At 38.8% G+C, this 288358-nt stretch overlaps 11 protein-coding genes across 18 annotated transcripts in view; 5 read left to right on the top strand and 6 right to left on the bottom strand.

Moving 5' to 3' along the window:
• Positions 1-118729: 118729 nt before the first annotated feature.
• On the bottom strand, positions 118730-154633 carry sdc2 (syndecan 2). Its single transcript, XM_060896790.1, has 5 exons — positions 154444-154633; positions 124014-124128; positions 123701-123870; positions 122178-122307; positions 118730-120919 (listed from the first exon to the last, which is right to left on the bottom strand). Exons 1-5 carry the CDS (start codon positions 154501-154503, stop codon positions 120756-120758), a joined length of 639 nt encoding a protein of 212 aa, XP_060752773.1. The 5' UTR covers positions 154504-154633; the 3' UTR covers positions 118730-120755.
• A 2952-nt stretch (positions 154634-157585) lies between these two features.
• Positions 157586-163814, bottom strand: LOC132864240 (protein phosphatase 1 regulatory subunit 36). Its single transcript, XM_060897570.1, has 11 exons — positions 163751-163814; positions 163490-163554; positions 163306-163392; positions 162510-162649; positions 162234-162303; positions 162034-162132; positions 160857-160997; positions 160422-160464; positions 159700-159905; positions 159405-159599; positions 157586-159313 (listed from the first exon to the last, which is right to left on the bottom strand). Exons 1-11 carry the CDS (start codon positions 163772-163774, stop codon positions 159025-159027), a joined length of 1359 nt encoding a protein of 452 aa, XP_060753553.1. The 5' UTR covers positions 163775-163814; the 3' UTR covers positions 157586-159024.
• Positions 163815-164034: 220 nt separating this feature from the next.
• tpmt.1 (thiopurine S-methyltransferase, tandem duplicate 1) lies at positions 164035-171857 on the top strand. Its single transcript, XM_060896789.1, has 9 exons — positions 164035-164068; positions 165115-165240; positions 166154-166246; positions 166361-166493; positions 167591-167643; positions 168424-168498; positions 169383-169468; positions 169571-169615; positions 170066-171857. Exons 2-9 carry the CDS (start codon positions 165146-165148, stop codon positions 170188-170190), a joined length of 705 nt encoding a protein of 234 aa, XP_060752772.1. The 5' UTR covers positions 164035-164068; positions 165115-165145; the 3' UTR covers positions 170191-171857.
• Positions 171858-173835: 1978 nt separating this feature from the next.
• LOC132837615 (exostosin-1c) lies at positions 173836-222056 on the top strand. Of its 3 annotated transcripts, none has more exons than XM_060857378.1 (12): positions 173836-174003; positions 182048-183300; positions 217054-217147; positions 218380-218487; positions 218657-218776; positions 219097-219229; positions 219446-219564; positions 219659-219754; positions 219852-219938; positions 220858-221018; positions 221141-221312; positions 221461-222056. In XM_060857378.1, the coding sequence occupies exons 2-12, from the start codon at positions 182363-182365 to the stop codon at positions 221644-221646; spliced, it is 2214 nt and encodes a 737-aa protein (XP_060713361.1). In that variant the 5' UTR covers positions 173836-174003; positions 182048-182362; the 3' UTR covers positions 221647-222056. The 3 variants fall into 3 exon arrangements, with proteins under 3 accessions (XP_060713361.1, XP_060713359.1, XP_060713360.1); XM_060857376.1 differs by having other exon boundaries at positions 173836-174706; XM_060857377.1 differs by lacking the exon at positions 173836-174003 and adding an exon at positions 176875-177592.
• Positions 222057-225852, bottom strand: zgc:114119 (Mediator of RNA polymerase II transcription subunit 30-like). Its single transcript, XM_060857379.1, has 5 exons — positions 225676-225852; positions 225260-225517; positions 224243-224401; positions 224026-224115; positions 222057-222707 (listed from the first exon to the last, which is right to left on the bottom strand). Exons 2-5 carry the CDS (start codon positions 225515-225517, stop codon positions 222612-222614), a joined length of 603 nt encoding a protein of 200 aa, XP_060713362.1. The 5' UTR covers positions 225676-225852; the 3' UTR covers positions 222057-222611.
• Positions 225853-226159: 307 nt separating this feature from the next.
• ncdn (neurochondrin) lies at positions 226160-233070 on the top strand. Its single transcript, XM_060857375.1, has 7 exons — positions 226160-226312; positions 226859-227088; positions 227770-228963; positions 230215-230456; positions 230946-231161; positions 231318-231460; positions 232512-233070. Exons 1-7 carry the CDS (start codon positions 226294-226296, stop codon positions 232919-232921), a joined length of 2454 nt encoding a protein of 817 aa, XP_060713358.1. The 5' UTR covers positions 226160-226293; the 3' UTR covers positions 232922-233070.
• Positions 233071-234784: 1714 nt separating this feature from the next.
• On the top strand, positions 234785-243432 carry tfap2e (transcription factor AP-2 epsilon). Of its 3 annotated transcripts, none has more exons than XM_060897470.1 (7): positions 234785-234869; positions 236469-236915; positions 238537-238591; positions 240872-241103; positions 241615-241733; positions 241930-242068; positions 243140-243432. In XM_060897470.1, the coding sequence occupies exons 1-7, from the start codon at positions 234825-234827 to the stop codon at positions 243399-243401; spliced, it is 1299 nt and encodes a 432-aa protein (XP_060753453.1). In that variant the 5' UTR covers positions 234785-234824; the 3' UTR covers positions 243402-243432. The 3 variants fall into 3 exon arrangements, with proteins under 3 accessions (XP_060753453.1, XP_060753454.1, XP_060753455.1); XM_060897471.1 differs by having other exon boundaries at positions 234825-234863; XM_060897472.1 differs by lacking the exon at positions 234785-234869 and adding an exon at positions 235435-235461.
• A 1954-nt stretch (positions 243433-245386) lies between these two features.
• Positions 245387-253882, bottom strand: psmb2 (proteasome 20S subunit beta 2). The gene is made up of 6 exons (XM_060897586.1): positions 253659-253882; positions 252890-253012; positions 251011-251081; positions 246752-246914; positions 245836-245885; positions 245387-245575 (listed from the first exon to the last, which is right to left on the bottom strand). Exons 1-6 carry the CDS (start codon positions 253747-253749, stop codon positions 245474-245476), a joined length of 600 nt encoding a protein of 199 aa, XP_060753569.1. The 5' UTR covers positions 253750-253882; the 3' UTR covers positions 245387-245473.
• A 10422-nt stretch (positions 253883-264304) lies between these two features.
• On the bottom strand, positions 264305-266761 carry LOC132864013 (UPF0500 protein C1orf216 homolog). 2 transcript variants are annotated; one of them, XM_060897199.1, is made up of 2 exons: positions 266663-266761; positions 264305-265894 (listed from the first exon to the last, which is right to left on the bottom strand). In XM_060897199.1, exon 2 carries the CDS (start codon positions 265870-265872, stop codon positions 264868-264870), a length of 1005 nt encoding a protein of 334 aa, XP_060753182.1. In that variant the 5' UTR covers positions 265873-265894; positions 266663-266761; the 3' UTR covers positions 264305-264867. The 2 variants fall into 2 exon arrangements, with proteins under 2 accessions (XP_060753182.1, XP_060753181.1); XM_060897198.1 differs by lacking the exon at positions 266663-266761 and adding an exon at positions 266526-266661.
• A 4277-nt stretch (positions 266762-271038) lies between these two features.
• On the bottom strand, positions 271039-281776 carry LOC132837516 (claspin). Of its 2 annotated transcripts, none has more exons than XM_060857224.1 (24): positions 281716-281776; positions 280414-280519; positions 279761-280119; positions 279468-279623; positions 278990-279046; positions 278835-278907; positions 278639-278741; positions 277928-278439; positions 277613-277801; positions 276981-277135; positions 276523-276713; positions 276385-276437; positions 276077-276261; positions 275013-275511; positions 274846-274900; positions 274648-274723; positions 274386-274474; positions 274086-274247; positions 273712-273833; positions 272554-272672; positions 272270-272387; positions 272113-272186; positions 271649-271810; positions 271039-271241 (listed from the first exon to the last, which is right to left on the bottom strand). In XM_060857224.1, the coding sequence occupies exons 2-24, from the start codon at positions 280463-280465 to the stop codon at positions 271125-271127; spliced, it is 3678 nt and encodes a 1225-aa protein (XP_060713207.1). In that variant the 5' UTR covers positions 280466-280519; positions 281716-281776; the 3' UTR covers positions 271039-271124. The 2 variants fall into 2 exon arrangements, with proteins under 2 accessions (XP_060713207.1, XP_060713206.1); XM_060857223.1 differs by lacking the exon at positions 281716-281776 and adding an exon at positions 281169-281369.
• A 133-nt stretch (positions 281777-281909) lies between these two features.
• ago4 (argonaute RISC component 4) overlaps positions 281910-288358 on the top strand; it is a 16407-nt gene continuing 9958 nt past the window's right edge. For both annotated transcript variants that reach the window (XM_060857226.1, XM_060857225.1), the window contains exons 1-9: positions 281910-282119; positions 285364-285535; positions 285643-285763; positions 286181-286362; positions 286660-286796; positions 286931-287065; positions 287188-287275; positions 287513-287660; positions 287912-288031. In XM_060857226.1, coding sequence (XP_060713209.1) covers positions 282101-282119; positions 285364-285535; positions 285643-285763; positions 286181-286362; positions 286660-286796; positions 286931-287065; positions 287188-287275; positions 287513-287660; positions 287912-288031 — 1122 coding nt within the window. In that variant the 5' untranslated portion in view covers positions 281910-282100. The remainder of the gene's footprint in view (positions 282120-285363; positions 285536-285642; positions 285764-286180; positions 286363-286659; positions 286797-286930; positions 287066-287187; positions 287276-287512; positions 287661-287911; positions 288032-288358) is intronic.

Below are 288358 nucleotides of genomic sequence, written 5' to 3'. Positions count from 1 at the left end.
AGAGTGAGAGAGAGAGAGAGAGAGAGAGAGTGCACGAGGCAGAGAAGGACCCCAGCACAGAGGATGTTCTCAAAGTATAAGGATCATTTTACAAGCTCTCTGACCCTGGGCTTTTGTGGTAGCCCTGCCTCCAGTTCATGGCCTGCTGTGGCTTCCCGTGCACTCCACCACACACACACCCACACACCCACACACCCACGCGGCATGTTTATGTTTACAAGCTAATTTGTCAGGTTCGCATGCATGTTTCTAATTTCCTTCTTACTTTATATATGCAAAGCCACTTCAAGTCATACAATTATTTAACTTGATTTTTAGCTTAAAAAATTTCGAAGACAAAAAGCCAAAACACTGCATGAAATATAACATTTGTGATTTTTTTTTCCCTTTATCAAGAACTCTGAATAGAAAAACTGCATTTTTGCATTTTTTTTTTTTCTTGCTCTGTCTCCAATAGTGAAATACAGCACTGAGCTGATGGAGAGTCTGTGTTGTTAGATAAGACAGACAAAACCTGGCTTCTTCTGAACTTCATACTGTTGTTTCTTCTGGAAAAGGTATGGTCAGGAATTACTTGGGGAATTATTTTGACAGTAGATCAGCACTATGACTTGAAAACAGTAACGGTCAGGATACTTTGCTGAAAGATGAGAGGTCACAAGTCAAGATTCAATTAAGGCTTGTGAAGGTCTCCTTCCACAAGCCTCCTCCCCCTCTTTAAAAATAAAATCCATTCTACAAATAAAAGATAAATGCTTCTCGGTGATATGGCACTTTTAAAGAAAGACTGTGCATTAATACACACCGCCTCTTCACACTTTCCGACTCATGTAGAGGCAGCCCAAGATAACAGGCCCAGAATATCCCTGGACCAGCCTTGGCTAAAAGCATGTGTAAACATTGCCCTGAAATCTTGGATCTAAGGCCTTGTCCTGCTGCAGTAATAAATTACAAATTTGTGATCCAATTTGTGAACCCATTAAACTGAGCAAATCCCATGTAATATGACAACACGAATGGTGTTTAGTCTACGAGGATATCAAGATTACTATAACTTACTATCTACTATAACACGCTTTTTAATCACATCTCATATATCAGTTTTAAATTAAGACTTATTTTCAAATGATGTTGTTTTGGCTACTTCACTTAGACGTCAGCGTCTAAGTGGTAAGGAAAATGTCTAAGCTTCCATATTTACATCGATTGAGTTAAATCATGCAAGACCCAAATTCCTCACAAGAATGTAAACACAAGAGGAAAAATCTTTAGCTTGTAAAATTAAATGCTGGGGTGTCCAGAAGGTGTTGAATGACAAGATGTTAAGATGATAGATATTCTAAACAAATTACACATTAATTACAATCTGCAGATTTTATTTTATTTTAAGATACGCAATTTAAATGAACAAGACAGTTTCGTGCAAACATCTACTCTTAGAGCTTTTTTTAATCAATTGCAGGACCCAGCCAATTCCTGTTCATCAAAGAAGCATTTATGGGGTTAATTAGCAGGCAATAATATCTTAGTCCTCCAAATTCAAAAGGCTAGTTCATCAATGTCATAGCCAAGCCTCTGTCCTGCATGTCCATGAGTTCACTTCATCAAGCCCCAAAAGCACTCTACAAATAGAATCATTCAAACGTGTTATTCTTAAAGCACTTAACATCTCATTTGATATGCTCCCAAGCCTGGAGAAACAATGACTCAATTCAATCGCTGGTGGTATATAAAGCATGGTAACAAATGATGAATGTTCAGTAGGAAGGATTATCAACAGGTTTGGCACAACATTATTCAACAAAGATTTGCACACAAGATACAAAGAGGCTTTGTTTGATTTCTTAGCTAGTTAGGCTACCAAGCATGAACCGGTGAAATAAAACCTTCATTCTTGTCTTTTCCCTGATAATTTATGACTCTGGGTGTGACAAGGAGAAGTTCTACTCTCCTAAATACTGACTTTGTTGGCTATAGTTTGTTATTCTAGTGCCTATTCATACTCAGGAACTGATAAGGAAATGACCATACAACTAAAAAAAAACGTCCTCTGTTACCCTCCTAACTACCATGTAATATTTACATATTGGGTGAATGTACCCCTATGCACTAGCAAGACGCAAGAAAAGCCCATCTGCACACGCGTCAGTCTTCTTCTACGGTATCGTTAAGCTAGGATTCACATGTCTACTATGATACAACACCACAATTTCAAGACAAAGGAGGTTAATAGCCTACTAGCAAAATGTTCATGTAGACTGAAAGCCTGGACATAGTGAAGGAATTCTAAAGAACTAAGTCCTAGGAACCATACTATCCTTGGAATCTGCTACCAGGGGCAGTTTCTTCTCCAGCAGTCAGGCTCAAAGACTTTCAATCCACAAAACTGTTACTCTACAACGCAATATGTGAAAGAAAAGTTCAAGTAAAGATTCAAGAGCTTACGAGTTAGAGGTCAAACACTTTCTCTGCCATTGGATCTCCACATGTCCTGAAGAAAGATGTTGGCCTCTGTATATCATTAGAATATTCACACAGCTAGATCTGTGCAATGGTATTAATGTGATATGCTTTAGAGAATCTTCCAAGCAGGAAACGTGTTTTCATCACGCCGTCAGGTCACTGAATTAAATCTCATGTAAGTTTCTGTGGGCTTAATTTTTTTTATTTTCCAATTCATTATAAATGAGGTGCTTAAAGAAATGGCAGACTGATAAATAACTGTCTTGGTCACACTTTACAGTTCAGCTCCATAATAGGTAAATATCTAAGGAATAAAATGGAGCGAATGAGTAGTTGTTCATAAAAAATAAAGGGAAACAGATTATTAATGACCAAAGCGTTACTGTGTCGTCCTTTAGGAGCTAGAAAATTATTTTAAAATGAAACATATGGGAACCTTTTATTAATGACCAAAGTGTTTCTTGCGGTTATTAACACATTCGACAGCACATTAATAGGGAATACTGCACCAGGTTTGAAGAACTATAAGATGATACTTTATCATGTCAATCTGATGTTTCTAGGGAGAATAATAATACTGTAAAATCTGTTCTGTCTGGAACATTTATCACAACCCCTGTGAGATCCAGAGAGCACATTCAGCACAATGACGCAACTTCTCCCAGAGTACCCCAACCCAAAATTATCCAGTGGGTGAACATCTCATTTAGTTCAGGAATCTGAACAACCACAGATCCTAAGGAATTCCCAACCGCTCTAACTAAACATCAGTAAAATGCTGACTACAGACCACTTCCTCTACAAACCTTCCATATGATCAACTCAAATATAAACTAGTTGCTGCTTCCAGGTTGCCAAGATGGTGCCACTTATGAAAATTCTTCACCTAAGGAGAAACTAAAGGCCCCCTTTAAATCAATAATGGTGACAGACCTGTATAAATTTCTCCAACTGATACCTGCAGAGTTCCCTTCACATTTAAAGACCCAAGGGTTTGCTGGACATCACTAAGGAGCCTGGGAACAGCAGTCATTCCCATGTTTGGTTCTAATTATACAGTTTAAGCAGATTTAATATCACAGAAGTGAGCTTGCAACTGAATAGCACAATACAGTGAATGTCAGCTAAGTGAACGAATTATGATATTGACCCCTGAACTGTATTGAACTGTATGTTTCTGGTGACCTCTACCTCTGGTGACATCAACCTCCGAACATCTACATCATCTTTGAGAAACAGGGGAGCATGAGCTGTGGAAAGAAGAAGTGATCATATGAACTTGCGCAAACATTGGATCAAACTTTTTCCTACTCTTTCAGCTATGGATGTTACAAAACCCAAAAATTGACAACTTAGCCTGAAGCTAACAGTAAATAAATTCCAGGCACTATAAGAAACCAACATGTTTTCAACTACAGTCCCCAGCCAAACCATTGCCAAGCCAAGAGAAAGAGCTACAGAAGATGCTAGTTTAAAGCACATGGTTGCAAGTATGATTCAGCTTCAATGGTACAGTAATTGTGCAGGACCAAATGGGTTTCTACAGTTCTGAAATGATTATCAGAGGCACATTTAATAATCATACTGTTTTCAAGTTAGTGGGCAAGCTCATGGTATGCTTGAGGAAGTCATATTATACATTAGATAATATTAAGTTAGCTGGATATTGCTAATACCTTTGGCTGAAATGCTTAACCTGAGCAAATTTATAAAAGTGCACTTGAACCTGAATCTAGCAAATAGACCACAGTCCAGAAGTTAGACCTAAAATGGCAAATTCAGAAAAGTGAAACTGAGCTCTGCAGCAGCGTATGCCTTCTGGATGCTTTCTGATGGAAATGGTACAAATGAATCCAGACCTCAGCCTGCTGTTTAACCCCCTCCTGCCTTGCTATCTCAGGGTTTCTGCAGGGTTTAATCAGTCAAATTTAAGACTTTTTAAGACCTTTTTATGACCATTATGATTTGAATTTATGACCTACACGAATTACGACAGAAACGGAATCCCGCGCTATACTTGGACCGGGTAACGTTAGTGACGGAGCCGGACAAAACTGACGGATCGCCTGCACCCGCTGCAGGCCTTTTACAGCAACGATATGCTTTTCCGTCTTTGCATGCGACTTCAAGGCTTTTATGCCTAAACTAGACAGCTCCAACGTCTTCTTACACAGAGTGCAATAGGCTTGATACCGATTGTTAGCGACGGGCTTGAGCCAGCTACTAAACGCACTGTCTTCGAGCCACAGATCATTAAAGGTACATTTTCCCATTGTGATAGCCAGGATGATTTCAATTAAACTAAGCAGTGACTCAGTATGATACAGTATGTTCGGAGTTCGCGTGGGTTTCTGTGAAAGTCCTTCCGACAAGTCTGTATGCTGCCGCATGGACCTTGTAGTTCTGGAACGCTGTGATACCAGTGTGATACCACCAAGATTCCTCATACAGAACTACAACAGGCGAAACAAATGAATGCTATTGCCGCCGCGAGCGCATTTTGATTGAAGAACAAATTAATGGATGAGCATATCAATTTAAGACGTGGCTAAATGTTTTTTATGACCTTGTATGGAAAATCCGGACATTTTTATGTCTTTTTATGGCCTTAAATTCTTACTGTTAAATTTATGACTTTTTATGACCCCGCGGAAACCCTGCTATCTTAAGGTGCAGCTAGCACCTACTGTAGGTTTCCTAGCACAGGTACAGCCAACATTACAAACATACATATCACATGATACAGAGTATAGGGGCACGATATGAAATCTTTTCTTGTCTAAATACCACAAGTCTTTTGCCCCATGACATCACAGTAATAGTTCAATTCAATTCAATTGAAATGTATTTCTCTAGCGCTTTTAACAATGGACATTGTCTCAAAGCAGCTTTACAGAACATAAGAAACACGACACAAACATTTTAATATTATACAAAGATTAATATAAAACAAAAATTCAAGATTAATATTAGACTTATATTTAAATGTTTGTATTTATCTCTAATGAACGAGCCTGAGGTGACTGAGGCGACTGTTTCAAGGACAAAGTCCCTAAGATGGAAAAGGAGGAAACCTTGAGAGGAACCAGACTCAGAAGGGAACCTCATCCTCATTTGGGTGACACTGGAGGGTGTGATTATAAATACTTACCCAGTCTGATATAGTCAAATATAAGGTCTTACAATGGATGAGGAGGTTGTTGTAATCAAAAAGCACACGTAGTTCTCATCTCCTCTTACAACGTCCGAATACTTCATGACGCAGTATCCAACTGGAGCTGATACATCTCGATGCCTCAGGATCCTCACAGGGTTTTTCTCATTTCAATGAAGGTCCAAAATCTTCATGACACTGAACACAGAGAATAATTCTCAATTCAAATTCATCTGTCTAATGCCTTCTAGTTGAATGTCCCTGCTGCACAGTCATGAATATATGTAGAAAATAACTGTTAAATAGTTAGATGGAAGATTAAATAGAAATAGAAATAGAAATTGTACGTTTAAGGATAAATTGTTTTTTAATAAACCAATTTTTAACCTACTTACCAACCCGATCTTCAAACTTGCATTTAAACAGATGTCTAGTTAAGAACAGATTATTTAGCTGATTTTATTACCTAAAGTGTTAGCTAGCTGACAAACCAAGCAAAATAAATAAATAAATAAATAACATACAATAGTGACAAAAATAGCATTAACATACAGAAGCAGAACTTTGTGTTTGTGTTACAGTTGTCTTATTAGTGACTATAAATGCAAAATGGGAAATTAACATGCTTCAGAGATTCAACAAGGTCTGAGTCTGGATTGCAGTGAATCTGAAGATGGCTAAATGGAGGCAGGAAACACTGATAACGCATCCCTAGCAGAGCAGGAAATCAAAACTGAGAACAAAAATGAAATGTTTAGTCTGCCCACTAGCACCATGCACTAATTCCTTGCGACACAGGACATGATTAATTCTTTCAACCAGCCTAGCATGCCACATGCTTCGACGGGTGATGTCATGAAGCAACAGCAAGCTGAGAGAGTGACACAAGCCAAAACCACACAAAACTTTGCCCCAGGGCTGCCTCCTCAGGCAAAACTAACACAGCGATGTCTGGCCTCTGTCAAAGCAAACTACTCTCTGTTTTAGTGATGGCAAAGTTCAGGTCAAGTTTACAAAAAAAAAAAAAAACCTACCTGTTAGATGTTTGGTCTTGTATTTATGCTCGAGACTTAATTAGTTAATTAGCATCTTGCTCCACTGGAAATATGTCAAAACAAGAGACATACAGAAGTCTATTTATTTTCTAATTTTTAACCTAAAAAGCATATATTACTCATTTATTTCACACAAAATGTTTTTTTTTTTTAACGTAGTTACATTATTTTACACCAAAATTGTGCACTGTTTTTTTTTTCTTTCTTTTTTTCTTGTTTGTATGTGTTTGTCTTTCTTTTTACACATTGCGTATCTGGCACATTCAAAGCAAACCCTGTCAAAGCAAAATATCATAAGTTTGAAAACAGATGGTGTGGGTGTGATTATATGCTGATTATTGTACCCTAGAGACTTTCAGAAGATGCTCTGCTACAACATTTAAAAGAGACACGTAATCTAATATAGATGCCCATGTCTTAGAAAACGCCATGTTTACAACGTTTTCTTTTAGAACGTAGCTTTTTGGTTATGGAAGGTTCCAATGTGTCAAGATATATATACACAAGTCAATTTTGAGAGCTTTTCCAGTATCTCAAGCACATTCCAGGATCTGAAACTGTGTGGTCTGATATGTATCTTGGTCTTTACTGCCATAATAGCCTTTTTCTGTGCAGGTCTGTATTTCTGAGTTGATTCCCTGCATCATGTTTATCATGTCTCAACTTTCTTAGCATTTGTAATCAGTCAGATCATGACTGTTATTGTTGCTATTACACAATGTTTATATCACCAGGCTGTTGGAGAAGCTTCCTGTCAGAAAAGTGTTTACAGAGGATCTGGCAACACAGTTTATCTGACCCCCCTACCATACTGTAGCTTATCTTTTCCTCACCAGTATAAGCCACAAACCGACATGGGCATTTTCACGATTAATATTTACGTGTCGGATTTTAACATAATTGATTAAAAAATAAACTTAATCTCCTTCTTTTATCCTGTTCGCATGGATATTGTTTGTGATTTGAGTTGTTCCAAGGCGGGTTATGTATGTTCATCAAATATGCAGGAAAATGAAAATGAAATTCCATCAAATTTTGCACTCTGCACATGGGAGAGAAGACAAACTGAATTCTGAACCAAGCCCAGAAGGACTGGTCCTATTTAGACACACAAACTCCGTGGCATTTTAATAGCATCGTAAAGCCAGCTTTCCTTCAATCTGTTTGTGGCTAAAGAGCATTCTGCCGCTCCCTGATTACAACCATAATCCTGTCTAAGCGCTCAGATCCTGTATTATGATACGCAACCACAAACTGCCTGAGACAGAAATGGATCAACCAGCCAAATCATTACAAAATGCTGCAATTTAATATTCGCCATTTGACACAATTCTGTATGAAATACTGTTTGACGCGAGTTATATAAAAATAACTGACAGTCTTTTTGTGTCATGGTTATTCTAGCAGGAATCAGTTTATGTCATGGATTAGATGATGTGCTTAGAATTTCCAGCTATTTTTTTTTTTTGACTTGAAGTCATTTCCCCTTGGCTGTCTTGTTTGTATACTAGCTCGTAAAGGCTTCAAATACAGTACGCTTCCATTTGTCAAGAGGGATTTGTCGTGTCTATAATACTCCTTGTCATCTTACATAAGAGAACATCCCTCATAATATCATGCTGAAGCTATCAAAATGATTATGCTTAGAAATATAGCAAAACCGAGTACAGAATATTGTCCATTGAGACAAAGGTTAGTGAGCATGGTCAAATGTTAGATCGCTTACATGCTTCCAGACAACAGATAATACTCCTGCAATTGAAAATCCTCCTGACTGATGCACTCTTCCTGAACTTAGAGTAGATTGAAGCTGGAAAAGGAAAATCATTTGGCTTGTTGCCCAGAAAACTAGATAGTTGTAAATACTATGAGTATCTACTTGGCTTCATCTCTTTATATTCATCTCCTTTTCATATTGCAGGGCCGGATATTGTACTTTATGGATTTATTCATCCATCCATCCATCCATCCATTTGCTTTCAGCAGCTGCTTCATCCTGATCAAGGAGCCATAGACACTGAGGATGAGGATGGAATATATTTTGTATATGATGCCAAACAATCCTAAGGATAATATAAAGTAATATAAAGAAGATCATTAATAAAATTCACACACAATGTGTAAAACATGGAAGTAGATCAGGATACCAGGAGCTGTGAGACAAAAACACTCCTCACTACACCATGGTGCTGTCCAGTTCTGCTAGAAAATAAAGTTTGGCATTAGACCTAAATAAAGTTATATAAAGTCATTCAAGTCATGGAACGGTCACTTAACTCAGAAAACTGGAAGCATTATATCAGTGATCAGTTTTTAAATGATTATCACCACCTCAAAGAATATTTAGAGAGAATAAGCGTGGAGTTGCACAGTGGATGATGCATTTTTGGAGCCTATGTTTATTTACTTTCCAGTGTCACCCAAATGAGGATGTGGTTCACTTCTGAGTCTGGTTCCTCTCGAAGTTTATTAATCATATCATCTCAGGGAGTTTTTCATTGACGCCGTCGCCTCTGGCTTGTTCACCAGGGATAAATGTTAGAGATGTATAGTCACTTAATTGTCCATTATTAAAAGCACTTTACAAATAAAACTCTCTCTCACTCTCTCACTCATTTTCTACCGCTTATCCGAACTACCTCGGGTCACGGGGAGCCTGTGCCTATCTCAGGCGTCATCGGGCATCAAGGCAGGATACACCCTGGATGGAGTGCCAACCCATCGCAGGGCACACACACTCTCATTCACTCATGCAATCACACACTACGGACAATTTTCCAGAGATGCCAATCAACCTACCATGCATGCAAACGTGCTAACCACTTATGCCCCCCATAAATAAAACTGAATGGAAAAAAAAATTGAATGTTCTGGGGCTTGAAAGGCTGTGATAGGGATTGTAGAATGTAGAGATTCAGCAATTTCTTTTTTTTCTGTGATGATTTGGATGCATGTTTGTAGAAGTCACAACTATGACCAAGTCTTGACTTCCTGACCAGTCTAAATGCTTATCTAAAGTCATGAACCAATTCACGAACCAGAAAAAACATGCTCATACAATTCCTGACAAATTTCAACAAATAAACCTTTTTTAAAATTATTTGTTATTATTTTAAATATTCATTAGGGCTTCAAATAATATTGCCACATGTGGTTTTGAGAGTAAATGTTATTAGGAGAGCAAGAATCATTCATGAGAGTGATTTTTGTTTAAAGGAAGGTAATTGGATTCGACAAGTGCCTGAGTAAAAAGTTTCCATTGTTGAAGTTGAATCAGTTCCATATTTTTGCAGTGTGTCTTGAAAGGTGTCAATAAATCTGAAGTTTGCTCTTTAGCTTGTATTTATAAACAACTAAAAGTCTCAATGAAGGACCTTACAATGTCACATAACTGGAATAGATCTGAAGGTTGTGTTTTTAAGTCTGTTGTGTATAGCTGCGGCACGATGGCTTAGTGGTTAGCACGTTCGCCTCACACCTCCATGGTTGTGGGTTCGATTCCCGCCTTGTGTGTGTGGAGTTTGCAGGTTCTCCCCGTGCCTCGGGGGTTTCCTCCGGGTACTCTGGTTTCCTCCCCCGGTCCAAAGACATGCATGGTAGGTTGATTGGCATCTCTGGAAAATGTGTGCCCTGCGATGGGTTGGCACTCCGTCCAGGGTGTATCCTGCCTTGATGTCCGGTGACGCCTGAGATAGGCACAGGCTCCCCATGACCCGAGGTAGTTCGGATAAGAGGTAGAAAATGAGTGGGTGAGTGAGTGTATAGCTGCTTGTTTTTAGTTCTGATACTCGTGTTTGTCTCTGGCTTAAGCAGGATATGTCAATTAAATGCCATTTAAGTGGAAGACTGTGTGTCGTGACGATACACAGGGCACCTACTCAGTATTTTACAGCCAGGTGATAAGTTGGCACGGCTAATACTCACTCACTAATGACTCTCTCTACTTTTGACTCCTGATATGAGAGCTGCAAATGGAGAATCTGATAAGGCATTAAGCAAGGCACTGTCTGTCTCTCCTCTCGGATTGATGAGATGTCCTCGTAGACATTGTGTACATGTCAAATAGTATAAGCTAATGATATAGATCTGTGGAAGTTCAGATAAACCAAATCTTTCCCTGGTAGCTTTCTCTCTGTACTAACATCAAAGCAGAATTTCTGCACTGAAATAAATACATGTAAAATATGTAAAATAATTATAACAAACCAAACCATTGACCTGAAGTCATTGAGCTTCTCTAGTATTTAAAACATTGCTTCTAACGCATGCTGTATAAAGAACCCAAATACGCCTCTAGCCATTGTAATGTTTGAGCAATCACCTAAATTAGATGCAATGTATATTTATAGAAGTCATTGACCTATAATAGATGTAAATTCCAGTGTTAGATACTTACATCACAAGGACTCCAAACCGTGCACATAAGCACTAATGTCACCCATCATGGCTGCTTTGGCAGTAACCGATTTTTTTTAAGGCCCCGACAAAACTAATTACAGCAAAACAAATAATCGTTATCATCAAGAAAGAGTAACATGAACCATGAGCACCTGTGTGAAAAGAAAAACAACAAAAAAAAAACAAACACAGAAATGATAAATGCATACTTAAAGCTCTCAACATGTGTTATGTCATCACAAGCACCAAAGGTAAATATGAAAAAAAAAAAAAGAAAAAAAAAATATATATATATATGCCCATGTATATATATATATATATATATATATATATATATATAATTTATATAGAATTTATTTATTTTACTTTTTATTTACAGATTTGTTTTATTTAATTAAGTTTTTTTTAAGTTGCACTACAGTGAATTAATTGTTTTTTTTTCTCTCTAATTTTTTTACCCACGTTTTTCAGATACCTTATTAAAAAAAACGAAGGGGTGTATTTGTATTTCTGTATGATGTATAAAATCAGATCCAGAGTGCCTGAATTTATGACGGTCCAGGCACCCTGACGTCAACCATCAAGTCACTAAATAAATACAGTGTTGCTATGAGATAGTAGATATTGTTTCCACAATATAACAAACTTCACAAAAACACAAAGCGGTTTAATATAACAGAACATAAAGAAGTCCATAGCAGGGGCTAGCTGAAGTCATCTGTTGGAGTCATACAGAGAAGTTAAATGCAATTAAAGCCAGAGTCTAATAAATATTGATAGGTCATGTGTTTAAATGTATTCCTATTGGGTTTATTTTAAATTCTTGTTTTTACAGCATTCTTTATACGGTGTATCCTAAAAACCATTTGTTTTCTCTATAGCCATATCAGTGGTCTGGAACAAAGTGTACCTGTAACACTGAATTCAGACTTGTTGATTTTATCCTTTAATGTGAAAGGAATTCATCAGACCAATTCAGGGTGAAAAGTCGCGGTCAGTCTGCGAGTGTTTTCAGTAATCATTGTCACCCATTTGCTGTATTTTGACATGTCATCAACATAGCAATTTCCATTGCACATTCTTCTGATACTTTTCATTGATTTGATTGGTTTGCTTTTGTTTTGGTTCATTTTCCAGCAACGTATCGAGCCACAAGCTACACAAGCCAAGATTTTCATGTAGCCATGTCAGCTGCGTAATGTTTTTGACAAGGAATATCTGATTTGTCTGTTTTCTCTGGCGGTTAGAAGCAAGACAAGAAGGCAACAAAAGAAGCCAGTAGCTCTATCTCTGACCTTTCAATTAATTACAAAAAAAATCCAGGAAGAAAGGACATTTTACGCAGAAAAAAAATATTCTATAACGGACGTTTGTGTATACAGTAAAATCACCAGGGTTTAATTGTTTGCTTAACCTCTGCTAAGCTCATAGCCCGCAGCTCATGTGAACTGTCTAGGCGCTCCTTTAACATGAGGGGAATTTTCTCTTTAGAAGCATTTCTGACTTACTTTCTTTACCGCTGTAACATGTTATCGTCATAAGAAACTAATGACACTTGGACTCAGCCTAAGTCAGAAAATCTTTCTTGAAGGCTTCTTGATGGGGCTGTTATGTTCAGGACCAGTTAAAGAAACACTTTTGCCTTTTGGATGGCCTCTCGTGAACTTTGGAGCTCATAGTGTTAGCTGTGGCAGTGGTACAAGGTCTCCTTAAAGGACCAAGCTGAAACATTTCAAAATGCATCTCTAATTTGTTTAAGGGCTCTGGAGCATCGCAAAGGACCTCAAATCTCTGACAGGCACATATGTATTGAGAGTGAAAAGCAAACGTTCCCATATGCATTCTTCTAAAGCTTGTGTATACAAGTACTGCATGGTGCAAACGAGCACTAAATCAATCTGTATCTGTTACTGTTCTAGTTTATAGCTGAGCTTTTCAAACTCTACGGTTGTCTAAAAAAGAGACCACGCATCATCTGAGCTGTGCTTCTGCTCGTGGTCTCTAACAATGGTAATCCTGGGACAAATAGAGTGTTCGAATATGCTTAGTCGTTTATCAACCCATAAATATTTCTGTGAAAATCTCAATGTCCGGCCCAAAGAATCCCCTCTGTTTCAGGTCAAAGGGCAAACTTCACACTTCTGAATGCAATGTAAAACACCGACATGAAAGTAAGTAAATAAATCACACGTGCCCTGTAGTGAAAGCGGCTCCATCTCTTGGGCTGACAAGAACGTCTTATTCCTGCAAACACATTTATGGCCACTTAAAACAAAACAGAGATGAGGGAAAAACTGAGCGCCAGTGTAGTGTTTGAGCACTAAAACACAGCATGTCTTAGTTTGCGTCAGCGTTGGAAACGTGTCTTTTATTGCTCAAGCACATTAAGGTCAGATGAGCGTGACACTTTTCTGTGAGGCCGTTTAAACACTTAAGAAATTAGAACCATTAGCTTTACAGCAGGATATACAACACACGACAGATCAACACCTCGTAGCCCTAAAGGTTGGGAATTCACTTTATGATTTTTAAAGGCTGTAAAGCGGCCGTCATCTGTCTTTAGTGTAAACCAGAACCTGTCATCATCTGGGTTAGGCAGACTGGGAAGAGCTGTAGGAGCTGACAACTGACAAAGCCTCACATGGTTTTTTCATTAAGGTGTGCAGCATAGAAGAAAAAATAATGATACGGTGTTGATCCGTGTGGTGACAGAGTCAATCATTCATCCATTTGTCTTCAGCGAGCAATTTTTCCTGATCGGACAGGATCCGGAACCTGCCTCTGGAATACTGGGAGCAGGACGTGACCCAGTCATTAAGTGAAAAATAAATGAAAAAGGATTTGTTTACCTTCTTAACACATGGTGCACGAACCAGTTACTGAGTTTAATGTTTTGTATTTGTAGATTTTAGCTGTTCAATTTCACAGAACTGCTGGCTGGTTAAAGTGAGTATACTAGTTAGCACAGAAGGGAAAGGACATGAATGTTAAATTTGTTTAGTGCAGTGTAGAAGCTCAGAGAACCGAATTCTTAGTATATCATTACTGATCCTATTTATTCAACACTGTTCAATAACCCATAACTATGTAAGTATGCAGGGACTAATTAAGATCTTGAGTAATACTATACTAACACCTATTGGCTACTACTGAATACTGGGGAATTAACCAGTTACTACTGTAGATAATAAATAAATATAAAAAGAAAAATACTATCAAGTAACGTAACGGATTGGTTGAATAAGTAGCTCCTTTATGAGTAGTCGTTCACACACTCACACACACACACACTCACACACACACACACACACTACTGATTAATTACATATTAATGACATCAACATTTCATATATTCACCTATCTTTAATCACAGACCTACGTATCTTATTATGCTTCAAAAAACATGTATAAACATATTGTTTTGATTTAAAATCACCAAAACAAACACGCCCCTAACCCAAATAGGTCCCACCCCTGTACTGATAGCTCCGCCCTCACATACATACGTAACCCAGGCAAATAATGGAAACAAATGTCTTTATCATAGCTGAAGGGAAGAACAATACGATTGCAGATAAACAAACAAGCAAAAATAACACACAAGCATAATCATGCAAAGGACGTCATATATTAGTTCTGTGTAACAAAGCAAGACCAACGTTACTCACCTATCGAGAAGGAAAAAAGCACCTCGGTGTCTTAAGTAAAGTTGGTCACATATTCACAGATTGGAGTTTCCCGAGTCAATAACTCCTGAGCTAAACGCTGTTACTACACAAAACGCGGTTGTAGCTGCGTCTCTACATTACTACGATAGAAAAGAGGTGTTATTTGTGTAGTAACAGTGTTTAGCTCAGGAGTTATTGACTCGGGAAACTCCAATCTGTGAATATGTGACCAACTTCCTGCTCCTTCAGTTCTCTCCAGCGCTGGAAAGCTGATCCTATATTAACACGGTCCTACTTCTTGCCTTATCGTAAGCCTTTCTTATCTTTCTTTCTTTGTTTTTATCCTCCTTGTCAATGTTAAAACCGCTTTCTGCTAATGTCACACATGCGCACTGAACACTCTCTCTGCCGCATATTGACAAGACACGCCCCTTTCTGCTCATTGGCTACACGTTTGTTTTGTTTTTGTTTTGATTTTTTTTATTCGGCCCGACTCAGTTTTCGGAAGCATTTCTCAAAAATCGGAGACCCCGCCTTTAATCTACTATTTTATGCTTGTGCTTCATTGCATCATTATTTTCTTTATCTCCTTATACTTATGTTTGTATTTATATTTTATATCTTATCTATATAATAATCTACATTTAATTGTACTCAGTAGCATGATCTAATTTGCACACTGTCCCTCTAATAGGATTTGTTCAAACATGAGTGTCCTGAGGGTCTAATAAAGCAAATTTCTTACTTCCTGTCTATTTTCCTGAAGCAGAACGTGTGTCATATTTCCTCCTGAGTAATCACCAGTCTCATACATACAAGGCTTTGTGGTCTTTCCATAACTATTGACACCTCATGATGTACTGCAGAATAAATTTTACCTAGTAGATAATGGCTGATGTGTCACTGTGTCTTTCTCTGCATGTTAATTATAATTAACTCTATCAAAATATAAGTTTTAACTAGTTATTATTCTCATTTTAATTGGATGTAGCTCAAATACCAAACATTTGAATTTATTATTCTTCTAATAAGACGTCTTTGACTTGTGTTCTGTGTAAAAGCCAGTCGTACCTATTGTGTATATCCTGAATCCCCCAGAGCATGAAGAGAATATATTTTATTGAATACGTTAGAGGTGAGACGTTGAAGTCGAAAGTCATAAAGGAAAAAAACGACAGAGGACCATGAAACCACATAGGAGTAATTCTGAAGCTGAAGGTGTTTGTCTTTTGCAAAGTAGCGCACAGGCCAAGAAATTAAAAGCTGACAAAAAGCAGCATTAGTAGAATTACAATAAAATAAACAGCAGAGTGAGATTTTTGTAAAAACAGCCAAAAGTGAGAGTATAAGGTTGAATTTGTTACTATGACAAACGTATGGGTCTATGCCAGCACTCCCCATGGGCTGAAAAACACATCATTGTGGTTTTAGAGGTTATTTATACAGTACAACCTTTCATACCAATATTCCTATATGCATTACAAAACAGGTCTCTGAGCTAATGGTGCATGTGGATCGATTTTCAGTATAACACTTTTCATCAAAACACAATGCAGTTCCATTTAACACCGTCATTTTTCAGTGAGACACCCAATACTCTAAAATAAGTTGCATTAAACCGTGTTCGTAGAAGAGCCAAGTTAAGATTGATAATGAAACTTAGCATCTGTAGAGAGAGCAGTTAGAGAAAATGCTGGGTTAGGTCGTTCTCTAAATAGAGTACTAATATAAGGGTGAAAGGCCATGAGGACTGCACATCTCTGTTTATCACTTCCAGGCCATCATCAGGTTTAAATACACAAGCTTGACTTTGAAGAATGCGAAACACACATTTTGTTCTGGAATCTGAAAAATGTCAGGAAGCCATTTCCCCTTCTTTGTTACCTTTATTCTCTAACGCTCAACCAGTGTCTACATTCAAAGGGGCAAGTTTGTTGCTGATTCACGGCTTGAAGGTGACGTTAATGCACATTTTGGAGCACGCTGAATAAATACTCACTCCGTTTGTCCTGGTCTGTTTGAAAAGATTTGGTCATATTGTCACTGACTGGAGAAGCAGTACTGACCTTATGGCTTCAGAAAATGCATGTGAAACCACACTACACAGAAAGTAAGAAAAAACCTAACCACCTGGGTCAACGTGTGTGAACTTCTAAGTTCGTAACTCTCACTAATGAGACAGTTATGCCAAGGACTAAGTGGTTTCTGCAAGAACTCAATACATTTGCATGCAGATTGAGTCATTCAATAACTTAAATAACACCCTTAACTATGGCTTTCAGGTTTTTCTTTCATTGCTGGAGAGAACTTAACCTAATGTCCACCTCCTGCTGATCTCAAAGAAAATTATTGTGTTTCCATCTCTCGCTCGTCCTCCGAGTTGCCATGTAAATGCCGGGGGTTTTGCTTTAAGCACCTTCATATGTTCTGCTGTGCCACTGCCAAAAAGGTTCTCAGCAGATGGACGACGGCCTGATGAGCTTCTCTGAAGCAAGGCAGTCACTGCCATTTCGGTTAGAGCTCCTCAGCTACGCCACCCATTAGCACTGACTGGCAGCTAAGGGTCATGAACACCAACTGACTAACTCATATATCCAGTGTACTCTCCATTAAACTCACACGAGAAACCAAATGGCTGGAAGTGCTTCAGCACGAGCTGGTCGTCCACTGCCACAGGGAGGCATAGCATCATCGGGAGTCAAGATAAATCACTGACCCTTTGTCAAGTCCAGAGACATTACAATAATGAAATACCCTTCTGGGGTTTGTGCCATCAAAGAGCTATAAATCCTGAGCAGAACACTCTGTTAGCAGTGGCTAAAATGGGCCATAATGACTTGCTCGCTGGTCGTTATACCTTCAGAGGAATTCTAGTTTGAGGCCAGCAGCTTTGGGAAAGATCTGGAAGGACCATAATGTACGAAGTGTTAGTGGAAAAGTGGTTTAAAAGTTGCGCTGTAAGCATTGTGTATTCATATCTGTTACAGACATACTGGTCAAGTCTCATTTGCCTTTTTAGAGCTACATAAAGAGATATGTTTATTACCCTCTAGTGAAATCCACATCTGTAATGTTAAACACAATAATGACGTTAAAAGAAATCTGACATTCGTAATGAACGACGAGCCAAAATCACCTGTCTGCATGAAGAAATAGGAAAAGGAAGTGGCACAATGAATCATTTCTGGTAGCTTCTATATACTGTAGCTAAACTAAGAAAAAAAAATAAACTAACTAATAAATAAAATACTACAATAAACCGACATTCTTTTGCTAGGACAAAAATAATGTAGACATCTATAAATAGTCCTAGAAAATCTATTACAGTTCACTATTTTCATTATAGTGTATTTACTTAACATTTTTAATTCATATATAAAAATCATTTTGCTACTTTTATTTAAAACTACAATATAAAACTAGAGCAATTTTATAATTTAGTGTATGAGTGTGACGGAGATTTATTAAAACTAGCTGCAGAAAAATACAAAGCAAGTAATGTCAACGTTTACTCACAAATCTGTCAAAGTTATATATTATAATAATTATAACACATGAAATGAAAAAATATATTTGAACTCATTGTCATTTTAGATCCATCATTTTGCTTTTTACGATATACTATAAGCAAAAATATTAAGTTCAAGTCGTTTTTAATTTGGTGGAGGTTTTTTGTCTAAGCGTATAAGCCACCTTTGGTGTTGTGACTGGGTTTATAGAATGGAGTGGTGCTGTGTTCTGAATACTAGTGCAGGTCTTAAAGGAATTGTGTAAAGAGAGAGAGAGCTGTGGGGCATGGGAGACACGTAGCTGTTGCTTTGTGCTGGGGTCACGAGGCCTGACACGCTCTCACCCAGTTGGCAGCGGATCACGACCATTTCTTCTCAGCCTCAACTCTGTAAAGCCAAGAGGTTTGATTGGCAGCTCATTGAATAGCTATTTGTAATTGACTTCTGTTTATTTCTTATTCGGATTTCAGCTCAATCTAAAAGAGACGTGGGTCCAAAAAGCCACATTCCATTTCTTAGAGCTGATTTAATTCTTTATCATTATAATGAGCAAATACCACACTAACAAGTCGCTCAAATATTACTGAGCAAATTTTTAGTTTCAAACTCTGTAGATATTTATTTTATAAGACAACCTGAATTCAAAGCTGGGACATTTAGTTTTGACCTTAATAGATCAATTTTTAATAATTACATGAAAAGACAATATAATTATTTGTCCATTATCTTCCATTAAAAAAAGTTATCATATTCTAAAAAAGCTGCTAATATATGGATTTATCACAGTACACTTATCACAAGTGGTACATAAAAACAAACATAATAGGAAAATAACCAGTGTAGCTTCTAGATAAGACTATAAGACTGGAAAGTTATTCTTGTGTATTGTGTAAATAACCCCTGATGTACACTGTACAGCTCTAACAAAGATGGCCAGCAGCTGATCAGTGTGTGTGTGGTGGCTTTTGAAAACCCATCAGATGTCTCTGCAGCTGAATTCAGCAAGAAATGACAAATAATCTGATTTTTAATTTATGTCTTTGTCTATCAATAATATCAAATAACCAGTTGGTTGATATTGGGAAAGAAAATAAGAAGGGAGAACCAACAACCAAACCATAAAGAAATAAACTCATTTCCAAAGCATTTTAATAGACTGTTGGTTTTTTTTTGTTTATTTTATTATTGTGTTCTGATTTTGCCTTCGCTGTCTGCCTGAAAAGCTGAACGTCACCAGTCTGACTAAAGATTTCTAAAAGATAGATTTCTAAAAGATTTTGTGCAATTTCCTCAAACAAAGAACGCCATTCTTTATTCAAATGGTTGAATAATTATGTGCAAAATCAGTTCAGCTTGCAGTCAGCTTGCAATCTTGGTATCGTCTTGAAAACAGGAAAAAGAAAACGCTTATATACTCACTCAGAACAGGTAGAAGCGGATAAAAGCTTAAAACGTTCAAATGACCTGAATTAAAAAAGAGTTAAGAAAATGACTAAGAACACAGAACAGATTAAAACCTTTTATGTAGGTGGGTTTTTAAGCAGTCTAACAGTCAGCATTTTAATAATAAATAAATATTGTCCTTCATAGATCTACATAGATCTACATGGTGTTCAGTGTCTTATTTCTAATTTGTTTATCGAGTTAAATCAGTAAATACTGGTTCCAAACTTTAAAGCACTATATCTTTATTTGTGATGGACATACATGAGAAGATGCATATAAGACACCAATTTTGGTTCATGGCAGTGAGGAATTTTTTATATATTATGTGTAAAAGTGAAATTATACACATGTATCAAACGTATAGGAAGAATATTCACCAGAAGAATAGACCGAGTTAAAAAAGAAAAAATTCGAACATTCGCTCGTTAACCTGAAGTCTCTGGTTTCACAGGAAGCACATCTTTCTCACTCAAAAAACAGAGAAGCTGTGATGCTGTAAAGATAAGCTGTAGAAAGAGGAGAGCGTCTAGCTCGGACTCCATGTTTGTTTTGAGACGTACACTTTTCACAAGCCGATCAATCTCTCATGGATTTAACTGAAGTCCTGCCCACCCAAAATAATAAAATATACAGTATGTCATGTTGTGAAAGAAGTGTGTTTGAATTTCTGCATCAAATTGTTTTTAAACCAAAAAAAAGTAGCAGAAATATAGCAGAATCTATATTAATTTTCGTAATAATGTCTAGCACCCATCTTTAGAATATTAATTACAAATTAATAAAAAAATAACTGTAGCAAGACTTCCTGAGAAAAATCTCAGTAAAAAAACTCCAATGATATTCATTCATTCATTTTCTACTGCTTATCTAAACTACTCTCGGGTCACGGGGAGCCTGTGCCTATCTCAGGCATCAAGGCAGGATATACCCTGGATGGAGTGCCAACCCAACGCAGGGCACACACACACTCTCATTCACTCATGCAATCACACACTACGGACAATTTTCCAGAGATGCCAATCAACCTACCATGCATGTCTTTGGACCGGGGGAGGAAACCGGAGTACCCAGAGGAAACCCCCGAGGCACGGGGAGAACATGCAAACTCCACACACACAAGGCGGAGGCGGGAATTGAACCCCCATCCCTGGAGGTGTGAGGCGAACGTGCTAACCACTAAGCCACCGTGCCCCAGGTCCAGGGATATGATAAACTAAACAAAAAGCCCTTTAAATGCAATTACAGGTCAGTTTACATTTAGCACTGACTGTCTGTCACTGCTTACTTTTTCTGGAGCCTTTGATGAAGTCATACCCAAGTTATATATGTTATACAGAGAAAAGGCTAATATGATGCTAGCAATAGGGTGTTTAAATCCAGAACTCTGTAAGAATAGCATGAACCTGTTGCGATGTACCAGTGTTTGCTGAATGATAAGATAAATCAAAAATAGATATACTGTATATAGATAGAGCTGTGGATTTGCTTTTGAGACGTACACTTTTCACAAGCCGATCAATCTCTCATGGATTTAACTGAAGTCCTGCCCACCCAAAATAATAAAATATACAGTATGTCATGTTGTGAAAGAAGTGTGTTTGAATTTCTGCATCAAATTGTTTTTAAACCAAAAAAAAGTAGCAGAAATATAGCAGAATCTATATTAATTTTCGTAATAATGTCTAGCACCCATATTTAGAATATTAATTACAAATTAATAAAAAAATAACTGTAGCAAGACTTCCTGAGAAAAATCTCAGTAAAAAAACTCCAATGATATTCATTCATTCATTTTCTACTGCTTATCTAAACTACTCTCGGGTCACGGGGAGCCTGTGCCTATCTCAGGCATCAAGGCAGGATACACCCTGGATGGAGTGCCAACCCAACGCAGGGCACACACACACTCTCATTCACTCATGCAATCACACACTACGGACAATTTTCCAGAGATGCCAATCAACCTACCATGCATGTCTTTGGACCGGGGGAGGAAACCGGAGTACCCAGAGGAAACCCCCGAGGCACGGGGAGAACATGCAAACTCCACACACACAAGGCGGAGGCGGGAATCGAACCCCCATCCCTGGAGGTGTGAGGCGAACGTGCTAACCACTAAGCCACCGTGCCCCAGGTCCAGGGATATGATAAACTAAACAAAAAGCCCTTTAAATGCAATTACAGGTCAGTTTACATTTAGCACTGACTGTCTGTCACTGCTTACTTTTTCTGGAGCCTTTGATGAAGTCATACCCAAGTTATATATGTTATACAGAGAAAAGGCTAATATGATGCTAGCAATAGGGTGTTTAAATCCAGAACTCTGTAAGAATAGCATGAACCTGTTGCGATGTACCAGTGTTTGCTGAATGATAAGATAAATCAAAAATAGATATACTGTATATAGATAGAGCTGTGGATTTGCTTTTGAGACGTACACTTTTCACAAGCCGATCAATCTCTCATGGATTTAACTGAAGTCCTGCCCACCCAAAATAATAAAATATACAGTATGTCATGTTGTGAAAGAAGTGTGTTTGAATTTCTGCATCAAATTGTTTTTAAACCAAAAAAAGTAGCAGAAATATAGCAGAATCTATATTAATTTTCGTAATAATGTCTAGCACCCATATTTAGAATATTAATTACAAATTAATAAAAAAATAACTGTAGCAAGACTTCCTGAGAAAAATCTCAGGAAAAAACTCCAATGATATTCATTCATTCATTTTCTACTGCTTATCTAAACTACTCTCGGGTCACAGGGAGCCTGTGCCTATCTCAGGCATCAAGGCAGGATACACCCTGGATGGAGTGCCAACCCAACGCAGGGCACACACACACTCTCATTCACTCATGCAATCACACACTACGGACAATTTTCCAGAGATGCCAATCAACCTACCATGCATGTCTTTGGACCGGGGGAGGAAACCGGCGAGGCATGGGGAGAACATGCAAACTCCACACACACAAGGCAGAGGCGGGAATCGAACCCCCAACCCTGGAGGTGTGAGGCGAACGTGCTAACCACTAAGCCACCGTGCCCCAGGTCCAGGGATATGATAAACTAAACAAAAAGCCCTTTAAATGCAATTACAGGTCAGTTTACATTTAGCACTGACTGTCTGTCACTGCTTACTTTTCCTGGAGCCTTTGATGAAGTCATACCCAAGTTATATATGTTACACAGAGAAAAGGCTAATATGATGCTAGCAATAGGGTGTTTAAATCCAGAACTCTGTAAGAATAGCATGAACCTGTTGCGATGTACCAGTGTTTGCTGAATGATAAGATAAATCAAAAATAGATATACTGTATATAGATAGAGCTGTGGATTTGCTTTGTCAACAAGATGCCTCTTTAGCCACTGTGTGTAGATAAACACAGAAGCTAACTGCCTTGAAAAGGTTAAATCTGTTGTGGAATAAACACTTGATTGACTACCAAGTCTGACAGGAATCAAAATGTTTGATTTATCATGAAACATTTTATTATTAAGGGTTTAGTTACCTGTAGCACCTTGTATTTTAGGCTTGTAATACTCGGATTTCTCTTTCTAAGGCTAGATTACAGAACATCGGAAGCACATGGACAGGACTTGAGGCCTGTGAGAATAATGTGTTTAAGCAGGTAACCGTATGTATTATACACCTACAGTATATGTATTGATCCTGATCGTTGGTTGTTGCTTGTTTTCCTCAGGTCAGTTTGCATTTCTTCCTTTCTCTATTCTCCTACCACATCCTACCAAAAACATGCCAGTAAGTGAACTGGTGATTTGCTCCGAAGTGCGAATGAGAGGGCACATGTGTGTGCTTGCACTTCTGAGAGGGCACCCTTCATCTTATCATGAACCCAATTGACCCAGAACAGGGCGTGATCAAATCACATCCTCTCCTTAAGAAATGAATATAAAATAATGTTACTATACTCTGGTTAAGTGAATTTGTAGAACTAATACTAAACAAATGCAGGAAATGACACATCTTAATTTATCTGCAATTATATCCAGCTGGTGTGCATTAAAGGCAATTCATGCAGGGGTCTTCCAAAAGAACGGGGGTCTCCTGCTCACCATTGGCACCGTCACCCTCCAGTTCCAAACTGTTTGCCTTGGCCTCACTCAACACACAAATGCCTACATGACATCCTTAATGGGAGGGAGGGTAAGTAAAAAGCACAGCCATTAATGGGCGAGGGTGTGTACGTGTGCATGATCGATGGCTGGGCGCCTAACCCAGACACTCTCTGTCCAGTCGGAAATCCAAACTTAACGATGTTAAAAGTGGACCGGCGTGTATGTAAAACCTATCCTGTCTCTTTCATTAATCTGCGTTAAAGCCCAATCAAACTGCCTGAGGCAATTTTGACAAACGTGAGTGCAAAAGCGCTCTCAAGTGATCTCGCAGTGATCCGTTCCACCCACCCACACATGCGTGGTCTATTCCTACAGGGACCTCCATTGGGCTCGTACGTCATTCACGTCTCCACTGCCTTCCAGCGCACACATAGAGCCATGGCATTTGCCTTAGAGTGGTATTTTCAGCTTGACTCTGAATGAAGCTATTGTGCGGCGCAAAGCAACCTGGTCTCTGTGAAGTGTCACAGGAGCAGGACCTGCGTTGTTATCTGAAGCATAAATGGTTTCCAGATTCCTACTGGTTTCTTAGTAGAGAGGCAAACTTTGTGAACACATGCTTTACTTAAGAGGTTTAAATATTAATAGAGATTCTCCAGTCAGGCAATTTGTCACTAATGACAGCATGCAGTTCCTTTCACTTATCTGCCTGAATGGTTCTGACTTTGGTTCTGCCATTGAACTGGATCATCATTATAAAATTCACTTCCAGTTGTGGGGCAAATTGTTTGCCCTGTCTAAGATGACTGATTGGACTATCAACATTGCACTTAGGAGAGTTCAAATTGATTATTATAATTTGATACATCCAGCCATTGACGAAGAAAAGCCACCACAGTTTTGAAACTGTGCCTTAACAAAGAGAAAATGCAATGCATTTGAAAAGCCAAATCAGTAGCAGATGGGCAGGTTTCAACCAAATTTAAGGAGAAAAAGGAATAGTCCTTATTATGGCTATTCAAATTGCTTCTTCCCAGATAAAGAATATGATAGAGAGAGTCTGTTTTGTTTACTTTAATTGTAGATTGTTATCCTTGCCTGAAACATTTGAGACTCTTGCAAAAAATTACCATTAAAATAAAGGGTTTCCAGCCTTAATAATGCAAGCTATTGCTTTCTTTCAAAAAAGAAAAATAATTTGGCTCTTAGCGAAGGTGTTTATTAGTATAAACCGCACAGGAAACACTGCTCACACTATCTGTTTTTGACTGCGTATGGCCATGGTGAGTGTAATTCTCTCCCTCTTAGCCTATTGGCAGGAATGTGGTGACTGATAACAGGTTCATGGGATCGCTGCGTCTCGGCTTGTATATGTGGCAACTGATGTACAGAAAGATGTCTAGCAGGGTCATCTTTCTGTTTGATCCTGCATTAACCTCCACATAATGACACACCTTCCTAATGGACAGCTCTGAATGAAGATAGTGGATGTTATCAAGAGTATAGAGATCTTATGCTAATGCCTTTTTTCAGATGATTAGCTTTTACTGAGTCGTTGAATGTGAGTCTGAATAATCCAGACAGTACACTTGTGTGTACACTAATACAGCCTGCAATGACGCACCCACGTATCTCTTTCTCTACCAGTTACCATGCATGTGGTCACAATCCCACAGCAGGGTGATGAATCCCAGCATTTCATTCTCATTTGGTCACATCAGATGTAACCCGTTTCCATTAGACTGATCCAGCCAAATTTAGTGTCGGCAAAAATCCCCTAAGAAACAAAGTGAGTCAAAACACAAAAGAATAACAACACAAATACAGTTTTTTTTAGCATATTTGCTAAACTGCAACTTAGAAACCGATCCCCTTGGTGACTATATCTGGAGGAACATAAAGAAAACATGATTCACTCGAAAAGAAAATCAAGGTTGACATTAGCTAGGAGATAACAAGAAAACTGTTCCTTCACTATCTCAGTGTTGGATGAGCATTTTATTATCATAATATTTTTTTTTTTACCTACAGATGAGGTCAAATATTGATATGCATTGGGAATTTAAGGGCTAGAGCTGACTCTTATTAAGGCCCTGGAGGTTAAGGATTAAGAGTTGCAGGGCTGGACCTGATGTTTTTGTCCAGACTATGTGTGTTTTATCAGTGCTGCAGTGTCCTTCACACAAACACAACTCATCTCCAGCCTTAATTTAAACCTGAAGCTTTGAATGCCAATGCATCAGGAAGAATGTGTGAGGTCTGATAGACCCGAGGACATTAAAGGCACTTTACGAGTCTGGTATGAACCACTAAAGTGTTCACAAATAGTTTTATTATGCAAATGTAGCTGGTATCTAATCTGGCTGTAATGTCTTATGAAGGCTGTTTTGGGATCAAAGCAGGCACTGTGGGTCATCTGTGACCTCAGTGTGGACCCTGTGACAAGAAGTTGGTTGGCCACAGCTAACCCTTGGATGGTCATCCATCATCTCTGTGCTTTATCTAGATAATAGGTGACAGTGAAATTAAACAGAGAAGACAACTAGTAAGTGAAGCAGGAGATCAAATGCAGACAATTGCAGCAAAACAGCTCAGCGTTTATCACTCTAGCAGTGAATCATGTTAAATATGTAGCTGAGCTGAGTAATAAGAATAACAGTGACAGAATCTGGAACAAACTGTTTTGCTGCCTGAATAATTTCAGCCTAAACCTACAAACATCCCACATCTAACAGATTTTCTCAGCGATAGACTCACCTGCTGTTGTCTGCACGGAAAGCGGAAGAGGAGTAATTCAAACTCACTCAAGCACGCCATCTCCAGCATCTGTCTATAGCTCACGATTCATAAACCGAGTTCATAGCAAAGGAAGCGCAAAACCCAGATGGCAGATAAATCGTTTGAGTGCCATTCTTTCTGTCATCGTTCCTCACCTCTGTAGGAATGGGACCATTATAGACACAGGGAATTCTATGGATTAGAGATGGAAAGATGGGAGAGTTGGAAATAGTGGTGGGATAAACTTTAATGAAGGAAGATAAGGCTGTGATATATTGATTTATCACTGTTGTGGAATGGATTCCAAGAGCCTGGGCCTCAGCTCTGGAGGACAATTAATATAAGTCAACCCAAGAGATAGTGCTTGATAGATTTAGAGGATAAATGAGACAGAACTGAGATTTGAACCTCTCCAATAGGTCTTTAGGCACACCTGAGACTAATGTAGCTGTAATGTTTTGTGGTGCATTAAATAAGATTTATATTCATTTGATGGAGAATTGTGAGTTGTGAGCTGTCGGCTACAAGGTGGAAGCTTAATACATTGTGCATTTTTTTTGCCTAATAAACCACAAGGAGCCAAGTGTAAATCAATAAGTTTGGGGGGGGGAGGTGTGAGCATAGTCTACACTCTACAGTCTCAAAAGTCCTCTGGTGCTTTGTCTAGGCATGTGCTTTAACATATACTATACGCTGGCAGAGTCACATTAATATGCTTAGGTATTACATTGCCTTCTTCTGGCCAGGACAGGAAACTACACCATCTAAGGATTTCTCAGGGCCTTTTTTAATTTTTTCAGTGATGTATAGTGGTGACTGTATTTGGCACTAAATTTAGTGTAATTGTTATATATGATGCTGTTAAGCTAAAGGGATATGCTGCTTTAGATAAGATGTTAAGTGCAGCTGATTGACATGTTTGTGTGGGAAAGATGCCTCGTTTACGGCTCTACAGTGCTATAACATGGCTGAGGGAGTGAGGATGCAGACGTCTTGTCTGCTGGAAGAAGCTCTCATCACTCAGCACCAAGGCTACAGTACACATGGGAGTCTGGGAAAAAGAGTTGCGCCAGTGCTAGTGCAATGGGGGATGAATCACAGCCTTTACGTTGTGAACCGAAAGATTTTAGAGTTCAAGCACAGACCTGTACTGTACCATCCACGAAACATAAAGAGAGGGGAGATCCTGTACTCACACCACAGACAGCAGTCAAAAGAACTTTTTTCAAGTGTCCAGAGAGAGAGAGAGAGAGAGAGAGAGAGAGAGAGAGAGAGAGAGAGAGAGAGAGAGAGAGAGAGAGAGAGAGCCTCTGCAATAATAGCTCCAGAAATAGCAGAGATTTCCAGACACCTCACAGTACACTACCCACACACATATTCAGAATATTCTGCCTTCGTTCTTTTCCTCACAAATAGTCTTTGAGGCATTTTTGTAACTATAAAGTAATTTTTAATATACATTTTGGGAATTTCATATAATAATAATAATAATAATAATAATAATAATAATAATAATAATAATAATAATATTTTGTTCACATCTTCGCAATTCAGAAAAACTAATGATGAACTGAGTTGTGGAAATTTTTCTAATAATTTGGCTGTATAAAGCTTTAAAAGTTAAAGGCTAAAATAAATAAATCCTCTTGATACTTTCTGGTCTCAACCACTAGATGTCCTCATCATGAAAGACATTTACTAACCAATTTAGCCTGCTGTGTCAAAACTCTTAAAAACCAGCTCCAGTGTTTTACCAATTCAAGCAAATGTCCTTTTAGATATAAGACATAAATATAAAATAAAAATATATAAAATACACAAGGCAGCTTTGTCACACAAACACGTCAATCAGCTACACTTAACATATTATCTAAAGCTTATCTAAAATATAAATCCCTGCACATTCTTACGCCTTAAACATGATTAGTGAGGGTGAAGGTATATCTGGATAGTTTTCGCAGTATGGCCAAGTGCACTGTTTCGTGTACCCTTATATCAACAATGTACAATCCTGCCTACACACTCGGGTCAATTTTCAACACAACATAGCATAAGCTTGAACTGCTGTTCTATAAATATACTCTCATCCAGTCAGAAATCCATTAAAGAAGATACATATGAATGTTGGCCTCAATCTCCCATGCACAATTTGGCAAGATTAATTGAATCCTCCTGTGGGATTTGATCGGTTTAACAGAAAGCAATAATTCATAACGTGTGTGCTTTCTTACCTTGAGGGACATCTGATGTAAGCAGCAACAGAGAAGCATTGCATTCTAATAAGCTTGTGCCTACATATGCCTGTACACGTGTCAAATATAACCATTATATTCTGACATGGGTAATTATTATTAATAGAAGTAACAACAGCAAAAGTAGTAGTCATGGTAATAATAGTAGTAGTAGGAGGAGAAGTAACAGCAGTATTAGTAATAGTAATAACAGGGTTATTCAAATTTTGAAGACAGGCAAGAGTGACATCTCCAACCCTCCCTCAAACACCAAAAACAAACAAACAAACAAACAAAAAACTTGGGGTGTTGTGCTTGGTATAAGGATCACTGAGCACAATTTAACCAAATACAAAGTATTTATTCAATTTCCATTTATTAATTTGTGTGTGTGTGTGTGTGTGTGTGAGAGAGAGAGAGAGAGAGAGAGAGAGAGAGAGATTATGACTGGTGTTGTTTATTGTAAGTGTTTGTTGTCTTTTTGGACTCTATTATCTGTAATGTTGCTCCCATTTAAAACAGTTCGGCTCAAGCCCAGCCATATTTAGGGTCATGATTGAGGACAATGTCCCGTCCAGAGACAAGCTGTTTCAAGGTTTAGGTTGTTGAGGTTTTGTTCAAACCGACCATCGAAAATACCCTCTGGGCATCAGCATTAGAATGGGGAAGCACTAGAACCAAGGCTGCGATCTTTGATAGCCTCCCAAATTGGTTCAATCCAGTCACCTTTGAAAAAAGGAATCAGGGGCCTCTATTACTCAGATGTTTTCTGGCACAATCTCAGGGCCCCCAGTTTGAGAACCACTGGCACTAGACTGCTTGTTCTGAGCAGGTATTGTCAGTGAACATTCTATAAAACTGTTGGCTAAGTTACAGACACTCATGAAAAACCCGTGTTGATTATCTGGGAAACGTCTCTAACAGCAGTCAAAATGTCATTGTTTGTGTCAAACAAGTTGTGAATTTTAACATTTTGTGAACATTAAAACAGGAGATCATGACTTACTCTGTTTTCAAAGAGATGCTCGCAGCTCCAGTGGTTTTCTCTGTGGGTGAACGAGGATGATGGTGAACAATTCCAGGATTTGCTATTTTTTCATTGGTTGTTGCGTTAAATCTTATCCATATACAATAGTGCTATTTTCTGATTGGCTATTGTGTTTTTTGTTTGGCTGATAAGTGTCAGGCTCGACTAAGAACTCCACGAGAGACGCGCTTGATTCCTGCCCGGTTCCATAGAGACAGCGGTGCGGACTGATACATTTTGGGTGCTGCAGCATATTAAATATATGATAAATAGTCAAAAAAAAATTCTGCGTGAGAAATACAATGTGTGGCGGGAGAGCGGGACAAAAGACCCAAATGCGTGACTGTCACTCTCAATGTAGTAGTAACAGTACTAGCAGCAGCAGTTATAGCAATAGTTGTAGCAGTAGTAACAATAGTAGTAGTAAAAGCAGTATTTGTAGTAGCAGTAGCAGTAGCAGTAGTAACGAAGCACTATTTGTAGTAACGAAAGTAGTAGCAGAAGTAGTAGTAGTAACAGTAATAATAGTAGTAAGTATTTGTAGTAGTAATAGTGGTACAAGTAGTAGTAGTAACAGAAATAGTAGTAGTAATAGCAGTAGAGTATTAGTTGTAACAGTAGTAGTAGTAGTAGTAATAGCAACAGTAGTAATTGTAGTAGTAATAAAGTAGTACCAATAGTAGTAGCAGTAGCAGTAGTAATAGTATTAATAATAGTAATAGCAGTACTAATACAAGGAGTAACAGTAGTAGCATTAGCAGTACTAGCAACAGTAGTAATAGCAGTAGTATTAGCAGTAATAGCAGTAGCAGCAGTAGTAGATGTAACAGTAATAGTAGTAGTAATAAAGGTAGTACCAGCAGCAGTAGTAGTAGTAGTAGCAGTAGTTATAGTAGTAGTAAAAGCAGTATTTGTAGTAGCAGTAGTAGTAGTAGTATTAACAGTAATAGTACTGTAGCAGTAGAAGTAGTAGCAATAGCAGTAGTAGTAAAAGTAACAGTAATAGTAGTAAAAATAAAGGTAGTACCAATAGTAGTAGTAGTAGCACTAGAAGCAGTAATAGCAATAGTAGAAGCAGTAGCAGTAGTACTGATAGTAGTAATAGCTGTATTAGTAGTAGTACTACTAAGTGTAACAGTAGTAGCAGTAGTAGTAATAGCAGTAATAGTAGTAGCAGCAGTAATAGAATTTACTCTAGTAAGCGTAGTAGTAATAAAGGTAGTAGTAATAGTAGGAATAGTAACAGTAGTAGCAGTAATAATAGTAGTAATAAAGGTAGTAGTAATAGTAGGAGTAGTAACAGTAGTAGCAGTAGCAGTACTAGTAATAGTAGTAGCAACAGTAATAGTAGTAATGTATGATTATTGCTCTGTTCCTAAGACTTTTATGTATTTGTGAATATCACGACAGAAATCTTTAATCCTATTCTATTCCATGTTCCCTGTGATACTACAATATAATACATATGCAGCTTTGCTGTTAGTTCCAATGCACTGAGAATTCACTGAGTCTCCTTATCATCAGATTGCAGAGTTTTCTGTTCTTTACTAATCGTACTGAAAAATAAAGTGTAAAACATAGAGACACCTGGCATGAACAGGAAACCGACACTCACAACCTCTCTTGTTTCCAGGTGTGTTAACAACCCAAAATTTACTCTGAAACATGCAGCAAAGTATCCCATTTTTCTCACAGAGCCATATCATAAAAAAGCATATCATACCACACAACCCTTTGATCTGATCAGGATTAGATGCAGGGACACAGCCTTTAATAATGGACATCTCACAAATTTATCATTCAGTGTAGGTGCGTGAGCATGTCTGACTTGTGCCTGAGCCAGGGGCCATGTCAAAAGCATGCTGGGAAAATATTTGTGCTTGTTTATTGCATTGCAGGCAAGAGCCTGAATAATATTCCCAGAGTTACAGTGGAGCCGTTTGGCCTTAAAGCTGTTTGTCTGGTAACACTATGTGCATCAGTATAGAAACATTAGGACTATAAAATATTTAAAGATGCATACAGCATGATTTCACAGGACATTAAACCAATGATTAAATGAGGCATGGCTAATGCAAGACAAAAAGAATCAGATGGCTTGAACAATAAGCTCATGACAGGCTCATTAAGACTGCACAAACCTGAATGTCTTCAGTATTTATGTTCTGTATTTACGGACCACACTAATCCCAAATCACACCCCGTATCTGAGTCTATTTTCCTGTTCACCATAGAGTGAGTTATTAGGACTGCAGACATCACCAGAATTCTCAGTGGACAAATGTATGTAGTTTGGAGCAGCTATAAACTGCCATCCTTCACCAGGTTCTTCTTTCTCCTTTGAATCAGACACATGTTACTTGTTGAATCACTTGCCAATATTAAGAAATATCCAATTTTCTTTATTACAAATGTTGAGATTTTAATTTATTATTAGACAAACATGGTTTGTGCTTCCTATAAATTAGTTGTTACTATAGAAACAATAATGTATAATGTCTCATTATGTTTAATCATGTTTAATTACACTCCTCTTTAAGTCTCAGTCATTGTTTTACAACCAGAATTACTGTCAGATCCTTCTGACCAATCAGAATCACTCAAACCTCCTGATTTTTATTTTTTAGGTATTTTATTTGAGTATTTTTCACATACCAGATACTAGCAAATAGAGTACACACACTATTTACATTTACATTTACAGCATTTAGCAGACGCCCTCATTCAGAGCGACGTACATAAGTGCTTAAATCTCTAAACATTGGATACATTAATGCTGGCTCACTAGGTTACATACTTAAGATACCATGAGTTAAAACATTGTTCAAAGTTACAATGAAAAAGTTTTTTTTTTTGTTTTTTTTTTTAAATGCAAAAGATAGGGAAAGAAGTGCTAGTTGAAGTGTTTCCTGAATAAGTAGCCAGTGACTCAGCTGTCCGGACCTCTAGGGGAAGTTCGTTCCACCACCTTGGTGTCAGAACAGAGAAGAGTCTTGTAGTATACTTGCCTCTTACCCTGAGAGGTGGTGGAACCAGTCGAGCAGTGCTGGTAGATCGGAGGGTGCAGGTTGCAGGTTGAAAACAAGCCGTGCAGCTGCATTTTGGATCATTTGCAGAGGACGGTTTGCGTTCATAGGTAGACCTGTCCAGCAGTGCGTTGCAGTAATCCAGTCTTGAAATGACAAGAGACTGAACAAATACTTGAGCAGCCTGGGTGGACAAAAATAGCCAAATCCTTCTAATGTTATAGAGAAGAAACCGACATGAGTGAGTCACATTAACAACATGAGAGGAAAAGAACTATTTCTGCTTTAAGTCAAGTAACCTTGCAGTTATGCACTAGCTTAATGAATATTAGTGGCTTTATAGAAATAAACATTCTGCAAGGTTTCATTTATAAAGAAGTGACCATTTTGAGAGACCATTTTTGCACAAGATGGCGCCCTCTTACTTCTGGGGCACGAGTGTGTGCATTACTACCTTTGGTTCTGTGTTGCTTTTTGACAAGAGGTTTATTATTACGCCACTTGTCACTGACAGGATCGGTTTAACCAAGTTGCAATGTTGTGCAACTGCTGTGTACATAATAATATGTCATGAGCCCTTGATAGCATCTAGTGCACACACAATAGTATCTGGTGTGCGTATGATAATATCTAGTGAGTATACGATGATATCTGTTGAGAATGCAAGAACATCTCATGAGCAACAAGATAATTACCTAAACAAATATTACAATGGGTCCTTTCAGGGAAGGGACGCTGTAAGAACCGAGAATGTAACCGTGTTACAAAATATTTCGATCCACAATGTCCAGTAAATCCACCATAAATCCAAACTCCAAAAAAAACCTAGCAATTCCTTTCATCTTGGTTTTTAACTGATCAGATTAATTAATAACATGTATAGATAAGATAAAAAATAAGTTGTTTGACTAGTATCAAAGCCAACAGATACTTGTGGTTGTTATTGATGCTTTAGTACAGAAAATAGTTTTTAATATTTGTAGTAAGTAGAGTTGTTAAAATGAACTCTGTTGTCTCCCTTTGAGATATCCTCTATGTTGTACGCTATATACAGCAGTCTGTATAGAAAATACTAAACAAGTGAGAGAGAAACCAGTTTCAGTCACTGCAATAGATGACATCTGGGCTTATGTTTGAATGAACACCAACAAAAGCAAGAATGCAAGTGACTGTTATCGAAAATGAGGGGTTTGATATGACTCAAGTATATGAGCAGGTGCAAGTTAACGATGTTATGAAGAACGGGAAGAAACAACGATGAGATGTTTTTGGCATGGCGTGCATAAACTGAGGAATTCATAACACACGTTCCATTCAGTAGAGCTTTATGTTTACCTATAAAAGCCTGCTGAAATGATTGGGGAGGAGCTGAAGTGTGAGATGCAGAGATCAGGGGAAATTCCCACAGGGGGATTCCTGTGGTTTAAGAAGAAATAGGATCTACTGACAGACACTACCTATAGACAGAAAAAAAAAGAGGCTGGGGGGTTGGAGGGCAGACATTTGTCAGTCTGCCTTGTATCCTCTTTCTGTAATTTATCACAGTAAAGTAACTGTGACCCAAAGCAGTGGTCTGTGGGCTTTTTCTACACTCACGTCCTTTCTCCATAGACTGCAATACTTTCCTATGCCCAAGACCTCAGATTACAGTGGGATTAAGAAGAATGTACCAGTGGCGCTCACCTCCAAATGATCTCTCCTAGCTAACGGCAGTGTAAATCATCTCTCCAAACAAATGATCGTGAGAAACTTTTTGCAAGAAATGTGACCAGATTGCTAAGCACCTAAACCGAAACAGTTGGTTAACATGCCCCTGAAGAAAACTCTGAACCATCACATTGAGGAATTTTATGACCCAGAACAAACAACCTTGCCAAAAATACAGAATATTTTTCTGAATGTTCTTCAGTTGGATCCTGAGGCCTAGTTTCTTTGCCAGCTCTATCCCATTTCCACTCTTCTGTGCAAGAAGAGTGATATGAGCCAATAACCTTGCTTCTTCAGATGAAATTCTGCAGCCAGGTTAAGCAGTCTTGATACTTTTATTCAAGTCTCATTATATTGTCCATTTAGCCTTAGTGTGAAATTAGTAGACGAAAGCAAACGCGTTTCATGGTAACGCGTTTCATGTTCACAAAACCAAAGTTGTGTTGAAATATCAAATTTGATAAGATGAACTGAAAAAAAATATGGCTTTTATGTCATACTGTTAGTGTTCCATGGTTGGAGCTTTGAATCCTACTTCTGCCCTGAGTTAGCATGTTCTTCAAGGGCTTTAGGGGTTTTCTCTGGGTACTCCGGTTTCCTCCCCAGTCCAAAGTCATTCATTGTAGGAATCTGATTGGCATCTGTGAACTGTCTGTAGTTTCTGAATGGGTGTAATTGTGCCCTTTAATAAGCTGGAACCATGTCAAGGGTGTCCATTACGTTGTGCCCCAAGTCCACCATGACAGGTTTCAGTAATAGGTTTCTCAACTCTGTGTAAGAGACCTTGTGTGAGCCTTGCGATAGAAGCCCTAAAGAACTTGCTTGTTATGTCCTTTGCTAAACAGTATTAATGTGGGCAGTATTAACGTGTGTTTTTGCTTATTTGCACTAGTTGTTGTTTCTATTACTGTACTTCATGTGCACGGACTATAGTCTATCACCACTGTTCACTTTGGTACCAGTGATCAACTAGCATTACAACTAAAATATTTTCTTAGTTAGAATTAGACTGATGAAAAAAGCTCTATAATCACTGTTGTTGCCAACTTTACAGTTTGAGCTTGGAAACCTATAGTCTTTTGTTACAGCTCCAGCCTTTCCTGGCAATAGTTATCTGTAATCAAAACTAACCACAAATGTTTTCTCCACGTCCCTTGTCGGAAATGATGCAATTAGCATAGCACACATTAGCATATTTGAATGTAGGAACGTTTTCACGTGGCTCAAAGTGCTCTTATGGCTTTTAGATTCTAGTGAAAAGCCTATATAAATACGAATGAGCATTCATACAGATACTGAATTAGAAATAAATCTAGCTTTTATGGTGCATTGAGACTACAGCTATAAAGGTTCATTTGATATGTGTTTTGTTTTTCATCATGTTAAGTCATTTATAAAAGAAGGCATGTTTGGACTGATGGAAGCTGATATAAATGTGAGAAATGAGAAATACTCTGTCTTTCATTTGAAGTGGGGGAAATTCCCTAAGCATTTACAAAAAAAAATAAAAAAATCACAGGTTTGATCTTGGCTTGTATAGATTGCAAAGGAAATTACCATACTTTATAGACGGTGTGAATCTCAACCCCTTTCTGTCTGCAGTTTGGCTTTCTGTTTGATGTCTTAAAGAGGTTTAAAGTTCGATCATAAAAAGAGCATGCAAATACATGTTAGCTGTTGGGTGTGGGAAAGATTAATGCACTATAGATACAAGAAAGATTTACGTTTAATCGTAGGTGTTGACATTTAAGATATAACAAAGCAGTGCTGTCGCTGTGAGAGATTAAAATGAAAATGAAAATGTTAAAGGCAGAACTGGTCTGCTATGATCCTGAGATTGGATTATCATCTGTTTGGTTTCACATGTTCTTCCCGTGTCTGTGTAGGTTTCCTCCCTGGTTCATGGTTTTCCTTCCACCTTCCAATAACATAATAGTCAATTCAGGGTAAGGACATTAGTAGCTCACTGGTTAAGATACTGCTGATGTGAAGTATGTGAGTTCATGTTCATATGATGTTCGGTTGATGTTTACATTGGTTTGTCTTCTTTTACATGAGTTTACACACTCATGAGCATGAGTAGGATACGATTCTCATGAATCCTAATTTGCTTTTATAAATGCTTCTGTGAATGTTTTTTGAATAAATCTGTTCATAATCAGCTTGATCAATGAGGCACAGTGGATTGGCTACACTAAAGTATTTACCCCAAAGTGTGAATGAGCATGTGACAGCATGCATGCATGACACCCTGTGAGGAACTGGCATCCCATCTAGGTTGTATTCACACTTCACACACACTGTTTTCAAGGTACATACACAGCCCACAAAGACAACATTGTGAACATTGAGTAAACATTAGATAAACAACTAAAAATAAACATTATTTAACAGTATTGTATAAATAATATCTTTTCCAATACGGCATGTTGGGTAACAGCTAATGTCTGTTCCTATGGCTTTAAGCATATTCATTACCATTCTCACACACACACACACAAGCCCACACCTCCAAACTAATAACACATAGCTTATATCAATAAACACCAATCTCACAAAAGAAATTCATCAACAGACTGGAAAACCATTTCAAATTAATTTAATTGCCCTTCAAAATAGAACACTGAGCCAAGCACCGCTGCAATCATCAGCATTCACGTGTCAGTTGGACCGCGCCTCATCAGGCGATTACAGCATACATGATTGGAGCACTAGCAACTCAGCCAACCAATCAGAGCACAACGCTGATTACTGGGTGATTGAAGAGGCTCACGGCCTGCGGATAGTGAAACATGTTCTGTTTTGGCAACGAAAAAGAAAAAGGAAGCAAACCAAAGAAAAACTGTACTGAGTACTTAAAGCCTCGTCTGCAGTTACACTCAGCCATTGAAAAAGCAATAGATATGCTCATTAAAAGTGAAAAGTGAGCCAGTATCGTTAGTCTGGCCTGACAGGCAGAAATTAGCTGCCACATGCCCACCCACAAATGTGGAAAGAAAGTGCATGACATGGAAAAAAAAAACTTACCTGCCATCACACTCCCGAGGTTCCCCAGCAACAGAAGGAAAAACACCACACACACACACACACCATTTAGTACAAGACTGCTGATTAATTTTCAAACCAGCTGCCAGCTGAGTTGTTGTAGTCTAGAAATATTAGACGTTTTCATTCACCGTCACAGTTCACAGAAGCTTTCAGCTACACCTGGAGGGAAGGTTTTGTTCAGAAGTAGGTCAGCAACATTTTCTTAACTTATGACAAATACAGCGGTTTGGGGATAAAGTACTTGCTCTGAAGGCAAACTTTTGAAGCATTTGGCCTTGCTTAAACATACACAGACACACACACACACACACACACACACACACACACACACACACAAACAACCAAACCATACACACATCACCAGCTTTGAAGTTCTTTCATGAATTTTAAATCAGTTAGTCTTGGGATCCTGACCTATTTATTTCTGCATTGATTTCATGACATCCCTGTTATAGGCAGCTTTGATGTCAATGAAACCCTTGATAGGTTATAGAAAAAAAAAATTAAAACAATTTGGAATTTTTCTTGAACAGAACATTAACTAAAGATCATTGATCGCTAAGGAAGTTTGATAGTATCACTGAACTTTCCATATAACCAAAAAAGGCACCAAATATACAATAGTAACATAGTAAAAAGTTATGAAAAATAAAGCAGCATACATTGTAAAACGCGCCTATAGATGATTTACGAATAAATCCGTTCATATCCATGCAAACACCACACAAGGTAGAGGCTGAAATCCAACCACCAACCCTGGAGATACTGTAAAACATGCTAACCATTAAGCCACTGTGCCTCATTCATTGTTTAGAATTGTTTAAATGCAAATAGTATTTTTAGCCTGCAAAATGCAGTCTTAAGTCTTAAACTCATTCCTCCTCAAAAAAAGAATAGTTTAATAAGACAATGAAATATGAGTTGGAGCTTATAATAAGGCTAATAATAGTAGCTCTATGAAATATCTAATGTAGTACGTGACTACAGACAATTAGGCCCAGTTACTGGAATAATACACTGCTCTTTCTGGAGGATTCCATTTATTTCTTTTATACACCCTTAGTTTTTTCTCAACAAGAGTATAATTAAGCAACAGATCTGCAGATACTTCCTATAGAAGTAACAGATTGTATACACAGATTTATCGAGTGTCAAATGAAAAGTTTCCTGGGAGTTCAGTGTATGCAGCCTGGCATTAGTCTTCCCTGGAATTATGCAAATCCTCTTTTATCAAAACTGAAGACTCCTATAACTTATTCAAATGGTTCCATTTGACAACAAAGGTCATTAATCTTATCCAGACAATTATTCATTGCTGACAATTATTCATTCAATGATTCATTCACTTGTGAGGTTAATCAGATTATGTGGTTTTTTTCAACCTCCAAAAGTAAAATCTCATGGTCTATGTGGACATGAACATGGCCTTATGAAAAATACAAACATAAGTCATTCATTCATTCAGTCATCTTTAATAACAGGTTCATCCTTATCAAGGTCACTCATTTGAGGACTGTCCCACGAATAATGAGTGTAGGGAAAGGATACAACCTGGACATCCTGGTTGGGATACAGGGCAAACAAACACTAGCAAACACGACTGATACAACTATTTACTTTGCCAACCTACCATTCAATTACATTTGCCTATACACCCATAACATTGAAACCACCTACAGTACTAATATCATGTAGGTCCCACCTGAGCCACCGAAACAGCTCTGACCCTTCAAGGCATGAACTCCAAATGACCTGTGCTATGATATCTGACCTAGACTGATCTGACCTAGCGGATCCTTTAAATCTTGTAAGTTGTGATGTGGGCCTTCATGGATCAGACTTGTTTGTCCAGCACATCAAACAGATGCTTGATCACACTGAGATCTGGGGAATACGGAGGCCAAATCAACACATTGAACTCTTTGTCATGTTCATCAAACAATTCCTGGACCATTAGTGCAGTTTGGCAGGACACATAATCCTGTTTGAAGAACACTGGGGAATTTGTACACGGTCAGCAACAATGTTTAGGTAGGTGTGATGTGTCACAATATCATCCATGTGAATACCAGGACCCAAGGTTTCCCAGTAGAACATTTCCCAGAGCATCACACAGCCTCCACCGGATTGCCTTCTTCCCATCCATGTGCCATTCAGTGTTAAGCCTGATGGGTGTATCGTGTACAGACAAATAACAAAATGATCTGCTTTGTTCTTAGAGCCTGGAGCACAAGAACGTGAAATGCTTGAACAAATATTTTGTTAAAATTGCATTTTTAAGCCTTGCTTCTGATTAATGACGCCAATAACATTCCTTCGCAGCATACTTCCTAGCAACATCATCAGTTCTAGTGCATTAGCAGAAGATAATTCTGTGGAACTTTATACAATTTGGTCAAGTTGTAACTGCTTACATTGCATGAACTAGGTCAACTTCATTCATATTCACAGACAGCAAGGACAACTCTAATACCTTTATGTTCCAGAGAGCTTCTTAATGTGACGTTGAAGAACACAGTTAATAAATGCATCATAACCAGACTGAGCATCTCGCAGCACAGAACTGTGTTCAATTTGCCAAAACATATTTTGTTCACTTTGTCTTGATTTAATTTTTCACCTATCAACCTAGCCTCTTATATTATACAACAAAGCAAACAGATGATAACTGATAAAGGGGTAAAATGTAATAATGCCATTTACAGTATACAGTGATACACATACAGCCAAATATTTGAACATTGTAAAATATTATAACTGTGCTGACTCTATCTGCATGCACTGCTATTTTTTCAGAATTTGGAGTAGCATAGAATAGAAGCCTTTATTTTATCACATATTCATTACAGCACAGGGAAATACATTCTTTACATATCCCAACATTGGAGGTTGGGGTCAGAGAGCAGGGTCGTCCATGATACAGGTGCAGTGAGGGTTAAGGGCCTTGCTCAAGGTGACAAAAGTGGCAGCATGGCAGTGCTGGGGCTTGAACCTCAATATTCCAATCAACAACCCAGACCATTAACCACTTAAGTAACCACTGCTCTGTGTTTTTTCCACATATCCCAGCTTATTAGGAAGCTGGGCTCAGAACGCAGGGTCAGCCACTGGGCAGCACCCCTGGAGCAGTTAGAGTTAGGGGCCTTGATCAAGGGCCCAGCAAAGGCAGCTTGGCAGTTCAGAGGCTTGAACCCCGAAATTCTGATTTCCCCCGAGCAAACCGCCGAGCGAACCACCGAGCCTCCACTTCCCCACAGTTAACATACTGTATATGCATTTCAAGTTGCATGCAAAGTGATAAAACATAGCTACTTGACTTGTCATGTAAATATTTACCTACCTGTCCATTATTACTGTGGCTTCCACCTTGAAAAATAACTACCAGTATTTATTCTGTTTTTTCTGCCCTTATTCCTTTACAGCATGTTTACAGCAAATACAGCATGTTTTTCTGATCCAAAGAGACTGATATGTTAGAAGAGTAAAGGGGCATTGCGGGTTTATAAAAAATGACTGACAGAAGGTCCATGTAAACACAAACAAGCTAACATCTCTGGTTAAACATCTTATTCCAGATTTATTATTGTTAATGTGCTCCTTCTGTTTTGTGTTTCCACTAGATGTTGGAGTGTCTATGTGGATTTGTGTTCATTCAGCTACAAGAGCATTAGTGAGATCAGACACTGATGATGTAAGAGGGAGGAGGTCTGGGGTTCAGTCTGTGTTCCAGTTCATCACAAAGGTGTTCAGTGGGGTTGAGTCACAGTGAGAGTGAGGAGGTCTGGGGTTCAGTCTGTGTTCAGTGGGGTTGAGTCAGAGTCAGGGCTCAGTGCAGGACACTCGAGTTCTTCCACTCCAACCTTCTCACACCATGTCTTCATGGAGCGCTGTGCTTTGTGTACACGGACAGTGACAGGAAATAAATGCATCAGCATACAGAGACTTTCTAGAAAATTGCTGTTCTAACCTTGTGGCAATAATTTGGTAAAGGTCCACATATAGGTGTGTTGGTTATTTGTCCACATACTTTTGGTCATGTCCTGTATACAATATTATATTTCAAAATCATGTGACTTAATGTCTGGATAAAGCACAAGCCTTAATAACAAAATATTTCCCTTTATTTGCCTTTCCTTAATATCTATATTTCTCTGAAAGCTCGACATTTTAATGCCTCTAGTTTCATAACTGATACTTCTTTTATTATTTAACATTCACAAAAATGTTTGACTTCCTTGACTGCAGAATGATAGTTTTATGACTTTATTTTATGACCTGTAAAACCAGACTGTAATACTGCCATTGTTCATTAGTGGAAAAACTTGTGCTATTTACCACAACACTATTTTATTTTTTATTTTATTTTTTGTGGATTTTGTGGCGTTTGTGGATTTAAACCACTATTATTATTTTTTAAACTGCGGAATACCAAACTGCTTTGCACTCATCTGTGGACTGTTAACAATCTGTCAAGTGACTCACATCCATCAGCCTATCAAGTATTAAATAAAAGTATGTTTATTACATATTCTATACACCACATGTATAGATCATATAGTCTCTTTTCTCACATTAATTTTAAGTTATGATTATTACAGTGTAGTAGATTATACCACATATATGTTTGTCCCTTTTCCTTTTATACTTTATTTGGATAGTCTAAATTCTAGCTGTTAGGTGTTAGATGTTAGGTCACCTTTGGGCTATGAACTTGTCCCTGGTCCAGTCAAGTTCAGTTTATTTGAACTATATTGACACATGTTCATGATATGTTGTAGATTGGAAGGCAATTAATCATCCTAAATTCTGTTAAATCTGCTGTTGACTGGATGCAGGTTATCCACCCTGATGCAATTCATATAAAAAAATTTATTAGAATATGAGAAAGCTGTGCAAACTAAAGTATGTGTTACTGTAAAGGGTGGAAATACAGCAATCTTTTTGCTTTTTTGCTAATTTCAGAACCAGCCTTTTGCAGAATATTTGTAAATGCAGACCTCAGCGACTGGTGCCTCACCAAAAGCCACAGCCAGTGTTCCTATCCTTAAGTCATACTTTTTTCCATGTGGAAAATAAAATACCATCTAATACTATAACACCTTCAGTTATATGAAAAATATGATGTGATGTTTTGGATCAATGGTCCAACGTTTCTGTGAATACTCGCTTGAGATCCAGACTTCCTCCAGTCTAACTCTGATTCTCACAGTCTGTTCTTACAGCTGGCTCAGGTCAAGTGGCTAAACTTTATTCTTCTGTGTATCACTGGTTCACATCCTTCAAGAGCTCTGTGCTGGAATTCTATTCTGTCTCACTTGTAGGTCATTAAGGACAAACGTGTCTGCCAACTTCATTTTTTACTGATGGAAAAAAGCCTAAGTGTAAAATAGTGGTGGCTTTAGTCATCTGCCAGATACTACACAGACTGTGTGGACAGTTTTCAGCCCAGACAGGAAACAACAGTCAGCATACCGCAGAACACCTGCCATAATAACTCTTTACTTATAACACACAACTTTCACTTGCAGGTTTCTAATAAAGAAGCATGGCACACATATAATTAGCATATAATTCTTCAAAAAAAAAGACATTTAATAGAAAACACCAGATGGTCAAAAGTTACAACAGGCTTTACTTTCTTTGTAAAATCTTATGCTAAATGTGTCAAGTTGCTGTGCACAGAATCTCTGATACAGCCCCTGACACTATCATAAAGCTCTCCAGGTTCACCCTGATATGCCTCATTACCTCAACATGAGGGTTTACCACCTGGATTTTAGTGGTATAACGAGGTACAAAAAAAAAATCCAAAGGCAGCAAGGGCAATAAAAGAACTTCATAGTGATTTAGTCTGGTTTATATCCAGACTTAAACAGACAACCTGAATTTAATCCTGCCACACCCAAAATGTGCTAATCTTATGACTGACCTTTCTTATAATCGTAATGAAATGAAGGATGCATGCCTGCTTCTCTTGGCAAACCTTCTGAAGGAGAATGAATATTTCAGAGACACATAAAACAGTGCTGACAGACTTTCCTTATAAACCGTATGCTTCGATGTTTCCACCACACCACACCCACATTCTGGTATTGTGGAGTATTGTGAAGTGTAGTATTCAAATGTGCATCAGATAAAAAGAGTTCCTATGGTACAAGGGTATGGAGACATTCTTTGGTGTGATGAACCAGTGGCAAATCACATGTCATATATATAGTCAAGTCAAGAAGCTTTTTATTGTCATTTTAACCATATATAGCTGACGCAATACATAGTGAAATGAGACAACATTTCTCCAGGACTATGGTGCTACATAGAACAAAGACAGAGCTAAGGACAGCACCATATTGGACCTCTGAGTGGCCAATGCATGCTACTGCCGTGCCGCCATCTTGGATCTATCAATACACTACAGTGTCCCAAAAGTCTGTATGTGAAGTGTATATGAAATGACTACTTTCTAGCAAAATGTTCACATTTTGTTTCTATTTTTGTTTCTCTTTGCGTTTGACAAATGATGAAGGTACTAAATCCATGAGAATGAGTCTTACCTCATGCCCACTTTTCCCTGGATAGGCTTCAGTTAGAATAGTTTTACTTTACTCCTAATCTTATGATCTAATGATCTTATAATAATACTCGCTATGAGTCTTATAAGAGCATTAACAGGTTTAGCTCCTGCCCTTAATAAAATGCTCATTTAGAATCTGGTTAGGACCCAAGATCAGCCAATTAGTAAGTAGGTTAACTTATTTTACTGTTATTCCGTAGTAATAATTAAACTCAAATGAATCCCCAGAAATTTCATTTAATAATTAGTCCATTAGAAATCAGCCAATCATGTGACAGCAACAGAGTAAAGTCATGCAGATAAACATCACAAGCTTCAGTTCATATCAAATATCAGAATATGGAAAAATTGACTGATTGTTGAAGCTATAGTACAGTAGATGAGCAGGTTTGAGTATTTCTGTGGTGCAAATACCCCAGAGAGCACTATTCTGTGGGCTGAAATGTCTCGCTGTTAAGAAAGAGATTAGAAATGAATGGCCACAGGTCGGAGCTGACAGGAAAGCCCTGGTAACGTAAATAATCAGTCTTTACACTCATTCTGATCATCTACAACACAATGGACTACAGCAGCAAAAAAACAACACATCAGATTCCACTCCTGTCAGCCAAAAACAGTAATCTGAAGCTCACCAAAACTGCAGATTTGAAAAAGACCATGAAATATATTACTGCAGTATCGATTAATGTAGGTTTGATGTTCTGCAGAGGATTGTGAAAGAGTGGGTGTTTAGGAGTAGCGTAATTGCACATCTACGAAGTGTGTTTTGTAGTCTCATAGAAGGTGAGTTCACAGCAGGAAAACACACAGCTCTCTCTAACAGAGGTTTAACACAGTGGCCTCAATATTCTGTAGTGATTTGATGCTGCCTGCTTTCAGATTATTGAGAATCATGCAGTGAGGGGAAGAGAGGAGAGACTGTGTGGTTGAGACAGAGCGAGAGAGAGAGAGAGAGAGAGAGAGAGAGAGAGAGAGAGAGAGAGAGAGATGAGAAAGTGTAAAAGAGAAGAAAAAGAGACCATTTTGAAAATTGAAACTCAATCACAAAGGAATTCCCACGATGTAAACAGCTGTCAGAGTTTTCCGGTCCTAATGTTTATTTGTAGATTAACTTTAGTGAGTTTTCTGTCTGCAGAGTTTCTTCAATTCAGCTGAACCAACTGTAATGACACAGGATCACAAGAATCTCAGTCTCCATAGAATAAGGTGAAATAACAGCGGTTCGTGCCTTCTCGTGGTGTCTGCTCTGAAAACAGGGAGTAATGAGAGCTGTTTGAACAGCTGTGTCTCTTCTTTTGCTTTTAATGCACTCTGGCTTCTTCATCCTCAAACGTTCTTAACACCTTTCCTGTTTTTCCTTTACTCTGTGGATTTTGACACATTCAAGAAGTCATCCTATTTTAACCCAGGGCTATATTCACACAAAATTGCACTCTGGAGATGACTCACAGGCAGCTAAAGAAATTACTACTGAAAGCCATTATATCAGAACTTTTCACACTTCTTTCAGAGTTTCCTTTTGTAAACATTTACTTCTGTTGTATTTTATGTGAATAGTGCTTTTAACAATAGATACTGTCACAGAGAAACTTTCCAGACATCTTAGGGGTAGATTTAGCTCCTTAATGAGCAACCAGGGATGACAGTGGCAAGAAAAAAAACCCTGTGAGAAGACATCAGGAAGAAACCTAAAGATGAACCAGACTCAAAATGACACACAGGAGCCTCTGGGTGGCGCCATATTGTGAAATTATAAACCATTACAGTGCCATGCTGTACAAGTGTAAAGGCAGACTGTACTAGATTCGTGTTCCTTCCCGTAGATCCTTCCCGTAAAGGATTAACGGGAAGATTTTAATGTGAATAAAAGTCCTGTTTTGAGCACATGTCAGGTTTCTTCCTGATGTCTTCTCACAGGGTTTTTTTCTTGCCACTGTAATCCCTGGCTTTGCTCATTAAGAAGACTTTCTGATTACAGCAGTAGTTCTTAGAAGGTAAAAATCTACAATATACAGCTCAGATTATTCTTTTTTTTAAAAAAAGAATACAGATATGATACAAATATGAATCTGTTCAAGGTTTTTTGTTTTGTTCTTTTCAAAAGGTTTAGTTTAGACCAAACCCACTAAACCAGTTTAAATCTAAGTACATACTGTACATGGATACTGGGATACAGATACTAGGATTGTATTACACCCCTAGAGTGAGTCTATGTGAAACCATCCACAGCTGCAGTAGCATCAGTTTCCCAAGAACACAATTAAACAAAGTGTTTAAGATCCAAAGATACAATATCTTCAAAGCTGTTCAGTTGATACACCTACAAAACCAACCAAATACCACATACCTAATTACCATAGTATGTTAATTACTTAATTATCACAGTATCGTTGCAGGAGGACACGGCAGCCAGTTAATGCTTTATGTCATGTTTTAAGGACAAATGTAACAAGTGATAAAACTGAGAGCAAAGGAATCGTGCGTTCATAATGACAGCAGACATGCTACAACCAAGGATTAATATATTAAGCTTGAGTTATATTTCCAAACAAGTATACAGTCGATACAGCAGTTCCCTGCACACAGGCCTGAGGGAGTGTTAGCCAAGCTGTAAACGGGTGCATATGCATACAACGACTCTATGCTTCTTTTTTAAAACCTGCCAAGAGAGATGACAGCAAAGTATAGTGACAACAGTGAAAGTTTTAGTCACAATAACACAGTGTCTACAGAAATACAAACATTAAGTAAACAGTAAGCAAAAAATTAAAGCACAATTAAATACAAATACACTATTCACACATTCAGCGTTCAGTCTCTCACTCACTCACACACCGCTGCAAGCTTCCTTGTTCTTCAAAACACCTACTCACATTTATTCCCATTTCCATTTCCCCCCAAACAATTTAACCAAGCATTTCACCCACAGTTTTGTCCCTGAGGATCTCATTTGAACTCACTTCATATCTAGATTCAGATTTCAAACTCCAGCACTACAGCACCACACTCTTAAAGCTTCCAACAAGTGTCTAGTGTTTGTAGCTGCAATCAGCATCAGCGCAGTCTAAGAGATTCTGTAAAGATTCTGTAACAATAACGTCACTGATCCTCACACTGCAATCAGCTTAGTATTCATCTCAACTCCAAAATAAGTGCTTGTTTAGGTTTGTTTAACATTTATCTTTTAATATTTTTTTAAAACAGTTATGTATGGAGTTTTGGATATGCAATCATGATTTGAATTCATGTTTGCAGTGAGTTTAAAAAAAAAAAGGTTAGAACCGTTACAAAACTCTGGTCACGCATGCTTTGTTTGTTTATCTTGCCCTGAAATGCTCAAGTAATTAACAGGTCCACCCTGAGCCAACATCGGGGTGTTTGAGCGAGGAAAATGCTAAAATATGCACGGCAAGAGATGGCTCGTGTGTCAGTCAGAGTATGAGTCAGGTATTATTTAAAATGTGCTGTTTCTAAAATAATGTTCAACATGGCTAAAAGAGTCTGTAGGATAGAACTAGATTTCTACAGAAGTATAAGCTTTATAGCATTGTCTTAAAAGTACTGATGTTCTTCTATGTGCATTAACCATTTGTTATTAAGCTGTAAATCTTCAAATCCATCAAATGATTAATTATGTGCATTAATACGGTCATACCGAAAGTTGACACGCTACAGCTGGGGATTATTAGAATAAGCATGATGTGTTGTGAGGCAAGTATTCAGCTAGGTTTAGGGTTAAAATTTCCTTGAAACAGAAGTGTGAGCGATAGCGAAGCTGCAAAATTGTGCATATGTATAAAATGACAGTATAAGTCTCTTTTATTTTTTTATGTGAGACAACGGTATTAAACGTAACAAAAAAACAGTCAAAAACATAGTATTTAGAGATAACAACAGAAAAGCCAAAAAACTCACTTACAAATGATAAACTATATATACTTTCACTCAAATATATTGTGGATATAGAAACCAAGGCTGTAAAGGAATACAGGCAAAAGAGAGACTCGTTCATGATAAATCAACTCGAACTGCTAAAATTCTGCTGTATAGCAACGCTAGTTCACGGTTATATAAGTAGTAGTCTGTTAAGCTTGGGGTCAATGAGAGATCAATGTGAGCCACAGAACACACAACAGTTTTCTGTAGAAGGATACTGAACAGCATTCAGCAGCATATAGTACACTATAGTTGCTGATCGATGTCATTCAGAACACTACACACTGTACTAACATTATCTTTGTGGTACAACATACAGTTTAAATCACATTTCTCTAATGCATTTGATACTTTACCTTTTACATATGTTACAATACATTTATCTCTATAAGCACTATTAGAATAATTTTACCATAATGCACATTTCAGTATAGTACAGTTCTTCTGGGGTTTATTTTTCTTTGCCCTCACCTCTACTTTATTCCTGTAAAACGCATTGTTTTATTGGTGCAACTCTGCAACTATCCTCACATTTTCTATATTTTTGATTCTGTGTAAATGAGTTTTGCAAATGCAAATATCATCTACAAAAACAGCAATATTTAAAGGTTCAGTTTTTCTCATATGCTTCAGTTTCCTCTCAGCCAACTAATGAAAGAGCTAATAAATGATAATCTGCTATTTTTACCCGAAAAGTAAATGGCAGTCGAGTAACTGCCCTCTAACTGTTGACTTTTGTCACCATTACTTTTAATGCATTGATAAAATGGCAGCAGGTTGAACTGGAAATAACTCGGTCAGATTTATAGACTGATGCGGCACGTTTACGGCTTTCTGCAATGTCTTTTAACTCGCCATACCCTTGGAGGTCTTAGGCTGTTTCTATTATCCTTAATAAGAGCAGTATTTACGACCCGAAATGTCTCCATCAGGAGCTATAAGCAACACAGAGCCAAATCCACCTCAGGAATGCAGCACTCTGGAGCTCAGGAGAGAAAGTTTGTGTGTGTGTGTGTGTGTGGGTGTGTGTGTGTGTGTGTGTGTGTGTGGTCAATGGCCACATCATAAACCTTCCTGGTGGTGTTGCTGAAGCTCTAACAATCCCTGGCTTATTCAGAAGAGATGTTTTTTTAAATCACACTTAATGCACCAGGCCTGTGTTTCCCCTGCGATTGTTTCCTCACACTTCATGCTGGAAAGCCAGAAACCAGAAACCATCTCATATCATTACCAAATCATTTAATGATCACTATCAAACCACATTAACCACCATGATCCAACTCCTGTCTCTACACCCATTCGACCCGCCAAATAATAGCACTTAACCCTGTTTTTATGTGTCCTTAGTGCAGGGATGACTGCACAAGGCTCAAATGATTGCACGTGCCTCGCCATAAATAGTGCAGAGAACACGTAAAGTCATCAACCTCACTGCCTGCGGCCATGCGATCACGGCGTTTATGCACTGCAGTAATGACTAAAGAGAGAAATAATAGTGATTAGCCTGGGCTAGGCTGAGTTGTTGGCCCACCACAGTATAATTAGAGCCTTTATGGGCTTGGTTTTGGACTTTTTAACTGAATCTCGTCAGTAGACTGGCCAGTTTAAGCCAAAGAAAATACTCCTCATTTAATTCCAGGGCAATGTGAGACACTAAGGATCAGCCACTACTGTATGTTAGGACTTTTAGAAAAAGGGTATGTGTGTTACTTTTAAAAACACAAGTGCTACCCAGCATGGGGAGTCTGGTTTCCAACAAACCTAGTAGAGAAACTACAGTGACACCACTGGCTGGGAAGAAGCTGAGGTCACTGCATTGTTCTGGTACTGGTAAAGAACTGGACATCTGCTTGCAGTTTTCACCCAAATTAGTAAAACGATACCATACAAGAAACAAAAAGATATATGGAAGGACGTAATAAGGAAGGAGTAATGCACCTCAGTGCACCTTACACACTTTTTGTTCAGCCATTCCTGAAACTTCACCACTGCAACTCTCTTTGTGGATTTTAACTAATGCTGAATCTGAAACCTTTGAACTAATGTTCTTTTAACGTAATTCATTATAATCCAGCTTGAACTGTCTTTCAGCATTTCTGATATTACACGTAACTTTGATGTTGCCTCTTTGTGAGAATATCAAAGAACGGTTTGGATATAAATCAGAACTAACAACAGCTTAAAACAGAACTCCAGCACAACTCAGTTAAATACGATGCATTATACCTTAAGTCTATTTCAGAAGCTGTTGTTTTACAGAATTCCCAAAATTATCCCTTTAAAACATGACGTTTCAGAAAGTAAATAAAAAATGGGGGTTTCCAGCAATAAAACACCTTGAAACTTTCTGTCAGTTAAACCAGGAATAATCTGTTTTCTTTAGATATGGATTCCCTCTAAATTCCCAGAGAAACTATATACTGTACTAGCTACAGTATTTAAGGGCATACATAAGAGCAGCATGTGTGGATCTAACTTCAAGCTTTACATCTTTCAGATTTTGTCCCCCAAAACATCTTGTGGTAGTTGGTGAAATTCTTCATCACATCTGTTTTTGCTCTCGTGATCAAAACCTGTTAAGTGAACTGATCCATTTAAACCACTTCCAATTGGCAGAAAAGTTGGGAAAGTATTCACCCAATTTATTTTTTCATTCCAATTTGCTTTATTTTCTCTAATTACCAATGTACAAAGGTGAACTATTTGTTCTTTATTCATGTTTCCATGTTGAAAAACGGGTACGAACAGATACCACTATGAATATATATTATCTCTGTAATTACTATTTTAATAACAATGACTTATTGAGATCCATTGGCTGTTGATGGCTCTGTGGTTCTTGTACATTACGTTCCTCTTCACTGGGAGTTTCAATTAGATTTTAAGTGGTATTTTGAGAAATTAAACAGATCAGTTCTGACATATTGCCTCTTAATTGTTTAAATGATCATTAACAGACCACAAGCAGTACACTAATGAGACTGCCACTGCCGTACCTTTCTACTCATGTAGCGGCCTCTGGTAGTCATAAAGGGCTGCATGGCACTAACACTGGTGGAAAAAAGACCAAGCATTTAATTTAGAAATTTTTAAAACCAAAAAGTAGCACGTTTGCCTCACACCTCCAGGGTTGGGGGTTCGATTCCCACCTCCGCCTTGTGTGTGTGGAGTTTGTATGTTCTCCCCGTGGCTCGGGGGTTTCCTCCGGGTACTCCAGTTTTCTCCCCCGGTCCAAAGACATGCATGGTAGGTTGATTGGCATCTATGGAAAATTGTCCGTAGTGTGTGAGTGCGTGAGTGAATGAAAGTGTGTGTGCCCTGTGATGGGTTGGCACTCCGTCCAGGGTGTATCCTGCCTTGATGCCCGATGACGCCTGAGATAGGCACAGGCTCCCCGTGACCCGAGGTAGTTCGGATAAGCGGTAGAAAATGAATGAATGAATGAAAACCAAAAAGTAAACATTCTGCACCTTTTCTAGTTCCCTGTTTAAATGTAAGTAATGTGTGATACTGAGCTTGTTTACTGTTTTGTACAAGAGATCATGTTTTTTCTCATGTCTAATCTCTTTTAATAAAGCATGTGTTCAGACGTGACTGATGGATTTGATATGAAATGGATAATGAGGTTTTACCCAAACTGGTGGAGTTCATGAGAGCTTGAGTCACATTGTCAATAAAGCAGAAAAGGGATGAACCAATGACTAAAAAACTCATATGTGTAAATATTTATACGGTTCTAGTTTTCACTCAAGTTCATGTCAGTAATGTAATTGAATGAAGCATTTTCAGTAGCACTGGATCCCACTATACAGTATATACATTCAACAATGCTCAAATTATACCTTAAAACATCGATGTCCAATCTTATCCGCAAAGAGTCGCTTGGGTTCAGCATTTCATATCAGTCAAGCAGGAGAAACATCTGATTCCAACAGGCCACACACAGACGATGCAGTTTTCTTCTTTTCTCACCTCTGTTTCTCAGCAGAACTAAAAGCAGCACAAAGAACTATCAATAGCTATGTAAATGTTTTATGTCAGATACCACAGTTTGTGTCAGCCAGACAAAAGAGACATGGGATTGTCTAGGTTAGTAAAACCAGTGTTAAAACTAACTGCCCAAGACCAACATCCTGATAGAATGGATCTACTGAGGAGACATCAGGGTCATAAATCTCTAGAAATATTATTTAAAGCAATTTTACTGTATTTTGAACTAGAGATGTGGTAGAGAGGCTTTCAAATATGTACCTCATGTTTACTCAGGCAGTAAACAGACCACCATGATTTCTCTTGGATGCAGACCAACAAAGTGTTGTTGGCTTTTTTTAATTTTGTACATATATTGCTTTCTCAGGAAACATGAATAAATCTCTCAGGAATCTGCTTATTGAGTGAAACCACGCACCATTAAATACAGAGGAATTCTCTGAAGCAAGCCCAACTTTGGTGATAAACTCACGATTGTTCCACAGACTGTAAAAGAAGAGAAAAACAACACTAATTTAATATTAAGCCGGAATGAACAATATTCAAAGGCTCGGGAGCATACAAGCACATTTCAAACAGTTGCTGCGAAAAAAAAGAAAACCTTAAGAAAACCAAGTTCTGTCAAATTGATCCAATACGGAATATGTTTTTTTTTATTATTATAAATACACCATTTCTTTTAAATTCTTTATGAAAATGTCATAATTACACTGACGATTTCTAAAATATCGTGTTAAACATTTAAAAGCATTTAAATGTTTGCCATCTGCCAAGGTAGAAATGTTCACATGCTAGTGACTGCTTTTAGCGGACATGATCACCAACAACAGATCCTTCAACGTGCTTACATGCACCTAATTAATTCTTACCGAATAGGGGACTGTCATGATGAAGAATTAGTACTTGTAGATAATTACTGCCACTTTTAGGAGACTCGAGAATGGACAGGCCAGATGGCCAAACCTTATTAATGAGGATCCTCTGTGGCATTGCTGATTTGTGGTGCGTTTGCTGTGTGCAAAAAAAAATAACATACTATAATGTTCATTCAGCGTAAGTCAGTTAGAATTAAGAATGCAGACATGTGGGTCATTATACTGTCAATACCCAAGTGCTTTAGTATTTAAAAGACAAGTTTAAACCAGTAATCAGAAAGTCAATAAAAGATTAAATATTCATTCATTCATTCATTTTCTACCGCTTATCCAAACTAAATCTCAGGCGTCATTGGGCATCAAGGCAGGATACACCCTGGACGGAGTGTCAACCCATCGCAGGGCACACACACACACTCTCATTCACTCACGCAATCACACACTACGGACAATTTTCCAGAGATGCCAATCAACCTACCATGCATGTCTTTGGACCGGGGGAGGAAACCGGAGTACCCGGAGGAAACCCCCGAGGCACGGGGAGAACATGCAAACTCCACACACACAAGGCGGAGGCGGGAATTGAACCCCAACCCTGGAGGTGTGAGGCAAACGTGCTAACCACTCAGCCACCGTGCCCCCGATTAAATATTGAAGCTGGTAAAAAAATGCAATTACATTTCCAAGTATATAGAAAGAGTTTTAAAGGTTACATGCTGTGGGGCTTTTTTTCCCTCACAGGTTTTCAGTTAAGCCTTGAAAAGTGAAATGGAAACAGTTGATTAAGGAGGATATTTTTGTCTTCTGAATAAGTTTGGCTGTGTGGAATCTTTGTGCATTCATACTGGTCACTACATCAGTAAACAGACATACAAATTCAAAACTACTGTCATTGTAACATACTGGTTACATTTCAGAGATTATATTGTCTTACCGTCGTACGCAAAAGTTTAGGAACCACTGACAATTTCCATGATTTTCATTTATAAATATTTGGGTGTTTGGATCAGCAATTTCATTTTGATCTATCAAATAACTGAAGGACACAGTAATATTTCAGTATTGAAATGAGGTTTATTGGATTAACAGAAAATGGTCAATATGCATCGAAACAAAATTAGAAAGGTGCATAAATTTGGGCACCCCAACAGCAAAATCACATCAATATTTAGTAGAGCCTCCTTTAGCAGAAATAACAGCCTCTAGATGCTTCCTATAGCCTGTAATGACTGTCTGGATTCTGGATGAATGTATTTTAGCCCATTCCTCCTTACAAAACATCTCCAGTTCAGTTAGGTTTGATGGTGGCCGAGCATGGACAGCCCGCTTCAAATCACCCCACAGATGTTCAATGATATTCAGGTCTGGGGACTGGGATGGCCATTCCAGAACATTGTATTTGTTCCTCTGCATAAATGCCTGAGTAGATTTTGAGCAGTGTTTTGGGTCGTTGTCTTGTTGAAATATCAAGCCCCGGCGTACTGTAACTTCAACTTTGTGACTGATTCCTCAACATTATTCTCAAGAATCTGCTGATATTGAGTGGAATCCATGCAACCCTCAACTTTAACCAGATTCCCAGTGCTGGCACTGGCCACACAGCCCCACAGCATGATGGAACCTCCACCAAATGTTATTCAAATCAACAAAATGGCAAGGGTGCCCACATTTATGCACCTGTCTAGTTTTGTTTTGATGCATATTGCACATTTTCTGTTAATCCAATAAACCTCATTTCACTTCTGAAATATTACTGTGTCCTTCAGTTATTTGATAGATCAAAATGAAATTGCTGATCCAAACACCCAAATATTGTCAGGGGTTCCTAAACTTTTGCATACGACTGTATATCTGTCAGGACTCAGCCCGGACTTTTTGGCCATGTGCATTTGTTGTCGTTCCTCACACCTGCTCCTCATTGTGTCTTTATTGTCCTTTGTATAAATGTGAGCCGCGTCGCCGATGGCAGCGCGGATTCATTAGTTACGTTTACCCCTTCGTCATGTCTAGTCAATGTTAAGTGTCATCATTTGTATTGTTTCATTTATCGTCTTTTCTGTCTTTGTCTTCCTCATTTATTAAACCCCTTTCATTTGAAGCTATCCTGCATACGGGTCTGTCTCCTTCCTTCCCTGGTTGTGACAATATCTGACATGTTTCTAGATGAGTTTCACAGCAAAATTAACAAAATGAAATGAATCTTTTAAAATACACCCAAAATAGATGCTAAAAGCTAAAAGCACTGGTACAAATAAACACTGCTGCTTATTATGTATTAGCTAACTGTAGAACAGTAATATATACTTTTAATTAGCTTTCAAGTGAATTTAGTTAATAAAAGTTTAGTTAATTTAGTTTTTCAGCTTTTTCTGCATGAAAGTACATGAAAAACTACACAGTACAGAGAAACATGTGTGAATGAGAACAGGCTCCATGATAAGATACTGTAGCTAATCTTTGCTGTGTACATTTAAGGCTCCAATAGTGTTAATAGTCGACAAAATAAATTAGTGTAAAATGAAGACGCAATCAAACACAAGTGAGGTTTCAGGTGTCTTACACAACTAGACATTTTGCTAAACAACTTAGTCAACAACTTAATGTGAGTTATTGATAACAGTTAGCTAGCTACAGTAGCAATTGATGCTTTTATTATGCTTACAACAAACTGTTGAGCAACAGATCAGAGATATGAATGAAAATATAAAAACCAACCTGCTTTTCCATCAATCACCAACATTCATTTCTTATTGATTGTAGGGTCCATTTGTTTCTTTCCCGTTTCTGCTTTTTTCTTTTTTTTATTTCTCAGCTCAGCTTATGAAAGGTTGTTCACATCCATGAATTTATTCCATTTATTTATTTTGCATGTTTTTAAAATGTCAGTTGACGTCAACTTGTGCATAAATTACACAAAGTGCACAAAGTAGGAAGTGATTTTGTCAGGTCAAATCTCACTTCTACAGAGAGATCTGTATCTCAGAGCACAATGTGGGCTACTAATGCTGGCTGCCACGGACTACACATTCCAGGACCCTCAGGCTTGGTGACTTCTGTTCCCACTCACCTGACTCCTAAAACACCTGAACACAGTCACCTCACACGGTATTTAAGCACAGTTCCACACTCACATTGTGAAGTAATCACTCATTGTTTTTTGTGTATTTCGTATCTAGTTTATCCTCCTGACTATTGGCCTGTTGTAGTGGTTTGAGGGTTTTTGCCTATTTGTGGATTCCGACCTTGCATCACAGATTGAATTTGTTTCCTTGTGCATGTTTGAAAATAATCTCTCGCACTCGTGCATTTGCATCTGCTTCTACCTATTTTCTGGTAATTAGTCTTGAATTTTGTAACTTCGCTCTTGTAACACCCTGCTGACGCTTTTTTTTTTTGCTAGCTCAAAAATCCCAGAACAAATACAGTATAAACAACAAAATTAAAGCATTAAACCTAAAAATAAAAGTGTTTGGGGTGGAGCAGGAACACACTGATTACTCTAAATCAGGTCTGTAAACACACTGATGAATGATGCCATAAGATCGCACACCCCGTGATTACTTTGTGAAAATTTTTATTATTGAATGCAGACATTATGTGAAATAGATGATATAATATATGTTTGGTTTTGTTTTGGTTTATTATTATTTGGTATTATGTTGGATTTTTATGTTTATTTACTGCTTTCTTGTTTTTTGAGGCAACCTTCCTTAGATGAAGAATAAAGAAAATTAATGAAAAAAACAGTTGTTTAAGTAATAGATTAGATGAATACACATGAAATCGAGCATGAGGAATGTAAAGCTATGTCTCTCTGTGCTCATATGGAAACAGACACACATAAGCTAAGGAGTGATTGCCTCTGGGTCATCCAATAATCTAGGCCTACATTACACTGAGTTCCTGTGTGTGTTTGTGTGTGTTTGTGTGTGTGTGTGTGTGTGTGTGTGTGGTTACATAATAGTGTGAGTGCCAGGAAGAAGTAACAGAACTGATAAAGAGTGAGTTAAAGAAGACGATGAAGACGAGTGTTCCCATATGTTCATTAGAGAGAGGAACATCGCACGCATTGTCTTTATTTCATTTGCATACATCAATGATTCTGTAATAACTTCCATTATTTCCAGTTCTGTTATAATGGCTCCACATAAATTACCTCTAGACTCTAAGCCCTTATACAGGAGAGCCTGCAGTGGATGATGATTATGGAGAGGCTCTGCTGTATAAAACTCACTGTATAATCAGCAGGTAATTAACAACAAAGGCGCTCTGCACTATCGCAGATAACTATGCAAACATTCTTGTCATCAGCCTGATTAAAGATAAATAAAGAAAGAACGAAATAAGCAGCTTTGTGGTGGGTGGTTTTTAATCTCTTCTCTTCCAAATAAAGCTTGTACTGGAGAGTTGTTTGGTTCTGAATTAAGGTAGATGAACTTAAGGTTGATTGAATGAACTCGATTTTTCAAAGCTACTTACCATTAGCTATAACCTTTCTGGTCAAATGGCCACCAAAAGTGTTGCGTTAAGTTGTTGCTGCAGTTGATTTCATTGTTTGTTTGCTATTCTTGTTTCCCATTGTTGCCGTTTGCTCTTGTTGTTGTTGTTGTTGTTGTTGCTTGTTTGCTGTTGTTGCATTAAGTTGTTGCTGTTGTTTTTGTTGTTTATTTGCTTTTGTTTCTTTGCTTTTGTTGCTGTCTGTTTTTTCTTGATGGCTAGTTTTCTGTTACTGTTGCTGTTTTCATTTGCTGTTAGTTTGTTTGTTGTTCCTGCTTGTTTGCTGTTATTTGTTGTTGTTTCATTGTTTTTGCTGTTGTTATTGTTTTTGCTGTTGTTGTTTGCTGTTGTTATTGTTTTTGTTGTTGTTTGCTCGCTGTTTTTGTCGAGTAGTTTACTGTAAAGTTTAGGTATTAATGGTGAGTAGTGCTACATCATCATAATTTTTTGTTTGCTCTAGGTTGCACATGATGCACTTTATTTAGCTAGGACAACTTACTTTAGTCCTTAGCTTTGTGTTGTTTTATGTAGCTTTATGTTATTTTATATAGCACCATGGGCCTGTAGAAACGTTGCTTCATTTTACTATGTACTGCATCAGCTATATGTGGTTAAAATGACAATAAAAATGCTTAAGAGACGCTTAAGGGACTTCAAACTACCCTCTTAGGTGATAAAGACTTTCTACACCTGCACCATTGAGAGCGTCCTGACAGGTAGCATCACTTCCTGGTTCTGGAACAGCACCATGCAGGACAGGCGAGCCCTCCAGAGGGTGGTGTGGTCAGCTGAACGTACCATCCACACCGAGCTCCCTGACCTGCAGGACATCTACAGCACGCCGTGCCGGACCAGGACCAGGAAGATTGTAAAGGATCTCAGCCATCCCAACAATGGACTCTTTTCTTTGTAGCGTTCAGGGAAACGCTTTCGCTCCTTGAAAGCAAACACAGAGAGAATGAGGAGAAGCTTCTTCCCGCAGGCCATTCGGAGTTTAAACCAGGAACTACAAAGGATCTGCATCTAGAGCTGGATATAGTACTGGACCTCTCCCCTTTACTGTTTTTTTGCACATCTTTTTGCACTGACACTTTAACTCTGGACTGTCACTTTAACTCTGGACTTGCACACCACAGTCCCACTTTATACACCTTATACACACCATACTGCGCATGGACACTTTAAGGACAATAATTAAAACCATATGCATTTATGTATATGTATACATTATTTTTCACTATTTTTCATATTTTATATAGTTTTTTATATATATAGTTTATACTTTTTTTATTTATCTATCTCCTTTTGGTTATATTTTTTTATCCCTAATTGCATTCCTTATGTTTGAATACCGGACAGATACAAAAAGCATTTCACTGCATGTCGTAATCTGTATGTACTGTATGTGTAAATAAAACAATATAACAAATAAAATTTGATTTGATTTGAAAACCTTCTTGACTTGACTTAACCTGTAAAAAAAAAAAAAATGAGAATGTGCAGACTTGCAATTGGAATAATCATGAACTACACCTAACACTATAAAATGGCAGAAACTGAACTCATTTTAAATGGACACACATTTCACTATATGATAAAAAACAAAGTTAATTGTATCTTACTCGGCTTCATTGGAAGAGTCCATAAGCTGCTTGCCACTGGGCTGTTAAATTAGAAAAAGGTAAAAACTAATTGGAATCCATTTTAATAAATAAATCAATAAATAAAAAGTGTCATGCTCCGCTGCTCAGTTACAACAGTCATTACTCACATATAAACAAAAGCTCTAGTACTGTTCAACTTAATGCATGCATACACACTTTTATCAGACAGAACAGTTTCTATTTTATTGTTGCAGTTATTATAATTTTTTTGTTGCCAGGGGCTTTAAAACACATGCTTTAAAAAAAAAGCTGGGACTGTCATTAGCTGTGTAAGAATAAAGTATAAAAAGATGAAAAGTTCTGGGGAGACTGGAGGGATTTGAAATTTACTTGAAAAATGATGCCAGCTTGTTTTTCCCCTGCATGACAGCTAAGTATTTTGTTGAAGGAACATTTGCTCATACATTCTTTGCTTTGTTTTGTTCTTTAAGTCTCCTAAAGCATCCTCTCCTTGCAAACTTGAGCAATATCAAGTACACAACAGACTTATCCAGACAAAAACATGTCACTTTGATGACTGCGGGTGTTTAGCTGTGGATGTGGATATGGATTGGTGTGAGGGCTTTGATTCCATCTGTGCACGTCTATAGATTGAATAAAAGGAGGTCTTATAACGTTTCTTCTAAAATTAGACTTGTACATTAAGATTGAGATGATTTAAATGACATGTTTAAGAATGACATATTTTTTTTAGAAATGATCAAATAGTTTATTAAATTTGTATTTTTTTTTAGAAATGATCAAATAGTTTATTCAATAAAAAGTTTGTAAAATAATTGAATCTTGTTTTTCATAACAATCTTGTTTTTGTTTAAATAAATGTGTATGAGTAAATGTGTTTTCGGCTCTAAATCTGTATCTACTACTACTACTACTACTACTAATAATAATAATAATAATAATAATAATAATAATAATAATAACAAACCACTAATGATTATAAAACAACTAAATTCACAACTCTTTTAAAAATAATTTAGAATTTCTTTATTATTATTATTATTATTATTATTATTATTATGATTATTATTATTATTATTAATTTCTACATTATGTGCTTAACAAACATTTTAGCAAGTAGCTCTTACACAAAAATAAGGTTTCCAGGAAGAAATTAAAAGGGAGTTTCATAGTGATGCCAGTGAAGAATTGTTTTTAGTTCCCCAAAGAACCTTTCAGTAAATGGTTCTTAAAAGAACCCCTTTATTCTTAGTGCCATAAAGAACATTTTTATAGAACCTTTTCTGCAATGGAAACATCGCAAGTTCTTAATAGAACAATACACCCTGACAAATAACCATTTAAGAACCTTTATTTTTAAGATTGTAGGAGAGTCCCTGTTAAAAAAAAAACCTCAAGGAGGTGTTCAAATCCCAGGCCTGGTGGGTTCTAACATTTCTCATACTTAAAAGTGACTTAGAATTGATTAAGTAGTAAGATGGCTAATGGCCTTATTAAAACCCTAACAGCGGCAGCTTGCCTATGCCAGAATTCGAACTCAGAAACTTCCTCTCATTACTCCACAGCATTATTTGTTGCTGTACTACATCTGTTCAGACTTTCATTACTGGACCCTTGAGCTGGGCTTCAGCTGTTCACTTTGATTCTCAGATTATATTGTGCCTCAAGATGCTTTGGATAAAATAAACTACCTATGATCGCAATTCTGAGAAAAGGAGAATAGGAGATTTGGAGTCATATGTTGGTTTCTGGGAGGAAACCAGAGAATCCTGGTGAAACCCAACACATGGAGAGCATGTGATACTCCACAATGCAAAAATCTGAGCTACATTTCCAGCCCTTATCCAGAGCGACTTACATTTTTATCTCATTTAATACAACTAAGCAATTGAGTGTTAAGGGCGTTGCTCAGGGGCCCAGCAGTGGGAGCTTGGTGGTCCTGGGATCGAACTCACAACCTTCCAATTGGTAGCCCAATACCTTAATTACAAGGTCCACATCCCCTACACTAAGCTAAGCTACAACTAGTGCAGCTGCAGGGTTTCAAGAAAGTGTAAGCACAAGCGTCTGTTATGTGAAGCCTGTGTGTGTTCGATTTTATCAGATTCATCTGGTCTCATTCTGTTTCTTAGTCTGTTTCTCAGTCTCACTTTGTGAAGTCATTCCTGTTCCATTATAAAAGTTTAACTTGTCTTTGTATCCACATTACCATCTTCTCCCATTCCCTCCCCCAACACCTAGAAAGAGTAACCAGCCAAAATAGCTCAATTTATTATTTGGATTTTCCTGAGAAGATGAATATTGATGATGATTTGACATTTAAATCAAGGACAGGGAAAAACTACTATGTGAAACAGTATAAAACCAATTTAAATGGGTTTTATTTAAATCTCTTTGCAGCTTCAGCTACATTCAGTTTATCCAGCTTAAAAACGGAATTAGTATGAGTCTAATTTTACATGACATCAGACTCTTGTGTTGTTCTCTATGTGCTGTGAGAAACAGCCACAGAAATCAGTAGATATACATTAGCAGAGTGACTCCTGACCCCAAATTAGAAATGTAATCTTTTTACCCCATGACGTATGACGTAGCACTGAGATAAAATACAGGGTGTGACGAGACTAAACTTTATTTAGTTACAGTTTTATATAAATTGCACCAGAACATTTGAACTCTGCATCAAAAGTCATTTCAACACCAGTTAATGCTTTCCATAAAGAACAATAATGAATAGTCTGTTTTCAAATGATTGCTTTGTGTAGCCTTTGGGATTATATCTATATTACTGTGGCATTGTTTCAACCTCTAAGACCATATCCAGATATCTTAGCTTGGGCCAGTAAAAACAGCCAAGTCCCAGGGACTGTAAGAACAGCATACACTCCTCATGACCTGCCACAAGGCTCATACACCAAAACGTTTCTCCACACCCATCTCTCAAAAACCAGACGAAAACATACTTAGCATACCAAAGGTAGGCACTGGTGCAGAGGAACTAAAAAAAGGACAAAACAACAGGCAAAAGGGAAAGACAGGAGAAAATATAAAAAGATTTGTTACATGGTATTTTATACCACCAGAAATGAAATAAACAATTGGATTTCATCAGCAAGCAGGCACCAAAAGAGGTCATAAAACACTGACGCTAGCTGAGCATGTAGTCAAATTTTACAGGGTTTCTGTTGTATAAAAGTGGAATAACAGCTGGGTGTGGTCAGCACAGAGGAAAAGGCGAGCAAATGCAGGAATATATGCAGAAACACGTCTGCCTCCTCAGCAAACATGACACTGAGGCTCCACATCATGTGTATATACATACAGTACCATCATTCAATCATTCATCCTAGTCAGGGTTGTGGTGGATCCAGAGCATATCCTGGAGCTCTGGAAGACGGGCCATAAGGCAGGAATACAATCTGGACGGTGCACCAGTCCATCCCAGGGCACCACCTGCATACACACACATAGCTGTACACTCATTCACTTCCAGTGTACCGCTCTTGCTCCTATTTAGCATAGCCCATCCATGTGTACATTTCTTGGGAGGTTAGAGAACCCATGAAGACACAAAGAGAAGATAATACAATTGATATTTAGCTGTAAATTGTGCTTTTTTTAGACAGCTTTAATAGTCTTTGGTCTGTTTGTGTTTTGTATCTACATACAGCTGACAATAAATTCTAGCTTTAACTAGCACTAATCAATATACTACAAAGAAGGATGACTAAGCAATGAGACAAACACAATGAACAACAAAGCCAGGCTGGAAAAAAAAAAGTTCTTTTACTTTTTTCGTTCTTTTACGTGATACAACCTCAGAAAAACACATGCAAGAAACTATGTAAAGTTGATGTGTATCAGTGGAAGCTCAAGTGATTAAGATTGTGGGCTGTTGATCAGAAAATCAGAGTTGAAGCCCCAGCACTGCCAAGCTGGCACTGTTTGGCCTCTGTGCAAGGCCCTTAACCCTCACTGCTCCAGGGGTCTGTATCATGGGTGACCCTGAACTCTGACCCCAACCTTCAAAGTTGGGCTATATGAAGAAAGAATTTCACTGTGCTGTAATGTATATATGACAAAATAAAATATTTATTGCAAAGTGGCTTACAATTAAGACAGGATTCAATTGAGCATTAGAGGGTTTGAATGCAAAGCTGTTCATGGTAATTGCAGTCCTAAATCTATCATAGTCATTGGAGTCCTAAGGCGTTTGTAGCAAAACTGTTTGTATCAAATGCAGTCAAAAGTCATCGTCATGGTTTCTAAGTGCTATAATCCACAATAACACTGTCCTCTGTGGCACAGCACAACAGAATTATAGCAAATATATCAAACTGATACACTTGAAGATTGATGTCCAATGTGAGTAAAGTGTTTCAGTGAGGTTCTGTTTCAGTATCAAAACAAAAACAACCACTTTTTGTGGTCATGTTGCCTCTGCTTGTTGACACTGTACTGGTACGTTTGTGTAATCTCATGCACTTCCAAAGAAAGCAGGGTTCAATAGATCCATCAGTTTTTAGTGACCTCTGGAAACACTGTTTTCAGAATGTGAACTATGTTAAAAATAACTCTTGTTGCATGTAGAAAGCAAGGTCAGCCAAGTTGATAAAAATCAGTGTGGAATTAATGATTCTTCAGCATAATTGGTATCTATTAAGATGAATCATTCATTCATTCATTCATTCATCTTCTACCGCTTATCTGAACTACCTCGGGTCACGGGGAGCCTGTGCCTATCTCAGGCGTCATCGGGCATCAAGGCAGAATACACCCTGGACAGAGTGCCAACCCATCGCAGGGCACACACACACTCTCATTCACTCACACACTACGGACAATTTTCCAGAGAAGCCAATCAACCTACCATGCATGTCTTTGGACCAGGGGAGGAAACCGGAGTACCCGGAGGAAACCCCCGAGGCACAGGGAGAACATGCAAACTCCACACACACAAGGTGGAGGCGGGAATCGAACCCCGACCCTGGAGGTGTGAGGCGAACGTGCTAACCACTAAGCCACCGTGCCCCCCTAAGAGGAATCAAACCTACAGAAAAAACGGTGTGGTTTAACAGACTGAGGATTCAGAGTTTCTATTATAACTACAATTTTAATAATAAGGATGGACGTAAAATATCAAGGGCATTTAACTGTTTTTTTTGGGTTCCGAGCAAAAACCAGGGAGAGCAGCAACGTCCCTCCATCCTCATACAAACTGTACATCGCTGAACAGCATTGATCATAGTCAAATTTTTCCTCTTATGTTTCTGAACCCTGAATCTAAATCTGAATTTTAATATACAGGATTACACTTCGGTAAAAGTTGTGTGGCTAGGGACTTATTCTCAAGCGTTTTTGATGTTCATGGCAGCAATACTAGACCATTTGGAAGGCAGGGTGACACACCAGCCAGACATGATTTCCTGACTGCAGCAATTACTCACACAAATGACTGTAAATACTTTGCACAGTGTGGGTACAGAGCTGGAGAATTATCAGCCTACACAGACCAAGGGCTTTGTTCTTGCCAGGTTTTAGATCTAAGCAATCAATGGCAGCATATGTGCATTTTTTTTCTTGATACAAAGGCTTTTAAGACCACCATCTTCGTGCTTATTTTCCTCTCATAGGAGTGTGAGGAAAGCAGGCCTCTCCTCTGGCCTAAGAACAACTGCTCGCCTTGTGAGTCTCACTGTTTGCTTGAAGAGGTGTTTTCTCACATAGCTGCATTTCACTGGCTGTTCAAGCAAATCACACCTCCCTCACTGTGTGCGTGTGCGTGTGCGTGTGTGTGTGTGTGTGTGTGTGTGTGTGTGTGTGTGTAGGGGCAGCCTAAATACCCAGGCACACAAAGATTTCCTGTTTTCTATATGAGCCTATACACAGGAAATGTTTGGAGTCTGCCAGCTTTATTAAAACAACAACAACTAATAGTTCAGGCTTTTTTCAAATGCACTTAGAACATTAAAAAATTTGGACTAAATGTTAGAAAGCTGAAACAAATATTTGAATTCGTGGTGCATGCTGAGCAGAGAAATTGTGAATAAATGACTCCAAGTGCTATTCTATGTGTTTATGGACTGTATTTTTTAAGTTTTTGAGCGAACAGGTCAAATAAATAGGAAGTGTCAATTTTTATATCTTAAATATATAAAGTTAAAAATTCAGAACACCTTAATTAGGTTTCTTTTTTTCTCCAAAGACCAGTAAAGTTTCTCTGTTATATTCTGTAAGTGACTTTTTCCCACCCTGGGTTTCTAAACAGAACTTTTTTTTAGGAATCAAAGGAGAGCTAACTATAAAAAGACCCCTTGATGATCCTTTAAATTGTTTTCTGGAATTTTAATCCATATCTTGAATCCTTCACTTCAGTCAGTTTTACAGGCTATGAGTTTCCACATCTGGAAAGATTATGCCGTGTTTGTAGAAACAATCTCAGATAAAATAAGACTGCCTTATAGCCTGTGTGATAATGTTTCTGTTTTTTCTTCAGTGTAAGCAGTCTTTACTTGAGGAAGTTCTATTTCCTACCAAAATCCAAAAATGTAACAATGTCCTGGCTGAGTTTAAAACAAAGAGTAATAAAACAGGGATCACATTTAAAAAAAAGGACAGAAAAGTGGAGCTTTGTGCATTTTTCCCAGCACAGGTATAGCCTACATACAGTACTCCAGGAAAACAACTGTGGTAGAAGACAGAAGAATACTTTCCCAGCTGAAGACAAACCTGTTCACAACAAATCAAGAGCATTTCTGTGTCAAAGTCAACAGTCAAGACTTCACTAGAATAAATACAGTGTTTACGCTGAAATTGGACATTTATCTGAAGCATAATTCAACAGCAACCCAAGTCACGTAAGTATAAATATCGAAGGTTTTTTTTATTTCTCTCATATTCTTAGTAACATTGGTTTCATAAACAGTTATATAATGTTGTGCTGAATGATTCTTTTCCCATATGAGGCCCATGAATTCTTGTATGGTATTTAGGGACTGCAATAAAACCTTATTTAAAGTACACGCCTTACATTAAGTGTTTGTTCTTCTTCCACTTGCTGGTGTCCCGGTGTCTACTGGGTCTGTTCAACTGTTTAAATGTGGAACACAATAGGAATTACAGATCTGTCTGGGCTAGATATTTATTGGCCTATAGAGCACATTTTTCCACAATTCACTCACGTTCTGGCAGACTATTTTTAAAATCACCTCTACGTAAAGTCACAGCATAATTGCAAAGTTTAATTTGCAGATATTGCTGATAGTTTCACCTTTGTGTGGCTAGACTTCAGGAAAAGTCATGTCTAGGTTTAAAGTCGTAGTTACAGTAACTGTTAGTGTAATATTTTTAGCAGCTGTTGTTAATGCCTCAAAAATAGTCATTGGGTTTTGGAGTACAATATGCAGGAGTAGCTACATATTCATTATGAAACAACTTCATTCATTCATTTTCTACTGCTTATCCGAACTACCTCGGGTCATGGGGAGCCTGTGCCTATCTCAGGCGTCATTGGGCATCAAGGCACGGGGAGAACATGCAAACTCCACACACACAAGGCGGGAGGTGGGAATCGAACCCCCAACCCTGGAGGTGCGAGGCGAATGTGCTAACCACTAAGCCACCGTGCCCCCATGAAACAACTTGAAAAAAAAATGATTTAGGGGAAAACAAGAATATTGTTTCAGCCATATATATATGGCTAGCATTTGATGGATATGAGCCAAGTGCATTGCATATTTCACCACCACCAAAGGTTTCAGTCAGAGAAAAACAAAACCGCAGCATAACATGCTGATTTGAGTTGCCATATCATATTATTGTGAAACTTCTTGGATTGGATTAGCTGATACTCAACACTCTTGTCTACCATACAGGTGATGGTAAAAAAAAAAAAAAAAAGATTTATTGCATCATGTGTGAAGCACAGATATGTAAATTATGCTTGGCCATGATGCTGGGAAGATAACAAGGTTCCAGAATGTACATACCCCTCCTGAGCTACTAGAAAGCACACACCCATAGCCACTAAAAGAAATTAGGTCCACTTTGAAGTTGTTGGTGGCTCGTGTGGCTTTATTAAACTGACAGATCAAAGTGTTGTCCATAGAGGATCCAGAGCATGAACCTAATGCAATCTCAATTCCTGCACAGCTTGGCTGTCAGATTTAGATGGTTCAGATAGTTGTGAGCCTACTGGGAGAACGATGCCACTACAACATCGGATATGCACGAGCTATTCAGTGGAGAACTCCAGACTCCTGGCATTGACACTGTCACCAGTGATTCCTGGTAGAATCCGTATACCTCACAGGGGTTCATTTTCTCAGGCTCTGACACAGATTTGGATGAGGGTCAATACAAAGTTTCATGTGTCCAGTAAATATATACTCTGGACTTGGTCCTCCCCCAAGAGTTTGGGAAAGGACCAATTGCATCTGATGGATGTGATTGTAGTACTCTCCCAGTAAAAGGGTTCTAATTTATACCTTCCTTGTCATTGGGGTGGTACTCTAAGGTACTTTTGTACTTTTAATGTGTATTCACAACATGGATGTAGCATACCTTTGTAAATGATTGAAAATATATAAACGGACCTTAAAGAACACTTGGTTTGCATTTAATTAGCTTTTAGAGTAACATTTCCAAGATACACTGCATGCACAGTGAAAGTACAAATGATGTACCCTACAAGAGTATCACACAAGTGACAAACAAAGATATAGTTTAGTGCTTTTTTACAGTCGCTGTCTATGATCCTAACAGACAAAGATTAATTAGGAAATTCCCTTTCTGTCAATCTGGTTCCTACCAGGTGGTGACTAATCCGTGGTTGTTCAGAGTGCCAGATTTGGTCTCATTAGTTAAAATGAAATATGCTGGGTGAAGACATAACAAACAGCAAGAGCCAATAGTGTACCTAACATATTTTTTTCCAGAAGTGATTAATCTTGGCATAGTTCCTAGGGCATGTTATCAAGGACAGGTTTTCAAGGATGTGTTTAAGAATTCTGTGCAATCTTCATGAATATTATCTCAGCAAGCCAATGTGCCTGAACATTTGGAGGAAAAGCCTTGTGTTAGCTGTCATGATCGTTCTTAGAGCTATCGGAATAGACATCTTGCATCATTTAAGCCATCCCAGCTGAGAGAAAAAAACATTACGCATTAACCTGCAGATTGTCAAAGCAGTAGACTGATTTGTCAGTGATGTCATATCTTGTTCTAAGTATTAAATAATACACCAGATTTTACAGATGTTTAAAACTTACTCTTAATCTTTACAACTGTTCAGTGTTGTTATTCACACAGTGACAGTTGGTGTTCAGAAGGTCCCTCAGCAGCCATCCACTTCTGGCTATGTTTCTCAAACCTACTTGTAGATTGCATCGCCCAAATTAACTTTGCTCCCTCATTGGGAATTTGTGGTGCTTACTGAGCTGTCAAGTCCTCTTTTTAAACCTTTGCACTCAGTAAAGAGCACATTGCAACTAGCAATCATGTCTGGAAGTAATTTCATTGAAGAAATGTGTTGAATATTCTCAGATAAGGAGTGTCCAAGCTGCTTAAAGTCTATCTTCTGCTTTTTGTCAACTAGGATATTGTTAATTCTCCTTTCCATTAATCTTCAGCGGTAGATGATTGTCGCTTCACTGCTCTATTTGGTCAGAGCCTTTATAATGCAAGTCAAGATGTCTCTGATGAGCTTTGTTTGTGCAGATCTTTCTCCAAATAAAGTGATTGTAAACAGAATTGCAATGGTTTATGGGCATTTCCCATGGGTGTTCCATTGTTTGCTACCTCTAAAGCCAATAGGTAGCTGTCCATGGACACTTTTACAAGGTATTAGCATGTGAATGTAGCTCATAAACAAGAGGTAGTTTCAGTAGTAATTAAACAGTCTCAGTCTGCTTTGTTGGTCTTGCCCAGTTCTTTGGTATCAATGTACTTTTAATTACGATTAGAGTTATTCCTATTAGGAACAGTGCCATTTTTTTAAAATTCACATTTATTTTGAAAGAAGGAAAAATTATGTTAAATATCTAAATTACTTGTATAAGCAAATATTATACAATGAATGTCCACTGTTAAGAACTTACCAGAAATCTTAGATAATTTTATGTAAATAACAGGACTGTTTGTAATGCACAATCCAATGTAGAGTTTGTACAGTTTTGATGAAATTAAATGAATAAGAAAGAAAAGGATTGAGTTACAGGGAGACAAAAAAAAAGATAAATGTCCAGTCATGAGCAATCCCTCAAGGTCTGTCTTGGTATCAAACTACAGCATTTGAAATGAATTACTTTGCTCATATATGTGGACAGAAATTTTAGCCAGTAATTTCTTTCTTTGCCTGAATTGCCGGCGTTGGAATAATTATAGCAATTTACATTCTCATAGTTCAATAAATGGGAAAGCCAATTTGGAGAAAATTACCTGAGAGAACAATGAGCAGTGTTGCAGGTATATTCATAGATGGAAATTCTAAAGTAAGTAAATTGTGGCTTTAATGGAAACTATTAAATTAGGTTTTGTATGGCGTGTCCTTTATGTCGATTTCTTCACTGCGAAGAACAGGTCAGATGGTGCACATTGATTTTGTATGATAATGAATACTGCTGTCATTGGCTGCCTAAATAGTGGGCAAGGTAGACATTGTGCAGTGGAAGAAGGTTCATCAATATTTGCAGAACTGGATTTAATGAATGACCACAGCTCAAGACAGCACATGCAGCTCTTGCTTGCTATTGGACAAATATAAGAAATCGGTCTGGCGTAAAATGTGAGCATACCAAGAAATCTGAGTTTACACTGTTAGATTGAGTTTTTGTGTTATCTTAAGAGAGAATACGTACGTGGTCCAGGGTCATTAATACAGCCAACAAAGTAAAATGATGACAGTGAAAGTATTCAGGTTGTGTGAGTGAGAATGGTAATTTCGGGGTTTTGGTGATTTCCCAGCACAACGAGCAGCAAACAAAACAGTAATGTAAAAGAATTGCACAAAGTGTGGGACTTCACAGTTTACGTTTTTTTAAAGAGTATATGTTATGACAAGGGGTAAAATATCATGGGGTAAAAATGAATGACAAATGGCATGTTGCATTGTTACCAGTATTATGAGATAGAACGTTTTGAATGGAGCTTCTCCCAAGAACAGATGATTTGGGATTTAAAAGTAATAAAGTGCCACTGCTTTTTCCCTGTTCTTTAATATCACTGTCTCCTTTCCTACTATTCTATATAAGGCAAAGGATAAATATTGGTTTTTAAAGGCTTCTCGCATCTCAGTTTATAAAAAAGGAGCAAAATACAACATCAAGCTGAAAAAGAACCGAAATTTTGAAGGAAGTGTTTGGATGTTTATGTCGAATATAATGTCTGCATAATTGTTAGCTTATAGATCTGTAGCATGAAATGATTCTCAAAGAAGAAAAAGAAGACTTCTTTTAAGTTAGGGTTCCATGTATTACAAACCTGCTCCCGATTCAGTGTATTAACACACATGCATGCACAAGTGCTGCTTAAAAAGATCTTTCAAGACTGACCTTGTGTTCTATAAGTTCTATGACGCAAGATATTTTTGGCCCTGCAAATACCTGGCACATTCGGTACCTGAGCATCAAGCTCCAAACATTTACAGCCATTAAGCTCCTGAAAAAGCTTGCATACCACTTCAGCTGAACTTTTTGCCCACAATTTTACTTTAAAAGGGGAATTCAAACAGCAGTCCATTTTACCCTTTCTTAGATAAAATGGAGGTTTATGGTAATATGACTGACTAACTGTAGGGGACACAGAAGAGACATTTTGTAGCTCCTTCAGCAGGGAAGCTTAAATATTAGTTCATGAACCTCTGAAACCATCTTTCCACATCAAATAGTAGACTCACAGGAAAAGCTCTGAACCACCATTTAAAAAAAAAAAAAAAAAGCAGAAAAAGAAAAACAAGAGTAGAAGCATTACTAAAATAAATAAATCTATATTACATAATATTATATAATATTGAATATTTATGATGCACTAAATCTACAAAATATTTTACTGCATTATATTATATATGCAGTTATATATAAAATCAAAAATAAAATTGATTTTTGCTTTAAGTCTCCTTCTGTATCTGCCATTTTGTTTATACTTTAGAGATGGAAATAATTTGTACTCTGAGCTGAAACCTGAACCAGGTTCCAGTACATTATAAGCCACAATGCAGAGAATTTTTCACAGATATTCATCTTGTGCTTTGACAATGCTGCAGTATGCACAGTGGCTCCTCTTGGCTTCATCAGCTAAGATTGAATTACTAGTGAACAGTCTGAGAAGAATTCTGCCATGCCCGTACTTTAAAGCTCTCGTTGTAACTGTTGAGCGCTACTTGAGCTGGACGAGGAAACGAGCCAAAGACGCTCAGGTATTTGCAGCTCACGCCTGGATGCCTTAGGTGGCAGTGAGGAAGGGAGCAAATAAGGTCTGATAGGTTGGAGACAGGGTGTCATTTTCATTTTAAGAGCCAACGATGTGGACGAGCCTGGCAAATCAACAGACCACAGGCGCAAGCAGACATAACATAAACAAAGCAGCAAACATCTGATGCACTCTCTTGCTCTCAAATCATTTCATCTCCTTTCTCTCTTGTTTTCGATGGAATTTCCCAGCTCTGACTGTGACAAGACTAAATTATGTTTTTAGTCAGCCAGTCATTACAGTATCAGTGTTAGGCAGGAGAAGAACGACTGAAATGAACAGCAGCATGGATGTAATTAAAATGAGGCCCGAGACATCGAGGAGGAAAAATAAGAAAGGTCTATTTGTGAGCAGGAATGCATCTCTAAATCTTACTTCTCTATAGTTTCAGAAAACATGCCATGGTACAAAGACTCAAAAGGTCTTTTGAGCGCACCACTTTGCCTTGCCCTTCTTGTTTTAGGATTGTGTTTGGACAGAAGGTTGCTGTACTTTGTTTTTGTTCCTCTGCTGAAAGGCCAGATGGAGGTTAGAGTACATGTCTCAGGGCCACTGGAAGTTTGTTTCTACTAATCCATGGTGTAGACAGTGAAAATGCTCTCCAGAAGTCCACGCACAGCAGGGCCACAAAACACACTGACTATTAGGATCTCTTTCTTTCTTTCTTTCTTTCTTTCTTTCTTTCTTTCTTTCTTTCTTTCTTTCTTTCTTTTTCCCTCCCTGCCTCCCAACCCTCCCTCCCTCCCTCCCTCCTTCCTTCCTTCCTTCCTTCCTTCCTTCCTTTCTTTATGGTTATGGATAAAGGATCTCCTTTCTTTCTTTCTTTCTTTCTTTCTTTCTTTCTTTTTCCCTCCCTGCCTCCCAACCCTCCCTCCCTCCCTCCTTCCTTCCTTCCTTCCTTCCTTCCTTTCTTTATGGTTATGGATAAAGGATCTTCTTTCTTTCTTTCTTTCTTTCTTTCTTTCTTTCTTTCTTTCTTTCTTTCTTTCTTTCTTTTTCCCTCCCTGCCTCCCAACCCTCCCTCCCTCCTTCCTTCCTTCCTTCCTTCCTTCCTTCCTTTCTTTATGGTTATGGATAAAGGATCTTCTTTCTTTCTTTCTTTCTTTCTTTCTTTCTTTCTGTCTGTCTGTCTGTCTGTCTGTCTGTACAGTATGTCTGTCTGTCTCCATCCAAAGAGCCAAATAAGTCTACCTTTAAAGAACAGGTGGCCAGAAACATCCTTGGGGAGTTTGAATAGTCTGCCATCTTAAAACTAATGTTGTCTCCTGTAAATGTTAGAGGCATGAAGACTGTATGCAATTAAATAGAAACATAAATCATTGTAATGAAAGACTCAGGGTACAGGGTCATAGATCATAGATAGACATTATTAAGCTAAACTACTAAACAGTGTAATATTTTCATTACAGAGGTGCTGGTACAGTACAATGCCATCAAATGGGCACCAGTTCATTGTTTTCCTTGGACAAGTCACTATTTTATTTAACTGCCACTGATTATCAGTGTCACCTTTTGCCCCATGTTTTCTGTAGAACACTGACAAATAGACTAGAATGCACTTTATTGTATAACAGTAGATCTTTGTCATGCAGTGCAAACAATATGGCTTTCAGGTTGTCAGTATGTTGACATTCCACCGTAAGTGAACGAGAGCAGAGCAAGAAAGGGAAGCTGATTAAAAAAGCAGGCACTGTAGTCAAAAGCAAAGGAAATAAACACACTGTTTTTGTCTGCTGATGAGAGAGAGAGAGAGAGAGAGAGAGAGAGAGAGAGAGAGAGAGAGAGAGAGAATGACTGTAACAGCTGTGATCTCAGTTCCCATGCCACTTCTGCTCACAGATCGAGGCTGAGGGAGAGAGGCTTGTCATCTGCTTGAAAGCAGCTTGCTGAAATGAAAAATGTCACTCACATTGAACTAAGGCAAGCAAAAAGCCAGAGAGGACCATAAAACCACAAACCAATTAGACAGGGTTGCATATTACATATTTCATCACAATAAATCCAGGACTATAAGTGAACATGAATCAAGAAAGTAAAAAAAAAAATTAATAAAAGAAATTTGAATGTTGAAACTGCATTTGCAGCAGGAATGTTGGCTCTGCAGGTTCTTGCCTGATTCATGAAATTAATGAATCATTAATTTTCTTTTGATTCCTTACAATTGGTGCTCTAATAAACTATTCCAAGCTTCATGAAACACTTGGCTTCTCCTCACACAACCCTATAATATAGGATTGTTTCATGCCATCAGACTCACCACCATAAAAAGGTCCTGAATGTGTTCGCAGGGTGTTTGAATGGTCAAGATTTATGACTGAAACAAGATTTACGACTCAGCCATTTTTCCTAAAGATGCAAAATAATGACAAGAAATGTCTTTCTATTACTTAGCATTCATCATTCCAGTGATTCATTCCACCAGGCTGAAATGCAGACACAGCCCCTCACAGTGCCACCACCGTATATCACAGGAACATGGAGATTACAGTAGCATCTGTGTACTTTTGACTGCTTATGAAATACTGGTCTCTATTTGAATGAACAAATCTCATATTTGTGTCATTCTTCCTTTTTGTTTAGTTTAGTTTTTTGCAACAGGCTTTATAGTCTTTAGTGCACTGATATCTCTGCTGCTTGGGATTTCTTAATAAACATCTTCTTCGATGAAACACACAGCAACACACAAAGCAGTCGATCAAATCAGTAAACGGTCGTGTCAGACAGCTTCTCTGGGTGCTTAACAAATATTTAAATTTCTTCCTTTTCCTAAAGAAAATTAGGTTTCATGTATAGCCTGCTACTCCGTCCAGGGTGTATCCTGCCTTGATGCCCGATGACGCCTGAGATGCCTGCACAAGCCCCCCCGTGACCCGAGGTAGTTTCGGATAAGTGGTAGAAAATGAGCGAGTGAGTGAGAGTATAGCCTGCTAGTTTGCAGAACCAGCAGTCGATACGCCCTTATATTTTCTAAATAATTTTTAAAAATATTTTGGTAAATCTTTGCCACTCTGATCTTTTATGTTAAGTTGTATTTATTTAATGTTACATTGTGTTTTGCAAATTATAATAATAAATAATGACAATGATAAAATAATAAAACACACAATAACTACACAAATTCCTTGTTTTAAACATTTGCTTCTAAAGATTTTTTGTTAGCATTGTGTCTAAAAAAAAAAAAAAAAAACAGTGGTGGAAATAAACAGTAGAAGCACAGAATCTTTCCAAAATAATTATTGTTAATACTTATATTGTAAGTAATAACAATTAATAAATACTTCAAAAATAAATTAAATTGATACATTTATTAACATGTTTTTAAATGAAACTTAAATTAAAATTAAAATTTAATTTAGAATTCAAATTAAATTGTGGCTCAATGCCTTAAGATTTACAGAAGTTTTTACATTAATACACTGAATATTGCAAGTTAATATTTTTTCAGAATATCAGAATATTTTTCCCAATAATTGGTGAAAATGGTGAAACAGAATGCCTACCAGTTCTGATCAGCTACAGTTTATCATCAGCTACCGCTAATAATCTTTTTCCACAGATTATCAACTAAGCAAGGAAATGTTGATATCTCTCCATGATAACACTCCAAAATGGCCATGCAATAAAATTGAGGTGAGAATGTTGCACTTTTGTCAGTGGATCACATGGATGATAAAACAATATGTGACTGTTGACATTAATTAACACCAGCCAGACCACCCATTTAAGTATTCAATATTATTAATAATTAATAAAACTACACTGTATAAGAAAAAAGACAGTGTAACTACAATGTCAGCCATTTCCGTTGTTTTTCTCTTGTGTAAATTAAATCTATAAAGGTTATCTTATGTACGCCTATAAATGTACTCCTTCATCCTGTCAGCTTTCAGTAGCTCCTGATTTGTGATTTGTGGGGTAGAGTTGAGCTGTTTAACACATTTAGCTAACACTTTATGTGAAAGGAAGCTGCAGTTGAATTACAGAAGCAGCACATAAATCTAATGCTCAAGGATTCATGTCAAACTTGTTAGGTGCCATTAAATCGTTTACATGCTGTCATCACATGGAGGAGAGAAAACTTGTCATGAAAAGAGAGCATGTTCATGAAGCTCTGAGACACCTTTAACAAAGTATTTGCCCCATAATCCGACTGCATCTACTTCGTATAAGAGAGTGAATCTGGATACTGGCTCATTTGCATTCAAAACTATCATGAAGCAATGTTCCAGTACAACTTGTATTATTTAAGATGCCCATGATAAATCATTTTCATGTTCTCAATTGAAAGTTTTTTGCACACTTGAAAGCACTGTGTATACCTCGTACAGCTTCGCTCATTATTAAAGCTTGTATATTAGCGACATGAACAGAGGTGGAATGAACACAGACACAGAACACACCCGAATGACATGCGAGATAAGGATCAAAATACCAGTCTATCCCACCAGGTTCTTCTCTCATTCATGGAAAGACAAAGGCATTACAGCTTAACACCTCTAATCTCTTCACACACAAGTTGTGACATAAGCCTCTCATAAATCATCCCATATAGCTAAATATTAATGCAGTGCTTTTGAAAGTGGTATGAAGGCCTAGTGTGGATACGCATCAAATACATTTTTGTTGTTTTTTTTTTAAGTTGAAAAGAAAGCAGCTATTGTACACATGGGAAACATAGACATAACGTGTAAGAAAGTATTTAATATGTGCTCAAGTGAAAGTTGTTACTTTTAAATTAAATTAAGTATTAAAAAACAAAAGGTGAAAGTTTCAAGTTATCGGTATGTTTTGATGTGAAAAGTCTTTTTTAATTATTTGTCAAAAACTACACTATATTACCTGAAAATATCAAAGTGTGATGCACATATGCTCACAAATACTACATAGCTTGATATATTATTAATCAGAAATAAAACATGTAAATAACCAATATTTACCATTTAATAGGAATTGACTTGCTGCTTAGCAAAGTTATGCTAACTATTGAATTTAAAGCTAATCCCAAATGGCATTAGCAAAGATTTCAGTCAAACTACAGTATATGCAGTTTATATTATGTTATCAAATTAGAGAAGATTGTTTTTCTTTTCATACCTTCTAACAAAAGAGCCTCTTTATTTAAACAGGTATGCTAAGTGCAGTACATTGAAAGATTTCACAGAGAGCCTGACTCTTTTCCTCAGGTCAGGATAACAGTTTATTTGGCTTCCAACACACAGGAATAGCTACATTTTAAATTATATGACAGGATGCTTAAACTGCATGACAAGGTCACATCAGATGGTGAACGGACATAATTCTTGATTTATTCTTCTGCACAGATGAACTCGATTGAATGCTAAACTGAAGCATGTGGATAACAAACTAAACCCATTATACACTAACGCAGAGTGTAATGTGCGAGTCCACAGAGATTTGTAACAAATACAAAAAATATTGAATGCACTGCTTAAGTCGAGTAGCAACTCTAATATTTTCACCGCCGTGTGAAGGACTGATCAAGTGACATGTTGGTCGAGAGATTGAGACACTCAGTGACATTTCAGTGAGTCGGATAAAGATGGATTTGCAAGTTGCAAGATTTTCATTCTAAAGTGCTGTGTACAGTTGAGGCCAAAATTATTAGCCCCCCAGGAATTTTGGAACATTTTCCTAAAGATCTTTCCAATGTTTGCAGCATTGATAAAACTTGATATAATCAAACATTCGCCAGTGCTATTTAGTAGCTTTTGGTACATTTTGGAATATAAAATACATTTTTAGGCTTGCTTTATAATCAAATATAGTGAAAATGGGGTGGTCAAAAATATTAGCCCCTTGTGAATATTTGCTTTCAAAACACACCCAATTAATCAATCAGCTTTCAAAACACACCTAATTAATCAATCAGCTTTCAAACCACACCTGTGCAGTCAATAGGCTTCCTAACAACACCTGGGCATTCAATCAGCATTAAAGGACTCCAAGGAACAGGGCACTTGAACACATTATTGGGAGAGACTACTTTTACTCACCATGCCAAAGACAAAGGAAATCAGTCTTGAGCTCAGAAAGAAGATAGTGGAAGCTCATGATAAGGGGGAAGGCTATACTGCCATTTCCAAGCTTTTCACAGTGTCTAGAACCGCCGTACGTTGCATCATTGCCAAGTACAAGGAGACAAATTCTGTAAGAAACAAACCTGGGCGTGGTCGTAAGCGCAAGATTTCAAGAACCCTGGAGAGGAAAATAGTCAGAGATATCAGCAAGATGCCCCAGACATCTGCCAAGATGATTGTTGCTGACCTGGCCTCTTCTGGAGTTGATGTTTCAAGGAACACAGTTGTGAGGGCTCTTCATCGTGGTGGGCTTCAGGGCCATCGTCCCAGAAGAACCCCTTTACTCAAACAGCGGCACATCACAGCTAGACTGAGGTTTGCCCGTGAACATTTGAAAGGTAAAGATGAGTTTTGGGAGTCTGTGCTTTGGTCTGATGAGACTAAACTGGAACTGTTTGGGCACATGGATGTTGCTTATGTTTGGCGAAGAAAGGGTGAGGCCTTCAACCCTAAGAACACAGTTCCCACAGTTAAACATGGTGGTGGGAGCATCATGCTGTGGGGCTGTTTTGCAGCTTCAGGCACAGGGAGCCTTGTTCGGGTGCATGGCATCATGAAAAAAGAAAATTATGTTGACATTTTGAGGGATAATATGCAGAAATCTGCTCGTAGTCTAGCCTTAGGTCGTCGCTGGGTCTTCCAACAAGACAATGACCCAAAGCATACATCGAAATTGGTCCAACAGTTCCTGAAGGATACCAAAACAAAGGTCCTGGAGTGGCCCGCACAGAGCCCAGACCTCAATCCTATTGAGAATCTGTGGCGAGTGCGCAAAGTGAATGTCCATGCTCGGAAACCACGTAATTTGGACCAGCTGGAGCAATTTGCAATGGAAGAATGGGCTAAAATCCCTCAGGAAACCTGTGCCAACCTAGTAAAGAACTACTCTAAGAGGTTGTTGTCAGTTGTGGCTCAGAAAGGGTTCACTATTGACTATTAATGACCGGGGGCTAATAATTTTGGACGTTTCATTTTTGCCCTTTCTTGTTTCAACTCACTATTTCAATTAAATATCCTAATCAAACTTAGTGGAGATTTTGTCTTTGTTATTTTGGAAACAAACACACTATAAAACACTTGTTGTTAATGGTCATGCTTCTTGACACAAATCATGTAGGCAACAGCTCAATGGCACTGTTTTGCTCAGCAAAAACTCTAAGCTGTTAATTTGATGGTGAAGGAAAGAAGTTATGTTGTACTGTCCTTGGCTCTGGCATGCCACTGTTTTATATGCTGTCCATCCAGTGCTCAATAAAACAAGAGAAGCCCTATAGATTACAGACACATTTTTCAAGGTCTGGAAAAAAAGATAAAGAAAAATTCCAAAAGTGTATATGTGTGTTTTGTTTTATTTTTGTTTGTGTGTCTGTAGTTTACAGCACAATGTTCTCTACAAATTTTTATCTTCTTATCTTGCATTCGTTAAAAGGGGCCTCACAAAACCTGCAGCATTAGACCACAGAAAGTTGGGTTTTTTTGTAGAGATATAACAAGACTGAGCAGATCCCTACCTTTTAGGCCAGTGATGCTGAAAGTAATTAAATGTGAAAGAAGCACTGAGGTAGAAAAATAAAAAAAATGAAATAAATCTGATTGTATTAAACATTATTTTCTATCATACATGAGACCAATCTTGGAGATGCATCTATTCATATCTTTTTTTTACAATTTGGGTAAACAAAACTATAAAAGCATCTGTCTCTTGGACTCTTGGATTAAGAATATTAATAATGCTTGAACACACACACACACACACACACACACACACACACACAAATAAATAAATAGATCTCTTTATGTGTCATCGTCATCAAAAAGAGGTTCATGGATGATTTTCTGTAAAAAAATCTAAAACTGCACATCGTATAACGGCTCTTTGGTCCTGAGCTGAAAACATCATGTGACATCATGCTCCCCAGCAGCTGACTTTGTTGTGGTAATGTCAGATATTTCTGATTAATATCTCAGATTGTGACCGCTGCATCTCTCAGAGTGTGAGCATGTTCATCCAGGAGGAGGCCGCAGCATTACAGGAAACTCACGGGACAGCCACAGAACCAGATATATTGTCCATTTGTACTCAGCTCATGTGCTCATGAACAGTTCCAAACTCATCTTCTTCACCTTTTAAAATATGCCATAACATTGCTGAAGGCTTGTTTCTGTTTACACAAACCTAAAATTTTTGCCCAGAGCCCAGATCCTGCTGATCAGATAACCTAAACAGAAGCCATCTTTTATCATAGATAGGTTTGTGAGCTCATGTGCAATATGCCAATACTCCATCATGCCCTGTAAGTATCTCAAAGCAGTCAGAAGTCTAATGTGACTTTGGCAGCCAATTATCACCAATTCTAAGATTTTAACACAGAGAATTTTTCTCCGTGAGTATTGGAATCTGACATAGTGTGACAAATCTTAAAGTCCTTGGATACCAGGTCTATAACCACCATATTGATTATGCAGTGTCTTATGAAACGTGAACTTCTACTAAAATTCTATTCCACCTTCAACATCTGACTGACACACACTCACACAGCTCCCTGAGCATAATATAGATTGCTTTATATACATAATAAAAGGTGTGAGCCCTTTTCTTAGCTATACTATACATGAAGTGCACCATTTATTTCATTAAAAGCATGAGCAGCTTTGCGTGGACAGTGTACATCACATTCAAAACCAGATTATTCTTATTTGCGTCACACCATTTCATGCCTTAGAAAGAGCTCATTATATACAAGAAGAGATGAATAGAAATGGAGTATGTTCTTATTTTCACCTTTTTTACCCTAAATCACACTCAGAAAGAGTCAGAGGTAGAAAGATGCATTGTAATAGAAATTGCAATGTATTCAGATGCATGAATTAGGATGTACTAAAAACTATCCCTTATCCAGAGAAGCTTCCATTTTATCTCATTTTTGTATTCAACTGAGGGTTATGGGCCTTGCGCAGTGGCCCAGAAATAGCAGCTTGGTGGTCCTGGGATGCAAACTCACAACCTTCCATTTGGCAGTCTAACACAGCCACTAGGCTATCATATCCCCATTGAAGTAATGGTTGTGTTCATTACAGTTAAATGCACATCTTTCCTCTGTTTCCATTGCGTTTGTAATACTGGGTTGTTTCTGAAACGTCAATACAATGGCATATTCTATTGAACTGATGTATAAAATCTGTTTTTTTTGTGTGTGTGTTATTGGAACTTTATCTTGCTTAGTGATCTGTACAAATAGCCTTTGTAAGTTGAGGGGTACAGAAGGACTTCACTGAGGGAAACCAAAAATAAAGAAGAAAGAGTGAACGCAGAAGTCACGATACATTATTTTAACAGAATCCAGTGTTCCAGCAACCACAGAGCGAACATGATCTAAATACAATTCCTAGTGATACAAATCATAACCATAAACTGTTGCCTTTATGCATGAAAAAACACAGTATAGTAAGCAACATTGTATTGCCAAAAAAATATGAAGTGGGATTAGTGTTGGCCAGAGATGACTTACATGGTATCCTGCCAGTGTTTTGACATTTCATTAAATTGCCCATATTCTAAAGTAGAAAGAATGTAAGGCATTCAAAAAGAGAAAGTCAAACCGCAAAACGAGATTTGGACCTTTCCCTCTCACAAGCCGTTCTCCCCTGCCAAAAGCTCTGAACCAGATGCTCTCAAAACCAGCTCTAAGCCCTGAACAGGAAACCATACGTAACTATCACTAAGTGTGGAAACAATAATCAAAAGCGATTGTTTGTTTAAAGGATGTGTGTGGAGGATGTGGTTGTACGAGCGGCTGAGTGATTATAGCACCCAGGCCACTCAGAGGATGATGGAGATGGAGAGAGATTAGAAGATTGGCTTTGATTACCTGTGTGGAAAGGTAATGGAATAAGATGCCTTGGCCTAGTGGAGCCGTCATTGGGGCACCTCATAATACTTTAATGAAATGTGGCAGGGACAAGGTGTGTGTGGGGTGGAAAGTATTATCACCACGCAGGGGGAAATGAAAGTCCACTGAAAGACCTCTAATCTCAGTATAGAAGAAGGAAAAGCCAATAAGAATTTGGTAATAAAGGCCAAGGCAAGGATGAATGGAAGAAGGCATTGGCGAGCATGCTGCAATCATGCCCCTGACCAGCTCAGTGTGGAAAGAGACAGGAACCAGTTACAACAATGGCACACACATACGAACAATAACATACAAACACATATTGCCTGTGTGGAAGAGAGGAAAGCTGATGGAAGGTCAATTCCTGATAAGATATATGAAGTTACAGAAAAGCTATTGTACAAGTTGATGATACAGAGCAATTCATTCAGCCTTAAAACAACCTTAATTACTACTAATAAAGCAACTACAGTGTGGTGACATGGTTATCAACATACTGTTAATCATTTTCTAAACGCTTGTCCTACAGTATAGTATAATATTCTTCTGACACCACAACATAGTCTTTATCTGACTGTTTCAAAGCTCTTGACACCTTCTAGAAAGGCTAAATAAAGCAAGCAAACTTCAAAAATGACACATATGGATATGGAGCTTCAACCTAATGTATGTTGCTATAGAAATAACAACATATTACAGTAAACTAATTAATATGAACCTTACAGTATATTAGCCCAAATTATTATCAGTGCCATGCTGTTGTAGAAAATAAGTCCAAACCCTTTGACAATCAGAAGTGAGGCAATTCAACTCAACAGCCTTGTAGTAAAAGTCATTAATGATATTTTTTTGTGTGTTTTCCAGGCATCCTGGACAAGCTAGCATTAAATTGAGTTTTTGAGAATAATTTACCGAGCTGAAATTATAGTTTTTACTAACGTTTTAAGAAAATGAACAAGGAAGTAACATGTACACATTTAAGGACATAATGATGGATGGCTCTGTCTCCAAGGCTCTGCTCAGTAATCTATGTTTAGAAGTTAAGTGAGGGTCACGCCAGGGTCATGCCCTCGGTGCAGCCGGAAGATGTCTGAGTGTGCCCATATGCTGATTATTATACTGGTATGCAGGGTTAGATCAGGTTACTGGCAAAACCCTCATTTATCACAGAGCCATGATAAACAGCACATCGTGTCAGAACTATTCCGCAGGTTCAAAGTAGCAATTATACAAGTTATAGCACGTTCAGAAAGGAAATGAACAAGCATTTTTTTCATCAATCATATAAATTTTCATCCTTCACTACTGTTATCTTTATAACCTCTAATTGACTCTTTCTGCTATTTATAATGAGAAATCATGTGCAAAATAATAAATATCCTGTTGGCATAAATGGCATTTTTACATTTTTTCCTTAAGGCAAGTAAAGTCATTATTGTGTGTAATAAGGCAATCATAAAACTTAAAGAGATGAAGTGATGAAAGTTTACTTAGAATCCATTCGCTAGTCACATTTACTGTTTCATCTGTGAGTAAATTTTGTGCTAGTCCGGAAAAACCCTTCACATGTAACGTCAAATGTTGATATTATCTACTATATATTTTGTTCTGAAAATGAAGGACTCTCTTAAACTGAAATATGTAAAAGTTCGAGCAAAGGTTCTAGCGTTTAGCATATAAAAATCGTAAAAAAAATATATATATATATATATCAAAAATTGTATTTAAAGGTTCTGACTGAGCATCACAGACAATTTAACAGTCAGTAAATAATGACAAACTGAATTCGATTCGAAATAAGTGATTCGACTTATGTAAATTTTGCTACAGCACACAACCATAGAACAACTTCTGACATTCAAAGTCTGACATTCACTGTGTAAGGAAATCATACTCAGTCTATCAGCCAGGCTTGTTTCACGGTAACACTTTACACAAATAAATCAATGATCATCATCATCATCATCATGCTCTTATATACCTGAATTTATACTGACTTAAATATTTGACAAAATACTGACTAATTACAAACAATGTGAGTCTTATGAATCCACGCATAAATAACGTCCACCTTAACCACATGTTTGTCTTTGTACATGTTGGAGCTCCTAAGTGGTGCAACAGAAAACTTTCTTCTCACAGCCTTACAGAGCAACATGTATGTATTAGATAGTAGTTAGCTATACATTCAATATTTGGTGACTTCCTACTAGCCCTAGTAGATGAGAATAGTGCCATAGTACAGAGATATATAGGTGTCAAAATTTTGACAACTCATGACCCTACTGACAGCAGCCTGAAGCTGTTCTGAAGAACTGACGAATAATAGTTCACAATATCACTGTAAATTAATGAGTTAACGTTCTTTTTTCCTCAAACGCACACAAACTCACAGGTGCTGCGTTCATTTAGTAGTCGTCTTTTTTTTGTGTTAAGGAAATGCTGGCAGCCTTGCCGTTTTGCTCTGCATGATTTCTCGCCTGTACGACTTACAGATGTGTAACACAAAGCCGGTTCAGACAGTGAGGTGTTAACAGCTGGTGGGAGCACCGTAAACATAGTCGGCATTCAGTTAACACCTTATTTAGTAACCTGATTTAATACTGGCTATTTCCCTATGAATCTGTTTCAAGTATCTTACTCTCTACATCCTTTACTCTCACTGTTGTGTAGCTACGGCAATGGTTTGTAGCATTAGTAAATGTAATAGTGCATGCAATCTGCCTGAAAAGGCATTGTTATAAAACTACTCAAGTGGCTTTACAAATAATGCTTATGACACAGATGTATACCAGTTGGTCCTGGTCTTTTATTAAAAAAAATACTTTCTAAATATTTTTCTTGTTTTCATAGAGCTTGTTCTAACCTGTGGCTGTAATACTATTTTTAATATTCATTTATAAAGTTATGATGTACTGGTTCTTGGCTTCTGTACTGTTTAAATGGTTCTCAAGCATGGCCAGACTGTTTTGACTTTAATGAGAGTAAGATGAATGAATCGAGTTTTTGAACCCTTTACAGGGACTTCCCAAAGTGCCTGCCAAGATAATTAGGTCCACATGAGGTGAAAAAGGGACCTTGAATTAGTGCACGTCACATGCAACATTTAGATATTACAGATTTGTGGCTTATGGAATGAACACATGGAATGAATAAAAGGTTTTAGAGTTGTTAAACAAACCTACATACATCTTACACAGAGAGAGAGAGAGAGAGAGAGAGAGAGAGAGAGGTAGCTAAGAGCCAATCGTATATCAGGAAAAGAGTGTGACTCTGAGAAAGGTGTACTCAAGGTGCATGCCTTCAATCCTAAATTTGTGTGTACATTATGTATATTCATCTATGGTCATAGACGAGGACTCAATTCAATTAAATCAATTAAGATTGACTCGTTCATCTGTTAGCGACTAAAGCTAAGAGTTGGTTATTCAATTGTCTGCTCTCCATTTTGAGATTTACTTTGATTTTATTTTGTTGGTTTTTTTGTTTTTTTATATTTATATTTCTGGCATTTAGCAGACGCCCTTATCCAGAGTGACTTACATTTTTTATTTCAATTTATACAACTGAGCAATTAAGGGTTAAGGGCCTTGCCCAGGGGCCCAGCAGTGGCAGCTTGGTCGACCTAGGATTCAAACTCATGACCTTTCAAACATCCCCTAATATCTATGTAACTACAGCACATTGCTATCCAAAAACCCTGATGAAAGTGTGACCTTCACTTGGCTCAAGTGTAACTTATGTACTTGGCTAGCAAAATGTTAGACATCAGTAAGCAGAATGATATTTGTAGGAAACATGTTCAAGTAATTGAAATACATTTAGCTTTTCAATGTATAACCATAAAAACTTCATTTTGGCTGAAATCATTTTTGTTATTGTGTCATTTTTTTAAATTGAAATTATTTAAATGTAGCCAAAATCCAGCCTTAGCCACATCTAACTGGTTTTTACGCAATATCGTACAAGCAAGAGTGCAGTTATAATGAATACAGACTGTGGCTCCTGGGTGGAATAGCTGTGGCTCCTGGGTGGAATGAAAACCTGCACTGGTCCTTTGTGGATAGGATTGAACAACCCCGTGTAACTACACAACACAGTAATTAATATCAATTACTATTACTGCATGTGATAAGGTCAAATGTTCTGTTTTTGCTTTGCTAGCAGAAACAGATCCTGAACAAGGCACACTCTTGCCTGCCTGTTTATAGCCTGTCAGTTTGCTGGCTAACTCACATTGATTAGTAAATTCCCGTTCTCTTCTTCATTTTTATCTGATTCTAAAGAGCGTTCATATTTTAAGTCAAAAATTGCAAACATGAACACAAAGAAACCATTAGTACACAAATAGACATGAGTATGCAAATATGAGTACCTAAATGTATACAAATACCTATAGTAAAAAGTGTAGCCCATAAACTGTCAAAACAACACACACACACTCACACACACACACACACACACATACACACACACACACACACGAAAAGAGCAAAACAAAATCTTGCACTTCCTTCACTTCAGTGCTTTCGTCTTTTGCGCCTATGTGTTCAGTCTGCCACCGTAGTGCGATTTGTCGGGCACGCTTGGCAAACACAGAGCGGGGCTTTAGATGTGAAATAAAGCAGACAGGGACAGATGAGGCAAACTGGTAACAACACACCAAGTAGGTGCATGATGGTGGCAGGGGCAAAAAATTACAATGGCATAAATTTTAAGTAAAAAACAATGTACAAAATATTCACCTCTTTCAGTGGCCCCATTTTTCTGGCATGGCAATGTCTTTAAAATAGAATGCACATGAAAGCATGAACAGAGAACAAACTCAAGGACTGCATTAATAACCGAGATTGAAAATGATTACATTGTGCATACATTTTACGCATACAGTACGCATACATTTCATAAGAATATGGATTATGTAGAGAAACTCAGATAAACGATGAATCATTGTGGGATGAATAAAGGTATATCTTATCTTTGTTGATTTAATATTCAGAGTAAGAAAGAACGATGTTCTGAATAAATTAAGAAATTTTCAGAAATAAAATCTCATGTACTAAGTGTATACATAGAGCTCATAAAGACATACCTATAGATATGGAATATGAGCATGTTGAAGGGGCAGAGCTTGTGTTTTTTTTTTTGTTTGTTTTTTTTTTTTTCAAAATTGCTCCTGTCAAAACATGTTAGAGGTTTGTCATTGGCCTACAACACCTCCGAACAGTAGAACAACAATAGGAGACAGGACACAAAAAAGTGGGAGGACACAAAAAATGAAAGACAGCACAATGATTGTCACTGATTGTGGTTCCAGTCTGTCTTGTGAATTGAATTGGACAGAAGTCCCTTCAAGACCAGAACAATACCAGAACAATTTATTTGAGGCGTTCTGATAGCACCAGCACTCGTACAGATCTGAAGCTGAAAACGTTTTAGAAGATCCTTCATCCCTATTACCATCAGGATACACAACACCTTCACCAATGGCACTGTAAATATTATTACTCTAAATATTCTTGTTATTTAAGCAATTAATAAATACAGCCAAAGGATTATAGAGCCTAATAATTTTCAGTACATGTTACAGTTACATGAAATAAAGCCTGGGTTTGGTTGACCTTCAGCTCTGATCCACACAGGGAACTTGACGGATATAAAGAGAGGGCGACAAAGCCAATATTATTCATGTAGGAGAAAGCAGGTATATCATAATAATATTATGCTGTAATCATAATATCCATTTTCCCTGTTGGGAAAAATGGGTCAGCACTTTAAAACCTTGGAAAAAAAGAAATCACTCAGTGAAAAACTTCCAACCAGAAGTTATGAATAAATCAGTAGCAAAGGCAGAATAAAATAGAGAAAAATACCAGGTAAATATAAGGACTGGTTCAAATTTAATAGGCTAGCAATATACAACATAATAAAAAGAAGCAATCAAGAAGAGACGAAAAGGAAAAATGAATTGTACAAAGTTCTTTCAAGGTTTTGCTCTGGGTTCCTCTCCTCACTCCGTCTCTTCAGATCATCAGCCTGTCCATACATGGATGTAAAACATTTAAAAGATATTTACAGAGTAATTGCTAATAGTTAAGTTCACATTTGTTGAATGTCTTTAATTAATACTCTTAGTTATGCATTAAGAGTGATGTTCCAGCTTTATTATACATTCTACAGCTCCTTATCTGTAGGACAAGGAGGAATTCTTGAACTATACACATTTTCTATCCACTACAGAACATTTCCATGAACACAAGGACTTTTTTCAGGAACTTCAGATATGGATCCAGTGGAGAAACAAGGGCAGCTCCTGTGAGCTCCAAGGCTGGAGTTTTTATTTCAGAGATGTTTTTTCGTAGAGTATAAACTTTCTGGGCAGAATTTCCAATAGTGGAAATATATTACCAAATGATTAAACACAACATTTCATAGAATAAAAATCTATATTTAGCTTGTACACCAGTAATAAGGCAGCTAGCATAACCAGCAAAATGGATGGAATGTTTCTTCAACAATTTTCAAATGTTTTTACACAAGCGGTGAGTGAAACATGTACAAGCCTATTTAGTAATTAGCTCTACGTGTGTGGCTGCTTACAGTAAGGGACAAATATAGCTTTAGAGCATGAAAGTGACCATTGTGCATGCATGACCGTGACTATGCTGCATGCACAGCACAGCTGGATGGAAAATGTGCAATAATCTATTTATGCAGTTAAGTAAAGGTAAAATGTATCACCTTTATGTGTTCACACAGTTCAAATAGTTCCTATTTTGAGTTTGTAAATAGGAAACAAGAACGTCCTCATCTTCTATGATAGCAGATGGAACATTGTGCTGGGAAGAAAATGTGTTGAATTGTTTGCATCACTTCTGGTTTTGTGTTTAATTCTAGTGTTGTGTTCAGTGGTAGACTGCTGTCTCTGTCATGCTCTACTACAAGACTGAGGAACTCTTTTTTTCCCCATGGCCATTAGACTGTACAACATCTCTCAGGTATGGCAGGGTGGAAACATATAAACATTATCTGTATTTACACTGAATGTGTATTTACTTGTCTATTTGCTGACACTGGACATTTTCCATTTTCCATTTTTATAATATATATTTTTTTAAAAATGAACTCATTTTCACGTTTGGGGAATTGTTGACCACGTCAACAGCTGTTTTACCTGAAATCGCATATGTCTCAATCTTCATTTACAAGATAGAGGTGAAGTATTTGTGTGATTGGAAACTGAGTATGTTTAAACGTGTTACTGGTGGTGTATTAGTCCGATTGTGGGTAGTCCGAGGCAGCCGTGACTGTAGGTTATGTAGGAAGTGTTCATTCCCTTAAAAGGGCTTTTCATACTGCACTGATATGAGGCACACACTGTCCAATGTCAGATTGATCTGACATCTTTTCACACTGAACATGCTAGCTCTGCTTCATAACAGTCCTAACCCCACTTCGAATTAAAAATGTAAAACATTCGGGAAGTATATCAAATGAAGGGATTGTAGTACTTGTGACCTGTTTGAAAGGTCATGAGTTTGAATCCCAGGTCCACCAAGCTGCCACAAGTCCCTTAACCTTCAACTGTGGCACAGAGGAGTTTTATTTTTATGGTCAGAAAAGTCTGTCTAGGGCAAACAGTGTGGCATAGACAGAAATGTCCAAATGGACATCCGACATCTCTTCGCATTGTATACATTTGTGTACATTTGCGTGTATGTTTGAGTCTGGTGAAAACTAGTAGGATGGCGCGGTGGCTGAATATTAGCACTTTTATTATACTATTATATTTTCTTTATCAAGAAAAATGGATAGACTTCCTAAAAATGTCTAAAACCTTGTTAGATAAGTGTGATTTCATCATAGGATGAATGTCACGATTTAATCAGTGATGTGTCATAGCAAAAAGGATTTAAATCATTCAGTTTGTAATAAGATACTGGCTGTAAAAAAATAATAATAACCACTGGTAAAAATGGATATGATACATGCACAATAGAAATATATTTGACATCAGAAAATGATGCAGTTTATTGAAAGATGACACAAATACATCATGTGAAGGTTTTTTCCCCTGTCCGAGTCACATTTTTTCATTCACAGACCTGGATATTGCTTGGTATTATAGCAACTAAGCAGGCAAAATACCCATTTAGTTATTAATACTGATCTCCTTCTGCTTTTCTTCTCAGGGCAAATCCTTAACAGATCCAGGGACAGCAGCAGGGACAAAAATCACGTCTTTCCGTCTACCTCATGGATAATCTTTAAACATCATAAATGTCTTTTAAACAGGAAGACAAGTTCTAATGTCAGGTGCAGTTTTCATTAGGGAAAATAGTTTACACCTGATTACTTGTTTCTATTTATCCCACATTATTCTTTATTATTCACAATCAGATATACAATTTCATCCAATCGGTGCAAGGATGGACTGAAATACGACAGAAGTCAAATGTAATACTTAAAGGTAGGGTCTCCGGTTTTTGAGAAATGCTTCAGAAATCTGAGTCGGGCCGACAACTAAACAAAAATCAAAACAAATGTGTAGCCAATGAGCAGTAAGGGGCGTGTCTTGTCAATATGCAGCAGAGAGAGTGTTTTAGCATGGAGGATAAAAACAAAGATAGAAAGCGAACAAAGTCTTACGATAAGGCAAGAAGTAGGACCGTGTTAATATAGGATCAGCTTTCCAGCGCTGGAGAGAACTGAAGGAGCAGGAAGATGGTCACGTATTCACAGATTGTAGTTTCCCGAGTCAATAACTCCTGAGCTAAACGCTGTTACTACACAAATAACACCTCTTTTCTATCGTAGTAATGTAGAGACGCAGCTACAACCGCGTTTTGTGTAGTAATAGCGTTTAGCTCAGGAGTTATTGACTCGGGAAACTCCAATCTGTGAATATGTGACCAACTTTACTTAAGACACCGAGGTTATTTGTTTCCTTCTCGATAGGTGAGTAACGTTGGTTTTGCTTTGTTAGACAGAACTAATATATGACGTCCTTTGCATGATTATGCTTGTGTGTCATTTTTGCTTGTTTGTTTATCTGCAATCGTATTGTTCTTCCCTTCAGCTATGATAAAGACACATTTCTTTCCATTGGTTGCCTTGGTTGCGTATATATGTGGGCGGAGCTATCAATACAGGGGTGGGACCTATTTGGGTTAGGGGCGTGTTTGTTTTGGTTATATCAAATGTCAACATTGGCTTTCAAAAATTGGAGACCCTGCATTTAAGTGAAGTTGCTGGAGAACTAATAGATAGTCAGTCCAATTTACTGTAATGCTCTGATGAAGAAAGGTAACTGTACTGGAGTGTCTAATCTATACCCGTTTGCCTTCATCGTAAGTTTAGGGAAAAAAGCAAGGCACGTTTTAGTACATACTGTTACAGAAAGTTTAATGTTACACTAAAATGTTGTGTAATCTTCAGCTAGTCTACAGTATCTGTATCAGAGATTTGGTGCTGGATGTGTTTCAGAGATGGAATCTTTGGAAAAGTCAAGCGGGAAAGCTTAAGGTCAAACCTGTAATCCCATGATCCAAACAGACAGGTGACCACAATATCAAAGAGAAAGGTCAATAGCAGCGGGAGGCTGATTGGCAGCAGTCTGCATTTGGAAATTATTTCAGGCAGCCTCTGAAAATAAGTCCACCTGAACTTAGTGACCTGGCTGATTGCTTCCACAGTAAACAAACTTGAATTTTTCCTGGTGACTTTTCAAAGAGAAGGGCGTTTTACAGACTGTGGACTGAGATCTGATAAAGATCTGGTTTAGTTTACATAGATTAAGGGTTTTTAAGAATCATGACACTTAGTTTTCATAAAATTCCTTGCATACAAAGATCAAAGGAGTGTTTTAATGTTCATGTTAAAATCTAAATCCTACTTATATATTTATAACATAACAGTAATATTTATTTTTATATTTCAGATTAATATTTAGGGGTGCACGGTGGCTTAGTGGTTAGCACGTTCGCCTCACACCTCCAGGGTCGGGGTTCGATTCCCGCTTCCACCTCGTGTGTGTGGAGTTTGCATGTTCTCCCCGTGCCTCGGGAGTTCGGTTTCCTCCCTGGTCCAAAGACATGCATGGTAGGTTGATTGGCATCTCTGGAAAATTGTCCGTAGTGTGTGATTGCGTGAGTGAATGAGAGTGTGTGTGTGCCCTGCGATGGGTTGGCACTCCGTCCAGGGTGTATCCTGCCTTGATGCCCAATGACGCCTGAGATAGGCACAGGCTCTCCGTGACCCGAGGTAGTTCGGATAAGCGGTAGAAAATGAATGAGATTAATATTTGAGATCTATGGATAAGGAAAGTTTAGATTTAAGATTTGGACTCAGATCGAAAATTTTGATTTAAATAAAATATTCAGATTTAGCTATGATATTTATTTTGTTTGTCATAAAATTCTAATAAAAATAGCATAATGCTAATGTATGTAAATCTTGGAAAAGATCTTTTTCTTAGTTAAATATGACAGTTACCATTAATAAATACACTGAACCATTAATAAATTTCATGCCAATTAATAAGTCAAATTAAAGGTATTGTTTTGTTTCATAGTGGTGTGAAGATAAAGAACTTGAATATTTGAACTTGACCCATGGAAAATAACTTCATACTCCTGTCAGTTTAACTTTAAACAACTTAAGCATTGTTTTTATGGTTAATCTTGTGGTGGTTTCTTTCCTCACTTCACTAATCAGATATTGGAGAGTAAATGGTGGCTCAAGTGGTTAAGGCTCTGGTTGTTGATCGGAGGATCAGGGTTCAAGCCCCAGCGCTGCCAAACTGCCAGTGTTGGGCCCTTGAGCAAGGCCCTTAACCCTCCCTGCTCCAGGGGCGCTGTATCATGGCTGACCCCAATCTCCAAAGTTGGGATATGTGAAGAAATAATTTCACTGTACTGTAATGTAAATGTGACAACATAAAGACTATAAGTGACAAGATACAGCTCAAAAGGAACTGATCAAATGTCTTCAGCCCTGTAATGCCCCTTTTCCACCAAGGCAGTTTGAGTGCTTGTTTGGAGCCAGAGCCTAATTTAAAATCAGTTCTTTCTTTTTCGACACCCAAAGCACCGGCTCTGAACCAGCTAAAGTGTTTCTTAAGTAGCAACAAAATGTTGCTGGTCTAGACTTAAGAACCACTTGCGTCAGGGGCTGGGGGCGGGGTTACTGTTAGCACCTTTGATAATGTACCTTAAGTATACCAATGCTTAATACATTTATACTTTACCTTTACTTTACAGCTCACATGATAGTAGGTAGCTACATGCTAAGGCTACCTTTTTTCTGTGTTAATGATAAAATAACGTTATGTACTTTCTCGATAACAACCTCCATTTATACAGATTACATGGAGCTGCACGTACACGTTGGATTCGCCGCGTTTGGGTGTTAATGTAGGTTCACAAAGCCATGAGCATTAACAGTAAAGCAACATCCGCCATTGTTGATGTGTTTGTGTTTGTGTTTGCCGCTGCTGCACTAACGTTGCTGGGAAACATGACTCGTATACAGTGACGTAAGACTTGGCCCTGTGACGGCTCTCTAGCCCAATGAAAAGCAAACTGGTTCTTAGAAGGCTCGACAGTGGAACCAACTTTCAACCAGCACCAGCACTAGCACTGAACCAGCACCCGGTTCTTTCTGGTGGAAAAGGGGGCATAACTAGTCTCAGGTCTGATGAGCCGCATTCAACTAAATCATTTGACGATCACCAGACGATCTTCTACAGAAACCGAACCGGTTCATATTTAGAAAACTGGAATTGCTGAAAAATCACATATTTATAAAGCCCAATAAAATACTTCGCTGGATCCACATTCAAACCACTGTTCTCGAGTCGACAACCATCACCTAGACATTCTTAAAAATCATTTTAGCAGAAATAAGGTGCTGTAGTGAAGCTGCAGAGGTCTGGCACACTTTACCTTGTGATCATCAAGCACAGACTGAATTAGATTAAGAGAATGTTACGCTTCTGAATATGACTTTGAAATAAAGTTGGATCATTTACCAAGAACTTATTCCTGAAATAAATTTGAAAAAATTTTATTCACCAAAAACTGATTCTGTTACACAAGTATTATAAATGATTCCATTCAGAAACTACAGGAGGTATCTGATAAAGGTTCCAGACTTATTACACATTTATTCATCTTGAAGCTTAGAGGAAATAAATAAGAAATACACAAATTAATGTCATTAATGCTTATTTCATTAGTGTTGCATATTAATTTCTTATCCCATTCATCCCGATGGACGACGGACCATTATGTGTATTTGTATGTGTATAGTCTATTACCTGAACATAAATACACAGCCCTCATCATAAGTTATTGCTGTAAGCTACAGTTTCACTTTAATCTTGTTAATAAGGAACATCCAGCTTGTGCTTTGATAAGCACTAATTTTCCTTATCTTCAAAGCAAACAGTTATTCACTAGATGGACACATTTAGCATCAAGGTCACAGACCTTATAGATAAAGCCATGGCAGAGTGATCACATGCTCTAATACTGTCCTGTGTATAAAAACACTGGCTTTGTTAGCTAAGTGAAATAAACCAAAAATAAACCTTTGTCCCGGGAACCAAGGTAAATTTGCTGATTTAGGGATAAAGTTAAGACACCATAAATGGTACTATGGTCATGGTTAATTGTGGATTAAAGATTAGAAGATGAATGCTGTTATTAAGCACTGATTTTGGTTTATTAGAGATATGACAATGATGTATAGTGCATCTAGCATTCTGCTAATTAAGTAATTTGATTTCGATGCCGCTTGTTTTTAAGTCGATTGAAAAGCCAGGACAAAAAGGTTGTCGCAAACTTCATGTGAAGGTTCGCAAAAACACGTTTCATGAATCACAAGTCTTTTCTTACTAGAGTACATTGTTGTTGGTTTGAAGGAACTGTTCAACAGACAAATAGGCTCAGCAGACCAGAGAAAATGGAAGGAGGAAGAGAGAGAGAGAGAGAGAGAGAGAGAGAGAGAGAGAGAGAGAGAGAGAGAGAGAGAGAGATGGTGAGATAAGAGGGATGTTTGGGGGAGAAAGTCACACGGCAAATCTGGGGGAACAGATCAAGACACATCGTCTGTTGAGAAGCCCTCATAGAGCTGCCATTTTGAGTGAGCATCTATGAAAGTCCCCTATTGTCACTCTGAGGTAGACACATACAGGGGCGGGAGAGATTTCATGGTCTAAATCACTATCTCCACATCTTCACTCTGCTGCAGCTGCTCCTCTCTTAAAGAGAGGGTTTGATTCATCCGTCATGTGTCAAAGGTGACAGATAGAAGTGAACTAAAACCCAATGGAAGTAATCTTGACATACTCTTTAGCAGTAAAAGCTACATCAATACGCACTCAGTTAGCAGATTTTGTTAACCAGAGAGATTTGTATTCAACCCACAACATCAAATCAAGCAATATATGGGTTTTCTGCATGACTGTGTTACTTCAGTTCCATGTTATACAGTATTTCCTGCAATGTTCAGCGTACTAAACAGGATGTAAAGGAAAATATCGGCTAGCAACCTGAAATTGATGGATAATATAATTACACAGTAAAAGGAGAAGAATGGTGTAATAGGAGGACATGGAAGTCATGTGCTAGTATTTTGAATTTGAAAACACATGACTCCCATCTGTATTTAGTAAATTCTGACTATACAGTTTGAATGACATTTAGCCCATGTTACTTATTTGAAATTATTTTCCAGCATCAAATCTAAGAAAACATGCATGTACAGTATGTCATGATGTCTCGCTTCATTTCCATGACTCATCTATTATAGGTTAGGGAAAAATGTGCATTTTAGTGTCACACAACATTTACTCAACCCTGCTTTTTTTTTGTTCTTTTGAAATGATGATGAAGATATTGTGATACACAGATGACAATGGGATATTGACCATTTTGATTGGCCATTTTGAGCTCTGACCATTCAAAGTACGTTTTCCTATCTCAGGTGGTAATCTCCCATTTTCTTTACCGATGCATTTTGCTGTTAAATGAGTAACAGGATTGAAAGTAACATGGGTGAGTTATTAGCACAGAATTAGTAAATACACAAAATCTGGTTAAGCAGCATCAGTGCTATTGGAATGAGGACATTAACGTTATCCTAATGGTTTGTTTTCAGATAATAAATTACTTTCAATCTAATCTAATTAATATGTCACAGTGTTGTAAGCTCAAAATGACCTCATCAATCCATATCACAGTATCACTGTATCACAATATCATCAGAATCATAATATTTTTTTAAGAATTGAGAAAACTTACAATTCTTCTTTCCATGATCTTCAGGATTTTTTTTCTTTTTTACAAGGAGGAATGTTTTCAGGTATGTGTAGTGAATGTTGTGGGATGTTTTCTAACTTATACCGGATGACTAGCCATTAATGAATCCATTAAAGTGATACATACACGCTAACTGAACAACTTATTATTAACTCTACATTAATACGGAGTAGAATCCCCCTCCTTTTGCTCTAAAACAGTCTCAGTTTATTATGGTATGGAATCCACAAGCTGTTAGAAACATTCATTTTAAATTCTGCTCCATGTTAACATAATTGTGTCAGTCAATTCCTGAAGACGTTTCAGGTGACCACATCCCAAAAGTGTTACATACTGGATTTAGATCCGGTGATTGGAAAGATCACCAAAGACCAATGAATCATTGTGATGCTCATAAAACCAGTTTGAAATGACTTATGGTTTGTGACATATCATGGTGTGGTATTGTGCTGGAAGTAGCCATTAGAAGATGGTCAATTTTGGACGTGAAGTTATGCACATGATCAGCAACACTAATCTAATGTCTGTAGCATTCAAGCGATGACGGATGGGTATTAACCAAAGTGTGCTGAGAAAACATTCAACATCATTACACCCCCTCCACTAGCCGGGACTGTTCACACAAGACAGGTTGTGTCCATGGATTCATGATGGTTCAAATTGTACCATCTTGGAGCCTCAGAGCCACCCAAAGTTACATTTTTTCCTGTCTTCACTTGTTCAGTTTGGTTGAACTTGTGTCTGCAGATGTCTGTTCTTGGCTGACAGAAGTGTAACTCACATGATATTCTGCTGTTGTAGACCATCCATCTCAAAGTTCAACATGTTGTGCATTTGGAGAAGATACTGCTCACTACAATTGCACGGATTTTTTATCAGGATTACCGTTTTTTTATGCTCTGAACTGTCTGACCATTCTCTGTTCATCTCTCCAATCAAGAAGTTTCCATCCTCAGAACAGATGCTTACTGGAGATCAGCAGTTATAGAAATACTCAAACCAGACTGCCTAGCACCAACATTCATGCCACAGTCAAAATCACTGAGATTTTCCCCATCCTGATGGTTGATGATACATTACCCAAAGCTGTTGGCCCATATCTGCACGGTTTTATGGGTTGCACTGCTGCCAAAAGATTAGCTGGTTAGATAATTGCATGGATGATTAGGTGTACTAGTGTTCCCTTTGTATAATATATTTCAAGTAGAGTGAGAGAGGAAAAAATGCTCTATAGTGATATAGATGTCCATTTGATTCAGGTTTTGATCTATTTGTCTGAATCATGCACATTTTTTTCTTTTTCTCAGTTAACTCTAAGCATAAATAAAACATCTTTAAATAAGTCACTGATGACCGCTCACTTCTCTTTACCTTCACCACCTGTTTCTATATGTGGAACCTGGTGTGTTTTAACATGACATTCATATTAAAAGCATGACATGGCCACAGTATAGGATTACAGGAGTGTTGTATAGTACATAGCAAAAGCTTGGCTCTGCTTCAACTCAGTGTTTATGTTATTTGTTTTATTACTGCACTAATATATAAATCATGGTTGTTATTTTTTATGTTTGTATTTGCCGAATGCAGTCGTGGTTGTATTGCCAAGAACACTGCAATAAATAAGCCAAGATCAGGTAATAGATCAGTAAGAAATGTTAAAATAATAATCACCATCTGTGATCGTAAAAAGTTTTAGCTAAATATCAATGTATACTATTTAGTAAGAGATATAATACTTAAGATGTAAGACATTTGTATTATCTACGTATCCTTTATAGTAAAATCTGTGTTTTTGAGTCTGTTGGACCTTGGAGCTAAAACTGTCTTTAATCTATAACTTCTTTCTTTGTCTTCATACCCAGTAATGTTGGATGCACAGATTATATTTTTTGCACTTGTTCTAACTCCTTGTTGTTTTCGAAGTAACAGATTACATGGACTTGTATTAAAGATGTTCATAAACAGAGTTTTATAATATGCGTAATTGTTGATATGGTGAATGATACGTGAGGGAACGTGATGTAATGTAAGCATTCAGGAACTAATTTTGAGAATGTTACAATATATACATTTAAAAATCAGTGGTTATTAAAAATGAAACAAATGTGGTATAGCAGGAATAAACCACTTTGGAACACAGTTGGATATTTGGTACATGAACATAGACTTGAGGAAAAGTGGGAGTGTGTCATAACGGTAGATCTTATTGGACTGTATCCTTACATAATGATTCCTGTTTCACCATTTCTCCTGCTCTCTATCTCTCTCTTTCTCTCTCGCTCGCTCGCTCTCCCTGGCAAAGACAAAGCAGTCATTTAAGCATGTGGCACATGGTTTCAGTTACATTTGTGACTTGGCAGATCGTGTTAGCATGTGATTTTGTGTGAAGATTGGGTGTATATGTGTGTGTGGGGAGAGAGAGACAGACAGAGAGACAGACAGACAGACAGACAGACAGACAGACAGACAGACAGACAGACAGACAGACAGACAGACTACCATTCTCTATTACTAGGAAACATTTTTTGGTGCCAGATCAAAAGCGCTACAACAAACATCTTTACAAAAAAAATCCACGAATTACTTTAAACTCCATGAAGACATGGTTTGAGAAGGTTGGAATGGAAGAACTCGAGTGTCCTGCCCTGAGCCCTGACTCTGACTCAACCCCACTGAACACCTTTGTGCTGAACTGGAACACCGACTGAACCCCAGACCTCCTCACTCTTACATCATCAGTGTCTGATCTCACTAATGCTCTTGTGTGGCTGAGAGGTTTATAGAGGATTATGACTGCAGTGATAGAATGTACAGTATTATATTTAGCTCCTCGTAAATTTAAACATCAAATGTGGGTCTAAAATCAGTAAAGGGTTCTCAGAGATATACTATACTGTAGGTAAGTAGGTACAGTAGGTAGAGTAGAAGTAGGCTTTAAGTTTAAGATCATAGTTAGTTGTGAGCATGTAGTTAGTATTTAGTTAGGTGTGAAATCACAGAATACAACTAGCCCCTGGAAAAACTATATGGAACGTCAAGCATATAAAGCGTGCTATTAAAAAAATCATTTCCACAGTTTCTACAGGCCATTTGACATTTGTATGACTGCATGAAGACCACTGATTTATTGGAAGGCAGAAACTCTGTATCGATGACTGGTCAGCACCATCACAGCTGGAAATCCGACTGACAACTTTGGAACACGACGAATCGGTTTCTTCACTCAGCTCTGTAATTATACTGCAGAAAATGTGGAAAATGGAATTAGACTACTATATGCATTATGTATTGTGCTCTCTCTCTCTCTCTCTCTCTCTCTTACTCTCTCTCTCTCTCTCTCTCTCTCTCTCTCTCTCTCTCTCTCTCTCTCTCTCTCTCTCTCTCTTACTCTCTCTTACTCTCTCTCTCTCTCTCTCTCTTACTCTCTCTCTCTCTCTCTCTCTCTCTCTTACTCTCTCTTACTCTCTCTTACTCTCTCTCTTTCTGTCTTTCTCTCTCTCTCTCTCTCTCTCTCTCTCTCTCTCTCTCTCTCTCTCTCTCTTACTCTCTCTCTCTCTTTCTCTCTCACTCTCTCTCTCTCTCTATCTTTCTCTCTCTCCGTCCCTCTCTCTCACTCTCTCTCTCCGTCTCTCTCTCTCTCTCTCTCTCTCTCTCTCTCTCTCTCTCTCTCTCTCTCTCTCTCTCTCCGTCCCTCGCTCTCACTCTCTCTCTCCATCCCTCTCTCTCACTCTCACTCTCTCTTTCTCTCTCACTCTCTCCGTCCCTCTCTCTCACTCTCTCTCCGTCCCTCTCTCTCTCTTTCTCTCTCACTCTCCGTTCCTCTCTCTCACTCTCTCTCTCCGTCCCTCTCTCTCACTCTCTTTCTCTCTCACTCTCTCTCTCTCCGTCTCTCTCTCTCACTCTCTCTCTTTGTCCCTCTCTCTCAATCTCTCTGTCCCTCTCTCTCACTCTCTCTCTCTCCGTCCCTCTCTCTCACTCTCTCTCTCTCAGTCCCTTGGATGACAGGATGAACTCCATTTTGGAATTTATGTCAACTTCCAAACAATCAGAGTTATTCTCCTTTACAAACCAATAATTTATTCATATCTGATTCTTTTAAATGCATTCATCATTTTGTATTTCACTTTTCTTTTTTCTTTCCTTGGATTGTTGCTATGAATTGACAGACAGACAAAATGACAGACCGACAGACCGACTCACCGACTATCTCTCTCTCTCTCTCTCTCTCTCTCTCTCTCTCTCTCTCTCTCTCTCTCTCTCTCTCTCTCTCTCTCTCTCTCTCTCTCTCTCTCTCTCTCTCTCTCTCTCTCTCTCTCTCTCTCTCTCTCTCTCTCTCTCTCTCTCTCTCTCTCTCTCTCTCTCTCTCTCTCTCTCTCTCTCTCTCTCTCTCTCTCTCTCTCTCTCTCTCTCTCTCTCTCAGTCCCTCCCTCCCTGCCTCCCTCCACTTGTCTTTTGACCATGTTGTGCATTCATTAAAAAGTGCCTTGCTGGAGTATGAATGTTCATCACCTGCAGTCCTAGTGAGAAAAATGAATGAGAGAGAGAGGAATAGAGAGCAACCGTGACAGCAGGTAGTCCTGGAGTGAGGTTGAGGTATAAAGGGAAACTATTATTTTGTATAAAGGGATGTTGAAGATCAATAGTGAGCTGTGAAAGTAAGATACATACAGTGTCTCTAGATAGATAGATAGATAGATAGATAGATAGATAGATAGATAGATAGATAGATAGATAGATAGATAGATAGATAGATAGATAGAACATAACGCATACAAATATTTATAGTCTATATGTGCCATCTATATATAGTCTCTTATATGGAAAGGATGGAAAAAGATAGTGAGAGATACAGCCAGCCGTAAGATGTTTCCCGATGGTCCATTAGTACTTCGTTTCCATCCAAGCCGACAGAAATAGCCGTGTTACTCTTAAAAGGTGAGTTTAAACAAGATAAATGTGGCGTTGAGGTAATGCACAGCTTAAAATACACAGCCTGACAGCAGAGGGACTAATCGAATTCTTTGTTTAGTGTCATAAAATCACGTCAAAGCAGCACTACAGAATATCATAATATTATGAAAGCAGAGATTATGCAACACTTCTGAGATGACGTATTAAGAAAAGGTACTTTTTAATGCATTTACTTATTTGTTTAAGACCTTTAATTAGGAAATACAAATCCTTCTTAAGTGGATTTACTAAATGAGAGGCACAGTGATGCAGTGCACTGTTACTACCTCACAGCATGTGAGTGTGTGTGTGTGTGTGTGTGTGTGTGTGTGTGTGTGTGTGTGTGTCTGTGTGTGTGTGTGTGTGTGTGTGTGTGTGTGGTGCCTTGTGATGGACTGGCATTGCCTTGCACACAGTGTTCCTGGGTCCACTGTGTCCTTGACCAGAATAAAATGATTTTTGAAGATAAATAGAGGAATGTTTTAATAAAAAAGGGCAGTTTAAGTGACACAACCTGACTGAAAAAGCATCCTTGTATGAAGACTGTAGAAGCTGTGATGTAAAAGCTAATCTAGTCTGAAAAATATGCCATCAGAATTATATAAAAGTCATTTTAAAAACTATTCTTAAAACAGTAAACTGCTCAAACAACAACATAATTTGTTAGGCAAATGACTGTATGATCATGACAAGGATGTTAAAACTATGGTAATAGGGAATTATTCAAAGGGTAATGCAATACAAATTAACATGAACTTTGATATTTTAGATTAATAATGTAGAGCTGATCCGTGACCCGCATTTCTAACAGTCCATGTGATGTTCCACATATCATAAGTAATTGTTTCGTTTTTAAATGACTTTACCAAATAAATGCAGTTTGCAGGAAAGTCACGTAAGACATCTGAAGCTCCACCTTCTTCCTCGTTCCCATCTGTCTCTCCATAACTAGTGACAAACTTTCCACAGCCACATCCTCCCAGTTTGCTCAGTATCATTCGACAACTCCTACCTAAAAGGTATAGATAGGGGTATGGATGCATAACACAAGCCAAGGTTCTTAAAGTCTGTACAAAATGAACACACATATTCAGGGGCATTTAATTTATTACAAAATGCTGTATCATAAACCTACAGTGGGGTCCAAATGTCTGAGACGCCACATAAACAAAAGGTTTTTTTTTGCTATTTAAAACAAAGAAAGTACATCTTTATGATCTTGAATATTTAATAGTATTATTCTTTAATTATTTAATATATTAATTATTAATATGTATTTATTTAAGATTCAAGATTCCTAGATTTCTAGGTCTCTAATTAAATGTTAGCAAATGTGTGTATTGTAACTGCTTTGTAATAAAATAATAATAATAATAATAAATTCGTCATGTGGGGGGCACGGTGGCTTAGTGGTTAGCACGTTCGCCTCACACCTCCAGGGTCGGGGTTCGATTCCCGCCTCCACCTTGTGTGTGTGGAGTTTGCATGTTCTCCCTGTGCCTCGGGGGTTTCCTCCGGGTACTCCGGTTTCCTCCCCCGGTCCAAAGACATGCATGGTAGGTTGATTGGCATCTCTGGAAAATTGTCCCTAGTGTGTGATTGTGTGAGTGAATGAGTGTGTGTGTGTGCCCTGCGATGGGTTGGCACTCCGTCCAGGGTGTATCCTGCCTTGATGCCCGATGACGCCTGAGATAGGCACAGGCTCCCCGTGACCCGAGGTAGTTCGGATAAGCGGTAGAAGATGAATGAATGAATGAATGAAATTCATCATGTCTAATCGTTGCTATTGAAGCGCATGTTCAGATGACATGCTAATGGATTTGATCTGAAATAGATGTGAGAATTTGCTCAAATTTTTGAATTGCATGGCAGCTCAGGTCTCATTGACATTTAAGCAGAAGATTCTACGTTTCACTCAAGTTGTTGTCAGTAATATAATTTGTAATGAAATTTGTTATATTACATCACAAATGGCTTCAAAATAGAAGCATTTCTAGTAGAGCTCTCAGACTTTTGGTCCCTACTGTACATGCATGAATATAGAGTCAAATATTTAATTCATAAATAGACATTAATATGTAATATGCTTCAGAACCATTTGAGTGGAACTGTATATAATTATTTTAGCTGAAATACCTTTGCTTATGAAATCTGACAATGCAGACTCATGTAATTTTTATCGAACCCATAACATATAATGAAATAGTGAGTTCAAGTGGATTACTAAATTACTTTAACTGATTTTTTTAATCTAGAGTACAACAACTCACAGCGTGCAACTGTAAGGCACAATTTATTTTGTAATCAAATGCAATATATGATACTCAATGCCAAGAAAAATCAATAGCATTAAAGCAAGGCACAGTCTCATGGGATGCTATGAACTTGTTGGTCATGGAACATGGTAGCTTTAATCTTTTTGAACTGATGCACAGAAAAATGTATTTGTCCAAACCTCACGTAATGTCTTTTTGATTTCACACTAAAGTGCACAAACCTGGTTGAGACAAAACAGAAAGTGGCTTGCTGTGATAATATCTCTGTCAGTGGGACAGAAGATTGGAGAAAAATAGAGAAATGCTTTCAAACAACATTGGCTCTCTGTTGCCTATCACCTTGCTGTAATTACACTCATCGCAGCCACTACACATTCATCCTGCGTTAAACTCAAGTGCTTTTTAAACCAGTGTTCTCATTTCTGCATACACACGACTAGTCTTTATCATTTTACCAAAATAAAATTCTATCTTTGTATTCAAGTTATCGATCAGCCATCATTAAGAAAGCTGGTTGAGATGAATATATTTTCATCATAAGGCTGTAGTTGTTGGGGCTAAATTCATTTAAATCACAGTAGAGAGACTTACAGTAGAGAGAGATAGAAAGAGAGAAAGGAAGAAAGAGAGCAGCCGGTGTGGTTCTATTTTCATTTATCTTCAGTAAGCACTTTATCCTGATCCAGGCCTTAGTCAAGGGAGCACTGGTTGTGAGGTAGGAATATGGGACACTAGGCCAGCACAGGGCACCAGGCTCACACACACACACACCAAACTGCAATCCTAAATCACTAATCTGCTAATTAGCATGTCTTTGGAAGTTGAGAGGAAACCAGAGAACCAGCAGCAAACCCACATGGGTGAGATTTTTATTTCATTTATTTTAATTAAATGTTATTATAAAAGCCTAAATGTATGTACATTATATGGACTTTATGTCCTACATAGTCTCTTAGTCTCTCTCAGTCTCTGTATAGATAGATAGATAGATAGATAGATAGATAGATAGATAGATAGATAGATAGATAGATAGATAGATAGATAGATAGATAGACAGGCAGACAGACAGACAGACAGACAGACAGACAGACAGGCAGACAAGTGACACAGAACAAAAACAAAAGCACGTGGCCAAAGTCCGGGCTGGATCCTGACACAGACAGACAGACAGACCTGTGAATTTGTATTTATTCAGCTACAGGAGCATCATAGAGATCAGACCCTGATGTTGGGTGAAGAGGTCTGGCACACAATCAGACATTTATCCCAAGGGTGTTCAGTGGGCTTTGGTTCTTCTGTTCTTACCTTCTGAAACTATATCTTCAGGACGCTCTGTTTGTGGACAGAAGCATTGTCCTGCTAGAACATGATTGAGCCTCCTGGTTCCAGTGAAGGGAAATTGGTTGGCTGTACATCAGCTCCAAATGGCAGACAATGAACCCCAAAATGCTCACTACATACAGCTTATACACTCAGTCTGGTAAGTATGACAATTTCACTTTATATTTCTGTTTATTTAAAATACAGAGTATTTCATTTCATTCTAGTTGGCAAAATGCCCCTTTCCACCACCATCTTATTTTCACTAGAGCAGAAATGAGAATGATGAAGTGTATATGTAAGAACCCAATCAAACAAAAAACACACAATTGCAATTATTTTTCTTATTTCTAAAGATTTGTTAGAGTAGCAGTAGCTTTACTAGTTCTTAGAATTTTCTTGTGGGAACAATAAATAATATTGTTTATTGGGCCAGAGGGATATGAAGGTACAAAAAAAATAAAATCAAGATATGCAGAATTGCATGCTGAGAAACACATGGGCACACAAAAAATTGTGAGAAACACAAATAAATATGTTCTATTATTCTTTTTTTTAAAGGTTTTGAGTCATTACTGTACATCCTCAACATCGATTTCTGTCTTTTAGGCTAAAATATACTGCACACTATAGTAGGTGCTATTTTGGAAATTTAGAGGAGGAACGGCATTTTGCAATTCAAATGAGTCATTTCGAAATCTAATGGTTATTTGAATTATTTGAATAAGTTCTTAACTTAAATTCAGAAGTAAAGAAGGTGTTACCACATGCACCCTTTCTCACACACACTCACTTACACACACACACACACACACACACAAAATGAGGGAATGAAAGTGTTGTTTTTTTTCTAAAGATACAGCATGAGAGAGATAGTGAGAAAGAGAGAGAGATAGAGAGAAAGAGAGAAAGAGTGAGAGACTGAATCTATCTTTTAAATGTGGACCCGATGAGACGTTTCTTCTAAAAATACAACATATTTCAGGTATTATATCTGTACGTATGAATGTCCTGAACTCTTTCCTGTTGAATAAATAACTGGAAATGGCCTGATCTAAAAATATCACCCAATAAATCATTTATAGAGGAACTGTCTGCATTTTCACAAGACACAAGTCTGCACTGCAAGATTTAATCCTCACAATCTGTAGAGAACGGATGTCTCAGAAACAGTGAAAACTGTTGGATCTGAAAAGATTTCGCACTAGCTTCTCCCCCACATGAGATCTCACTGAAAGTTGTATTACTGGCTCGTCTGCATGTCAATAATTCAATACTTCATGAAAAATGAATTCCGTCAATAAGTGGTTATGGGTCTCGCATTTCAAATCTTCAAACTTTCTGAAACTGAGCTACTGAAGTATAGACAGCTTGTCGATTTATGAGATGATGATGATTTGTTTCATGGATTTCTGCCATGGCCATATGTGAGCTAAGGTTTAATAAACCTACAATTTATTTTGAGTGAGATCCTTCAGGGTTCAGTTTTGGGTCCCCTTTATTCTCACAGAGTATAATGATCTGATCGCATGACTTCTCCTATATATATATATATATATATATATATATATATATATAAACAAAAATAAAAAACATCATCTATATTGACCTGTTTTTGATCCATCTTTTATGCTGGAAAGATGTCGAAGTGCAGTTGCATTCAAAGTAGAAAAGTATAAACTCTTCTAGCAGTTTCTACAGTTATAATTGATACCTGTACAAGTTCATTGTAAAGGTAAATTATTCATAGTATTAATATCACTGCAGATATCAACCTTACACTGATGCTGTTCGGCACTAAAGGTGTTATTCCAGTTTGGACACAAACCCCCAGTTCTTTATCCATTCTTGTTCTGCACTTATATAATGTTTACTCCTAGAAGATGTGAATCTAAATTGAGTTAAACAGCAATGTTCTCACTAAGATTTTCACAAGAAGACAGAACAAAAACAAAACTGAGGCACAACATGAGGTTAGAAAATTAGCCATTTTCCATCCACTGGTCTGTAAACTGGCAAAATCCTATAGCACAGAGGAATATCTACAACCTCAAAAGAGCCATCAACCCTGGTTCTGACCACCACTACCCCCCACTCACCCTCACCATCCCCTTCCTCCACCTTCACACCAGGCCTGTGTTAAATCTGCACATGCCAGCAAACCAACTTCCTCTTCGCCTCCACATGACCACGAAGATACAACACAAACAGAAAGAACACTGTGTACAGAATTGAGTACAGTTCATAACATATATGAGCATGCAGCCTGAAAAAGATCAATTCATTTTTACTCCAAAAAAAAAGATTCATTAAATGCATTTTGCTATAAAGTCCTTTCACATACATATGTGAACACATACATTTATGTAGTAATGAAGAAGCGGCATTAAGGATAAAAGTGCTATAGAGATGAATATGGAAAAAAGAGGGGTGGGGGAGGGGCCATACTGTGAATAGTTCCTAAAAATTGCCCCCAGACCCACTTTGTTGAGATAACAAAGTGCTGCTACATTGGCTGATGTCATCACCCACTACTGCAGCCTTGGGCCATTTTTCCAAACCACTCTGTGTGTGTGTGTGTGTGTGTGTGTGTGTGTGTGTGTGTGTGTGTGTGTGTGTGTGTGTGTGTATGCAATATGCCATTATTTGATGACTTCCCCTTTCTTGTCATCTCCTGCAGCCCGTGTATTAAATCCCCAAAGTAATCTGATGGTACCGGCATGCATGTAAAATACTCAATGCATGCCCTGTAATGCATCACTGGAGATGCATTGTCTTTGAAGAGAGCACCAGTGTTGTGCAATCATGGTATACTTCAAACAGCATACATTAAAACTGCACTTGGAGACCTCAAAGGTTCCTCCCCTCCCAGCCCAGCTCAGCATGGTGGTGGCAGGTGAACACTAGAGAGCTCAGGAGTGGATAATGTCTTTTCTTCCCCTCCATTTTCCCTCCCTGCTACTACGCTACAGCTGCAGCCTCCTGAATTTTTATTGTCTTACTTTAGTGCCTGTATTCTCTAAATAAAAGGCACAGACACAAGTTCTTGCTCTGGCTTAACCATGATCTTTTCTACTTGCATATGCATAATGCTTTGACCTTCGTAATCATCAGATCTCAACCAAGTTGTACATTTACGGGAGATTTTGACCTGACGAGTATTTAGACAATACTCTTGACCACTATCATCAAAACCCAAATGACAGCATACCAACCCTCCAGCACAGTACAGTTTCTAGTGCACTGTGATCATCAGAGAGAAAGTGGAAGAAATCACAACTTGATGCAGATCTTGATTCTTAACGAACACTCCTTGCCAAGTTCTCCTCAGATGTGACTTCTGCCAAGACTTCCTTCTACAAGGAAAAGCTTGAAGCTTCCTCACATGACCCTCGGAAATTCCACAACATCATCTCTTCTCTGCTCAACCCCCTGGCTCCTCCTCCTTCATCCTCCCTGACAGCAGAAGACTTTGCTTCTTTCTACCAGAAGAAGATTAAAGAAATCTGCCGGACCTTCACTTCAGCCCAGACTGCACTTACATCCCAGAGTATGGATTCCCCTACACCTTCGTTGTCACATTTCTCAACTGTAGCAGCAGAAGAGATTTTACAACTCATCCAGTCCTGCAATCCTACCACCTGCCCATTCGATCCACTCCCTTCCACTATGCTCCAGACCATCTCACAAGACCTTCTGCCCTTCATTTCCACTATCATCAATAGATCCATAGCATCTGGTCAGGTACCAACTACTTTCAAGAGAGCAAGGGTTATTCCCATCCTAAAGAAACCTGCTCTGGATACATCAGACATCAGTAACTACAGACCGGTATCACTTCTCTCGTTTCTTTCAAAAATTCTTGAATGCATTGTCTATAATCAACTGTCCGTCTATCTCTCACAGAACCACCTCCAAGATCCCAACCAGTCTGGCTTTAAAGCAGCTCATTCCACAGAGACAGCCCTTTTGGATGTCTCTGAGAAACTACATGCTGCTAGATCAGCCAAACTGTCATCCGTCCTTATCCTCCTTGACCTTTCAGCAGCGTTTGATACGGTCAACCACGAGACTCTCTTATCCACCCTCAGGAGTCTTGGGATTTGCGGATCAGCTTGGGAATGGTTTGCTTCGTACCTGGAAGGACGCTCATATCAGGTAAGATAGAGGGGAGTGACTTCTGCTCCACGCAGACTCTCCAATGGTGTCCCTCAGGGCTTAGTACTTGGTCCCCTTCTTTTCTCCCTGTATACTCACTCTCTTGGTGAAGTCATGTCCTCACATGGGTTCTCTTACCACTGCTATGCTGATGATACACAACTTATCTTCTCTTTCCCACCCTCAGATCCCACAGCTTCTGATCGGATTTCAGAATGTCTGGCAGAAATTTCATCATGGATGACTGCTCATCAGTTAAAGCTCAATCCTAGCAAAACTGAACTGCTGTTCATCCCAGGTGATTCATCCCCAGGTCATGACCTTGCTATATCCTTGCACAACGATCTGATCTCCCCTTCAGCCACAGCTCGCAACCTTGGGGTAACCATGGACAATCAACTGTCCTTTTCCTCTCATGTTGCTAATGTGACTCGCTTATGTCGGTTTCTTCTCTACAACATTAGAAGGATTCGGCCATTTTTTTCCTCACAGTGATCACAGTGATTTTGTCCTGCTGTGATCCCTCCACTGGCTTCTGGTAGCTGCACGCATCAGATTCAAAACACTGATGCTGACCTACAAAGCCAAAAACGGACCAGTTCCCTCTTACCTCAAAGCCCTCATCACTCCTCGCACTGCACCCCGCACCCTCCGATCTACCAGCACTGCTCGACTGGTTCCACCATCTCTCAGGCAAGTATACAACAAGACTCTTCTCTGTTCTGGCACCAAGGTGGTGGAATGAACTTCCCTTAGAGGTCCGGACAGCTGAGTCACTGGCTATTTTCAAGCGGCGGTTGAAGACCTACTTATTCAGGAAACACTTCAACTAGCACTTCTTTCCTTATCTTTTGCATCTAAAAAAAACAAACAAAAAAAAAAACACAACTTTTGACACTTTTTCATTGTAAGTTTGAACAATGTTCTAAACTCATGGTATGTTAAGTATGTAACTTAGTGAGCCAGCATTAATGATTCAATGTTAGAGATTTAAGCACTTACAGTATGTACGTCGCTCTGGATAAGGGCGTCTGCCAAATGCTGTAAATGTAAATGCTGGAACAGTGTTTGAGTTCCAGTGATGGGAAATTATAAAGGTATACCTACAAAGACACACAAAGTGCATGTGCACATGTGTTATTGCAATTCCAAACAGCTCCTAGGCATTGTTCTAATATTACCTCTTAAAATGTTTAACGTTTAGCGATATTTATTTACTTCTATTAATATCTGTGATATGGCCACCACTATTGAGCCCTATATGAGCCCCACTGCATAGAGCTATGCTAATTGCAACAAAAACATGAATGTAGCTTGAGCCTCCTCTGATTAAATTTCAGGACAACTCCTTTATCTGACAATAGGGACAAGATAATAGTTATATATTCTGTACACACCCTTCAACATCCCGATAAACAGGATTCAGCAACGAAATAAACACAAGGTGTTTTTACAGGTGGTAAACTGGGACATACAAGCTCTGTAAACTTGTAATAGCTTTGGTTCCCTTTGCTGTGAAATTAGATCTGACATGAGTGACATGGTGGTTAGATGAAACCAGAACTGTCAGAGATAGCAAGTCATGTGTCCCTTTGAATGCTAAGCCTGCAAATTAGTTCGGTTCATCCTCCTCTAGCATCAAACATTTTCACTGTACTGTATAAAGTGGGTAATATGGTGGTAGTAGTGCTGCTGCCTCACAGTTCCAAGGTCTTTGGTCACTGTCTGTTTTGAGGTTCTAATGTTCTCTCTGTGTCTGTGTGGGTTTCCTCTGGGTTCTCCAGTTTCTTCCAACCTCCCAAAACATTGGTCACTTTTAATTGCCCCTAAATGTGAATGTTTGTGTATGTGCAACGGATTGTGATAGTCTGCCAGCTCATACAGTATTCCTCTGATAGCTTCCAGGTCCATCACAACCCTGTCCAGAATATAACAGTCAACGAAAATGAATGAAAAGTACAACGTAAGCACAAATAGCTATGTTTAAAGTTATGTTTATATGCTATACAACAGCATAAATACAGTATCTCTGTATTCAGTGCAATATTATCATAGAATGAAGGTAATGGTATATTGTTTCCCACGAAAAGGAAAACCTTAGACCTCGACGTTCTAGCATGACTCATCTCATAATTCAGGTTTAACTGAAGACACATAGTGTTTCATATCATTTTCACTCAGGAGCTTTGCAATTTAATTAAAATGAATCAGTACACATGATGGGTTCCAAGGACCTTAATCACTACAAATTTTAATTTCCAGAGAGGCAGAGAGGCCACAGCAGACATGCTGTATTAAAACGAAGCCTTACTATCATGTCGTGGCACAGATATGACTCTGAATTCCACCAGAGCTTTAAAGTCAGATGAAATCTTCTGATCCCACTTTTTCTCTGATGTTAAATGTTATTTTTTTTATGTATTTTAAAAATGTTTGAATTGTAAAACGTAGAGAAATTAAAAAGTGTGGAAAATAAGATTTTTCGCAAATTGAACAACAGCAAATTGAGATGCTTGTCGTTTGTTGCCAGAGAGAGTAGTAATAATCTTTTCCTCAAAGTAATTGAAGCCTTGAAGTTTGAAAGCTGCAGCAGAATCCTCACAGAGCAATAAGCTCTTAATTCTACTTCAGAGAAAGGAAGATATACCACCCCTCAAAGTCTCACTTAAACAAAGCAAATATTAAAGCGTATATGACTTTTGATCATCGAAGCAGAGCTAGTTCCACTTTTCCAGTGTTAACCTGAATTGCAGTGTCAAACATTTACAGTGTGAAATAACGCAGTGTTAAAATGTTAGAGCTAGATGCTTAGCAACAAGGCAACCGTTATTTAATCATCATTGTTGACACAGCAAATATGCAAATAAGAATGTTAAGCCAGAGTTTAGGAATGTACAGGATTAACAGGATTAATTGTTAACCCTGGGTAAAGCATGAGCAGTGTGAAAAGTAAAACAAGATAAGCCAGGATTCTGTTCACCCAGAGTTTACAATGACCCAGTGGGACTAAGGTTAAGTGTGAAATGCAGTTTAACATAGCCACCCCACCTACTGGCACTTTTGGAGGTTGAAGGAACCCAAGGAACCCAGGTTCAGGATTGAATGGGGACCACGGGAGCGACGAGGCAGCAACACTGTAGTACCATGCCATTCTCTTATAGATGAAATAACTTCTCAAAAGCTTTAAGTATCATACACCACATACACCTTCCAGTTCTCAGCATCATCTTCCCAGAACTCTGGCCACAAAGTTTGATAGAAAGTTGGATAGTATTGAATAGAATGACTTTGCTTGCTTGTCATTAAGATTTGAACTAAGAGGCCCAACATGATGATACCCCTGTACGAAGCGAGCTCCTTGAAAACATGGTTTGAGAAGCCATATGGATTTGTCCTGCACAGAGCCCTGACCTCATCCCTACTAAACACCTTAAGGATGAACTAGAATGCCAACAACCAAATTCTACTAGAAAGCCCTCCCAGAAGGCTATTATAACAGCAAAGGGGCAATCTGGAATAGGACATTCAACAAAGACCACAAAACCATAACGCTTTGGCCATAGAGTGTCGTTTTAACAAGATACACAGACTTCCTCTTATTTTCAGACTCAAAGGAAATCTAATGATTTAAGAGCAAGAGCCTAAACTTCAGCAAAAAAACCTCAACAGGTTACTTTTTAAATGCATTGATATTAATCATTTTCTCAAAGCACATTCAGTGAAACATAAAGAACAACATCTCACTGACAAAATGGCAGTGCATGATTCATGTGAAATTACAAAGTCCTTTTTCTGCATTAGCCTTAAGCATTCAAGCATGTCTGTGTCTTCTATGGGAGAGAGACTACAATTACAAATAGGCCTACACCTTCTTACCCACTGGGACCAATTACTCTGGCATCAAGCCAATTTGTGCAAGGAGCATTTTTTTTTCCTATCACCTGTCAGAACTTTTATTCATGTGAGCGAATGCTCGTGTGAACGCCATCAAGTCTGGGAAAAGGTGTGTGCAATCAAGAGTCCTGTGTGTACAGAGCAACCACCTAAAAGTGCAGTGTACATGTAGGCCCGTTTTGATCTGAAAGTCCGGGTGGCCGGGTGAATGCAATGAGTATGCAGAGTCTCTGGGGAGATAAGACATTTTTAGCAGCAGTTTTTCCTTCAGCATATACGTTTTCACCTTGTTGTTCACGGTTAACTACTCGATCTCTGCACGCTTTCCACAGGTGGATCATTTATAGTAATATGTTAATGCTGTAGGCTTGAGGGGCATGTATGAAGTTAATGTCATATCATAAAACTCCTGGATAAGAAGGTTATAACTCCCAGACATTCTGTGTGGAAAGTGGAAAGATTTGGGAACCTAGTCTCACAAGAAAAAAAAACAACGTTCAAAAGGTTTCACCTTCTGTATGATGAATAGCAACATCCTGACGTATATGTTCACACTGCATAGGAACACATGAAACTTTCACCTGAATGCGCAGTATATTATATTCAGCACCAACATATTTTAACTAAGCTTACATCTACATCAGTGCTATGTGAATAAGATCAATACACTCCCTTTTTTAACATATTGAGTGTAACTTCAATAGTATGTAAAGTTTTGTTTTTTACAAAATATGATTAGGATAATAAAATAAGCCCAAGCTTTTGCTATTCTCTGCAAACATAATCAGCTTGAAAAATTAATCAGCTTGAAAACACCCCAGTTGGTTTACGTTTTTTTTTTTTCTGGTTTGCAAGACTGATTGAGTTTACAGAGCAAAATACAGAAGGAAAATAATCAGACAATTGACATGTGCATGTGTTTTTATTTTCATGTTTTATTTTAGTTTTACGCATAATTCATTTATTTTCATGTAGGGCATTTGGTGATCAGTCTCTTTGGATACATACATACCAGTGGCTTCTGGCTATATACATAGTTTATTATCTAGAGAATATCTATTTGTTTAATTGTTAGACTGTGTTTGATACAGTAGATGTGTTTCCTATAACCAGCAAGTCACATAGTTATTAGAGAGTATTATTACAATATTATTAACCTGGGTTGCCAGACATCTGCAAAAACTCCATCCAATTATATCTCAAAAATTCCACACAAAAACCCAAATTTAGGCTGAACTTTCTAAAGCATATAACTTCAAATTATTGGAAAAGTGAAAAAATGTTTGTTTTTAATCAATTAATATATGTATATATATATATATATATATATATATATATATATATATATATATATATATATATATATATATATATATATATATATACACACTCACCGGCCACTTTATTAGGTACACCTGTCCAACTGCTCGTTAACGCAAATTTCTAATCAGCCAATCACATGGCATCAACTCAATGCATTTAGGCATGTAGACATGGTCAAGACGATCTGCTGCAGTTCAAACCGAGCGTCAGAATGGGGAAGAAAGGTGATTTAAGTGACTTTGAACGTGGCATGGTTGTTGGTGCCAGACGGGCTGGTCTGAGTATTTCAGAAACTGCTGATCTACTGGGATTTTCACACACAACCATCTCTAGGCTTTACAGAGAATGGTCGGAAAAAGAGAAAATATCCAGTGAGCGACAGTTCTGTGGGCGCAAAAGCCTTGTTGATTCCAGAGGTCATAGGAGAATGGCCAGACTGGTTCGAGCTGATAGAAAGGCAACAGTAACTCAAATAAGGTATGCAGAAGAGCATCTCTGAACACACAACACGTCGAACCTTAAGGCAGATGGGCTACAGCAGCAGAAGACCACATCGGTACTAGTAAGGTGTACCTAATAAAGTGGCCGGTGAGTGTGTGTATATATATATATATATATATATATATATATATATATATATATATATATATATGTATGAATTGCAACAAACTAAAAGATCTTATATATATATATATATATAGAAATTAATTGATTAATCTGATTAATCTTCCTGAAGATTTTTTAGTTTGTTGCAATTTCTTTGAATACTTTAAAACCATTATACCATTATAATGTGAATACTGTAATACCATTATGTATAATATTTCTTTTCTCCCATTTTCCCAATACTAACTCAATGGAAGCTATACAGGGTCTAGTTGTGCTGCCCCACAAATGCACAAAATCTACAAAGGTGGGTAAATCAATGGAGAATTGGCTTAAAACTGTCAAAGATCAATAATAATCAAAAATAGTAATAACTAGTCACTTAAAAGATGTCATTAGTATTTCAGCTGAGCTTGAAATGTATGGGGAAACATTAAAAAAATAACTGCAGGAAAAATTTAATTCCATAGATGTTTTTTTCTAGGCACTTTAAAGATTAGCTGTTAGCCTCCTACGTAGAATGTATGTGTATTTAAAGATAAAGAACACAATCTCAAACCACAACACACACAGCACTAACGCTTCAAGGCTGTCTGTGTTTATACATATTACTATACAACTGTTCTGATTTACAATGTACTACTTCAAGGACTGGGGCCATGCAATGATTCAAAACATACAAGAAACTCAGACAGTTAGATTAAAAGTCGCATAAGGGTCATGTATTTTAAGGTCACTGGAAGACAGAGTGCTCTAAATATGTCATCTATTGCAAGTAACATTTTCAATGCAAATGTTCACCCTTAAGCTGATCCAATGCAAAACTTTGTAAATAGTGGGATAGTTTGAATAAGAACAGGTTTCTAGTCATTGTAAAAATTGCAAATACTCTACACTATATGTCTGTCTGTGTAAAACATCTGGCTGAAATAATAACATGATTATACATGTATATTTATATATAATATGGCAGGTAAGTTCTGTTTGAATTGGTATATAGTGAACTTCAAAGGAACAAGTGCATCCAGTCTGTTTTATATGAATACATGTCTGATTTCCGCTTCCAGGCTTTCGTTTATCTGTCCTGTGTAGGTGCTCTATGTTGTGTAGAGTACACCTAATCCAGAGACTCTCTTGATGATGTCTGGGATTTATACGAGCCACTCCTTCTTCATTACCTTCGATTTCCAATGCTTGAATGCTTCAAGCCGTGTCATTTAAATCACACAAAGCACTTGCTTTATATGCACGTCATAAATTATTGTGGAGAGAAAATCAAGCAATATTATATGGCTTTGAAGCCAGGCCACGTGTCAGCGCCTCTTTCGGAGTAGTAACATAAACTGTCCTAGGGCTACACTCTATAAATAATGACTCGCATCAAAGAACAGCATATTAAAAAATCATCCAAGTAAATCACAAAGCAGCTCTGTTATAAACTCTGACAGATCACATGCAAGATGAATCGAAATAGCCTACATTTAAAGCATGGGTTACAAATTGTGAAGATGAAATCAAATCACATTGAAATGTTTGTTATATTTTTAACTGTAATCTTAAATCTTGGGAAGCAGCTGGTTATTTTACATCCTGTCCCAAGAAAAACCTCTTGAACAATTCTGTTTCCAAAAGCAGCAGATGTTATGATTTAAATTGATGATGCTTGGCCATGTTAAGGATAAGATCTGAGTCATGCTTTCAGTACAACTGGTTTGAAAACCGAATTGGATTTACGCTCACCAGCCTCTTTAAAAAGAACACCTGTACCTCTGCAAGTTCATACAATTACCCAGTCAGTCAATCATGTGAAAGCTGCACAATTCATAAAGTCACAAAAATACGGGTCAAAAGCTTCACTTTCAGTAAATCTCAGCATTTTTGTTACTGGCACATGGGCTGTTGTGAGTAAAAAACACCTTGTATTAACAAAAAATAAATCAATAAATAATCCAGTGAGTCACAGTAATGTGGGCAGAATTTCATACTGTAGGAAGGCCACAAGAACTCAAAAACACTCTTTACATCTGCACATGTTTCAGTGTGCCCAGGCTCAGCAAAAACTGGACAGCTGAAGATCAGAAAAACATCACCTGGTCTAACTGCATGAATTAGAGCCTAACAATATGGCCTGTGAGCTTAAATTCTGTACATTATAAAATATTTCATATAAAGTTCTGGAATTGCTGGACATGAAGTTTTTTGTTGGTTTATTTAACTTCATGAAGATTAGATAAGCTTTAAAAAGTATGTTATAAACAGTATTTTATGAACCTACATGGTTCAGCATAAACAGACGAGTGAGTGCCAGTCCTGCTTCTATGCTAGTCTGTGCTTCTTATGAAATCTGACAGTATATTTACTTTGGACACTCCATGTTTGGAATTTCTGCATGGTTTAGCAACAACTGCTGGCCTCATTACCGAATTAGCTCTGTCACCTGAAAGAAGAGACCCAATTCCCTTTTGTCTCCCATATGCAGTCATCCATGCCCTCCCTCATACGCCCTATTGAGAGGGCTATAAATTAAAGGCACACTCTGACACAGACCCCTTCCCCAGCCCAAACACAAACACAGGGAACCTATTCAATAGGTTATAAATCCATGGTGCACTTTGACACACGAGCACACAAACACAAATGGTAGGACGTGACGAGCGTTTGACAATGTGAATGGATGGACGTGCATATGAAGGACATTTGCTGTGGCCGGCTCGTGGTTGTGTTTGAAAGAGAGAGGGACAGATGCTGCAGATGACACGCATCTCAAACTATAGAGGAAGCACGTCTGTGCATCTGCCATGGTTAAAACCTGGCCTGACCCCTTGACCAAGAAACTAAAAACAAAAAGACAAGTGAATAAAAAAGAGAGCTAAACAGAAGGGCTCACATCAAAAAACCCAACTACAATTATAAAATCAGTGATTTCCAGTTAACCATGATCAAACATTCACCTTTTACAATTTAATAAAAAACCTCTGTTTTTCTTAATCGGGTTTCAGATATTACAGAAATGTCATGCTATGTGAGATTAACTGTTATGAACCTCAGTGCAATTTCACTACAGGGCCAAACATTTTTGGTCAGTTGGTCAGTGTGTGCTGGTTAAACATCACATTCCAGAGTTATCTCACCTTTACTGTGATAATGTGCTCCAGTTTTCTGTTCTCTTCTGTGAAGGTTTTCCACTAGATGTTGGATTGTCGGTGTGGATTTGTGTTCGTTCAGCTACAAGAGCATTAGTGAGATCAGACACTGATGGTGTAAGAGTGAGGAGGTCTGGGGTTCAGTCAGTGTTCAGTGGGGTTGAGTCAGAGTAAGGGCTCAGTGCAGGACACTCGAGTTCTTCACTCCAACCTTCTCAAACCATGTCTTCATGGAGCTCTGTGCTTTGTGTACAGGTTCATTGTCATGACGGAACAGCGTTTAAGGTCCAGTGAAGAGAAATTGTAATTTTATGTCATAGAAAGTCTTCAACACAACAGTTTGGGGACAAACTGCATGAGTGTGATGGTCAGGTTTACACAAACCTTTTGTCCACGTGAATAATACATTCTCAGTTAATATTAGTTAAATCTTAAACACTTAATCCACTAACCCTTACTGATATAGGCTAACCTACAGTCACTGCATGCGTAAGGATGTAAAGCTGTTTAGCATTTTCCACTGATTGTTGTTATATTCCATTATACAGTCCCTCCAGGATTTCAGAGTTTTTTCAAAAATGCTTGATTTTGCTGCATCTTTTTTTAGTTTATTGTTTATTGCTCTTTTGAAAAGCACTTTGGCTGAATGTGAATTGTAATGACACTACACAACACTTCTTGGTCCAAGTCTGCAGGAGTTTGATTTTCCGTTCATTTCAGCAACTGCAAAATCATGAAATCCTGGAGAGGACCGATCCTAAAAAGATTTAGCTATAGATCTAAATTTCTACAACCACACAGTGCACGACATACTGGGAAAACCTGTCAGTTGTCACTGTGACACAGTTGTTAAACAAATAGCATGGATCTTCCTTACTATCATATATTTTAAAATATATTTCACCAAATTGATGAAGAAATGTTTTATTTATTTGAAATCTTGCTGAGGTTTCCAGAAAAAAATCATCAGGTAAGAAACCAGTTTAACAAAACTGGTGGTATAAACAGAGAGATGTCTTCCTTCTCACTTTTAGTTGAACCCAGAATGTTTGTTTTGGGGAACGTAGAATATTGATTTTAGTTCTAGAAAATCTATCAATTTTATATATAGAAGAAAATGTCGCCATTTGACCATACGAAGGGTTTCATCAGATTGAGGAAACATCTCAATAAACAGTCAGGAAATGGTCAACATTAGGCCACAATGTTTATTCAGTAGTGTTGTTTCAACTTACAATACTGTCTGCATTTTGTAAGACTAAAAAAGGTTACCATTACAGTCAGCTGTGCTTACACGCTACCAGTTGCTCTGGCCACTCTGATGTACACACTGCCTTCAGCCGAGACACACACAAGCACATTTCCAAATGATAGGCACTTTGAAGGTTTAAAACATTTTGTGAATATACATTTATATATTTTTATTCTATATAGTTTTTAATATGTGAATAAGCATTTGGACTCGTCTTTAAAAAGTCGAAAGCATAAAAAAAGATGAAAAAGTCACAAATAAAATGTGAAAACTCAAAGGTGGCCAATGGAATATGATACCACAATATAAGAATCCTTTATTTCTTTTTTTTTTTTTTTTCTTTTTTTTTGCAGTACCTTTCTGTGTTTATGTCCAGCTGAGGTGGCTTATTCAGCCATAGAGGTTGTTATTATACGGGGCTGGCAAGAGGAAGTTAAAGCCCATGAATGTGTGGAGTTCAGTATGCAGTGAGAGTGTGTGATGTGTTCAGAAACAGGGGCCTCTTCATTCTGCTCTCCTTCTCAGTACGACTTCATGACCTGTCGAATTCTTACAGGCTTCCAGAGGGACGGGCGGTGGGGGGCGACCACTGAGAAGGAACTTCCGAGACTCATTATCATATTAGATGAGCGCCGGGCCTTTAACGGAAGCAGTTCTCCACTTCTAAGTATAGCTTCTTAAACAAAATGAACCTGATTGGATCAGAACTGTTTTGGCGTGAATGCATGTGAAAAAAGTTACCCATGTGTCTGAAGCACAGCTGAGAGGGTTAAGAAGCTAAAGGCATCACACCCAAGAGAGAGGAACAAACTAATTGGGGCTGCAGACTCAACCATTCAACCACAAAGCCAAAGAACGTCAGCGTATGTATAAACGCACCGTGTTTAAACCGTATTTTCTGAAACGCCAGTATGTCACTTCCTTTTAATCACAAAGATAAACTCAGTGATATGACTGATGTCAATGCCAAAAACATTTGGATCCCCACGGAACAGGATTCCAAGGCAAATTTATAGTGGATCCAGGCATTACAGGTGGAAGTCAGAACAAACTAAACTGACATTAGCGTCCAACCAGCGTGCGATAGCACAAGGAGGAAAAATGAAGTGGAGTCAAACTCTGACAAGCACGTCCACGTAACAAATGGGATCGAATGGCATTAAATAATAAAGCTATATGTGGGTAGATTTTGCTGTACACATGTCCTGTCACCTATCACCTTTACGTCCAATTACCGACCGAACCACGAGCGATATTACAGACGAAGCTAGAGCTACTCCAATAAAAAATAAATGTTGAAAATTATTCAGGTGGACATGAAAACAAACAAAACCAAAACCAGGGACAAGATTTACACTGAAGGATAAATGTTAATCCAGAGCTCCGTGAAAAATAAAGAAAGGCATTTTTAAACACCAGAGAAAAAGATAAGTTAATGAAATACATCTTTTACATCAACATTAGACATGCTAGGACGAAATAATGCTGAAAAAAAAGAAAGCAGGACTGATACAGAACAATTCTATTCAAATTGTTTTCACTTAGATTTAAAGTTGTTTTTTTCTTTACAAATACATACTGCTACAGTTAAAAAGTAGTCAGCGACTAAAAACAGCTCCTTTGACAGAAGATGGATGACAATTCCTCACCTTTACAGATTGTGTGTGTTTTGTTTTTGTTTTTTTTTACTTTTCAGCCTTTTCGAATAATACACAACAAAAGCTTAAATACACTGAGATTTACCATAATTGCTTGGTTTTTTGTTTTTTTTTTTTTCATTAAAAAAGAAAAAGAAAGGTCTGAATTACGATACTCTATGCAAATCTTTCTTTACGTTACTTATGTTCCTCGGTTGCTGTCTTAGTTTGGATCTTGTCTTGAACGTGTTTGTCGTCGTCAGCGATATGGGACAGTCGTTGTCGTCAGTGATGAAGTTTAGCTTTACAAGACAGCTGTGGAAAAGGGAGTCTATGCATAAAACTCCTTGGTAGGAGCTTTTTGATACACCGCTCCAGAGGATTTCCTCTCACCGAGATCATAGCTGCCTTCATCCTTCTTCCTCATGCGGTACACCAAGAGAAGGATGAGGAAGATGGCAAAGAGAAATCCAATAACTCCACCAGCAATGACGGCTGTGAGGCAAGAAATAAACGAGAGGTTAACTGCAGCTCGGGGTGTGTGTGTGTGTGTGTGTGTGTGTGTGTGTCTCATTTCCAATGTTAATGTCGGTGACAATCATCTGCCTACGGCTCGTACATCTGGGCTCTGGCTTTCTAAATTCTAAAGTTCATCAAAAGCAGGCAGCACTCTGCCTCAGTTAAGCCTCACTTAATTACCTAATTAAATAAAAAGAGCTCTTTGGCTGCTTTTCAGGGGAAAGAGCAGAAGAATGGTGGCAGAATGTAGGAAGCTGTCTGTCCACCCACATACCCACATAGCAGAACCTCTCTGGTGCAACATATTACCCAGACAGAGCAAAGCTAACTCGCTTTTAATATTTCTCCACGGATGTAAACGTGTTGAAATTGTTCAGTTATTTGGAGGTGATGCTGTACGCTTTTTCCCTTCTAGTCTGAAGTCTGGGGTGGAGGTACTGGAAAGGCACAGGAGGCAATATAGAAGAGATTGAACAGTCTGAGTTGTAAGGTTCATTAAACGTTATCTATCTGACGGCCAATCATCATCCTGGATGAATTCACCATGTTTTATTTACATACTAATAAAGACAAAAAGTAACACTGAGCAATAGGTGACAGCTTATTTTACACCTAATGTGCCAGAACATTTCGTATTATACTCTGCAAATATTATCTTTTTACCTGCAACATGTTCAATAAAACTTCCCAGTGTCTGCTAGCATGTTAGCATGCTAGCCTTAGACTGCATATTGTATATATTTTAGTACAGTTCAGTGTTTTATAATGAAAATAAATGGTCAAATATCTTGTTTTGAAAGAACTTAATAGAGATTTTAAAAACTTTCTCAGCGCAGATGAGAGATCGCTTAAACAGAACCAGGTAGCCTTAAAAAACAAGCAGTACATACAGTAATAATACGTCCATTAAATTTTGCTAGTGCTCAAAAATGATGAACAATCTGTGTTAAGCTGTAAATGAAGATTTCAGTATCTCAGGATTTTGCTAGCTGAAGTGAAAAATCTTCACAGATCTTCACACTGAACTGTAGAAGATGAGGGGTCACAACTTGTAAACCCTTTTAGTGTGGGATTGTAAGCAGCAGCAAGACTACTTTTACAAACATTACCTACCAAGCACAAAACCAAGGATTTGTCAAGCGATCACTGTTCACTAACGATCACAAACAATTTTAGATTTAGCACAGAAGCCCAACATAAAGAGGCTCGCGACCAACATGGCCGTCATGCCTACCTGCCAGAACCTCTGTCCTCTGGAAGAGGTTTTCTGAGTGCACTTCGTAGGGCTCATGGGGGGAACGAGGAGAGCTGGTGGTGCCGGCGACTGGATTTATGCGCATATCCTCCGTGACAGGAACCAGGGGCTGAATAGAGAGCAGAGGAACTGGCTTTAAAATGCAGCACAATGGCAAATCAAACCATCACAATGGACTGTTTTCACTCCTCACTTCTGGCACAGTGATATACTTCTACACCGTAGATTTGCTTATATATATCATCCAATATTTGTCCCAGCAGGACAATTCTAAAATAAAGAATAAATCACAAAGGAGGCTTACAACATTCCGGTTCTAATTCAATAGGTATTTATAAATCGTTCAATAAAGCTTCAGTGCATGCATTCTTCTTCTAATGATTTTTCTAATGAATAATTCACATGCAGCCTGCTGGTTGGCTTAATTCGGCCTAGCAGGCTAATGTTGTTTTTTTTTTTTTATTCGATTAATTGCAATTCCAGGGTATTATCCTGTAATAATTTAATACCTCCAAAAGGTGTGATGTGCAGCTAAAGCACCTACGCATGCTGCTGCCAATACACTCCCATGTTAATGTGACCTTTTACATGGCGCACAGTTCAGCAAGATTGAGAAGAGTGAATGGAGTCAGTTTCTCCAGTTCCGTTTCTGTCACGTGCTACACATGACACAGTCAGGGATTTTAGTTAGAAACATTTTAATAAAATATGGTCTTTCAGTGAAGACTTTGCAGTGAAGGTCCATGTAAATGCGTATTTCAGCCTGTGGTCAGGGTACGAGATCAAATATTTGGAGTTTACTGTATTGGAGTTTACTGTATTTCAGTTCACTGAGATTCAGTTCATCAGAGAAAAATCATACACAAAAAGCTCCTAATTTTGATTTCACAGCTCTGTTAAATGTTTTCATTTAATTGATATATGCATGCAGCTATGCATCGATAAAACTCACTAGCTAAAGCAAGAAATTCTTTAAATGTTATGGTGCGTTTAAGTCATGTCATAAAGATCGTATTTACAAGTTGTAATTACGAGTGGGAATGTCAGTGGTTATTATTCTAGTCTGTCTGTCTGTCTGTCTATCTATTTTTCTTTCTTTTCATTTACAATATTCTCCTTAAATTTGGCTCATGAATCTTAAGCTAGATCATTTTCCTCTCTGAACTTTCTTTCTTCCTTTGATTACAAACACAAAAAGGAACTGCACCCGATGCGCATTTAAAAAAAACCCTTTCTGTAATTTTTGTAGCTCGTTACATAAGTGAAGGTATACCTCCATCTTCCTCTTCCAACTTCCTAACTTGTAAATACACACTTTCTAGGAGGAAAAGCAGTTAGTCCTATTTATCCCTATTTATGATAGGAAAATATTGTTAAGTTATTGTTATTATAGTGATTGTTATATTATAATATAGTGATAATGATCAGAAAATTGTCAGTTGTGTACTGAAGTGTATGTCTGTGTATTTAATGTTTAAATAAATAAAAAACTTTAAACTAACCTCTGTCCTGACAGGGTGTCTAGGCAATTCTCTTGTGTGGTCCCATTCCCGGGCTGTGAAAGTCTCCACTCTGAGTGTGAAGTCTTTGGTGGTGTCCTGCGTAGGCTTTGCTTTGGGTGCTATGAATAATGTGCTTTTTGTAGCCATCTTCACCTCTTCCTCACCAGCACCTGAAAGGAGCACCAAAACCAATCAGCACAAAAGCACAACAGTCCAGAAAGCTGAGCGCTGAGTTAAGACCCTTAATGGATTCTAGGACAACAGCAGCAGCTTAACTGAAGAATGTGTCATTTCTTGAACTGTAAGGTCTTACCTGAGCCTGATCCAGAGCTGAAGTCATCGTCATCTTCGGGGTATCCTCCAGACCCTGGGTCCTCCAGGTAGAGATCATCTGTGGAGGACGAAGTCTGTGCAGCCGTGACCGATGTCTACAAGGAAGAAAGAGTGCAAATAATTACAGATAGTTTCATGAATATTTGCCAAGAAACATAACACCTGGTCTTACAGCTTGAGGATTAAGCCTGCTGGAGTGCTCCCTAAACAGATGCTCGAGGATTTCAAACAGTCCGGTTGCTTCCTTACTTTGGTTTGTTTGAACAGATATGAGGTGAAGTTTAGATCTCAGAACGACACCAAAGGATTTTGATTTAGCGATGCAACACGATTACAAGATATGCTCAGCAGTTCCTGATGTGGTAGCTAGGCTAATGGGAGCGCAGTCCTGGATCGTGACCAGAAACATGGAGTGCCCAGTACATATGCCAGCTTTTGCTAAACATTAACACAACTTGGGGTTGTAATTTTAAAAAGCAACCAAAGTTATCAACTGTTAGACAGCAGTCCAGATGTGGATCTAGAAAAGTAGCTCAGGAACTGAGCACCTGAGAGAAATGTCTCTGAGGTAATAAGCATATGAAAATAATCGCCCAAAGACCAGCACTGCTACTGTAGCAGACCCTCTGTTTTAAGTCAAACAATATTATCTGCGTATAGAGAAAACAGCTCATGAGACCAGAGGCTACACAGATGGTCATAGTCTTTCCATTTTTATTTCTTTTTCTGAACCAACTGTTGTCTTGTATTTATAAAAATCTGGATAAAAGACAAATGGTCAAAGCATAATGTGTTAATTCTCCCTGTTTTATATTCTAATCTTTTCGCACTAGTCATACGTTTTTAACATGAAATGCCACAATGAATGACTTTAAACTGTATTATTTGTACTCAGAAAGTAATCACTAGATTGGATAAGCATTACAAGGTCATTCCTGTCATGCTTCAGTCATGTTAGCAGATTATCCTGTACAAAAGGGTTTTTATGTACTTGGAAATTTTACAAATTTTACCTGAATAATCTTTCACTAAAAGGTGCTTTCGAAGGCATCAAAGTAAAGCGATATGCAAAACCTACAGTTGGATTTGACATTCAATCTATGACACTGGGTCCGTTCCCTAATCGCAAGTGGAGCTTGAAAAGTGCTATTTCAGTCATAGCACGTTCTGCTTCAAGCTCTCTGCTTATCTGTGAAAGTCTGCTTGCCGATAAGAAGGCTTTGTTCTCTTCACGACATGCTGCAGTGCAGATTGCACCTGTGCTGGAGAGGCTTCCTGGTGGGACGCGTCACTGGTTTATGGCACAGGCAGCAGCAGCGCCACATGTTCGCTCTCAAATTAGAGAAGTCATGCCCCAACCATCGCCTACCACCCCCACCCCCCTTATCCCTTGGCAACCACCCTGGGAGGAATGACTTGTTTGTCTTCTAGTGCTACAAGTGTCCTATTGAAATTTTAGGAACTGGCTGGAACTTTGACAATACAAGACAATAAACCTGCACAATAACAACTGCAGAATAACGCTAAACCCAATAACTTTAAAGGCATGAATCCGAACATGACTTAATAAAAAAGTGGACATGTTTTTGATCTCCTGAGATTTGAGTTTTATGGGATTAGGCCACGTCTTGTTTATATGCAGGGGTGCTCAATGAAGAATCAGTGGTGTGTCTTTGTGTGTTGTGGGATAGCTTCTCAGACACCATGACAACCTCGGTTCACTGCCAACTTTACCGAGTCTCTGATCGTTCAGTGAGCCTTTCCATACTGATTGGGTTTTACAGGGCACACAATTCCAGCCAAATCCTAAGGTTACGTGTGCAAGATTGACTCGGTTTACATTCCTGCTCTGAGCGTTTGCATATTATTATTGCATATATATGCAATATAATGTTAGAAATGTCCATCTTAGAGAGCTGACTTAAAACACACTCAGATACCTTTTAATGTTAATGTCTGTATTTCAATTTAAGCAAATCATTCAACAAAATTAATGAAATAACAAAATACAAAGACAAAAAGCAATACAAGCTTCTTAAAGAATGCCGCTCAAGCCTGGAATGATTAAAGAAAACTATTCAAAGCAACTTCATTTCAATTTCTTCATCCTGGCACTGAATTCCAAGCTACTCAGTAATCAAAACTATACATGTGAAGCATACAATGAAGCATATAAGGAATTCCATCCAAATCAACAAGCTTCAGTGATAATTATGAAGGCCACACACAAACACACACACAAGCGATGTAGCATGTGCCTTGTTGATACAAAGGTTCTTGAGAAGCTTTGTCTTTGTCATATAAATGTGCCTGTTTGCAAGGAACTAAGCACTATTCACAATAGGCAAAGGGGCAAGAAGGAGGAATTCCTTATAAATACACTCCCTTCCAAGCCCTGGTGAGGACAAGACCATTGACGTGACTTCAAAGAACTTCTGCACCACTGATCTGAAACCTGTAGAATAGGGTTCACACGTACAGTGCAGACCTGAGCACAAAACCTGCCGCTTGGGCCGATTCGCTTTGAAATGGAACATACTGAAGTTGACAAGCCATCGTGCAACAAAGCGCAGCCTTATAAACCTATCTGCTGGTTTCCTTTGATCTACAGAGCTGCACTCTTGTTGCAGAAACCACTCTCCCATCCCCCATCACGTGTGCGCTTACTCCCCCAGACACACACCATTAAACTCCCAAACAGCCTGGCTAACAAACCTCAGTGCCCACCCACTCGTCCAACAAAACATCATCAGGGGCAGGACGTGGTTCGCAAGCTGTCCTTGAGAACAACTGTGATTTCTTGTGGTTGACCTCTTTACAGCTCCTACACCCATCAGTGCGAAAGTCTGGTGGTCAGTCTAACAGACAGCAGAATGAGAAGTCTGACAAGTCCTCTATAACGAGAGACCTTATGACTTTGTGGCCCTTATAAAGTGGCTGCCACAATAGTTATTTTCATCTTTGTGTAACAAACAGCAAGCCAGCTGGAGGCTTACCTCTTGCCATAGATGCACACACACAAGCAAAAAGATGGATTATGGAGAAAGAAGAAACAACAATGTGACAGGAAACGGAAAAAAAGAGAGACAGACAGCCAGAGAGAGGAGGGGAGAGGAGGGAACAACACAGGAAGCATGCAGAGGGGAGAGAGAGAGAGAGAGAGATTACTTCTGTTGCCTGCAGGTTACTTCACTAAAAGCCTGTCAAACTGCACGTTCATGCCTAGCAACCTTTGAAAGACTAGAAAGGGTCCCTCGGTGCAGTGTGTGGTTAGCTGTAAGCCATGTTATTACTCAGACAGGCAGCAGATGGGACGGGAGGGAGGGGTGACGTGGAAACAGGCTAGCATTTTTTTTTTCCAAAAGGACTCACCTTTCACCTTCAAGGGAAATTCTCACAGAATTCTCAATCTTAGTCTCACCCTCTATCAGTCTGTATTTTATAACACAAATATCTAAGGCATTCATTTCTCAACAGCCTAAACGCAAACACACAAACCAAAAGAGCTTGTAGTGCTTCAAAAGCAGAGGTCCAACTCCGATGGCCTCAAAACTCTGCACTAGAAACAGTGTGATATCTTTTGCAAACCTCACGGGCAACGAGAATCTGAACCTAGAAGGTTGTCGCATGCGTCACTCTTTGCACTTGTGCATGCAGGAACACTGAGGATCACACAGCTTTTTCACTCATCAAAATAAAAGGGCATATTCACATCTTTAAAAGTTTAATCATTTAGTTTGAAGCAGTTAAGGCAGCTTGTTTGTCTGCAGGCTACAAGAAAAAGTCTGTGGTTGGCCATCTGCCTTGTTCTGTGAAAGCAGTATGCTCTTGGCCAAGACTATTAACAAAACTGGCTTACTCGACTAACTGTGTATTAATGGCTACATTTTGGCCAGAGATCCCTTAAAAAAATACATTCTTTCTAGGATGGCAAAAGGAAACTTAAATTGCTGGAAATGTTTAAATAGATGCGTCTTCAGTTTCTCGTTCTACTCTCCACCGTATAATTTCAAAACCTCAAAAACGTTTAAGAGAGCTTTCTGGGGAGACAGCACAGCTACACTGAACTTATATTCAAACTTTGGAGTTGATCTACAAAGCCAGAGAGAAGAAGAGATCTATAGCGTAAGCAATACCGATCCTGCAGTCACCGGTGCAGCTTCTTCCGTTGCGAAAGTCAGCAGCAAAATTTTTCTGTCAGCTTTATCACCTCTGAAGAGGAAAACAGCTGACCGTAGCTTTCCTGTCACTGTACTGTGCTGATGGGAAAAGAAAGAATGATACTGTGTAATGGATAGGAGTCCACCTCCAGAGAGCCACCGCAAATGCACCTGGCGAGATCCGTTTTACACAGCAGCTAACGCTTGACCTCTGATTTACTGCCCTGCTATGTTCTGCACAAACAGGCCATGATTGGGTGATAGAGATGAAACACGAATAGTTTTCAAGAAATCGAAGATAATCATGGAAAACTTTGGAATATTAGAAATTTGTTCCAGCAGTACAGCCAGAAAAAAAAAAGGGTTAATGTGTGGTATGATTTCTAGTCTTCCAAGCCTGAGATTTTATGGTCCTGCTGGGGTTCATAATCAGGCACTAATTAATAGTCTTTCCGAGAGGTGAGGGGGCTCCTAGAGGAAGCAAACACAAATCAAAGTCAAGATCAAACCAGGGAGGCCTGTATATGGTCCAGCAGTGTGGGTAAGGTAAAATGTTTGTGAAATTATATCATTCACGGAACAAGAAGGGCCTAATCTGCACAGGAGCATGCTCAGTCAGGCACGTGAGACCTTTCGACAAAGCAAAGCAATTACGTAATGCCTCAGTCGTTCTGCAAAGTGGTTAGCGAGTTCTTATCTCTCGTCTGAAATCTTTGACTCAATGGACGTTTCCAGTTCTAAGGAATACTGTAGAATGAGGTAAAGCCTAAAGGTATAAGTGCAGTGAAAGCCTCTGATCATGCTCTGGCAGGACTTCACGCAAGGTCTCTGTGACCCTCATACTGTATGGTTCCAAGAATTTGGGAAAGCGCTAAGAGCAGGGAGGCCCAGAACGTACATCGATCCAGCAGATAATATTTCAAAATACACGTAAACCATTGCCATGCGGCACGGCTTGAGCCATGCGAAAACTTTCAGAGTTATGGGAACCTACATCTAAATGTACATACATGCTTATGTTCATGACTTGACAGTAAAAAGAAGACTTAAAGCCTTGAGACCATGCCAGAACCACAGCACAACTACAAAAGAAATATACTAATGTTCATTAATTTCCATTCATACACTATAATTTATGGGCAAAAGTGTTTTCCAAACTGTTGCCACAAAGCTGGAAGCACACAACTGTATAGAATGTCGCTGTATGCTGTAGTGTTACAATTTCTCTTCACTGGACCTCAAACACTGTTCCAGCATGACAATGACCCTGTACACAAAGCACAGATCTCCATGAAGACATGGTGTGAGAAGATTAAAGTGGAAGATCTCGAGTGTCCTGCACCGAGCCCTGACTCTGACTCAACCCCACTGAACACTGACTGAACCCCAGACCTCCTCACTCTTACACCATCAGTGTCTGATCTCACTAATGCTCTTGTAGCTGAATGAACACAAATCCACACAGACACTCCAACATCTAGTGGAAAGTCTTCCCAGAAGAAAAAACAACTTAAAAGAAGGAGATAAATGTTTAATGAGATGTTCAGAAAGCACATATGGGTGTGATGGTCAGGTGTCCACAAGTTTATAACCTAATAGTGTTCAAAAGTTGTTATGCATTTACCAAATGTTAAGTTAACAGTAAATATTAAACCTTAATTCTTTTTAAAACTATTATTAGGTGCGTCAGTGTAATAACACAGTAGCGTAGCTTTTGAACTACTTCAATCGGCTTGTGATAACAGAAGCCTTCCATCCCAGAAACTGAATCTGAGAACCACAAACCTCTGTGGTCTTCTTAAAAGAGCAGCTTCTGCTTACGTAAATTCACATAAAGTTAAAAAAAAAAAATCCTTAAAGTAATTTAATGTGCGTCTTAAACCCGAAATCAATTCACTGGAAAATTCCAATCAAACAACTTCACTCTTCTTTACTTCGAAGCAGCAACAAGGGGGAAAAAATGGGTTTCTTTTTTTAACCCCAACCGCTGGCACCCGATCAGACAACGCATACAGCCTCTATGACTTCCTCTTTCCAGTATTGCTTCCTCAGAGGAAGACTTTCAATTTCATGGTTTCCAGTCCAAACAGCAATATTCCCCACATGCCCAACAAGCCCTAGAATATCTTTCTATCCCAGCAGATCCATCACTAACAGTAATAAAGGCTAGAAATTGGCATCATGATATGAAACAAACATCTGGACACATCGTATCTGTCCATCCTGTCTCCTGTCTACCCCAGACCTGGTTTTTCTGCTTTTTCTTCAACTCCGTCAGAAGGATCTGTTCTTAACGTTGACCTCATTGTAAAAACATTAACGGCATGAAACTCATTTGTGGGTTGGTTAGAGATTTTCAGGGCTGTTTTATCGAACGCTTCACAGATTCATGACCACGGAACGTGTTTTAAAATGATTTGTGCTTTAAGAGTTTTTCTAATGATAACTGACCATTTTTATCCACGGCCCTTTCAGATATTACGCTTTTTGAATTTTAATGTGTATTCAGCCCAAAGGGCAAAGACGATTCAGCGCGGAATTTTAACCATGAATAATAAAAGCAGCACAATTTCTTTTTAAAAGGAACACCACCTTTTATTAACTATTTTAAATTCAACAATCTCTCACTAAACAGCAGCAGCAAGAGGAGAAAGTTTTTTTTTTTTTTTTTTTTTTTATAAATTAACTGTCCTTAAACAATGAATATCGTTTTGCTCTGATGTTCCTTTGTGCTCCGCTGGTTTTAGAGTCAGAATCCAGTATGTTTTTGACAAACGTCGGCGCTCGGTAGAATAGATTTCACGCTTCTCTGACTGAATGTTAAAAAACGTGTATACTCGAGTAGGCACAAATACTTAAAGTAGTTATTACTGCATGCAAGGAATTTTCTGTTTTTTATTTGATTTTGACACGTTTTTTCCCCCCTCTATACTCTTATGGAACATTGCTTTTGACAGAAAATCATTCTGTGTAATCACATCTATGTAAACTATTTATGGTAATAAGTAGCACATAGAACGTTTATTTAATCAGCTTGAGAATTTTGGGCTTTCCCACATTTCATGTCTATTCATGTTGATCCCTGATGAGTCAATGTAAAGATCACATTCTAAAGAAGGACAAAGAAAACTACTGTGTCTATATTGAAAGAGTTACCTGTCTCAGCCTCTTGGGCTCTCTGTCTTTCTCTCAGTCTCAGCCTCTGTCTCTCTCTCTCTCTGTCTCAGGCTCAGTCTCGCTCTGTCTCTGTCTCAGGCTCATTCTCTTGGTCTCTGTCTCAGGCTCAGTCGCTCTGTCTCTGTCTCGCTCTCTCTCTCTCTGTCTGTCTGTCTCAGGCTCAGTCTCGCTCTGTGTCTCTCTCTGTCTCTGTCTCAGGCTCAGTCGCTCTGTCTCTGTCTCGCTCTCTCTCTCTGTGTCTGTCTGTCTGTCTGGGTTTCTGTGTCTCTGTATCCTTTTCGGGCTCTCTCTCAGGCTCAGTCTCTCTCGGTGTCTCTCTCTGTCTCTGTCACAGGCTCATTTTCTCGGTCTCTCTCTCTCTCTCTCTGTCTCTGTCTCAGGCTCATTCTCTCTGTGTCTGTCTCAGGCTCATTCTCTCTCTCTCTCTCTCTGTCTCAGGCTCAGTCTCGCTCTGTGTCTCTGTCTCAGGCTCATTCTCTCTGTCTCTGTCTTAGGCTCAGTTGCTCTGTCTCTGGCTCTCTCTCTCTCTGTCTGTCTGTCTGTCTCGGTTTCTGTGTCTCTGTATCCCTTTCGGGCTCTCTCTCAGGCTCAGTCTCTCTCTCAGGCTCAGTCTCTCTCTCAGGCTCTCTCTGGCTCAGGCTCAGTCTCTCTGTCTCTGTCTCAGGCTCAGTCTGTCTCTGTTTCTGTCTCTCTCTCTCGCGCTCTCTCTCTGTATTACTTTCGGCCTCTCTCTCAGACACAATCAAGTTGGATGGTTGTAAATTTGTATTATTTGTGTAGCACACATTATTGTTTTTCACATCTGCATTATGTGCTCACTTTCTGAAATATGCAACACTAACAAAATCTAAAATAAATGTTCTCTGCCATAATTAAAGCTGTTTCTCATCTGTCGTCTTCTTTTTATGTATTGTTATAGAACCTACAGTACGTCTGAATAGATTTACACAGATGTGTACAGCAGTCCATCAGTTCCAGTGTACTTTACCCTGTAGTTCAGCCAAATTCTGCATTTCATTTAAATTCACAGCATTCTGGTGAGGTTTCAGTAAGCATATAATCGTCTGCTTACTATCCTGCCACTGATCTTTAGCTCTAGACAGACGATGGGCACTTCACAGCCACTAAGCCAGGGTTTTCTATGGAGAAGCTCTCGTCTTCAAAGAACTGCATCCAGGAAAAGCAACCTGTCTGCTGAATAATTTAATTTGATCTTGAGCTTTTAACAGTAGATCATCATCAGGCAGCTTTACAGAATGGTATCAATTTAGGATAAAAATGACACATTTATAGATTTATCCCTAATGAGTAAACCAGAGGTTGCGGTCATGAGGAACTCCCTATGACGATATGAGGAGGAAACCTTGAGAGGAACCAGTCTCGAAAGGGAATCCGTCATCCGATTTCTAGAGTGTGCGATTATAAATCATTTCATTTCGATAACTGTGTACAATATGGTCAGAAAAGTGCAGTTATGTAATCAGGAAATTTAATCTAGTTATAACATGAAGTCTGTTCTGTTGAAGTTCTTATGAGTGAATTCACTGTGAGCAGGTTTTGATTATGACGTCATGCACCGTCATGCAAGTGTGCCTTGTGTGATCATAATGATTAAAATAAAACTCAGAAATTCTCTGAGGACTAATTCTGGCCTCACAAGGGGAAAGGACTCATATTTGCAGGGTTGCTTTCAAACTTGTTTCTTTCTGAATTATTAATCGTTGTGATTAGTGTTGTTCAATACGTCCCTTTTGTGCATGCAGGCTAGCAAAATATTAAGCACTATATTTTTTTAATTCTAATTCGATATTATTTTTTTCAGTACGAACTCTTGTAAAGTTGTAAAGAACATTGTTTTTGTGTTGTTTTTCTTTTGATGTCACTGTGCAGAAAAACCTGAAAACGAGGAACTGCCTTCGTATAAGGCCAGTAAGAGCCATGTTGATTTTTTTTTATTGTTATATCCTTTCTTTGTTGTTGTTCTTTTTTCTCTCTGTGTGTGTGTGAGTGTGTGTGTGTGTGTGATGTTCCTGGTGCAAGCACTCATACGACACAAAGGTTACTTAATTACAGTGCTCCGGTCCTTGGAAACAAACTTCACCATAAGTTCTGAACGCTCAGAGCAAATAGCACTGAGTGCAAAAAATAACCTAAAAGTGACTACTGTAAAATATATTCTTTTGTCTAAAAGGAACTTCAAGGAGTTTTTAACAAGGAAGTTATAATAAGAAAAGCCAAGCAGCGAAACAAACGTAAACAACGGTGAGTTTGGCATCTGAATAGCAAACAGAACAGCTGTTTTTGTTATCTGCTGACGCCTGGGTTGTAGAATAGCTACGTTTGTTTTAACTGGCAGTCTGATGACCTCTGACGAGCACATCATGAAATTCTACTCCTGATTAAATTCTATAGTCTTATAGGTATGTCACATAACAATGGCTAATTAACTTAAGCTTTACCAGCTACATCCTTCATAAAGACACACAAATTCCCCAGCCTTATTAAAGTCATTGACAGGGACAACGTAGCTCACAGGGCTTTCAAGGATATTCTTAATGGAACCCAGAGGACTGCTGTGATGGGGCTTTGCTTTCGTATCTCCATGGCTCCCTGTGACTCCAAAGCGGATTATGGCCACCCTGTGATTTCTCGACCCAGTTAAACTGCTTTTGATACACACAGAAAAGCCAAGAATTCTTTGTGTGCTGTGAAACATTATACGCTGGGAAATGGGCTTCACCCTCTGAGTCAAGATTTGAATAAAAATACTTAAAGATTTGGTGCAGTGCAGCAGGTCTATCCGGTCCAGTTAAAGAAGGATGCAAAAAAAAGAAATATATAAAAAAAATCTGTGGGACGTTTGGAGAAATGCATTAAACGGACATGCATTAAAAAAAATTGCTTTCAGAAGCCAGAGATTTAAAGGAGCTCAAATCAAAGAGGCAAGAAAAGAGGCTCAATGTATATTCATAATGAATATCTAAGCAGACGAGATAAATGATGTAAATATGAATGTGTGTAAATAAGTAGAGCTTGGTGATATAATACCGGTCTGGAAAAGCTTTGCAAGATTAATGATGTATGATAAAGATCATGAGCTGTAGCTATACCTTAAAATAACCAGCCCACAATTATAATTATATAACAATCTATTATACTGCTCTTACCTGAAGCATTTTGTCTGTGAAATAGAGAAAAACAAAAGAGCAAAAAGTGCTAAACTTCTCCTCAGTGACTGCTTGACTGCTTGGAGATCCTGACATTTGAACTGGCAAAGCTGCAACTCTTCACAATGGTATATAGTTAACACTAATAATAACAATATTTATTACATTTCCTTCATACGCCGTTGAATTCAATTCAAACTGTCGATTAATTTCCTATTACCTGATTCATTTTGTGGGGACACAGTGGCTTAGTGGTTAACACGTTCGCCTCACACCTCCAGGGTTGGGGGTTCGATTCCCGCCTCCACCTTGTGTGTGTGGAGTTTGCATGTTCTCCCCGTGCCTCGGGGGTTTCCTCCGGGTACTCCGGTTTCCTCCCCCGGTCCAAAGACATGCATGGTAGGTTGATTGGCATCTCTGGAAAATTGTCCGTAGTGTGTGATTGCGTGAGTGAATGAGAGTGTGTGTGCCCTGCGATGGGTTGGCACTCCGTCCAGGGTGTATCCTGCCTTGATGCCCGATGACGCCTGAGATAGGCACAGGCTCCCCGTGTTCGGATAAGCGGTAGAAAATGAATGAATGAATGAATGAATGAATGAATGAATGAATGATTCATTTTGTGAATCAGGTACCTAATACATTTAACATCTGTCATTTTTTGGTTTCTTCAGTTTCCATAACACAGGACTAAAAGATTTTACAGGTTCTCAAGAACATCAAAAGTAGCTCATCAGTCCAAGACATTAAAACCGTTCAAGAACTTTTAAACTGTCCCTCAGTGATAGGATGGACTTCCAACCTCAACTCAGACAGCAGAATCTGCTTGTACTGTTCTCTGATGATACATGGCTTTGCTTGAATTTCCTCATTTGTAGGTCGCTTTGGATAAAAGGATCTGATAAATAAATGAATGTAAATTTAATACGTATGTGTAAATGAATCAAACATACAACATTTTGTAATTAATTTTTAGTGTTGGTATGGTCTAGTGCTTTTGGTCTTTATCAGCAATCAGGTCTGCGCTGAATTCAGAGTTTATGATGACCCATTAGTTCCTCAGGAGCTCTCGGTTGCACTATTATAAACTGTTATACAAAGGGCATTATTTACATTTACATTATTTACTGTCCAGTGTCACCCAAATGAGGATGAGGTTCACTTCTGAGTCTGGTTCCTCTCAAGGTTTCTTCCTCATATCATCTCAGCACATCTCATCACCATTCACTTCCGGCTTGCACATTAGGGTTACTTTTAATTTCTGTATTTATTTATTTTTAATACTATTTTATTTATTTTTTATTTAGTTTTTTCTGTTTCCATACTTCTGTAAAGCTGCTTTGAGACAATGTGAATTGTTAAAAGCGCTATACAAATAAATTGAATTGAAATAGTACTAGAATAGTGCGCGCGCGCGCACACACACACACACACACACACACACACACACACACACACACGTAACACGTTAAAAATGTAATTATTTAAATTTGACTTGCATTTATTTATTTTTTTGTCAGTTCATAAATCGCACAAAAGGGAACGCGTAACATATCGGATGGCTGACGCACAACTTGCCAAGCTTTTAGTGACAAAACTATTGCTTATTTTGGAGAGAATCAAACCTAAAACCTTATGTAAGCATATAAAAGTATTATTAGGTACAGACACAGCTTCTCTGCGGCCATTTAAAATTGTCTGTCAATGTTGCGTGTCATTAGCAATAAATTATCTTTAACCGTGTAAAAATTAATGACCCTGTAGCACAGTTAAAAAGATCAAGCTGGAACTTATTTCATTTCCAAATGATAGCAAACTACTAAAATAACATGCGGTATAACGAAGGACAGATCAGACGGCCATTTTATATTCACAGTCTCTGGAAGGGAGTTTCTGCTAACGCACATCTGGGCACCTCAGAGTGCTCGGCAGTGTTCTAAGTTTACTGCGTACCTTTCAGGCTTACACCAATACAGTGTTTGCATGGACTGGAAACATAAGCTGAAGGGAGCATGACTTTCTCAGGAGACCAGTGAACAGGAGATAGATGTGTGCACTGTGTTGGAAAAGCCTGTCATGCCTGTGCTGAGCTCGGAGACTGAGAAAGTGTAACTCGAGCAGATAGCCGTTTCCAGATGCAGTCGGACAGTCCTGCTGACTGGGATCAGGCACAGCTCGGACACTTTCGCTGCAGCATGCTGTCTGTATTTATCCGCCGTTCCCTGGTGAAAGGCTCCGTCTCTAATTTTCATGCCAGATCTTTCTTGGCTCAAGAAAAAAGGGCTGGAATTTCCTGCCAACTTTCTGAAGAATAGCAGCTTTTTAACAGGAGGTTTACACCAATTACTTTGTGAATGTTTTACAACATCCAAACAAGCGCTAACAATACTCGCCAACTATGAAATGTGGCTAGAAATGTACACAAGAGCCTTTATTATTTCTAGCAAATTGATCCGTCAGGCTGCCATAGAAAAGCAAATGCGAGCGCACATATCCTATCTTCGACACATTCCCCAAAGTGCTCCAGGAACCCCCAGCTTTGCTCGTGCTGCTCAAGAGGATGAATGAACTCTTTCAGACTGCAGTGTGTCTGGAATTTCCTCCAGTGCTCTCTAAACACAGGTGGCACATGAGGAAGAAGTCAGCAGGAAGCTCATCCTTACAGCATATGTAATCGCCCTGAAAAGCACACGGACCAGCAGGCAATGCAGCTGGTTATGTATTTTCACTGCAAATGCTACATAAGGCTCTGGGCACTGGGAAAGTTCTGGGGGGAAAAAAATAGAAAGAAACAAACAGGAGGGAAAATTTATGGTTTAAAGCAAAGCAGTTAAAAGATTACAATCGGTTCATTTCTTAGATAATGACTGAGTACATTCCAAATAGAATGAAGTAAACCCAAGAGTTATAATGTGAAAGGAAGCTTGTCTGAATCGAATGTGCCAGCTGGGGGTTTTTTATATGTCACAGAGACACAGACAATGTGTTAGTAAATAGTTTACGACAGACTCGGACTTGATGGCCTCAACAGCATGCAGGGAAGGCATTGACAGTGGCGATGATGTACACCGGGAGATAACTGTAGACACACTGTGAACGAGATTCTTACAAAAAGACCTTCACATTATTCACTCTAAACAGGCAACACTTCCTTCAGCCTGCCCTGATGTAGACAGATAGGCGAGGTCTCAGTCGGGATTAGGTCATGGCTTTACACTCCACAACACTCCCCTCAGGTTCTCTCCTCATGGGATGCTGATGTATAAATTAGTCACCGGTTCAAAGTTTAATTTAATCCAGATTTCTGCTATTGCCCAAGTGCCTGTGGCATGTTTTATCCAGTATCTGCCCTGGCCTTTTTTCCCCACTCTATGACAGGAAACACTTCTTAAGTGTCAGCTCATTAACCTCCCTGTGGTCGGAGGGGGCAGGCCATGAAAGGGTCTTAACCGGGCAAGGGGGCAAAGGCCAACAGACAACAATGCCACAATGGCCTTTTCAGAAAATTAAAAGAGAGCCTAGATCTGCTTCAGGCGGTTTCTTAAACATGCCCAGGACCCCCCAGGGTAGTGTGAGAACCACAGAAACAGACACCACCCTCAGGTCTCCATCTTTCTCTACAGTTACTTTTTAAAAGTCTTTGCACCAACATATGACGTATGATACACTGACATTAGTACATGATGGCTGTACCTCATTTGGAGCTGTAATTGGGCCTAGAGATAACAGTTTAGGCTAAACTGTTCCATATCCATGAGTCACAGTGCAATCCTTACAGAGATGGAACTAAATGCGTGTCTTCCATTAAGAGGATTTGGCCTCTAAGGGGTCAGAAGACTGTGGTATTTGGTGGGGGTTGGTCGTTCGCACAGGAAAGCAGAAAAAAACCGTGATGCCAAGAAAAAAGGAGTAAGATGAGTAGATGAAAGAAAGTATAGAAAGCAATTGAAGACAATAAGAGGATAAAAACGACTATGGAGTTTTCACATAACTGATTTAAGAGGCTGGAGAGTAGCCATTAACCTCCAGGACCAGAGAAATAAAACACGTAGAGGATGGCTGTCTAAACTGGCTTTGCTGTCAGAAGCGAAAGAACACTGTTGTGCTCCCGGGGCAGGTAGGAGAATCGCAAAATAATAGTATAAAGGAGGTATGCAGGCCGCAGGCTAAAGCACCAGGTGGTGATTTGTGATCTCATTATGTGGGGCTTATCCGCAATCTGCAGCGGTACTGAAAGATTTTCAGTTTGTGCACCTTAAGCACCGGGCTAACACCAATGAACAGCGTTGGCCTGTAATATCTCTTCCAGGAATGGAAGGCATTATATCTCGGTCTTCATGGCATCGCAGCTTAGAATAGTCTGTGGTTAGACCTCAAAAATGAAGGATTTCAGCATGAGCATAAAGATGGGGTGTACATTTAGAAATGTGAAATGACTGCTAACCTCGAGAAAGAAACTGTTGCAACACAGCACCAGACACAGCTGGACTCCTGCAGGCCTGTAACCCTTTCACACAGAGGCATGGCTACACCGAGGATTAGCAGTTTGGGAAATAAGTAGGGGCATTGTGGCACAAGTTAGAGATTAGTCGCATTTCCTGGGGTTCACCAGCCAAATCAGAACATGAACACAGGGAGGACCGAGCAACACCACGGAGGTCGTCACTCAATTTACTTGTCTGCGGAGTGCATTCAAAGCGTGCGGCCGTAACTTAAATTCATTTTTTATGTTATGTAAATAATTCCAGGACACAGAAATAGGTCACGTACCCAAAGCTGGCCTGTGCTGTAAATATTTCATGATGAAAAAAGCATGTCGGAGAACGTGCCTCTTCCTAACAGGCCCCTGAAGCTGTGTTGGAGGACAGAAAGCACCTGCACAGAGAGGACGGACATCTTGCTAAAGTGTACAAACAGCCCGCTTCGTCCTTCGTCACATGCGAGATAAAGATCGTTCATTAAATGTTCGTGTTGAAAACCGTTTTCAAAAGTCTCGCTAACTGCACGCGGCGTTTCGTTTTCCTCCCTGCTGTAATTATGAACAAATCCGTGCAGTTCACAGGGTTATAAGTTTCATTTCCACAATCCCAGAAACTGTCATTTAATTGCACCCTGACCCTTCGTGGGCTGAGAAACTCGAGAGAAACTGGTGAAGCGTGTGCAGAATTCGTACAGGAGCATTCAGACTTGTCCTGGGAATCGCTGAAATCCAGTCTTCCATAATAAACAAATGGCCTGCCGTGATTAGTCGTGTTCTTTTGTTCAGCAAACAAATACAAACTTTTGATGCGTGTCAGATGTCAAATGAGGTGTGTTTAGTGTGACTGTTTTTCAGTCCCAAATGTTATTACTGTGTGTCTGTATATATTATAACGCAGTTCATGAAGCTATTAACAAATCAGTACAAACGGTTAAGACACTGATTTTCCTAACGTATAAAATAATCCAAATAATCCAAGCACCAAGGGTTTTTAACTGGAGTCATTAAATATGGCTTGTGTTTAACATTTAGGGAATACAGAAAATCAACAGAATAAAATTATATTAGAAACAAAGTAGTAATGTATTAAGAACAAGCTAGAAATAACATTTTCTACATAAAAAAATAACAAAAAAAGGCTTTTTCTTCACGTACAGGAAAGGTGATGCATCATGCCCTTACTTCACCTCAAACACAAACATTGACTCCTACCTACATTATAAAAAAAAAAAAAAACAAGGAAAGAAAAATATTGTTCCAAATTCCTTAGCGATGAGAACTGAGCTCTCAGCAGTGCACATTTTTACATAACATTTTAATTGGAGTGTGGTTTGTGTAGGGCAGTTCTCACCATTACACCACCCTCCTTCACCTCCATCTGAAATAATAAGCGGTGCTTTTACGGTGGAAATACTGCATGCTTCCTAAGTCGCCGTTAAAGTAAAGAATAAGACACGATGAACTGCAGAGTAAGAACTGTAGCGCCGTCAAACGCTTGCCGTCGTTCCAAACGTTTATGAAACTCTCCCCTGTTTAAAAGCGAATATTCTTTTTGACACGCTGCAGAACACACAACACTCATTTGTACCAGCTAGAGCTAGGCAATATAATGAATATTTGGTCTTCGTAAAAACGTTCATAGCCCCAGTTGTGTTCAACGTCATGAAGATTTCAGACATTCAGTGAGAAGAGGACAAGCCTGTGAGGATCCTGAGGCATCTAGAGATGTTCCAGCTCCAGTTGGATTCCACTTCATGAGGATTTCAGACATTTAAAGAGAAGATACCAACTCCATGTGGTCTTTGAGCACATCAACCTCCTGATCATTACACAACTGTAAGAATGCTTCTGACTGTAGAATGAGGACATTATTCATAATAACACTCTCCAGTGTTTATAACAGTTTATAATCACATCCTCCAGTGTCACCCAAATGAGGATGAGGTTCCCTTTGTCTCTGGTTCCTCTCAAGGTTTCTTCCTCTTCCATCTAAGGGAGTTTTTCCTCGTCACAGTCGCCACGATCACCTCAGGCTTGTTCGTTAGGGATAAATACAAACACATTTAAATAAAACACATTCATTTATATATCTAAAATACATATATATGAAATATATACATATATAAGCACTCCTAGTAAATATTGTTTCCATGGGATTTGGAACATTGTCAAATTTGCACGAGAGAAAAAAAGGAAAACAAAAATATCATCTGCGGATGACACGACCCCGTTCAGGGCCTGATAGCTCCTGCTCTGGATGACAGACCGCACGCCGTGCTCAAAGAGCAGCCTTGAAAGGAGTCTGTCATTTGTATCTGCATAAAAGAAAACACATTTGTGCCTCTCTAATGCTTCTCAATCCCCCACTGTCTTTTAAACGAAGCAAAACCCAGGCCTGCTGGAGTTTACAGCACGGAGATGAGTGTTAACACAGTGCATTAGCTCCGATTAACTTCTGCTCTCAGAGCTGTCGCATTAATGCGCCTGAGCACGTTAAAAAAAGGAAAGAAAAATAATGCACCAGGGCTTTAGATGCTGTTTGACCTGCAGTTATTAAAGATCAACAAAATCTCCCCTGCTGTCCAGTCTTCTGGGAGCAATTCCCGTCACTGTCTCGACCCTCTTTTATGTGAAATGTACCCTCTCGCAGCTTGATTAGGTAGTCACAGTTTAAATGCATTGGACATGGTGTCTGCCACCAGCGCTCACGGAATCGATGCTTCATAGCGGACGACGAGACGGACTTCTCGCTACTTTAGATTCTGCTAAAGAGAAAATTGGTTTTTCGAAGAACTAGACAAGAGCTCCACTTTATGCCACTGTGTGTTTTACAAAACATTTACAGAGACGATCTCTATGCTTCCTTGAGAAAACTTGGAGAAACTAAAGCCACAGGGATCTTTATTTATTCTCCTCAGGGAACACAGGACTGCCACCAATTCTGTTCCTAATGATCACAGGTTTGAAGGAGAATATAAATCTTCAGCTTGGAAAACGCAGCAAGTATACGACAACTGGAACACACGTCCAAACTGGCTTTTAACTAAACTGCTACGAGCAATATAGCCGGACCATAAAGCTGGGACGAATGGAAATAACATTAATGTGCATTCTTCTGCTCCGCAAAGCACAGTGGAGATTTCTATAAGGCGTGTTTGAGTGATAATAAAGAGCGCTCATGATTGTGAGTGATTGCAGATGTGCTAAATGTAGCGTAGCGCTTTCCGCAGCCATTTAAAGCACACAAAGGGAAAGTTCGCTGACCATGTTGCGACACGTCTGTGCGTATGACGTTTAAAAAGTACTGCACGTTTAAATAAATCGCTGGGGCATTTATAATTATGGGGAATCCGCTTAATGCTTTAGCGAGCCCGTGACAAAGCCGGCAAAGAAACTGTTTGGGGTGTTACGTCGACAGAATGGTGTCAGAGTCTAATTGAACGTACGCTGGAATCAATCCAGATTTAAGACGTTTCATCGCTCGAATACATTTACTTCTACTGAACACAGAACGTTTACAGGGCTTTACTCTCACCACACCTCCTAACTACTGTTTTCTACAAACATAATCCGTTAGAAGAGATTTCCGTTTGTTGTGTTATGGCATGTCTGAGTTAAAAGCAAAAGGAAATGAGAGAAGCTTGTACAGGATGTTTTTCTCACATGTTCAGTGACTGGGATCTGATCTAAAGATTTTACTCTCCATCCCAGGTGTCGTTGTCTAGCGGACCGTGGTCTGGATTAGCGGGTTTCACAAAGTATTTCAGGGGATCGAACAACACTATTTAAAAATACTGCAGCAGAATCAGCATTTTAACAACTTCAGTTTCATTTATTTTCTTTCACATGAAGCTTCGTGCTTCTTTTCACATCTGCTGCTCATGCTGCCTCACAGGGCAGTGGAACATAGCCTGAGGAAAGTGCCATCCTTCCCCTTCCCCTTCCCCTTCCCCTTCCCCTTCTACTTCCCCTTCCACTTCCGCTTGTACGATCACACAGACACCTATGATTGGTTAATGCTGCTGTGAATGATAGGAATGAGAGTACATCGTCCCTCCCACACAGAAAGCGTGCTCTATTTTGCTCTCTTGGCTGTCGGTGGCTATCGTGTCATCGGGAAGCAGACTCGCGATCTCCAGAAGATAAAGAGAACTGTTTTCTGTTGCGCCGTTCGGCCATTTAACAAAAGTGTCCTTTTATTTACCCTCTCGAAATAAGGAGAGTAAGGACAACAACAGCGTGTTTAAAGTTGTCTGGACAGAAGTGTGCATTTATTCTCCACTTCAAGCTCAAACTTCAAGCTGAAACCTAGAGCCACATCAGACATGGGATTTGTTCAGAGTTTGTGGCTCTTGTTCACATGGTCACAAAGCCATAGTCATGAACTAATCACTAATAGTTTAGATAGCAATAAAAAGTGACTGGGGTGTTAAGAAAATCCTGTTAGCTGCAACTTTATGGAAATTTTACTTTATGGAGCTTCACATTCACTTTTATTGAAAACCTCGGCTCTGAAAATTTCTATTGAAAATTTATTCAAGAGTACGTCAAAGCAAAAACTTATAAGTGTGACAAAATCCAGATACTGAAGTGTGGAAACATGAAGTGAACAAACTACAGATTGTGTAGAAATAAATACATTTTTTTACATTTGAATTACAATTTTTTAACAAAAATACAACACAAAAAAAAAAAACCTTAAGGCTTTCACGCAGCTTTGACTCCTAAATCTTATTAACAAGCCATTAAAAAAAGAGTTCTGATAACTACCCTTAGACTCTCTTCCTACTTTCTGCTTGAACTGTTTGCAGATTTTCAGAGGTATGCAAAAATCTTTATCTGCATGTAGCAACTGCTTCCAGCTTTCAGGGAAAAACCAGTGGAAAAAAAAACAGCCGCTAGAAAACAAATGCACATACGTCCCGCAGATGTTTCTGCTGCTGATATATACAAGGTTAACATCAGGAGAATAGAGCTAGACAAATTTCTCCTCCCCACCACCACCTCATCATTCTTTCCATCTGTGGGGGAAAAAATGGGAGAAAGAATAATGTCAGTGTTCAAGGGAGCAACTATAGCCAGAGTAATAATAGCACTGCGGGGAGAGACGTGGTCGGGGCTGGAACTGTGTGGCTGATGGCAAAACAAGAGCAAAAACAAGAGTCCGTTCACGGTCCTGAGAGCCTGGCCTGCTGAGGCCATTAAGGACCACGTGAAGACACAAAGTGAGCCAAGAGACCGAGCTCTATGGGAGATGACCGATTTCAGAGTGTAGGAACTTAGAAGGCAGTTATAACAGGAGCTAAAGGAGAGGAAAAAGACTACACTAGCTTTAATGATGCTCATAAATGAACGCAAATATTTGCTCTTTGCAATAGTTCGGTTCCATGCATCAGTGGTTCTTCTTCTCCTCTTGCTCTCCTTTTGCTCTCCTTATGATTTCCTCTCATCCTCCTCTCACTGAGCAGTTCAGAGTGAAGGGATTTGTTTAAAGGCTCCAGCATTTCAACTCATAGCCTATGATGGCTTGGACGCTCTGTACTAATTACTTATTACTTCTTGTAGTTAAATGAGCTGAAGTGAAGTTTTCCAGAAATCTCTCCATTAGGACTGCAGGGAAGTTACACACCTGTCCTTTAAGCTCTTACACTGGTCAAAAAAAAGAAATAAATCATCTGTACTCTGTAAAAGTGCCCCAAACACTTGTTTCACATGGACTGAAATTAGGGATCATTATCTGTTACAAATAAAGAAATCCTGTTCTCATTTGCCGCAAATATGATTTCCCGTTAAGGACTTGAACACACTGTGGCGTGCTGTTGTAGGAACGTAACTGTCCAAAACCAATTACATCTGTGCAAAGTCTGTGAGGAGCTACTTAGTTCTTATCATTTACATGGCTTTAAAAAATAAATAAAAAATACCCCCCCACACACACACACACACAATTTGCCACGTTACCAAAGCTACAGCTTTACTGCTGAGACCCACATTATACACGTTTCTATAAACATCACATCCCGAGGCCCTGTGTTCTGCTGTTACAGGAGATGCATCAACAACTTCTGACCAATGAGAATCGAGAGTTTTAAAAAGCACTGTGGCGTAAATAAGCACTGTAGTGTTTTTTCCCCTTTCAGACAACGATTCCAGTCAACAAACAACAGTAACTCAAACACAAAAGACTAGAACAGAATCTCTCACTTAAAGTGTTTAGTTGTTGGAGTGCACTAGTCTGAGCACAGCCAAGAGCTTGTGAATTGTCCGAAGGATGAGAAATCAGTGTGAATGCCTCAGTTTTGTGTCTTCGTCTCCAACACATGGCCCACAAAACAGCAAACCTGACCCCAAGAGAGAAAAAGCAAACATTCATTCATTCATTCATTTATTTTCTACCGCTTATCCGAACTACCTCGGGTCACGGGGAGCCTGTGCCTATCTCAGGCGTCATCGGGCATCAAGGCAGGATACACCCTGGACGGAGTGCCAACCCATCGCAGGGCACACACACTCTCATTCACTCAAGCAATCACACACTACGGACAATTTTCCCAGAGATGCCAATCAACCCATCATGCATGTCTTTGGACCGGGGAGGAAACCGGAGTACCCGGAGGAAACCCCCGAGGCACAGGGAGAACATGCAAACTCCACACACACAAGGTGGAGGCGGGAATCGAACCCCCAACCCTGGAGGTGTGAGGCGAACGTGCTAACCACTAAGCCACCGTGCCCCCAAAAAGCAAACAATAAAACAAAAATAAAACTGATACAATGCAAATGTGTGTTTTGGCTGTAAACAAAGCAATCAAAATCATCTGCTATTCTGATGCTTCCTGTAGCAAGTCCACATCACTCTCGGTAATCTAAGCTGCTAAATGAGCTCCGCTCAGCCGTGACACATCTGCAACACGGTGAAATGAGCGCATAAGACAAAACAATTAACAGTTCACTCAGCCGCCTTAGGAAATGGCATAATATTCGGTTATTAGAGGTCTGTCTCCGACAGCAAGGTAGTCATGACCTCGCATATATCTCCATTCTGAAAGCAAGAGTGTGACCTCTCTTCCTGAAAAATCTCCTTGTACAATATGGAGGATTACAAATCTGTCATGTGGATCGGGAGGCACAGCATGGTACCGAACCCGAGGCTACGTGTGCTGAGATTCCCGCCAACGAGGGGAAGTACAGCAACTCAGGAAGTACAGTAACCTGTGCTGTGTTTTAGCTGAGGACAACAACTCTAGTTTCCACAACATACATGTATCATGAGTGACAACGGAACGATACAATCGCTCGATACCAACAAGTGAGTCTGAAACCAGTCGGCAAACAAACACACTCAGCTTTAGACCTTAGCAAACGTGTGTGCACAGTGTGAAAATCAACTACGATGCAGCAGACTCGTTTTGGACTGAATTCCACTCCGCAGCCCCAAACAAAACTTTCAAACTTTTTCCACAAACAAGAACATTGAAGCTGAACGAGCTGCTAATTAATGATGCAACAAAATGGAAATTCATGGCAAAAAATTCAATTAAAGACACAAAGGGAAAGAAATAAACCTATTTTTTATTCATCTGCTTTTATTTGTAGCGCTGCATCAGTTATATGAATTTAGTTTGCATCTTGTTTATGCCCTTGGATGAACAATCAGGTAATGAATAAAAATAAATAAATAAATAAATAAAAAGTGCATATTCATGGCTAGCAGCATACATTGCTCAAGCAGCAACACAATGAAACTCGGTCAAATTGCAATTACTGCATTTTTTTTTTTTTCCATTTTGCGGTCATTAAATATTGTGGAAGTTTGTGGCATTTTGAATAAAAAAAAGGCAAACGCTGAACAGGTTGCTAGCAGTGTTTAAACATGTCGGTGATGGTTTGTGCAGGTAAAGAAGATAACTGAATTTGAACAGAATGAAATACAAAAATCCTACCATTTGCATTAAATAAACTTTTTTGGCTTTGTTTGTAAGTTGTGTTTAGTCGATTGAAGGTTTTCCTTATTTTAAGATTGATTGAGTATCCGTAATAAAACAAAAGCTCCTTTTTTTTGTCAGCAGGCAAAAAGAGGTATAAACAAAAGCATCTCCGTGATCAGTACAGATCTGCCTGCTTTCCAGACAGACTACTTTAATTGCAATGTCAACACCGTGCCAGCATAGAGAATCAATGTGATACGCCAGCTTTCACTGAAATTGATGCAGCTTTTCACAGCTACAGGGCACGGTGACTGAGACTGCAATCAATGGCAGGATGCAGAACAAACCAGCATGCCAGTGAAGCATGGAATTACTCTGTGACTGGTGCCAGTCCAAACCTGCACAAGATTCGAGGCCATAAGTGTCAGAAATACAAACCCATATTCGTGCATTACATAGCAGACCACCGTGCATTAAGAGAACATTAGACATAGACTTATTTCAAAAGTTACGGCTCTTTAATTCGAAACGCTTATCAGATATTTCTAATGGCTGACTGCCATTATTAGTGATCTCATGCAAAATAATGAGCCATTAAAAACACAAGGTTGGCAAACTAAGCCAAAAACACAACAGCTTATACTACAGAAGCACCAAGTTAATAAGATAGATAATTTAACTTTTAACATGTACTGGACCATAAAATGGCAATCTTTAAAATCTATAAACACACTTTACTTTCTTCCTTTTCCACATCTGCTCATTGTATTGGATTATCTGATAGACCATGTCAAATACTTTCGTAGACAACAATGAATTACGGTGTTGTAAGGTAAAGGGCGTAAGTTTTGATTTTGGCATTGGTGGGGACATCATTTTTTGGCATTGGTGGGGACAACATTCCCCATATTTTGTGCATAAAACTGTTGTTATAAGAATCCTTTCTTACTGACATACCGCTAGCCTGCATAATCACGTTGCATATTGCTTCATACAACGGAATATAGCTGCAGCCTCCTACCTCAACACATTAGCGAGAAAGACAAAGCCAATCAAACAGTGATGTGGGTTTGAGAGGCAGGACTCAAAAAAGGCAAAGGCCAGTCCTTTTAGAGAGGTGAGTTACAGAGGCAGGATTCATTGCAGGGGGTAGATCTGTTAACCGTTTGTGTTCCACAAGTTGCGCTATTCTTTACAGAACGGCGTTGTAAAATATTTTTTATCTTATTTAATGATTCCTGGGTAAATGTTAATTGAAATAAGTAAAAAAGCACAAGACACAGACGGACATCAGTGGTTTTATATATATATATATATATATATATATATATATATATATATATATATATATATATACATATATATATATATATATATATATATAGGCTTGGTCGAATTATAGCTAGGGACAATTGAGCGTTCCCTGGATATTGGTAGGGACATGTCCAATGTCCTACCCAAATCGACGCCCTTGTGTAAGACTATGGCATAGAAACACGTACGACTCGCTGTGTAAAGGATTGGTGAGCTTGAGTTTAATTGGTGCGTTAGCTGAATGTAAACTCTGAATACATTTAGACTTCCCTGGCTATGACACACCATGCAGGTGAATTTCTCTAAACTGGAGCAAACCAAAAAGGTAAAGGCAAGAAACCGTCTTCTGTAATCCTTTTATCCCAGTCAAATGTCACAGTGGATTCAGAGCCAATCCCAGGAACTCTGGATATGCGAAGAGAACAGGCTCTGAAGGTAATACAGCCAAACCATCTAGGGTAGAAGATGGGAAGAAACCAGAGAACCCATAGGAAAGGCACACACATGAGGAGAACATATCAGGCAGTAACCTGAGCTCAGGCTCGAACCCGTGAGCTGTGTGGCAGCCACACTATCCTCTGCACAGCTACATTCCACCAAGCCTCCATTAAGCTCAGTACAAAGAAATCAATGTGTTAAATGTTAATTCATTCTTTTCATCAATCTTTTCATGCCAACATTTTCAACTTGTCTTTTGTTTGTCGATAATATTAAAATTAACCATAGGTCCAGACTTGAAAACAGCTTACATGGGACTTTCACACTGAACACTGGTTTAGTCTGAGACGGCATACAGTACATGAAACATGAGTCATTTGAAAGCTGTCCCAAGGTCCAAGAAGCGCAACCTCGGTACTGAAACCGAAACTACCTGTAGAAAGTGGTGTGAGGTCAGATGCACAGGAACTGTGCCTTGATTCCTGTAACGTGAAAGCAACTCGTACTCAGGTAGGAAAAAGAAGATGTGAGACACCTTACTGCACATAATAGCACCAAAATGATGAAGTAGTAGTTCAGTGGTTAATGTGCTAGACTACTGATCAGAAGGTCATGAGTTCAAATCCAAGGTCCACCAAAAAGCTGCCTCTGCTGGGCCCCTGAGCAAGGCCCTTAACATTCAATTGTTCAGCTGGACAAGGGTGTCTTCCAAATGTCGTTAATGTAAAATAATAAAAAATAAAGTCTGAAAGCAGACCAACGCTGCGAGAATGGCAGCATTGCAGCCGAATTCCAGAAATCCCCAATAAACGCTAAAGTCTTTACTCTCTGAGTGTAAAAGCTGTGTTTTGCCACGCTGACACCGAGGGACGTCTCACAGTTTGCAAAAAGTATTGGTATTACATAGCCTGAGCATTTTTTTGACACTGTGAATCAAATCCTTTCACAGAATAAGTGACTAATACCCAAACTGTCTGTGTAAACAAACAGCCAGTGTAGAAAGCTTTTAGACAGGTCTAGTCCAAAGACACCAAAATAATGGAGCACATCAAGATACCATTAGATACAATACACAATAGCATGAGACATTTGTCTCTCTGGCATCACCTGACACTTCTATTTTTTCTTTTTGTCATTCCTACACGACTAAAACAGCCATTACATGGTTTATGTTTGTTTCATGGGCGGTGTTGCCCTTTCAGTTCAGTCCTCTGGAAGTGGAAAGAAAACTGCTTTCGGTAAAGCATTTCAAATTTTTGCAATGTGAAGCACATCCAGTAAATTTTGAGACATGTGGTTGGAACGGTTATGAATATTTCATATACCTTAGAATCCATTCCGCTGCTGTCAGCAGTCATATCATCACTAAAGACAAGTGAGTCAGTTCCACTGGCAGCTGTACATAACCATGTCATCATGTTGCACAGAGGTGGTGTTATGGTGCTCTTTGGTTTTTTTTTTCTTCTCTTTACGACTCTTCTTCTGGAACAAGCTCATCTTGAGATCCATACTTATTTCTAAGATTTTATAAGTGTGAATCAGGAACTCTAATTGCTGCGCAACAATCCAACTCTCAACCTTAAACTGAACATCTTATTGTTTACTTTTAGTGCCGTACTTTAAGACTGTTTATACAACAGCGTTGCTGAATGCTTGATTCTGATTGGTCAGAAGTAAAACATCATATTCTGATACCGGAAAATCTTTAGGACTCATTCTCACATGCACTGACAAGAATATCTATAATAATTAAACATGACAGAAATAAAAGGAGCCTAACTATAAGACACTGACACAGGAAAGTCTTTAGGACTTAACAGATGATCTAAATTTTAATGTCTAACTAACTTCAAGTAGAAAAAAATCTGGTGGAAAAAAAGGAACGAGTGTTTGCAGCTGTTATAACCCAAGTGCTGATGGGAACTATCTAGTTATACGGATGTTACACAACATCAAACGTGTCAACGTATGCCAAACAACAAATAGACAAAACTAGGAAATGTCTTGATTTTAATTAATACGCTATTATAATTTATTGTGGTATAAAAGGAATAAAGTGCTGTTGCTTATATTCCTCAAACAGAATGCCTGGGTGTGTTTTAATCCTTACTTATCCAGGAAAAATAAAATGCACCTAATGTTAAATGTTAAAACAACAACCCAGTGTAAGATAAGATGTGTTGGTTTAATGACTGAAAACTTCAGCCACGGTTCAGTTACCGCCTGCTCTTCCACTGTGTGCCTGCCAGCCTTGTTAATATATGTGTGTTTTTAAATTTAATTTTCATTTAACATCACTTAAATAAATGGTGGAATTAGTAATAAAGGGCACATGGAGCGTCTGCCATGTAACTCGTATGTATTCACCATGCCTTCAGGGTCGAAAGCTTAAACGCTCAACTCAAATGGTGCAATTACTGTAGTGCAGCTGGTCTACTTGCCATCGGGGTTGACTGCTTTTCTAAAGCCAACAGATCCTTTTAAAATTATTCAAATCTTATTTTGTCATGAAGCTGTCAAACAACGCAAAGATGTCTGCGATCGTATATGAACTTTAACATGTATGGTCAGAATGTGTGAAAGGAAATCAATCCAGTTCGGTAAAAATGAACAAAAGACATTAAACGATAGAAGTGGAGCTTAAAAGCAGTAACAAGGCAAAGACACAGAAAGCAAATCAGGCAGAAATGGAAAGATTTTTTTAACCACTGCAACTAGACTAAAAGTTTAGTTTGAGTAGAGTTAATGTTAAATATTATCTAGCTAGTAATGTGTCCACATGTTGCCCAACAGTACACAAGATGCCCTACAGTTTAACCACACTGAGGTCAATCAAAGTCTTCTTTAACGTTGCTTAAATTTTAGTTATTTTAATCCTTGTACTTTTGAACACTGTATACATGCCTTTCCATGTGAAGACACTGTGCCTGAATAGCATGCTAGAATTGTCAGGACAATTCATGCATGTTTTTATACAATTATTTTTTTATCATAGAAATTACCGGTAGTGCTATGAGAAAATAGACTAATGTACTAGTTTCTAAAAGTACACTAAGTGAATTTCTCACATTTCCAACCCTCTATCCCTGAGCAAAGATCTCTGCAGCTCTGAACGAATGCTGAACATTTGGTCATAAAATACACAGCATTATTCAATAGACATCATACAGGAATTGCGTTAAGCTCAAAATAAGTTCATAGCTGACTGGATGATGAGTGAGTGCATGTCAACAAATGTTGTGTGTGCATGACGATAAAAAAAGATGATGTTAAATAATGTTGAAAATCCTTCCTGCCCAACAAGATAATTACACAGACGTATATTTAACAGACAATTATATAATACTATAATTAATGATAGCAATATGCAGTAATGTTGAGATGATAATCTATACCTGTCTAGCTGCGGGTTCAAATGTTTCAACTGGGTTTATTTGACACTTTGTGACGGTGCATTTATTTCTACTTATCCTTCTATATAATGGAAATAGCAAGTCTATAAAACCCTGTTAAAATGGCAGGTTTTTCTGATGTAAAAAAAAAAAATAAATAATAATAATAATGATAATAATAATAATAAAACCGTCAAAAATCGTGTCAGAACTTTTTTCATGTTCAACATAAAATTACAACATAGAAAATCATAGATATTGATAGGAAAAAATAAATACATAATAATAATAATAATAATAATAATAATAATAATAATAATAATAATAATTACTTTGTTGAAGCATCTTTTGATTTTATTATACTTTTTTAATTCGGCATGGTACGTCTTCACATCATAATATTTTACTACTCTTTCTTGCAAAAACATTCTAGATTCATCACAGTGTTAAGTCGCCCAAAAGATTTTGTGTTGGATTCTGGGCTCAGCTCTGGCTCGGTCGTTCAGAAACACTGATCTGTTGGTGTATCAATTCCTTTGTTGATTTGGATGTTTGCTTTGGGTCATGATTATGCTGAAAGGCGAAATTCCTTTTCGTCTTCAGCTTACTAACAGACACCTGAAGATTCTGTCTAGCCATCCTACCATTTAGCCTAGATGTGAAGAATATGAGAGATCCTTGTCACATGCAGAGAGTAATCAGTACGTGTCAGGACTTCCTGCAGCTCCATTAATGCTGCTCTGACCCTCTTGGCAGCTTCCCTGGTAAGTCTTTGTCTTGTTCTTTTAAAACATTGGAGAGTTGTTCTTGGTGATGTCACTGTGGTACTCCAAATTGTGAAAATTCATTTATACCATCAATTCCTTTCAACAGCTCAGATCCCATGCATGCTTTTTAATCTCCATGGACCATCCATGAAACCAAGAAGATCCCCAAACAGCTGGTCTTTACTTGGGGTTAATCAGAATCATTTTATGATAACAGCTGTATTTTAATTAACTTTGGACATGAAATAGAATGTGATTGTCTTGAGACTGAACACAGCTATATCCTCATAATCCCGGTTTCCCATTTAAGACGTTTTAAAGTTTACATTGAGGGTAAAAAAATTCTGATTAGAATTTATGTTACATAACAAAAACCTACTACAGGATTATGTACACACACATCATTATCTACCCATTTGCAATAGATTAATCAGGTTACATTAACACACACACATACATACATACATACACACATACACACACATACATACACACAGACACACACACATACATACATAAATACATACACACATACACATACACACAAACACATCTGCCAAGTTTTGTTTTACATAACAAAAACCTACTACAGGATTATGTACACACACACACACACACACACACACACACACACACATATCATTATCTACCCATTTGCAATAGATTAATCAGGTTACATTAACACACACACATACATACATACACATACATACACATACATACATACACACATACACATACACACACATCTGCCAAGTTTAGTTTTACATAACAAAAACCTACTACAGGATTATGTACACACACACACAAACACACACACACACACACATATCATTATCTACCCATTTGCAATAGATTAATCAGGTTACATTAACACACACACATACACATACACATACACCCAAGACACACACATACATACACCCAGACACACACATACATACACCCAGACACACACATACATACACCCAGACACACACATACATACACACAGACACACACATACATACACACAGACACACACATACATACACACAGACACACACATACATACACACAGACACACACACATCTGCCAAGTCTGGGGAAGGTTTATTAGTTACAGATTAACATTATTAATCAGTGTTTGCTGGACTTTTCATAAACAGGAACCCAAATCAAAATCGTCCACTCGTGAAGCAAAGCCTGTGCAATCAGCTGTGAAAACACACCGCAGGTTAAAGCGAGAGGACTATTTGTTTTGGATTAACGCTTATTATAGTAATCAATGTAAACATTCCCTTTTCATTGTAACCTTTAAAGGCGGTTTTGAAAGGCGCTGTGCAACATGTTGCCTCTCGTGTCGTGTGAACTTTACACAGAGTTGCGGTGTTTAGCTCAGGCTCTGCAGTCACTTTGGCTTCATAAAGGTCGTGTTCATTTTGCTGGAATAAATCTCACAGCTTTCTCAAAGCAACTCTGGAGGAACTAACCTTAATGTTGTAAAGGTCTAGGTGTGTTGTGGAGCACAGCATGGAAGGAAGGGGCAAGATTGCTTCGGAACAGTTTTTCACCACTTATCAAGAAAGCAAAAAGAAAGAAGAAACTCACCCTTTCTCCGGAAAGAAAGACCGTCAAGCAGAGGGTCAATATCATCCAAAGGTTCCTCATAATTCCCCGGACAAGCGCGAGGCTTCCTGCAGCAAAGCGAACAAATCTCTTCTACTGAGTAACTCAGTGCGTGTCTCTCTCTCTCTCTCTCTCTCTCTCTCTCTCTCCCTCAACCCTCGCCTCTCTCTCTCTCTCTCTCTCTCCCGCTCTCCCCCTCAACCTTCGCGCCTCCCCCCCTCTCTCTTCTCTCTCCCCCTCAACCTTCGCCTCTCTCTCTCTCTCTCTTCCCCCCCCGCTCTCCCTCCCTCTCTCTTCCCCCCCCGCTCTCCCTCCCTCTCTCTTTCTTCTCTCTACCCCTCAACCTTCGCCTCTCTCTCTCTCTTCTCTCTATCCCTCAACCTTCGCCTCTCTCTCTCCCTCCTCCCTCTCTCTCTCCCTCCTCTCTCTCTCTCTCCCTCCTCTCTCTCTCTCTCTCTCTCTCTCTCTCCCTCCTCTCTCTCTCTCTCCCTCCTCTCTCTCTCTCTCTCTCTCTCCCTCCTCTCTCTCTCTCTCTCTCTCCCTCCTCTCTCTCTCTCTCTCTCCCTCTCTCTCTCCCTCCTCTCTCTCTCTCTCAGGAGCCCAGTCCCACAGGATACGTGTTGCTTTAGTCCTCGGCGCACTTTGTTTCCTTTGGTTTTCCCCAAATGTGAAGTGCTGCGTGCGGAAATAATTATGAAAATCACTGTTTATCTTCCTCGCAGTCTTATAACGTGTTACTCAGCAGAACAACAGTAAATCCAGGTCACCAGAGAGAGAGAGAGAGAGAGAGCGCTGGACCAAGTGATTGGCAGGTCTACCGACCACTTATGAGACAGAGTGGGAGGGCTACAATGCTCTCCTTTATTTCTCTTTCTGCTCTGCGTTTCTCTTATCCTCTTTTCTTTTCTCTTCTTTGACTTTAAATGAGCTCAGTCACTTAAAATACTGATTTTTCTGAACTTTTCAAATTACAAAATAAAAAGGTCAGTGTGTGTGAGTGTGTGTGATTCTGTACAAATCATACACCTTTTTTCTGCACCTACTGACTTTGTAAGAGTTTGATCACCTGTATGTTGTGCACTGTCTCCCCCTAATGGCCAAATAGGGGACCATTTTAGGAAGGTCACAGATTTACCTTGAAGGTCCATGATTTATTAGACAGATTATTTATCTTTTGTCATGTGAGGAAATTAAAAGAAATTATTAATGCCACATTTAATAAAGAAAAAAAACATGTAAACTGCAAAATATACAGTGGCTGTTAAAAATTTACACAGGGCTGTTCATTGTGAAGTTTAAAAAAAATGAAACCAAGATAAATCATGTCAGATGTCTTTGAAAATGCAAAAAAGACTTCAAGTGAAAAACTAATTAAAAAAAAATAATTAAAAAAAATAATCTGGATGCACAAGTGCACACAGACTATTCAACCTATATCTCAATGTCTCATATTAATTTTCCTAAATGGTGTGTGTGTGTGTGTGTGTGTGTGTGTGTGTGTGTGTGTGTGTGTGTGTGTGTGTGTGTATGTGTGTATAGCCATTTTACCTAATAGCCCAGACATGTGAAGAATACGAGAGATGTTATATGCAGGAATTGTCAAATAATCCTGCAGCTCCTTTAATGTTGCTGGTCTCTTGGCAGCAGGTTTTCTTCTTGTCTTTCCATCAGTTCTGAAAGGACGTGCTGTTTTATTATATTTTATTTTTTTACCCTATTCCTGATCGATAACTTTTGTCAATGAGATCCTGTACATGCTTTGTAAGCTCTTTGAGAACCATGGCTTCAGCATTTGGTTAAAACCAAGATGTCACAAAAATCCTACAGAAACAGCTCATTTTTATTTTGGGTTACAGTTATGTGATAATTACTTTTAAATATGCTTTGAATTTTATTTATTAATTCTGAGCACCGTCATACTATAAAAGAGTGCACACATCTATACAAAACAATTTGTTGTCAGTTTTGTCTTTTCCTTTTTTCCTTAAACATTTTTATTTAGATTTCACTTGAAATGTGTGGGATGCTATATCACATAGTGGAATTTTCTTCATATGTGTATACAGTATAAAACTATATATAATCTGTTGAAGATGTCATTTGCTCTTTTTCCAGTCCTCATCTGTCCAGTTTCAGTGAACCTGTGTAAAGATTCGATTCCTGTGTTTGACTGACAGGAGTGGAAACCCTTTTGGTCTTCATCTGTTGTAGCCTATTTGTTTCATACTTGGTGTGTTGTGCCTTTTGGGACTTGATTGTAAACTGTGTTTATTTGACTTACTTTTCTTGCTAGCTTGTTAGAGACAGTTTCTGTATCTGTGTGGCTTATACATTGTGCTGCTGTATGATTGGCTGATTAGATGATGCCCAATGTTCAATAAAAAGTGATTGTTGAGTGAAATTAATGTATAATATGAATAACACAGCAGTAACATTTTGCAATGTCATCCATTGTGTAGCTGCTGTTTTTTGTGGGTTTATTTCAGAAAAATCTTCTTTGGACTCTGATATACTGTAAAATCTGATGATTGAAGGTAAATCAGTGTAAATCAGTTCATACCGTAATAATTAGTTAAATCATAAGTCCATGGATAAAAATCCAAAAATGTAATAGTCCAATAGTCCAATTAATCCAGTCAAATTAATTAGGACTGTAATATGCTGGATTATTTAAGTGATTGAGGAATTGACTCTAATATGCTCAGACACAAAACTATGCCATGGTGTCAATACAAAATGAACACACACACACACAAACACACACACAGACACACACACACACACACACACACACACACACACACACACACACACCATGCAGCCCTACTCTCCTCAGTAGACCTATACAGATCCAGATTACTCAGCACAGAGGCCCAAATTAGCCATCCAATTAGTGAGATAGCAAAGCTGCTTCTGCCATGCTAACTGTTTAGGCTCTATAAGTCTAAGCACACAAACATTAACTACACCTTGTGGACTGCTGATAATAATATAAAAAAGGTATTTCCAATATCATGTGTAATAACAAATTGGCACTGAAGAGAGATTAGACATTTTATTTCATTTAATATAGAAAGAAGCTTCTGTTCGTTAACAGAATAGAAGCTTTTATTTTTGTCACATATACATTACAGCACAGTGAAATCCTTGCTTCACATATCCCAGCTTTGGAGGTTGGGGTCAGAGCTCAGTGTCAGATATGATACAGACCCCTGGAGCAGTGAGGGTTAAGGACCTTAACAGGCCCAACAGTGGGAGCTTAGCAGTGCTGGGGCTTAAAACCCACAAATCAACAACAATATAATACTGAATCTCTGTGGAATTTTATAACAGGGACTTTCTGTAATAAACCTTTCATATCAATGCTAATATTAAACATTACAAGAAGATAAAGAAGGTAGGTCTAAAATAAATAAAATAAAATGTCAGAATCTTAATCTCATTTGTGGTCTCAATATTCTGTGACATCAAATACAAGTTTGGATTGAACAATAATGCATCCTAATTAGATATGATGACAGACACAAAAAAAGGAGGTTGTGTCTTTTTATAAAAAAAATAAAGAAAAGTTTGCTTGCTTCAGAAACGATTTTTTTTTTAAAATGAACAATGTTTTTCCTTTAATGCTGAATTTTCCAGATCATTTTCCAGAAGCTTGTAGGGAGGTTTCTCAGGTTCCAACAAGCTTCCTACCACAAGTTCAGCTCAAAGATCACACCAAAAGATCTGATAATATCCCAAAATTTTTGAGAATAGGAAAAGGAAGATTACAGTATTTTTTCTGCATTTTCCTCCAAACAAGTTGAAACATTGTGGTAATTTTTTGGAACAGTATCTGCATTATACAGGCGTTATACACAAAATCTAGCAACCAAAATCTAGCTAAAAACATAGCACAAGAGCATGATAAGTATAATGGAAAATGACTTATTCGAATTTAGCCTGACCATTTATCTGTAAAATACTGTTTATTGAGTCCTAGCTCCATATACTGTAGTTCACACAGAGTTCACACAGTGCACAGAGCTACAGATCTCTACCTGCTCTCCAAGCAATCAATATTGTAGAACATGAACATGTTGAAAATGATAAAACCATTTTAAATGAAATGAAAAAGATCCCATTTTGACTCACAGCCGCACTGTCCCAGTTTTAGAATGAATCCTCAAAACCCCTAAGCACATCCTGCAAACATTTCACATCTTTCTGGTGTTTAAAAAATAGCAACAAAAGTTTGATAATGTTGTCAAATGTAGCCTAAATAACTGATTTGAAACACATCTTGCTTATTCGGTCAAATTAGACAGACGTTTCCAGAACATTTAACATAGGCATCTGTTTCTGGACTTCAATAAAGTGATAAAGTTGCTATTTGCAGAACATTATGCTGTAATTTGTGTCCTTATTTTTGCAACAGCTTAACATAAAAAAACGCTTTCTGGTTCAGACCATGCCCACTTTTCTGAAGACAACAACAGATATGAATATTTTAAGCACTAGACAAATACAGACTGGCACTACATTACATTACAAGCCTACGTACATATGCACAAAGTAAATAGTTCATTCTGTATCTGACAACGGTGCCTCTGTGGTGGCTCTCGAGGTCACAGTGTGAGCTCGGCTCATGCTGCTGCGCTGCTCTGCAGTCGTCCTACGGGATCTCTGGTGTATAAAGGTGGTCTTCCTACCCCTATTAACTGTTAGTGAATTTTCATCATCATCATCATCATCATCATCATCATCATCAAAATTGTCTTCATCATCTGCCTCATCATCCTCCTTCGTGGCTCCATGGGGCATCATTGAGTTGTGTCTCAACTGGCTCAGAGGTTTTCCCAGTATTCCAAAGCTAAGAACCCAACAGGAGACGTTAAAATGGGCTGGAACAACGGACAAACATAGCTACAATTGTATTACAGCTAGAGTGACTCATTTGTCACCTGCAAGTTGCCAGCTGTTGGCTGAGCTCCTCCATCAAAACATCTGTGTCTATCATCTCATCTGGTGGCAGCTTGTGGATGTTGGAGCTCTGAAACAAATGAGATCCTTTTTCTTGTGTTGAAGGCAGGATGGACATCATGACAGGTGAGCACTGGGTCATTGTAGAGATTAGGCCAGGCCTATGCTGAGACTTCCTAAATCAAAGATCAGATCAGATCATTTTAAGTTGTAAAAATGGTTCTCATTTTTGTTCACCAAATGTGGTAAAACTCAGGTACAGGCTGAGAAATAGACCTAATGTTTTGGATGGTCTTGGGTTGACTCTCTGTCTGTGTGATCTCCTGCTCCTCCTCTTCTTCCTCTGGTTCTTTCCTTTGAGCCCTCAGGGCAGGGTTGAATGTGTCAGGTCGCAGTAAGCGATTAATCTCAATCTGAATACCTTTTAGATCACGTCTTCCGAAGGTGACCCAAGCCACATAGCAGAAGAAGCTGTACAGACACTGGCATATACAGTACATGCAAAACAGTCCAAAGTTTAGTAAAATCCACCTTCAAGCTTCAGTTACTTTCATTTGCTTAAAAATCTGGTTGCTAAAGGTGGGAGAGGCATGAATAATGATTATTCAAATGTAAAAAATGAACTAAATCAACTTAAATAGAGTGATAAACAGAGTGTGACTGAGTCACAGAAAATAATCAATTAAAATGATGCTAATAAAATAACATCGTATATATTTTTTCTGTGTTCTTAAATATAATGTTGATAAGCTATTCCCTATTATCCATTATGTTTCAGCCTGTTTAACTGTTCCTTCACATTCGAGTTAACGAGACAGAATAAAAGCAGCTTGTTGCCAAGATACTGCAAATGCAAACCCCTCCATCCTTAAGGCTCCTAAAACTTAAAGGAGAACCTAAAGGAACAACTTCAGACTGAAGACTTACATAAAGGTAGATATATTTCTCTTCACCAGATCAATGCTTAGACACTTTTCTATAGTCTTTGTTTCACCAACCTCATACAGAAGCCTGTCACTGTAGGTGGATGACACCCTGCTCCTGTAGACACAATTCATCATTTTTTTGCAAATCTCAAAATAGAATAATTAAGTACCATACATGAGGACGGCAGAATGGCACTAGAGTTCATTTTTATTTTAATTGGGCCATAATTTATATTTGCACTATTATGCAAGTTGTCATAGGTAACACAGAGAGCAGAGTAGTTCATCATCATGAAGCAGAAACTCTCCAGTTACTGATGATGTAAGTCCATGTTTTGTTTTCCACAAAAGAGCATTACTCATCCTAGCAATTATTCAGATTTGACATACTTAAAAAAAACTGAAAAGTGGTACCGTCAGGCAATCTACTGATGAATTATTGCCTGAGTGTACCTTTAAGTGACAATAAAAAGCTAAATTACTCATGGTTGGAAACTTGCCACAGACCTGCCACAAGCCATGTGGTGTTGTTGGGAGAGACTCTGCCCCAGCAGCAGACTGGAGTAACAGACGGCCAGGTGCTTCTTGGCCAGATCTAGTTTAACACTTGCTTCTGCTGTCATCTGCTGCTGTGTCACGCTCTGCTCCCTGAAACAACCAAAAGAAAGAGGATTATGCTAATCCAGATTTACAATTAGCCACCACCAGTGCAATGGGTCATGTTCATGTAAGCACTACTGTGGCTTAGACTTCGTTGTAATGAGTGTAGCAATTGTTACTCTTTAAATGCCTAAACAGACTGTAAAATGACTGTTGAAAAAGTATGCTTGGTGAACATCCATTCCAGATTTATCTCCCTATGCTGTTTTAATAAACTCCACTCCTCTAGGAAGGCTAAGTAATAGACTTTGGAGTATGGTTTTTAAGGATTTAAGGATTAGTGAGATCACCCGACTGGGGTTCAGTCGGTGTTCCAGTTCATCCCAAAGGTGTTCAGTGGGGTTGAGTCAGGGTCAGGGCTCAGTGCAGGACACTAGAGTTCGTCCACTCGAACCTTCTCATACCCTAACTTTATGGAGCTCTGTGCTTTGTGCACAGGATCATTGTCATGCTGGAACAGTGTTTGAGGTCCAGTGAAGAGAAATTGTAATATTACTGACATTCTAGTCTGTCTTTCTAACTTTGTGTGAACAGTTTGGAGAACCATACATGGGTGTGATGGTCAGATGTCCACAAACAATGCTTATATAAACGTGTTAGATAGAAGGTTTCGTTCTTATTATACCACAGCAATGATATAACAGGACACCACACAAGTCACAAGTTAGTCCTGTTATTAATTCTGCTATAGCAACTCCTTCACCAGCCTCTCTTTGTATTCTCTCTTGAGAATAGTTAATAAGACAAAAAAAAAAACACAGCTTGTCGTGTTATCAAAAAAGCAGCATCCTGAAAACTTACTGACTCTTTCCATTAGTGTCACCATATCAATGATTAAACATTATTCTTTCATTTTTAATTACTTTTTTTCATTAGATCTAATATAACAGCATTGTAATACATCATACTAACCGTACATTAAAGTATAATATAATTCATCTCACTCCTTCAATACAATACAAATCAATCCTGAGATGATTTATAATCTTTTTCAAATACATGTGAACCCTAACTTCGGACTCACACCATGAGAGCCTCAGAACTCTCCTCCAGAGCCTTCCTCTGCCAATAGCACTGCAGATACAGCAAAAGAGCAGCCAGAAATGCATCCAGCTCCTTATTCCTGTACTCAAAACAATTTCATTATCAATACAGATGCTATGTTATCTTATATGACTCTAATCATGATCATGTTTACTAGTTAACAAGCAGAGTATGACTTACTGAATGACAGACATAAAGCAAAGCGGAATGGGCAGGGCTTCATTCTCCTGCATTACAGAGACCGCTACTTCTGAAATAAATAGAAAATACATAATATGAAGAATTTTTTTTTTGTAAAATTGTTTTGTATAGATGCAAGTCGAATTATGAATCTCTCTGCGCTGCATGAGGGTAAAGTGTTAACAGAGATTCTCATGTTAAAAGGATGCCTTCTTAAATCAAAATAATCATTATCATTATATACACAAACATACGAATGCGATTGTCTATAATTACGTTTAATATCCTCAATAGTGATCGAGTCCCTTTCCTGTGAGCATTCTGCAGTGGCCTTGAAAGCGTTCAGCTCAGCAAGTCTCACACTCTTCCTCAGACCAGAGCTCCCTCCTTTGGTGGAAGACTTGCACTTTGAAATTCTTCAAAAATCCAAAGAAGTGCAGTCAGGTTAATTATTTCTTGATTCAGCACAGAAATAATGCTATACTTATTAAATCAATAAAGCAGTTTTTTAAATATCATACCCTAATTCATTAGAGGCATTCGTTGGCAGAAATCTATCAAATTTCATATATATTGAAATTTAAATATTTGCGAATGGTATAATTAGATGCTGGTTAGAATTTCATTCAGTCATTTTAAGTAGCTGCTTTCAGGACTGTGGTGGATCTGGGAAACTATCCCAGGAACACTGGGTGAAAGACAGGAATACTCGCTGGATGGAATGCCATTCATTCACAAGGCACCACATGCGTGCACACACACACACACACACACACACACACACACACACACATACACATTCACACACTCATCCACAAACCAGAGATGCTGGAGCTGTGAGACAACAATACTACCCGCGGTGCCACCATGCCTCCAGGATTGAAATGGTCATTTAGAATTATAAAGAAGAGGAACATTTGGTTATAAAACTGTCCCTTGATATGAGTTCGATTAGATGTTATGACTGTTAGGTGAAAGATATCATGCTTAACACATAAGAACTTCAAGCACTGCTGACAATGTGTCTTAATGTGTAATGGATCAGCATTAATAAAGAAAAACAAATATTTACTTTAATAGATGTTCCCTGACCAGCTCTTGGTAGGAAGGAGCTTTTGAGTCTTTTCTCTTCTTTTTAATCCCATCAGAAATGTTAAAGCTGTTAAAACAGTCAAAAGTCAGTCTCTAGAGTCACTAAATACAGCTGATTGTCTGTTTAATTGTGAGACAAAACCAGGAGGTAAAAGTCAGTTTACCAAGTAAACTCCAGGGTTTGTTTTTCATCATTCCAGGTCCATTTCCCAGCAGGAGGCATACTCACCTGTAAATAACAAAAAAAATCAATATTTATGATACAAATACAAACATTTTCTGTTTTTTCTACTACACGTAAAATACAGTAAATCAGTTACGCCATTCTTTCTCACACAAATGAAACCACAATATATTTTAAACAACGATCGTAGCAGTTTTAAATGTCTAAGCACTATTAATTTGAGAATAAATTCGATATTCACCATTTCCTTTTGTAATCTTGACATCCTCTCTGCTACACTAAACTTCCAATACGAGCCAGGTTGTTTACAAAGATGGCGGAAAGCCCGTATCTTAGCAACAGCCAATCAGACGTTACGTTTATCAGCACCTGCTTCACCACGACACGCCACTAGGGGCTGCTATAAACAAACAAACGATCTTCTTTAGACACTTTGCCCTTTCCGTATAAGTGGGCGGGGTCAGGTTTGACAGACAGGCGCCTAGTCCTATAGCTGAAAAGCATCCGTTCATTCACCTCTTCCTGTTTTTCTACTTTTGTAGAAAGTCCTGAAAATCAGGTAACACAATAAGTAATAACGACAACAATTGTTTTTATTTGCAATTTGAACACGTTTGCTGTTGTATTCTGTTAAAATGACTTCATATTGGTGACAGTTAATATGTAGTAAATGTAATAACAATGTTATGTTGGTTGTTGTATATATTTTGTGTACTTAACTCTAAAATAACTCCATATCACCTGTTCATGTGCATGTCATCCTTTTGTCAGCAAATATTCTATCATATTCAATTCAATTCAAGTTCGTTTGTATGGAGCTTTTTACAAAGAATATAACAGAACATAACATAGAACAAAAGGTTCCTGTGGAGAGGAAAAACTCCCTTAGATGAAAGAGAAGGAACCTTGAGAGGAACCAGACTCAAAGTGGAACCTCATCCTCATCTGGGCGACACTGGAGGGTGTGATTATAAATACACAGTCTGATAAATGTTGTACTGATGCAAAAGACCACATGGAGTTGGCGTATCCTCTTTAGTATCGCAGAGTCTAACTGGAGCTGGTAGATCTCTAGATGTCTCAGGATCCTCACATGGTTGGCCTCATCTCAGTGGAGGTCCAAAATCTTTATCGCACGGAAGACAATCGAAGCTGGTACAATTTCTGGATACCTCGGGATGGGTAGAAACGGAGAAGCAGTGTTGAGGGATTAACGTAGCTCCTGTTCATAATATTAGCAAGCACTAGATGATAATGTGCATTTGGTCAGATGTAATACAGCACAATATTATGGGATGTATTGTGTGTACGCCTGACTAAAGAGATGAGTTTTTAATCTACATTTAAACTGGGAAAGTGTGTCTGACCCCCAAACACTATCAGGAAGACTATTCCAAAGTTTGGGAGCTAAACATGTAATTCTTAATGTACTAAAATGTCATAAGGAAGTCTAACCCATGTGATGAAATACCAAAACAACATGTAATAGGTTGTTTAAGACTGTCATGTGTAAGGAAAGGCTTGTCTTGAATATCTTTTTCAGCTGTATGTTTACATGTACACTAAAACACAACTGGCTAACACACTGGCATTGTTTATTTCCAGACTACTACACTGAAGTGACACGGTGAATACGATGGCAGCTCAAATAGACAGAGTCATGGCGATAAGTGAATGGGAGGGTAGATGGCAGGAAGGAAGGATTGGTTTCCACCAACCTCACATTCACCAGCAAGTGGCACTTTTATTGTCTATTCATTACATCTATTATGAGTAGCTTTGTGTCCATGCACTGCAAACGTGAATATATTATCTGCCCCACCATTACAGGGGGCAGCCAGGGTTCAGGACCGCTTCCCTGGCTGCCACGTGTAATGGATGAGCAGCTGAGGAGGGTTCAGTTGTCGCTTGACATGCAGAATAGGACTGTCTAGAAAACATCTATTTTATGATCAGAAATGTTTACCTGTGCACACTTTATGGCCAAAGACCAAAGGTCTGAGCATCCCATTCAAGATTTAGTCCCATTGCAGTTATAATGCGCTTCACTCTTTTGTGAAGGCTTTCCACTAGATGTTGGAGTGTCTGTGTGGATTTGTGTTCATTCAGCTACAAGAGCATTAGTGAGATCAGACACTGATGGTGTAAGAGTGAGGAGGTCTGGGGTTCAGTCAGTGTTCAGTGGGGTTGAGTCAGAGTCAGGGCTCAGTGCAGGACACTCGAGTTCTTCACTCCAACCTTCTCACACCATGTCGTCATGGAGCTCTGTGCTTTGTGTACAGGGTCGTTGTCATGATGGAACAGTGTTTGAGTCTGTTAGTTCCAGTGAAAGGGAAATTGTAATACTGCAGCATAAAAACACAACTGTGTGCTTCCAACTTTGTGGAAAATGAAAGCCCACATTAAGGTGTGATGTTCAGGTGTCCACAAACCTTTGGTCACATAATGTATTATTTGCAGCTCAGATATGTTAAGATTCACTAAAATATGGGAAAGCAAAAGAGTTTTTGTGGGTAGTTAAAGATCATTTTTCATCTGCAGAGAGTAAGTGCATGGCAGGCAGGGACAATCTGAATAATCTGTATAATATGGAAGTTGTTTACTTCTCTCACATGTGATGATTCTCCTTGTCATTTATCTTCAGAATGCTGAAGGATAATCTAGATAAAGTCTTGTGTGAAAGACAGCAGGTTCGGTTTTTCTTCCCTCTCTGTGGTAAGGCTGTAGACATGAAATGGTAGGTGGTTGATTTGTGTTCTCTTTACATTTACAGTAGGGTGCATAGAACATGCCACAGTTAAAATGTAATGTGTCTCAGAGTTATTCATGCCTTGTATTCTGTCTGTCGCAGGCTGGCTGACATGGGTCACGTGATTGTCGGGGTTGAGATTTCAGAGAAAGCGATAAAGCAGTTTTTTGAAGAACACAGCCTGGAGTACAAAGAAGAGCCAGTGGTAGCTATACCTGAAGCGAAGGTGTTCAAGGTATAGTACAAACCATTTATGTTTTATCTCATTTATATATTTTATTTTGCTGCTTATAAGAAATCAGCTCACTCAGAAGGGAGATCTTATATTAAATAGAATCAGTGGACTTTGTTTTGGTCAAACCAGTATGATTTATTAGGTATTTCCTAAGATGAATTCACAGCAAATCCCAGCACTCCTCTCAGGATTGATGCAAAACTGATAGTAACTGGTTTGGCTTTTGTCAGAAATCTGATAACTAAAAGATTTCTGATAAGACAAAACTATTCTTACTTGGGGAAAGCTATGTCTTCCTGTTTGTCTTCTAGCCAGAAAGCATCCTATCAGACTCTTCCAGAACTCAGATGCATGAAAAATCTGAAAGATGTTGTGTGGCCCAGTCAAATGTTGACCATTTCTCTTTAAGAGTTGTGGCAGGATCTCAGGATGACCTCCTCACACAGTCTGGCCACTTTTACAAGTAAAAAAAATTAAAGGCAATGGGTGAGTGAATAACAACTCATATAACTAATCATTCCCATGTCTGTGAAAACTCCCAGCATGCAGATCAGATTTAAACAATACTGAATAATAACTTGGATGAGGAACAAGTCGAAGTTGCTGCACAGAGCTGTATGCTGTGTATAAAAATATATTTTGTGGACATTTATTATTAATGCAGTGAGAATGTCAGTATACCTGAAGCATTTGTACTGTCTTGCTCTGCTCTGTCTGCCTACATTTCTTGTCCTTATGCAAGAAGAGGATTATATACTGTACATCTGTACTGTATCTGACCTGGAAGACGTACACAGAAAGCATTGTTTTCAAGCTCCAAATCCAGTCTACAGTATAACACCTAAAACTTTAGAATGCCAAAATAACAAATTGGTATAAATAACAATTTACAGCTCATTATGCACAGTTTCTGTTCCATAGTTTAGTAATTTAATAAAGAATGCATAAATTATTCATTATTACTGGATGGCAACAGGTTCTTGATATAATTGTTCTTTTTTTTATTATCCTTGAGTTTTAATCGGTATTGATGATTAAAAAAAAACATCATTTGTATGTGATGGTCACTCAGCCAGCGTACTTTTCTCTGTTCTCAGAGTTCTGATGGAAGGATCTCACTCTATCAGTGTGATTTATACAACTTCTCCAGGTACAAGTTGTACTAACAGTTTTAGATTATAAAGCATGCCGGAGTAAAATCTAATAAATAATGTGAGCTTTATCTCTCTCTCTCTCTCTCTCTCTCTCTCTCTCTCTCTCTCTCTCACTCTCACACACACACACTCTTGTTCTCTCTCTCTCTCTCTCTCTCTCTCTCTCACACACACACACACACACACACTTGTTCTCTCTCTCTCCCCCTCCTCACTCTCTCACACACACTCTTGTTCTCTCTCTCTCTCTCTCTCTCTCTCTCTCACACACACACACACACTTGTTCTCTCTCTCTCTCTCTCTCTCTCTCTCTCTCACTCTCTCAAACACACACTCTTGTTCTCTCTCTCTCTCTCTCTCTCTCTCTCTCACACACACACACTTGTTCTCTCTCTCTCTCTCTCTCTCTCTCTCTCTCTCACACACACACACACTTGTTCTCTCTCTCTCTCTCTCTCTCTCACACACATACACTTGTTTTCTCTCTCTCTCTCTCTCTCTCTCTCTCTCTCTCACACACACACACACTTTTTCTCTCTCTCTCTCTCTCTCTCTCTCTCTCTCTCTCACTCTCTCACACACACACTCTTGTTCTCTCTCTCTCTCTCTCTCTCTCTCTCACACACACACACTCTTGTTCTCTCTCTCTCTCTCTCTCTCTCTCTCTCTCTCACACACACACACACACACACACACTTGTACTCTCTCTCTCTCTCTCTCTCTCTCTCTCTCTCTCTCTCTCTCTCTCTCTCTCTCTCTCTCTCCGATTTTCCAGTGCCATAGAGGGACAGTTTGGAGGGATTTGGGACCGGGGTTCTCTGGTGGCCATAAACCCATGTGACAGACCAAAGTAAGCCGTCAGATTTCTCAGCATTTCCTTTCACATGTTGTTATGGGCAGTTTATTATGGGCATTTACAGCATTATCCAGAGCAACTTACATTTATCTTATTTAAACAGCTGAGCAATTGAGGGTTAAGGGCCTTACTCAGGGGCCCAGGAGTGGCAGCTTGGTGGCCCTGGGGTTTGAGCTCAAAACATTCTAATCAGTAGTCCAACAGCGTAACCACTGAACTAACACATCCCACATTATTCATTAAGTCATTAAGTAAGGAATAAAACATACCAGTCCAAGTTGTAGTAGAAAAGTAACCAAATTTAATGACAGAATTACTTTTGCCACCTTAAAATTATTTTCCAATAACAGCTTGAAGTGTTTTATTCATTTTATGCATCAATTTAAAATCGATTTTCAGCAAGTAAAGAAATTCACATACTTTTAATTTGTTATGTTTAATGTTATAAAACATACACTTATTATAAGTAATAACAGCTATAAACCATCGTTCTTTCAACCTTCTTTTTTTCCCCCTGTCCTGCTGCACTGACATAAAACTGCAACTTGTTAGAAATCAAACCGTGCGACTCTCCCTGTCCTTAAGACCTTCCCTCATTAGAAAGTTTAAAGGGACAGCTTAACCTCTTATTACAGTGGAGACTCTTTCTCAAAACACGACATCTCCAAACTTCACCATATTAAGATGATCCACATTTATTCAACTCTTTTTATGAGGTGTGTCCACCTTCGAAGTCTGAGTGTAAGTTGTTGCTCTAGAGAACGAATCAATTCCACAGCACTGTGGTATAAATATTAAGAACATAGGTGTATAGTATGGAGCAGAAAATGTCAAGGTATTGCTTGATAACTGTAGTATTTCTTTATTTTTTCCTGAAGGTATGCTACACTCATCAGGTCCTTGATGGACAAAGACTGCAGGTATTTATTGGACACACTGGAGTACAATCCTGAACTGTACAAAGGTAACAGTACAAATGACTTGTGCTTTTTGGGACATTTGCTTTAGAGTCTTTTGAGAATTATTGTGTATTAGTATTTGCTTATATAGTTTTTCAACACAACAGGGCCACCATTTTTTGTGCCTGAAGAAACTGTGAAAGGTTTATATGGTGAGTTTACCTCATACCTCCATGATATCTATCTATCTATCTATCTATCTATCTATCTATCTATCTATCTATCTATCTATCTATCTATCTATCTATCTATCTACCTACTATCTATCTATCTATCTATCTATCTATCTATCTATCTATCTATCTGTCTATCTACCTACTATCTATCTATCTATCTATCTATCTATCTATCTATCTATCTATCTATCTATCTATCTGTCTATCTATCTATCTACCTACTATCTATCTATCTATCTATCTACATATCTATCTACATATCTATCTACCTACTATCTATCTACATATCTATCTGTCTATCTATCTACCTTCTATCTATCTATCTATCTATCTATCTATCTATCTATCTATCTACCTTCTATCTATCTATCTATCTATCTACCTACTATCTATCTATCGATCTGTATACATACGTGTGTGTTACAGGTGATTCTTGTGACATCAAGCTGTTGCAGAGTAGAGACGTCTTTGAAGAAAAACATAAAGGATGGGGAATAGACTCACTAATAGAGAAGGTGTTCCTGCTGATTCCAAAAGCCACCTTGAACTAACACACTTTTAGGAATGATTTTTAACAAGTGAAAATGTCTTGCATATTTTGTACTTTTAGTATATGGTTTTAAAGGGGATGTCAAAAGTTCCCAGAGCACACACTCGACGTGTTTGTAGGTTTTTAGTCTTTGTCTGGTGAGTCAGTCTACAGAGACTACAGAGTCTACAGAGTCATCATACCTTGTGGAAGTGTGTGATAGCTTAATTGTGTCGTTGTTTTCAAAGGTCGAACATGTGACAGACAGACACCCCACCCCCCACCACTGCAGATCAGAGCAAAGAATGTGTGTGAAATTTTGTTTTTGCTCGATAAAACTGTTATGCTACAGCAAGCTTTTCATCACATTCTGGTGTGTTCAAAAAGAAGAAGAAGAAGAAAAAAAAAACACTGCGACAATACATCTGCACAAGCACACACACACACACACACACACACATATATATATTTATATATATACATATATATATATATACATATATATATGCAAATGTATCCCCTTCAGTCTCATTTTTAATTTTGGGAACAAAATACACTGTGTGTCAGTGCTTTGTTGTGTTGCAAGATCCATTTCCGGGTGCCAGCACAAGACAATCTAGATTCTTTCCCCTGTAGACAAGTGTGTTAATGTCAAAAAAAACGTGATCATCATTGTCTTGATGTGTGATGTGACCTCGAGTGCTTTTGTTGCCTTGGAGACATGCCGGGACGCGGTGGTCCTGAAAAGATTGCTCTAGAATAGTCACAGTTTGGATATCAAAAAAAATAATAATTCACACAAATTCTTTGTTCTTCTGCCATGCAAACTGAACAACAAAGAAAATACCACAGTCACCAAAGTCACACACATACACAACCTTCCTCAAAATCCTCAACATCCTCATAATTCCCCTTAGAATCAGGCAGTAGAAATGATTCAATCTCAATCTTCTATTCATTTGAAGACTAGTTATATGTGAACATGTTAATCATCATGGCAGAATTACACATCTAACAATTAGCCTTAAAATGGAGAAAACCTTTCATGTCCAAATCATTAATGCATACAGTATTTTCAAAAAGGTGACACTGCCTCATGATCACAGTGTTGAAGTTGAAAAATGAATCTCATTAGCAGAATGAACCTCATTAGAGAGCAACAGACACCTGAAATGATTACAGTCAAACCACTTTTCCTTAATTAATCCATTAAACCTAACTCATTAATGAAGTTTGTTCCACAAACACCTGGTTCTGATGAAGAACACACAAGATATTTTTATTCTTTCAATATGGGTTTTTTCCATTTTTAAGAAAATCACAGGAACCTTTTAACCCACATCACATGCTCTGACACAATAGTGATGTATATATTCCCATGAATTGTTTGATTATCAGCTAGATAGTGTGTGTACTGCTACACTTCAGAGAGGATTGTAGTAAAAAATAAAAGACAAGACAAAAGATGGAAAAATAAATCAAATCTCTACTGTCTGCTTCTGTTTTTTATTTCTTTTATCTTTATAGTTTAATTTCTAAATAAATCTCAACATGAAGAGACACTAACCATTAGATGGGCTATGAGGAGATTATATATGTGGTTATATAGGTTATATATGTGGTTGTTTACATTTATGCATTTGATCTACATATGTGAAAAGTTATTTTAAATAAATCGGATTTACTACATTTTGATTGCTTGTGTGTTTTTTTGTGCATTTTCTTTAATAAGTGTTTGTCTCTGCCTTCTGTTGTTCCTGTTGTTCTCCTCAAACATTTAATAATTCAATACCTGCCCTTTAACTGTCTGAGCTGCTGTGATAAGTGAATTTCACCACTGTGGGATCAATAAAGTTTATCTAATCTTATATGTTTTATGAGTGACTATGTGTGCCATGCAATCAGTTGGTGTATCCTCCGTAGTATATTCCTGCATCTCACACAGTGTTCTCAAGATAGACACAGGATATAAGGATATACATATATATATATATATATATATATATATATATATATATATATATATATATATATATAGTACAATGTTCCAAAGTTCCTCTTCTGTAAAGTCTATCCATGATGTTGATAGATGTTGGAGTGTCTGTGTGGATTTGTGTTCATTCAGCTACAAGAGCATTAGTGAGATCAGACACTGATGGTGTAAGAGTGAGGAGGTCTGGGGTTCAGTCAGTGTTCAGTGGGGTTGAGTCAGAGTCAGGGCTCAGTGCAGGACACTCGAGACACTCCAACCTTCTCAAACCATGTCTTCATGGAGCTCACAGAGATCACAAAACTCTGGACTTCTGGTAGTTCCCAAAGTATCAAAGTCAGCTAAAGGTGGTAGAGCGTTTTCATATTTAACTTTGGAATAGTGTTCCTGACAGTGTTCAGGGTCTCAGGCACACTCTCCCAGATTAAATGTAGATTAAAGACATATCTCTTTAACTCTTTGAGGACAACAACCTCCTAATCCATACACAACTGTCGGACTGTATATGACTGTAGAAAGAACATTATTCATAATAAACTTTGGTGTTTATAACAGTTTATAATCACACCCTCCAGTGTCACCCAAATGAGGATGAGGTTCCCCTTTGAGTCTGGTTCCTCTCAAGGTTTCTTCTTCTTCCATCTAAGGGAGATTTTCCTCACCACAGTCACACATTTAAATTTTTACAGCATTTAGCGGACACACATATCCAGAGTGAATTACAATTTATTATTGAGGGTTAGGGGCTTTGCTCAGGGGCCCAGCTGTTGCAGCTTGGTGGACCTGGGATTTCGAACTCACGACCTTCCGGTCAGTAATCCAACACCTTAACCTCTAGGCTACTATATTAATCTGTAATCTTTGTATAATATTAATTTTTGTATAATGTTAAATTTTTTGTACTTTTGGTAATATTTCTTATGTTTTGTAAAACTCAATATAAATAATAAAGAATAAATAACTCAAATAAATAAATTTGAACTGAATTAAATTAAATAGAATTGAGTAGGAAATCTTAAATATTCGAAACAAAACGACATTGTTGACAACTGTCTGCTTCCAACATAGGGGCAAAGGGCTGAAAGGGTCTAGAATCCTTATGTAGTGTAGTTCTGTACTTGAACACAAGATGGCAGCACTTTTTCTAACATCCTCACATCTTTTACAAGAGCAGGAAAATAATTTGTGGAAGCTGCAAATAAATTCAGTTTGTTTCTTTCTTTCTGTCTTCTATGTTGTTTATATTCTCACATCTGGATTTGTGTGTCATTTTTATAAATATGATGCCACAATTGGATTCATTATGACAGAATGGAATGGTCTATGGCAGGGATCTAAGTTCCAGTCCTATGTGTCCAGGAAGCATAATTTTGTGATTTCCCAGATTTAAATCAGTGTTAAACCAGGTATAAATTTCTGGGTGTGATATTCTGGGTATTTAATCATCCAGTTTGCTCCAAGTGGTTAAAATTGTTCAACTTTGATTTTATCTAGTTTCAGTAAACAGGTATTTTTGTTGTCAGTTTAGTGGCCAAGGTCGATTGAGGTTCATTTGTCCCGAGAGCGCGTGCCAGATGTGTGTGTGTGTGTGTGTGTGTGTGTGTCACCAAGACGCCTCTATGGTCGTGGACCAATCAGAAACGCCGTGGGCGGGGCTTGAAGAATGTTGCGCGGATAATGGAAATGGACAATAATAACCCCATGTGCTGTGACAGCCCCAGAGAGCAGAGCGCATTATTCTTCTTATTTCTGAATGGAGGGTCCAGCTGAAAACGTGCGGTGTAAATGCTGGTGGGACTGGACGCTTTTCAGGCTGGGGATCATTGGTCAGTGATGGAGCACAGGGTGAGGTAGCTCATACCTTGTGTTTATGTAAATAGGGTTGTGCTGAACGGCGCCATCACAGCTTTTAGATCACAGACGCGTCGTCGTGACGATCAGCCTTAATGCCGTAAGCAAGCTTTTTTGCACACAGGGCATAGCAACCATTTTTTTCCTCCCCTTGACAGTGGATGTGCTGTAAAACTGTAATGGATCCAGTGTACACGCTGCTTTCTCTCCGCGCAGGAGACGCGTAATGCGTGCGCGCTCGCCGAACGCATCCTCGTAGCCCACCTGTACCTGTACCTGTACCTGTGCATAGCGGGCAGCATTCATGTCAGATCTGTCGCTGTATCCGACTAACATACTGGAAGGATAGAGGTGGAGGGAGGGAAGGTGCAGGGATGAGGGAGGAGGGAGCGCATATCTGCGCCTTAACGCTCTCGTAACTCAATCCTGTTGAACCGCTGGTAACGAGCAGTTTACACGCCTCCGAGCTGGCAATAAAAGTGTCCACAGGTTTAAACCTGTGTCTAACTGCTTCTAAGAAATGGTGGGTTCAGGAAGTAGGCTCTTTGGGCATTTATGAGATGTCACTTCATCACATCCCAAACTGAAGGAAGTCTCCAGGAAGAGAGCGCAAGGAAGGATCCGTTACATAAAGCACGTCGGGAAGCCAGATTCCTGCAGCCAGTTCGGAGGAAGAGGAACAACGCTTCCAGAGCAGGTACCACACTCTTCACTGATGTGCTACTCACACGAGAAGGTGCAGAGAGCTAATCAGCTGAGACACGGCAGTGATGAGTGTCCTTTCACACTAAACCGTGATTATCTAACGGAATCATGCTTCAAGTGGCTTATTGATGTGGGTGTCTGTGTTAGAAGTCAGATGAGTGGCTTGATAGCGTATTTCTTCTCGAGATGCCTCTATATGAGACACTTTACCCACTTGGTGTCCATGCTTGTGCTGATTTCACAGCTCAGGGATGTTTAAATTAATGAGATCAGAAGAGGAGACATTACTAAACTGTGGTCATGACTCAATCACGCTATCAGGTATTATGTATTATCTGTCATGGCTATTTTAATATATTGGACTAGTTTTATAGCCGTTCAGTTTTACAATACGCCGTCCAGAGTTTAATGAGGGCAAGGGTCTGAAGGTGGAAAAAAGGCTGGAATCTCAGCACCCTTTTGACAGCGTCTAATAACTCATTCCCCTGGCGTCATGCAAGCAAACGTATATGACTTCATATGGGCCAGGGGAAGGTTAAAAGGAGGAGGGGCAGTAGGCATGAATAGCTCTGCATTATGGCACAGAGGAGGTTCTGTGCATTCACAGCATCTTAAAGTGTGGAGCGTACAGCCGAAATATGTGTAAAGTATTCTCACAGCCAAGACTGCTAATGCTGGAACAGAAGAGAAAAGCTGTAATTGTCCTCGCTCATCCTGTTCGTTAATTAGCCCTCGAGGCATGTGCACGGGCAGCATATTGTTGAGACATAATTAATCAAGCCCAGTCGTAATTATTGTGGACTGGAAATTAAAATGTGAGGAGTAGCAGGGGGCTTTCAGTAAAAGGTAAACATCTTATTAACTCAGGCACACCCTTTTGAACCCTCTGAGGCAACAGTTTTGTTTTATTCTCTACCGTTTCTTCTTGCATGTCTGTGAAATTACTTAGAGAATAAGTACAAGTTTTGCTTAAAACAACCTAAAGTCTCAGAAGAGCATATGGTAGATTTATATATCCTTCACAAACTGAGCTATTTGGAGGCTGTTTATTTTCAAAAGCGCATTTTGAGGTGAGGCCAGATGATGCAGCAGCTCACCGAACCACAGCCTCAGGCCCGGTCAGTCTCATTGCCACAAACATGTAGCACAGCCATGGCTGCCCCGCCATTGCTTTCCCTCTAACCCATAATGATAGAGCTCCACATTTAATTTTAGCTAAATCTTGCCTTGCTCACCTCACCATCCCATTTGTTTCTCTCCAAAAACAGCTACCGTGTACACAAACCTACATGTTCTGTCTGAATCCAGCTGCAGTTAAACAGGGGCCAAAATCACAGATCAACCCAAAACGCATGGCCAGCAACAACAGACGTTCTGTGTGCAGACAGTGTGGTTATTTTGCAATTATAGCTGTGAAAGGCCAACAAGACGATCTAAAAGAGCTACTGTGTGTACAGACTATGTGTCAGACTGTGTCTGTATTCACTAAATATTAAAAACTCCTCTTATGCATCATAATGAAGTGCGTTACATTACAGTGAGTGGGAGTTAATTCGGCTCAATAGATCACCGAAATGAGATTTTGTCTTTTTTTTTATAAGCTCTTTTGCAAACTTTTAGTAATGCAAACACATTTTTCCAATACAAAATTACAGGTTGGAATACACAGATTGGAAAAATGTGTTTTGTGTGAACACAATGATAAAGTCAGAATCAGAATCAGTGTCTCCAGGCTAAGAGAGATCTAGCCACCGTCAAAATGATACTCTGACAGTTAGATGTGGTTGTAGGTCATTAAAACAGGAGCAGTACTTCTACAGCATATAGTCTGTTCCCCGTGCCATTGTGGGTCATGAACCAAGAAAGAATGTCAAGATGGATGTCAAACTAGGCATGCTGTATTCATTAAAATTGATTCTTGTTGACATGAAGGTGCATTCTTTCCTGTAACTGCACCCTGCCAGATGCCAGGCTCTTCGAACCCCATCGCAAACCACCTGGAGCTACTCTGTAAGAATAATAGTTGCGGCTGATAAAAAAAAAATTGACCTTGGAAAAAATAATAGCAGTTGTATCATTCGCAATAATGGAGCATAGACACATTGATTTGACAAAAGACACAATCGTAGGTTGAGGAATTAGATGAGAAGGAGGAGAAGGGATGAGCTGTGAGTCCAGCTGTCACAAGCTCCTCCATGTGAGAAAACAAACCAGGCTGCCGCCGTCTGAGCTGGCCAGTATGGCACAGTTAACAACGGCTGCACCTGCTTCTTCTAACCCTACGATTTCACCATAAATCATTTTCTTTTGTGCCCCTCAAACCGAGAGGCATTTTAGTCTAAGGAAAATGGAAAATATGCATAGAGGTTAACTGATGTCTCATGAATGCATTATGGAATTGATTCAACAGGGCGATTAGGATGATGGAATGCTCTCATTAGCTGTTATGAATACATCGCAAACTCATTTCTGACCAACCTTGATTCTGGAGTCAGTGTCTATACCCACGGCTTACCCGAGAAGCTCAAACACATTCTGAACACACTGAAGGAAGAGATAAGGAATAGAGCAACAGCGACTGAAAAGAGACAGCATGGGTGACAGGCTGTGATGAAGGCTGAGCGGGTGTCAGAGAGTCACTTCCACCAGTCTTTCCCTGTCAGTCCTAGACTCACTCCTGTGGCCCAGTGCTGAGTTCCCCAAGCCCACACATGTCCTCTATTTGCATCGCCCTATATTTATTAGCTGGGCTATCTCTCTCCTCCTCCTGCTCCTATCATCTATTGCAAGGGATTGCAGTGGCTTTCCCTGCTATTGGGACACCTGTATTAACGGCAATCGATTCACAGAGAAAATTGAGATTAACTTCACCTGCGAGGTAAGAAAAAGGCAAATGAAATAAAAGAAGGGAAATCAATGTCTTAACTAAAGGAAAGCATGAATTATTGATGAGCAGCACGTAACGTAATCTCAGGCATCTGTTTTCTGACTAATATCAGCACTCGGCACATAGCGCACGGTGAGAGGAGCGTCACCGAGTAAGCAGTGTCTTATCGATTTTATGCTCACGTATCCATGCAGACAGAGCACTTAAGCATGCCCATAGTTTCATATACAGTATATGTGACATATGGCATATAATTTGAATTAAAGTTTAAATTACAGAGCAACAGAATATTTGATGTTTTAGATAATGTGCTGCAGCTCATTAGATGTGAAATGAAACAGGAGCCTTGTTTCTCTCTAAATATTGAATTAAATCACAAATTGACATCACAAAAGCATTATGCAAATTCGAGAGTGTTTCCATCAGCTTTGTTTGGACTAAGAAAAACATCCCAGGTTTAACATTCATTAGAAAATAGAGAGCTTGGAGAGAAACCAATTTATGAAAAGATTCTTAATCTACAACAATAACAGGAAAATTATATCACATGCCTTACATACAATGCAGCTGGTTTACTATATGTGTGTGTGTGTGTGTATATATATATATATATAGATAGATAGATAGATAATCAGATAATCATTTTAAGGTTAGAAGCCAGTATTTAATCAAATGCCCTGATTTGGCTATTCAGGAATAGTGACGTATCAAGCGAAGAAAGAAATTTGTGTCCATCATACATGTAGGCCTCACAAAACTAAAGGGCTGTTGAACAGTTGGTCGCTGTTTCCTAGCCAGCTGTGGGTCATTTCTTATTCACAGCTGCCAAGACTGAAACCCATGCCTGAAAATGATGACCTCCGGAAAAGCAATTAGATATGTGATTATTTTTATGGCTATGGATTTCCTTAAGATTTCATAGTCATATATATTGCACATACTGGCAATTTGTAAACAACTGTTTAGAGAGAATTCCTTCAGGAATCAGGCAGAAAAAGCAGTCTTAGTTAATCTTAGTTCAGCTTGATCAGAATGTTTCTTTGTTTAAGAAACCTCCATTAACGTCCATTGTTACAGACATAAAATAAAAGCTGTGATTGCGATCCTGCATTCTAATCTAAATGCAAATTTGAAAACAAAAAGTGATGCACTTTCGATTGGAGAACCATTGGATAATCGTAATGCTGATCACCTTAAAAGGATCAGTTCCATCTCTATATATAATAACATCAGGGGACGTAACATCAGTGACATCACCGTTATGATTTGTGAGTCTACCAAGAATTCTTTCGAATGAATGCTTAGCATTTAAACATAAAGCATGTAGCATAATAGCATTTTCACAAGACTACCAACTACACACTCTCAGTTTCTGTACATATACAGTTTTGTGTCTGTATTGTGCGTATATTTTATTATTATCAATGGTGGGTTGTCCATAAGGACATGTGAGTCAGAACACCACCATAAAATATCAGCCATTAGATAAATATTAATCTTCATACAGTCCTCATTCAGCTACACACACAAGCCAATGTTTCACTGATTTGCTCGCCTTTCTAGAAGTTATGATGAGGAACAAATAGGAATTGCGACATAACATTAACGATGGAGACTGGAGCAGGACTCATGCTGCCCCATTTCTCATTCTGTAAACATACAGTATTGTAGTGGAGGAGAACAGACGAGAATACAGTTAATGACAAGTTTGCCAGAGTCATGTTTTGTACATTAAATTGGGTTTGGTCAAATAATAAAAATAAAAGGAATTAGAATAATTGTTGAGCAGCCAATGGAGTAAGACGTCTGATTTGAGACTGTCCAATGGCTAAAGGATACAGCGTTTTTTATTAAGCTTGAGAAAATTAAATATATGATAAGAGGTAATACCTCCAGTTTTTTTCATAAATGGCAACCATTTATTTCATATTTCATAGGCCTTGAGGTTTTCTTTTCTTTTGTAAATTTAAAATGACTTGTATTTGATAATTAAAAAGGGCCAGGGCCCGGGGTGGGTGGGGGGGTGGTTTGTTTTCTTCTTTTAATTTTTACTTCCTTTCCAGTATTATTATTATTATTGTTATTGTTGTAATTATTTTACTTGACTCCTTTTTCATGTAAAACCAAAATGGGATTCTGTATTGTTATTTGACTTGGTTTGTTTGCAATAAAAAGACTTCGCAAATAAATAAATAAAAAATAAATAAATAAATAAAATGAATACTAACATTTCCACAAACAAAGGTAAAGTCTAAGTATCATGTGTCTGTGATGTACAGAACCGTTTATGTTATCAGATTGCTATGGTATATTGCAGCCACAGGATATTGCAGCAACTGGAGGAGGGAAAATGTGGTCTTAGAGAGTGGATAATGTCCATTTAACAGAAATGTTTCTCATATACAAAGGCAGAGGAAAAGAATAAAAATGTATTTCACTTTTTACAATGCCTGTATCTTAGGGGTAGTTCCTGGAGGTGGTTGGCGAAACTTGGCGATTTTTGGCGAAACTTGGCAACCCTGGTTAATATTATTAGCTCTTCTGTGTCACATACTGTTTCAATAGGAAACAGATGCTGTATCAAATAGAGTTAAACAAAGGTGTGTTTGAAACGTACACTTACTCAAAAATTCAGAAAATATTATAGCGGGACAACATCAGGGCTTAATTTTAGCTTAAGGCTGTCACTAATTATGTCGTCCTTCCCAAACAAAATCAATGCTCATGAGCTGCTGCTGATTTATTTCATTCTGATTAAGTATTTCAGTTGAAATCTAATCTACTATATGCATTCAGCAATAAAATTGTATATTGTTGCTGCAGATGAAGGTTGATAATAAAGCAGAGAAACACACAAGCTGGGTTTTTCTTTCAAAGAAAAGAAAAATCAGGAATCAAGAGAAAGTTGAATAGAATTTTTACTGCATATTGTACTACACAGTTAGACTCCAACACTAACCAAAATGGAGCAATTTGTTGCTCTCTGGGAATTCTTAAATTTGTCCTGGAGCTTGCTATTCAAGCAGATATGGTTTGAGAGCTGAGTGAGAAAAAAACAAAATGTGAAGATGGAATTATTGCCTATTCAGTATTACAGAGGACAGGACTGTGGGATAGGTTTCCAACTGACAAGAGATTATTTGTAATTAGAGGATCTTGCCATTGTATTTCTCAAAAGCAGGTCTAACATCTGCATGTGGCAGCATGTTGTACTGAAAAGAAAACACAAGCAGTGATGAAGAAATCTGGGCCAAATAGAAATATAAGCATATATATTAATAAGTGCATTATACTATTTCAGGTTTAGAAAGAAATTCTGAACAATCCATTAAACACACATTTTACAGTCTTTATTTACTGGTGCATTATCTTGTAATCTCACACGGCACAATAATCTGAGTGGAGCAGTAGGGATGATGGCCCGTGGTGTAGCACTGATAGGAGAGAACAGAAGCATTTGTGGCAGATAATATATAAGCAAGGAAGCAAATGTAGGGTAAAAAGCAAAACTGAAGGAACCCAGGTGAGACCTGAAAGCTGTCTTTGTGCATAGCCTGGGAGGAGAAACACTGACCTATTCACACCCGCAAATACATACACACTCGAAGGGGGTTATGAAGATGAGGGGAGAGGGTTACTTGGCAAACAACGTAACCTCAAAACTGCAGCATGTTTTCATACCAAACACAAAGTCCAGTCTTTCCCAAGAGTAACGGACACCGCACTCATAAAGACGATTTATTTTCCTTGCTAGCACAGTCTCGATTGTACTTCTTAAAAGTTTCGTTATTCCCCCCACTCCCTCCCTCGGTGTTGGCTGTACTGGACTCTGTTTCACTGAAGCTTGGAGAGAGCTTGATGCTATCTGTGTGCAGCTCATGTTTAGCATGCTCAGGCCAAACACTAGGCCAGTGTGTGTGTCAACAGCAGAACGGTCTCAGACCACCAGTGTAAACGCACCCATTTCAAATCAAACATGGCTGTATGCTGGCACACACACACACACACACGCTCTTTTGTCCTCACTGGTGATGCTTCACAGAGTGTATGCTGGATGTACATGTTGATGTTATAGTAAAGAACAAAGATAATAATTTCCAAGTTTTTTTTTTTTTCTTAATGGAACTGTGTGCTGTACATACTGTACCCTTTATTTTTATAGATTTTGTCGTGTACTCCTTGTGTGGTACAAGAGTGTAAAGTTTTGTTGTGTCTGATATTTTTAATTAAAATTTCTTTTCTTTTAATTACATACACAATTCCCAGCATATTTAGTGTTATTTAATATAATAGATTCCTCATAGCTGCACTATTACAGAAAGTAAATAAAATATCTGTTTATATGAAGCATTTGATTAGAGACAGCTTGCATAAATGTCACTGCTAGATTAAATGACCAAAAGGATATTCAGTTATGTATGCTGTTTGCTGTGATTTCTATGCTAGGATAGCGCAGAAGGACCCAGTGAGACATGAGGAAACTGGAGAGTGAGGAGAACTTGCCCCTCATCGCTTTCATTGGACGGCAAGACGAGGACCACACACTGTTTTTGCGGTGGGTTCCAACTCAGCTGTGAGAAAAAGAACAGGAGTGTAAAAGCCATAGAGGAGCCCAGTGAGTGCTGTAGCTTCTACTTCTTCTAATGGACCAGTGGCAGGGGGAGCTATGCCAGAGCTCAGGCCTTTTCCCCCCACCACGTCTGCTCCATGCTGAAGCTCCCAGCTGAGTCCTGGAGAGCTGAAGGAGAGTGAGGAAGCCCCATGCAGGCACGAAAGAAGTATGTGCTTCTGGGTCTGTGTACATGCTGCTGGCTGCTGCTCTTCTACTGGGGTGGCCTACATGAACGGATCCTAGGCCTGGTGACACACCGGAGGGTCGAAGTGCTGCGCCCATGGCCTGACTGGCTGGACCGTGTCCTTTTACCAGCGTACGCCAGCCATGCAGAGCTGCAGAATGGAGCAGGACCTGGTGAATCCCCCACGCTGCGACGGCAGGCATGGAACAGCATCTATAAGGACAGCCATTGTCGAATGGAGACATGCTTTGACTTCAGTCGCTGCCATGGACACGATGGTTTTCGCGTATATGTATACCCACCTGAGAAGGGCGATCGTGTGTCAGAGAGCTACCGCAAAATCCTGGCCTCGGTGGCCGAGTCCAGGTACTACACATCAGACCCACGTGAGGCCTGCCTGTTTGTACTGGGCATTGACACACTGGACCGTGACCAGCTATCGACACAGTTTGTCCCCAACGTCGACGAGCGAATCCGTGGCTACCCTCTCTGGAATGACGGACGCAACCACGTGGTCTTCAATCTCTACTCAGGCACGTGGCCGAACTACACGGAGGACCTGGGTTTTAACATAGGCCAGGCCATCTTGGCTAAGGCTAGCCTGAACACAGAGCACTTCCGGGCTGGCTTTGACGTTTCCATTCCTTTATTCTCAAAAGAACATCCACAGAAGGGCGGCGAGCGCGGGTGGTTACTGCGGAACACTGTGCCGCCAAAGCGGAAATATTTACTCATGTTTAAAGGGAAACGCTACCTAACGGGTATTGGCTCTGACACACGGAACGCACTGCATCATATCCATAACGGCAAAGACATCATATCCTTAACGACTTGCCGTCATGGCAAAGACTGGGAAAAGCACAAGGATGCTCGCTGTGACCATGACAACCAGGAATACGAGAGGTAAGTCAAGTTACTGAGCCAAACAGCAGCTGAGCGTAGAATGTGTCAGTGATGCTTCTGGCTATGAACCTGAGCTACTGCCTGCTGAGTATAAAGTGACAAAGCATACTATCACTTACTGTTTAAGAGGGTAGTTTACTTGTGTAAGACATGTGTTGTGGGTGTGTAGGAAGTGCTTGAAACTGAACACCCTATGAAGAACAGGTGAAAATACATATATGGTGTGTAAATTGTACAGCGTTAATGTGTAGACAAATGCAGCCATGCAGGACGCTGCCTTCAAATCAAGAGCTTTTTAGTCTTGACATCCAAACGGTCCTGCCATTTGTTCCTACGAAAACAATTAGCAAGCACTGCAACAAAGTGCAAATCAATTGTTAGCATAAACTCTGTGTCATTTACAAGCTGCAGGCCTGAGGTAACTCTCAGAAAAATAAATATATCTCACTTCTCAGTAGATGTAAAACAAAACATTTACTATATCTGACATCAGAGTAAAATGATTACATCTCATACTAATATAAAAGTCCATGTGTACGGCTAATGTTAATGAATGGATGTACATTTTAGACTCATAAATACTTATCTGTGCCGTTATAGAAATAAAACCTACTTTTGATTACAAATTGAAAAAAAAAAACAACAATAACAGAATGTCCATATCCTGCCAGGTTGAAGGAGAAACAAAAGGAAAAGAAAAGATATATAGATTTCCAGCCAGATGTATGTTTCAGCGATATGGACGGCAGGAGCTTAACTGACTCATGTGTCAGCAGGAACAGTGACATTTAGATTTATTTAAAAAAACAATAAATAGTGCTGGATATTGTGGACAAATGTGCCCCTGTGATGAATGTAATGCTTATGCATTCGTTTGATATTAAGGGAAATGAACAGCAACTGTTCTTTAGGTGACTATGAATGTAGGATGTGATTAGATTGCCAGCATGAACAATCCATCCACAACTACACAGACAGGGATATTATAACAGGGTTGCAGTACAAAAACCTCTGAATGGCAAAGGATGTTTGAGATATGCTCAGTGCTACAAAAATTATAGGCACTGCCCAAGAGAGACGTGATATGGTCAGATGAGTCATTCTTCACTCTTTTCTCGAGAAGTTGAGTACATATGTGGCCCGCACAATAAGGAGAATGGTCTGAAAGCTTGAGTCCTGTGGAGAGGGGATGTGCTGGCTCTGTTATGCTGTGAAAGAGATCTTGCTCTCATGCTTTAGTTCTACGTGTCCCCTTTAAAGGAAGGGTCAATGCAAACCAATACAAAGTTATTCTGACTTCTCTCCTTTGTACGATGACGCAGTATTTCTATCCTGCTGGGTTTTAAGCTCATCCCATGACACTAACAATGTCAATGCCTCCATACACAGGGCACAAGGTCTCACTGAACGACTTGATAATTATGCAAATATTGTAAAACAGATGTGTAGTAAAGTGTTATCCAGAAGGAGATGGTGTTTGTGTTGGTTTTTATTCCAACCAAGCAGAAGCCACACCTACAGTATAGAAAGTTGTAAAATGCAAGATCAAGTAATTAAACTGGTGGAATCAGATGTGGCTTCTGCTTGATTAGAAACAAAACCACAAACACACACTCACAAACACACCCACCCTTTGTGCATAATACAGGACACCCCTGTTGTAAAACATATGTTTTGGCCTCATCAAATCTCAACCCAGTAGAGTGCCGCAGGAACAAATCCTAAAACTCGGAAACCAGTCAGCATTTTGACACTTCGGGTTCCATCGTTCCAAAGTCAATGGGTTTTTTGAATGGATTTTTGGTTAAATGCCTGAAATAAGGTCTGTGTTTGATTAAAACTAGCTCAAGATATTTTCCTGTTTCATTCTATGACAAAAAACACATCAGAAATACCCTACTTGTGTTTTTTAAGCTTTCACGTCTTGAAAAAGGTGGCTGTTAACAACTAACTAAACAGAACTACAGAGGTTGTAAACATTAAATGTCATCACTCTGAACAGTAAACTCATATACGACAGCCTTGATATGTACAAATAACACGGTTTTAAAAGCTATTCCTGGTCAGACTTTTTATTTATTCAGATTCTTCCACAAACAGAGCACAGTGAATCCTTATTAAAGAACATGGATTGAAAGCTTGGTGACTGTGGTCTAGTTTGTATGTAGGCTAACTTTAGCTATTTCCTTCTGGTGATTTAGACATCGGAATTCATATGTTGTGTTTATTGGTGACATGATTTTGATGAACAGAACCAATCAAGCTTTTGTTGGTCACAGATCTGATTTTCTGCCATAGTCTAAAAGCCAGTGGAAAAAAATCCTATTGTATTTTTGTCAAGGGAACTAGAGTGATGCTTACTTCTGGATTTTCTACAAAACTACATCATCCCTGCAGCACTCTATTGAACACCGATGAGAGATTTAAGAGCGATGTGTTAGATAGCAATCTCCACCGTCATCAAAACACCAACAGAGGAAATATCTTTTGGAATAGTTATGTTTAAACTTCACTACACTTTCAGAGATTTGTAGAATCTAGGGCAAGTCAGATTTAAACTGCTCCGAAGGCTTGTAATATTATATCTTGTCGACTTATTATTATTAAATAACTATTAATGTAAGTATAATTGTGGGGGGCACGGTGGCTTAGTGGTTAGCACGTTCGCCTCACACCTCCAGGGTTGGGGGTTCGATTCCTGCCTCCGCCTTGTGTGTGTGGAGTTTGCATGTCCCTCCCCCGTGCCTCGGGGGTTTCCTCCAGGTACTCCGGTTTTCTCCCCCGGTCCAAAGACATGCATGGTAGGTTGAGTGGCATCTCTGGAAAATTGTCCGTAGTGTGTGAGTGTGTGAGTGAATGGGTGTGTGTGTGTGTGCCCTGCGATGGGTTGGCACTCCATCCAGGGTGTATCCTGCCTTGATGCCCGATGACGCCTGAGATAGGCACAGGCTCCCCGTGACCCGAGGTAGTTCGGATAAGCGGTAGAAAATGAGTGAGTGAGTGAGTGAGTGAGTAAGTATAATTGTTATTTATTTATAACAAACAGTTAATCATTTTTAGGGTTATAGGTAAATATGAAGATAATTAAGTATAATTAGAGGTTGAGTCTGAGTTAGAGGAAGAGCCAACCTGTTATTTAGATTTAGTTTTATAACTAAATTAAATTATTTAGTTTTATAACTGCTTATGTGAGTTTTGTGAGAATGTGTGGCAAAGCGTAGCGTCTTAATGGTTCCATCACCGTGCAGTGCCCCATTACTGTTTGCTTTGGGTTTGTGGTGTGGACACATTTCCACAGCACAGAGTGAATGAATGAGTTCATTTATTCCACACGACGAGGTCTTAGGGTCTCTCTCATTCTCTCAAAGAAAGAGAAGGGGGACTTATAACCACTCCAGCTAGAAAAAGGTAAAGTGTAGCTTGGTGGTCCATGGACCGAGGACCGTTTCTGTTTCTTTTCCTTACAGTAATGAGAGTGGAGACATAAGATGCTGAGCTCTTAGCAGGGAAAAGAATTTCATTTTGTGTTCACCCTCAGCAGGCAGAGAGAAGTGTATCCGTGGTGTCTGAAGGAGAGGAATCATAGAAACAAAAAACAAAAACTGTGAAGATCAGCACTGCATGAAATGAGGTCTATTAACTCATCTGTTTCCTTCTCCTGTTCTCTGTCTCTCTTTCGGGTGTTCTCAATTGATGGGGATAGAGAATTGGCACAAGAAGCGTTCTTAGAAGGTACTTGCAGGTTAATGATGACCAGCATCTGCCACTGCTACAGATTAACCTGATATCACCTTGGACCATTCACGAAGAAGGAAAGAAGCAGAGAGAGAGGCAGAGAGACAGAGAGAGAAGGGGGGTGTATGAGCCGGCAGAGGCTTATCACAACCTAATGGCCTACTTCGCTTGCTTCTTTTTTTAAGGAAAGAAAAACCTGCATTGTACTGAGAATGCAAATGAGGAAGAATGTGAGAGAGCGAGTTTGGGGGAAAAAAATAGGACAAGCGGTTGGGGGACATTTCTGGGACACACTCACACTATCACACATGCAGTGTTTTCCCAGAAGTCTGAACTGTTATTCAAGATATTGTGCAGAAGCACCAGTGTGCAATGTCTGCGATCAAGCACACAGTTAAAGCAGAACAAGCAATGATAAAACCGTAGTCTACTTTTTTGGATGCCTTATATGACAGCAGTCATAGGGGACCTATGACTGCTGTCACTATGTGGTAGATTTCCTTACAGGTCATTATTCCAGAACATAAAAGCGCACCAGACAAAAAGAGACTAATAACAGCAATATACTGATGTTTTATAGTCTACTATCCAAATAAAACACAACAGAAGAAAAAACAGACTAATGAACAGATGTATAATGCTTTTCATTGTTAAAAAAATATACAGAGAGAAAAGTGTTGAAAGTTGCATTTGTATATAATATGAAGTAAATAGGATAAGAGAGAGAAAGAGAGAGAGAGAGAGAGAGAGAGAGAGAGAGAGACATTCCCAAAAAAAAAAAGTTACACCCAGCTGTAATTAGGAGGGTGTGAATTTGTACCCCTAGAGAGAGCATGGCTTACATGGGTCAAAATTAAACTAAGAGAATCTCAGTCTAATAATAAATTGCATGCTTCAATTTAAGGCTCCTCAAAAGATTTTTTTAAGCTACTTATATTTTTATTATCCATCCTCTTTGTATATGGCTTATTACACGATAATGTTTAAGAACTAAGAATGTGAGGATCATGGAATTTGTGAAGTATATCCAGTAGGACCCTTGATTTACACACACACACACACATATATATATATTATTATTACTGAGTTCTTCATAGTGTTTTTTAGCCCATTTTAGCCAATTAGTTAGAAGTTTTTCCCAAAGCAATGTAATGGCATTTATAAAAACATAACTGTAAATAATTTTATGACTTTTTAATCTGCTTTTTCTAATGAAATATTTTATCTACTAGGTTAATAATCTGGATTACTGGACAGTCTGTTATATAAGGAAACAAAATGCATGACAAGGAGGAACAGAGCCGGTTTATACTGGTTTATGCTGGATATAATGGTTTTAACTAGACAACCGTGATCATCCTGCAAATAAAGCTAATGTTAGATAATAATAAATGGCACCGATTGCAGGAATATTCACAACCTTTAATACGAATCTGGAGAATTCTAATTCAAAATGATTACGTCCTAATAAAACAACATCACCTTATAATTTAATAAAATAACATCCCATTAAAGCGTCTGCGGAAGCTTTCTTGTAGGTAAATGGTTCAGTACATTTACGGATGATTCACAGTCTGCTTACAGCATCACTTTTTCAAAGACGATTACATTACTTGTGCTAAAATTGCAGCCGTATATAAAACACGTGGAGCTGCTCTGCTTTAATAAAAATAAATAAATAAATAAGCAGTGTGTGTATAACCAAGACATACAGTGACCGTTATTGATGAGCTGTTATTATAATGTAAATTAAAATCTGATATATAATATAGTTTACAGTATGCGTATTTTTGCTGCTTTTAACATATTACATAATATATGTATTCGAGGTTCTTGCAGTTTTAGGAATTTTATTTTGATTATAATTTAGACAGATAAATATAAATGATTATGAAGTTATACTAGAGCGATGCCGAACTGGTGAATCAGAAAATGTGCTTTTGTTTTGATGACAGCAGCTCCGACAATAATTCCAGCTGTAACATTAATGTTAGATTTAAACAAATGCCCTCGTTATATAATACGTTAATAAGAGCTAATAGAACAGCTCGTCTGTGGTGGATGTGCCACATAATCTAAAGCTAAATATAAACAGATATGTAGGGGGGAAAGTATTAAAACAAAAAAGAATGAATGATGGTTGATATGACATTTATTTTACGTTCATTGGACAAGTTTCAGATTTCAGCACAGTCTCAGTTTCTTGGTAACTTGACAAACCTTTTTTTTTTTTCTTCTGTCCTATTAATTTCAAGTGAAAGGGAAAAAAATGATGCTGCTGAGAGAATGAATGTGATGACAGGAATTTTCATGGACGTTCCACAACGTTACATTTAACTCGAAATGATTAAACAGTGTGACGCTTGGTTAATAGAATAATGTTTAAGAAATGAAAAATAAATTATAAAATGCATATATAAAAAGCCATTACTTGCCATTGCGTATTATTTTTAAATCATGCTCCTTGTATGTGATGCATTTCAGAGTTCTCTGCTTTGCCACAGGCTGTATCACACCATCCAGGGTGGATTATTTTCCAGTAATAGCACATCATGTCATGCCTTAAATACAACACGTATACACGTGTTACAGGCATGCTGTATGCTCATGCAACAAATATAAGGGTGCATGATTTAATTTTATCAACGCAAACAACAAAATGATACAACAGAACAGTTAAGTAGGGAGATGGAAATCTTCGTTGAACTTATTAACTGCTTGCTCTCAGATCCTCATGGGACTCTAAATGAGGCAGGCGCACTTGAAGAGTAAAACCATTACACCGACAGATAAAAGACTTTCATCACTGCTAGTATTAAATGGGAAAGAATAATAAATATGTGGTGTGCCTAAAGTGCCTAATTAGATAGTTTGACCTTTTTTCTGACTCGATTCCGATTAAGTCAGCAATCATTAATAAAGTTTCTCAATTTATTAAACATTTAAGAAACATTTCTCAATTTAGATTAGGTTCGATTTTCAAAAGTAAGAGCAAAACCGAAAGCAATTTAAACATAAATTTCTAATCAAATGTATAGGCAAATATTCCGTAGATTATTAAGATCGTGTAGACATACAGCATTCACAGAGAAAAATTAGGTCACCATTTTAAAAACCATGTATCTTATTGAGCAGATGTGTGCATTCATCCACACTGAAGCACAAAGCAACACGATACCATTATTTTACATTTCTTTCCACCGTCACATCCATTATACATCCCCTGTGCAGACGCCTATGCAGCCTCCTATGTAGAGTTTACTTCATAACGAAGGGAAAACTTTTGGTATACTTTCTCTGGCCATTTTTTGCAGCTAAATGTTTTGGATGGGAGTGCAGCTTTGGAGAGTGCATCAAAAGAAGCCTCACTACAGTTTTATGATTAGACACAGTTATAGGCTGCTCGTGGAAAGTGAACAAAAGTGAAAGCACAGAAAAGCCATTTGTAGAAAAGAAATATCCTGCAAACATCCTGCTATCATTACTACAAGGTCTGTAGATGATTCTTAGACTTTTGTTGTATTTACACACAAATCTTACAATTACAATATAAGTGTTGCAAACTGACCAACAAATCATACGTCTTGAATACAGAATATTTAAGATTCTGAACATTACATTTTAAATTTATTTCCATTTATAAATGAAATTGAATTTTTATACAGGAATGAGTATGAGCCTGCTTCATTATTTAAACTTCAGCATGTAGAAAAGACCAGGAATGGCCGTAGTTCTATTCTACTGACAGCAGCAGTTGTGCTTCAGCCGTTGTGTGTTCACATATTCAAGTAGTGCACTTGAGAGGTCACAACAACTCAGCTGCAACAGGCATACGTACTTACACACCCGGCCCATAGTCTCAATTTTTTTCTATCTTATTTGCACAGTAATATGAAGTGATATTCAATTTTAATCTTTCTCATTCTGCTTAACAGACTGTATCTGTATAAAAATCCCCAAACCCAAAAGATCACAACAGCACCATATTCACTCTCAGACCAATTTGAAGTGTATCTATTGTTGTTAGTGTGTCCTAAAATGGCCTGGCAGTTGCTGTGATCCCTGTCTGGCATGTGCTGGCTAAGTTCATATTTTAGGCACATACTTGTCAATCTTTCTGATATGACCAAAAGAACGCCTTGGGTTTCCTCACCTTTTAATGTTTTCCTAGTTTTAGGACATTTCACTGAATTAACTTCAGCATTTATTTAATTTCAGTCTTAAAATCACCGTATCGTGTTTTAAATCTTGATACATGGCCATTTCTCCTGTAACTGACAACATCTGAGAGCTTTTAAGGCTGACCACAATTACACATTATTATAGTTTAGTTTAGTAGAATTGTTCACAATGTTGGTTTTTGTTAGGAGTTTTTTTTTTTATTCCCATGCACAAAATGTACCGCAATGCAGGAATTATAGTCACTGAAACTCTATTGACGTCCCCGGCAGGTCTGGAAAATTTGATTATTTCTGAAGCCTTCAGGTTAGTGAGTGTGTCTCAGCTTTGTGGGCTGGCACACTCCAGGCTTACTGTTGTGTATATCTGTGTAATGGGCGGGCATTTAGAGTCCCAATCTTCTCTTTGTGCACTGCAATCTGCACTGCTAAGGTGGGAGTGAGAGAAGCCAGAAGCATCACGGCTGCTATTGTCAGAATCCAACAGAGCAGAAAGCATTTAAGAGCATATGAGTGGAGCACTTTGGACAAATGCCCTTTCACCCTGTTCCTGGGCTTCCTGTTATTCTCCTTGTCCCAGAACACCATAAGGACACATGATTTAATCTCTTCCTTTCCGTGACACTCAGCGGCACAGCATTTGGTAATTAGCTCATGAGTTGAATTGGTGTTGTATTCGATCAGGGAAAACACTACTGTGTGCAGCGAGGGAGTAGGACAGAGATAACAACGTGGCATGAGAAGTGAAGGCTAAACTGAAGTGCTCTGATTCTCAAAATCTGAAAAAGCACTTAAGTGATTAAATGTAGATGTAGTAAGCATCAGATTAGATAGTATTAGAGATGCCGCACAGTCACTGGATCATCCAGGCTTAATACTGAACGAGTGTGTGTCTGTCTAAATGTATTTATTGGATCATAAAAGGAGAGAACATAATCCTGCTCCGGCACTATTATTCAAAGCTGTATGTTGCGTGTCCTTCCTGTACAATTATTTATATTTTAGTCACGATCAAAATCTGCTATGATATTAATAAGGTTAGCTTAAGCTTGGTTAATGTTTTCTGTGGTGTTGTTAGGTTCAATAAGTCTTTGTATGTAGAGAATTCACTACAAATAATGTAATGTAAATATTGTTCATATATTCAGATTTATCTACAATTTACTATTATAAGATTACCAAATAGAAACCAAATATAAGATTACTAAACCGTTTTCTAGACAAAGAAGAAGAGCTTTATCTTTATTGGAATTTAACAATAGCTGTAAAGCTGGAAATTAGCATAAATGTCTGTAAGCCGGTTTTATAATGCCGTTTTATCCCTTTTTTCAGTGTAAAACTCCAAACCATGTTCTTTTCCACATGTAGTTTACTGTGTCTGCTGAAAAGGTCAACCCATATCTATCCTGCAGGCTCTTGTAAAGCTGGTTCTCCATTGGCTAACACTGAATGTATGTTGTCGACAGGTGCAACATTATTTATTGCTACGTTCTGTAACCTACACGAGCTACGCTGAGCAACTGAGAAACAGCACAGAACAAAAGGACAAATATAACATAATACTATGCATGTTTCTGCTATGTCATGTATTTATATAGCATACGTGTACATTCATAATGTTTTTCCAGGCAAAAATGTGCTAAGTTTGCTTTCTGACACTGTTTGGTTTGATTTCATTTGAACTTATCCGGTCTATAAAACAGGCTACTTATAAAGAAACAAAAGATAATTTTCTGTTTTCTTGTGCCATAGATAAATAATTGCAATTTCACATGATTCATGGTATATAAAGAACACATAGTATAGTGTATACAGTATATAAAGCATACTGAGTTGCTGGTGGCAATATTAATGTAAGCTAACCCTTTTATACAGCGCCAATATAACCAGTTTATTAAAATGAAATAAAATAGACCACATAAAGAGGATCATCTCTGTACAAAAATATTATAAGTATATTTATTGAGAAAAAACATAAAATTATGATTTTATTCTGTTGTTTAATCCATTATATATTTTACCATTGTTTAGTTTTAGATTTTTTTTATGTTATTCTATGTTTCATTTGTCGATATTTAGCATTAAAAGACTCATTTATTGCAACTTCAGAATTTTTTTTAATTATATCTAAAAGGAAAAAAAAAGAAATTCTGATTTCTGAAATCCCTGTGGACTGGACTGGGATGCTGATAACCTAAGCTTTATATTAAGATTGATCATGTTTGGCTCTGTGAGTCACCGATTGGGTGTTCACAATAAAAGTCTCTTAATTGATTTCCTGTGCCTGAGCTGAATGTAACTTAACCCTTTTTGGAGGTAACAGAGAACCTTTAGCTCTGGAATGTAATTGAATTCACTGCTGGCTGGTTTCTCTTTTGGTCCTTTTATTAGACTTAAATTATACATTGCAATATTATGTCTAGACACCTAACCTGAAATATATAACACAGTATATGACAAATCTTCAAGCTGTGTATGAATCCAGATCTTAACAGATTATAGAGAATCACCAGCTCGACGGGTTTTCCAGTAACAGTGTCAGAGCTCTTGGTCATGTGAACTGGCCCAGTGCAGACAGGCACGGGGCATTAAACACCAGCACAGTGACGTGCCCTAGATAAGGCTGTCAGCTGAACAAGTGAGAAACATATTGAACTTTATGAATTAATCATGAGAGAAGCCGTCAAACTTTTTATTTAATGATGACCTTTAATGCACTGTTCTCACGCTGTACAAGTCCAGTGCCACCTCCCCGCTCATCTGCAAAGCAAAACATTTTTGAAAACAAAATCTGTCCTGTACACCTTGACTAAATATCCTATATTCTGCATCACTGAGTACACTTCATTATCCTGTACTCTTGCAGATTTATTTACTTAGTTATTCTGGCGTTTTATTCATGACCATAAAATAAAATTCCATTGACTGGCCACCTTATTAGGAACATTAACGCATGCACTTTTAATCATCATCCGCTCAGCCGATCAAGAAACGTAATGTATAATATTCATTTAGATGTTTCATTTAAGAGATTCAGTTTGTGTTCATGTCAAACGTCGGACTGAAGGAAAATCAGAAAGAAAATCTCAGTGACTCTGACTGTGGCATGGCGTTTGGTCTTGAAATTGTTTAATTAAACATTGAGCTGTTTAAAAACCTCGAAAAATGCAGACTTGAACAAAGCATGAGGCAGATGTGCTACAGGCATGTGTTCAGGCTGGTGGTGATGGTGGTGTGATAGTATAAAGACATTAGACTTTATGCTAACCAACCCTCTGTTGAATGTCTCTCATCTTATAAATTAGAATTTGTTAATCATATAATTTCATGATAATGTGCGTTGTCAGAAAACACACGTCTCCATGATGATAATGAGTTTAGTCTTCTCCAGTCACTAGATCCCGAGTCCAGTAGAAGATTTCCAGTATGAATTTGCAGCTGACGAATCTGCAATGGTGCAGTTGTGTGATGCAATCGTGTCAACATGGACCGGAGTCTCAAAGAAATGTTTTCAATATCTTCTGGAATCCATACAACAAAGAGTTGTTCTGAGACCACAGGGGGATCCTATCCACTATTAGTATAGTGTTCCTAATAAAGTGACCAGTGAGTGTATAACCCACTGGTATTATTATCTTTTACCAGTATTTCTAGCTTCTGAAAAAAACACGTCACTATGATCCAGGCCCTACTGCACACATATTTAAATAGGGTATGTTTGGGTATTTTTAGCCCACTACTACACACCCCAGAGTCTTTTCTTCTCATGTAGCTCAGAGAGGAAGTGGTCTCTCTCCAGATGTCTAGGACTCTTCACCTACACTGTGGAGGCTGTTCTATCTTCTCGTCTCCTGTATAAGTGATGCAGAGAGTGTAGAGCTTCTTTCTCCTCCCCTCGTTCCCTTCCCCCACACACTTTCTCTCTCTCTCTCTTTGTCTGTCTGTCTCTTTTCCTAGCTATCAATATCCTTCTAGTGATCAATCTTACATCATGTCCATCATTTGAGTCTCACTTCCATGTCCTCATTCACTCAGATTCCTTCTCTCTTTTCTCTACCGCTTCGTTATTTTCTTGTCCACCATTCCCTTTTTTTTACACCTGCGACCATTTTCTGAATCCCCACCCCCTCCCCACACACACTTTTTGCTCACTATTTCTCTCTCTATATTCATTTCTCTCTCTTTCTCGCTGCAGTAATGTGATCAGGTGCACTGAGTGAGTTGTCTCTGCTCCAGTAACCGCATTAAGGCCATCTCCTCTGGCGTGCCTGCTTCTGTTGCCCATATCATACTATCAAGGCCAGGGTCACAAAGGCCAAGTCCTCTACTGGAATGAGAGACACTCTGGCTCTCAATCATTGCTTGTAATGGAGCTCTGGCCAGGGTTTCCCATCAGCACTTCCGACCTGTGCTCATTTAGCTCTAGCAGCAGTCCACAGCTCTGGTAGCCAGTGGATCTATGTATCAGATGACCTCACCAATCTTCACACGCGTGGCCCTCCCACAGGGAGAATCCAGGCACCAGCTGAAGCCCTAATGCTTCTGCCATTCCTCTGTAGTGTTGTTTCCAGATCAGTTTACCGCAGCATTGAGATTTAAGTCCGGGTGTGGTCCTGGCTCACTAATCTTGCAGGAAGCTCTTGGCAGTATGCAGTATGGACACCATAAATGCCAGAGGGAAATGGGTCCAAATTCCATCTACGGTTCCCTTGATCCTTTTTTCCTCCAAAAGGCAGTAATTGCAAAAAAATTCAGTTTTGCTTGTCTACAAAACACCTTAATAACCATTTCTTTCCAAGGCTTTGTTTACAGTTTACAGTTTTTCTTTGCCCACCAAAACAGCTTAACAAAAATTGACTAAGTTGCTGAAAAGCAAAGCATCAGTGATCGGTAGAGAGCAGAAGCAGTTCTCTTCCTTATTTCCTGTTTATGCCACAAATCAGGTTCAGTTTATTGCACGCTCAGACAAACTTGTAAATGAGAGTTTGTCTGAGTGTGCAATAAACCGAGCGGTGTTGAAGCTTTTGTGTTTCACTAAATTGCATTACTGCCTCTCCTAGCTGTCTGTCCTCCTCCGCAGCAAAAAAGAGAAGCCCAAAGAAAACAGCAGCAGTGACTTTTACTCCACATTACATCTCCTGCCTCTGCTTAATGCAACAAACCAGTGTTGGCATCAAACGGATTGCAATTAATTGGAGGTTCCACTTAACAAGTCAGCTTGGCACCCAGCACTGAAAACAAGTAGCGTTAGCAGGTCAAGAGAGCATGAAAGATGTGTGTAATGATGCATCTCACACACAAACATAGTCAGCCACTACAGTAGAGTGATTGACAGTGCCAGGCTGTGAATGCCTGGCCCAAAACCAGTAGCTTTCTCATCAGCAAGCCTGTCTGTCTGTCTGCTTCCCTGCCTGCCTACCTGCTTTCACCCAAATGGAGTTCTCATCCATCAGTAAAGGAAAGGTCTGAATGTCCTAACAGAGTGCACTCTTACACAAAGCTCTCAAACTTTAATGCTTTATCGATCAGGAGATGCATGGATCAAAGCTCTTAGAGTAAAAGTAAGACTGTAGGACTGATTTGCATTAGAGTTTGTCTATCAAATTGAGTATATATTCATAAGGATAAAGGAGCGCTGATCCAGGATCAGCTCTGCTAGTCTGTTGAATTCGGAGTTTGGTGCACTCAGTACTTTAATGCTTAGTCAGCTTGTAGCTACTGTTATATAATGTGTGGTGATCGCTGCAGGCAATGTGGTGTCAGTGATATGGGGTTACATTTTGACAGAAAAGTGGGAATAATTTCGTCTTACTCTCCTCTGCCAACAAAAACTTTCCATGTTTTATGTTTTATATAAAGGATTCCCTTTTGTTTGGGATTTAAGAAAAGAATTAGCGAATATTTGGTAGTTTTTTTTATAGACCACAAAAAACACCATCTAGTTTAGCCTACCCTCATTGCATCCGTGCCCTGCAGAAGTACCTAAAACTCACAGCCCTCTGTTCTTCCTGATGCTTCTTGACATCAGTAGCACAAAGGAGTTACTTCACTTTTAAGTTATGCTGTGTAATGTTCTGTTTTTTGGGTTGTGCACTGGCTTGTGTATTCTGTTTGATTACTTGCCATTCCAAGTAAAATTCCATAAATAAATCATTTACTTGAAAAAAAATGGTTTGACAGAAAAGTTGAACTCAACAGATGTCTTATAGCATTGCTTTGCCCCCTTGACCACCAGTGTGAAAGGGAAATTTTGATGATATTCTATAATTGTGAGGCCTGGCGGATTATTTTAAAATACACATGCATGCGCTTCATGACGTCATGTGGCGGAAATGAATCCGAAGAAGGAATTTTCCATCTGGATTGAAGCAAAGCAGCCATTCTTTGGCAATAAATTCATGCCTGGGTAGTGGCTAAAACAAGCGCACTGTTTACAGCCTGAATGAAGAGTGGCATTTTGAAAATGTTACATGCAAATAGACTGCACAGCTTTAGACCCCAGTGGTCATGGCGATCCATGTCTAATTGTCTCAGAGTCTGGCCACAGCCAATCAGTCATCACATCAAAGTGTAACACGCCGGCGGCCTCTTTGAGCTGGAGACACGAGGAACGTACCTCGAGACTTGACAGCGGGCGTCACCGCAGCAGCCAAACAGGAAATTGAATCTGGAGCACGCAAACGACACACGGCCTGGTGGAATTTCAGAAAACAAAATGGTTCCAGGGCCTCCAGTGGGTCGAGCAGGAGGGAGGGAGAGAAAAGAATTCAGCCTATTTTCCCCCTCAGAGGCATTAACAGAGCTGCAGTGGGATAAAGATATGATGAGTGCTTACACATGCATTCACACACACACACACACACACACACATACACACACTCACACACACCGAGTAACCTTCAACTGACCTGAGGGCTGGGATCAGAACAGGTGGCTACATCACAATGATTTATGATCAGATTGTTTCGTTACACTAATTAATGAGTTAGAAAAGATAGATGGATGGATGGATGGATGGATGGATGGATGGATGGATGGATGGATGGATGGACGGATGAGGGATTTTTTATTATTCCATAGTGGTGGGAGATGAGTGAAGTCATATTTTGAAGGCTGCGATAATTGAGTTGCCTGATTATCCCTGTCTTAATTTCTTCACAGCTCTCTCCATTTTCTCCTCCGCAGTTCTCCTGTGTGTTTGTATGTAATAAGGGAGACTGAAACGTGCTCATCTATAACCCCAATTACATGTAAACAAACAACCAGCACACACTGCTGTACCAAAATGGGCTCTCAGAGGTGCATCAGTCTGTAAATGTAAACAGCGTTTTTCTTCATGTTCCTCTTTAGCCCTGTGCTGATGGGAATATTTACAGGTTTCAGCCAATATAGGTCAAATAGTCAGGTTTATTTATTGGTAGTTTATAACGTTAGACTTCAGTTGTTTGAAGGTTGTGTTTAAATCTCTTATGTGATTTGTGAAATTAGAAGCTTTGAATAAAAACATTTTCCAAATGAATAAATCTAAATTTCTAGAAAACTAAAGATTGTATGCCATTGTACTGTAAATCAAGAGGATTTATTGATTTATTGATCAGGCCATCCAAATTTTTGTGATTTGATAACTAGCAATGCTAAGTGCGTAGCAACGGTAAAAAGAACTGCAAAGCCAGAGACATGTCAATCCAGCTTTGACTTATATGATCAGATGACCGCAGTTAACAAAAACAATTCAATTCAATTCAAGTTTATTTGTATAGCGCTTTTTACAATGGACATTGTCTCAAAGCAGCTTTACAGAACATAAACATAGAGCAGAAGGTAAACACAAGGAGAAGTATAAAGAATTAATATAATAAAAATTCAAGATATATATAGTTCACAGTATATATGTATGTATGTATGTATGTATGTATGTATGTATATGTATTTATCCCCAATGAGCAAGTCTGAGGTGACTCAGGCAGCAGTGGCAAGGAAAAACTCCCTAAAATTGGTAAGGAAGAAACCTTGAGAGGAACCAGACTCAAAGGGGAGCCCATCTTCATATGGGTGACACTAGAGGGTGTGATTACAAATATAAAGTCAAACAAATGCTGTATTGATGTAAGGATCACATGGAGTTCAGATCTCATCTTAGTATCACAGAGTTCAACTGGAGCTGGTAGATCTGTAGATGTCTCAGGATTCTCACAGAGTCTGCCTCATCTCATTGTCTCTCTCTCTCTCTCTCTCTCTCTCTCTCTCTCATTCTCTCTCTCGCTCATTCTCTCTCCCTCTTTCTCAAAAACAAAACAGAATAAAATCAGCTACAAACGATGAGTTGCAGCTACAAATGATGGAAATACGTCAAGCTCTAATGTAAACTCATCTCATCCGAGTCATTCGGACTCTTGTCTATATAGAGCTTTGGAGAAACTTAATCATATCCTAACTGATGATAATTGACCCCCAATGGAAGTTATAGTGATTCATTATTCTATGATGCTTAGTTTTGGATAAAAAAAAATTAAATTATGAAATGAAAAAGAAAACCTGAAGCAACGTCTAAGGGCTTTTCTGTATGTATTTGATAATAAGAAGGCTATTAAGTGATAATGATGTGTGTGGGTGTGTCTGTGTGTGTGTGTGTGTGTGTGTGTGTGTGTGTGTTTCCAAGGGGCAGAAAACATTCCTCTGCATGTTGTGCTGTATTTGTGCCTCCGAAACATTGTGTGCTGTAGTTAGAGGCTAGTTTACAGCAACATTGATGCCTACTCTTTGCCAACAGCAAGCATAGCGATAAGCAGACGGCATTTTAAGTGCTGTGGCGAGCTGTTAATGTGTGTTTGTGTACAAAAGAGGAGGGGGTACAAAAAGAGAGAGAGAGAGAGAGAGAGAGAGAGAGAGAGAGAGAGAGAGAAGTGAGAGGAGTGTGAAGCAAGAGTGAGAGAGATGTTGTCTTCTGGAAATATGTCCTATGCGTACCAGGAGAGTTTCCCACACTGAGCACTGATCCTAATTATCTGCTAATTGTGACTTCAGCAACAACCACTGCCTGCTTTGTTTATGTGTGTGTGTGCGTTTGCGTGCGTGTGTGTTTAAGGCTATGAGGGCATACCCTCTAGGAGTGGAGCATGCAAAGACAGAGACAGCACAAACACTTCCCATTTCCGCTTCCTATATTTAGTTGATGTGTGAAAGACACCCTACACAGTAGCAACATGCAGCCTGACAACTTTTGAAATGTGTGTGAGAGAATCAGGTATAAGAGCGTTAGACAGACGTGCTTGTGGTTGGGTGGGTGAGCTCTGTAACCATGGTGATAATATTAATTCTCTCTGTTCTGCCACTACCTACAAAAAAAGCGAACGCACACATACTCATGAGTTGCCATTAATAAAACTCCCCTCTGCATGCCTTAGTCATTATATATGAAGCTCCCTGGAGGGTTGAAATCCACTCATAAATGCGGCTCCACGTCACCCTGTCGGCCTGAAAAAGTGCAACCCACCTGGCAGCACACTTGTACGCACACACTAACATACATATTCATGTGATTCACAGCCACATGCTCTTCAACAGTGCATCCTGTATCTCTACACAATTACACTCATGATAGGGTGACACATGAGCATGAGAAACCTGGAGAATACGCTCACCTAGACCAATCACACAGGTGCACACACACACACACACACACGCCTGTGCTTTACTGTACTTGCAGAGCTGTATATGAGCTGTGTGTGAGAACAAGTGGCAGGTTTGCTCCATTGCTCAAGGCAGTACTGTTGAATTTATGTTGTGTATCTCAGCAGGAACAGTTTCAGACATGGATTACATACATTGGTGTTACACCAAACACACACACACTCATCGCTTATATATACTCTCTTGTGCATTCACAGAGCAGTTGTTAGACCTATGTTTGCCTTCCTATCACATAATAACCACTGTGAATAAATACTCCACAGCTTCTTTGCATTGTCCATCTGGGGAAATTCTTTAAGGTTCTACGTAGAACCCAGCAACACAAAACCCTTTCAGAAGAAGAAAACCCTAGAAGACCTCTTTTTGAAAGCTAGAATTTATTAACCATCCAAAAGAATTCTGAAGGAGTCGTTCAGTTTTGGGCCAGACCATCAACACCACCCCATTGTAATAGGACCTCTGAGACTTTGTTATTGTTATTAGTTGCTTCACAAGGCGATGAGGTCTTGTAAAAACTTACAATATGAACTAATAGAGACATGAAACAAAGCCTAAGAAAACAGTAACTGGGATGTGAAGCAAAACAGCAAAAAAGAAAAATACAAATATAATAATATAGATACAAATACATAAAAGTAAAATATTATTATCATGAACATCTATGACACCATGTCTGTTTGTGTGTGTGTGTGTGTGTGTGTGTGTGTGTAATTGCTTCTGTCTGAAATCCATGGGCTAATATAAACACACTCCCCTTCATTCAATGCTTACTGATAGAATCAGCGAAGTGTTTAGAGACTACCATTTTAAGATATTAAGAGACACATCATTACATCTTGTGGAGTATCTGACAGAACCAGCTTAAAAATAATGCCAGATGTGATGTGAAGGAATTTTTTTCTTGGTTAAATTAAGGATGCACTAAATCAACATCTTTATTTATTCAGCAATTTATTCAGACTGTGAAAATGCTAAAGGATGGTTTAGCACTAGAATTAGTACTGTATCCAGTGGTAACATTATAATGATCAGTTAAATGGTTAAAGGTTTGATTCCTTTTTTTTTTCCCCAACCACATCTGTAGTATGTGTGTGATTACAAATCAAAGGGGATGACTTCGTTAACTTCATTGACTTCGGCTTTTCCATTTTTTCCAATTCTGGTCCTTGGTAAACGCCTATATGGTGCAGATGTGGATGGGAGAGATTAGGTTTAATTATACTGGACTATTTCTTTAAATCCTTTTCATAAGAAGATGAAGATGATGAAGATGGTGATGATTTATATGCTGGAGATTAAAATGGGTTTCTGGAGCTGGATACAAAATGGTTTTCCCAAAGCCCCCGAGGTCTTCAGTTCATGGTTGTGGATGAAATTGAATATCCTGTCAAAGAACCAGCTCTATTTTTCTAAGGCGAACCAGTAGCAATGGTTAATAGAATAATGGACATAGGAAAAGGCTTTTTGACTCCCAGTGCCATGTCAATATCATGGATTTCAGAGTACCATTCCACCTTTTTCTCGATCCATCTCTCTCCATATCTCTCTTTATCCATCTCTCTCTCTCTCTCTCTCTCTCTCTCTCTCTCTCTCGTGCGCTCTCTCTCTCTCTCTCTGGTAGGCACTGGACAGTGGAGCCATGCTGAGCCTGGAGCTTAAAGCGACTGGCAATACAATAGCCTGCTGCTGCCCTCCATCAGAAGCCTGTCTCTGTCCCATGAATATAATACCATTCTTCACATTCTTACAAAGGAATCTGTGTGTTAGAGGAAGAGAATGGAACCAATATGTGTGATAGATGAACAAGATGGAAAGCTGGTCAGTTTTTTTTTATTACACAGCCATACCAGTGTCTATCCACATCTAAAGATTTCCCCTTGATATGACCTCTGTTATCTGTTTACATGACTGGCACTCACTTAATCTCGAACAGCACTATTCTGCATGCTCAGACGGCATAAACAAACACGCACATCAATAAAATTCATCCTGTGGACTACGGGCACATCCTCGACCGTGGTAGTCGCATACCCTAGGCCTTAACTAAACCTGCTAAACTGATCTTCTGCCGGATTGACCTTTCTTTTACAAGACATGAACTATGAACAGACATAAATCAGGCCTGACAATACAGTGGATTATAGTTAGAGCTTTTGAAGTACATTTCCACAACACAATGGTAAATCCCACATGACCCCAGAGGTGACATGTAAACAATGCAACCACACTGTCCCATGAGACAGAACTGAAATAGCATCTGCTGGAGCCCCAATGCTTCCCTGCCTAGACTAACGGCTTAATAATTCTCGGACAGAAAAGAATTAAACTGCGTTACTATGCAGATGACAAGGATATAGCGAGGGCATGCCCCTGAGAGTAAAGTCACAGACTAGTATATTTTGAAAGTACTTATTCTGTAACACAGTGGTGTACCTCTGCAAACACACACACACACACACACACAGAGTAGGTGTGTCAGGCTGAGACTGATTAAAGTGCAGAGGCGATGTCAGCAACATAAAGCAGAGGCAGTAATAGGAATTACCTGTCATCCGTTTGCTGGTGATCGATTCTTTCACGTGTTTGCTGAAGACGGCCCACTTAATCTTTCGCTCTTTCTCTCTCACGGCAGTAATGGAGGAATTACATATTTACACCTTGGTAGCTGCTTATTTTTTACCTCCTGTTCCATGACTTTCTCTCATTCTTCACTGCCCACTGTTTTTCACTTACAGAATGCCACCGCTTAAATTTGCTCAATAAAACAACATGATGGAAAGATTTAAGATGAATTTAAGAGTGAAGATTGATTGAATTTAATCCTGTGTAAAAAATATTCCATAGCCGTCTTTGTGAGTATCTTTGTGGCCATGTGAAATAGCACTGCATTTGCTATAGTGAAGCTGTATGCTATACATGTGGAGTATTTAACTGAAATTAGTCTGATACAGTCTAAACACACACTCTGATATTAGTCTAAACACACACTCTGATATGGATCATTTGTAAGAGGACACCGGACCATCATGCCACCACGTCCCTAAGTGGGCATTCGTCAAACTATTCCCACTGATCTTGAAGAACACAATTGTCTATCTGTATGTCTTTGTGTGTATTACAATGCACTGAGGTTCTCTGTAAGGTTCATGGAGTCCTACACTCAGCCTCCCGAATATGTGATGAGTAGTAAACAATACCAAGCTCTCTAATGATTGTCCAACTTGCCTTATACAAACACTGGGATTGATTAGTATTTTTAACAAGAATATATAAAGTAAATAGAGATAGGAATCGAAGCAAAGAACTCTTCATGCTATCTCTAGGGTTTTTACAACACTTAATGTTGCCAAGAACCAAACATTTAGGTGAGCATGCCATCGTTTAGGAGCTTATTTGTCACTTTCTTCACACATCCCAGCTTGGTAGGAAGTGCACAGGGTCAGCCATGATATAGCACCCTGAAGCAGACAGGGTTAAGGCCTTGCTTAAGGGCCCAAATGTGGCAGCTTGGCAGTGCTGGGGCTTGAATCATCCATAGCCTTCATTGAGACTCCACTTCCTGAAACTAACATTGCAACCACAGACATTTCCAGGAGCTGATAAGCACACATGTATCCAAGGATATCAGTTCACTTGCCACTAACCACATGAAAAAATAATAGTTTGGCATATTACTAATTTATGAGTATCTTCCTCAAGAAATCTCATTGTGTTCAGTTTTATTTTTTATTGGAAACTGGGGTGTGTGAGGTAAAGTGTGTGATCTGAGCTCCTGAAGCTGAGATCTGTAAACTATATGAATTTTGTGTTTATTTCACTGTATGTCATCTAAATTGTAATCGATTATTCAGTTAAGACGCTTCAATCTGAACTATTTGCCTTAAGAGATACTTTTACAAAAACTAAACCTTTAAATGTTTGCTTTTACTTTGTGAAAGTAAATTATTGCAAAATTGATAAATTATTGAATTGAATTAATTGAAAAAAATTACAGTTTTCTTTCTCAGTTTTAGATAGAGGCCATAAAATTTCCACCATAAACCCCCTACAGTGCCAACATGAACCCCCTGTTGGGAAAGCCGGGTCTAAATGGAGCAGATCTCTCACAATGAGAAAGACTGAGCCACAGCTCTCAGTTCAGGCATGTTATCTCAATTCGCCTCATCCATCTTTGTATTTTTAATGGTTTACTGGTCCCAATGAGCCAAAGCACAATGTGCTGACAGAGAAGTACATCAACCAGCTGCCAAACAGCACCAATGCCAAAAAAAAGAAACAACAAAAACACCAAAAGTACAAGAAAAAGCCAGAAACTGGACTCAAGAGCGCTCGTGCACAGGGTGTTGACCTACCACTATTATCACAGCTGTTCACATACAGAACACTTCATTGTTTCTGTTTGTCCGTGACTAAGCAGCATTAATGAATTTGTCAGAAAGTGTCTAAGCAAACAAAAGCTCAATTATGCGAGGTATTTTAGGAGAGCCGAGCATGGCACGAGTTCTTGTAATGGCTGGGCGAGATAGTCGTTTTGCTCGGCTACATTTTTGAGTATTTTTTAATCAAATGCACAACACAGTGCAGGGGCGTGAGGTAGGGGATGGTTTGTTAATTCTGAATATTCATGTAGACAAAAATATAGACAAAAAAGAGAAATTTTACAGAAACATGAAAACTGACCACTGACAAAGGGCACTCAGAAGTGAACACACACACATTCTATAGACAGACAGACAGACAGACAGACAGACAGACAGACAGACAGACAGACAGACAGACAGACAGATAGATAGATAGATAGATAGATAGATAGATAGATAGATAGATAGATAGATATCATATATATACATACCTCCTGGTGGACCAGCGACAGGACACCGTGCTCTCGTTAACATGACCCAGGTTTGTTTAACCTGGTTAAGGGAGCTTAACCCAGTCACTTAAGTATCAACTCTCACTGCCAGTCCCACGACTGAATGGAATGGGCAGGTTGTGTAAGGAAGGGCATCTGTCTTAAAACATGCGGCAAATCTTATATGCAGACCAAGTGATCTACTGCAGCAACCCTGAACATGTAGCAGCCGATAGAACAACATATAAGTATACATATGCATATATATGTGTGTGTGTATGTATATATGTGTGTGTCTGTATATGATTTGAGCATAAACAAGCTCATGAATCACTTCTCGTCACAAAAGCTACCCTCCTTAGCGTACAGATCTGGGCACATGACCTCAATTTATTTGTGTATAAAGAAGAATGAGATTCTCCCAGTGATGTGTAAATTTGGTATAAATAATTCATCAGCATTTCTTTCACCAGCAAACCGTCTCGCCTTTCTCACAGCTGTCCTCCTATCCTTCATTATTCTTTTTATTTTATCTTCAGATGTGCCCAGTAGTGATATATTTCCCTTTATCTAGACCCAGGCACCAGCAGCTAAGTTTAGAAACCAGCCTTCACTACTGAATCAGAATATATGTGGATTCAAACAGCACTGAAGTTAAAGTTCCTTTGCCATTTCATATTTCAGGTTTTCTCACTCATAAATCCCTGCCTGAGCTCACAGCACTCGCACACAGTGCGGCACTTTTTCAGCATTAATGCCGTCAAGAAATGGTCTAGTTGTCACTATGGGTTTCTTCACCTGTCACATGCTAATAAAACACTACAGGCTTGGTTTCATAAGGCACACACACAAACTAAGTTTGCATCTTTGAGGTGTGTTGGTGGGACAGATATTCAACTGGTCAAATGAAGCATAATTGGAAAAAGACTTGGGGTTTAAATGAAAAAGGTTGTGTTACCCTTCTTGTTGGTATACGCAATCAACTCGTCTCGTCTCCTGATTTTTAATAATTGAGCAGGCTACAGTGCAGCGTAGTGACATTTTCGTAATGTCATCCAGATTACACAAAAATATTTTTAGTGGTAGAAATATCTTGCTGGATAACATCTTCTTCTTCTTCTTCTTCTTCTTCTTTCGGCTTTTCCCTTCAGGGGTGGCCACAGCGAATCATCTCTCTCCACCTATCCCTATCTTCTGCATCCTCAACACTTGCACCCACTAGCTTCATATCCTCATTAATTACATCCATATACCTCCTCTTTGGCCTTCCTCTTTGCCTCCTGCCTTGCAGCTCCATGTCCAACATTCTCCTACCAATATACCTTGCTGGATAACATCACTTACAAGAAATTTGTGTTGGTTTAGCCTTTTAAGGAGTTTGCAGTCTTAACTATCAACGTTACTGCAACTGATTAGCTGAGTTAGCTAGCTTGTTAGGAGTAGACTAAATAATAATAATAATAAAAAATTTTACTGCTGTGCTGTGTGAAAATCTTAATCACCGTACATTTTTAATACACCTTTTAAATGTATATTTTGTGATTTCTTTACATAATTTTTCAAACAAAAATTTTATATTACAGAAAAATCCTTGAATATTACAGAATAATTATTATAGCTGCATTATTATTCAAATTAGAGAAATATGCCACTACAGAAAAATGTATCCAGATTAAATTTGACAACTGAAGCAAAACAAAATCTTCTGAATCTACTGAGGTCTGGATATCGGTGTCCTCATAGTGAATTACAGCCATGTCTGTCGATTCTGTCTATTGTAGGATGCGTCGTGTATAAAAACGCGCCACCTTTCCGATTCACATTTACTAGCTGCATCCAGGAGGTGTGTCTGTTACTGTAAAGCAGCTACAGATGAAATCAGTGTCAGTTCTGTGGAATTAGAGTATAATATTAACTGTGTACCTCCAAAACACAGGTTGTAAGAAAGGAGGTTCACTTCCGTCTGGGTTTCTGTCATTATTTGTCAATTAATTTCAATTCATTCATATTAAAAAAAAAAACGGTTAAATGAAAACATCTTTGAAGTATCATAAACACAAACAAATCAGCAATATCATGTTATTATAATATTAAATTTCCTTTGTAATAATTGTTATTATAGTCCTTAATAAAAGATTTTGTTACATACCATAACTAGCAATGTGCTGTTACAGGAAACTCCCTGACAAGGTGATGTGATACTACGATGAATACACGTTATGCTTTATTTTATTAAAGTCCTTTTCTCTTCCTTGTGATAATTTTCAGGGATAAACAATTCAAATTTATATCCAATCATCTCTAAATCTGATTCGTGACAAAACTGATATACACTAAAATAAAAATAAATCAAAGACTCTTCATAGAAAACTTCACATTATCAACAATTATACACATTTTACACACCTTTAATCCACTGAAATAAAACATTTTATAAGCGGGACATTAATATAAACTTGTGACTTGCCTTGCAGCAGCTGCTACTGTTATATAAAATTGATCTACATCTTCTGACCAATAAGAATCAAGAATTTCAGCTGCACTCTGGAGCAATCTCAGAGGATAAAGGCTGTTCGATTTGAAAGCCGTAGAGTGTGTTTGGATACCAAAGTGTTGTGACTCCATTACAATAGCAACGTTGCCACATAAACTCAGTAAAACACACACACACACACACACACACCTCCCATAGTGCTTTTTTGCCTGCTGTGATCTGTTGCTAAATTTACCACATAATGATGTAGGCTGTTGTATTCTTGATGAGCACTATGACACAGTACATAGTGTACCTATAGTGTACACTTAATCTTTAATTACATCATAGCAAGACTTATATATAGTCTTGCTATGATGTAATTAAAGATTAAGTGTACACTATAGGTACACTACATTCTTCCCATTGTATGCTGTCATGTAGATTGTGTGTGTGTGTGTGTGTGTGTGTGTGTGTGTGTGTGTGTGTGTGAGGGCATGGGTCTGTAATTTCTTCTTACCAATGTGTTTGTGTGTGTGTGTGTGTGTGTGTGTGTGTGTGTGTGTGTGTGTGTGTGTGTGTGTGTGTGTGTGTGTGTGATACAGGACTAAGTAACTGTGTAAAAGGATCAGTCCAGATTAAAGAGCTCAGGCCTTTTATCCCCATCCTTCTGTAATTAACAGCGAAAGAAAGAGAATAAAATAGATGGGGTAGAACTGGGAAATACACATATTTCAATGGATGGATTTCGTAAACACACACACACACACACACACAAGTACATTTAATGGCAGGGAGTATGCAGTCAGTATATGAGTACCTAGTGGGAGGCATTATTTTAGAAGCCAGGACAAATACAGCCGAATTTAGCTGAAATGCTGAAAACAACACACACACACACACACACACACACACACACACACATATATATAAGCCGATGGTGTAAATGCATGCAGTGGTATAGTGGTAATGAAGGTTTGTTCTGGTACTGAAAACAAATGGGACTTCTCAGGGTGACACAGCACCATCAAGTGACTCATAAACCACAAGGCACTGAAGGAGACAGTGTGTGTGTCTGTGTATATGTGTGTCTGTGTGTGTGCGCTTAAGACGGGAACTGATAGACAGGTAGAAGAACCCAGGAGATGCTTATTATGCAACAGTCACTGCTGTAACTCACATGTGACAGGGATTATTAAAAAAATAGAAAGAAACTCGTACATGCAATCGGATTAAAACATCTGTGTGTGCACACAAGACACACACACACGCACGTACACATACACACTTTCATCACAGCAGCAGCAGCATTCTGACTTTGCAGCTGTTGGAGTGAAGATTACACAGAAAGAGAAGAAGGGAAGAAGGACAGCGAGACAGAGATAGGGAGGGCGAGAGATTGCATTTGTGTCACAGATGAAATCTATTTCAAGCTATAATATGAAATTTTTCACTATAGGGTGCTGAGACGTTTCTACTGCCTTGATTTCTCACATCCTTTAAGTCATTCCCATATCCCTCTCATTTTCTCTGACTCTCACTTTTTTCCTCTCAGTTCAGGGAGAGAGATGCATCTGAATTGTTACATATTACACAGAGTGTAACTGACCTGCTACTAAACCCTCTGTGTTACTCAGCACAGGCTGACCTGAGCACTGACCTGCGCAATGACCTAAACACTGACCTGAGCACTGATCTGCGCACTGACCTGAGCACTGATCTGCGCACTGACCTGAGCACTGACCTGAGCACTGACCTGAACTCATGCACTTCATAAACAATAAAGAGAATTCCTTTGAATTCCATTTAGAACATAAATATTACTGGAATATTTCTGGAAAAACTGACACACCCCATACTTTATGTAACAAGGGCTTGAAACAAGGGAATAAGTGACATGTAGGGTTGAAAAAAGCTAGTGAGATGTGTTCAGGAAAAACACTTATCAAATCAATTATCGAAACAAATGATCAGCATTTCCTTCTTCAATATATAAATATATAAGATATTCTTCAATATTTGGCAACATCTCCTCACATTCTGGCATGAAATATCGATAAAACAATTTCAGAAAAGAAAATCCAAACTCTTTGGCTGTTTGTTCTGTAAACTGGAGGAAAACCAAAATGACCAACATCCAGCCTATGAGAAAAAAAAAGCTTCCACTTGCCTGCCAAAAAAAAGTCCCCCTTTTACAGAGGTTTTATTGGTGCAGCTAATTTCCACACACATACAGATACACACAGTAAATAAATAAAAAGCAATGTGTGGTATATATGTATAATAATAATAATAAAAAGAAGAACAATAAGAATTTGTGAGTACTTCAAGTCCTACTATATTACTATTAGTGCACTAAATATTTTTGCCACTATAATTCCAAGCTATCAGCCACTCCAGAAACTCCCTTGGAAGTTTATACACAAATTTTCCACAGCAGTGAGTCTCCACAAGAGTCTTACAGCGCAGCTTAATGAAGCGTTTGAACACTGGCAAGCAAAAATACCTCAACAACTTAAACTTCGTCTGTTCAAAGAAAAAAACTAGAAAGCTCCCAGCTGATTCATGGGTTTCATGCCTTAAGATGCCGCTCATATATAATATCTGCTTAGCGAATATGTTCAGGGACGGACTCAATGGCAAAATAAATCTTGTTTACCATCATGACCTCTCCCCAACTCCTGCATTCCTTTCAGATCAATTTTAATGGCATAAAGACTCTTATGAGGGCGCCCAGAGGACACGCTTTGTTAAGCCCGTGCCCTTGCCAGCTTGGAAGTGAACATATTTTTTTAAAGTTTAAAAGCTCTGAAGTCGTGCTGCAGTAATCTTTATTTTTAAGCCTGTTTTTGTAGCAAGTAAGAAAACTAAAAACTAGTCACTGAAATAAATCTGGAGAAATATATAATAAAATGAACTATGACCTACGAACTGGTTCCTTAAATATCCCTACATGATTAATGAGGTTCTAGATGGTTAGCATGTGCAGTATTTTTTAATGGGGTGACTGCAGATCAGAATCTCTGACGCCTTCACACACTAAGGTACAGAGACAACCTGTCATGTTTCTGAGCTCCATGATTCACCAGTGTGACGATATAAAATATAAATAAATAAATAAATAAATAAATAAATAAAACCTCACATGATTCCTCACAAGCAGCAAACAACATACGAGAGATTGACCGATGACCTTTTGCGCTTCCGATACGGATGAAAGAAGGATCAGTGGGCAACTGGTGGCTGTCCGTCATTAGAGATGGGCCAGGCCCAGCTGTGTGTGTGTGTGTGTGTGTGAGATAGCTGCTGGAGTCTGTCTGGCAGGAGCATCAATGATAATGTAATCATAGAAAGGCAGAGTGGTTGGCAGGCTGCTACATTCAAGAGATTCATTACAAAAGACTACTGAAAAAAATCTCCCCATAAGATTTCTTTCACACACCCAGCAGTGTGCTATAACAGCCATCATATCATATGTAAAAGCGGAGTCTTAACTGGGAACAATTTTTCCAGTTCCAGCTTCCATCACCTACACACATTGGGCCTGATTAGGATTTAACCCCATTCTCTTATGCGCTTTCTTCCGCCTCTGCATTCCCAAACAGGTACTCGTTCACTTGGCTGCGAACTCACGCATTCTCGCTCTTGCTCTCTCACACTTCGACATGGCAGCACTCCAGGCACTGGCAACAGCTGAGCAGTCAAAAAATGCTGGGCAGTGATGTTACAAAGAGAGACTAGCAGCTGCCTCTAGAGAACACTTCTCAGACCTCTCAGTGATACAGAGAGAGGCTATAATTTATTTAGACCTAAATAATGCAGGGTTTTATTGGGAAACAGGAAAGCCAAGCCAGACAGAACAGGAGAGAAAGCAAGGGGAAGTCAAGGGGGAACAGACTGGAGCAGTTCATCTGTTACTGGCAACGAAAACTGCTCGTTTAGTTCCAGAAAGGATTTCCTGCATATTCCTTTTTAAATGTTGACAAGCTCTCCCCCAAGGACACGCAAGCAGTTGGAAAGAAGACTGTTAGGCATCTTTGTGCTTCGCTGGAGTAAACATGTCTGTGTCTGCCAGGACACACAAACAGACCATTTTACTGCCATCTACTTCTTAGAGGTGTACATTAACACAGAGAGCAAATGCACAGAGTTGAAGGATTAAACTACTTGCTTGTTATGATCGCCATATATACCATATAGTATGCAATGTTATTTCATTATGAATTAATTCATTATTATAAGTGAATACTTAAACAAGGCACTGTACTGGGGAATAACCCAGCATGGCTTTACTTGCTCCTCGAACAGTCCCACCCGTCACGACTTAATTTAGTCTGTGTAACTTTGCATGTTATACACCTATATTATTTTATTTGTATTATATTATTTTATCTTTCAATCAAAATACAACACATCCTTAATCTTATTAATTCAGTGTGCATAAAATAAAATGGTAATTAATAATATGAATGCTCACTGTAAATCATATAATGACAAAAAACTATACTGTATATTTAAAAAAAGGACATGTAAATCTGGGGAACAGTTTAAGTTTTATGTGGTCCCTCATTTTTAAGGGACTCAAAATAATTGGACAGTTGGCTGCTCAGATGTTCCATGACCAGGTCTGGGTTATTCCCTCATTATTTCACTTACAATAACCAGATAAAATGCCTAGATTTGATTTAACTCTCCATGAAGTCCAAAGAGCTGCCACTACAAGTGAAGAAGGTATCATGAGGCTGAAATATCAAAACAAACCCATCAGAGAAACAGTAAAATCATTAGGTGTGTCTGAATCTGAATGTGTGAACTATTTGGTAGATTCTTACAAAGAAATATCACTCTAGTGAGCTCAACACCACCAGAAGGCATAAAGATGACAGAAGATTTTTTCCCTGGTGAAGAAAACCCCCTTCATAAGAATCAAGAGAAGACACCAGGATAAATACAATGTGTTAACCACAACATATCAATCTGTAATAAACCTTAAAAATAGGAAGATTAGACTTAAGAGCCTGTAGAGATCTGGAACAACAGCTTATGAATGGAGGCAACAAGCATCAACCTATACCAGAATGACAGGAAGAGAATAGTATAAGAAAATGAAAAGAACAGCCTGTTATTTGTCATCAGAATCATCTGGAATGAGTGTGTATGGATGCTAGTGGAACTGGTTCCTATGTATTTATTGATGATGTGTCTACTGACACCCAGGCAGCAGGAGGATGAATTCTGAAGTTTAGGTTTCTATATCAGCTGCTCAGGTTCAGCTTCAAACCTCATGGGACACCACTTCACATTGCAGATGGACAATGACCTGAAGCAGACTTCGAAATGTAAGCCAAGATTTTTGTTTTTAAAGGAAAAGTGGTGGAATTTTCTGCAATGACCAAGTCAGTCAACCTGACCTGAATCTAACAGAGTTGCTTTTCAGGCAAAAATTAAAGTGAAACACTTTAAGAACAAGCAGGAGAATTGAAAACAGATGTAGTAAAGACCCAAAACAGCAACACCAGGGAAGAAGCCCAGAATCTGGTGGTGTCTATGGGTTCTAGACTTGAATGTACTCATTTGCAAACAAGTATTATTTAGAACTAAATATTCATATTCATTATGTTTTTCCAACTCTATGTCCTAATAATAATAATATCGAATTATTTAAGGACTTCACTATATGCTGTCACAATAAGGAACTAAATGGACAGTTAAAACATATGAGCACAAAGTTTGGGATATAAATGTCAACAGAGAGAGCTTTTGAAATTGACAGGTAATATGACTGACCTTCTTTGTCCTGATTGGTTGAAGGTTTATGATTCATATCGTTCGTTTTTTCTCCTATTTAAAGCCTGGGACATTGACAGAGATTCTCCTCTGAGCTAATATTATATTGACAGCTGTCAAAATTTGAGAACTTCGCCAAATATTAATAAACATTCATATTTAAAAGTCACAGTATGCTATTGCTCGCTCTATCTATCTATCTATCTATCTATCTATCTATCTATCTATCTATAGCACATTAGAATTGCAGTTGTTTATATCTAATTAGAAAGCTATACATGATCATAATTAAAATGATTCATTGTACTCCTGACTTTTTACATATGCAACTGCTTATACTACTCCACAAACACACACACACACAAATCATAAACACTCTGCCTCTGAACTGCTCAGTATGCAGTGCTGCAGTAGGTCATGCCCCAACATTACAGACTGGAGACACGCTCCATGTCCCCTTGTGTCCCATAACAGCAGTAGTGTGCTATAGACACATGCATTTACCCTCTGGAAAAAAAAAGCTGGCTCACTTCACGACTCAACCTCTGCAAATGGAAGTGCAAGAAGCCTGTTTAATAGCTAGTAGAAAACAAAAGGGACAATTAAATCATTTATTTGTTCCATCACTTCTGTGTAAATGGCTTCATTAAAATACACAGTGAAAGAACACACAGTGAGAGTAAAAGAGAGGGAGCAAGGGAAAAGTGGGCCGGAGCTAATTTACATTCAAACATACCCGTTCACTTCAGACCCATGGAATAAGCCAAGTGTAACGTGTGGTGCATAACAGCTAAGAAAAGATCTCACTAACACCCACATAGTTGTGGTGGTGGTAAAAACAGGATTACTCTCTTAACTGGTGCTGAACTACAGCTCAGATGAATTCTCCTTTCCATCCCCATAGACTCGAAACACAACACAGCACAGATTAACAGCTATCCATTACTTGGCAGATGAGGTTATTCACCCAAAAACCTGTGTGCACATCATGGGATTTTCACACTTTCAGTGCTTCAGTACTAATCTAATGGCACTGTTTTGGTAGCATCAGTTCTCCACAGTCACCACATTACAATGTTAATAAAGCTCTTCAGTCCAAGCAGAAGAATAAATGGAAACGTTCAAACATATTAAACAACATATGGCTCGCGGGCCGGGATCCTCCCAATAAAGAGTCTAATGGTAGCCGATCAAACGTAGTTAGAATATCTGTTCCAATTTAAAAAGGTATTGTAGACCGTGATTTAATAGAAAGATTAAAAAAAGAGCTAATGTCAGCTATTCCACTAGGGGCTCTAAATACCGCCACTGACAAAATGTCCTAGCGTTCAACAGCAGCTTGTGACCATATATTTTGGTGGTACATCACAGCATTAGCAAGAACACTGCCTCAAATAAATTTGAGACAAGAGATGAATACACTTGATGTATTCTATTGGTTAGTATTGATTACATTTTTTTTGAGTAGAGTAATAAGCAGATGAGGGTCCACATCAAAGCCATCCGGCACTCAGTCCAGTGGCTTGTTTTCAGTCTAAAGTCAGCAAAATTTCATGTGCATTAAATCACAAACCCCAGATTAGCCCCAAAAAATCATGCACTGAAAAAGTAAGACATTTTTCTTCTGCTTTAGTTTGTCTGGCTCAATTGACTCAGTGTCTCTATGATATTAGTACATAGGTTTAGTGCATAATTCCAGTTTTATATTAATATAAACAGCATTAGTAGAGCAGAGTCTGAATAAACTGTATTGTGCACTTAAATTCAGACACATGTTGAGTCAACCTGGTGCTTTGGCTTTGGACACTTGCTGGGCTTTGATAAGGAGCCAGAAGGGGGGGAAGATGGATGGCATGGTTGTTTGCTCTCCTGCTGCAGCGGTAAATAAACATGTATGTGAGTGAACAGAGATAGAGGTGCTTTTATGGCAGAGTGTTTGCACTCCTGCTGGAGTGGCGCTGGAGGCGAGCCATGGTCGCTGTACCCTGCCGGCCTGCAGAGGAACACTGGGTTCTTTCAAGAGCAAAGCCCGCTGCCCACACAGGGTCAAACTTGTGCGAAAGCAAAATAAGGGCTCTTATAGTCCAAGCCAACCATCAGTGAAAAGCAGACTTATGTATGCTAACACATGCAGAGCTAGTACTCATGGTAAGGAGGTGTCTTTTCTATGGCAGTGAGAAGGTCACTGTTCTTAGGCAGCTAATTGGGAGTTGTGGATGATGGGCTAATTGCTGCACTTAGTAGTCAAGCACACACAATTCTCCTAGAAACCTGCTGACTAAATTAATCCCACTTCTCAATTAAACCCTATAAATTTCTTGCTTATGTTTCACACCTGAAAGCAGTCCATCACTTGAATGAAGATATCTTTATGATTCCCCTTTTGTTGTTGCCCTTTTGGGTCCCGTTGTTTCTGTAGATGTTCAGTTGTAAAGTCAGCCATTTTAGTGGACACTTGCTGAAGGAAGCAGTTTTCGAAGCTAGGAATCCAAGCACAGGCCATCCCTTTTGTGTACCCTCCAAAGCCAGGCCCATAAAACATGCCTAGGATAGAATATATGGAGTTTTCTTGTTTATAGTCACCATGATTCATGACCAAATAGAGATACCTTCTTAACCTGATTGCCTGGATGTTGTTGGTCCATATCATATGTTTTTTTTCTCCAACTGAGACAAAATTCATGCAGAACTTCTATGGATAGTTACTAGATATGGGAATTATTTCATATATAAACAGACCGGATTTGCTGCTCAATCCTTTTCATCCATGATCATTAGCTCAATCTGGGTCAACAGTGACTTCTCTCCCCATTTCTCTCTCACTAATCACTTAATGGTGGCAATTGCACAAAGGAACTGGATTCGGATCCTTTAGCGTACTCTTACAAATGCTAAAAGGTTGCCAGGGACAACAGCTTGAGGCAGGGACGGTGGCCAGATCAAAAAGCCTCTCTAATGAACTACAAAGCTCTCTTTCTGCAGTGTAGAGAATGTTTCTGCTTGTGCTCATGCTTGTCTTGTGTGTGTCTTTTACACAGGTTTGACTATCAGGAGCTGCTCCACAACTCCACCTTCTGCCTGGTTCCTCGTGGGAGACGCTTGGGATCCTTTCGTTTTCTTGAGTCCTTGCAGGTATGGTGGTGTTATCCAGGTTTATTTTATTTATTTAAGTGATCAGTCCTGATGTCAATAGTTTTTAGATGTTATAGCAACTGCACAGCACAGAAAAATAAAACTAAATGACACAACCACCTTGTGGCAAGAAAACCCATATACGTAGAATGGTTCAAGGGTTTACTAGTGAAACATTAGGCATTGGGTGGGCAACTACAGAACATATATTTTTAGGCTTACTGGCATTGTGTGTGAAAGGGCCGGAAGCTCACACGGGGTGCCCTTAGCTCTGCTGAGCAGTGCTGAATGGACAAATCCACAAAAACGGTGTTTGGCAGCCATACCCACACAGTAACTCCTCCTCGCAATTTCTCTTTCTTTTGTTCCAAGTTCACTGTCTCCTTTGCTCTCACTTTTCCATTCACTCCTCTGTGAGCTTCTCTTTTCTTTGGTGCCAGCCAAAGCCACATAAAGAACTAAAGAACTGGCAATTATCAGTGGATTTGTAAGTGGAAAGTTCTAGAACATCCTTTGACCCAGCACACCAAAATGTGCATACACATCTGAGAATTGGCAGCCGCCAGCCAAGAGCAGTGTTATTCCTTTACCTCTGATCTACCTTCTTTTAGTATGAACACACAGACAAAGTCCAGACACGATGTAGATACGATAGTTAGAAGTTAACAACCCGGAGCAAATTTTTGTTGTCCGAAAATAGTATCGTCTTAAGCTGCACCAGAGGGAGCTTGTTTGATCTCTGCCTGTTCTTAAAACTATGCTCTCCTGTGATTTCATTAAAACAATTAACACCAGAACAACAAGCATGCTGCGAGATAGAAAGCAAGCTGGAATACAAATTTCTAAGCGTACAACAGAAAGTACAGCAACTTCAGTAAACAAGAGAGAAGAGGAATATCAGACTGAACTTAATAAACCAAGGCTCCCACCTACTATTGATCAAAGGAAGGATACTGTTTAATTAGCATCCTCAGGATACTCAGTATCAGTCATCTTTAGTGCCATTTCTTGTCGAGAATTAATAATAGGATTGATGTTGATTTGGTCCCTTGAGATAGGGACCTTCCTCTTAAACTTTTCCTCTTAAACTGTTCCTCTTAAACTCAAGAAGAGTTCTGTAACCTCATGTGAATGACTACTATAGATATGAACCTATTTTATTTTATAAGCAAACACTTTGAATTTTGGTTATCGTCTATTAATCCTTCTTTTTCCTGTCTCCCTGTCCCTAGGCGGCCTGTATCCCAGTGTTGCTCAGCAACGGTTGGGAGTTGCCCTTCTCTGATGTCATCCAGTGGAACCAGGCAGTTATCGAGGGAGATGAGAGGTTGCTGCTTCAGGTAAACATCATGCTAACAAAAACTGAGAGCAGTGAACTTTGAAGCCACTTAAAAGCATGTAACTGGGGGAATGAAAGTGGTCTATATATGGAACAAGTGCATAGCATTTTCATGTACAACCTTTAACTTAGCATGTTCCCTAAATAAAATCAAATCTCTGTCCCATAAGGTGCCTTCTACAGTGAGGGCAGTGGGCATTGACCGGGTTCTGGCTCTGAGACAACGTACCCAGATGCTTTGGGAGGCCTACTTCTCCTCAGTGGACAAGATAGTTCTCACCACTTTAGAGGTGAGCATAAGGTGTTTTGTATGTAGGATTTAGGCAGAGTTGATCTGGCAAGGACTGTCAGGGGAAATTAAAACAAGGATGAAGATGCTCCGCATCATTAGCACCCACTTAGTGCTGTGCCTTCAGGTTAATTGACAAACACAATGTTGGTTTTGCATAAATAGTATGAGACAGCATTGCCCTCTGCTGGCTAACTTTGAAATGTATGACTTGCCATAATTTGGAAAGAGGTAATGGTTAGGGGAAGATAACTGATGGGAAATAAATACATTTTAGGGAGTTTATTCTCAGTAAACTGACTCACTGTTGTTGTCCATCAGATCATCAAGGACAGAGTATATGGCCATATCTCAAGGAATAAGTTCATGTGGAATTCTCTGCCAGGGGGACTTCTGGTGCTACCTGAATACTCAATCCACCTGGCCCATTACCCTTTCTACTATCTGAACCTTGGTAAGTATAAAGTTTTGTAACATGTTTCTTTTCACAATAAATTACTTGACAGAATATTGCAGCATAACATGTGTATGGAGCAGTGTGTTTAAGTGCACAGAACAGCCCCAAATTCATTTAATCAAACCAGTGCATCAACAACTATACTTAAACATCACTATTCACACCAGTAACCCTAACCATTTTCTTATTTCTCTATGTCTTTCATTAATGCAGGAGTCATGCCTGGCCAGGAATTTACTGCTGTCATCCATGCCACATCCCCTTTGGTTTCCCAGTCTCAGCCAATTATGAAACTCCTGCAGGTGGTGTCCAAGTCAAAATACTGCTCACAGGTACACCAAATGTTTCAGAAAATAGAGAAAATGTATTTCTCTGTTGCGTGATTCTCTGTTGCATGTTGTATGACTCCACTGTGCCTCTTTACAGATCATCATCTTGTGGAACAGTGAGAAGCCACCCCCTCACCGGAGCAAGTGGCCACCCATGCCAGTGCCCCTTGTTGTCACAGATGGCAGAAGGAAAGTGAGTGTCTCCACATGAGGGTACAGTCAAGCTGTGACCATATGCAAAGAACAATCCCCCATGAGGCTCACACCATGATTTACTCTGCTTTTTACAGACAAGCAGCCGTTTCCTGCCGCATGTCGCGATTGAGACTGAAGCGGTGCTCAGCCTTGATGAAGATTCAGTGCTACTGACTAGTGAGGTTAGACCTTTCTTTCCATGATTAAACCAAGACCAAGACTATTCTTGAGTGTTTCCCTTTAAATTTGCAAGATCAAATCTGTGAAATTGTTGGAATTACCTAAATTTCTACATTTACTTATTCATAAAATGTGGTATGATCTTCACCCATGTCACAACAAATACACAATCATATTCTTCCTAAAACGAATGCCTAAAAAGTAACAACTGTAATTATGGTTGGTTGACAGTCTGACTACAGGTCAGTGGCTTCGGGTAATGTTCACATCAGCCATCACAATAAAAAAGTAAGTGTATAATCTCTGTAAAACTGATCATGGCATGGTTGTTAGTACCAGATGGGCTGGTCTAAGTATGTCAGAGACTGCTGATGTAGTGGGAATTTCACACATAACAGTCTCTTTTTTAAAAGAGAGGTCAAAAGAAATTGGCCAGTAATGCATATCATCGCTCTTTATAACCATGGTGAGCAGAAAAGCATCTCGGCATGCTCAAAACATTGGACCTTGAGATGGATGAGCTACACCAGCTACCAGTTCTGACAGCCAGGAACAGGAATCTGCTGCTATCATGATGTGTAGGCTTACCCAAACCTAGATAATCAACTGTTCTTTTTCCACTCTTTCAGTCTGTGCCTATGATGAACTCAGATTCTTGTTTTTGCCTGATGGGTGTGGAACCTGATTTGGTCTATTGCTGTTGGTTTTTACAGAGATCACATTCTTATGCTTGATGTGAACATTAACTGGAGTTCTTGTCTTGTATCTGCACTAGTTTTTGCACTTCACTGCTGCCACCAGATTGTCTTATCAGACAAGTTTAGATGCTAAGCTTTGCTGATAAGCTTGAATGTGCTGGTGCTCATAATACTGTAAAGTGGATGACGAATATACATAAATCAACTGCATCATTTCTTTCAGGTCAACTTCGCCTTCCACGTTTGGCGGAGTTTCCCTGAGAGAATTGTTGGATATCCGCCCAGAAGTCATTTCTGGGACCCAGTGAAGAAAATTTGGGGCTACACCTCCAAATGGACTAATGAATACTCAATTGTGCTGACTGGAGCAGCTTTCTATCACAGGTACTGATCACAATTCTTGTACCATCCAAACAAAATATGTGAAATATGTTTGAAATAACAAAAGACTAAACTGCTGATTAACATTTATAATGACAGTAACTGTTCCCTTTTTCCTTTCATAGGTATTATCATTACCTGTTCTCTCACTATCTGCCGCCTTCATTACGGGCGTTAGTGGACCGCAGCTCAAACTGTGAAGACATCCTGATGAACTTTCTAGTGTCATCTGTGACTCACCTGTCACCCATTAAAGTGGCTCAGAGGAAGCAGTATAAAGAGATGCCTAGTCCACAGGTAAGTCATCAGCCTCATGCCTCAGAGCAAAGTGAACACATTACACATTAAAATGCTTATACAAAGATTATACTGAAGAATGGGGAAGTAGTTTTGTCACAGGTTAACATGTTATAAATTCCTTTCCTTTTTTTGTTTGTTTTATCAGAGCACCAATATGGCCCCCTGGGCAAACCCTGAGCACTTTACCCAGAGACAAGAGTGTATAAACACCTTTGCGAGCTGGTTCGGCTATATGCCCCTGGTGCACTCGCAGCTTCGTCTGGACCCTGTTCTTTTCAAGGACCACGTGTCTGTCTTGCGCAAGAAGTACAAGGACCTTGAGCGTGCTTGAGCAACACAGAGATTGCAAGCATTGTATTTCAGAGTCACCTCAGCCTTGTTCATAAATGAAAAACTCTGCAGACTGAAAGAGTTAACCTTGAGCCTTGGTGGTGTTAAACCGAGAAGGACCGCTTCCAACCTACTGAATTCTGACAGGACTTTCTGATAGGATCTTGACAGAAAGCTCAGAAGAAGAAAAAAAAAACAGCCTCCATGCTATCAGATTGCACTGGCTGCCGTTTCACTTATGGTTTGACGTTAGCACCTAGCGAGAGGCTAATAGTACAATGGACTAACACATTACACATTACCGTGTGGTTGTGGAGTCAGTCACAAGGTAACTTGACTCAATACATGAAGCTGTATGTACATGACCAATAAAACATTTCTGAAATGCAACATGTTCTGAACATTAAGAAATGAGTCAGAAATTCTTTATTTTATACAAAATGATGTGAAAATCTTTGACTGTACAAAAGATTCATCTTACAAACATTATTCATGTGGCACACATTCCGGAAGGAAAATTTACACACACGCTGATTCTTTATCTTGATAAAATAGCTGCCAGGATGAAAAATGTGAGAGATCACACAGTCTCCTGCTCAGAGGGTCAGGGATTTCCTGTTAGTGGCACAGAGTAAACCTGTAGCTCAGGCTGGTCTCCCATCTGTCCCTCTAGAGATTACCTGGGCTCACTCCTTACTACTTGGCATGGAATTCATGTGCCTAGATCCCTGATAATCCAAGAGCATCTCAGTACAGTACTTTACAGCAAGAAGTACGTATCACAAATGAGGAAGTTTTCCACCCGAATCTCATTAATAATGACTACATACAACGCAGCAGTAACGATACCGGTGATCCTGAGCCATCTGCTGTCCTGACTAAAAGAGACTGGATGGAAGGTGGCTCACAAGTTTGTTTACAAAAAGAAAAAGGCACCCCTGAAAGAAAAATGGAAATGTTTTCTGGTCATTTGCGCATTGTCAGCATGGCATTGATGTCCCACAGCAGGTTCCTCATCTGGTCCATCAGCACCTTCATCTCCTGATTCTTCTGCCTCACTTTCTGTCATGATGTTTGAAAAGTAGAGCACATTAAATAACAGTTCTGAAATAAACGTAACGGTTTGTGGTGTGCAAGTCGTCCTGCTAACGTAAACATACAACTGGCCATTATTTTAAAGTCCCATTTTAACGTCCCATAAATAAAAAATTATTTACACAGCCTGGAAGACGGCTGTATTTAACAGCTGTTTTAAAAAAAAGTCTGTACCATATTGTATCCGTCGTTGTGGCTCAGATTTACGAAACTTCACGCTTGTAATTTAACATCACTTAGTGAGGAAAGTAATTCTAAGCTAATGACTTCATCACTAACATTATACATTACTGCGCAAAAGTCTGACACATGCCAAGAAATGCTGTAAAGAGCATAATGCATCTGGAAATCTGGAAAAAATGTTTTAGTACTGACTCAATAATGCCGAAATCTATTGATATAAACTCTGTACAATAAATCACTATAGACAGCCTAAGATTTTTACACAGTATTGTATGTGTCTTACTGTATCAAACACAACTGCAAGACAAACCACAAGAGTGTATATGAATGCACCGTTTCTAATATTCTACTCTTTCCATAGTGACACTTTGCACAGGGACTTAATTGAATAATTAAGAAGGAATAAAATAATAATAATTGACGGACATGTGAACAGGAAGAGAAATTTTATTAACACCTTTGGACCAAAGATAAATCAGCAGTGATATGGTATAAGATTCTTCTTCTTCTTCTACTTTTGTCTTTTCCCGTTAGGAAAATTTCATGGGCAGTTCCCACCCAACTCTATCCTCAGCATCCTCTACTCTCGCACCAGTTACCTTCATGTCCTCATTTAACACATCCATATATCTCCTCTTTGACCTTCCTCTTGACCTCTTACTTGGCAGCTCCATCTCCAACATCCTTCTACAAATATAACCATCTCCCTCCTCTGTACATGTCCAAACCATCTAAATCTCTTCTCTCTGACCTTGTCCCCAAAACAGCCAACCTGAGCTGTCCCTCTGATGTGCTCGTTCCTAATCCTGTCCATCCTCGTCACTCCTAAAGAGAACCTCAACATCCTCATCTCTGCTCACTCCATCTCATGTCTTTTCCTCACTGCTACAGTCTCTAACCCATACAGCAGAGCTTCTCTCACTACTGTCTTGTACACCTTTCCTTTGATTCTTCGTCACACAACACTCCTGACACTTTTCGACATGGTATAAGATTTATATAAATTAATTAAGGGATTTTTGAATGTTTTTTTTTTCTGCTGCTTTTTGCTTAATGTGCCCTGCTGTTAAAATCACTGTATTAATAACACATTTATACACACCTTTAAAACTTCTTGCTTGTCCTGAGTCACAGCAGGACTGCAGTGCTCCACTCTGACTGGAGCCATCTCCTCTCCAACATATGGCACCAGCTGTGTGACACAAACAAAAAGACAGTTTCCGTTTCCTACACCCCGCTTCTTTACCTTTTTCGTTATTATACAACGTTTCATTTATTTATGGTGATCTATTATACCTGATACTCTGATGGTATCTCACCTCAGCAGGAGACTCCTGAAGGTCAGAGGTCATCTCTACACAGCGCTCGTACAGCAGTCGGAGTTTGCGAAAAAGCAAAGTCAGCTGGCGCAGGTGCTCCTGCAGTTTCCCAAAGCGGTCCTGATATGCTGCCTGACTCTGGGTTACACCGTTGGGCAACTAGAGAGAAGACAGACACAATATTATATATATATTATATATATAAATATAGTCAGACAGAGGACGCTCCAAATGAAAAACAGTGGGGTGTTTAATTGACAGTGCGACACAGTAAACAAATAATAGCGGGATGTAATGTAAAGAAGCTTTATTAGGAAAAGACCCAGATCATTTCAGCATTTGCTTAGTAAACTCAAAATACACACACACACACACACACACAAACAAAAACACCACCACCATCACAAAGACAGCATTATAGAAGTCTGCAGTAAAACAATGTAATATGAATCCTGAGTTGCATGTTTTTTTAAAAAGCAATAAACTTTACTTAATGGATTGACAGTTTAAACACAAAAAAAAACTGAGCACAAAACCCATGTCTGCGTTTGTATTTTCAGCTATTCTCAGAAGAGCATGAAGTTTGATGAATGAGATAATTAGGCACTAATAGAAGCTGCTACAGCATGAATATTAACACCAGACACGCTCTTGTAGACAAATAATCAATGACACGACACTGCACTTTCTACGTGATACGACTATAACTCCAGACCTATAAACCTGTCTGGGAAATTTAATAATTTAATCCATGGCCAAAAACAGGTAAGAAACCTCACATCTTCAATGAGCTCGACATTGTCCTACACTCAGGACATCTTTAATACTACAATCAGCTGTGTTCTTCAACCTATGTGGTTGAAGGTGCACATACACTTGACTCAATGGAGCACATACAGGTGCACAGACCTTTGTACACAGTGTTTACACAAAGATCTCATTCAAGACCATTAAGAGTTCATTTTGTAGCAGAAGAATAAGACGGGAAAGTGTTCAGTGTGTAAGTGTGTAGTGCACCTGAGTAGCACGTGTGATCTGGAAGATCTCCATGGTGCGGGTGACGATGTCCTGCACGGTGTCCTGACCGATGCGACACAGGAAAACCGGGGAGATTTCTCTGAGAGCGGCGGAGTTTGGAGGCATAGAAGCCTGTCCTGGGACTGAGGCTCCTGAACCGGCGCCCATGAGAAGGTTCTGCTGCTGCTGCTGAAGCGGAACACCACCCGGAACACCACCCAGACCACCACCTGGAGCCTTCTGAGGCAAAGACGACATCTGCAACAACAAACATAGCTATCATTTATCTGGCTAACAACATTAGCAGCTAACAACATTAGCATTTAGCAGCTAGTTCTGAACGGCTATAACGTACACTACGAATTAATGTGATCGGATTATAAACTCAACACATTTTAGAGCTCTTTAAGACTTACTTTAAATACCAAGCGGATATTAGTGACGTCTGCAAACTACATAAAGCGTAAGATAAACACCGCGGGTCTCTTTCGCTTTCAAACAGCTTAGCCAACACTAGACTGTCGTCACTTCCGGTTTCCTGTTCTCGTTCATTGTACCAACCATTTTACCAACAAACTCCTAAAATACACCGAATCAGTGAATCGTTTCAACACCCCAGCAGCAATCGTTCTCAGTTTATACTACATTTTAATTTGAGTGATTTTAAGACAAAATATAGATGACAAATATATTTATATTGACCTGATGTTAGATTTCACATATAAAATTAATAACTGTTAATAAACATTTTTTACTATCATCTTATGTAATAAAAATTTGCGAGTTTGCGTAACAACTTTAGACGACCCCAAAGTTAGCTTTAAATTATAATGGCTTGTTTTGACGTTCCTTGATGCCCGATGACGCCTGAGATAGGCACAGGCTCCCCGTGACCCGAGGTAGTTCGGATAAGCGGTAGAAGATGAATGAATGAATGAATGTTTTGACGTTTCCATTTATGACTTTTAATTTGTATTTTTTTCTTCTCTACCGGAAGTCAACAAACCATCCACCATGAGTTACACCATAGATCTATGGAGTTACACGAGCGATGTAAGTTACACACGTTTTTAGTTTTTCTTTTCAGGTTGTTTGTATTTTTGCTCAACCAGGTATGTGTTGTGTATTGATTGCTCACTATGTAATGTGTGAATGTCCGATTTCAGGTCTTTTATTTTAGTTTTTTGCTGCAAGCATGCTAGTATGATACCGCTATATGGCTACCTGTTAGCTAGCAAGGCAACTGAGAACTGATTAGAAAATAATCCTAACTATAAATGATTACTTTATTGCTTGGCAAAAGTTAGACGTGATCCCACTAAGTGAGTTTAAACAGCTAGTTTTATCTCCATGTTCTGTTTCTAGCTAATTCTTGGTCATTCTGTGAGTTCTGTGTGTTGTAAACTGTGTGTTCTTTATGCTGTGTAACAGGTAATTTAATGCAAATCATATGTGCGTAAAGTGTCCTGTGTGTGTGTGTGTGTGTGTGTGTGTGTGTGTGTGTGTGTGGTCATCTGAAATACACGTCACAAGTGGTCTATACTCTTTCCATATTGTGTATATATGTATGATGTATAATCTGTTCCCATATGTTTAAAGGCATGTTGAGGATGAGTATGAGCATGGCTGAAACTGAGAGTCTGAGCAGCTCGGAGCAGAACTCCATCCAGAATGATCCGAACTACGAGGAGGCATCAGGAGCCGATGGTTCCGGTTCTGCAGCCGAATCCAACGGCCTGTCCTCTGCACAGCAAGATGTCCTTGAACGCTGTCTGCATGCACTCACTCACGCCAAAAATGACAGCCACATTTTGGCAGCCCTTCTTCTGGTAAGATCACAAAAAAATAAATAAACTCAAAATTTATAAATTTTAATAATTTAAAAATTTAACAATTTAAATTTTAATAATTTAAAAATAATAATAAAAATAAATAAACTCAAAATATACAGAAAAAAAACTATTTTTTAGATTATTTATTTTAAGATGAAAGGAAAGAGGGAAGAAATCTCAGAAAAAGACTTCACTCTACCCTTATTTGGTAAGATGATCTGGGCCAAATTGCTGTGTGATTACATTCAGAAATTTTTCAAGTTTCGAGAGCTGTCCAAACTGTAATAACGTATTGACGAAAGAAGACGTGTCGCCTTAGTGTTATTTACTGCCGAATGTTTTGTTTTGTCAGTTTGTAGGGATCCTTGTGGTGATTTCATTTCATTGGATTGTCAAGAAATACGTTTGGAAATTTGCTGCATCTAAAACTAACCATTAAGACTGTAACTCTAGGTTTGACTATCGTGACTATAGATTAACACCTTGTTCAATTAGGAACATCCTAATAAACAATAAAAAAAAAAAGGAAGTTCACACTTTTCACTCAAATCTCTGGTTTTGGTCAGAAATACAAAGCAGGATTAAAAGAGCTGTTTTTCTTTTTTTTTTCTTTTTCTTTTTTTTTTTTTTTCTTTTTTTTTTGTTTTGTTGAAATAATTTAAATGCTCTTCTGTTCAGATTACACGGTTGTGTCCAGCCAATCAGCTGGATCATGTAACCCTGCATCGAGTTTTTGAAGCAGTGGGATTTAACCTGCCTGCGCGCCTGCTGGTGACCGCGATCAGAGGGAGCGAGAGCTCTGGGCTTCCTCCTGAGGAGCTGCTGTCTCTTGGGACCGCTTTGCTGGCTGCTCTAAGCACAGACCCTGACATGGCTGCTCATCCGCAGCTACTCAGTACCGTCCCTCTTCTCCTGGGCTTGCTAGAAGGTGGAGCACCAGTCAGCCAGAAGCAAGCCCAGCATGACGCCACAGTATCTCAAGCCACTGAGAAGACACATGAAGGTGCTGTGTTTCATCAGTCAAACAAAAGTACTTTAGTAAAAGAAGCAGCAACAAGTACTTCCAGGTTAGCAGGTGAAGAGGAGGCAGTACAGCCTCTCACATCCACCCTGGATGAGGCAATAGCAGCCGATTGCTATCAGGTTCTGACCTCTCTGTGCTCCTTGCCACAAGGACCGGATCTGCTGCTGTCCCGTGGTGCTGTTCCTGCTCTGTGCAAAGCCGTGGCTCAAAAACAGACACTCAGCTGTGAGAAGGGGCTTCCTCTCCTGGCTCATCTCTTATCCACCAGCATCAGGCAGCGAGCATGGAGCAAGCACCCATCAGAACTGATCTCTCTGCTTGATAGGATCTCCCAGAACTTCAGCCAGTCTTCAGATCCGAATCAGCTGGACATGTGTACAGAGATACCACGGTTTCTCCCCCCACCAGGACACGAGCCACAAACTCCAGAGCTCAGGGATGTGGTTAGTCGACTTTGGGCAACGTTGCGTCCGTTTATTCAAGGTAAACTCGGTTCCGAGCAGCTGGGTCATGTTCTCCTTCTGTCTGCTTGCCTTCTGGATTTGTGTGGCTGGGAACCAGCAGGTTCGCCAAAGTTCTGCTGCTTGCTAGTGAACCGGGCCTGTGTGGAGGTGAGGATGGCACTTGAGGAGCCTCCCGGTAAGAAGCTGTCCTCTCAGGAGCAGCACATGCTCACTGCCTGCTACCGTATCTTGGAGTCAGCCATGGAGCAAGCGTGCAGCATGGGGAATAGCACGAGTTCTGCTCAGCCGGAGACTGCCATTACTGGTCTGAGTCTGCAGCAGACCAGACAGGTGCTGGGGGTCTTGGAGGAAGCTTTTTCGGCCATCATTTACTACCTGCAACAGGTGAGAAAACTGTGAGTGTTATGTCTGTGCAGCTAAAATGGGGTATAAGTACAGCCTGAAAGTATTCAACAACTGGAACAATTTTCCATATAATTTTTACAAAGTTTTTTAAGAATTTTAACTAGGGTTGGGTATCAAAAGAAATTTTCCGGTTCCGATTCCGGTTCCAGTTCTGCCTTACGATTCCCGGTTCTGATTCCGATTCCATAATAAAAGAAATGTGAAAAATAATGCACAATACTTAAACAATTCCATTTGTGTTTATTAATCGCTCTTTAAATATTTTAAACAGAGCATTTCAATTCATATCAATTTAAATTGAAATAAATCCAACATCAAATTTAACATCCAGAATTACAACTTAGCAAAACAGTTAGCAATTTTTCTGAAGAAAAATTAATGTCTGCTTTCTCTGGGAGAAGACGAGACCTTTCCTGGCTTATTGTATCTCCAGCTGGGGAGAAAACCCTCTCAGAGGGTACAGTGCTTCATTGTTGTAGCTTTGGAAATTAATCCACACTTTAGACTTTTAACACAAAGTGTACCTCAGCACAGCATCGCGAGTGACTGATTTCTGTGGTAAACTGCGTTAATTTGGTTGCGTGACTGTAAAACAATGAATATTCATGAGGTAAGACATGGCTATTTAAATTGACTGCTCCCAGCGCTTTGCCCGTCATCGCATCGGAACCGCGTTCCTGTTAAAAAACAGTTCTCGGTTCCCAACCCTAATTTTAACACAAAACTAGAGTGAATATTCTTAACCAAATCAAACTAACGGAAACGAAGCATGAGGACTAGTCACCTATTCTTAAATTCAGTCTGAAAGAGTCTCTAATGTTTTTTTTTTGTTGGATACTTGAACAGTATCACCTTTAGACACTGATCAGGTTGTGAACGCTTTATTCACACCTCCAATTTTTAGTCTTGTTATTTGCGTTTAACTGAAAGATGTAATAACAAGCCTCATGAAGCTCATTCATTCCTTGGTCAGAAATAAGAAAATGGAGAGTGAAATGGTCTTCACCAAGTGAACATAGAAAATAAAATTCCTCCATGAGCACAGATTACGTTATCACACTCAATAACTGACTAACTTCGAATATTTTGTCTATTTTGTCTATTTTTTTCTCTCATCCCAAATCTCTAGAACAGAACACATTTAGTTCCAGACTAAAGATTTGAACATTTCTATGTGTCTAGAGATATTATACACAATATGAGGAATTATTGTTCCGAAACATTTTGCAGGTGGATCCGAGTCGTTACGACGAGCCGTTCCTTTACGCGACGTTCCGCTCTCTTTGTGCCTGGTTGGCTGAGGAGACGTCATGTTTAAAGGAGGACGTCATGGCTCTCTTACCCCTCCTCATTGGCTACACCAAACATCACCTGCAAGACAAGAAAGCCGAGGGCTTGGCTGATTGGATGTCAGAGATGTCCATCGCTGACGGCTCACAAGCTGGAACGTGGACAGGAGAGCAAGTGCTGAGGTCAGAAAGATTACGGAAGTTTGCATTGCATGCTGTTGCTTTACAGGAAGTTTAGTTGATGTTCATATCAGGCTGCGTACTAAATGCATTGTTCTGTATTTCAATCAAAATGTCTAATTATGGATTTTCAAAGTGCGATTTATAATTTTGTAAAAATATTTCTAAGCCTGTAATAATCACATCACTTCAAAAACACCCCAATTTATAATGTTATGCAGTTTATCTGGATTTATATTTTTGAATGTTTACATCTCTCCAGGACTGAAATTAGCTCATGAAGTATTCGTTTATATGTTTAAAATGAATATTCTGAATTTATATATTTCCCTAAAGCTGCTTTTGTGACAATGTGCATTATTAAAAGTGTTTTAGATTTACAACTGATATGTTTTAATTGCAAGCAGCAGATAGCTGTAAAATGACAAATTGCTCACTATTTGAATAATAATATATTATTCTAAAGTATATAGGATTGTGTTTCTGGCTCAGATATCTCCTCCCAGCACTCTGCCACCTGTCAGCTGAGGAAGGCCCACGAAAGCTGCTGCTCTCTCTGGAAACCCCCGCTTTACTGGTGGACTTCCTCACCCGTGGCTGGGGAGTGCTGAAGACTCAGAGCGGGAAAACAGTAAGCCGAGATCCCAGTTTGGAAACAGCCTGTTCCACCCTGCTCAACTTTGTAGTCACAGAGCCCGAGCGAGTCAGGTATGAGGAGACTGTACAGTTTCACCTACTGAAGGTTAAATCAGTTTGGATCTTTATTCGAATGTATATCCTGTGAAGCAAAACTAAAACGAGTGTTTTCTGGTTTAGTAAACCGCTTTGTGACATGCCGATTGTTCTTGATCTGTGTGTGCTCAGGACTGATGCTTGCTTTGCCTCCCTCGATGCATTGCTGAGTGAAGTGCTCCCGATCCTCGTCCACAAGTCACGCCTGTTGCTTCTGACGGCCAACTTCTGCACTCTGGGTCTCATGATTAACAGATTAAAACCAGCTTCAACTGGTAGGTACCTTTAAGAAAACATGCCATCATAAACACCGTCCTTTGCTCACCCTAGGACTCACATGCTCATCCATTCTCAACACGCTCATCCTTTAACACAACATGTTTCTTATGTTGTCTGGGTTTTCCTTTGTCACTGTTACCTCAGGCTTGTTCTTTACATACCTAAAGCTGTGACCAATGTCCATTGTTAAAGGTGCAAATTACTTACAAGTTTAAATAATATGAAAAAAATACAACGTGTAGACCATGATGAACAATAACGGCTTAAGTCACATGATCGGCAGAAGTAGTCGCAGTGTTTGGAAAACCACCTTCAGGTCTGGAATATTTGTTCGTGTGGATCATCCTCTTGTCAGTGATTTAGATGTATATCGATACAGTGGATTCGGAAAGTATTCTCTGATCTCTGATAAGCTGTTAGGCCTTCTACTGAGACATGTGTACCTTTCTAACTCACATCCAATCATTTTAATTTACCACAAATGGACTACAAACAAGGTCCCATTTGAGAAATGATCGAGAAATGGGAGGCGTATGATATTTCATTTTTTTCTTCATTTTTTAATACATTTACATACATTACTGAGTGTAGATTGATCAAAAAAATAAATTCGTAGCATCAGGCTGCAACATAAAAGGAATAATTTCTGAATTGACTATATAGATGTAGCTAATTTTAGCACCCAAGTAAAAAAACAACAGAGACTCTGTGAATGTTCTAATAAATCATTGTGAGCTGAATTTTGCGTCTTCATAGCGTTTTAACTTGGTTTTCAAGCAGCTAAATATCATGACAGTCCACAGTGAGTTCTGGTAGCAGATCTTTGTGTACATACTGTAGGTGGGAATCATGGATGTCACCTTAATGATTAATCATCACATTAAAAGTGTTATACAAAGAACATTGAGACTGGATAACCAAAGCATCTTTCATTGGATATCTTCCTTGTAGGTTGTAGTGTTTTAAATATGAGGGCAGGACAGTTACTTAGACATGACTTTTATGATCAAAAAAACTGATCTATGACTGTGTGTGTGTACCCAACAGGAACTTTAAGTCAGCAGCACTTCTTCTCCTCTGCCCTGCGTTTCCTCCGAGGGGCGCTACAGGGGGTAGAGGGTAAGGGCCAGGCACAAGTCTCCCCAGTGTGGGCACCTTGGTGGGAGGAAGTGTGTGAGCTCTGGAGGCTCAGCCTGCAGGCGCTGGGTGGCTGTGTGAATGCTCAACCCTGGATAGCCACCATCATCAGGGAGGAAGGCTGGCTGCAGAACATCCTCAGCCTGCTCAAGTCCAGCTGTGGTCTCCCAGACCAACAATCACAGGAGGCGCTGGAGGAGGCTCTGTGTGCCCTCGCCCACAAATGCCCACTTTGTCGCAAGGATATTGGTGTATACATGAAAGGGGAAGCAGGGGACTCGCTCCATTGCATGCCACAACTGAGGAAGCTTCTAACTTAGCTATGATGCTAAAATCATGAGCTTTGGAGTATTAACTCAAATATATCATGTAGTTTTTCTTGTTGTGTGATGATTGATGATTGGCAAAAAAAATATTTCTATTGTTTTATGATGCAAATTAAAAATTAAAGTATTTTGCATATGCGTAATAGATTTAATTGCTTTTATTGGAAATTATTATTTAGAATTCTGACATCACAGAGCCTCACTGAACCCACTCTATTAGGAATGTTAGTTGGAATGGCATTTTTAGTTAAAATCAACACTTTTAAGACCTGATCTTTAAAAACTATGAGTGTCAGGTTAAGGTAACTGCAGCAAGTGTTTCTGCAGTGTCTCAAGTGTATACAGGCGTCTTCTCCCTTCTTTGTGCTTTTCCATTCTTGACAGTTTCAAACTATTTGGCCTGAGGATCACACTCTTTGTAAATGAAAATTCATTATGATCTCAGTACAGATTTTTTTAGACGCATGTAAAATCAGATCCTCTTCTGGGTGGTTTGTCAATCAGACTGAGATTCAGATTTGTAGGATTTATATTAAATTATCACTCGAATTCAGATTCAGGAACTCAAGGATCACTTCCTGGATGTTAACAATGTTTGTAGAATGTCGTCCGAGTGCCCATCTGTCCAGGATTCTCATTAACAGAGTAGTGGATGGATGTTTGTAGGAATTACATGAAGGAATTAAAAAAAATTGCACACAGGAAAAGATCACTGATTTTGCAGCCGTCTAATTATATTGTTTGAGTGCAGTAATTTGCACTGCCACTAGATGGAGATCTTGCTGCAACCATGTAAACAATCTTAATAATATAAACAAATCTCTCTAATCTCAAAGCTGGTAACATTTTAGCAAAACTTACAAAATATAAATTTTCAAACAAAACCATTGTAATGCTTTACCTATATTCAAAACATTGCTTTACAGGTAACCAGATAGCAGTTTTGGGTGGCACATGGTTTGGGTTTGCATGTTCTCCTCGTGATTTGAGAGGTTTCTAACCGGTCCAAAGACGTGTTTTGGGCTGATTGGTATCTCTAAATTGTCGTGTGTGTGTGTGATTGTGATTGTGATTGTGATTGTGTCCCCAAATGCAATGGTTTGGAATCGTCTGCCCCTGGTCCCTTGCAGCCCTGTATAGGATAAGCACTACATAGAATGGATGGATAGACAGCAGTAGATCACATCTTTACTCTGTTGGACCTTATTGGTCTAAAATATGACCACATTTCGTAAGAGTTAATTCCAGTTTACAATTGAGAAAATAATAGAGACGTATAATAATATATCATATTGTTTGGATTTATTGAGGTATTGATGTATGAAATTTGGTATATTAACCTGAGTACATTGAGCTGCAAAGTTATTGCGCATATATATACTGTATATATATAGATATAGATATATATTTGTGTGTGTGTGTACTCTGAAATGACATAATATCTCCGGTTCAGATTATAAATGTGATCAGCTGCTAGAGATAAACAGGCTTAAGTCAGTTCTCTCTAAGTCTCCCCCACCCCACCCCCTCCATACACACACACACACACACACACCAAATTCTGTATAATAAATAAAATGTCACGGCTGACATCACGTAAACAAGAAATAAGGCTGTTACTCCTTGCATTAACAATAACAAAAACCTTTTTAAAGCTGAAGAACCCGCACTATTTAGTCCTGTGCTACACGATTTGGGACACAACCCATGGTTTAAGCAGGTGTTTCTTATGTCCCCACTTTTTTACTCCGTGTCACTCTGTTCCACCCTCCGCCCCTTTCGTTGTCCCGTCTTCTTTGTGTTCATAAAAGTCCTGAGTGTCGCCTTTCTTTTTTCACACACTGCACAACCTGCAGCTCCAAACCTCCACTTCAGTGTCTTCAAATCGATAAGCAACATGCTGTGGAAATCCAGGACAAAGTCGGATCCCTACTGCGTACAAGTAAGCAAACAGTCAGCTCATTTAATAATGACGCAAAACTGTTGATATGTTTCATTATTATTTAATAATAATAATAATAATAATAATAATAATAGTAAAAGTATCGTCTTAACATTTGTTTATATTATAGAGTATATAATAAAAAGAAAAGTATATTATAGAAGTATTTCATTTGCTTTGAAATGGAATAACCTGCACAGGACCTAAAAATCTGAATGTTTCATGAATAAATATTGTAAATAGTTTAAACAAGCGCATAATTGTCCCTTTAAGGTGGTCCATACGACCCCTCCCCTGTATAGTACACCCAGCTGTGGTGACGCTATAAGAGCGCACATTGCGCACAGTCCGGGAGAGTTGAACATTTACACATCTCACACACACGCACACGCACACACACCCGAACGCGCGCACAGCACTCGTAACAGCGGCACTACGAACATTTACGCCTGTCTGCATGGATCTAGCACGTCAATGAGTTTGTGAATTCCCTGTTCGGTCGTTTTCGAGGATCCTGCAACTGAACAGAGAGCCAAGTTTCATCCCAGACCACTTGTACATCCACATGTTAGTGCACACCTACTCAGCGATGGTGAGTGTAGCAGTGATTGTTTGTATATTCTTTTGCATATACAATTCAATAGATGCATTGAATTTGATTTATTTTACTCCGTACATCTCGGCCGTGTTCATGCGTAAATGCAGTTATTGTGTACGGATGACATCAGGTGTTACGGTCATTTTATGATTAATGTATAAATGCTTAGAGCTTTAACATATGCTATATGTGTGACAAATTGTCTTTGGAGTTATTAAACTCAGATGTGTATTGCTGGGCTTTCACAATCACTCAGAAATGTTTACAGGAGAAATAATAAACAGATTGGCGCCCGTTAATTGCGCGTTAGTTACATGGGGATAATTGGAAATACAGTAATTAAAGAACACGGGATTTATATCACAAAATAAAGCCGTACTCGCAGATCATTCGTGCTACAGTCGCAGAATTGATTTCACTGACACATCGTTGATTTTGCGCTGGCTGAAAGCTTCATAAGGTCTGTTCATGTAGGTCCATGTAGCCAACACTATTGTATTACACATCTGTCGAGGATTTGGTCAAATGCGCAAGAACATGTTTTGAAAAAAACATGTCTTTTTTCTGAAGAATCTTTATCTCGTTTCTCGTAAGAGGAACAGAATAAGTCATGTGTTTGTCTGAATGTAAAACAGACAGAAACACCTGCTGCATTAAAATTGGGAATATTTCCAGCTTCTTTTTTTATTGGTAAAATGAATGGATCTTGTAAAATATTTAACTTTAGAATTGTTAGTTTTTAAAATATCTAATGGATGCAAATACAACTAAACACCTAAATAGTTACTTGCCTACTACTTTACTATTAATAGATGTATGTATGTCATGTATATACATTACATGTTATAGTCTTTACTTTTACGCTACAATGAAAAATTAAGGTTTCAGGACTTTATGTATGTTTTTTAATGAGGGCTCTTTTAAGAAGTATTAATAAATTATAATGGAACCCGTTTTTGGCCAAGCAGAATAAAGTTTATAATGTTGCTGTTTGTATTTAGGAGCGCTCTGATGGGATCTCGGGCTCCTCACCGAGACTGTCTCAGCTCTGCTCTCTGAATCAGACGGCTTACTCTGCGGCTCCTCCGCTGTGCCACACTCCGGCCTCGGACTTCCAGCCGCCGTACTTCCCTCCTCCTTATCCGCAGGCGTCGCTTTCCTACTCGCAGGCACAAGACTCGGGATACCCGCACCTGGCCGACCCGTACCAGTCCATCAGCTCCCTGCATCAGCACCAGCAGGCCGCCTGGCACCCCCCGCGGGGCCGCAACCCGGAGGACGCGGGAGTCCTACCACAGCCACACCGTGCACTGAGCCTCGAGCCCCGGCGTGAATATCCCGGTGTTCCCCGGCTTCTCCATGCGCTTGGTGAGGGAGCAGGAGCGGGAGCGCTTGGAGATGCGCCGCTCGGCCTGCACGCGGCTCAGCACGGCAATGAGGATCTGCAGGCAAGTCTTTGCACAACACGTTCATTTCATTAGCGTCGGGTGTATATCACATAAAATAAGGCAAGATTTCGGTTAGTTCTGTAAAACCTTTTATTATTCCATATCATTCGTGACTGACTTTTTAAAGTGCGTACACACTGAAAACTCTGCTAACATCCATATCAGAAAAGTTCAGAAAATTAGAATGATGTGGTTTTTAAGCGCCTATATATAGCATTTAAATATGCTTCATTTTTCACATATGAATTTTCACAATTTCTTTATTTTCGCTTATTCAGTTTTTTTTTCACGTGGTGTCACGGGAGCGTTTGAACTTCACTGGTGTATATACATTTCATGTATAAATATATAAAAATAAACACTTTTAGGTGTTAGATTTATAACTACATATTAGTCCCATAATAACACACATTTCTCTCATAATCACATTTCCATCCCTATCAATTTCATACCACAACTTCAGAAACAATTGAACAAATTCCTGTAAGCCTTTATGAACTGTATACTTCATGCATTGTATGAATTTTCCATTCACACAATTTTAATTTAATTAACTGTAGCCTGTTAATTGATTCACGTGAGACTAATTATTTATGATACTAATTAAACGTAGCCTATTTGTGGAGCACCAGAATTGCGCACGTATCTAAACACTAGCTTAGTACAAGGTTCATGCTGTTTCTGTAATTTTATTATTATTATTATTATTATTATTATTATTATTATTAGTTTAGTTTATTTTTTTTTTCAGTAAGCTAATCGATGATTGACTCTTTTCTATTATTTTATTATTCACTGACTATATATAAGTGTTCCATTGTATTGTAGTATGACATTGAAAGTGTTAGGACATTTATATAGATAAGAGCAGGAAATGTTTATTGTTTATTTTTTATTCGGTTATATTCATTCAAATAGGTTTAAAATCATTTTCCCGACTCGGGGGTGTTGGTGTTTTGGAGCAGGTGCAGGATCATAGTGGTCTGAATGACTTAGTGTTTGACAACTGAGCGCAACCAATCGATTTATTTAGACAGTTGAGGTCAACAAAAAAGGTTTTTTTCTCTCTGCGTGAGACTATTTTAATGTGAAACATACGAACCCCCTTTTAATTCTGCAAAACACTCCATGTTTATTTGCTCTACTTAACAAACAACCGGCTGGATAACGAATTTCTGATTTTTTAACTGAGAACCACTTTAAAAATTCATGCATTTACGATTAGAAATAATCAAATAAATAAATCATTTTGGAAAGGATAACTATTTAAACGATGAATAGAATTTGGCACTGTTTTAAAATAGGCAGAAGGAATTCTGTATGATTACATTTTAATTCACAATAATGATTTTTTTTCTCGACTCAGAATAAATTTTGTCTACATAAAATAAAACAATTTCTCTAGTTTTTCTAAACTTTTTATAGACTAATTTAACACAGAGGGCTCATCCTCAGAATCAGTTTTTTATATTTTAATTAATTCATTAAGTTATGTTATGTTCAAATAGCATTAGAACAATAAGCCAATTATTTATTGTTTGTAATTATTGTGCAGATGCACATTGACAAATCACTAATAATCGGTTATGAGATTGAAAAAATATATATTTTTTTTTAACAGGGAATGGAGGAAACATCATCCCTGGGAATCTTGGATCACTCTGTTATCAAGAAAGGTAAGATATAACTCACACACACACACACACACACACACACACACACACACACACACACACACACACACACACACACACACAAACACACACAGTCCCCACCACAGAAATAATTCAGCAGTGTCGTTTCATGTGAAGTCAAGAAATCATCCAACGCTCAGTTCACCCTTAAGGCAGTAACTCTTAATGAACTGTTCATGGTCATATGAGAGAAAAAAAGAGGGATTAGTAAACCAGCTCATGGGAGAAGGAGGGGTGATGAAGAAGAGTTGTGAGGAATTCACAGTGTGATCTTTCCACTGAAATACCAAGAAATTGGATTTTTATAGGTCACACAGAAACTCCAGCTCTATTCCTTCTCTCTCTCTCTCTCTCTCTCTCTCTCTCTCTCTCTCTCTCTCTCTCTCTCTCTCTCTCTCTCTCTCTCTCAGAAGTTGGATCGTATCATGTTTTTTATACAAATGCCATCTTAATTCACACGTTTGTGGATTGGTTTCGGTGCGCTCTCATGGGTTTTGCAGATTCTCGGAGAGGATAAAAGCCTATAAAGTCTGTATGAATAAACCGAAGGTGTGCAGAGCACATAGAGCGACACACACACACACACACAGCTGCGTTTTGAATAGAGGCTGCTAATGTTGGGCATCACAGCAGGGTGAGATACAGAGACACAAGACACAGGACAACACACAAACACCCAGACAGAATAATTTTTTCATTGTTTCATTTTTAAGTGTCTATATAAGTAAGAACATAATTAATGATTTCTATACAATGGCTTTTAAACATTTTGCATCTAGGGAGCCTTTTAAATGCAAAATAGATTCCTCTTAGTGGAGCTTTTATTTATTTATTTATTTATTTATTTATTTCAAATTAGACTTATGTAAATGTGTAAAATAATTTTTTGGGTATTTATATATTTTATTTCTGAACTTTTCATCAAGAGAACAAATGATGTCCAAGTTTAAAGACTTGTTTAATGTTTGGATTAAACCCATTCAATTCAGGTGACTAGACAAACAGGTTACAAATTCAATCCTAATTAAAATAACTTGTTGCATAGAGATTTCCCATAATATAACAAAATAAAATAAAATCACATACCCCAAGGTATCACATAGCCCTCTTAAAATGCTTTCGGTGTTGGGGATTTTTTTGTTCTTTTTTTTTGTTTGTTTGTTTTTAATGGTTAATGATTCTAATGTGTAAAAGGTCAATATTTAAAAAAAAAACTTCCTAGTCAATCCAAAAAGCTACTTCTCTAAGCTTCATGGCGTTATTTGCTAAAGAGGAGATTGTTTGTAATTCAGTCACTGACTAAGTATCCCATCAAAACCAGAGCTAGAAGCAGATGGGTTTTGGGTTCAGTCTGGTCTGTTTATTACTGGTGGATCATTACTGAGTGATGAATCTTAAAATCCTAGGAATAAAGGAGAACCGCTTTAGAAAGCAAAGAATGCTTCACTATCCACTGAACCTTTTTTTTAATATTGTACACAATCGCCGTGATTAAAACATTTACATTAAACGCCTCTTCTAAACATTATTTAACATTATTTAAAACACCAAGTGTCAGACAAATTTCTTCAAATTCACTGCTTGTGAATCTGTTATTCTGTTGCAATATTGTTCAGGTATGTTGGCTTATAAATGCTATTCTGATTAGGTTTCGTCTTTTTTTTTCATGAAATATGCTTGAGCTCAATTTTTAAGACATTCGTAAGAATCACAACCTCTTCTAAGAGTTGAAAGCCTTTAAGTGTGAGCATTTTTAACAGGAAACCTCTGACGTTACGAACGTTCTCTGACAGTGTAACAACTGATTCCAGACTGGCATGAAATTTCAAATAGTTTATAATAAATTACCTATTTTAGTCATTGTTATGTTGTATTGATTAATGCTATGTTGTCAGTTTGTGTCATGGGTGTAAGCTGAATAGTTGCAAATGAAAAGCAACGTGCCAGAAGAGAACATGATCAAAAGCTGTGATTTTTTTTAATTGTAAAAATGATAATAAGTGACATCCAATTTCTCAAATGAAAAAACAACAACATTAAAACAGTGATAAACTACCAGATGAGATCAGTTAAGAAGGTGAAAAATTAAACTAAAAAAGTGTAGTGACACGAGCATCGTGTTAAACCCGCTGCTGCCGTCACTTGTCCTACTTTTCATTTCCTCCTTCTACATTTTTCATTACAGCATGTGAAAATTCAGAAGAAGCAGAAATCTGACAAATATCGAATACGTCTCCTGTTGCTGTCTCTTTCTCGCTCTAGTTCCAGTCCCTTCCAAGTTGAACGGCTCTGCTCTGTCTGTCTTATCCTTTGGTAAAGACGGTTTGGGTCTCGGCGGTGTGTCCAACCCTGCTGAGGTCTTCTGCTCGGTTCCTGGACGCCTGTCTCTCCTCAGCTCTACGTCCAAGTACAAGGTGACAGTGGGAGAGGTCCAGAGGAGACTGTCTCCTCCTGAGTGTCTCAATGCCTCGCTGTTAGGAGGAGTGCTGCGGAGGTGAGCAGAGGTTCCACACAAGACCTGAACAGCTATTAAACAGATATAGAGAGAGCAGCACAAATTACATTTTAGGAGATTCAAACTAAATGGAACTGAAATATTCACCCACACAATGTAATATGTTAAACAAGCATGTTGTATTTCATTTTAGTGTTACAAATTAAAATATTTGCAAATCAATCAATAATTTCCTGAATTTATAAATATTCTCTTTAGAAACACCAAACACTGTATAGACATTCTTTTTTTTTTAATGTATCTTTATTTAACATTTTTTGCATCTATCCACTTCCTACATCAAAAAAAAAAAAAAGCCAAAGTCATTTGCTTGATTAATGAAGGTTAATGAATGAGAAATTATTTAGCCCATAAGCTAAACATTGTGAATTCAGGGGAAAAAAGCGATCTGGGGAAAATAAGGGTATAACCCAGATGAGAGGTGAACTGGTCAGAGCTGCTAATGAGAGGATGTCAGCAGTGTTAAGCGTCTCTTTGTCCCCTTCCTCAGAGCAAAGTCAAAGAACGGCGGCCGCTGCCTCCGTGAGCGTCTGGAGAAGATCGGTCTCAACCTTCCTGCCGGTCGCCGCAAGGCAGCTAATGTCACACTCCTCACAGCACTAGTGGAAGGTACATACACACACACACACACACACATACATATATATATATATATATATACATATATATATATGTATATATATATATATATATATACATATATAAAGACACTGATGCACTGCATTAGTCATGTATTCATACGGCACAGTACCTCACCGCTTCAGCGTTTTTAGACAAGTTCTAATCTGAAATGAATTTCTTTAAGGTGAGGCAGTCCACCTGGCACGGGACTTTGGTTATGTGTGTGAGACAGAGTTCCCAGCGAGGGCGACTGCAGAGTACTTATGTAGGCAGAGTGATCCAGACCACCTCCCCACACGGAGAAGCATGCTGCTGGCCACCAAGTGAGTCCCAGTCACATCTGATCTAATGTCATTATCATCACCAGTGCTTCCACAGTATATGAGTATAAACTATCTCAAATGATCTTGTACGTCAAACATGCACTTATTAGATTGTAATTAATCCCATTAATTCCTAGTTGTAGCTTAATGATATGAATGCCTCCTGTTGTAAACTGCTGATCCTAACATTAGGACTATCCAAATATTTAACACCATACTGCAACAAAATCAAATCTATATCCAGGCCTCAGGATGCACTGTCCGGCCCCCAACACATCTGATGCAGCTTGGTCATTAACTGAGGAGCATAATTAGATGTTTTCAGACTGAGATTTATCCTCTCAGAAAATTAGATTTACAAAATGCTGTAATAATCACTGCATTCCATAAAACACCCAAGAAAGAAAATCAACACGCAACAGTGTACGAATGAAAGTGGAAAATTTTCATTTGAAAAATAAAACAATTTTTTTTTCATTCAAAAAAAATTATTCCTAACATTTTGTTTTATCTGTATGTTAAAGTTAAGAGTGACTATTAATAGTATTGTGTTGCTTTGTACTGTTTTAATCACTCATTTTTATTCACATTTGATTGAATTTCTTTTAAAAAATCACATATGTTCAATTTATCATGCAAGAATTAACATTTAATTAAGAATTTATCCTCCTCACACTCAGGAAAAAAAAACAGCTAATCAAAAATCTGTTATTTATTCACCAATTTTCTCAGTACCAAATTACAATTAATAAACACATAGTTAATGATGTCAGGTTGCTCAGACACATCATGATCTGTTAAAATATACAAATATCCATTAACCCTGTGATGCTGGACAGAAAACTAATGACTCCAATAAGCTTCATACTTCTTCATACTATTGTGTTTAATGTGTTATGAATGACATGCATTTACTCAGAGCCCTTTTTCTGCATCAAGCAATAAGTCAAAGAAGTTTTATTTAAAAATAGAAAAAGAAATCTGAACAAAAAAACCTTCTGTTCAGACAGCCCTGAGGTTTATTAAATACCCTACCGTCTGCTCTAACCTTCACTTTCTCCTTGTCCTCAGGGAGATCTGCAAAGAGTTTGTTGACCTCATGTCCCAGGACAGGTCACCGCTGGGTGCGAGTCGACCCACACCGTGCCTGGAGCCCGGGGTTCAAGGCAGCTTGACCCACTTCAGCCTGCTCACTCATGGCTTTGGCACTCCAGCCATTTGCGCTGCCCTCTGCGCCTTCCAGAGCTACCTGCTGGAGGCCCTCAAACTGCTGGACAAAGCAGAGGGAGGCGGCAAGAGCCACCAGGAGAAAGACTTGAAACACTGCAAATGAGGCAGCGGTGCATATCCGGCAACATCACAAAGACTGAGCTCTTCCACAGCCTTTAGGAGAGAGAGTGAGAGAGTGAGAGTGAGAGAGTGAGAGTGAGAGTGAGAGTGAGAGTGTGTTTACACGTGTATTTATGTGTGGGTGTGTGTGCTTGCTATCCGAATCTAACTGAATCAGCTGCTGGATTTGATTCAATCTCTGTATTACCGGATCAATTAGGATGTGATGTCCTCTGGAGAGAGAGAAAGAGAAAGAGAGTGCATGAATCATAGCTTCTCACTTCTCTGGATTGTGGGGTGGACATTCAGAACAGCGCCCGTGTACTCGCCCTGTGTTTCACTGAAATCCGAGCCACAGGAACTGCAAAAGGCAGCTAGAGATGCCGCACGTTGCTGACGGAAGCGTTCGTTAAGAAACAATGCAAATATTGTCTTTTTGTACTCCCTACTATATGTTTGTTACCCATGATGTTATTATTATTATTAATTATTATTATTGTATTTCAAGGTAAATGTAATATATTATTAAAAACAAAATAATGGTGTGCCTGGTTAATACAGCTGGTGTATTTGTCCTTACTGGGTTTATATAAAACACATACAGCACATGTTTTTCACTGTTTTTATATCAATCACACAATTTCTTTTTTTAAATTTAATCACATTCCAAGACATTTCTCATGATCAAAAAAAACTCAATAGACATACTAAAGAACTTAATTACTAAGAATAATATATTAAATAATATAGAAATATAACATTTATTAGAGAAAATAATAAATAATTACTCAAATATATAATTATTATGAACATAATTTCAGCCTTTACACAAAAGCAAACCCAAAGGTTCTGTTTAAAATATGTACTGTGTATTAATCCCTATGCGGCTTCTACATAGTATATTTTATTTCATGTTTCTCTTCTGCAAGTGATCACAGTTAATGGTGAACAGAATTTATTTTTGTTAATCCTCTTTATTATTAAATTGGCACAATCCAAACCTTCGGTGTAAAAGTGTTAAAAACGAATCACACCGAAGGTTGCAGAGTCTCAGCAGGTAATCCAGAAGGTAACACAAAACCACTACGATTGCAAACAAGTAACTAATCTCACAGTAGCTAATCCCCCTCCAGTCCTTCTCTCACTCCATCTGCCACTCTACCTTTCTTCATCTGCTCTGGGGCACTACACCTCCATACCTGCCCCCCTACTAGCTCGCACGCCCTGAGTGTTGATTCCCTGATCTCTCTCTCTCTCTCTCTCTCTGATACTCGTAGACACGATTCAGCGTCTCTGTGCCCGCAGGCGAACATATGCTCCTCTTCCCTGCAGATTCCGGTTATGTTCAGGGGGATTGTTTAATGTTTATTAATCTCACCTGTCTGCAGAGGGAAGATATGCGCACACACACACACATACATATATATACACACAAATAAAGCAGAGTACAAAAATACTTTCTCTGAACAAGGTGAGAAACGGCAGCACATTCAAAAACACTCACTGATGAGCAGGTCTTATTTTTGTCCCAGTTCCATTTCAGCTCAGAACCTGAACTCAAGCTGTTGTATACGGCAACCGACATCGAGACAGTTGACTTAAACTCAGGGATTACAGCTTTTTCTTGGATACACACTGCTCTGCTCTGCAAACTAACCAAAGAATCTGTTCACATTAAACTGAATTTAGAAAAGAACTGATTGGATTGACAGAGCTGTTAGACTTTGGTAGACAGGCGGAAATGAAGATATTCATTTAAACACATTACACAATATTACCAATCCTACCCTTTAGAGGCCAGCTGTTTCTACCAGTTAAGTCTTCCACAACTTTTCTTCCTCTTCTATTAATAAACTTCATCACATTTCTCTGTTTGACGTGACAATAAGTGCTAACTTTTTTTTATTACATCCTGTTAATTATGACGTGTTGATAAACAGAGAAATATTGCATTTAATGTATGAAAAAAAAAACTCAAAACACAATGTATTTAACAGGGCTAAAGTTTTATTTGAACATAAAGGATCAGATATGCAGTACAAAAGAGTGATGGTGTGAAGATGCCACAGCAGACGGTCACTTTGCCCCCACGAAAAGCTTCTCCATGTCGTGAATGCCATCCTTGTCGATCAAGCGAACGGTGAAAGAGGGCAAGTTCAGGATAAAGCGCTTGTTGAGCTATGAATTCGAGGCAAAATTTAAAAGAAGAAAAAAAAACCATATCACACATTAGTGAATTGGGGGGAGAAAGCAATTAACACTGAAAATGGCTTAAATGGTTTAAACGTTGTACAGAACTTAATTTTACTTCATTAGTTTGAGCTGACATTCACACCAGAAGAAACGGAGGTACAAGAGAAAACTGACAAAAACGATGGTGGAGATGAGACGTGGCAGAATGTGTGTGTGTGTGTGTGAGAGAGAGAGAGAGAGCTTACCTCTTCTATGCACTTCTTCAGAAGGTCTAGTGCCTCATCACGTGTCAGATCTGCACACAGAGCAACAGAGATGTTTACTTCAAAAATAATTCAAAAATCACAAACACGCTTGGAAAAAAAAAAGCCAGTATGATTTACACTAAGAGTTGTAAAAACAGTAGCAGAAAGCAGAACCTGACAAGAACCAGAAAGTCTGTTTCCACCTCAAAAAGTACTGGAATCTTTCTCTCCAAACACTCGAAACTACACTTTTTCTGCTGACCACAGATCAAGTTTTAGCACCTGGTCAAAACTGGTATTATGGGCATTGAGACAGTTTTTTATGTATAATAACTAAAACAGTGTGTGTTTTAGTAGTGCAAAGTAGCACTTTAGTAGCAAAGTTTTAGTAGCAAAGTAGTGTGGCTTATTAGTGCCATGTCAGAGTTGTCAACCAATATTTTGTTGTTTATTCCTCAACCTTAAATGACCTGAAACAAATGGGGGTTTTTTTGGCAGAAACAAGCATTTGTTTTTAATTTTAGGAAGCTACAGTAAATGTACTGTACAGGTGTCTATAATGACATATAATAATAATTCATCAACAAAATGATTTAAACGCAATCACCAGGAAGAATCGTTTGTCTGCCATAATATTTAGTTTATAAATTCCTTGCCTAAATTCCTTAGTTTATATATAGTCTTGCGGGCTATAAATATATAAATAGAATGTAGCTGAATAACAAAATAAACAAAAAAAATTTATTTAATTAATTTAAAAATAAAAAAAAACCTTTCGATTTAAACACGTCTTCCATGTTACTTGTTCATGTGCATCAAAAACTGTGATGCAATTTAACGTGGTTCTTATTTGGGCCAGTATTTGGACACCTACACACACAGAGAAACAGCAACAGAGGAGAGAGAGGGGTTTCACCTGGCCTGTAGTATCGGTCCATGATGGACAGAGTAAGGAAAGCTCCGTATCCGTGTGCTGCGAATGGGGCTTTAGCCAGCGATGACATGTAGTCCATATAGTACAGAGCAGGACCGTCGGTCTGATCGTAACCTGCCAAAAGCAGGTTCACGTGGTAGGGAGTCTACAGGGAACGAGAGAGAGAGAGAGAGAGAGAGAGAGAGAGAGAGACTAAGAGAGAGCTCATCAGTTCAACAGTAATTTACCATCAAAAAACAGAGACAAATTTACACACAGACATTCTCATTAAAGCACTTCAGGTGCCTTAGATCACTATTAAAGTTTGCTCTAGTGTTCGCACTACGATCATAAAACACTGTTTTTAATTAACAAGTTCAGTCTTAAAACGCAATCAACAAAACGAAGGACTGAAGTAGCATTATCAACATCAAAACCAGCGTCAGAAAGAGAGGGGAGGGTGTGAATAAGCCGAAACAGGAGAGAATGCAAGGTGGGGTGGGGCAGGGAGGGGGTGTTGAGCGGTCTGGGGGGTCGTTGGTGTCACCAGCAGTGTGACATCTGCTGGATGACAGCACCCCGCAGCTTGGAGCACCTCCCCACCTTTCTCTTCTCCTCTTCCTCTCCAAGCCTCCCTCCCTCGCCCCGATGCCCTGGAGCTGAGCCAGAGCTCATTAAAACTTCCTTTAGTCTCTTTCCTGCTTACTTGCTTTGCCATCTCCTAACTCTGTGTCTTTACACCTGCTTTACACTTCCCCTTCCCTCCGCTTTAAGCTGCATTTTTAAGAAAGAACCGTTCTGGTGTCCGAACAGATTAGTAACTCAGCTGGTTCTCATTTCATCATCATGAAGGAAGAGACATAAACTGGCTTAATGCCAGCTACGGTACATCTAGAAAGCGGTTCAGGTGCTAGAGGTGCACATCATATCATAAAGCCTGCAGTCTGATTCAGACCTTGGCTTTGACATGGTGTAGTGGGAGTGTAAGTGTTAGAGAAACTTGGCTGTGCTCCATGCGAGTATCCCCGTAGACAGTCGGTTTAGAGCCCAGGTTGTTGGAGATACCGAGCAGGGGAACAACAGAGCTCCCAGGAGTGCCATCTCTATCCATTCTCTCTTAACTTGACACCTGTTTCATACATACCCCACCTGAGTTCCTAACACAACAGCAATTCTCTCACCTCACCCAAAAGAACACACCGTTAAATATTAGCGCCCGAGCATACAACACCAAATAGCACTCTAGGCTATACTATAGCTTGATATGGATACTGAAGCAAAATGGCTTGGGGACAGTCAAGATAGAGATGTTTCACTTCCACCTCCCTTTTCACGTGCATGTGTGTGTGTACGTGTGTGTGTGTGTGTGTGTGTGTGTGTGTGTGTGTACCAGCGTTCCTCCAAACTCACAGACTGCCCAAGGCACCCTTCCCTTTCTCTGTCCTGGCGTCTTCTCTCAAGTTCAGCTGTGGCTGAGCCATAGAGCAACATGAAATACGGTGACAGTAATTATTTGTGTCTAGAGACCCGGCTATATTTCTGGAAGACAGAAGATGTTTCTTGGAAACATTTGTGTGTAGATTTGAAAGCCTTAGAAAGACTTTTGTCTCTTAAGCAAAGCTGAACAATAATTATGGAAAATGTACAAATACATATAATACAGTTTAGAATAGGGCAATTGTTCAATTCCACCTATACACGTTTTGCTAAATTCATTAGTTTCCGCATTGTGATTTGATCTTCAGTGGAGAGAATATGACGTTCTGTGTCACCATCGTATACACCTGATCACGTACAATGACCACAAAACCTTGTGAAAAGCTTCAGTAACTCAAACTCCTCTGCTCTTGAATCGCTTTGTTTGTTTTTTGTTTTGCTTTATAGATAAAACTACATAACGTTTTCGATGAGGCATGGCAAATAAGTCATTTTGTATAAGTGTAAAAATTATAGCTTTACATTTTAATTAGTTCGCTACATACTAACATTTTATTGTCTGTGCTAAAATCACATTCATCTGCAGCCGAGCTCCAAGACCGAGATTAGTTTACAACACAAATTACTGGAACATTCTTTTAAAACGATACGAGCATATAGATTTAACGACCAACAACTCAACATTTTAATCTTGCTCAAATATAATTAATATAATAAAAATAGCTGATTAAAAAAAGCAGGCAGTCTCCAGGGGTTCCCTGCAGACTTTTTTCCTTCTAAAGCCCAGTCTATACAGTACACACACAGACACACACACACACAATGTAGCTCCCTTTAGACAAACCAGGATTACAGCTACCAAGGTCAAGCGTGTCTGCATTACATCGATCTAAAACTACTTTCTTTTCAAACCTGTACACTGATACCAGACAACAGAAAAGTAAGTGAATGTTAAGTAATCGATCAGAGATTATTTCAGGATAAAACTGATATGAATAAAAGCACTTCTTAGGGTAGATTTAAAAATGTCCAATAGGAACTTAGGGTTTTAAATAAATGACCTCAAAATCCAAATCCTTATTCACTGAAATAAAAAAATAATAACAGCAAGGACAATAATTCATTCATTACGTACATTATAGATGTGTACATTAGGAATAAATATAATTAGAATTGTTTTTGACTATGTTTATTTCTTAACCACACCCAGCCCTTGAGAGCAGTGTGCTAGAACTAATCCTCAGAGGGAAGTCTGGTAAAGTAGGCAGCCAGTGAAGGCCTTTCTTTAACCATGCACTAGATGCGCTGCAGCTGAAGCATGTTGATTTGGGAACGAGGCCCGATGCCCCTGAGGGCTCCTTCTTACCCCCCGGGGCTTGCTCTCCCTCTTCAGCCCCTCCTGCAACAAATGCTCTAATTGTTTTTTGTAATTATTTTCTCCCTTCTGCTATTGTGACAAGCAGCAGCTACTCCTAACAAATTAACACAAAAACTAGCAGACAACAGGGCCAGGGTGTAGACAGGCCTTTTACACAGATGGGTGCATAAGTGATCTCTCACACACACTCACACAAAGGGACTATATGCTGTAGAGCATGCTCAGGTGCTCAGGAGCACAGACACTTCGATCACACCTCATATTTCACAATGTAGACACACAAGATCCTGACATCTGTCTTTTATCACTGTCAACACTACCTTCGTTCAGTCACAGCAAGCGGTGCACGACTCAGTGCTGCCAACCCAGCATGAATTACGTTTACGGATTTGTTCAGTGTTAACAACTGAGCACCGGTCTGAGGGGAAGGAGAGCAAAATAGAATCACACCTTCGGAGCGGCGACATTGTAAACTTTTGCATTTTGACACGAAAGTCATTTTAGATATCAATCAATGTTGTTTGTCTAGCAAGGTCAGTATCTAATAAACTGTGCCTATGATTATTCGTTATGATTTTACAGTCAGCTGTGGCACCCGATTTCCTCACCTCAAATTTCAACAGCACTGGAAGACCAGCACACCAAATACAGGAATTACAACAACAAAAAGAAAAGGAAAATATTACAAAAAAGCAATAACATGAGATGGAATTATTATTAACCATATTTCCTTCAGATTCAGTTTTTTAATTAATGTAATTAAATTGCCTTCTAACTAATGATAATTATATTCTCTTCTCCTCTAACAGCACTTTGATTCGTTCATGGTTACTTCAAATCAGATGTAATGCAACAACCAGCCCCACGTCATGATGCTCTCACCTCTGAACTTCACTGTCTGTAATATAGTGTTCTTAGGGTCATATGACGAGCTGAATTACTGCCGCAGACTTGTTTTGTCGTTCAGTGGAGGGGTTTTGTGGAGTGTGAGGTGTAGAAACGGAGATGTCTTTAGTCCAGTGCATTGTTGATTACTTTCTGTATAACTGGAGTTCCTGCAGCTCCTTCTTAGTGACAGCTGGCTTCTCTCTTACCTTCCTTATCATTAATATTAGTGCATTTTACGCAATCCCATGTGGCTCACCTGTCCAGAGACGATTACTTCTGGTTTGAGGAACTTATTTTCTTGATCACAGTGTATGCCTGGTGTACTGACACTTCCCTTTTTATGTGCTCAGGTGAAATTCAGAGGTGATCAGGTGCCAGAAACACACACTAATGCAAGGTAATGGTTTTATTTAAGATTTGGACTTGCTATTTTTGTATTAAACTGCTGCATATTTTTAAATATTTGATGAAAGAATGATGTTGAATTGCATTTCTCCTTTTTCTCACTATAGGTGAGATGTGTGTGATGGATAAAAACAAGAGAAACTTATGTACACACCCTACTGCGCAGATAATCTGCTAGGTTCTTCCTGGTGAAGTTCGCAGCAGCCGTCGGACTGAGCTCATATCCTAAAAGAAAGACAGCATACAGAGGCCAAAACTTATGAAAATGTCTGTATAAGCAGCAAATAATGACAGTGTTTTAGCACGTTAAATTCCTAGAAATTGTTCACAAATTATTAAAATCAAAAATGATTCCCATCCCATGAAAGCACATCAAAGATTATAAGTTTGTAATATTCTTCAAAACTGTGCCTCCAAAGGCAGAGAAATTCATAGGAACGTGCATGTTTACATCCTTTAATAAAGCCATTGCTCCATTTCCTCTTACAACTCGTAAGCTGTTGGATCCTGTTCCCCAAACTCATCTCTTCATGGCTATGGTGAGTGTATTTCATACCGTATTAAGCCATTTGGTACTTTATTCAGACAGCTTGAATTTCCTCATTAGCTTTTTATCCATCAATCTTACACCGTCCATTAGTTAGTGACAAACTGTTAGTGTTTATTGTGTGTCTCTAGTCATACTGTGCTCTCCAACATGAGGCTTCTAAAGTTGGTTGGACTCAATGATCAAATGATTGATTTTATGTCATCCCTGGCAACAATTTCATCACAAGCTCAACTGAACAGTTGACACTGATGGAAGACATGAGGAACTCTCCTGACTAAACAGAGACATTATGAACTCAGCCAATTGGCAGGATGGTGTCCAGTCTCTTCATGACATGCCACTCTACGAAAAGCACCTCTTCCTCCTTTCCATTACTTACAAACTGTATATAGTATATGTTAATGTACTATATACCCGTGCTGCTCAATGAAGTCTGCTACAACCTGAGCATCACTCTTTATCAGTCATCTCTGAATCCTTTTCCAGTCTCCCTTAATGTTGGTATGTGCCTAATCACAACACTGCTAATGATTAGGAGGAGTGATATAGAACTCTGGTTACAAAAAAAAAAGTATAGCTTACACTCTCTGATATATTCAGGGTGGTGTTGTGAGGATATTTGGTTATTCTGCACAAGAGCATGAGCACTTATGTTAAACATGAACATAAAGTTGATGTTCCAGTTCATCTCAAATGTGTTCTGTGAGGTTCAGAGTCAGGACTCTGTGCCAGACACTCGAGTTCTTTCACTCTGACCTTCTCACAACCCTGACTTCGAGGAGCTCACATTGTGCATAGGGACATTGTCATACTGGAACATGTTTCTGCCTTTTAGTTACAGTGAAGAGAAGCTGTAATTCTACAGCATACAAAGACACTGAAGTATTTTTGTTTATTGTCTTGTATTTTTTGTCCTGCACTTTTGTCTTGTCCTGCACTGTTTGCACCAGGACGCACAGATACACTTTATGTCTCTAGGACTAACTTACTAAGTCCCTAACTCTGTCTTTGTTTTATGTAGTTCCATGACCCTGGAGAAACATCGTCTCATGTCACTGTGTACTGCAACAGCTATATATGGTTGAAATTACAATAAAAGCTTCTTGACTTGACATTCTGTGCTTCCAGCTTTGTGACAACAGTTTGTGTCAATAACCACATGTGTGTGATGGTCAGAGGTTTACACATTTTTGACTATAATTTTCATGGGATAATCTCTAGGATTCCCAGGAGTTCAGACCAAGCACTGACGAGGAACTAGGGGCCATGCAACAATGCCATTTGACATTTTTTAATAAAATATTGTGATATACACTTACTTTTTAACTTTGTATAAGACCTTAGCATGCATACATGCATGAAGATGAGCAATCCTAGTTATACAACCTTGACAGTTATTCAGTTAGCATTTTACTACATGTAAAACATGAGAAATAATAACACAGTTCTTTATAAAAGTGTGAGAGAACACAACAGTACATACCATTTCTCATTTTGTAGAGCTGGACATTTTTCTGAATGTATTCTGCAAACTGTACAGTATCTCCAGCTTCTCCGACACACAGCAACAGGATTTTCTCGCTCAGTTTGAACATTTTGTCGTAGTCTGAAATAAAAACGTTTCACATTAGGGTTAACTTCAACTTCCTACCCTCACAAACACCAAAAACATGATCCCGTTACATTAGTACTAATAACGCTTAAAATTATGTGCTTATTACAAGATAAAAAAAAAATCTACTGACTTCTGAGGACGAACAAAAAACACTTTCACTTTCGTAACAGATTTCGCCTACTCATCTGCTGAGACTAGCTCATCAAGCTCACAAATATAAACAGTAAACGAGACCAAATGAAATCATACAACAAAAATATTACAACATATGAACGTATCTGTACTGACTGACTGACTGACTGCAAGAAATCTGTTCTGCGCACAAAAGTGCCAAGCTAAGCCGCTAACCGCTAGCAATGACTAGCACGGATTAATCTAAAAGGAAATTGCAGTAAATGTTATTCTTACGATTTATTTGCGAACAACAGTTATACATACAAGACGACTAGTTATATTAATACACGAATAATCCTCTAACTTAGTCACATAATTTTAAAGAACTAGAGCTGCGGGGCTAGGCTAATAGCTAGCATGACTGCTAAGCTAAACCATGCTAAGCTAAGATAATCTATGCTAAACTAAGCTATGCTAAGCTAAACTATGCTAAGCTAACGCTCGTGAGTTGCTAAATCTTTACCTTGTTTCATTTTGATGATGCTGCTGGCAGCCACATTATCAGCCGCAACCAAGACAAAGTCCGGACCCTGAATACCAATCAAATATTCCATCTTGCAAAAGGGAAATGAATCCTATAGAATTTTAGTTACACCGGTATCGAATGGACACAGTAAGAAATTACACAGCAAAACTTCAACACATCGGCGCGCCCTTCTAACGTCACCGGAAGTAAAGGTCGCATGTCTTTTGGCATCACCTGATTGTGCCGGATGGCTAGTGGTGGTGTGTTTATGTACTGTATGCTAACGTTATGATACATTTAATTCCTTTTAAAACATATATATATATATATATATATATATATATATATATATATATATATATATATATATATATATATATATATATATATATATCTTAGTTTTTTTAACTGAAGCATTTCACACGCTTTTTCATACCTACATATATATAACATAATAATTATAATAAAGTATATATATATATATATATATATATATATATATATATATATATTATATATATTAGCTAATAAAATCAATCTTCACTAAAGAAAACAAATCACGTTTCTTTATGTTATATACATAAAAATTTACAGTTGCAAAAGATGTAATTAAGAAATGTATTTTTTTTCCAAATGTAATTAAGATGTGTTTTTTTCTGATCATTTGTCTATATCCATTTTTTTTACTGGTATCAGCCCAATAGCTGAAATCAGATCAGTCAGTATTGTCTCTAGTGATGGTTCTTTGCCCTGATGCTTTTAAAGAACTGTAAAGAACATTAACCATGAGAATATCTGTGTTGGTTTTCCTACAGAAGGTAATTCTGAGGTCACTATTGAAAAAATGAAGCTAAAGAAAATGGTGCTAACGTGAGAAATACATAAAAACATGACATCTGCTGTTGCAAGTAATAAAAAAAAAGCCCAAAATGTTAAATCAGGTATTAAACTAGGTAGCTATAATATCTGCCACTTTCCTTTGTTCTTCTCCTTATTTCTGACTGATTTCATTCACTACTCTTTTTAGCTAAATTACTTTTTATTTCTGTAGCAGTTTGTAACACATATGTATTACTAATAAGATACAATAACATTACCAGGTAATTATAACCTCAAAATACACTTTGTTCACGGTCTTTTAATACTCGAATGCTCTTTGTTGAGTATCTCAACTTGACACATAATCAATTAATTTGCCATCACGAGGGAGACATTACAATATTTAAAATGGTTGCTCATAGAAAGACATTTCTTTCAGTGAGATTTCCAAATCCCATTAATTTTTTTCACGTATCCTTCTATAAACCTTTCACTGTGCCTACTTAATTCCCTCTCCTTTCATTGCACTTAATGACCTTATTGTGGATTATTCCTATCTGTAAAGCAAGACTGTTTTATTTTGAGAATCTAAATAATCTGTGGACCTAAGAAAAATTAATCTTAAACAAAGTAAATCAATTTCCTATAAAAATCCAACAAAAATGATTAGGTATGTCATTTTACTTTAGTTACTGTATATTTGATATTAACATTAATGATGGAAAAAATAATGGAGCTAGCTAATTAACGTAATTCAGAGCACTATACAATTAATAAAAAGAGCTACAGAAAAGATAAAATTGTACAAAATGTTTATCAAGGTTAATAACATCAAAAGGGTGACCAAATCCCCAAACCCCTATGTTATATGTTGCCGTACATGGCATACCAGTTAATAATTATTTTCTATTATTGAGACTGCTAACAATTTGCTAAAGAACTATTAAAAGGTCTATAAATGCCATTTAAAAGCTCATTTATCTTCTTTGCATTAGAACCTAAAGCAAGAGAAACAACTTTGTATTTTAATAGATAAATACTTTTTTCTACAGCACATGCCTGTCCTTTATAAATGATCTCACAGAGACTCAAGTTTGTTTTTCTATACATAGGTTATCACTCTAGTGGAAGTAAAGCTGGATGTGTCATGCTCATTTATTTTTTCTTGCTGTCCCCCTGCCTTTCTATCTCTCTCTACATTTGTCACTGGTTTAGCCTGACTGCTTCGTTAGGACTCATAATTTGCATTCAGATTAATTATCTAATTACCGACAAATGTCCGGCGGCCACCCCATGCTCCAGCTCGTCAGCTCAGAGCCTGTAATTATTTTAATCATTTACTTTCATCTGGAGTGTTTCTGCCATACTTTAGTGTTTAGAGGCCATTCTTAATTACCCTGCCAAGGCACTCTACCCTTGTTTCATGAAAAAGAAAGAAAGTGACACGCACACACACACACACACACACACATACATGCACAAAGAGCCCGATGGGGATGTGATCTTGACAGCATCATGGAAGCTTCAAGCTCTGCTGGTTTTCAGTCTTTTCTTCCCTCTACTTCTCATTCACTTTCTCTCTCCCTACCTATCACCCCCAACATCCTGCTCTTCTAACTCTTTCTCTCTCCAGCTCTCACTTTCCCCCACTATCACCCCCACCACTCTCTTACTTCCTCCCTCTTCTTCTTTATCATAAGCACACACAGGAATCGCCTAAGGGCCCCAGTGCACTGACTGCTAATATACTGACACACACACACTCAAACACATAGGCAGAGAGAGAGAGAGAGAGAGAGAGAGAGAGAGAGAGAGAGAGAGAGACACAGATCTCTTGCACAACACTTCCCTATGCTATCTGCTAGGAGAATCTATACAACTCTCTGTGCTTTATTTAGTCAGCTATCACACTGTTCACAGTTGTATCTGGTTCTTGTCCATCAGCGTGTTGTGGGGTTAAATCCCACTCACTGCACTCATAATCATACCCTGGCAGCCTTGAGCCAAATACACTTAGCCATAACTGTTCTAGCAAAAGTACATAATTTATAATTGGATCCCTTGAATATCTGATTCACTTTGAATGAAAGATTAATGGAAAGATTATTATCTAATGGCCATTTTTATTTTGGGTTCTCTGTGAAATGGGAAATATGTTCTGTAAGTGGTCAAAATGAACCACTTTTATGACAACAAACAGCATAAAACAATTGAACCCAGCAGTTTCACACTGTGTCCCAAATGGGACCAGTCGGAGGAAAAAAGTATAGAGATTATGAGCACATAGCCTTAGGGTAGAGTTTGTTGGACTGAGACAGGATTTGAGCTCTGATTAAAAACAGGGACAGGCTGGATTAATGATATTCATGAGTTAAGTTCAAGTGTCTGTAGCAAAGAGACGCAAATCCGGAGATTGTGTCTTGGTGTTGATAAATGGTGTTTAAAAAAAATACAATTAATCATTGTGAGGACTTTGGGAGTTTTAGGTGTGTGTGTGTGTGTGTGTGTAAGAGAAAGAGAGAGAGAGAGAGAGAGAGAGAGAGAGAGAACAAGTGTGTGTGTGTGTGTGTGTGAGAGAGAGAGAGAGAGAGAGAGAGAGAGAGAGAGAGAGAACAAGAGTATGTGTGTGTGTGTGTGTGAGAGAGAGAGAGAGAGAGAGAGAGAGAGGTTGGCACATTTAATACAGTCACCTTTGCCATCCAGTTAATCTTTGCAAACTTTAGGCCTTCAAATGAACAAAAAGTGGCGGTATCAGGGGAATAGTCCGAGCTTAAGTGTTTAACGTAGCAATTTAATCATTTGCATTCTTGAAGGGAAACAGCGCCGGTGTCAGCCGGGCCGATTAATCTAAGATTTCACGGCGCCGAGTCCGGGTGCCTTTCGCTTTTGTTCGTGACTGTCGCCGTTTAGCGGCTCTCTATTTCCCCCCCTATTTAAGCAGAAGAGGGCGGCGAGAGCGCACGGACACGAGAGAGACCGCTTCATCCGGACAAAAAGCGCAAGCTAAATGCAAGTGACAGCCTCTGAAAAAATTCCTTGGAGCAGCTGTGCGGATTCGACATAGGCGGCTTTTTCTCCTCCCTCTCCTCCCTCTCCTCCCTCCTCTTTCGGAGTGCGTTTAGCCGCCGCTGTGACCCCCGGTGCTCGGCACACGCACCTGCTGCTCAGAGGCGCGCCTTCACCGGCGGAGAGATTAAGCGATGGGCGGTGCTTTCAATACCCTCATGAGATCCTGTGTTTAAAAAACCCCTTAATGCGTGAAAGAGCCTGCATTCATCTCCTATTGTTCAACACGTTTTTATGGGACAACATTGGCCATTATGAGGTTTAGAGATTTACATGGGACTCCATAGAAGGGGATAATCCTGTCAAGCAGTGAACGAATGAAAGTTTAAACCTGCTGTTTTCATATTTATTAGCTGGTTAAAGCAGCTGAAGGAACGATGCCCAGACTTTACTCCTTCAGCTCCACTCCTCTGCATCCACAGCTGAGCTCTCAGCCTGCGGCCAAAGGCTTTAGACACTTTATGCCATAACACATAATACTGAATTTTTATGCTTTCTGAAGCTTCTTAAAAGTGTAACTTATGGGTATAAGTTATTCTGTTAGATATCACCTCTGAATAAACAGGAAGGTAAAAATGTGGATGGGAATGTACTCACATTTTGTAATATTCATACTTTTTACATATTTGTAAAACAAAATTGTCCCCATGGTAAATTGTTAATCAGTGAAAAATGGTTTCGCATTAGCTCCATGACGTGACAGAGAGGAAACCTTGAGAGGAACCAAACTTGAGGATCTATCCTCATATGGGTGACACTGGATGTTAAGATGACAAATAATTTCACTTCTATAACTGTATAGTATAGAGTCAAAAAATGCTAATGGTGTTGGATCTCAGGAACTGAAGAGCTTTTGAGCAACTTATGGGTAAGGGCAACATTCTGAATTCATTTCATCATCAGATTTAGCTGATTATATAGAAACTAAGTTATTTGATGGAGAGGCAAATTGTTCTCAAGCAATTGCAATCCCAAGGCTATACAACGAGGCTAAGAAACCTTAACTACACACAAAAACAAACTAGAAATCCATCTTTCTAAATGCACATCTATAGTAGTATACTGTTACAAAATGTATGCAAAGCCAGTCTTTGTAGTAACAATTTCTTAAACTATAAAACAAAAACCACTGAACTGTATTATGATTGTATTAACGTTATACTCATATAAATAATAATAAATTATATATATCCTAATTAATGTCAGTGACCTCTTGTTTATGATTTAATATATCTTGGTTATTATTATTAACCTTTATCAGGTTTTGTATTTATCTCTATTGTGTGTATTCTGGAAAAGCACTGTATATGTCGATCCTGTACTGTGGTTGAATACACCATGGATGCTCCAATCCGATATTTAATATCAGTATAGAGACCAGTGCTGAGATTGAAATTGATATTGGAAAATGGTTTTATCTATTCATCCACCTTAGATCTTGCAAATCAGACAATGATTCATTCATCTTCAGTTAAGCTTTATGTGGGTTAGGGTTGTTAATCACACGTTGCCAGGCACTACAGTGTACATTAATTTAAGGTCACCTCTTCACTCACCTACTGGTATGTTTTGTGGTACGGTAGGTGAAAGGAAGCCAGACAACCTGGAGGAAACCCACATGTACACGAAGAGAGAACATAGAAATCCTGTCACCTACAGTAACCCAAGCACAGGAGTAAAGCAGAGGCAGTAATCCTGCTTCTCTATAAATCACTACAGAGTAACTCTGACTGTGTTTTTATCCTATGAAGCATTTTTATTCTAATGGGAGTGGTCCTGAATTCCAGGATGACCCTGCACCATCCACAGGGCACAAGCGATCGCTGAATGAGTGTGAGTGATGAGTATGAAAAGGATATAAATCATATGCAATGGATTTCCCAGTTACCAGATCTGAAAACAATTAAACACCTCTGGGAGATTTCAACTAAACATATTGGACAGCATTCTCCTTCATGAAAAAAAGGTTGTAACGTCGTACGGAAGAACAGTGTTCATCTAGAGATTTGTGGAATTGATGCCAAGCACATTGACACTGTTTTGGCAGCATGTGGTGGTCAATATCTGCCAGTTTATTTTGCTTATTTCTTTCATTTTTCATTCTTCCACAGAGATCTTTCACTGATCATGTGACACAAATAAGCGTAAAAACCTACAATTATCAGAAGAAAGAGAATAGAGCATTCAGAGATCTGATATCAGTATTATATATATAAATAAAAACAAGTACAAAGTGGAATGAGTCCATCCCTAGTTATGAATGTTAAATCGGTCACATGGAAACAAAGAGTCTACTTTATTAGAAAGTGGTTCCATAAGTAACCTATTTTTTTTTTTACATGTTTGAAACCAAAATTCGAACAAAATGGGCTGGATGTGGCCTGTTGTGTTATCTCGCTCTCTCTGTAGACAGATCTCCCCATCCACTTCATCATACACTGGCCCCAGGGCTGCATACATCCCTCCATTCCCCCTCCACCCCCTTTCTGTCAAAGCTGATTGTTTCCGCGCCAACAGAGTGCTAGAGGCTAGTGCACTGTCACACTGCATCAGGCAAAGGGAAGGGTGTAGAGAGAAAGAGGGATATAGAGAGAGGGATAGGTAGAGAGAGGAAACAGAAACAGAGCGATAGAGGGAGATGGTGTGTGTGTGTGTGTGTGTGTGTGTGTGTGTGTGTGTGTGTGTGTGTGTGTGTGTGTGTGTGTGTGTGTGTGTGTGAGAGAGAGAGGGAGAGAGAGAGAGAGAGAGAGAGAGAGAGAGAGAGAGAGAGCGAGCGTGTGTGTGAGAGAGAGAGAAGAGACAGAAAGAGAGAGAAGAGCAAGAGAGAGAGAGAGAGAGAGCGTGTGTGTGTGAGAGAGAGAGAGAGCGTGTGTGTGTGTGTGTGAGAGAGAGAGAGAGAGAGAGAGAGAGAGAGAGAGAGAGAGAGAGAGAGAGAGAGAGAGAGAGAGCAAGCATTTTTAATCTTACAACCCAGAAGTGTTTCTACTTGGTGGCCTGTTCATGCACATTTGATGAGGGATATGAATAATGTTACCCCCCAGTGTTGAGAAAGGGCTACTAAACCCAAAGATAAACATGAGGCTAGACAGACGATTCTCAGTGCTGCCCCCTGTTGGGGACTTTAATCTCCTGGAGGACACGCACACACGCACACGCACACACACACGCACACACACACACACACACATTTATCTGTTTATTTAGGCTGGTACAAGACCCGAGCTGCAGTATCAACTTGTTCATGCTGATGTGGAAGCTCAAGAAGGCAGAATCAACACAGAACCTTTGGACTTCGAAAGGATTCAATTGATATTGCTAATGATAATGATCCTGTCTTTTTTTTCCTCTAAAAATACATTACATTTTAATTGGCCAAACTCTTCGATTACAACCCTTGCAATTATACAGTATATTAACATATTCAGTCTAAGATTTAATATTTTGTATGGTTTAATATTTTGTGTCAGATGCCTGGTTATTTTTACTATATGCTGCATTCAGAAAAAAGGTCTATATCTATATTTAAAAACAAATAACAAACAAATATACTATAATACTAATGTGTAAATCCCTTCCACTTGGTTCATGGTAATGTCACAGTCTAACAGCAGCTTCTTCTGAAAGATTACTTTTGTCTAAATTCAGGCTTTATCAAATTAATAGATACAAATGTTATATCATGGTATCATGGTTCATCAATTACTGTTGAGAAGGAAAGCAGCAGTAGGACTGAGTAAAGAACAGTTATGTAGAATGTGTGTTCATAACATCACACCAACTGCATTGTTTATAATGCAGCTCAGAGCACTTGTGTATATAACTCTATACTCAACTTATATTCTATTCTATATTTATGTATATTTTTATTATTTTTAAATACTCTTTTTTGCACTACTTTTCAGACTGCTGTTGTGAATTTGTGAATATGATCTATTTATCTCTGTAGTCTCTCTCTCTCTCTCTCTCTCTCTCTCTCTCTCTCTCTCTCTCTCTCTCTCTCTCTCTCTCTCTCTCTCTTTCTCTCTCTCTCTCTCTCTTTCTCCTTCCAGGGTTGGGGGTTCGAATCCCGCCTCTGCCTTGTGTGTGTGGAGTTTCCTCCGGGTACTCGGGTTTCCTCCCCCGGATATATATATATATATATATATATATATATATATATATATATATATATATATATATATATATATATATATATATTTGGCATTTTTTATTGGTTTAGGCCTTTCATTTCATCCTCATTCCTTATTTAGTTATAGCACACATAATCTTGGCATTAGTATTGTAGGAACATAATACACTAAAATTGACTCCATATTTGGATGTTGGCCTGAGTAAAATTCTATAATTCATTACGTACAGCAATAATAACAGTGACAACTAATAATGAATTTTTACTAAAAATTCAATGTGAACAGATTAATTAAAATATCAAAGAAGAAATATAAAAAATTAACAGCATTAGTTTCTAAAATGATATGAACTTAGTACAATAAATAAAAATCTTGTATAGTAGGTCATATAGAAGTAATATACTATATACTGATCTTAATCCCCTGCTTCGAAAAATGTGTCATAAAAACATTATGTATTGTAAATCATTCAGTGTATAATTTAACCAGAGTGGTGTGTTTCATACATTCATTCATGCATCTATTATATCCCTTTCTCTTTCAACTTACTGTATTTTAATTTTTGTCCCGGTAAACCTGAGCCATGTTTCTGTGCATGTTCTTTCCGTGTTCAGAGTAGAAGTCAACTTATCAGACAATTTGACTTTATTTTGGCAAGTCTGATATAAAATTTGTTTGTTATATAAATGTTTTTTTTTTTACCTCTGTTGGAATAAACTTTGACAGAATCGTTGCGGTTGAAAATAACACCTTTAAAATTTTAGATGCTTAGGAAGAAGCACTTGGGGCATCTCAGAAAGTAGAAGTGAGATGAACATTTGTCTGAAAAACAATTCTATGAATATCTTGTCATTAGTAGGTTAGGTAAAAACAGAAAAACTACAAATTCTTAAAGTGTCTACTTTCATATGAGCCATGATTCCATGCCGTGGAATGTGATATGATAAAGGATTTAGAGTTTCTAGGTATTATGTGTGTGCATTGTGAGTGTAAGTGTACATGAGTTAAAGTAACCCCTTGCTTATGTAACCTTTATGTGCATAATTATAAATATGTGGAATATATCAGTTATGACCATTTTATTATCTTATGGGTATTTTACTATTCCAAGATTTTTAAAATAAACTTTTTGTTCCACTTCTATGACATCACTTTAACACAATAACACAATCAGTGACAGAATCCTGGATGTCACCGCTGAAGTGCACCTTGTTGCCAGAAATATTTTCGCAATAACACTTTAAATTTGCTGGATTTTTTCTGCTACATGGTGCATGTGTTCTCCTTTTTTTCCACACCCAGCTAGGATCATCCAAATTTTTCCTCAAGACATGTGTCATGTGTGGACAAACAGCACACTGAGTGCTACATGTCCTCTCCCTCACAAGAACCCGAGCCTCCAGCCTACAGACATCTTTAGATGTCCAAACAAGTGTAAGTCAATGTGGTTGTTAATCCAAATAGCCAATCTCTACAAATCCTAGTATGACACGCGCATCATTAATTAGTCAAAAAAAATCTGAGTTATGCTTATGTAAACAATACAGGGTTCTCACCTAGAGTTTTCAGCTTAATTCTTTAGGCTACTTATGCAGCTTTCAACCAAAGACAAAGCAAATACATCTGTGCATTTGCTAATTATAAGCTACATGAAATGGCTGTATGTTTTCAGACAAAGGATAATAAGCGTAAACTATACAAACTTCTTGTCCAGACCTGAGAATAATCCCCATTTTTGACAGGGGGTCAGGCCTGCTGTTTACTAGGCCGAAAAGGTGCAGTGAGCCTGAGGCAGAAACCACACACACGCACACACACATACACACACAACGGAAATCCCCTGGAGACTCGGGACGGCGCCACAGTCGCCCGGCGGCCATACTTACTCTTTGGACTTAACTACGACTTAGCTGGTATCTGTGCAAACACACATGAAATAAAACTTCATACCCAAAGCTTTGCCCATGTGATAAGGCACAAGACGATAAAATATTGTGAATTAATAAATAAACCATAATAAGAAAGGGTGATTCAGATTCTGTATTAGAACACCAGATTAATTTGGCACTGTTTATTTTCCGGATTGATAAGAAAAAGTCAAAACATGTTACTAATCCTTTCCAATGGAAGTGCCTAATGAAAATAACTGAACTTAATTTATGCAACACCACCAGATGGGTGTGGACTGCATCAAACTGGAAATCACTGATGGAGTCAATATCATTAAATTCTGGTTAGTGTTTTGGTCGATCTGGAGTGAATGCCGGGAACACTGGGTGTGAGAGAGGAATGTATGCTGGATGGGTAAATAGTCCAGTGTATATGCGCACACATTCATCAAAACAGGTAGTGTATCTGAGTAGTAATCCACCCAAAGGCATGTTCTTAGGAGGTGGGAGGAAACCCATATAGACACGAGGAGAACATTCACAGAATATAACCCAAACTGGCTGTATTAAAATATATACTACAAATAATATTTTAAATTTTGTGGATGAGAGTAAAACCAAGACCAATAAAAAGTCATTAAAAATGATATTCGGTCAGTCTTGACAAAAAGCCATGCTTCTTGATAAGATATAAAAAGTGTTTCATTCACATGTAGAAAGTCAACAGATTTCAGAAATGTATCATGTCTTTGGATGTGTTTTATTAATGGAAAGAAAGCTTAGACAAAAAAGGTGCAGTGACATCCTGTGAAATTTTGTTGTGACATACAATTATTACAATTAGAAAGTGTTTTCATTGTCTGGCTAAATGTTGTCTGCCTGTTTTTTTTTGTATCATAGTGAACTGGTTTCATTCGATAATCTTGGCATCTACAGTATTCATTAAGGGACACCCAATAAAAATAAAACTTAAATATTTATTCATTCATTAACACACAAAAGTCAAACCTGATGAACTGTCAGAAATTCTATGATAAAAAGATATGCACATAAACCTTTCCCTAAACCTTTCCCTATACATCAGCACTGCACTGATGTATCTTCAAGGACAATGTATGATAGCAAAGACACAAACAGAGTCTGAAGCACAGACATATACAAGACCAGACTGACAGATGTGGGATTCAGGAAATTATTTAGTTAAAAGGGTCTTCTCTATCACTGTTCTTAGTCATTTGTTTCTGCTTGACCCTCCTTGCCTCTGCTTTCTCTTGCTCTTGTTTTTTCTCTCTTCTGGTGTTGTTACTGGCTAACGGCAGCTGCAGCTGAGCCCATGCGAAGCAGCTCTTTCCTGTGAGTGAGGATGATATCAAAGCTGGACTGGAGTCGGTTCTGCTGTTCTTGGACACGTTCCTGCAGGGTGCGCACCCAACGGATCAGGGCGAGCCTACGGTACATGGTCAATTGCACATGGTGCTTTTCCATCTCCTCGGCTTTGAACCGTTCTCGGTCTTCCAAGGTCCATACAGCCTCCATGAGTTCTGGCAGTTCAGAGCAGGGATCACTCTCTGAATCGGAGGACGCTTCTTCAGCTAAGCTAGAACCTCCCAGCCTCTTACGGTGCATCTCAGCTTTCTTGTCCTCTTCAGCATTTTGTTTTCCCTCCAGGTTTGTGGTTGCATCACTATTTTCTGAGTTTGAACCTCCCACACAGATGCGGTCCCACGTAAAGTTCAGGGAGTCTCCCCCAGTTACATCCCCGCTCTCAATGGTAATAGGTGAAGAGCTTTCTGACCTGTAACTGAACTCAAAGTCTTCATCGCTTTCTTCCCAGTCCAACACCCCATCTTCTTCTATATCCTCCACCCGTTCTTGTGCTTTACCTTTCATAAGGTCTTCTTGCTCTTCCTCCTTCTCATCATCACTCATTCTCCTCATCTCCTCATCTATTTTGCCCTCTTCTGCTCCGTCAGGAGGCACCCTGCCTCCAGTGTCTTCTCCACTGTCAATCTCAGGAAGAGGTTCCAGGGGGCTCCAGCAGGGAAGGCGAGACAGGGGAGACAGGGGTCCAGGCACGTAGTGGTTAGCAGAAGTTGGTGGATAGCGGCTTGTCAGGCCCAAAGCTCGAGGACGCATTTGGTTGCGGTTCTCATCTCCAGTCATTGTGTTTTCATCTTGACCCAGGAAGTTGAAGTTCCCATCCTTCTCAAACATCCTCTGGCTGTTGCCGAGAATACGCAGGGTCGAATTTGTACCTCCAAGGTGACCTGCAAAAGCAGCGTTCACAGGTCGATCTTGTTTCAGCATGTTTCTTTGAGGGTGAATCGCTCTTTAAGAAAGAAGAAAAAATCCACAATTTAGTGAATCAACAAAAAAAAAAAAAAAAAGAGTTGGATTTCCAGCTTGAATAGATATTAGACTTAAAAAATAAATAAATAAAAATAAATAAATACATTTTAATAATAGTAAAATAATTAAAAAAAAAAAACAGCCTTACAAATCAACAGTATTGTGGTGCCACATTGAGAGTTCTCAATTTCAGAAAATATTCTAATGATCTATAGCAGAAGAGGTAACTGAACTAATCACTTCAGGGTGTCGTCTGTCATCCTATCGAGCCTCGGGGGCAAATCCTAATGATCCTATGCAGGTGACTCGGGCAGCATTATGGAAAAGAGAAATAACCGCAAGCAGCCGTATGATTTAACCCGCGTTAATCTGCGTAAATTTAGCACATCTGCGTGTTAATTATGGTATGAAATTATAGCCAATGGAGGACTAGCGAAATCTGAGAGCCGTTGGGCTGCTAGTCAAATAGTGCTATTTATTTACCCCGTCTCATCTCACACTGGTAATCACACAAATATCACAGATTCAATACAATAACGACTAAAAAAAACCGTGTTAACTCGGATTTAATGCGCTATCCTGTTACGTAAGAGCAACGCGTTTAGTCTCACCCCATATCACAGCTCTGGTCCTTCAGCAGGAACATCTACTAATTCAGATAATAACTACACACTGTGTTTATTCTGCTCGTTAAAGCTGTGATTGGAGATTATATTTATAAATCATTGGATAGTTGGTGTTGTCTTACCGTCTGTTATGAGCGTTTTGCCCTCCTCCAGCCTGTCCTTTCTCTTTTCCAGCAATGTCTGTGCTGTTTCCTCTCTCTCTCTCTGTCTCTCTCTCTCTCTCTCTCTCTCTCTCTCTCTCTCTCCATAGTATGACTCATTTCCTAAAATGGGAAGTGGCGACCAAACTGTACATTGGGAACTGAACATTATCTAACTGATTAGAAACTAATGTTTCCATCTAATGCTGGGAATCTAACAACGTACACCGTACAGACCTAAATATGTAGACACCTGAATATGTCACCTATATGAGCTTGTTGAGCGTCCCATTCCCAAAGCATGGCCATTATACTGTATATAACTTCTGTACAATTATACATACAATGCCATAACCTTATTACCTTCTACTTGTTGTTCCTTTACTACAGTGTCCGCAAATTTTTTCCAATGCCATAGAATGAGAACCATTTACTTGTACTTTTTAAGAATGTCCACACATCTCTGCACTGCTATAGCCTTTATATTTATTCACTGTAAATATGTTTATATATACCTATATATATTACATGCTGTACATATGTTTACATATATACCTATATATTACATGCTGTACATATGCTACATATTTATCTGCACTTGTCTATCTATCTATCTATCTATCTATCTATCTATCTATCTATCTATCTATCTATCTACCTGTCTCTCTATCTATCTATTAATATGATCTCCGTCCTCCTTTGTTATTATTAATAAGCTCCACTCTTCTGAGAAGACTTTAGATGATGGAGCATGGCTGTGTGGATTTGTGTCTTTCATCCATGAGAGCATTTGGGGTGAGGAGGTCTGAGGTGTGAGTTCATCCCAAAGGTGTTTAGTGGGGTTGAGGTCAAGGGTTTTTCCATGACACTGATGTTCTTCCACGTCAAACTTCACAAAGCTTTTTTTTTTTTACACAATTTCTTGAGGTATAGGTTTGTCTTTGACGTTATCCCTCTTATTTGTGATACTGTATCAAGCTGAAGTTTCCTTAGAGGGAATTAATGAAGGTACATCTCACATAATCTCAACTTATTTCTTCACATCTCCATTTATCTTTGTTTCAAAGGTAATATATCTGAGTCTATATCTAACCATTCTAACTTCATTTATTTATCCACAGTTGTTTTTATTCATTTTTTTAGGGTTAAGTTGGGTGTCACAGGAACACTAGACAAAAGGAAGAACAGATCAAATCTGCATTCCACTCCAGTAACTAGCATGTATATGGGAGTAAACCTAGGAAGTGGTAGACCTTCAGGGAAGTAGTAGCTCAGTGGTTAAGGCACTGGACTACTGATCAGAATGTAAAATGTAAGTCACTCTGGATAAGGGCAATGGCCAAATGTCATGAAATGTAAATGGTAGAACATGAGCGCAAGACTGTTTCAGTGACCCTGGAGCTGTGAGGCTGCAATGATATGAGTTGCACTACTATGCCACTCTCCAATGTGTTTTACTCAATTTAATCAAATAATAAGGAAACAGAAACAATACCTTGCAAAAGCTGTAAGACAGTTGGAAGTTTGCCATGAAAAAGAAGAGGCTTGAAGAACCAACAGCATTTAAACATATTACACTTTGCGCTGGAGTCAGGAATCTAAAGTATGGTAACAGACACTGGAAGTTTCTATTCACATTTGGACACTACTATCATGTTACTTTATGGTGAAATCATCACACACTTGCATAAGACTTCAATGGTTTCTTTAATAGTCTCCAGCGGTCTCTGATACCATATGACTATAGGATTGAACTGAAGTACATGGAGTTGCTGAAAATAGTAGTGGAAGCTATTTAAAACCAGGAAACATGATTTGATTTATACATTTTGAGAGTCAACATATGAAAATATAGATGCAAAATGTTGTAAAGATATATATAAATACATCTATTTTATGAAATTGTATTTTGTTAAGTGTTGTTTAAGGCAAACCTAAAAAAAAAGTAGTTTGCAGTTTGTTTATATGATGCTGATTGGTGGTCTTAATAAAGTATGTTAGCTTAGTTAGCACTGCCCAGTGCAAATTTAAAAAACTAAACTGTTCAGCAACATTTATGTAATTTTGATTGTTCTCTAAACCAGTCCTTTAAGGCTGCATCAGTGTCGGGGAACCCTCCTGGAATCGTTTTGTTGCTGTTGAGAACGACAGCAGATCATCTGGGCTTTTCTGTGGTGTCTTCTGAATGCGTGACTTGTTTTGTTGTTTGCACATCACACAGACTCAGTAAGCACATCGCCTCCCTGTCCCATGACAAGCTCCAACAACATCCCCATTCAAGCGCAGCACCTCCAGGCCGTCTCTGCCAAACCCTAATCTCAACAGTAGCCTTAACACATGAAAAATACATCAAACGGAGAAGCAGCCCTGCAGCCCCATCACATGCAGGATCATCTCCATCAACCAAACAAGCAAGGGAGGAGTGGAGACCGGGGGTGGGGGGGGGGATGACCAGAAGATGAATTACTTTTAAGCACAGCTTGTGCTTCACCAGTTAAAAACACACCCAAGGCTCTAAGATTATTATGCACAACGACCATTAGATTTAGAATCAGTATAAAACCTCAGGGTGGGAAAGAATATGCTGTTGGCAGAATATAAAAACACTGGTTTGGTAGTTAGCAGTCTGCAGTAGCTAATGATCCAGTAGCATCAGTTCAGCTGTATGTCACAGAGTTCACAGGAGCCCACGGCGCTGCTGTCAGTGACGGTTACTGCACATTCAACCAGCCGGCCGAGCGCTTTCAGCTGCAGAGCTCTTGTTGGAAGTAAAGCTCAAACCTGGTGATTAGCTATGACTGACGTTCTTTACTGCTCGGGAAAAACTTGTAGGATTCCTTACTCTGACTCACAGATGTTACATTCTCAAGAAAATTATGATTCACCAGTCTATTAAAGAACAGATCTACAGGCAGGTGACAAATTAAAGGAAAACTCTGTGGCTCCTCTTTACTTTATGTTATTTTGCAGTCCCCAGAGAATGAAGGTTCACTGCAAATCATTTCTAATTAATCACTTTTATCTAATTAGGATAACCATCCTGATGGGATTGGACACTTCCAGGATGACAACATGCTCATTCACAGGGCATGACTGCTCACTAAATGGTTAATGATAAGGATGGAAATGTGGTAACTCCTTACACACTGAACTAGATAGATGGGGGATTTTAAGGAGTGATGGATTGGAAAGCAAAAATAAGTTCTGGAAGAATGATGTACATCTGCCTCTGGATATTTGTAGAGCAATGATTTGTAGAGTTCTGATGGCTCATGGTTGTCCTACACCTTATAAACATACCATACAGCAATTTTTACTTTATCACCTGTTTGTATTCCAGCACTGTTCAGTTCTTGCTAATGAGGGTCCCCTTGCCAGGTCTGCTGGACCAAGTGATTAGCAGCATCCAATTAATTAGGTCCAGTTAAAAAGAATCATTCCTACAGTTCAGCATCTAGAGCGACGAATGCCACTTATTTAACCGACAATTTGCTTAGATTTCTAATAACACAACCATGCCTCAAACTGAACAGGCCATTAGAAGAGCATCTTCACCCTGAGGGACTGAACGCTTGGGGTCAAGTGTAATCTCCTAGCTTCTCTTCTGCTGGGTCACAAAAACCGCTGTTGAAATATTGACTTCAGGAAAAAAAAAAAAAAAAAAAAAGGTTTACACTGGGTTAAAGTTAACCATCTTTCAATTCTTAGGCTCAAATTCAATTCACCAATTTGCATGCATGTTAAGATTTATACTGTTATCCATTCAACTTGAGCCAAAACGAACCATTTTCTTCTGATCTCTTTTAACAAGGTGTTTGTACCCACAGAACTGTTGCTCATTCAGTTTTTTTTTAGCACAATTCTGTGCAAATTCTAGCAAATGTGGTGTGAAAATCCCACTCAAAATACTCAAACCAGCCCATCTGTCCCTAACAACTATTCCACATTTAACGTCAGAGATCACGCTTCTTTCCCATTCTGATGTTTGATAACAATTTTATCTGTAGCTCTTGGCCTGTATCTGTATGATTTTATACACTGCCACATGATTGGCTGATTGAATAACTGTTTAAATGGGCAGGGGTTCCTACTCAAGTGTACAGTGGATACAGTCTACATTGCTCAGAAATAGAAATTCAACAAAAACAAATTCAGTTGTACATAATCCTAAAGTTACAGAAAATTAATTTTCAATAAAATACTAAAATGTTCCCCGTGTTCTATATCTAGGATTTCTCAGCTTTAACAAATCATAAACATTTTGGAAGCAGTTTTAAAATAAACTTTTTATTTATAATTTTACAATTAAAAATTCACAATTCCACAACACAATATTTACATGATAAAACATTTAAAACAAATAAATGCACATGTTGGAGTACAACACCCATACCGTATCAAGTAAGTTGCCAAATTTAAGGGACTGAGACATCACAAAGCAGCTTCAGTTATCATAAAAACTGAAAATACTTCTCGGAGTGCCACCGGTTTTCACAGAGTTTTCTCTACATTGTCGCTTTGCAACCGGTGCCGAAGTGTCTGTCTGAGCTCTTTTCTTAATCTGTAACAGTCAGGAAAAATGTAAATGAGACATTAAAAAGTTCAGTCACAAAAGCATAAATTAATTTGTTCAAAGATTAAACCTATTAAAATCTAGAATATTGCCAGTTTATTAATGAGTGAAAACTGGACAAATAATTTTTTTTTTATTATGGAATAAACTATTTAACTATTAACATCTCAATGATAGAAAAAAATATATTTATTTTTCTAATTATGTACATGTAGTATAATCTAAAAAAAAAATAGTGTTGAATTTGACCATTACTGTGTTGCACACGGACACGCGCAAAACACAACACTCTGGTGCCCCCTAGTGATGCACAACAGCCCTAACACAAAATCCATCGTATGTACACCACTACACCCAGTTTCAGACTCTTATGAAAAGCTTCATGATAAAATGACCTGTTTCTTTGAGCTGGCAGATGTAGGTGGCTCCTTTTCTGGAGACAACGTCTGGAAGAGGAATCCTCTGGAGTTCCGTGGAGCTAGAGGGTTGCCTTCTGAAATGTTGGCAAGTTTCTGCAGCACTGCTCGTGGCTGACTGAGCAAAGATCCCGTCCTCACCTGAAAGGTAAAGGCACGTTACGATCTGGAACAAATGGCTCCAACATGCACGAATAAGTAGACCATTTTTTTAATGATTTTATTAAAATCATAATTTATTCATAACTTGATAGATTGTTTAGATTCTCTTTTGTATCTTAAAAAGTGATCTAAATAAATTTTGACACACATTTTATATATACACACACACACACACACATACATACATGTATATATAATTTATATTTATATTTATTTATAAATGTAGTCAACATCCCAACATCCTGCTATTGAAAAGCATTCTCTTTCATTCGTATACTTACCATAGGCTTACAGGGCTTCTGAAAAGGGTTGGTGTTAGAGACTGGCTTCTCTTGCGCGAGCACTGAAGAGGTCTCTGCAGCCAGAAAAATGTTTAAGTCTTGTTAATATACCTAAGAGTCAGAAACACTCCAACAAGTGATTTGTTTCAACAGTCACCTTTCTTCTGGAGTGCCTTAGCCGTTAGTTTCTTAGCCAGCTTCATGAACTGACTCTCCTCCTCTCCAATCTTGTCCTCCTCCTCTTCCGCTTCTGCTGCTTTCTTTGATGTTTCAGACTATCACAAGAAGAGAGCATTGCTGTCAAAAATTTTTCATTTTTCCATGAGTTGAACTTATCAGAATAATTGTACATATACGAGACAGCTGTTAAAATTTCCATGATCATGCAATAAATCTCTCAGTATCAGTGTTGTTGATACAATCACCCCGGTTAATACACACCTGCTCTCGCATCCACTGCTCTCTCTCAAGCCTTTCCTTCTGCCTCTGCAGCTCATGCTGATCTACGTCTTCCTCTGCCTCTTCCTCCTCAGCAGCAACCCCGAGCTCAAAGCTATCATCTAGGAGTCAGGTTACATATTATGAAACAATCAGGCATAAGTGTCTTCTGGAAACACTTAAAATAACAATGAAAGCAAGCACAAACTCAAACTTATAAACTTTGTATGAGTCTCTGATGGATTATTAATGCATGTCCAGAAAAGAGAATCATCATCCAGAACATTAAAACCACCATTGTGTAGGTCCCCCTCGTGCCACCAAAACAGTTCGGACCCTTTGAGGCACGAACTACACAAGACCTCTGAAGGTTTGGTGGAGTTTCTGGCACCAAGACATTAACAGCAGTACCTTTAAGCCCTGTAAGATGTGAGGCCTCCATGGATCAGACTTATAAATCTAGGGAACGGTGGGTCACTGTGTTCTGACATCGTTCTATCGTAACCAGCATTACCTTTCTCCAACAACTTGTGCTCCGGTAGCTCTTTTATGGGATCAGACCACACAGGCTAGCCTTTGCTCCCCACACACATCAGTACATCATGAGTGCCCATGACCCAGTTGCCACTTTTGGTAGGTACTAACCACTGTATACTCTGACCGAGTCGTCTAACCATCACAATTTGGCCCTTGACATAAAGACTGGTTAAATGTTATGGCTGATTGGTGCAACTAAGCCAGTATGTATTGGAAATATGTGCTTCATATATTTATTACATTTTTCAAATTCATTCAATTTTTAGCATTTCCAGTGCAAAGATTTTGGTGACTTATCCAGATGCATCCAATCAAATGCTCTCCCGAACACATCTATAAACAAACTACAGGTGTTGCTAAGCCATTGTTAGGTCTGTTCAGTGGGAGGTCTAACATCTAGAACACTACTGGCTGTTGTTCCTCAACACATTTCCTCAACTTCCTGTTTCCGGATGTGACTAAATCCTCATCAACCAGCAAAGCTTTAATGCACAAAACAGGCAGCTATCATAATCACACAACAGCTGAGAAGCTGATGCATTATGTTAGAATCACAAGCAAATGCCTTGTGTTCGGTGTGAAGAGGTTTAAACAATTATACACGCACACACACTCTCGACTTACCGATATTCCTCCAGCGGAAGCGGCGCTCTCGACCGGGTCCGTCAGAGTGCAGATCTCCATCGGCTAGATAACGCTCTTGAAATATGCGCAATTTGCGTTTATCGTCATCTAGGACCTGCTTCCTGTAAACAGACAATCAGACAACTCAAGAGACTAAAAAGGTCAAGGTCAGTTACAAACCCACAGAATATTACACGATGATCATGATGCCACAAAGCACACATTTGGCATTGTTTGAACACTGACTGCTTCCTAGTGCCAAATCTGTGCTATAGCAGTTTTTAGATATTCTATATAAGCCCATAGAATGTAAAACACCACCACAAACTCCACATACAACCAAGAGACATAGTTGTAGGTGTGTTAATTCTTACATATGGATTTTGTTAACTTGGTCCATCAGTTCATCATCCGACGGAAGTTGCTCCTGTATGTCATCTTCTTCGTATTCATCACCATCCTCGTCTTCTTCATCGTCACTGCCGACATCGCTGCCTGAAAGCTCAGCCTCAGAGTCCATGAACATTGGTTTGGGTCTTTAAAAAAAAAATAAAAAAAAATAAACAGATGTTAGCCATTAACTTTGATTAAACTTGTTTGATTCACAAGTAAAGAATTAATATAAGCCAATTCTATTCTGTATAATTTTCACCTCTGGCCTTAAAATGACTCACATCTTTTTGCCTTGATGTCGCCTGAATACTGCATCCTTCTCCTCATCACCTAAATCTCCTTCACCATCAGAGTCTTCCTCATCCTCCTCCTGATAAGGAAAATACAATCAAGTGAAAACAGATGTTACAAGAGTGATGTTGTTTAATAATCGTCCATTAAAACGTACTGCCTCTTGCCCTCATTAAAATGTCTTTTGTCTTCAATCACCATTATGCACACACATTACCATCTCAGACAACAAAATCGCGTATGATTGCTTACCTTCTCACTGTTGCTGTCAACATCCGACAAGAGCCGAAACTCACAATTGTCCTCCTCTTCCTCCACCTTGCTCTTACTATTAACAAAAGATAAAAAGATTACCAACTTACACCACATGGATTAAATGGGCATTGCTAACATGGTTACAAGGTAAACAAACAAAATAACAACACACAAAAATCACAAAATCCTCTTTACCTGTCAGACTCATCTTCAAGAGCAGGGCTTGCACCTGGTTGCACTGGAGATGTAGCTGAAAGAAATAATACAGAAGGCATTAATGAATGATTCGTTGAAGTTAAAAAAATAAATAAAAAAGAACCAGTGTCAGAGGAACCAATCATTACTGAAACAGAAAAACACACCAGGACTGCCTGTGAACTTTCCAGAGCAGAGAGCAAGCAGTTGGTCCATGTCTGCGTCTGAGCTCCCGTGACTCTCCCCGACTGTGCGATTCATCTCCACAGCCCCAATTTCCACTTTGGGTGTGCCAGCTTCTCCGTGCTGAGTGGAGAATGCTCCAGAGCACAGGCCCAGCAGCTCATCATCACCTCCTGGCTGACTCCTCCTGGGTGCCTCTGAGCCAAAGCCACCCGAGCAGAGCCCCAGTAATTCACCCATGTTGGCATCCATGGCGTTTTCATCCAGGTTATCTAAAAGCAGCTGTCGTTTATGAGAGCGGCTCTGACCACCACGGGGTCCCACATTCAAAAAGCCATCTGCATCCAACAGCTGAGACTGTGTGTCCTCTTCCTGTGAGAAAGGGCCCTCAGAGTCCCCACCTTCAGGAGAGGGAACACCATACAGGTCCTGCGAGTCCTCCACAGGGAGGGTCAGGGACGGCTCAGAAAGCTTACCAGAGCTCTGAGGAACAGGGCAAGAAAGTAGAAGGCACAGTTAGTACATTTGATTAGAAGCAGAAGAAGAAGAGAGAAAAAAAAAAAAATCAGCAAGTGTAACAGGATTTAATAATCAGCATCAAATAGATTTAGAGCCTTGGTCTGAATCCATAATGTTGGCATATTTCCAATAACACAGTACATGACCAACTTAAACAGCCTGTAGTGTTGGAGATACACCACACCCCTGCTGAATCATAGAGAAAACTACTTTAACTGTGGAAGATCTCTCACCACCACCTTCACCCATACACCATCTACAATTGTATCGAGGTCTCCCGACAGTGATGTAGATAGTGACATTCTAGAAAGCATTTATTTGAATGAAAACGATACTACTATCGAATGAAGCAATGAAAGCTGCTTAAAAGATGAATATCTCCATATCTAGTTGTCTAGATATACCGCTGTGTTCTTGTTCATAATATATAGATAAGCACAAAGCTCTACAAGCCCTATTCTAATTTCAAGTGCCTTAAAGAATAACTGCAATAAATAGGACTCTATTTTATAGCTATAAATGGGCTGACCTTGGAAGCTGAGCCGAGGAAACTGGGTCTGAAGAAGCAGGGTGAGGGTGAGCGGAACACAGCTGCCGAAAGCCCTTTGCCTGTGGTGCGGCTCACTGGCTGGTATGATGGGAGTGTGGAGCTCGTCAGTTCAAAGCTGCTGTTATGGCTGTTGTCCTTGTTCAAGGACAGGCCATCGTCGTCTTCTGTGGGAGAAGAGAACAGTAAAGGTCCCAACTTTTCTACAATAAGCATCATCAGTATGTAAGGTTTACACAGATCTAAATAAGTTTCCTTACAGCGGTCACATACGTATAGTATAAACTCACCCATTTTGCTGTCATTTTCGTGATTGGCTTGACCAGACTGCCTAACACCATCCCTAAATATAAATGAATACATCAAGGTGTTAATAATTTTCCATCTCAAACATAAAAAAAAACAGACATACACAAGGACACACTTACCCGGTCCTGGAGCAGGAGCTTCCTGCAAACAGCATCAGAGTGCCATCAGTGTATGGAGTAGGAGATGGACTTTTAAAACCGGGAGAGACGCTTCGTTTTAATGCATTGCCTACTTCAGCTCCCTCTGCCTCCTCTTCGTCATTTTCAGCATCGATGGCCTCCTCTCCGTCGCCCAACAAATCTTCAATACCCTACAAAGTTGAGTTTGGAAAAGAGCAACAGAAGAAGACTAGGTGTATTATTAAAATGAAGAGGAAGCAATTATTTCAAGTAATAGACTGATAATGAGAATTTTTTTGAATGGGTTTTGGGGGGAAAACAAACAAACAAACAAACACAAAAAAAACCCAGGATATCAGAAAATCCTAAAGTTTGGTTGATTTTGTGTTCATTTCTACGTCTGAAAAATACTGGATGGACAAAATACCATGCAGAGAAAGAATTGTTTACACTGATACCTCTTCCTCCTCAGACTCAGTCATCTCCGCTTCCTCCTCCTCCTCACATTCTTCATTATCCAGGCGATGAAGGGCAGCTCTGCGCTCTCTTTCTTCCTTGCGGCGAATAGCCATAGCCTGCTGCAGACGAGACTTCAGTAAAACCAGCTTCTCTCCTGAACAAACACAGGGGAACAGAAAGATACTCCAAATATGAGGAAGAACATTTCACAGGTCTTCAAAACTTGTCTGTTTATCTGTAGCATGTGCGATACCAGTGAACAAGAAATTCAATTTCACTGAAGAACAGAAACAGAAGATCAATGTGCTCTAAAGGCATTCATTTGTACTATCAATATTTAAAACATGTGAACAAGTGTTTAACACAACTTCAACAGTCATGCTCTTGTAGCAGGAGGTAGCAGTTCTTATCTAATTTATCCTAAACAATAGAAAATACACATTTTACAACATTTATTAGCTCCCCAAAGATTTCCATTATAAGTGAGTCTTCAGCCAAATGGCCAAAAGTCATTGCTTTTTGTACTCTGGAAAATTCTACATATGCTAAACAAATACCTTTGATATTTTTATTCATCAAGCTGAGAATATCAGCAACTAAATATGTAAATGATGTATTTTAGACAAAATACCTGGCTTAGTGTGTACAGGCTCCTCTTCCTCCTCATTGACTGTGACAGTGATGGATTCAGAACGCAGCTGTTCCTGTCCAGAGGCAGCGCGTTCCTTTCTCACCACGTTTACATGAAGCGATCGCTCTCTTTTAGACCGAGGTGCAGGCTGGACGTGCTTTAGAAAACGTTCTTTTAAAGCCTCTAGACCTAAGAAACACAACACAAATCCAAAGTTGGGAGCCTGATTAAAAAGTGAAATCAAGCAACCACATACCAAAGGCTACCACTACAAACTGCTGCACTATTCACACAATTTATAACACTTTTCCTCACCAGGGTTAGTCTGCTGTGGCTCCAGCTGTACAAAAGCTCCATCATCTGCACACAGCTTTGCAACAGGGGGAGGCTCCAAACCCAGCTCGCGCAATCTGGCCAGCTTATCCTTCTTGGGTTTAGGAGCTGCTGTAGCTTGCTCAGACAGCACAGAGCCACCCTGTCCTGACTGACTGGTCCCTGTCTTAGTCAGCTGAACCTCTGACATCCCATGATCCTCTTTAGGAGATTCAGCACTCTTAGACATGTCCACAGAAGGAAGAACACACACTTCTTCCATGACCTCAGGGTTTTGGAGTTCAACTCTTGAAACCTCTGACTGGTCATCTGTAGCTTCAGTAGACGTATCGAGTTCATTTGTAGCACCGGTTTGTTGGGTACCGCTGATTGGGGCAGGGTCATTTAGCTCAGCCTGTGGGTTTGAGTTCTGTTCTGGTGCTTCAGACTGCTTTTGTGTAGTAGATGTAGATGCCGAAGATGCATCTACAATACAGGCCTGGTATTTGGGAGATCTTAAAAAAAAAAGGGAGAAAAACACAAAATGAAATGATCCAAACGGTATTAGCGTAAAAACACCTAAAGATTCACCAAAATAAAAATCTTCTGAGGGAGATTAAGAACACTGCACAAATATCACCAAGACTTTTACTTGACTTGAAATTTTCCTTTCCTTGACATAAGTGTACATAAAGTATAACATGATCTGCCTACTTCAGTAATGCCATAGCAGGTCTATCAGGACGAACTCTTCTCTTGAAGAAATGGTCTATGCCTTTGGGCTCTGGCATATGGTATGGAAGCCCTATTGTAGATTCTGGTAGAACAAACAAGAAAGAAGAGTATATAAAAGTGGAAAACTAAAAACGAACAACAGTCAACAATTTTATACTCAATAAATTCCACTAACCTCTGACAATCCTCTGGCAGTCACTGTGGAGCTGTTTCATTGCCTCCTTACTCGCTCTCGCTGCTTTCCTCTCCTAAGAACACAATTAGGTGGTTAAACAAATAATTAGAAATAAATAGATATGAGGAACACACACACAACTGAATGATTTGTACCTTGCGCTGGGATTTGCCTTCCTGCCCTTCGTCCTCTTCAGATTCATCTAAATGGGGCTGCAGTCAGGAGAAACTAAATATTATTTCTTATATTATTATAAATTACTATAAATGGGGAGGTGCTGGAGGGGAGTATATAATACATTTTTACACATCTCTTACGCGTCCAGAAAGTAAAAAAATGTTTGCACTATTAAATACATAAAGGACCATTAAGTGACATGGCTTGTCATTAGTTACAGAAATTGATTTGAAATTAATTTGACAATATTGTGCGTGTGTGAATATAAATCCTTTAGAATTTCACTATTTTAATGAAATTACGACACATGGTCGAGGTTTTAAAGATCGGACCAATTATATAGAGTAGATAGCTCTAAAAGAAATGAATGAGTATATGACCTGGCGATGGGCTAGTGATTTGTACACCTGTGTATTGCTGCTACTCTGAGAAGCTTTAATGATCAGTGCCTCTCACCTTGTTCTTGGCTTTCTTTTTCACAGCAGCTCGAATGGCATCCAGGGATTCCTCGTCCTCCTCCTCCATTACCTCCTCCTCCAGCTGAGCATCAAACAAGTCATTATCACCCAGTAGACAACCACTGTCATTGAGAACCTTAGGCAAAGGTGACTCCTGAGAACACAGAGAGAGAGAGAGAGAGAGAGAGAGAGAGAGAGAGAGAGAGAGAGAGAGAGAGAGAGAGAGAATGATAGTCAGCAAAGACTATATTCACAAACAGAAATTTTCTGAATAAACCCCAATAAACTCACTTCGGAAGTTCTCATCTTCTCTTTCAGCTGTTTCACCAGAGCACCTCTGCGCGTCTCCTTCTCTTTGCGTCGCTGTGACTTCCCTCTCTTTTTGGTCTCTTCCTTAGTTTTTCCTTGATGCTCATCTTGCTCTGGCTCACTCTCATCACTAGCCATGGCAATGCGGGTTATCTTCTTTCCCCGGCTCTTTTTTGGCTGCTCTTCTTCACCACCATTTGTCCCCTCACCGTTGGATTCGGACAGCACAAGAGCCTCCGCCATCCCATCTACATCTTCCTCCTGCTCACTGTCACTGTCCTGGAGGACCTTTCGTGTACGGGGCTTCCGGTTCACAACAACGTCTTCATCTGAATCTTGAGCTTAGAGGTTTAGATAAAGTATTATGGTTTAAAACAGCACTTGCCAAAACATACATGTTACCTGAATGCACTCAGGCAAAGTAATAGATCCAGTATGCAAATGACAGTATATGCATACTGGATGCATAGTATATCCTCCTGTGGTCATCTTATTGCTGTTCTGATACAAGAGTTTTAACACTACCGAGACGTGTAATGAAAACGTATAAAAGAAGACCTGGGAAAAAAAATTAACCCAATCTGAACAAGGAGAAAGAGTGTTAATGTTACCATCTCCAAATAGTCCATATTTACCTTCTTCAGTCTGAATGACATCGGTGGCGGCATCCGTCCCAGCTTCCTCCATGGGTGAACCCACTCCACTGTCTGAATCACTCTCTGCCTTGGGGATCGCAGCAGGCTGTGTACAGAAAACACCTGTCACATACACCACTCACAGATAGCAGATTAAATTGAGCTGGATTTAGAGCAAATGAATAAATAAATAAATAAAATACACGCTTTATAAATAATACATAAGCATACTTGGGGATCCACTTTAGATCACCGAAGAGGGATTAAACATCAACATAACCAGCAAAATCAGGCTGTAACGACCATGATTCACGTAGGTATCAACAACCTTTTTTTAAATAGTAAAAACTTATAAAAATGATTAGATCGATTCCCAAAATGTTAGTAAGGTCTGGGTTCATTAACATTCTAGCTATCGACCATAGATATCTCATTTATAGTCAAAGTTTGATGGAAAAAACGTTGGACGAGTTAAACATTTAACTAGTACAGACTCCATAGATCAAATATACATTCGTTATTATTCCTTAAACTATCTAAACTATATAAACCAGCCGCTTTGATTAGCAATGATTAGCAAGACAGCTAGGCTAGCTATGACTTTTTAAATTAAGCGTCACTTTAAGTTACTATTTTGAAGTTGTTTTAAATCGATTTTACTCAAAGTAATGATTATAAATATATATTATAGCCTGTGTGAAGCGGTAATAACAGGTCGCGTGAGCTAGCAAACATTAGCATTAGCATAACGTTACCCGCTCAGACAAAAGCAGGCTCATCTTTTGTCCACTGGAGCTTTTCGGCTCAAAAGAGTCAACACGACAGGTCAGGACACAAAAACGTCCAAAAATGACCGAGGAAAGACGGAGAAATTTGTATCTTTCCGACGAAGCTACGGGTATAAAAACATCTCCCGCCTGATCCTCTGAAAAGGGAATCTGAAAATTTCAACTGTTCGCGCGCTGCAGTGAACGCGCACGTCCTGTGTCACGATTTCAAGCTCGCTGATTGGCTCAGTTGTTGGCAGACTGGATCGCTCTGTCTGGGATTGGCTACACACGTCGGCGCGCAGCTTTCTATTGGTCGATATATTAAAGTCAACACACAACACACTTATAACGTGACAGAAAAACAATAAAGGTTTGATTTTTCATTTTCGGTATAAAAGGAAGTATACAAATCTACTAATTGTAGATCTCTATATATAATATACAGAAAGAAGTAAATAATAACAATCAATAAACAATCAATCAATAAATAATAACAATCAATAAACAATCAATAGGATGAATGAAGACGAACCGTATTAACTGCTCTGTTATTTATACCGCTAGTGTTATTTAACTGCTCTGTTATTTATACCGCTAGTATAAATAAATGACGGGTTATTTCAGTATCGGTGCCACATTTATCTCCATCTTTAAAGGTGGCCCTTGGAGCGGTTTGTGTGTATTGTGCAATTGCGCATGCGCGATAAGCTGCGCACGTTCTCACGCATGCGCAGTTACAAATCCCATGGATCTGCTTTAAATCACACCGAAGACAACGCAGCGCGCAGATCCTTGAACGGATACGCATCCTTCCAGTTCTTAAATTAGCCACATTAAGCTTCGAGATACCGCCCCCAATTTCAGTGTCGGTACGGAGCCGCCAGGCCGGGACAGAGACGGAGAGAGAGCCCTCGGCCATGGAAGCGCTCGGACCCGGTAAGCGGTGAAAATATGGAGCCTGTGTCTGGTGACAGTGAAGCGCGAGGCGGCGCGGCTCGTCACTTTAGGCCGAGGCTTGGCTTGGCTTAGCTGTTGTAGGCCTCGGAGACAAAAACGAAAACAAACACTTCCAGCCGCGTCTTTGTCACAATTCTGTTCGATTTTGCTTAATTAATACAGTTGCCGGCAAGATAAATACTTCCACAGAAGGCCAACAAGTGTTTGTGTGTATGTGTGACGTCGGGACAGTTATTTATTGTGTAGCAGCGGAGTGAAATGTAACACACACAGCAGTGCGGAAGGCATTGTGGCGACGTCGATTGGGATTTAATCAAGAAGCGAGCTTTCTTCCGTGTGTGTGTGTGTGTGAGAGAGAGAGAGAGAGAGAGAGAGAGAGAGAGAGAGAGAGAGAAGTCTGGTCTCTTACGGTTTCCTACTTATTGTAGAAGGTTTAGTTGTAAAAGGACGTCGCGTTTTGCTCTCAAAATACGGAAGCTTTTGGACTATTAAAGGCGCTGAGACTCGCGTCTGTTAGAGCAGTATGATAACTGGCGTGTTTCTGTCTGTGTGAGCACATGGTGAGAATGTGCTCGTTTTGGAAATGTGCTTTTAAAACAATGGTTGTTTGACTGTCAGCTGTTAGCTCACCGTGTGAACCACAGACAGACAGACAGACAGCGGCTTCATGGGACATGAGCACATCTCAGACATGGCGTTAATGTCGTGTCTGTTTCCATTACAATCTCCTTACGACACTAAGGTCCGTACGGACAAATAGCACTCTTGTACATTCCACCCTTTAGTGTAAAGGCCTCATTTTTTTGCTTTTAGTTATGTAGAAAGGTTTAACGAGTGAAAGTAAACACTCCTTTCTCTTCTCTCTGCTCAGCGGAAGGAGTCGCCAGTGTGTTTATAGTGTTTAGTGTATTTAAAAAAACACACAGATCCCGAGTGTATTAATGTCATTAACAGGAAAAATGGTTCATCTGTGATCTTACTGGTCTACTTTAGACTCATCCGTGACTTTTAACTCGTTTTTTGTTTTTTTTACCCTTCAAGTCACAGCAACAACACTGAACTTAATAGGGTGCATCAGTTAGAATATATATATATATATATATATATATATATATATATATATATATATATATATATATATATATATATATATAATTTACACACACACACACCAATGTGCATTTGAGTGCCAAAAGTGCATACTCTTTCATTTACAGCATTTAATAGATGCCCTTATCCAGAGCGACATACATTTTTTTTTAAATCTCATTTTTATACAACTGAGCAATTAAGGGTTAAGGGCCTTGCTCAGGGGCCCAGCAGTGGCGGCTTGGTGGACATGGGAATCGAACTCGCAATCTTCCGATTGGTAGCCCAACACCTTAACCACTAGGCTACCACATCCCTATTATATTCTAACAGCTACTTCATCTAATGTATTATTAAGTTTAAAGAGGTTTCCTTTTATCAGGCGATAAAATATGTCTGCGTATGAGATTTTTTTCGATTGGCTTATCAATTATCTTTATTAATGATGTCAGTTTACATGCTTGTGTTGTGTGTAGCTTGAGTTTTTACACATATTGGTTCAGACTTTAGCCATGGCACATGGTGTGGTGGGGATGTGAAGGGCAGTTGTCATAGTTTTAGGAAATGCACAAGCATAGATGAGGCCAACTGGGGAGAGGGGGATCCCCCCAGTAGTACTCAACACCCTGAGAGAAGATGCATGACCCAGGGTGTTTGTCGAGCCCTAGTTTCCCTGAACGATTCACGGCTTTGCCCCTCATTTGCACCTCCTTCTCCTTCACCTCGTTTTCTTGCAGTGATCGTGGACACGTCATCGTTTCTGTGACTCCACAACCAGTAAAATAAATAACTAAACAACAAAAAACCTAAAATGCTGATATTACTCGGTAGGTTTGTATCCACAGATTTTTTTGGTTGTTGCATAATAACTTTACTACCAGTGACAACAAATCTGTCCTTTCCCCAGTGGTGTCACACATACCATTCAAAACAGTCATTCATGGTTCCATCCTGTAGAACCAGTTGCCATCTTCTCTGTAACTAAAAGCCATGGGGATTCCCTTTATCTCTTCAACATGGTGAGGACCTGTGTTCACAGATGATCCTCCTGCTCAGCTGTACACTGTACTGAGTAAAGTAATCCAGGTGATTGGGCAGTGACGGCTTGCCATGTGCTCATTTTCATTACTGACTCAACTTTAATCTGTCCGCTTCTCACGCTCAGCCCGTTGCGCCAGTACTCAATGCCAGGAACGTTAAATTTCCCAGAATATTTAATAGCAAAAAACACCTCACAAATATAGTGTAAGTAAAATGTGGTGTAGGCAAAGCTTATTTTGGGTGCCTCAGAAATGTGTAATGTTAGTAGTATTGCACACAAGCTGTGATTGCTTTATTTTTTAAATGCCAATAAAGAGTAATAGTTTGGCATCCATGCAGAGATATAATGATGTATGATCTAAGCACAACAATGTGAAGTTACATATCAGTATAAAAATCAGCAGGTTTAAAGATGTTAATGTTAGAAATCCACTGGCAAAGGAAATGGAAGGGGGGTGGGAAAAAGTGAGACCAAATAGTATATACCTAACAGCTTGAGTTCTCTTCTAGGCGCACACAAGATATTGACAGCCGTAGTCTTAATAAAAAGGAGGAGGAGGCCAGATCAAGAGCAGGATGGGCCACAGTGGAGTCACAGTACCCCTTGTGGATTATGTGCTAACTGGAGCGTGTGGGCGCACCACAGGACTTGACCTCTCCAATTTGTCAAAGCATTAGTGTCAAGCCTATGACAGTATACAGTACTCCTTCATCAAATGCACAGCAGATTAGAAGACAGGACAATGAAATCTTTTACATCCAAATTTCATGCAAAAAATGGACACATTTTATAGTTTGAACAACCTATCACAGTCGTTTTCTATACCACCCTGCTGCTTTCTGTGACTGTTTTGTTTCAGTGGCTTCTATATAGTGGGGGTTCTGTGTGGGTAATTGGGTGTCTTTGTTCTATGATAATTGAGACAGGAGGAAAAGCAAGACAAAATTTTGTATTTTGAATGTGTTCTTATTTGTTCAGGTACTGGTTGGACATAGTCTGTCATTTTACCAAATTTACTAAAATGTTAAAATGTCCAGTATTTTTATTATTATTTTTTTTTTTAAACACGTTATTTTTGTATGTTTTCTGTAGGCCCGCCTGCCCCTACCTCCCTTTTCCAGCCACCACGCCGGCCCGGCTTGGGTACGGTGGGGAAGCCGATTCGCCTGCTGGCCAATCACTTCCAGGTGCAGATCCCCAAGATCGATGTCTACCACTATGACATCGAAATCAAGCCGGAGAAGCGACCTCGGCGTGTCAACAGGTGAGAGTTGACTGCAAAAGGAAGAAGACAGCGAGCAAATACGATGATTATAATGTTTGTTTAGGTATCATTTTTTGACAGTAGCGATATATTCATTTTCTTTGCAGAGAGGTAGTGGACACCATGGTGAGACACTTCAAGATGCAGATATTTGGGGACCGGCAGCCTGGATATGATGGAAAGAGGAACATGTACACGGCTCACCCACTGCCCATCGGGCGAGACAGGGTAAGCTGTCACTTGAAGCTGTCACCGCTCTTCAATCAAAAAAAGCATTTTTACATACAAGATGACATTTGTTCAGCGCATTGTGTGAGCCTCCAGGCAGAACTCAACACTGTGTCTTTTGTTCTGAAACTGCCCACTCTCTGTGACTGGTCTAAATACCACACAGTGTCAGCTATTTGCACATTTGCTTGTGGTTGTGGAAGCAGCAGCATCATAAACACTTTTAAGGGAAACACAAATGTACCACACACTTCTGCATCTTGCCTTTGTGCTGACTTTTTTTTTTTGGCACACCACACACACATACAAAAAGTATTTCAGCTGAACTGTCTGTGCACTGTCTTGTTTTTGTCTCAAAGATCAGGAGCCAATTAATTTGGTGATGCACAAAGCAGTAATGTGTGCTGAATGTTTCAGGTGGATCTGGAAGTGACTCTGCCAGGTGAAGGGAAGGATCAGACCTTTAAGGTGTCTCTGCAGTGGGTGTCTGTGGTGAGTCTGCAGATGCTCCTGGAGGCTCTTTCTGGTCACCTAAATGAGGTTCCTGAGGACTCTGTGCAGGCCCTGGATGTCATCACACGCCATCTTCCCTCCATGAGGCAAGCTGCTATATTGATCCTTTCCTTTAGAAATACACATGTCCCAGGTTCATTTTTGGTGCTGGGGTTAAAAGTATGAGTACTTTTGGACATTTCCACACCCTTTTTTTGTTTCTTTTTTATGAGATTTAACAGTAAAGATTCGGCTTGAGTTTGTTTGCAGTTTAGTGCAATTATGTTCCATGCAACAAAAAACCTTCAAATTTGTTTTAAGATGGTGACCAAGGTACAGGTGTATGGATGTGTGTAAATTCACCGGATACCGATTATGTAATCACATTGTTTACTTTGTTGCAGGTACACTCCTGTAGGCCGTTCTTTCTTCTCTCCTCCTGAAGGCTATTACCATCCGCTAGGTGGGGGAAGGGAGGTGTGGTTTGGGTTCCATCAATCTGTTCGTCCAGCCATGTGGAACATGATGCTCAACATTGATGGTAAGAGGTCTTTAAAAGTATTTGTGGTTATTTTGACTTCTATACTTTGCCATATTATTATTTATATTTATTATATATATATATTATTATTATTATTATAATTGTGTACATTTTTCTGTTTCCCAATCGTATAGTTTCAGCCACTGCATTCTACCGTGCCCAGCCAGTGATTGAGTTCATGTGTGAGGTTCTAGACATCCAAAACATTAATGAGCAGACCAAGCCACTTACAGATTCTCAACGTGTCAAGTTCACCAAGGAGATCCGAGGTGAATTGTGTGGACTATGAGAATTGATTAATATTTAAATAATTCCAGTTATTTATTTTATTGCTGTTTTTGTCTAGTGGGGTTGTTTCTGTTGACATGCTTATGGTCGTGTGTGTGAACAGGGTTGAAAGTGGAGGTCACACACTGCGGACAGATGAAGAGGAAGTACCGTGTGTGCAATGTCACCCGCCGCCCAGCCAGCCACCAGACGTAGGTCTTTAACCCGTTTTGAGGCTAAGCTTCCTGTACAAGCCTTCTGTCTAATTAATACTGCTAACATTTTTTTTATGAGCATTTCTGTGTAAGCTGCTCTATTTTTTTATGATTATTCTTGGTTGGTGATGAAGATTATTGCGAAATAAGTAGCTGTATTATGACACCCAATTCAATACACCTTGAACTTTTACTATTGTAATGCATAAAACTTTTTTTTTTTGCTTTTGGCAGGTTTCCCTTGCAGCTAGAAAATGGACAAGCCATGGAATGTACCGTAGCTCAATATTTCAAACAGAAATACAGTCTGCAACTTAAATACCCCCATTTGCCCTGCCTTCAAGTGGGACAGGAACAAAAGCACACATACCTTCCCCTTGAGGTGAGTCATCTTATTTGTTCCAAGGCTTTTCCTGTCTAGGGCTGCACAATCTCTAAAACTGTAGAAGTAATTAGGTGTTAAATGTATGCAAAAGAAATCATGTACAAATGTGGATCCTTTGCAGTAGGATGCAGAAGCTGAAGTGAACTCATTCACCTTTTTTTTTTTTTTTTTTTTTTGAAATTGTACCATAATTTTTTTTCATGTACAATTTAAGTTTCACTAAATTCAGATTCTGTCCATTGCTCCAGGTCTGTAATATTGTGGCAGGCCAGCGCTGCATAAAGAAGTTAACTGATAACCAGACTTCCACCATGATCAAAGCCACAGCCCGCTCAGCCCCTGACCGCCAAGAGGAGATCAGCAGGCTGGTGAGTTGCACTGTATGACCTTCTGTTATTCCTGCAGTGCTTTTCTTTTAAATCCATAGTTGTTTAAGAACAAAATTTAAGTCTGCCGAAGCACATTGTGATGGAACCGTCACAGCATTGTTTACTATGTTTTTTTTTTTTTTTTTTTTTTTTTTTTTTTTTTTGCGCTGCATGTTAGTTATTTCAGCACTAGGTATCGTCATAACTGCTTTTGAGACTACCAGTAAAAAAAAAACAAAAAAAACATCAATTTCTTTAGAGGATGTTAAATGCTTCTGCAGCATTTGAACTTGTGCAAACATTGCATAAAAGAGTGCATCATTTGTT

Source organism: Tachysurus vachellii, chromosome 21, assembly GCF_030014155.1.
Source record: "Tachysurus vachellii isolate PV-2020 chromosome 21, HZAU_Pvac_v1, whole genome shotgun sequence".
NCBI lineage: Eukaryota > Metazoa > Chordata > Actinopteri > Siluriformes > Bagridae > Tachysurus > Tachysurus vachellii.
The sequence above is the reverse complement of the archived record's forward strand: the minus strand, read 5'-3'. Positions and strand labels throughout refer to the sequence as shown.

Coding starts and splice junctions, on each gene's coding strand:
- sdc2 (XM_060896790.1), bottom strand. CDS start 154,503: ATGAGGAACCTTTGGATGATATTGACCCTCTGCTTGACGGTCTTTCTT. Junction 122,308..123,700: donor GACACCCTGTCAGGACAGAG/GTTAGTTTAAAG, acceptor CTCTCTATTCAG/CCCCTGGTTCCTGTCACGGA. Junction 120,920..122,177: donor GAGGACAGAGGTTCTGGCAG/GTAGGCATGACG, acceptor CTTGCCTCACAG/CCGTCATTGCTGGTGGAGTT.
- LOC132864240 (XM_060897570.1), bottom strand. CDS start 163,774: ATGTCAAGATTACAAAAGGAAATG. Junction 162,133..162,233: donor TGCTTTATGTCTGTCATTCA/GTAAGTCATACT, acceptor TTTTGAGTACAG/GAATAAGGAGCTGGATGCAT. Junction 160,465..160,856: donor CACCACATGGCTTGTGGCAG/GTCTGTGGCAAG, acceptor TTGTGTCTACAG/GAGCAGGGTGTCATCCACCT.
- tpmt.1 (XM_060896789.1), top strand. CDS start 165,146: ATGGCAGCTCAAATAGACAGAGTCATGGCGATAAGTGAATGGGAGGGT. Junction 168,499..169,382: donor AACCCATGTGACAGACCAAA/GTAAGCCGTCAG, acceptor TTTTTCCTGAAG/GTATGCTACACTCATCAGGT. Junction 169,616..170,065: donor AACTGTGAAAGGTTTATATG/GTGAGTTTACCT, acceptor TGTGTGTTACAG/GTGATTCTTGTGACATCAAG.
- LOC132837615 (XM_060857378.1), top strand. CDS start 182,363: ATGCAGGCACGAAAGAAGTATGTGCTTCTGGGTCTGTGTACATGCTGC. Junction 219,230..219,445: donor TTTCTACTATCTGAACCTTG/GTAAGTATAAAG, acceptor TCATTAATGCAG/GAGTCATGCCTGGCCAGGAA. Junction 219,939..220,857: donor CAGTGCTACTGACTAGTGAG/GTTAGACCTTTC, acceptor CATTTCTTTCAG/GTCAACTTCGCCTTCCACGT.
- zgc:114119 (XM_060857379.1), bottom strand. CDS start 225,517: ATGTCGTCTTTGCCTCAGAAGGCTCCAGGTGGTGGTCTGGGTGGTGTT. Junction 224,116..224,242: donor TTCAGGAGTCTCCTGCTGAG/GTGAGATACCAT, acceptor TGTGTCACACAG/CTGGTGCCATATGTTGGAGA. Junction 222,708..224,025: donor ACAAGCAAGAAGTTTTAAAG/GTGTGTATAAAT, acceptor ACATCATGACAG/AAAGTGAGGCAGAAGAATCA.
- ncdn (XM_060857375.1), top strand. Junction 228,964..230,214: donor TCATTTACTACCTGCAACAG/GTGAGAAAACTG, acceptor AACATTTTGCAG/GTGGATCCGAGTCGTTACGA. Junction 231,162..231,317: donor ACAGAGCCCGAGCGAGTCAG/GTATGAGGAGAC, acceptor GTGTGTGCTCAG/GACTGATGCTTGCTTTGCCT.
- tfap2e (XM_060897470.1), top strand. CDS start 234,825: ATGCTGTGGAAATCCAGGACAAAGTCGGATCCCTACTGCGTACAA. Junction 238,592..240,871: donor TCACTCTGTTATCAAGAAAG/GTAAGATATAAC, acceptor TTCTCGCTCTAG/TTCCAGTCCCTTCCAAGTTG. Junction 241,734..241,929: donor CCTCACAGCACTAGTGGAAG/GTACATACACAC, acceptor AATTTCTTTAAG/GTGAGGCAGTCCACCTGGCA.
- psmb2 (XM_060897586.1), bottom strand. CDS start 253,749: ATGGAATATTTGATTGGTATTCAGGGTCCGGACTTTGTCTTGGTTGCG. Junction 253,013..253,658: donor CATCATCAAAATGAAACAAG/GTAAAGATTTAG, acceptor TTTTTATTTCAG/ACTACGACAAAATGTTCAAA. Junction 245,576..245,835: donor TGAAGAAGTGCATAGAAGAG/GTAAGCTCTCTC, acceptor TCGAATTCATAG/CTCAACAAGCGCTTTATCCT.
- LOC132864013 (XM_060897198.1), bottom strand. CDS start 266,560: ATGTTCCTGCTGAAGGACCAGAGCTGTGATATGGG. Junction 265,895..266,525: donor GACCAGAGCTGTGATATGGG/GTGAGACTAAAC, acceptor TCTTTCTTAAAG/AGCGATTCACCCTCAAAGAA.
- LOC132837516 (XM_060857223.1), bottom strand. CDS start 281,192: ATGAGCCTGCTTTTGTCTGAGCGG. Junction 280,120..280,413: donor TGTCATTCAGACTGAAGAAG/GTAAATATGGAC, acceptor TAAACCTCTAAG/CTCAAGATTCAGATGAAGAC. Junction 274,724..274,845: donor CTTGAAGATGAGTCTGACAG/GTAAAGAGGATT, acceptor TTTTGTTAATAG/TAAGAGCAAGGTGGAGGAAG.